Genomic DNA, 263411 nt, shown 5'->3' with positions numbered 1-263411 from the left:
ATTTCTCTTCAGGCTGCAATACATGAAAAACGGAGCTCACTTATTTTCAGACTTGTCCCAAATTGAATGGAAATAACAAAGTGGAATCCACAAGACTAGGTCTGGGATGATAAAAATTGCAGTCACAAAGTTTTACATGATGAATATCTTTCCCAAAATTGTAAAATACTTTACTCTCTTACTCTTCTTCATGTGAATGGCTTGGCCAACCAGTGCATGAGAAGAAAAACAAAAGTAACAAAGCAAGCATGTCTGCTTTCAGTGGCGCTATTTTGTTTACGTCAGTTTCTCTAACTTTCGGATAAAGCAGAAACTTGCAGACAAAAACTTTAAAGGTCTTTTTTTATGCTAAGGTTGAAACTAAGAAAGTTTGTTCTCATGTTTTAAAGCTACAGTATATACTATACAACTCAAATGATTATACAGATTTTACTCTCTTTAAATTATTCATAAAATTGGTTTTATCTTAAAGGGATACTCCAGCCAAATATCAAAATTACTCCATGATTTACTCATCCTCAAGCAATTTGATATATTTCAACCATAGATATGTATAATAAAGGCTAGATGGCCAATTGAGTGGAACCTCCCCATTTGGCGGCCATCTTACCACAGTCAGCTCGCTCGCTCGTAGCATTGAGTTTTAATGGTGCCTGTACTTTTAAATGATCATAATTTGCTTAATTTTCTACCGATTTTCAAACGGTTTGGTTTGTTATAAACGTCAAAGATGTACATTCATGAAACATGTTAAGAATTATAGCCACGTTAATAGCGTTTGTAAGGAACCAAACCATTTGAAAATTGGTAGAAAATCGAGCAAGTTATGGTCATTTAAATGTACCTGCACCATTAAACTCAATGCTACGAGTGAGCGAGCTGCCTGTGGTAAGATGGCCGCCAGGTGATGACGTTAGAGACTCCGCCGTAACACATCTAGCCGTTATTATACATATCTATGGTATCAACGCCATCTTGGCATGAGTTCAAGATGACGTCATTACTGGAGGATAGTTATTATAGTTTATAAAGTTTTAAATATGGATGTTTTTCTTACAATATCGCATCGATTATCCGCAAAATACTTTTTTAACCCATTGGAGCCATGTGGATTACTTCTGTGAGGGATGGATGCACTTTCTTGGGGTTTGAAGTCAGAAGTTGTTCCCTGATCCCTGCAAGGACATTTACTAAAATAACTCCAGATGTGTTGGTCTGAAAGATGATTGATGTGTTTCCCGGATTGCTTGAGGGTGAGTTAATCATGGGATAATTTTTATATTTTGCTGCAGTATTGCTTTAATGTTTGTTTAAATGTATTGCTAGTATAAATCAAAGACTGTAAAAAAAGATGGACAACGCCTGTTCGCTCTCTTCCATTGGTGAAAAGTGAAGCCGCCAGTGTCCTGATACGGTGCTGACATCTTGGGTCTTGAGTCTGCAGCGATTTCGGGACCAGTCCTGCGCAGTAGAGAGCAGGAAGTAAAGCCGTAAAATCAAGGCCCCGCCCTCGCATGCGCATATCACAGCTGTCAATCATGACGTCACACCAGCGTTTTTATAGCATTAAATAACTAATTAAAATCAAACTTATTTTAAAAACAAACACTTGAATTTACATTAGCGTGATAAAAACTACAGTAAATGACAGAAACCAGCTTCAGAAAAACGATAATTGAAGTGTAATTAATTTGTTTAGTATGGGGGAGGCGTGGTTTAAAATTTCTGTAGAAATTACAGTATTACTGGGTATTACTGGCAACTAGCTGCTAGTAACTTACTGTAGATTTTACATTTATGTCATTTACTGGCAGTTTGTTCAAAGTTAAATGAACATGAAACATTTTCAGTATTTATCTTCTACAGTAAGTTACTGGCAACCAGCTGCATAATTACAGCAAATTTGTGTATTTGTGTTGTCAAGTGTATAGTAGGATCATCACTGGGGGGCGATCGAGACTTTTTTGCTTTACTATTTAGGGCTTGTGCGACACGCTTGGTATAAATACTAATAATTTGCTCCTTAATAAACAGCCATTTTTGTTCCCAGTGTGAATAGCTCCATGCATTTTATTTCATTTAGTTTAAATTTTAGTCACTCATCTTTCTGCTTGTACACTCAAAAGTTGTCCCTTTAAAAATATGTACCACCTTTGAGGTAATGTGTACCTTTGAGGCACCAATATGCACCTTTTTAGTTACAATAGTGTACTTTTTGACAAGGTACCACCCCAGTTACAACTTTTGTACCTTCTTATACCTTTAGATCTTTCTCTGTAATGATTTACAAGAGTGTGATCTGCACTCTGTCTGTCTAGTGTTGGTGTTTTTATGGGGTGGTCTGAAATGGCTTTTTGATGGACGGCATCACTTTGCCTCCAGGTTTGCTGAATTGAATATATGTCTCTGTACTGAACGCTCCCGTGTCTCCATATCGCCATGACGACGACAGCTATTGTCTGCCGTCACTCCTGGGGACTTCAACATCTCATAGTTGGTATTCAATATTTTATCGCCTGTGACCTATTTTAATATTCGCTCGTGTGTGTTTTCGTAATGAAATTTCGCTGTACGCCGGAGTCAGAGGCACTGCGGTCTAAACCAGACGAAGCCTCTTGTTAAAGTGTTGAAGGGCCCAACCCATCTGGGCCGGTGGCCACTGAGTGATCAATAAACGATCCATGTCTGACTGACTCCAGATTGCTTTGCCTGTGCAAAGTGGCCCTGCAGTCTCACTGCTTTAATTGAACGTCTAACTTTCTTCAGTCTCTTCTGGAGGATCTGCCAGATGGTTTTTTAAAAGTAAACTGGGGAACCTGCAGAATGTGAATGTTGATTGTTTGATATACACTTTTATATATGAAGATGCCTAAAAGGTTTTTTAACAGCGATGCCGTAGAAGAACCATTTTGGGTCCTCAAAGAACCATTCAGTCAATGGTTCCTAAAAAAAAATTTCAAAGGTTTTGTATGATGTTAAAGGATCTCTATGGAACCATTTAGAAGCAAAAGGTTTCTTCTATGGCATCACGAAGCACCTTTACTTTAAAGAGTGTAGTGTGTCTGCGATTCGAGAAAGTATACGGAAAAGTCTAATTTCGAATCGCTCTCGTGGTACTTTGATGTCATCCGCATGTCAGTTCTTGCAGGGCCGCATGAAGTCTAACAAGCCTACTGATACAGATCAATTACACAGCTACACACTTAAAAATTAAGAGTGTGGTTCAAGGAGGAATTGCAGGGAAATTGATGAAGTTGATGAAAATTTAATTATAAAATTTAAATATTTTAAAATAGCCAAAATTCTACATAAAACACTTACTAACAAATTACATTTTTTATTTATTTTTTTAAATTTAATTTAATTTAATAATACTAATATAATACTACTGAAACAACAAAAAAATGCAAATGTGCTATTAAATTATTGAAATATTATAAATTATTATAAAATCTCAGAGGGTACTTAAAAAATCACAATAAAATTTGGATTGTTTCACACTTTAAGTGGTTTTACCAACAACGGCCACTAGGTGTCAACGGTTTGCTACATATTCTTGTCACATATTAATAAATTACTGTCATTGCATTATTATTATTAATGCAAAAAGGGTTTGAAATATGAAAACTACATTCTTAGAGCTTTCCAATGAAATATCAATTGCCAACATTTATAATAGGATATAGCATTATGAATATATAATAATTTACATGCATTCCGATAGGTGTAAGGCCATGTAACAAAAAACTCTATCATCAGATGACCTTAACATATGAAACTATATTCTGAGAGATTTTTTTAGGTTTAGAGTATAGGTTTAAGTGTTATAAATATGTAATAAAACAAATTTGGCCTACCTGTGGGCCCGTGACCTTTTAGAAACTGACTCTCACTACATCATAATTTTCCTCAAATGTTGATGAAATATAAAAACGACTCTCTTAGAGCTTTCAAACAATATATAGTGTGTCATGATTGGATAAGAATTCATGTGCGAAACACTGAAGTAAACGTTGGGGTCCCGCTGGCGGGACAGTGACATTATGAATCAATTACTCTCCCAACATCCCATACATCATCATTTTATAAAACACTGTTGAAATATGTATTCTAGAGGCTTAGACCTTTCCAATGATACATAGGTTGTCGTGATAGATAAAAATTGAAATGCAAAATATTAAAGTAGGTGTCCCGCTTACAGGACAGCGCCAGTTAAGGGGTTTAAGTAAATAATTTAGGTCAGGAAGGGGGTTCAGTTAACAAAAAGTTTGGAAACCCCTGCCATAGAGGGACCTTTTTTTTCGAAAGTACATTTTAGTCTCTGTTGATGTTAAAGAAACCATACAGCATGGCAAAGAAACTTTCAGGAAATTGTATGTGTAATATGCTTTTTTTTTCTCATTTTATTAGACTAGTACCATGATAAAGAATCATACTTAAAGGTGCAGTGTGTAATTTTTAGAAGGATCTCTGGACATAAATGCAAAATAATATACAAAACTATATTAGCAGGGGTGTATAAAGACCTTTCATAATGAACCGTTATGTTTTTATTACCACAGAATGAGACGTTTTTATTTACATACTGAGGGTCCCCTTACATGGAAGTCGCCATTTTGTGCCACCATGTTTCTACAGAAGCCCTTAATGGACAAACGTTTTTTACTAAGTTGTCTCTGAAGATGACATGTTTGTCCAGTGGTGGCTACTATAGCTTCTTTATGCATTTGAAAAGCGAGGGGTGAGCAGTGAACAGAGCCATTGGTTGCAATTCGCAACCTCACCACTAGATACCGCTAAAATTTACACACTGCACCTTTAAGTTCTTCCAAGAAATATAAAGACAAAAAGATATGTGTAATTACCTAATATGCATATTTGATTTCCACCAAAGTCATTTTATAATTCAGAATTCCTAAATAGCAAATTTTGGAAATAAATAGGAAATATTCCTAAATAGCAAATTTTGGAAATAAATAGGAAATATTGTCTCTGCCCCTTCATTCTTACGCTGTGTTTATGTAGCACTGCCTTAAACCCGCAGCGTGTGTGTGTGTGTGTCTGTGTCACTGTATTTTTGCTGACCATCTCCTTTAGTGTGTGCCCATGAGGGATACCTCTTGTAAACCCGAGTCAATTCTGCACACTACACAAGCCAATACCTCAATTTGTCTCTTAACACAGCTTCAACACTGTTTAAAAATGCAGGGCTCCCTGTGATACCCAAACAAGCAGAGATCAAACCATATAATTGCATCTATCAGTGAGGATTCTTATTGAAGGATAAAGCCCCTGTAAAACACATCAGCAAATGTTGTGTTGTAATGGTGTGCTGATGCTCTCACGAGGCTTAAACAGCAACTTGGTCAAACAGCTTTATTAGCAATTAATTTTGTTCTGGTGAAAAGCATGATAATTTAGACAAAATTTTTGCTTTGCAAAATACACATGGTGTCATGCATTATTCAAGTGTGTTGTTTATTATTTCTAATCAATGTCTCATAATCAGAGGCGTCATGCCCATTCAAACTGAGGGGGCACGTGCCCCCTTGGTTTTTTGAGCCAAATGGATTTTGCATGCAACCTGAAAATCAAACAAGCGTCCATCAATCGGTAACTTGTCCTTTAATCTGTTTAATATGCACAATATTATTAATTCTGTGCTGCATCCATGTCACTTTTCAGAGATTTTTGCCGTTATGATAGTGTTTTGAACATGTTACATTACTTTGGCGGCAGGCGCTGCAGTCAGAGCAGCCGCAGACGTCATCAGCGTGTTGCTGCTGCATTTGGCTATCTAAAACGTGCAAGAAACGCTCACAACATTTTCAAACCCCAGTACGGTAATGTGCAGTTAAACTCCTCTGTGTAGAAAATGTATGGTTTAAAATCTGACCGTCTCGACGTTATATTAGTAGAAATTTCTAGATTCATCTTCTTGGCACAACGCCAAAGTTCGCCAGAGTACACGTGGGCGCAGGATCACACATGCTCACATATGAAGTAAAATTTTATGCAAAAATTTGTTCCTCCAATCATTTTACCTAAACATATTTTTTAAAATCATTATTGAACATTGAAATCAATCACTTGGCTATAGCGTCTGTAATTTTCGTTGTTTATATACTTTATGGATTTAAAATTACATTAATTTCATAATGCAGTTGTTGTGCAAAATGCATTAATAACACAATTAAACAAGTCATTAAACAAAACTTAAATAAATAAAACATGTCGTTTCTGTTTTAAATATGATACCAATATCATGTCATTATTCCGATTGAATAGTATTTGATATGAAAGTGAGTCGTGTCAACACTTTTATTTTGGAGTTTTTTGCATGAAGGCAGGGGCGCTCATATTGTTGGAAATGTAAGTGCCATGGAAAAGATTGAAAGCTCTATAATATAATTCGTTTGATGTATGTGAATGCACAAATTTCTGTGAACTGCGCACACTCTGCCCCCTTAAAAAAAATTGGTGCATGACGCCCCTGCTCATAATGCAGCCAGATCATGCATCAGTCTTGCATTCACGGCGAGTTTCTCACAGTGTGGCTCTATAGGAAACTGAGCTTCAAGGTGACTTCTGGTTGTTGTGCTGGAGCCAAAGCTTTTGAATGTGTGACTGATCAGTTACACCATACAGCCGATCACAACAGCTCTTCTCAATGTTTCTGCCTGGCTTTCGTATCACTTCAATGTCATGATGCTGTACCTTTAAAGGAGTCTTATTATGAGTTTTTTAAAAAGATGTAAAATAAGTCTTTGGTGTCCCCAGAGTGTGTATGTGAAGTTTTAGCTCAAAATCCCATGTAGATAATTTATTATAGCATGTTAAAATTGCCACTTTGTAGGTACGAGCAAAAATGTGCCGTTTTTGGGTGTGTCTTTTAAAATGCAAATGAGCTGCTGCTATGCAAACACTGATCGCCATAATGGCGCCATAATTGTACTCTCAATTATTTCTCTCTCTCTCTCTCTCTCTCTCTCTCTCTCTCTCTCCACTAAATGGCAGTGCAGTGGTTTGATAGTGCAGATTAAGTAGGATGATCTAATTTTTCACATGCTTGCAGAGAATGGTTTACCAAAACTAAGTTCCTCGGTTATTCTTTTTCACATTTTCTAGGTTGATAGAAGCACTGGGCTTTTTTTCAGGAATAGTTTTTTTGTGTCTGTTGCACAAATTTCTTTTTCATGTCTTTTTATGTATTGTTTTCTCGTTCCCCCCATTTTTAAAATCATTGTTGATTTGGGTTTGGATTAGATTTGGGGTTTGGGTTAGGATGTACTTTTATGTATTGGTTTCTACGTGTTTTTCTTCCGCTTTTAAAACTATTCTTGCCTGGAGTTGGGGTTTGGGTTAGGATGTCTAAAAATGTAACAGAAAGTGATTCTAACCTCAAGCGACAATGGTAAGAAAATAGGAAAAAGCAATGAAAAAAACAATACATAAAATGCAGCCCAGTCTCATGAAATTTTGTTAAATAGTCAAGTAATTTTTTGCTTTTTTTGTGATATTATCACGAATTTCGTTTCACGAATTCCTGTTTTCGTGTGATTATCACGTATTATCACAACTGTTTTGACCTATTTCCTTACCATTTTTGCTTCGTTCAAGGGTTAGATTTACATAAAATGACATCCCTACCGAGACCCAATTCTAGCCCTAACGCCAGGCGACATATAAAAAATAAAACAGAAAAAATAGTATAAACCAATGTATAAAGTGACATTCTAATGCAAGCACCAAATCTAAACCTAAACCGAAGCAACAATGGTTTAAAAATAGGAAAAGCATTTGAGTAACCAATACGTGATGGTGATAGTGCAGTGGATAAGACACTCGCCTTAGGTGTGAGAGACCCGGGTTCGAATCCACTGTGACACACCAGTGTGTCCCTGAGCAAGACACTTAACCCCTAGTTGCTCCAGAGGTGTGTGACCTCTGACATATATAGCAATTGTAAAAGCGTCAGCTAAATGAGTAAGTAAGTAAGTAAGTGATAATCACACGAAAACAGGAAATCATTATACGATCATGAAAAAACGCGGAAATTCGTGATAATATCACAGAAAAAAAATCAAAAAATTACGTGACTATATCACGAAACCTCGTGAGACTGGGTAGCAAAATTAAACGAAAAAGAAAGTCGTGCCACGGACACAAAAAACTTTCTATAAAAAAGCGTGCTGGGTGACACGGAAAAACATTTATGCTCAAGGCACGAAAAAAGCTGAATTTTGTGCCATGAACATGAATAAATTAATCAAATTTTCCGATTACAACACGACTTTCCGTAAGATCAGTCCGCAATTATAGCACATGGAAAGTACATATTTAAAACCTTTAAAATCTACATTTTCATTGGGATATATTGACAAGCTCAATGGTTTGAAATCTCATTGGTCTAAAGAAATAATTGAATATTAAACCAAAAATGTTCCTGTATAGCTCGATTGGTACAGCACTGCGTTAGTAGTCCAAAAAATAATGGGTTTGAATTCCAGGTACATGCACTGATAAAATGTCTAAATTGAATGCACGGATAAAAGATCTGTCATTAGCATGAATGTAATTTTAAATAACTGGCTGGTTGTGAATTTCTTGACAAACAACATCAGAGTCGAAACTAGATACAATGTTCACATTCGCAATGTAGACTGTTCTGTAACAGGAGCATTCCTGCTTTACTTTGACGTATGCTGTTCGATAAGTCACAGACATTTCTCAACATCACATCTGCAGGTGAGACATGCAGTGAATTCAGTTCTTCTTAGAAAAATCAATTGGAGCCAAGTCAGATTCATGGTTGATCTTCCTGTCCAACACAATCTCGCTGCAATTTGTTGCTGTTTTACAAGTTGGCTAATCCGTAAAATTTTATGTAACCTCTTTTAGTACGATTTGCTTAGTGATGTTGCCAGGAGTTGCTTTTGCTGTTGAGTTTGCTTTTGTACATAAACAGTTGTTTTGCTGTGAGGTTTGTGTTTACAGTGTTGTCTGTAAGTGTTGTTCTGTCTCCTGGCTGGAGAAAAGTAATAATGTGGGATCTCATCTGTGAGAAAGGAGCACTGCAGCAATTTGGGACTTCATTTGAAGTAAACTGTTGTGGGCAGCGTTAGCAGAATGATGTGAAAATTGTATTGCTCAGATGTTGTGGGTCACGAAACTTCTTGAGTTCGCAGTTGTATTTATATTTCATTTCATTTTAAAACCAGCTAGTATGAACCAGAAACAATGTAGTGTTGTCAGTTCTAGACGCAATTTAGTAGTTTTTAATATAAAGAATTAGTTTAAAAATCCAATATCATATGTATTATTACCGGCTGATTCTTTCAGTCTCATAACACACTTTCAGTGTTATAGTCACGTACAGTACACATCTTTTTATAAAGTAGTCCATAGTATACAGTAAGTGTGCACAGTATGCAGTAAACAACTTAATTTTAATCGCATGAATTGCACTTTACCCCCCAATCTGTTTTAGTTCAACTGTTACTTTCGAATCATTAAATGGAGAAGGGTGAAAATGATTTTCTTCTGTTAAAATGTTTTCTTTTTCACTCAAACAGCAGGGGTGTTGGAAATGAGTGGCACATTTAATTGCAATGCCTGGCAGCATTAGTCTCTGTTGTATTGAGTCATTTGAGAAGTGTAACATCCCTCGAACTCTAAAGCAATCCAGGGGTCCCATGCGGAGCTACGCGGGAGTTTCTGAGTTATTTTCACGAAAAAATTGGGTCAGCGGTTCACTGTCCTCTTTCACCAGCATCTTACAGCCACTAAAACCTGCGGCAGACGTTTCTTCAAACAATAAGAGAGAGGTCAGAAAATAAAAGCAATTCTCTGAACAGAGCCCCAGCTGATGTTTCTCTGAGATATGCAAAGGATATATGTGACCTTGCCTGTATTAAGTCTTTTTTTGTGATTTACTGTTTTCATAAAATCATACTAGATAGGGTAAAGAACATTGTGTGAAATTATAACCTTGATATCTTTAATATTGACTGACTTAGATCATGTCAAAGATTGAAATCAAACTTTGATTCTTCTCATCTCATCATTAGATTATAAAATGTTATTAGATTATGGATTTTGCAGGCAGGGTCATAAGATTCAATTATTATAATTTCTTAATACCTTATTATACATTATAGTTGAATGTTTTTAATGTTTTTATTTATATAAATACATTTCCATAGTTATATGTATATAGGTATTTTGCATGTTATAGCAGTTTTGTTACATTATTTACTCACCTGTAATATTTGCCCAACATCAATAAAGTCCTTAATGTTCGAGTTTGGTGTTCAATAAACAAAATCAATGTATGTCCTGTACAACAGTATAAAACATTTCCCGAGATGTTTATTTACAAGAATTAGCTCTGGCCGATATTAAAGAAAAATGCAATATGCAATAACTTGCAACATTTTGCAACATACTGTATGCAATAGTCTGTAAATCTGTTTTTAGTCTATAAAACCATTTTGAAGTATACTGTATTTCAAAACCAGTCCAAAAATGGTCCCTAGCTGCTTTTAAAAAGTAAACCTTTGCACCTAAAGAAGTACATATTGGTACCGAATGTATACATACGTATCTGTACCTGAATGGTACATATTAGGACATTTTTAAAGTGTTTTACTGCGCCAGTGACAGCTTGGTACCATTTTTGGACCAGTGTAACCAAAATACATGTTTCACACATACTTTCTGATAACTAAGTCTCTTTTTAAAGGTGCAGTGTGTAATTTTTAGAAGGATCTTTTGACAGAAATGCTAAATAATATACAAAACTATATTATCAGGGGTGTATAAAGACCTTTCATAATAACACGTTATGAGTTTATTACCTTAGAACGAGACCTTTCTATCTACATACACCGAGGGTCCCCTCACATGGAAGTCGCCATTTTGTGCTGCCATTTTTCTACACAAGCCCTTAAAGGACATTTTTTTTAATAAGTTGTCTCCGACAATGACATGTTTGTCTGGTGGTGGCTACCATAGCTTCTCTATGTGTATCAAAAGCGAAGGGTAAGCTGTGGACTAAGCCGTTGGTTGCAATTCGCAACCTCACCACTAGATGCCGCTAATATTTACACAATGCACTTTTAAAAAAGTATTAATATTATTTATTGGAATATGCACATGTCAATAATTTCCATATATAATATTCTCTAACAAGAATATATTTAAAAATAAATCACATGCTATTTTTCCCAGGAAAGTGATGATAATTTGACCAATTGGTTTATGCAAAATCTCAACTTCTTTAAATCAAGGGTGCCATGTCCTGCTGTCCAAGTTTTGCTCCAACACACCAGTTCTTACACAATCTTGAACATCTTTATTAGTCTGTTGAGGTGTGTTTGATTAGTTTTTCAGCTAAGCTCCACATGACGGCAGCCCTTCAGCGGTCAGGATTGGACACCCCTGATATGACTCCGTCTTATCCCTTTTAACTAACTCATCAGCCGGTGAGTATAAGTGTGTGAGGGGAATAATCTTATGCAACTTTAAGAGATGTGAAATCAGTGGTCATTAAAAAAACGACCGCTGCGGTAACTTCATTTGCAAGGCTAATGATGTTGGCACTTCATGTCTTTACTGTATTTAAAAAACCTAATTTAAAAAAAGACGTGTGTGCGGTGGGAGATTGATGTGCCTGTCTGTAAAGGTAGAGGTTTGTTTGATGATGCGGGATCTCTCTCTCTCTTCTCTCTCTAACTAATCGGTCAATTTATTTATTATAAAGCCAAGTGTGCCATCTGGAAAATATTTTGTTATACCTCTTTTAAAGCATATGATTGTTTATTTTTTTAGGCTTAAATGATTTGGACAAGGCCTTGACTGGTTTTGTCATTTTACAATGTAAAAGATTTAGCCAGATTTACCAAACTTGGCAAATTAGTGCGAGAGCGCAATTCCAAAAAAGGCTGAAGAGACTGGTAATATCTCTGGGTTTTTACTATAAAGGCGCAAATTTAATAACAATATTATTATTTAATATTATTTAATATACTTTTAACACTATACCTACCAAGAGCAGCGTAAATTAGTTCAGGGTCACAAATAAGCAGAGCTGATGCTCCTGCAGGTGCGAGTGATCTACTATCACCTGATGAGCTTGAGTTCAGCACCACGGATATCACAGTTGAAAATTTTGGGTGTGAAATCCCAGCTCACAAAGCCATAAAAACAAAAGAAGTTTTAAAGGAGTTTCCAAGAAGTGTTGAAACCCTTGTACCATGTATTATCTGATTTTTCTGATGCCTCCTCCTATCAGCAACAAAAATCATTTAATCTCGCAGGTACATTTGGTGTCCAAAGTCCCCACTCTCCCTTCATCTTTAAATGGTTGTATTTAAAAAAAAAAAAAATAATTTGGTAGGCCCTACTCATTCTACTGGATCAAGATGTTACAGGCCATAAAAATATTATTATTTCTGTAAAAATGTGTTATATAGGTGAAAATTCTGATTTTCTGTTGATTTTAAATGAATCAATGTCAACTCTGTTACCACTCTCAACACCAAATGTACCTGCGATTATATAATTACCCATATGTTGTTTATATCTCGTGTTTTGTCTCTTGTGTAATGTACTTGTGTGTGGGCTCACTTTTTTTTAAATGAAATGATCGCATCTGTTTCCAGTCGATTTGATGAGCTCAGGTTTGGCACTAACAGTACATTTTTCTTATTTAATGCATGTCAATTGCAGAAAATACTCTTCCCTGAAAGCAATCACTTTAATTACAGCACTCACAACAACAGTGTACTCTGTATGTGTGCTGAACGTATACATAGACAGCACAGTAATCCTCTGATATGTTTGAAATGGCTTCTGTTAACTGTTTTGTTTCCTATAGGTTGCCATTTATGCACCAAAATCTAGTGAGTTGCCTTTTCAACGCTGTTTTAACACGTATAGGTCCATTTTCAAATCTACAGTATGTTTTCTTACAATTGCTGGGCTAAAATGCAAGGTGGGTTATAGCGAAGGAAATCTCATGATGCACTGCAATGAGCAAAACATTATGGGAAAAGAAATGTATTTTATTTGCTTTGCATTTTATGTTGTTTAAAGTATCATGGAGTCAGTTGTTGTATCTATTGTATCTAAACTATTTGTATCACATTTTGTAAAGCATTGCAGTTCAGTCACTTAAGAGGTTTCAATTGAGCTTGAATGCTGCCTACGTTTGCAATAGACAACAAGGCAACCCCCTAGGTCATACATGGGCAATATACGGCCCGGGGGCCGGATGCGGCCCGCATAGTCCTTCAATCCGGCCCTCGCGATGCACTCGCAATTTCGATGAAACTGTCATGATTGCAGTGTTTCCAGTGTTTCCATACATTGATTTATCAGTGACAGAATCAACACTGGCTGCCACATAGATTTTTCTTGATTCCCATTTACACTTTTTTTACCATTTAAAACGTCTTAATTCATTGCAGCCAGCGCTCAGCGTGCCTCCTCCTCTCTCTTTCTCTCTTTCTCTCTCTCTCTCTCTCTCTCTTTACGTGCAGCGCCTCAAAAGCGCGCGCCCCTCCCCTCTCTCATGTTGCATGCAGTGCGCAGCTCTCTCACATAACAGTGAAAAGTATTTTAACTCCACGTTCCTGCGTGTACTTTCTTTTTCGCGTTAACGTCAACAGTCACGGATGTTATAACAGAGAAGACGGCTGATCATATTCATCATGACTTAAAGAAAGGTTAGCATTAGTGTTTCCCACAAATACCCGTTCTGGTGTGAGTCTGTGTCCGAGCTCTCTCCCTACCTATGATGCGGTATGCCCGTGCACATGTTCTGTAGTAACAGCAACCGTGTATTCTCTCATATTTTTGATTTTGCAACAAATTGTCTGCGATATACAATAAAACTACCACTCGTATTTAAAATAAAAAAGCCCTCATAACACAACAACACTGATGAGAAGAGCAACATTAGTACAGCCTCAATGTAAATGTATGATGATTTTTTTCAGACGATGTCGCGTTTTTAGCAGCAGTTAAAGAAAGTGCTGGTTTGATTAAACAAAAAGAGTTACTGTGTCCTGTTTAGTCACTATTTTATAGACAACAGAACAGATAATATGTCAAAAAAATAGCATTCAGTTGTGTTAAAATGCAGTATAATTTGACAAATCAAAGAGACTGTGGCGGTGATGACGTCACACACCGATTAGCATATATGTGACATCATTGCGTCGTGTTTTACTCTTTGAAAGAGTAAAACACGACGCAATGATGTCACATATATGCTAATCAGTGTGTGACGTCATCACCGCCACAGTCTCTTAAAATCCTGTGGGAAACACTGTGGTTGTCAATATAAAATAAAATATAAAAGAAATAATAATAATAATAAATCGTGAGTGTGTGTGTGTGTGTGTGTGTGTGTGTGTGTGTGTGTGTGTGTGTGTGTGTGTGTGTGTTGCTGTAGTATGAATGACAGTCCCTTACGAAAATTAACCATGGTTTTATTGTGGTAAAAGTGTAGTAACCATGGTTTTTTGGTCAATTGATTACTATGAGCAAAACCATGGTTTTACTACACTATCCATGGTTTAACTATGGTATTTGAAAACCATGGTTGTCAAAACCATGGTTATTTTGTGGTAACCATGGTTTTACTACAGTAACCATGGTTTTTTGGTCTTAACTGTAGTAAAACCATGGTTAATTTTCGTAAGGACAATATGCAGGGTAGGAAATGAATCCTTGAAATGTAATCCAGTTATTGTAATGTTAGAGTAGCCTAGGTCAGACAGGCCTAGCAAAAATAAATATCAGGCCTTGAAATAGGCTGTCAAAGTAACTGTAGAGTAGCCTTAATTAATAAATTTTTCCCATTTAGTCATGTAACTATGTCTAATTGCAGTTTTCCCAAGTGTGGCCCTCCGCTAACTTTGCCAAAGTAAATGTGGCCCTCAGGCTAAAACTGTTGCCCACCCCTGCCCTAGGTTTTACAATAGCAATCATCTCCCTCGCTTTTCTCTCTCTCAGCGACCTTGAGGATGGCCTTTGAGGAAATAGACCTCATCTTTGAAAGCAATTGAATCTCTGTGCTTCAGATTTTTCCAGCTTTCTTTTCATTCGCCTTGTGTTCCAGGGGATATTGAGGCTGCATTGTCCTCAAGTAGTCTTTTAGGAATCCATAAAAGCTTGTGATACACCATGATTGTCCAGGCAGCCTCTTCATGGCTGTGTTCTCATTGTGCTTTGATTGAATCAAGAGACAATATTAAGATGACCCAGTACCATCCAAGCCTCTGAGCTCCACCGTGGTGTAGACTTCTAATGGGTCATCACCATGGTTTCTAGCAAAAAGACTACATGCCGGGAAGATTGAGAGCACTGGAATATCCATAGAAAAGAATGATATTCCTAACTCCGCATTTGGTTTAAATTCCACCGATGTCGTCCAGGAGAGAGGTGAGATCATTTAGCGATGAAGGATCTTGATTAATCCTTGCTATGCTCTCGAGAAGGTTATTAATCGAATGCTTTGATGAATGAACACTTGCTGCTGAATTATGGGTATTCTGCAGTGGCAGAGGGCTTGCAGATTTACTGCGTTCTCGCTGATCTACTGGGGTTTTAACTTCTTGGTCTACAAGGGTAAAATCACAGGAGGTTTGGGTTTATCCTCCTTTAATATTCATAGAACATTTACAGCCTAATCTCACAGGAATTTGTATGTTTTTATGAGTTTTCAGGAATTTGTACAATTATAAGAAAAAACAATAATGATATCCCACTCCTAACCCTCCCCCTTAACCAACGTCACAGGGGCAAAAGCAAGTTGGTGGTACAAATTCATACAGATTTGCCACCTTGTACGTACAAATTGCCATGGGTTTGTGTTGATGTATCCTTGGATCAAACCTATGAATTTTGTAGCTGCTAATGCAATGCTCTACCAGTAGAGCTACAGGAATTAGTACTGCAAACGTGTACGCAATGTGTGAAACTGGCGAATGTTTGTCTGTGGTGTTGCAATTGAGTAGAGGCGGGGACTAATTCGCATATTTATATCTGTGGTCTGAGCTGTGCGATTGAGTAGACGTGGAAACTAATTCGCATATTTATATCTATGGTCCGAGATGTGCCATTGAGTAGAGGCGGGGACTAATTCGTATAGTTATATCTATGGTCCGAGCTGTGCGATTGTGTAGAGGTGGGAATAATTCGCATATTTATATCTATGGTCCGAGCTGTGCGATTGTGTAGAGGTGGGAATAATTCGCATATTTATATCTATGGTCTGAGCTTTGCAATTGTGTAGAGGTGGGAATAATTTGCATATTTATATCTATGGTCTGAGCTGTGCGATTGAGTAGTGGCGGTAACTAATTTGTATATTTATATCTATGGTCTGAGTTGTGCCATTGAGAAGAGGCGGGGACTAATTCACATATTTATATCTATGGTCTGAGCTGTGCGATTGAGTAGATGCGGAGACTAATTTGTATATTTATATCTATGGTCTGAGGTGTGCCATTGAGAAGAGGCGGGGACTAATTCGCATATTTGTATCTATGGTCCAAGCTGTGCGATTCAGTAGATGCAGGGACAAATTCGTATACGTATATCTATGCTCCGAGGTGTGCCATTGAGTAGAGGCGGGGACTAATTTACATATTTATATCTATGGTCTGAGCTGTGTTATTGAGTAGATGCGGGGACTAATTCAAATATTTATATCTATGGTCTGAGCTGTGCGATTCAGTAGAGGCAGGGACTGATTTGCATATTAATAGATCACATGTACGAAATGAGGAAAGAGTGTAGAGTTACATTCAAGCTGTTTTAATAGCATGAAGAATTGATTGTCACAGGAAAAACTTTTACATATGTTATTATGATGCTCAAAGATGAGTTTTATGTGATAAAATTATCGAGGCAGGGACTAATTTGCATATTTATATCTATGGTCCGAGCTGTGTGATTGAGTAGAGGTGGGGACTAATTTGCATATTTATATATATGGTCCAAGCTGTTCGTTTAAGTAGAGGCGGGGACTTATTCACATATTTATATCTATGGTCTGAGCTGCATGATTGAGTAGAGGCGGGGGCTAATTTGCATATTTATATCTATGGTCCGAGCTGCGCGATTGAGTAGAGGCGGGGACTAATTCGCATATTTATATCTATGGTCCGAGCTGTGCGATTGAATAGAGGCGAGGACTTATCTGCATATTTATATCTATGGTCTGAGCTGTGCGATTGAGTAGTGGCAAGAACTAATTTACATATTTATATCTATGGTCCGAGCTGCGCGATTGAGTAGAGGTGGGGACTAATTTGCATATTTATATCTATGGTCCGAGCTGTGCGATTGAGTAGATGCGGGGACTAATTTGTATATTTATATCTATGGTCTGAGTTGTGCCATTGAGAAGAGGCGGGGACTAATTCACATATTTATATCTATGGTCCGAGCTGTGCGCTTGAGTAGATGCGGGGACTAATTTGTATATTTATATCTATGGTCTGAGGTGTGCCATTGAGAAGAGGCGGGGATTAATTTGCATATTTGTATCTATGGTCCAAGCTGTGCGATTATGCAGGGACAAATTCGTATACGTATATCTATGCTCCGAGGTGTGCCATTGAGTAGAGGCGGGGACTAATTTACATATTTATATCTATGGTCTGAGCTGTGTTATTGAGTAGATGCGGGGACTAATTCAAATATTTATATCTATGGTCTGAGCTGTGCGATTCAGTAGAGGCAGGGACTGATTTGCATATTAATAGATCACATGTACGAAATGAGGAAAGAGTGTAGAGTTACATTCAAGCTGTTTTAATAGCATGAAGAATTGATTGTCACAGGAAAAACTTTTACATATGCTATTATGATGCTCAAAGATGAGTTTTATGTGATAAAATTATCGAGGCAGGGACTAATTTGCATATTTATATCTATGGTCCGAGCTGTGTGATTGAGTAGAGGTGGGGACTAATTTGCATATTTATATCTATGGTCTGAGCTGCATGATTGAGTAGAGGCGGGGGCTAATTTGCATATTTATATCTATGGTCCGAGCTGCGCGATTGAGTAGAGGCGGGGACTAATTCACATATTTATATCTATGGTCCGAGCTGTGCGATTGAATAGAGGCGAGGACTTATCTGCATATTTATATCTATTGTCTGAGCCGTGTCATTGAGTAGATGTGGGGACTAATTCAAATATTTATATCTGTGGTCTGAGCTGTGCGATGAGTAGAGGTAGGGAACAATTTACATATTTATGGTCCAAGCTGTGCGATTGAGTAGAGGTGGGGACCAATTTGCATATTTATATCTATGGTCCAAGCTGTGCGATTGAGTAGAGGTGGGGACCAATTTGCATATTTATATCTATGGTCCGAGTTGTGCGATTCAGTAGAGGCGGGGACTAATTTGCATATTTATATCTATGGTCCAAGCTGTGTGATTGAGTAGAGGTGGGGACTAATTCACATATTTATATCTATGGTCCAAGCTGTGCGATTGAGTAGAGGCGGGGCTAATTTACATATTATATCTATGGTTCGAGTTGTGCAATTCAGAAGAGACGGGGACTAATTTGCATATTCATTCATCACGTATACTAAATGAGGAAAGGGTGTAGAGTTACATTCAATCTGTACTGATAGCATGAAGAAATTATTGTCACAGGAAAAACTTTAACATACGCTATTATGATGCTCAAGTATGAGTTTTAAATGATAAAATTATTGACTGTAGGGGGAGTTTAAAAATGTCACAAAATAAGCTTATTTGCATATAAGCCTGCATATGAACTCGCCCCAGTAGCAACAATTTCATTCCCGAGATTTTCCGGCTTGAAAATGAATGAAAGTTTTAAAGTTTCAAGGCCTTTATGAATAATGAAATGACCCTGGCACGTTCTGAAAAACCTTCGAATTCCTTGTGTTTTAAACACGTGGGCATTTTGTTTTTAGACATTTTCTTTCTGTCTGACCTAAATTTAGTTGCTAAACTTGAGTGCCTTGTAACTGAGGCCATGATGAATTAATGATGGCTAAGAGAACTTTGTCCTCAATCTTGAACTCAAAATAGTCGATCGATTGCAGCAGGAAATATATGGTGCTTTTTGGGGCCGGCTAAATGAACATTGCTCGAAATTCCCGCCCCTCTTTTTGAAAGCCACAAGTGTCCACAACACCTGTGTATGCGCCAAAATATGTAACTTTTAAAACTGGTGTATACGGCAATCTGTAATCAGGTCATGGCGATAAGTCCTGTCCTCCTGCAGTCTTCTTTTTCATGAATAATCAGACGATAAACAGGCCACGGTTAGTCTTTGATGTTTTCATGCAACTAAAAATAATTCCATAATGCATTACAATTCAAAACCATTTGTTGCTTGTATGCAGATGAATTCAGAATGCTTCGGTTGTACACACACACAAACTTAAATCCTGTTTCAGAGAGAAACCGAGGACGTGTGTTGGAAATTGGAAAAGATCTTTGCATTATGACGTTTAGGGTCAGCCATCCACAAAAGATGATGAACTTGAATATCATATGATGGATGTGGAGTTACTGCAGTTATTAAAGGCAGATGTCTCAATGACTTTAGCGCAGCTTGATGTCCACATGTTAGTTTTCAATAACATTGGGTCAGAGCTAAAATAATTATCAGTTGTAACCTCCAACACAATTTCTGGCTTTTATTTAGCATAGTAATACTTTTATTACAGCTGTTAAAAAAACACACTGGAGTGCAGCAAGGAAATCTGAAGAGACAGGAATATAATGATGAGTATTGTCTTTAGTTTTGTTCTGTGGTTTATTTCCGTTACTTTCACACTATGCTGGTGGATAAAATCTTTTTAAGCTTAAGGTTCAGTGTGCAAACATTGCCCGATTAGGGTTTTGTAATTTTTTTGTATTCTTCTTGCATATGACCTTGGAATGATTTTATGCTGAGAATACCAAATTTTCTTTTTTGGGGTTTACAATTTTGGTAACACTAAAATAAGGTTGTATTTATTAACATTAGTAATTGCATTTCTGTAGCTAACATGAACTAACAATGAGCAATATCGTTTTCCAGCATTTATTAATCTTTGTTAATGTTGATGCCAATACAGTTGTTCATGTTAGTTCATTGTGCATTAACTAATGTTAACAACTGTTGATATCAGATATGTATTAATAAATTCTGAAATTAACATAAACCGATAAAAAAAATGCTGTAGACATGTTTTATTGTGATCCTGTATTGCATTAGCAGTGCAAAGGTCATGGGTTTTAAATCAGGGAACATGCATAAAAAATAAACTGATAAAAAATTTATAAAAGCATCTGCCAAATACATAAATGTAAATGTATTCACGCAAATACAGTTAAGTAATGTTAACAAATACAACATGTAAAGTGTTACCACAATTGTTTAACCTATTTTAAACTTGCATATTTCTCTTAAAATCTTTCCCTATGTTTGATTTAAAGGTAAATATGAATAAAAACACACTTTTATGCTGTTCATCCTATATTCCGTACTATTCTTGTACACTCGTTACACTTAAGTGGGACAAAATGTTAAAGTCTCTCTCATTTGTAAGTCGCTTTGTGTAAAAGCATCTGATAAATAAATACTACATGAAAATGCCAACACTACATGTCAAAACACCAATAATAATTAACACAACATACAAATTAGCATTAAATTACAGTGCGTGCTTCATGTAATTCATTCATTTCATTCAAAATGTCATTTTGGTTCACTTTTTCATAAATATTCAGTATTTTCATGTGATCGAACTACTGACCTTCTAAGCTTTATGTTTGTTGATGTAAATTGGAAAATGGTGTTAATTAAACTAACATTATAGATTACTCTATTATAATGACATTCATTATAAACACAATATGCAAAATGGCATTTAATTACAGTAATGCTTGATATCATCTGTTCATTCAAAATGTTATTAAGTGTTGATTTGTGTTTTCATTATTTTAATATGAACACAAGCTACTGTAAGCATCACTTTTAAAAATGCTGAGTTATTTTCAACCGGGTCATAAAGGGACAAACCCAGCCAGCTGAATTAAATTAAGCCTCAAAATGTTCACATTTGACCCAACAATAACAGCAACTGTACACTCTTTAAAATAAAGATGTAATATTTGTTAATGTGCAAGTTATTTTCAATAATATTACAGATCATCTATTATCACCCTGAAGAGCATCTCACTGTACCAGCATCCTGCAGAGAAGTAATGTGCATGTGTCCCATAAGAAGAAAGTGTTCTCCTTTAACTGCAGAGGTCTCCACATCCCCCAACACACCTTTACCAGCCTGTGGTTCCTCCACACAAACCGAGAGAGGGAGAAGGAGGAGAGGAGGAGGCAGATACGCATCTTTCTTCAAGTCCGTGAGAACTTCAGGCGTTTTTGGAGATCTCAGAGATGCTCTTCATGCTCTTCGGTGCTGATGTCGCCCTCTTTGCCGCCTTAACAAAACTGAGAGATCATTTCAATGACTCAGTGTGTTTATTCTGAGGAGCAGAGGACTCGTTTCTGCAGGATTATCAGTGCAGTCCGGAGACGTGATGTCACGCGCCTGTTCTCTGATCTTGGGTAAGTTATGATTTTATTCTTATCGCGTGTAGTGGTTACGCGGTTAGTTATAGAGATGTAAACGAGTGGTCAGAAGACTTTGTTGTAGTTGATTTGGTTAACGATGCACTTTTTAAGATGCCGACATGCATACTGTAGGCTATGCTTGACCGCAGTCTCTCTGCGCTGTTTTATTGATAGATTGTGCGTAATGCATGCATTCATGAACGTGAATTTAGTGAGGATTGTAAACGCTTTTTTCACAAGTGCTATTATAGAAGCTAGCGCGTTGAAATACTTTTCGCAAACTCGCTTTTACAATGTGAAGAGTAAAGCCTACTGACAAATAAATGCTGCGCTTTCATTTTAAATTGTAAAGGTTTAAATATAGTTTTTTCTCTCAGATAAATAGATATATGATGGATGGATATTTGGATGGATAGATAGAGTTTAATGTAGTTTTAAGGGTTTTGCTCAATATTAAATTAGTAAATTATATCTTTCTGCCAACTCCGTAAATTCTGCATCACCTACTGTACACAGTGTAAACGCAACTGTATGTCGTATACGAAATGAAAGGTGATTTACGAAAGAAAAGATCATTTACATCTATCTATATATCTATCTATCCTGTTGTTTTTCTCTCTCTTGTTCTCTCTGTCTGTCTAACAATAGCATTGATTGTAATTTGACTTATGGTAAAGGACATTTTATTTCCCTTGGCAACAATTGTTGCTCTTGAGTCCTGCAGTTTCAGAGGAGTTTTAATCTTAACACACGCGCGCGCTCACGCACGCACGCGCACACACACATTGGTTTATTAGTTAAATTGTTCTCTCTCCTCATTTTACTCCAAAAGTTCACCCACGATGAAACTACAATGGTAATGTGCCAAACCAAACTGTGTTATTATTCAGCAATGTACACTGTCATGTATTGAAGGCTTTATTCTGGAAAGCCGGAGGGATTTGTGACTTCTCTAGGAAGGCTAATTCAATTTTTAAGGGTCTCTGCATGATGAAATATTTTTTTTTTTTTTTGCAAGCAAACTATACAATTTCTTGATTATTTTTCAGTGCATTTACATTCATCCATTTGCCAGATGCTTTTCTCCATAGTGCGTCTCATTTCTTTCTGTATTGTATACACAGCCTTTGTGTTGTTAATGCAATGCTTTGCTGATTAGGCTACATGGACACAGTACAGTAAATATTCTACTTTAGTGTCTATTACAGATGTATATTATAGGTCTTTAATGGATGCTTTGGGACTGTGTGCTTGTGGTGACATCGGCCCATGAGAGTTGTCATGAGGTACAGTGTAATTGACTAAACCTGTGTAGTTTAAGATGGATGTCACGTGACATTTACACCTCAGGTGATTGACAATAAATTCTGTCAGGTCATGTCAGCTAAACTGGTGTGGACTTGAGGAGGGTCATGTGCCAGCTGACAAATTGCCATTGAATGGAAATAGACAGACTTGTTTTTTTCACATTCTGATGACTGCAATAATTATGATTTCGATATCAAAGTACATGATTTCCTAAAATCACATGTGTTGCAACACTCGCCTAAAGAGAGGAAGATTAGTCTATTTTTAGACAGGATCTCCAGGGGCAGCAATGTATCTGTCAAAAGATGATCTGGGCATTCGAAACCAGAGGTCAGGACACAACATCTTGCTTTGTGCTCTCTCTCTCTCTCTCTCTCTCTCTCTCTCTCCATCTTTCTCTCCATCTCTCGGTGAATGTCGCTGTCAAATAGACTTTGGTTGAGTTTTGAAATATCTCCTTACATGACCTTAGTGTCTCTTATCTTAACCATGATGAGGTCACAACCTTTCCAATCCAGGGATTTTCTGTGATCTGCCTTTAAATGTCACAAATATACACACACAGTGCCAGTAGTGTTGAATATTCTTCTGGAATTGAGCAACAGTGTGATATTTAGATTGTCAAATGGTGATTATGTTTGTTATTTACTGTATGTGTTCTCTTGATAAAACGCATTCAGATGTAATAATTTATTCATTATTTGTCAATTGTTTGCTGATTCAGTGTTTCTGCTTACGTTGTTGTTTTTGTTTACATTTATGCATCTGGCAGATACTTTTATCCAAAGTAATTTATGGGGCATTATCTATATATTATATCAGTATGGGATGTGTGTTCCCTTGGGATCAAACCCACAACTTTTGCATAGCTAATGCAATACAATGCCAACTGAGATACAGGGAAAGCTTTAGTCACCAATTATGTGTTTCTTGTATTATCATTAATGCAACACAACACTGATATAAACTAGACTAACCAGTGTGTGTGTGTGTGTGTGTGTGTGTGTGTGTGTGTGTGTGTGTGTGCCCAGTGCCCACAGGGACCCAGTACTGTCTTTCTTTAATTAGTAGAGCACATAACAGCACGCTCGACCCGTACTGAGAGCTGTGTCATACTGTTCAGAAAAATCACAGTGACATCTATTCTAACACTAGTAGATACACAGCTTCTGCAACATATATCTTTTGGACACACACACACAAACATACAAAACAGTATATCATCTTCACACATATTTAAACACAGTATATCATACACATATTGTACATAAAAGTAGGGGAGAGCAGGGGCGAAAGTACCGTTTTTCAGATAAACGTAATTTTTAAAAGTTAATGTTTTAGACAGAGATATATTTTTGCTGTGGTCATTAACTCAAAATTGTGGTCAGTTAATACCAGTTGAAATTTTGTACAAATGTAAAACTGCTTCGGTATAATTTCACTTTGAACATAGGGAGCACATTGTTACTTTTGATCCAGTCAGCCTGGACAAAAGTAACACACAGGTGTGCCAAAAGTACACTGTAAGCAATTGCCGTAAATTTACAGCCAATTTTCAACACTAAAATACTGTTTTCATGTTAAACAGTTTAGTACTGTAATTAGCAATGCATTGTGGGCTGCTTAAATTGGAGCAACAAGACAGAGGCCCTCAACAGTAAGTTGATGTTTTAAATTACAGGACAATACAGTATTTTCTCGAAAATGCATGTTGACTGGGGAATTTGGAGCACGGTCAGAAGCAATATTAGTTTTATAAATTGAGGCTAGCCTTTTGCTTTTGGTCAATTTTCTTTAAAAAAATACAGAAGTAATTTGTCATTAACCCCTGGATGGAATTTCGGGAACCATTATTTGGATTGGAGATTTTCCAGAAGAGGACGTACAATTGAGATGACGTGCTGCACATTCTCAAGTGTTCTTCATCAAATTCATCGGGTCTTGCATCTACAAATGAAAAGGTAATTCAAATCTTATTCATATTGCCAAAAATGCTTGATATCAACTGATAGAAGCTTCTCTTGCTAGGGATTTAAACATGTCATTGAACAGTGAGGCTTAGATTTGAATAGCCAAAACAATATTACTTTTGAGTGGTATTTTGTTTAATTTTGGTATAAAGTTAGCCGTAGGCTACTTCTGAATTTGAGAAACAACACTTATTAAAAAATTTACTTTAACCAAACCATAGGATTATTTGAACATCGACTATCCAAGATGGTTTTGGTGAGTTTTATTTTGTTTGTGTCGACTTTTAATGAAAAGTGTTTTACAAACAGTTAACAAGAAAATAAAGCTAATTGTAGTTTGGTTAAAGTTGAATAGTCAAGGCTGTGCATTTTTCTTTTTAAATGCCAAATTGGTGTGAAAATATTGTCTTTCTGGACTCTTTGTGAATGCAATGTGTGTACTAGTTTGTGGGAGTACTACTACATATGTAAAAAGAGAGGTGTAAATATTTTTTTGGCTCAAAGGAAGCTGCATGTAAGCTACGTGTGACAACATGGAGTTAAAAAAATAAATTGTTACCCTTTAAATTTTGAATGTCAAATCTATTTAGAAGTTTGATTGTAGGTACCTCGTTCACGTCTTGGTTACATTCCACCTAGTGTTTACTAATTATTGTCCTTTTTATAAATTTTCTTCTTAAAAATCTTATTATGGTAAGGATAATGTATTTGTTCCCTTCAGGTGTCTGCCACTGCAGCTGACGTTGAGACAACTCTCAGTCTTCCTGCAAGTCCTCGCCTGATACCTGGTAATATACATTTAATTTAGAATCATTGATAGACACATTGTATATTTTATCCATTCATCTTGAGTTTACAAATGTTTACACAAGGTAACAAGTATTTCCATGTTGTTAAGTTTCAAGTGCAACAAGGCAAGTCACAATTAAGGGTTGGATGATCACCTTTAAGGGCTCTGAGGGCATCACACCAACATTTGCAATTGGACTTGCTGCTATGTTTGCAACCTACTACATTTTCAGCCTTCAGTATCAAGATGAGACAGCCTGCCCTCTGGAATTCATTCAGAGGTAAACCCCTTCAATCCCTGCCATCATTATATAGATATATACAATTAAATTAATGTGTTTGTATTTTATGCATAAAATGGAATTAGTACTGTACATTTCAAGCCTCAACACCTACAGACACACACACACACACACACACACACACACACACACACACACACACACACACACACACACACACACACACACAGGGTATAGATGGTTTCATCGGACGCACGTGATACACGTCTGGATCCGAACCTTACTTCCGGTTTTGTTTTTTTAATGGTCTGACTGGTTGCTAAACTGATCTCTTGAACAAATGCCTCGTCGAAAATAACAAATGTTTTGGTTTCCTAGGTAATCTATGTGTTGTTTTGTTTGCTTGTTATATAAATAAACTATGTTTAAAGAATTTGTTGTTATTTATTATTAGCGGAGTTTACCGGAAGTTACGTGCGGACCGCGACAGCGGCTTGTTTATGTTGTTACCGCTGAAACGGTCTATAGACTTTATTATAATTCCATTTTATGTCATTAAAGGAATAGTCTACCCTTTTGCCATATTAAACTATGTTATTACCTCAACCTAGACGAATTAATACATACCTATCTTTTTTCAATGCGTGCACTGTACAGCGTGTTGTGAATGTGTTAGCATTTAGCCTAGCCCCATTCATTCCTATGGTACCAAAAAAAAGTTTTATTTTGTAGCACCATACTTACTGGTATAACTCCTCATGTAACAGTCTTTAAATAAGGAAAACACGGAAGTGTTTGGTGGCTTCCCTGTTTGGTACCATAGGAATGAATGGGGCTAGGCTAAATGCTAACACATTCACAACATGTTGTACAGTGCACGCATTGAAAAAAGATAGGTATGTATTAATTTGTCTAGGTTGAGGTAATAACATAGTTTAATATGGCAAAAGGGTAAACTATTCCTTTAAATCCACTCAATTTGTGCAATGACGAAAGACAAAAAAACAATTAATTGCTTTTGATTTAGGCACTTCATCGATATAAATCAAGAGAGAGGAACAAATGCCAAAATCATCAGACAAGATTGTCTCTAAGAAGAAAGGTGTGATCGTCCAGAAGTCATCTTCTGCAGTTAAATACACACGTGGCCATGCTACTGAAGAATCTCCTTGACTTTTTAATGGAACTTCATATAGATCGGTGAGTATATAATCTTTCTCTAATTTTTTTGACAGTCTGGCATTGCCACAATTATACTGGTATTTTTAACTTTATAAGCATTTGCTTGGAGTTTATACTTTACATTCGTGATTGTTTAGTTTATTTATGAGTATGATTGTTTTTTGTTCTTTGACAGTGGCAGCACTGGAATAATGCTGCAGAGAGGAACAGCGGCTACTAAAGTGATGATCGTCTCTTCTGGATCCACAAGAACTAAGATGTAAAAACACAAACCTACCTCACAGGACAATTTTAAGAGGTAACCTGCAAGTCTAGCTTGCAGTGGCACATGTGCCTATACGGTTTCATCCTAAATGTTTTTTATGCTTATTATTGATACATCCTGACAAAATGTTCTACTGTACTATAATAGTTTCAAAATGGCCTTAGGTATGTTTTCAAAAAGTAAACTATAGGTTATGCCCTTCACATTTGGTTAGGATTAGGGGCAGTCTCTGACGAGCAATTTAAGAACGTACGTTTATTGCCATAGTCTAAAGCAAGAAACTACTGTTTCTGTTTACTACTAGAAAGCTTTTTCAACATTGTCCAACAGGATTTATTTTCTTTCCTTTTTTGTATTCATGTTGACATTGACATTGCTCTTTGAAATAAAGGTGTTTGATTTGAAAGTTTTTGTTGCTTATTTTGCATAATATTCACAATAATGCATATCTTAAGCAGTTGTCTTTAGCCCTGGGAATTCATTGGGCAAGTTCATGGGAGAATGATATTTTAAATATCAATGAAGAATTTTTAGAGACTAAATTTATGTTATTTCAAAAATGCTGCATATTTCTGTGATTATTTGGAAATTACAATAATATTGTTTAGGTTGTTACTTTAAACCTAAACAATATTATTTTAGTTTCTAAATAAATCACAGAAAAATGCATTTATTTTTTACTTTATTAGACTGTGAAATTATTTAACAGTGTGACTACAGAAGTATTCTGTATTTCTGGTTTACAGACTACTACCGTAAATTAATTTTACATATGAATACTGTAAAAATAACGGTATACTGCTGGCGTCTCTGCTGCCAGCTCTTTACTGTAAATTATATAAATACAGAACAATACAGTTTTTCTGGTTTACAGACTACTACCGTAAAGTCATTTTACGTATAAATACCGTAAAAATAACAGTATACTGCTGGCGTCTCTGCTGCCAGCTCTTTACTGTTATTTTACAGGGAAATTTTTTACAGTGTAACAGAACAAAACAAGATAGATTTTTGTGTTACACTTGTTTTTAGTAAATATACATGACTATGACCTTGTTAATATGTAACTGCAAACATATTTTGTCGTTTATCTGTGCAAAAATATTAAATCACATATTAATTTTAAATTTCAGTTTCGTCAAATGTTTCATAAGCAACCTGACAATACAACTTGAATTGTTGAGAATAAAACACTATGAAAATTAAATGATTAAATTAGAATAATATAAATGTTTAACATAATGCGACAGTATTAGCAGCAGGACAAAAGTAACAAGTGTTGCAAGTGCCCACATTTGAAATAACGAACTTGAGCGAGCAAAAGACGCAATATGTAAATCAACCCTAATGGGGCATACACACCAAACACGAGTTAGCATGACATGAAGTTAAATCCCACAAGTAATCTAGAGCAAGTAACGCGATGCCCTGCGTTTGGTATGTACGTAGCATAATGCTGCCTTCACACCAGCCTCAGTAGAGGCGTCAAGCGCAAGTGATTTCAATGTTAAGTCAATGTGAAGATGCGTTCACGCGTGTCTGGAGGTCTCGCGGCGTGAATGAGGCGGTAGGCGTGATTTTGCCTCATTCGCGCGTTTAGTTCGCGCAAATTAAGCCACTTTTACAATGAGTAAATTGCTTTGATGACGAGAATTTCACGCACAGCTTTCACGCGCGAATGAAGCAAGTAAACTCAGGGCGCACTCACATTATCCCAACCAAACCAAACCATGCCTGGGCGCGATTGCCACCCCTCCCTACTCCCCCAGGTGCACGCACTCACACTGTACTTCTTATCGATCCGAGTCCGGGCGCGCTTTCGTCATTAAGATGCGATTGTTTTGAAAAAGCAGGAAGTAAAGCGCTCTCTTAACACTGGAACCCACCGTAATGATAAGTCTGTGTTTTTTTATTCGGAGTCGTTTGGTACGCGATTACAGACAGCCCTCTCACATGTCATCATATTGCTTAGTTGATCTGTCACGTGCGCAGCTCGGACATTCACGTAACCCCGCTGCGCGCATCAAAAGGTTTTTACGGAGGCAGATGAAGGTGAGTGGTCGCGCAACTGACGTCTTCACCTTTTGAATCGCGCTCAGGCGCGATTGCGCTCACACCGCAGCCTTCCGCGCCTGAGCCCAAGTGAACTGCGCTCCGGCCCACCTCTGCAACCCGGCCGCGGCGCGATTAAACAATCCGCGCCCGGGCGCGGAACGAATCGATCACACTAGTCAAACAAACCAGGCTTTGGGGGTCAAACGCGCCCGAGCGTGGTTTGGTTTGGATAATGTGAGTGCGCCCTCAAAATGTTCACGTGGCAAACTAGACACGGTAGACACGAATTTGAAGCCTCAAACCCGGCTGGTGTGAACCCACAGTAAGAAGGAAAACTTCAGGATGTGTTACAGCACTACATTACCTGTAGATTGATTAGTTCTCATGTTATAATAAAAATGACAGATTTAGGAATTTACTTATCATGGTCAAAGACAACTTTCTGGACGTAGACGTGCGAAACGATGACGAAATAACGCGATATTTGTCAGCGCATTACTTTCCTCCCTGATTCTCCCCTATATCATACATGTACACACGCGTGCATGTGTGTGATGGTCTGTTAACCTTTGATGGGTGTCATTACACTCTTAAAAATAAAGGTGCTACACAATGCCATAGCAGAACCATTTAACAAGAAGTATTTAGACCTTGAACACCTGAAGGACCTTTCTGTTTCACAAAGGGTTTTTGTTGTAGAAAAGGGTTTTTTTCTAGCACCTTTTTATTATTATTTTATTCAAAGCGAACAAAAAAAAAAACTTCTGTAAGATACCAACAATAATTCTTAATTGTATTACACTTTTTCACTTTCAAAGGTGCAATGTGTAATTTTTAGAAGGGTCTTTTGACAGAAATGCAAAATAATATACAAAACTATATTATCAGGGGTGTATAAAGGCCTTTTTATAATGGACCGTTATGTTTTTATTATCTTAGAATGAGACGTTTTTATCCACATACACAGAGGGTCCCCTTACATGGAAGTCGCCATTTTGTGCCGCCATGTTTTTACAGAAGCCCTTAACGGACAAACTTTTTTTACTAAGTTGTCTCCGTCAATTACATGTTTTTCAGGTGCCGACTACCATAGCTTCTCAATGCTTTTCAAAAGCGAGGGGTGAGCAGTGGACTAAGCCGTTGGTTGTTATTCACCACCTCACCACTGGATGCCGCTAAAATTTACACACTGCACCTTTAAAGTCCATTTTGTGACTAATGAAGCAGAAATTAAAAGAAAGAATAAAAAAAGGGATCTTTTTATCTTGATTAATGTTGTTAACGATGTTTTAACCACCCTGCTTGGTGTCCCAGTGCTCTTATAAGAAGTTGGTCACCATTGCTTTGAAGTGTCTCATGACCACAATCCGACCTACAAATCTCAGACATCAGTGAAGCAGATTGTGAAGGAGCGTTAGAGACCCAGAGCTGAAATGATCTGCTGCACTCCTGGTTTCCCGAGACACCGTGAAATGGTTTAGATTTATAGTAATCCAAACCACATGCTCTCACCTCATGCTTTCTTTGTGGAAAAACCAAATATTTCTTTCAGGAATATTTAAGTGGGGGTTTGTTTAAGGGTCACGTCTGGATTTATAGGCAGCGGGCGGGATGATGAGATGTTACCTGAGATGCTGGCAAAGATTTGCAGGGTGTTTTTTAAGAAAACACTCCTGGGGTTTTTTAAATGGTATCTCAAACATTTATATTTTCTTTTGCTCTTGACCACACAGAAGATGTTTCTGTAAGAGTCATGTTTCTTGAAAAATATAGGTGGGAAACAAAGACTAAGACTATAATATTACTTTTAGTGGAAAGATTGAAGGTCTGAAATCACGTCAAAGGATTGCAAATGATAGTCTCAGTGCTCTAAACATTTATTAACTCAGCTGTCCACTGCGATGTGGCGTCCGTCTGTTAAATGAGCACAAAACCTTTTAAATGGACAGCGAGACAAACAAAGAGTGATTGATATGTACTTTTTTTCTAAGCAATTTTCTGCATTATTTGCCTAACTTAGTGTCTATAAGACACCATCTGTATCCTACTGTTGACTGACACAAAAATCATTTTGATTCCTCCCTCAGTTTTTATGGGATTATTTAAAAGTTTACCTAAAAATAAAAATGCTGTTACAGTATTACATCCATGACTGACTATTGAATTTGTACTTTTTGCACCAAAAAAACTAGTCACACAATGTTGTATGTTGGCGCACATGCTGCAAAAGCTAATGAGTATCTCTCTCTCTATCTTTCTCTCCTACGTTTTTAATGAACAGATGGCACCACAGTTTTTTCCAGTTTTTTTTTTACGAATCATTAGACGAAACTTCTTATTGAAATTGAGCCGTACCGCTTCACTGCACACGTGTATATTTTTGCTCACACATGTGTTGCATCGGTGCGTTCTGTTCACCTACAGAAACAAAAACAACAGCAGTGTGCTGCCACCTCAGATCCATTATTCATTTACCCCTAATACACCCAGAAGAACTGCACACGCTGGATTTGGGAATTTTCTGGTTATGGTTTAGGATTTCATTTGTATTTAAAATGAACTCTTCCTTTGTACAACAAAGAAAATGCTGTAGCCTTTAAATAAATAAGCATAAATTTGAGAGGATAAAGCCTTGAGTATAGTCTGTTTTTATGTGTATGCGAACGTATACGCACACAGTTGAACACACAGCCTTGCAAAGTATGGTTTATTTAAAGAGTTTGGTTCCAAAACGCAATAATTTGGGTATAAACGTGTTTTCTATACCAAAGAAAGTGACAAGATGAAAATCACTATTTTCTATTACAAACTTTCACATAGCATCTTTAGGTTATAATAACGTTAAAAATTCGAATCCATAATATGATTTTCAAAGATTTATTTTAAATGCAAAAAAAGCAATTTTTTTCAAAATGCTATAAATCTATTGAATCAATATATAAATGTGCATTCATCTTTGCCATGTTATATTCATTAAGTTGACTAGTGGTATACACTGATTAAAAAAATAAACATTAATGGCATTAATCAAAACACTTACTTTGTCATATTAAGAACACTGTCATTGCTGCTGTCATTCTTGGGAAGTCGTCGCTAAACTTTTTCGACAGCGCTCAGCTTATTTTCGTTGACTTTGAGTAAAATAATGGAAAGTTTCTCATAAAATCCCCTGGGGTCAATGTGTTATCATGACAGAAGATTGATGCTGTCTGGAGAACAAGCAACAGCCGGCATTTTTCCTTCGCCCGAGTGCCTCTCACGTTAATTATTCGATTTGGATGGCTTACGTTTCTTCCCCGCAACAGAAAACCACCACAGTTTTAATAATAATTATTATTTTGTTTTTGTTTGTTTGTTGATCACAAAGTACAAAGTAGATGAGGAAAACTAGGATACTTTGTGTATTCGAAGCGCCATTATTGTTTACAATGTGTGGAATGGTGCGCTGTGATTGGTTGCGTGGATTTTTTGCTTTCTGCAAAGAAGGAGGACTGGCGTTTATCGCATTTTGGAAAAAAGGGAGAAAAGATGACAGAATAACACAGCGGATATTGGATTTTGTGAAAATTATGAATTTACTTTTTAATACTGACCTGATAAAATACTGATTTTGGTGGTAACACATAAAAAAAGGCGTTTATCGCGCTTTGGAATCAAACTCTTGATTTGCTACAAAATGCAATGCACCTGGGTTACATACTACATTTGCCTGTAGGCACATGTGTGACGTACAGGTACGTGAGCTTTTAAAAATTGACGAAAATTGCTTCACGAGCACTGTACACGGACTCCCGTGTACAAGAAAAAATGGACTATGCTTCAGCCTTAAAGAGGATAAAGACAGATTCAACCTGATCTCGCAGAAATGTATACATATTTTATAAGTTGGCTAATTCCTATGAATTTGTGGAAAAGGAATAGTACAAAAATGTATGATAATAAGAAAAAAAAGCAAAAATACGCTATCCCTAACCCCACCCCTAAACCCAGCGCCACGGGGTGAACGCAAATCATAAAAAAACAACAAATTTGGTGGTACAAATTTATGCAAACTAGTCTCCCCATAATATAAAAATTTCCATGAGATTGTGTTGTTCGAAATTATATCTCCGTCTTATCTGCCCTAAATAGTATGCATAGAATTTGGATGGTTTAACTATTTATTGTAGCTTTTTCTTTAAATTTTGCAGAAAATGTTTTTTGTTAGTTTGTCTTTGCAACAGCTGTTTTAAAATATATAAACTTAAAAATAGGGATGAACCAATACAAAATTTGTGTGCTGATACCGATATTCGGTTACTTTTCGATTCCTTAGTACGATTCCTAACTTATAATCTGAGGATTGCCAGGATATAACTGATCATCATCTGTATTTTAACAATCGGCCGTTGTCCTATGTTGTAAACAATTGCTTTTATCTGCCGATACCGATTATAGGCCAATACATCGGTGCATCTCTACTTAAAACTAAAGTATTTTCTATCAACTCAATAAACAGAAGTGTCCAATAAATGCAAATAATTTCAATGCATCTGAAGCACAGCCAACAAAAAACTCCCCTAATTTCTCCTGCTTTAGAGTCAGAAACTGTAAATGGCCTAATCTGAAGTTGCTCGGTTAAATATAACAAGTGAAATCTTCACTGTTTCCACTTTTAAACCGCTGCATTATGGTGTAAGTGGACCAGTGAAAGGTCTGCCTGAAATAACCTTAATCTCTTGTCAGTAAAAATGAGTTCACCCGCCCCAGCCTTCACGAGCTGACACCTTCCTCCTATTGTTAGTTAAATACCGAGGGCTCGTGTGTGAGTGTGTGCTTTGAAAAGCTGTATTTTAACAGGACTGTCTGGTGTTATTTGCCTCACGGAGGTGGACGAGTCTATACAGGTGCTGCCGCTGTCTCAGCGGCCACGTGTCGGGCTGCCGTTTCCTGCTGTGTCTATTCTCAGCGGCTTTACCTTACCGTTCATGCGGTGTGACAGCTTAACTGCAGCGCTGAAACAGACGAAAGGCGAAGGTCTCCATCAGATGCCCGGCCTGCCTCAGCGTGTGCTGGGATCTGGCATTTAAAGAAAGGCATGCCATTTACAGCAGAGGAAAACAACATCCACATTGAAATTTGGTGTGGGATAAAGGTTATGTTGGTAATATTATTCTTTTTGTTTGATTTTATAGAACGAAGAGTTGGCCGGTTGAACTTTTACATGACTGCGTTCGGCAGATGGTTTTATCCAAAGCAACTAACAGTGCATTCGATCTTTACATTTTATCTGTATGTGTGTGAATCCAAGACTTTTGCGTTGGTAAGGCAATGCTTTACCAAATGAGCGTCAGGAATTTAAAAATGAAAAGTATGGAAAAATACAAATGAGATCTCTTTAGTGCAAGGCCATACACCTTATTCAGTCCGCTGCCACTGCTTCTTCTTAATGAGCTTATTAAGTCTGTATTGTAGTGAACGTTGTCTCATTTTGTCTGACATCATTTTAATCTAACCTTGTTATATTCTGAAGACTGAAATACAGCTTCAGGGTTCCTGTTCTCCCCTTTTTGTAATGCAGGAATTAACATGACGCAGAAGATTCGAACGAACGTTGACGGAGTCATCTGATCTCGCTGCTCTCATGTGAGATGTCGTACTGGGCCGGGGGGACATAAGGTGGTTGATACAGAGAGTCTGCATGCTTTGATGATGACACATCACGGAGAACATCAGCGTTAGATGCAAGACGACCTTGCATTACGCAAACTCCTCTATACGTAACAGAATGACTGTATGGATTCAAGGCACATCTTAGTGCTCGAGCAGAAAGCTCGCTGAGGGGTAATGGCTCTGTGTAGATTGCTCATCTCATGCTGTGAATGTATGAGAGACAGATGTCAAGGTTGGCTGACGTGCAGTCGCATTGCATTTTGAAGTCAGCGTGTGATCTTAAGTAGAAGGACTGTGTTTAAATGCATACTGTGCATTATAGCGTACGCTGTGTGCTGCTTTTCAAAGTTTGCAGGATGCAACAGTCTCATAAAATGTGCATACTATGCATTCTGTACAGTAAGTAGTATGCTACTGTAGTATGTTGTTTTTTCTTCACTTGAAAGCACAGGCAGGTGTTTGGCAGATCCGTCTCTTTCTCTCCTCCTGTCTCGCTCATTCGTCCTTCCTGTCTGTGTATCTGTTCTTCTCTGCGGTGCTGCCTCAGCTGGATAGGTACTTCTGAAAGGACATCATCAACCCCCCCTGATGTGTTATATTATAGCATGTCTTGTTCCCCATTTAAATGTCAATTGGACTAAAGATGCCTTCACTGCACCATGATGCCGTCCTCCATCCGTGACACTTTTATGTGAAGCGGATAGAGGCTGTAATCACAGACATACGCCCTCCCTTATTGTCTTTTGAATGTATGTGTGTGCGTGTGTGCATTACCCCATACAGCAAAAAAATATTTTAAATTATATTTATTTTTGTAATATATATTTCAAAATATATAAAAATCGCAAAAAAGATATGTACTGAAATATTTTTTAAATAAATTATTTTTTACCAATATATTTTTGCCGATTTTTTTTTTTACAATACATTTTGCAATATATTTTAAAAATAAATATTTTTAAAGACTTTATTTTCACATGCATTGGAAGAAAACCTTTGGATGTTATAAACCTGTAAACATTTAAAAGAAAAATATTTTCAAATGCAAAAAATATTCTTATAATTTTATATTTTATACATACTTTATACATTTTATACAAACTTTTATATTTTGTCCAGGAAACATATATTTTTTTGCCGTATGATTGTAAAATTAGAATTGTATTTGTTGCCCCTGTGTGCATTACCCCATACGGCAAAAAAAATTATAGTTTTAAATTATATTTATTTTTAAAATATATTTCAAAATCTACAAAAATCGCAAAAAATATATATACTGAAATATTTTTTAAATATGTTAACAAAAATTATTTTTACCAATATATTTTTGGCCGATTTTTTTTTTGGTAAATTTTCAAATATATTTTAAAAATAAACATATTTTAGAGCATTTATTTTCACGTGCATTGGAAGAAAACCTTTGGATGTTATAAACCTGTAAACATTTAAAAGAAAAATATTTTCAAATGCAAAAAATATTCTTATAATTTTATATTTTATACATACTTTATACATTTTATACAAATTTTTATATTTTGTCCAGGAAACATATATTTTTTTGCCGTATGATTGTAAAATTAGAATTGTATTTGTTGCCCCTGTGTGCATTACCCCATACGGCAAAAAAAATATATAATTTTAAATTATATTTATTTTTAAAATATATTTCAAAAAAATACAAAAATCGCAAAAAATATATGTACTGAAATATTTTTTAAATATGTTTACAAAAATTATTTTTACCAATATATTTTTGGCCGATTTTTTTTTTTGTAAATTTTCAAATATATTTTAAAAATAAACATATTTTAGAGCATTTATTTTCACATGCATTGGAAGAAAAACTTTGGATGTTATAAACCTGTAAACATTTTAAAGAGATATATTTTTAAATGCAAAAATATTCTTATAATTTTATATTTTATACATACTTCATACATTTTATACAAACTTTTATATTTTGGCCAGGAAATATATATTTTTTGCAGTATGATTGTAAAATTAGTAATGTATTTGTTGCCTTTGAAATACATTTTAAAATATATGTTAATATGAAGGTTAAAACAAAAAATATTTCAAAATTCAAAAATAAGATTTACTCTCTACAACATGTATTTGGCATATATTTAAAACACATTTTTGGCCAAATAAATTTTTTTCCAGTATGGGGCTTCTTGTTAACATGGCTTTGAAGACAGTAGCTACGTTTCCACTACCCTTGCGCAAATTGAAATTGCGAATTGAAAATGCGGCCAATGAAAACACGGCAATTTCACATAAACTCCCATTTATAGCAAAAAAATTTTACACTCGTGTGAGGTTGTTTTCTGGGCAATTCAAACAGCAAATATATCGCAAAATTGCAATGAAAGCTAAAACGTTTTTTTTTTGCGCATTTACAGATCACGTAAAAGGTCACATGATCATTCTTTAAATATGGCGGGATATGTTTGATTCGAGGCCAAAACAGAAAGAGGTGTGGCCGACTTCATGTGGCGTCACAAGAACCGACAAGTGCATAACATGCAAACTACCGCAAGAGCGATTTGGGAGTCGACTGCTCTGTATGCTTTCGAGTCACTCTTGTGATATTTTGATATCGTCGCCATAGTTTTTGGAACAACTTATCGCAAGATAACAAAACTATATGTTTAAGTCGCATAACATCATTTAATGGACATGCGTCATTTTGCAAAAGTTTTTTTTATGTCAGCATTTTGAAAATAACGCTAAGGTTTTGCGCAAACCGACACACAACTTAAGCTTATGTTGGCTCCTTGGACAAAATGCTCTCTCCTTTGCTGTCGCAATGAATAAAAGCATCTGCTAAATGTATAATGGTGCTGTAAAGGGGGGAGAATCACAAAAAAACATGTTGCAGTTGCATTTCACCACATTATCAAGTAAATAAATTATATGTTGGCTGAAGAAAATTAAATCTATTTTTATGATTATTCAGCTTACAACAATGTAATGCAATGATTAATTTTGTTCAACTCAGCATAAATTGACAGTGAGATGCTGTACTCATAATCACACACTGCGTACGTCCCTATTTTTAGCAGCACCTTTTTTATAATGTTACACGTGCAGCTTTTCTGACCTCATATTTGAAAGGCAACATGAAATATTTGTACATGTACGTGTATGCATTTGGCAGACGTATTCATCCAATGTTACATTGCAATCAAGCTATGCATTTATTGGTGTGTTAGTGATCTCTGGGATCGAACCCATGACATTCACGTTGCTATCGCAATACTAAGCCACAGGAACATTAAGTGTAAGGTATTGAAAAATTCACACAGCATGGCCATTTTTAAACATAGTAGGAACTTAATTTAGTGTGATCAAAATATATTTCTCTCTTTTTTGTCTGCAATATGACAGATTCAAGATTCAGTGTAATGTAAAGGTGCTATTGTAAAATCCTAATGATTTTTATTGCAGACTTGAATCCTTTTGTTAATGCACCTGAAGTCAGCAGCTTTTGTAATTGATGTCTTTTTTAATGTTTGTTTGTTTTCCTTCTCCTGCTTCAGTAGAGATGTGCTTACTCAAGTCAATTAATGCTGGAAGAGTCCTCAGAAAATCAATGTAAAACTGCAGCGCTCATTGCATTGTTTCCTGTCGCTCAGTCACGCTCACTCTCTCTCTCTCTCTCTCTCTCTCTCTTTGGTAGTGAACCGTAAAAATGAAACACTCAGCCTGACCCTGAATTTTGTCCATTTTAGCAATAACGCCGTCATTGTTTCATGGGATTTCTGCTGAGCCATCGTTAAGTGCTTCATTTCTGTGTTTGCAGAGCGCATGTGTTTGGACTTTACAGTCATATACTCTTGTATAAAATGGGCTGTAAGACGCATAATCAATAATACATAAATTCTAATTGCTAAAGGTCTTTTATTGAGCCCATTTCCATAGCAACACAATATCAGGACATCCCTAAAGCATCCGACTCATTTTATTATGAGGATTGTTTAGAATTGAGTCAATTCCCAACATAATGCAATCCATTCTAACTGCACAAGGGAAATTAATGAATAATAGGGATTAAATACTGTGATTAATGAAACTTTTGGAGTCATCACTTTAAAAAAATGCTACATTGGTTCTACTCATGGTTGGGTAAAGTATGGAAAAACACAACCATTGGTTTCAATAAACCTCTAAAGTGTCCATATCCACGGAGCCCCTAAGGGGACATGGAGAAAAAATTAAATAAAGTTTAGTTTCACGCGTGAAACTATCGCGTTTAGTTTCGCGTGTGCACGTGAAACTATCTTGTGTGCACGGGAAACTATTGCGTGCGCACGTGAAAGCGAAAGTTTCACATGCACACCCGAAAGTTTCACATGCGCACATGAAAGTAAACTTTAGATTTTTTTACTCCAATGTCACCTTGGTGGCTCGATATCTGACCCAACCATGGCTTAAAATAATGCAGAATTTTGGCTTAAAGGTGCAGTGTGTAAATTTTAGCGGCATCTAATGGTGAGGTTGTGAATTGCAACTAACGGCTCAGTCCACTGCTCACCCCTCGCTTTTGAAACACAGAGAAGCAACAGTAGCCGCCACCGGACAAACATGACATCGTCGGAGACAACTTAGTAAAAAAATTTGTAGAAACATGGCGGCACAAAATGGCAACTTCCATGTAAGGGGACCCTCGATGTAGATAAAAACGTCTCATTCTTAGGTAATAAACACATAACGGTTCATTATATAAGGTCTTTATACACTCCTGATAATATAGTTGTGTATATTATTTTGCATTTCTGTCAAGAGATCCTTCAAAAAATTACACACTGCACCTTTAAAACAACCAAACATTGGTTAATGTAAATTCCGTTTTCCTAGTTTATTAAGTTTTAAATATGGGATTTTTTTATTACAAAATCGCATCGATTACCCTCAAAAGCAATTTATTAACCCACTGGAGCCGTGTGGATTACTTCTGTAAGGATGGATGCTCTTTTTGGGGCTATACTGTAAATCCGTTGCATCATTTAAAGGGAACATATCATGAAAATCTGACTTCTTTTATGTTTAAGTGCTATAATTGGTTCCCTGGTGCTTTTGGCCCCCCATTGTGATGTCAGAAGGGGATAATATTGCCCCTTAATCTGCACTATCCAACCACAGCACTGCCATTTAGTGCAAAGATCAGCTCATTTGCATTTAAAAGGACACACCCAAAATACATCTTGGTTTATGGTATTAGGAGTAAATCATGGGTTAATTTTCATTTTTGCTGAACTATTTCTTTAAATTACCCATCAGTACTTTAGTGTTTAAAACTACACACAGTCCACACGCTGACCAGATGCCGCAGGTGAGATGATGTCACTGCGCAGGTGTTTGCATGCAAAGACTAAGCTGTTGTGGTAAGCAATCCACGTTTTATCTGCGTTTGGTGTGAACAACATCTTCCCTGATCTGCAGTTGGCGTTCTGGTGGTTTTGGGATTATTTTGATGGCATTGTAATGAGCCACGCTATTGTGTCTGCTCATAATAACTCCCTGAGTGTTTCTATCTCTCTTCTGTCTCTGGTGGATATCAACACAGGCCTTTGAAGTTCTTCCACAGTGTTCTCAGTTCAGTTATTTAGTTTCGCTTTTAGACGCTTCTGTTTTTGTCTCACTCTTAAAAAAAAGAACAGAAGAGAAGCGGCTGAGCTCCAATTAAGGCAGAAACTCATTAGGAAAAGCGACAGATTTCGTGGCACCTACGCTAAAGGTGTACGGCGAGCAGATTTGTTTGTGTTTTTAAACTTTTTGTTTCTCTACTGCGTTTATATAACGGTGGCTGAAAAAGTATTGCATATTGTTTCACCATGAAGCATTGCGTTATCCTCAGATTAATCAAATGAAATGATTTATGTTGAAGCTGCTCTTGTTGCTTTAATACAAACATTCTTCACCCTGAAAAATGTAGATAGTTGCCACTGAATATTTTACTACAGAGAGGTAAATCCATTGAAAACTTACATCATAGGCCTTGTACGTTACAGTTGCAGTCCTGTAGCTTACTTATGGCACTTTTCCATTGCATACTATCCAACGGGTTGGTTTGGGTCAGCTCACCTCACTTTGGCTTGGTTAGCTTTTCCATCGAGTTTAGTATCACTTCGCAGTTGGAGGGATTATAGGCGTGTCGTTATATTTGCGCTGCCTACTGCTGTGACATCATACAAGTGAGAGCGTCATTGTACATTCCCATACATTTATTTATTTCTCAGTCCACCACAAAATTAAAATTGACCACCACAAATAAATGTTTGCAAATCGACAGTTTTTGAGCCTTTTGCTGAGCCTTGTTGCATTTAAGCATATATGCGAATGTGCATCACAAACTGCAAGTCTGGAAAAAACTGTTATGCTGTTCCTGATTCTCAACCTGTGGATGTTTTTCATTGCCAAAAAGGAGTTTGGGAATTTATAGCTGAGCACAGATGACAACATGTTTGCTCGAGACAGCGCAAGCTAGCATGAAGGTAAAGCTAATCATTTACATTATAGTGATGACGCTGGTAGTGATGATTCTCTAAAACCAATCAGTGATCTACAGTGTTTTCGAATCACGTTTTGGTATCAGCTCGGATCGCTTGCAACCCTTACCAAGGTGGTACTAAAAAAGTATGGGGTACTACGTACTGCACCCAGTGGAAAAGCCCCCAAAAGTAAGCTGACCCGAACCAAAACCGTGGGGTGCTACTGTATGCAATGGAAAAGCGCCATTTGGTACAGATATGTATACATTTGGTACCAATATACTTCTAAGGTACTAATATGGACTCTTTAGGTTCAAAACTGTACTTTTTGAAATGGTACAGCCCTGGTGACAGCTGGGGTACATATTTAAAAAAAAAAATTCGGACAGTGTTCTGTAGAATAACCATTTTTGGCTGACCCTTTGACATCCACAGAACATTTCTGTTTCACAAAAGGTTTATTGTTCTTGACAAGGGTTCTTTAGATTATATAAAAAAGAAATGGTTCCTTGACTGAATGGTTCCTGTATTGCATCGCTCTGAAGAACCATTTGTAGCAGCTTTATTTTTAAGAATATATGTAAAATATGGTCCCCTACTTTGGTCACGTAAGGTTTAGTTTGATTATAATAAGCATTGAAAGCAAGATTAAGATATCTTGTTCTCGATTCTTGTGCATTGTTCTGGTTGAAAGCTCATGGCCGTCTATGTAAAGCTTTGAGTCTTTGGATGTCCCCCACACATTCATTAAGTGTCTGATATTAATGAGATGCTACAGCAGAATTAATCACATCTTTGTGATTCTTCATTAAAACGCAGACTCTTTGTAATTCTGCGCCTTTCTTTAATAATTCTGCTTAATGGTATAATTCAAGCGTTTATCGCTCAAGCACGGTGAGCAATGTTGGTTATATTCTTTTGTGTTGAGATTCGCTGTGCACTGTGAAGCTTTTACTCACTTCAATAAATTCTGCTAATATCAGGACGATGAGGTGTTGAACTGGAAAGTTCAAAGTACAAAATCATTTGTGGCGATATATTAGCACAGATAATCATTTTGCCTCTTCTCTCAGTTTTATAGCACAGGTACAATAAAGCATTTACTATAGAATGGGATTTGTTTAAGCACTTCATGTGTTAATGTTTTATTAATATATGCATATTTGAGCTGTAACGTTTGACCCAGTAGGTTAAAACCCAGCTAAAGTCATTTTTTGTGTTCTACATAAAATCATCCTACATTATGTAAAAGAAGATTATGTGAAAGTATAGAGGGTTTTCACCGACGTCACGTTCTGGGCGGTAACCCCGATGCGCGGCCATGGTGGAGGCACTCGGTGTAAAGAACTGAACGGAGTACAATGGAATATTATGCGCTTTGGATACTTTAAGTGAATGTAGACATGTCTAAACAACAGAAAACGCATCCAAGATGCAAAGGCATATAGGGAAGGACTTGGACCACAAGAAAAGGCACGATATTTCGAGAAATTAAAATTTATAGGCGGTGCAGATCCCTACGAGCTCCCTCTTCTAGGATCCGTGACGACCCGGCGATTCTTCCTTCAGTTGCATATCCCGATATAAGTTAGTGAACTACCTAGTTTTCATGCAGAGCCCATATGTCAATGTAAGCTTTATTTATATAGCAAATTTAAAATAGCCAGTGTCCTACCAAAGTGCTTTACTGTAAAATAAGCACAGTAAAAAATAAAAGCAATAATTGTTTTTACCATTTACTATTAAAAATATAATTATCATTACAATAGAAAATTTGCTATGAGCAATTAAGCACACTGGCATTAGCATTGCAGCGCAAATTTTATTTGTGTTTAAGTATTTTGTGCATACACTAAAGTACATATTAAATACTCTTTAAATAAAGCACAACAAGTAGAAGCATAATTGTTTTATACTTTATGTACTTCAATCATATTTCTAATACAATACTACTCTTTTTCCTGAGCTTTACCAACCACAAGCGTCGCTCCTCTGATAATTTCTTGCATTCCTTTCCCTGGTTTTTAATAACTTTTGGAAGTCGATAATAATCCAAATGTTTTTCTCAATATGTACTGTTGGTACCATCTCAAACACGGCAATAATTAACTATTTTCCTTGACGACGTTCGGCATATACATAAGTGTCTGCTCTGTTGTAATGCGGAGTGCCTCCAATATGGCGTCTTCCGCTCTGATGACGCGCCGTGAAAACCCTCTATAACCTTGATATCTTTAAAGGGCACGTATTATGCAAAATCCACTTTTACAAGGTGTTTGGACATAAATGTGTGTTGGCAGTTTGTGAACACAACAACCCCACACTGTAAAAAATTGCTGTAGTTATGCAACTGGTTGCCAGTAACTTACTGTAAAAGATAAAGACTGAAAATGTTTCATGTTCATTTAACTTTGAACAAACTGTTGCCACTAAATAACATAAATGTAAAATCTACAGTAAGTTACGGGCAGCTACTTGCCAGTAATACCCAGTAATTTTTTGCAGTGTACAATTAAATAAATCCACCCTCTCTTCCTTTTAAATCCCTATTAAACCAAAGCAGTCTCATTTGACATGATGCATTGATTCTCTTGTTAATGTGACATCACAAAAAACAAAGCTCCGCCCACAGCCACTGACTGACTAGGGGCCCTGTTTTAACGATCTTAGCACATTGTCTAAAGCGCAACGTCTAAATGGGCGTGTCCGAATCCACTTTTGCTAATTTAATGACATGAAAAATGGTTTGTGCGCCGAGCGCATGGTCGAAAAGGGTTGGTCCTATTGTAATGGGAGTATTTTGGGCGTAACGTGCAGTAAACCAATGAGAGTCACAGCTCTCATCCCCTTTAAAAGCCAGTTGCGCTGGCGCTATGTCTAATCCCTATTTAGATGACGGACTTTGTAAACTGAAAAACTAAGCGCAGGAAGAAGATCCCCAGTTTAAGATTAATGTTAAATAATTGTGTTGTTTTTCACTTGTATTGAAATTGTTATTTTTTATTAAAACCTTTAAAACCCGTTTTCTTTTAGTCATGGAAGTAAAAAAGCAAGCTTGTAATTGCTTTAAATGTATGGCTATCCAATATCATCAAAAAATAATTTACAAGTATGTAAGATAAGGTTTGTACTCTAAAAATACTTTATTTGTAACAAACAGGAGATTAAGAATTTACAAACGGCTCTCTTCACGTTTCAGCACTTTGGACAGCGTTTTTTTTAGCAAAGAGTTTTTTTAAGCATTACTTAAAAATGTTTCTCATCTCATCATATCCGCAGGTACAGAGTCATCATATACAATAAATCCGTGAGGTAGCATTAAAAAAACATTTAAAAACAGATGCATTTGTTTAAAGCAAAGCATTTATTACCAGGATGCAGGTGAAGCAGCTCTTTGCGCCTTCTAACGTCTCATAATTAGTCCTCATTTATGTCCAAGAGACTCAATAATAATCTTTTACATTCAATCCTTTAATCTTTCATATTTAAAAGCGTTTTTGTGCTGCTGCGCATTCATGTGTGTGATAAGCAAACCCGTGTTGTCCTCTCGTTTATAGGCGCATATTACTAATGCACTCTTTAAATAACATAAAACATATTGTTTTTGTTGGTCAATGGCGTAGTCTATTTTAGTTGCCTCAAAATAGCAACGCGCCAACAATGCGCCTGAACACACCTCGTTTTCAGACCAAGCGAAAGACACTTGCGTCGCGCTGCATTGCGCCGGGTGTAAGATAGAGCCCTTCGACTGTGTTTGTTAGCACATTGTAGCACTAAACAGTCCTTCCAGAAGTTTTTTTGTGATTGTTGCAGGCAAAAGTCCTTGATCTTGCAGCACGTTTTCTTAAAAATGCGATGGAATATCCGGGATATTTATGCAATTTTATGCAATGAAATGGCGGGAACTTTCCAAAATTACGGGAACTTGCAAAAACTTCGTGAACTTGCAAAAACTGTTTGCAGCTTTTCATTTATGCTCACGTCCCATAATTACATTACTTCCTAACATTCCCATGACAACAGGGACAACTGCTAAGATATATATGACTTTTTGCTACGAAAATGCAGATATTATAAAATCATGCAAGCCCCGCATATTTTGCGTGCAGAAATCTGCAATTTATGTGGTGAAAGTGCGCTGTATTTTGGCTGATTATGCATTTAATCATGCGATCGCATAATCACGTTTTTATGGAGGGACTGACTAAAGCATCTAAAGATATTATGGTCTCACTGTTTTCACAGGAATCAGATAAGTTTTTAACCAAAAAATACAATGCTTACTGTCTGTTGGTAAGGGAGGGAGGAGCAGTAGCTCATTTGCATTTAAAGCTACACACATGAAACAGCGTTTTTTTGTTCCCACCCAAATAGGGGCATTATGGACATGCTAACAAATAATATGTGGGGTATTTTGATCTGAAACTACACATACACATTCTAGACACACCTGAGACTTATATAACATCTTGTAAAAATTGGCATAATAGGTGCCCTTTAATATTTACTCAAAGATTGAAATCAATGATTAAAATCAAACTTTGATGATCTTAACCTTATCATTAGATTATGAGACATTAATCTGGATTTCAAAAAAATTATATTTTACGCAGTTGGATTTTTATTCTAGGCAGAAAGGCATTGAGTTGTTCATCACTGATGTAATTCCTGTGTTTGCATTTTTAAATGCAAAAGGCCTTAGTTATTTCCTTACTTATCCTTGCTTGTACGAATGACTGAAATGGAGATGTTAGCCATAATTTTCTGACAGCCTCAGTCACCATTTTCTTTCATTGTATAAGAAAAAGATGCAATTAAAGTGAATGTTGAATTAATTCTTTTGTCTTTCTGTAGTAAAGCATTACAGTAATACAAACCTCACCCGAGCTGAGAGAGCAAGCTAGAGAGAGCCTGGTCACAGCGGGCTCCAGGATGAATTTACAAGCTGCTGATCTGAGGCCAGTGCCGTTGGCAGTAGAGATGTTCAGCACTGGTCCCGTGTCACCTCTGTGAGCCCAGACGTGGCACATTGACTCACAGGGGGCTGGAGGGTCTTCAAAACCTGTTTCTGCCATTTGTGAAAATGTGCTCCACAGCCCGAGTCTCGAACCGGTCACATATGTTCGCAAACGTACCGGCCAGCATCCCTCATTGGCTGGCACATGAATGTGTGCTGTGAAACTGGGCATCAAATGTTGCAAAACCACAACAGATGAGAACAGATAAGCCAGCATCGCACGCACCTCGTGGGCACTGGCTGGAAACGCAGATGTCCTGCGAAAAATAATCATTGGATTGTAAACAGGCTTCTCATTAGCGACACACTGATTTGATTAAGCTTGATGGCTGGAACGGAAAATGATGCGGATGTTGCTTGAAAATTTTAATTTTCATAAACCGTAACGTGAGGCTCATTAAAGAAATGTTTTGGAACGCGAACAAGTGTATCCATTAGACTTCAGAAAGGGTTGAGAGAGACGTCAGAAATAGGGTTGTAGTTTTAACCAACGAAATTTTAGTATTGTGACACTGAACATGGACTAAAAGCTCTGAGGTGTTTCCTATCTGCCTCATGAGATTTCTGACAGCTTTCAGACTAACAGAGACGGATGCATTGATTACATTTGCAGTTTTCCATCTCTTCCCTCCCCTTACGTCCGGCTGGATATCTCACTCTCTTCTTCTTCATCTAATGCTTTCTCTGACCTCGTCTTCTGTTCCTTTTGTTTTTTGATCTCTCACTCCATCGCACAGAGATGATTCAATTTAAGAGTGGACATATACTTGTGTCTCACTTCCCATCTCTCTTTTACAGGGCTAAACAATAAGGGATAAAAGAAAACAGTGAGGGAACATTTTCGTATGCCCTGAGACAAAAATAAAAACTTGCTATTTCGAACAGCGTATTTAATTAGATATTATAGCAAGCAACTACATCAAATTTTTTTTTTAATTGGATACTATTATAGTATAAAAATTTTAGTATAAAAATTCTGTAATTTACTCACCCTCATATTGTTCTAAACCTGTATGAGTTTTTATTTTATTTTGATGAACACAAAAGAAGATATGAAGAGTTTGATTCCAAAACACATTAAACGCCATTTAAAAAAAATAGTTACCATCAAAATCATTCTTAAGTTTACGCAAAATCCAACATCCGTCGTGTTATTCTGTCATCTTTTCTCCCTTTTTTCCCAAAACGCGATAAACACCATTCCTCCTTCTCTGCAGAATGCAATAAATCCGCTTATTACACGGCTCTCTGGAATGCTTGATTCTGATTGGTCAGTTGAGACATTTGCAGGTTCGTTCTTTTCAAATAATAACCGCTCCAAAGTAATAACGCATAGCCGGTACTACTTGTACGATTAAAATCGCTCCGCGCCAATAAAGATTACTGTTTGGCGCCATCTGGTGACAAACACTGGACAACCACAACTACGAATGGAACATTTTGACATTAATTTTAACATGTACGGAAAAAACAAAACATTTAAACAGTGGATAGAAGAACGAACAACGACAAGACACAGAGAGCTTACTGAGACTGAACTTGACAAAATAGAGCATGACAGCTACGAAGCCAACACACAAAAAATACAGAATGGGCATTAAAACTTCTCAAAGACTGGCTAAAAGAGAAAAAAATGGAGACAGACAAGTATGAAGCAGAGGATCTTAATAAGGTATTACGATCATTTTATGCATCTGTGCAAAGTTTCGCGGAAGGATAAAAATTTTAATTTAAAACAAATATGCCAATAAAATGTTTCAAATTCATATTCATGTCCAGTTTTTTTCTTATGTGGCAAGTAGCCGTGTAATAAGCGGGATAATGTAGAGGCATCCGGTAGTTATCGGGAAATAAGCCCCTTCAGTGTGATACAAGTGATCACACTGTCGGGGCTTATTTCCCGATAACTACCGGCTGCCTCTACATTATCCCTTACTTAACCAATTAGAGCGCAATAATATATGTAATATATAAATGATTAATTTTTTGATGTACAATGTATGCATATGTAACGTGGAATGAGCATTAGGATGATTAGACAGTTCTGTCGACTGACCCAAACCTCTTTAATACTGATCCCGGGCTAGTCAGAAACTTCCCATCCATTTCTCCAAACAGTTTTCTTGACTTTTCAGCATTGCTTTAATTCAAAACAACCTACAGTGTAATTAATAGTGAATATATTTTTAATCCAAACATGAATCGAACCCCTGGCCCTTGCAATGCTCTACCAATTGAGCTACACTCCATACGCTAGCTTGGCCATCCTACTCATTCATTGATTCATTTATACGTTCATTTGTGCTCACGAATCGAATCCGTCACACGCCGCTAAACACAGTTTATGTGTAGTTCAGGATGAAGAGATTAAACCAGCGTTTGTCCACATTGAGTTTCACATTTGTCCAAACTCAATATCCCATTACCGTCGTAGCTCATAACATTCAGCTTTGATTAGTTTTAACTGTCTTGTTGTGAGGGTGGGAAGTAATTGCAGTTTACCGCAGTTAAGTCCGTAGACCCCTCCGATCGGCACAAAGGCCCGATCAATTTCCATATCCATCAAAACCGGTTCCTTCTTGGATTAGCTGACATCCCGGCTGATCTATGTGAGCTGCTGTGGTGGCGGAGGCGGATTTACTTCAGGTTTGGGTCTCCTAACTCACACGAGCGTTGGAGACTTTCCACCCACCTGACAAATTTGTAACGCTCAACGCTTTGAATGATGATCACGACGAGGTGTGGCTATCCATCTCCTGCCTAAACAAATACTATGTGACGTATCGTATTCATGTCAGATGTGCCAGAGATGTTGTTTTGTTTTTGTGGGGAGCGATGCCTTGGTCTGCATTTGGGTGTGAAGCTGAGGTCAGTCGATGAGGTCTGTCGCATTCCTCACAGATCTGCCAGGAGCGAGCTGTCATTCTGCTGACTGCACATGGGGTTGTGTTATGAAAGTATATTTGTGTATCTTCGGTGACTTGATGGTGATGTGTCCTCGGTTAAAAAAAGGAATGGAGAGGGAATTAAGAGTGGAATTGTCCACTAGTGCTTTGCGCATGAGTTACGATGCATTAGAGAGACACAACAGCTCGGTGGTAGAACATAAATCCGACTGCACTCGGTATCGTAAAGCTGGCAGGATATCAAACGGCACCATAGTGCATGATGGGAGATGTTATTGGGTGCTGTAAAAATTCATGTGTGTTTCACTATAGTGTTTTTTCCCCTTCCATTCCTTAGAAATCGAATGTAATCCCTGCTGAATAGACCGGCATGCTGTGCATTGGATGCTGGTACCCAGCATGGGTTGCTGTTGTATGCTGGTGGCACTCAGAGCAAAGAGTTAATGTTGGGAGGTTGCTCTTCCATAGCTTCATGAGCTCTCGGTTATGTTTAATGTAAGCAGTAACTTTTTGTAGATGTTTTTTGTTCCCTAAAGGTCCTTAGGAGGAATAAAAGTAACACTGTAATGGTACACGGTAAATGTTGACATAGAGTAAAACTATTGCGCTATAAAAATTAATGTGGAGAGCTTAGCACAGCAAATTTGGTCTTGGTATTTAATAAAAAATGGATTTGAATTTCTGATTTTTGGTTGTGCAGGTGCCTAGGCACTAAAGTACAGTTTGAGACATTTTAATATCTCTATGAGAAACCACTGAGACATTAAAGGGATCAAAATTGGCCAATAGACCAAGCATGTTATCACCCTTACCAGTTTAGCTGTTTAAAGGCACACTGCAGAACTTTTTGGCCACTAGGGGCACTAGTAGTGTTGTAGTACTCAAGATTGGTCACTTTTTAAAGGTCTCGTCTCGGAATCGACCGCATTTTTACTCGGCCTCGCCTCTGTCTCACGAAGAGGACTCGGAATTTAATTTGAAGACCGGTCAAGACCACAACTGATGGCATATCACGAAATTATATATTTTTTCATTAATTATTCAATTATTATTATTATTTACAGATTTTTACGGTGCCAATTTATTATTATTTTTTATTTTATCAACTTCTCTCATGGCATACACACATACACGAGAAGTGCCTAATCATATGCATATTCCACATTTTATCATAAGTGTTTTAATGCAGTGACTTGTACTGGTCTTGTCTCGGTCTCGGCCTGTCTTGGTCTTGACTTGGTCTCGGCTTGTCTTGGTGTTGGTCATGACTTGGTCTTGGCCCGTCTTGGTCTTGGTCATGACTTGGTCTCGGTTTAGATCATGACTTGGTCTCGGCTTGTCTTGGTTTTGGTCATGACTTGGTTCTGGTTTAGGTGGTCTTGACTACAACACTAGGCACTAGACATGTATTTTTTTCACGTCTAGCGCCCCTAGAGGCCACAAGCGCCGCAGCACTGTCGCAAAGGAAAAGAAGACATCCACTGAATAAATAAACTACACAAAGTGAACCGAAAACTATGTCTGATCAGGTAAGTCGCATAGACCAAGCGATGCTGAAGACGTTAATTGGTTACTTCAGGTGTGTTTGATTAGTGTTGGAGATAAACTGTGAATGAAAGTCGATTGGCAGTAGCAAGATATAGACGTTTTGTACCTAAAACTAAGTTGTTTTTATGTTTTTTTGGATTCATTTTATCTTTAGATCGGACTTACGTAGCCTTATTTATGATAGGCTAGTACTCATATGCTTCAACTCTTTAGGTCACAAAGTCCGCGGTGTGCTTTCCAGCATATGAATATAATTTCATGGGTTTTATTTTTTTCAAATGCCAAAAGATCGCATAGCTCACGTTTACAAGCCAGTGTCATTATAATAGCCTATTGGTTATTGTTTTACAGATTGGATTTAGCAAATTTTTGCTCAAACATTTGTGATTTGCATGTCAGCAATTGCAAAGCTCAAATTAGAACGAGAATGCTACCGATAACTATAGCTAACCATCAATAAGTATAATGTTAGCGTTTACTAGCTAAATATCAGATAGCCAGGCAGGCAACAAATTAGAAAAACTAGAGATAGTATGCAAGCAATATAACATTACTTACTACCCTGCAGAAAGACACAGTGTCAAACCAGCATGGGAATTATGCTGGTCTATGCTGGTTTAGCTGGTGGTCACCAGCCTACCAGCACCAAAACACAACATATGCTGGTCTTGCTGGTATGACCAGCATGGGAAGCTGGTGCTAGTGCTGGTTTGGTGCTGGTTTAGCTGGTGCTTATGCTGGTTTGGTGCTGGTTTAGTTTGTGCTGATGCTGGCTTTGGTGCTGGTTTAGCTGATGTTCACTAGCAAACCAGCACCAAAACACAACATATGCTGGTCTTGCTGGTATGCTGATTTTCCGCCAGGGTAGTCCAAAAGCATGACGGCCAAGTCAGCATCGGTCAGGAACCCTTCCTCCTCCTTTAGTTCATGCTAGCGAGCGAACGCTTGCCCAATATTGATCCTCGTCTTTCCTTTTATTCTCCCGTTTTCTCTTTCTGGTCTCTTCCGACAAAACCTTGGGTTTCTTTTTCTTAGTTGCTGCTTCGGCCATTACAAAAACATGCGGAAAATAAATAGTTGGGCTCTCACGTCCGAATTTGAGGAAGTGGAGGAAATGACATATGACGTAAAGCAGTCGAATTTTGTAGTTATTTTTGTGCTTGGGTTACTACCCGAAACCCCGAAGTTTAAAAGTACGAGAAAAAGCGATACAGACCCCGTCAGGCTATGGCAGACATGTAATTCAACCTATTTTAAGTCGATGTACCATCACAAGGCTCTTGGAAATATATTACGAAGTTTGAAAAACTACAAACAGCATGGTTACGGCAGTAATTGCATTATCCAGCCTGAAATTGTATTGTCCCCAAACTGTCACTGTACTGGACCAGCAAAACGATTCTGATATGTACCATTTTGTTTTGGTGTACCTTTAAGCTACTAATATGCACACTTTGGGGCCAACATGTACTGCTAATGTGACCTCTTTAGATACAAAAGTGTACTTTTTGAAAGGATACCGCCCTAGTGACAGCAAGGGACAGCGTGCATTAGAGTTTCAACAGGGACTTCTTAAGGGGGTTGTTCAGAATGTCGCCTTTCTGTGAAAGATTTCATTTCATCTCATCTTTAAGGTGGAAACCGCATTTGCTTTGACAGCCCACGCCTTGCCAAACAACTTCTCTGCGTTTAATATGATCCAGACTTGAGAGTGTGTGGATATTGAATTATTGAGAGTGGATAGCTTGACCTTTGCTAGTGATATGAATCAAACATTAGCAGGAAATCTAGCAGAAGAAATTTACAGGGGCCACATCTAATAAACGCCGGCCAGCGGGGTGGGCAGAAGTGCTGAGGCGGGAAAACTGGAGATCCATTACCCAATAATTCATCTGGAGGAAAGGCGACCGCAGACGCAGTCGATCCCAGGGTGGAGAGCGGCAGCAGGGCTGGGAGGGAATTCTGCAGCTTGCTGCAATATGCATGCTTCGGTGGGGCGTCGTCGTGATCGGCTGCGTTAAAACGATTAATGGTGCATTGAGTACAATAATGCCTTATGTTGTGATTTAGCATAGCGCCCAAGGGAAAATCTTATTACATGGGGGTTGTTTTTCGTAGTTTAGTGGAGTTGTGTTTCATTTGTCTCAGAGGAAACAAATGAGACTATTATTGACATACAGTAAAACTATAGAGCTATAAAATGAATGCGAATAGCTCAGTTAATTTGACATTTTTTATGAGACAAAGTCAGCGAAAAAATTTTACTTGCATACTTTGCACATTTTAAGATATTGTTAAGATCTCTTTTGGAGACATACGAAATGCAGGCGTTCTCAAGATTCAGTTTTATCTCATTGCTTGCAAAGATATACAAACTAAATAGATGTGTTTACAGAATCAGTTTGGTGTAATGAAAAAATAATTAAAATTGCTCAAATAAAATGATAAAATCAAGCCCATCAGGCAAGGCTATCACACTATCTTATTGTTTCTTCTTAGCCTGCCTTGGAAAAATATTTTTTCCCATTCATGGAAATTTTTTGAAGATGCCTCTATAAGGACAGAGCCCTGAATCCGTGCGGGAGTTGTGAAGGTTCGTACCATTTGCCGATATCTCCTGAGGTCAAGCAATCCAAACACAGCTGGAATGTGTGCTGTCCTCTCGGGCGACGGCGGCCGTGAGCTTCAGTTGTTTGAGTTTGAACCGACTTACATAAACAGACACACACACAGAAAACTTTGTGCTCTTGTTATTTTTGGCTCTTTGGAATCGTGAAGTGTGACATTGTATCCTTCTGTAAACTTTAATTTGGTTTCTTCAGCTACATTATATGTCAGTGATGGCAGCCCAGTTTGTATCCTGTCTACAGTATATCAAGTGCACTATTGCCCAGTTATACTCTGCTGGCTCCAAATTTAATTCTTCCTCCAGAGACACCCAAAGCGAAACCCTGTTATACTGTTACAGTCTCCTTTAACCATCGAACACAACTAGATTAAGACGGAGTCAGTTCTCCTTTATAGACGGCTGCTTTTGTCCTTCATTAATGATGATGTTATTTATATCTCATTAAAATCACAGACATTCATATTTTATTTTTATTCAATCAAACAGATCTTGTTAAATTGGGTGATGCAGTTTTTGTATACAAATGAAAGAAACATCACATATCAGATCTCTTTAATATCTCAGTTATTTCTCCAAGACATCATCAATGGAGAGCAAATGGAAACTTTTACGCCGCCTGCATCTTAGATATTTCTCCTGAAACAAAGACCCAGATGAACTTAAACATTCTTATCAAATTCACACAAATATAGATTATTTTAGCTGTACAACTGGTGTACACACCAAAAGTGAAGCGAATTTGCACATTGCGTTAACCGCTCTAGGTTGCTTGTGGGATTACTTGTTTTTCGTGTCACTTGCTCAAATGAAAACAATGCTCTCCTCCATTTTCCAATACAACCGGACATGTAAAATCGAAAGCTTGATAGCGCATCATGCTAATTTCACCCTTAGGAATGGAGAGGTTATTTTGTAAGTATAGGTGGCTATAAATCTGAGTGGACACCTATGACATGCGGAGTCCCGCAAGGCTCACTTCTTGCACCACTCCTGTTCAACCTGTATATGCTCCTACTAAGCCAAATAATGAGAGAAAACCAAATTGCCTATCACAGCTATGCAGACGACACTCGGATCTACTTAGCTCTATCGCCTAATGACTACAGCCCCATTGACTCCCTGTGCAAATACATTGATGAAGTTAACAGTTGGATGTGCCAAAACTTTCTTCAGTTAAACAAAGAGAAAACTGAAGTCATTGTGTTTGGAAACAAAGATGCATACCATGATGCTTGAGGTCCAGTGCATTTTGACTGTTGAACAATGTAGTTTTAGTATCTACCGTACTACCTACCTAACTGGCCCTTTATAAACTTTCAATCCCTTATACCTTGGTCAACCACTGTATTATCTTAAAACCTCACATGCAGCTCTGAGGATTAAGCACACAGCCTCCTGTCAAACATTTGGGGGAGATCTTGGCAGAAATGCAGGAATATGTTATAAATTATCTTTAATGGTCTTCTCGTCAGAGTAGTCCTCCGTTCGGCCTGACAGCTGACAGACTCCAGGGAGGAGACAGAAGTCAGGACGGATTAGAAAACTCTGGATGATAAACGGCCTGGAGTGGATTGGGAGACCGGGTCACGCTTGCAATATTGCATGGCTGAGTTTGGTTAAGTCCCGGGTCTTAAGGGAGACTTCACAACACAAACTGTGTGTGCGAGTGTGTTTGAGGAGGACGGTGTGAACAAGGTACATTTGAGTCTGTCCTAAGAGACCCTTATCTTTATGGGCCTCGTAAAACAAACCTGCAGGAATTGCACTTAGGTTGTAAGGTCAAATACAATGCTGTGCAGAAATGTTGCGTGTCGTGGCTGTGTGTTTAAAAGCTTGCAGTGCGTATTTCTGACCTGATGTATAATGGTGATAAACAACTGACCCCTAACTTGACCCGTGAAATTCGAGTTTTAGGCTGGAAACCACACCATGTAGATATGCAAAAAGGTAAAAGCATTAAGAAGTTTAATTCACATTAGATGCTTTACAAAAAAAATATTTTTAAGATTTTTTTTTATTCTTTGACAAACATTTTTTGTTTAAAATATATATATGTTTTTCATTTGAAGTTCATGTCTTAGTTGATGTGTACATGGTCATAGACATCACCTCTTTCCTCCACTCTTGACAAATAAAACTCTTTTACTGCCTTTATTGCTTAATATTTATATTTTCCAGCTCCCCTAAACATTAGATTTTTACAGTTTTGGAATCCATTCAGTCGATCTCCGGGTCTGGTGCTAGTACTTTTAGCATAGCTTAGCATAATCCATTAAATGTGATTAGACCATTAGCATCGCGCAAAAAAATAACCAAATAGTTTCCGTTGGAAAATTTAAAGTTGTGATTTTCTAGGCCGATATGTCTAGGAACTATACTCTCATTCCGGCGTAATAATCAAGGACTTCATGGCTGCAGCAGGCGCAATGATATTACGCAGTGGTACGGCAGCAAAGTCCTTGATTTTTACGTCGGAATGAGAGTATAGTTCCTAGACATATCGGCCTAGAAAATCACAACTTTTAATTTTCCGTCTGTCTTAGTACACGATGTGCGTGTACTCTCGTAGTGCCAGACCCCGAGATCGGCTGAATAGATTCTAAAACGGTAAAAATCAAATGTTTATCTCTAGGGGAGCCTGAAAATGAGCCTATTTTTTTAAAAAAGTGAAGTGTCCCTTTAAGAACCTAATGCTTTGCTTGATGTAATAATAATTGTGTAATTAATAAATTAAATTTAATAACTATATAAATCCCTTTTTGTAGTCTACTATAGCTAAAGTGAGTTAAACTAGCAGCTCTGACTTTTATTATTGCTTTTACATGAATGCATCACCTATGTCAGTCAAAACAACTGATTTTGTAGATAATGAACTAACCATAAACTTGTAACTTGTTAACAATGCGTAAATAATTAGCATTATTTGCGCTAAGTTTTATTAAATGCGGAGAAACTCTTTCATGTCCTCCGTTATGCGGTTCACTGATTGATTTGCTAAATCCTTCGTAGTTAGCATTCCAAGGCAGGAAGGCATCAAGGCATGTCCGAATCCAATGTTTGGCTTACTTCCTGACTCCTGAGATACATTCATCATCTTGTCCCACAATTCTATGCGTGTGTGTGAGCGTGTAATGTGATTGGTCGAGCCTGGTCGAGTTCGAAAAAATAAAATGGCGGCCAAGAAAGTGTCTGGATCCCAAATTTAGTGTAAATAGAGTTATATTTTCACAGTGTACACATTTTGATTGCTTTCTAGGGAGAAATTAGTATTGCTCATGTTGCTGCTCAAGTCATTGCCTCATGAGGCAGCAATGTAACAAGTCAGCTGTCTTCGGTTTTAGACGCAGACTTAGGCCCTGTCCCAAAAATGGCGCACTTTATGTGGACTTTCAGTCTCGTGGCCTTAAATTGCCACAGAGCCGGCTTTGCTTCGCGCACTTTACCAACACAGAAGTCCTTGCAAAAGAGCAATCAGACCAATCAGACGACTGACGCTCGAGTCTGTGCCAAAATACGACACTTAAGACATTGCAGCTGCACTTTCAATTGACAATTGAGTGCAGTGATTGTTCGTGTTTTTTATGAAGAGACATGAAAAACACCTGTCAAGAGCAAAATTTGAAATTTATTTTGGTTCCCATTTGGTTTCCTGAGAAAAATCTCTATGCAGGAAAACCCCTGCTAAACTTACCCTAAAAATACATAAATACCATAATTGCAATTGTATATTTCATATTTAAAAAACTATAGTAATGTGCTGACAGGAAAGAATTCTCGTTTGACTTTCAGCTCCGAGTGCAGTGTAAATATTGAGATTGGAGTTTTTGGCCTGTACTTTAGTTTATAAAGTCACTTTTCAGCCGACTGCAGTTCATTTCCATTCGGCAGAGCCACGCTAAAAATGTTTTAATCATTCGATGTTGTCCATTTGGGGGAAAATGTCGGCATTGTCCTGGCATTACGCCCTTACGACTGCGTCTTAACCTGAGATTCTTGATTGAGAAAGACAGGGATAGACATATTTGTGTCGCACCGGTCGTTACTTAAGTAGAGTAATTCTGGCATTTATTCCCTAATGAAGAAATCCAACATTTATGTTCTTCCAAACTGTCTTCCGTGAGTCTCCACAGGGATTTCAAATGTGGTCAGTGATGTAGAAACTGTCAGATCAAAACAAACGCGTCTGCTCTTGCGTTGGGCAGCCAGGTGGACAGACGGCACTTGTGGTTGTCACGTCTTTAACGGTTACTCATCTATCCACGAGGGAACACAGTCTTACTGTATCTTCTTACACTTCAGTGATTATAAATGAGAGGAGGATGATTTAGTGCTAATGACTTGAATGATGACAACAGAATTAATGCTGCTTACTTATAATGAAGTCTGACAGATATCCATCTACTCCTGGACTTAAGTTTAGTTTTATAAGGTTATATATGGACCAGTCGCGCATCGGCTCTCCTGATTTTGCCAAGTGGTTGATGTCCTCAGGGCAACATTTTTGTTGAACCTGGGACAACATTTCAATCAACCAATCAGATTTCAGAAATAATTTTACATTTTGTTTTAAGTTTAAGCTTACAACCAGTATTAGCCGTTTCTAGACCATTGTTTTTCACTTATCATGTCCCTCTGATTTTAGGGTTTGGTTTGGTTATGGTTAGGGTTGGGGTTTGGGGTGGGTTTAGGTTTAATTTAGAAAAATGTTGTCCTTGGGTCAACACAATATGTTGCCCTGAGGACATCAACCACTTGGAAAAATCAGTTTGAGCTTGCACCCTGCACACTGCCAAAAAGTGTCCTTGCAACCTCCTTTGGCGTGGATCTGGCCCTGACTCATCTGCTTTTACTGGGGCACTTAATGATACAAGATACTGAGAGAAAATATACATATGTGACCCTGTCTGTTCAAACCCAGCTAAAGTAATTGTTTGTGATTATCTGTTTTTTACATAAAATCTTCTTATATGTAAAGAACATTCATTGACAATTTAACCTATGTATGAAGAGTTTGGTTCTACAATGCGATAAACGCATTTAAAAAAAAAATGTACCACCAAAATCAGTATTGTATCAGGTCAGTGTCATAAATCAATTCTTCATTTTACGCAAAATCCAATACCCGCCATGTTATTCTGTCATATTTTCTCACTTTTTTTCCAAAACGCGATAAACACCAGTACTCCTTCTCTGCAGAATGCAATAAATCCGCTTAACCAATCACAGCGCACCATTCCAACACATTGTAAACAATAATTGCGGCGCGTTGAATACACACAGAATCCTAGTTTTCCTCATCTACTTTATACTTCGTGATCAACAAACAAACAAAATCAAAATACTACTTTTGATAGCATTGATAAACCTGTGGTGGGTTTTCTGTGGCGGGGAAAAAAGTAAGCCATCAAAATCTTATAATTTACGTGAGAGGCACTCGGGAGATGAAAAAATGCCAGCTGTTGTTTGTTCTCCTGACAGCATCAAGCTTCTGTCATGCTAACACATTGACCCCAGGGGATCTTATGAAAAACTTTCCATTATTTTACTCGAAGCCAACGAAAATCGAGCAGGACCAAAACATTTTACAACTGATCGCTGTCAAAAAAGTTCAGCAAAGATGTCCCAAGGATGACAGCAGCAATGACAGTGTTCTTAATATGACAAAGTAAGTGTTTTGATTAATGCCATTAATGTTTAATGTCTACTAAATGAATATAACATGGCAAAGATGAATGCACATTTACATATTGATTCAAAAGATTTATAGCATTTTGAAAAAAAACCTGTCATGGATTTATTGCATTTTGCGGAAAAAAATCATCCGTTTCTATAATAAATCTTTGAAAATCAAGTTATGGATTTGAATTTTTTATGTTATTATAACCTAAAGATGCTATGTGAAAGTTTGTAACAGAAAATAGTGGATTTCATCTTGTCACTTTCTTGGTATAGAAAACACATTTTTACCCAGATTAGTCAAAATGGATTTATTGCTTTTTGGAACCAAACTCTTCATATCTTTAATATTGAGTAAGGTCATGTCAAAGATTAAAATGACACAGTAACATCATTTAAACATTTTCCATATCTTAAGTGTTTGTTATGGATTTAATGAAAATGAAAATTTTATTTATGTATTTTTATTTTTAGGTGTGAGTAGTTCTGTGCATATTATCTGGAAATTGTACTGATTCCACTAGAAAATTTGTTGTATTTATTTGTAGGCTGTTTTCAGCCTCTTATTCATTTTACAACCGGTGACCTTGTTTCTGTTCTTAGAACTGAATCTGTACCAGAAACATGTGGATCAAATCTGGATAATTTTTTCCTGTATTGTTTTGTTAACCGTTTACAATTCTTCCTATTATGAGCAACAAAAGCATATAAAAAAGTGACATTACTGTGTGTAAGAACTCAGTCTGAGATCTGAAAGGTTTTCTAGACTGATTTCATCTTCATTCGGAGCGCTCTGCTATTGAATTTGATGATGAATCGAGATGGAGTTATTTGTTTTCTTTCGCTTAAGGATGAAGATCGATGGATAACAATCACACCTTTGATGGCGTGACTTCGTTCTTTGCACACGCTGATATTTCATCACTTAAACGTCTCGTATTACTCACCCCTTTTACGGTAACATTCTTGCGTGCCTTTTTTACTGGAACCCTCGTTTACAGCAAGAGTGATTGAACAAATTGGAAAAGCATTTCACAAGTCAATTCAGACTGCTCTGAGAAGGTAAATGTTGTTTTCTCAGAGCTTTTTTTCAGCGAGTGCCCTGCAGGAAAGAGCAGGTCTGGCCCATTTTTTCCTCCACACGTTGTTTTAATCTAGCAGAAGTTGAAACACAAGCCCAGCGAGGGCTTAACATGAAAGCTTTATTTATCTGCTTCCAAACACTGAGCACCTTTTGAACCTCTCACATATGGAGCCGATCGGGTCGTGAGTTGCTTACCTGGGGGACAAATGAGGTCACGATTCTGTGAGGTGAGAGTGACTTTAGAAATGAGATGGTTTGGGGATAAATCTGAATCTAATGCTGTTTTAATGTTCTGTAATGGAGACATACTATATTATTAAAAAAACAGGATTTTTGTAAGCACTCAGCGCTTGCTTACAAAATCACTGCAAAGAAATATACATCAAGACAGCTAAAAACACACATGAAATTCAGACTAAAGTCTCATAATCTACTGTAAAAATAAGATTTGGAGCATCAAAGATTGATTTCACTCATTGATTTTCAATCTTGAATCATGATCTTACTAAGGTTATATTTTTACTGAATGTTCTTTTCATTATTTAAGATGATTTTATGTATAAAACAATACATAAATGAAACAAAAAAGATTTGTTTTTTACAGGACGGGTTGCATATTTTTGTAAAACTCTTCCAAGAGGTACACTGAAAAAATAATTTTTGAAACTTTTTAACTTTGTGTAGCACTTTTTATAAGTTGCTTTGGATAAAAATGTCTGCTTAATTTCTGCAAAAGCAGCTTGTTTACAGGAACACTGTATATTTTTGCTGTAGTTATGCAGCTGTTTGCCAGTAACTTATTGTAAAGTAAAATATATGTTATTTACTGGCAACAGTTTGTTCAAAGTTAAATGAACATTAAACATTACCAGTCTTTACCAGGGATGCTCCGATCAATCAGACGCAGATTAGTATCAGCCGATAACGGCATTAAGTGACTCGATTGGTACTGGCTAAATTTGCCGATCTCATGAACAAATCTAACTTTTTACTTTTGTCATCATAGGGATCCTGAATGCAGCTGCAATTAGAGACCATTTTCGCGCAGTGCAAGCTTTTTTATAACCTCATATGCTCATGTGCGACCTGCAAATTTGAATTTTCTTCACAGGTGCTCTTGTCCGCGTACACCCGACGCGCCCACACATAGTAGCCTGTCATCATCAGTGCACATGTACAAAGTGATCTCTCTCACGTCTTAAAGCAACAGTAACCTAATTCATCTCTCAATATAATAACTCTCTGCTTTTGACTGAAGAACGGTTGTACTTCATATGAATGCATGTATATTTAATTCATACATACATATTTTCATTACGTTTAACAGACATAAGCCTTTTTAAAGGCATATTAAATTTCTCTTTGCACAATAAATTTGTGGTGCTTATTTATTTGATTATCTTAAACAACAACATCATTACGGCAAGTATAACAAAGGCAACGTCTGTGGTATTACTTTATCTAGAATTTTTTTTAACAGTTATAGTCATCAAAAGTCATTACAGTAGATTGAAGAATCTGTATTGGGCATTGGAATCAGACGATCACAAAGACAACAAATCGGTACTCGATATCGGCTGGGAAAATCCTGATCGGAGCATCCCTTTACAGAATGAAACTATAAAAACAGCCTCATAAAAATCATTCGGGGAACCAAAAATCCTCATGAACCTTTCTCAGTTTTTTTCCTTCAGATTTTGTTTCCCAGAATGCTTTGCATTAGGCCGTTATTTTAGTTTTATTTGTAAATAAAATTTAACTTTAAACCAACTGTTGCCAGTAAATAACATAAATTTAAATCTACAGTAAGTTAGTGGCAAACAGCTGCCAGTAATACTGTCATTTCTTTAGACATGTACAAATAAAAAGTTAGATTTTTTACAATGCAAAGTTTTGTTTAAAATCAAAATGCTGTCATTTATTAATTGCCATTACATCACCTCATTCGGTATAATCCCAGCAAGCAATTTTGCACTTAAAAGACGTCTAATATTTGTCTAAACACAGCCCAGACGTCTAAAACAAGGCAAAATTTGGACTGTCAGTGAAAATGTAATTAAGTCAAACCATAGCCCAAAAATAAATAAATGAAACCAAACACCTTATAGACACTGCAGACTTTGCTTATATGATGGAATATCAATATCAAATTCATTTTGGCTATAAGTGGGTTACCATATAAGGTCTATAGACGGTAAAATGATGGTTATTGTTTGCTGGGATGTTTTCTTGAGCTTAAAATACCTTGTCACCTTATGCTTTCATTATAAAAATCCAAATTCATTCTTCCGATTTCTCAGAAATTTTACAGCACCAAAGACAGTCATAAAGGTTTAAATCAACATAAGAGTAAGAGAATAATGACAGAAATGTCATTTTTGGGTGAATTTAGCTGTAAAGGTCGGAGAAAAAGTGAATAATGGTCTTTGGAGCTGTAAAACCTCCTCAACATAAACACTACAAATGTGTGCAGTGTGTCTCCTGTGAACAGTAATTTTTATACAAACACAAACAGAAAGTTACGGTCACCGGGCATTTACAAGCCCAGCTGAGCAGTCTTCACATCTCATTACTGTAACAGTTAGCCCTTACGTCGCATTTATTTTAAAAATGCTATCCATGATTAAACATTTTTTATTATAGCAGTAAGCACATTTTTGCCGTAATTGAAAGCTGTGGCTGGGACGCCATAAAAAATGGAGAAGAGAAGCATTTTATACTGCACAGAGAGACACAGTATATTTACAGACTAACACTGACATACAAATTTCTTGAAGCTCCACAAAACTTTATTACCCTGACATGACCAAGGCTCTGATGAATGACGATCAGATATATAATAAGCTCTTAATGCGCTCCTAAAGCTCCTCTTAATGGAAGTTTTGTTTTTGGCTTCTCCAGAAATAAGAGCAAAGAAAGTCTGGTATTAATTAATGTGGAATGTTGAACATTCAGCAGTAGGCTTGTTTTCACATCACTCTTTCTGAGTGCACCCAAAATGCTGGCCTTGCTTTCACACTAGTGAAAAGCACATGACAAATTGGTTTTGTCACTGAAGTGGTTCACCCCATGCCACACGCTTTGAAGAGCATCTGTCATTTCTCGCATTGCAAAACTTGCGTTGAAGCTCGGTCCAACCAGATGATCCAAACCACAGTTGTTTTTTGTGTGTGTATCAGCAAGTTTATAGCGAAACGGTTTTGACTTCAGGGTTTCCATTCCAATTAGTCGAGTTTTACACAGCGTTGTCTGTGGCAGTTTTTAACTGGGGTCTGTGCAGAAGCATTTTAATAAAAGAAATCTGCAATAGTTTTCCCTTTCTCTTGTTATTTTTTTCTTGTTTATATAGTTTTTATAGCTGAAGAGGTCAGACCCAAAACCCTCTAAGTGCGTCTGACAAAAAATTTATGAAGTAGGGCAATTAATCGCAACTAATCGTTTGCAAAAAAGTTTCTGTTTACATCATATATGTGTGTGTACTGTGTATAATAATTATGTATATATAAATAAAGACAGATGCGAGTATATGTTTAAGAAATATTTACATGTTTATAAACATTTTAATATTTATAAATTATTTAAATTACATATAATTATAAATACTTGATATATAAATATATATTTTTTCATTCTTAATCTTGTATTTGTATATACATAATTATTATACACAGTATAAACACACATATATGATGTAAACTTTTGAAAAACTTTTATTCTGCAAGTGATGATTCGCGATTAGTCGCAATTAATAATTCTGTATCCCTAATATGAAGTTAAAACAACTTGGTTTTGCAAGTCAATTCAACATTAAGTTTTGACCCGTGAATGGTTGACATAACTTAGAAAAAGTTGATTAACTTAATTTTTTAAGTTAAAGTATTATAAAATATATGTTGAACATGAAGATTGTTTTACAGTTTGTTTTCTTGTAAATTAGCATTTTCTTATCAGGCTTTTAAGTTTAGGTTCAGTAATTTTTATTTAATGCACTTTAAAAAAGTTGGTTCAACTTAAAAAAGTAAGTTGGTTGCCTTTAAATTTAAGTAACTTAATTTAATTAAAGGCTTTAAAGGCAATGAAAAGGTTATTATTCAGTAATAGAAATGCCTTTCACAAATGTCACTTTAGTCATTTCATTGATATTTAAGAAATTTGACTCATTTTAAACATTTTCACAGCAAAACCCTCTAAGTACATTTAGTCAATACCCTTTTCTGCAAACCTTCATAGCCGGGTAAAAAACATACATGGTGTTTAATGAATTCTGCCAACAAACCAGTATTCCTGAGGCCAATATATATATATATATATATATATATATATATATATATATATATATATATATATATATATATATATATATATATATATATATATATATATATATATATATATATATATATATATATATATATATATGGCTCATTTGATTTATATGATGTCACATTTTCAGTTTTGTACATACTGTATAGAAATGGTTCATGTATGTGAAAAATATATACAGTATCTTATATTTTTCTAAATTTACTTTTGAAAATGTTAATAATTATGTCACGGGGTTTAAGGCAAGGGAATCTTTAAAGTCCCAGACTAGCATTTATAATTTTTATACCCGTGGTAAAACAACCCCATTCACACAGCCTAACCTCCAGCATATAAAATTACATTAGATGAAAGGAAACCCAACAAGACCGTGAGGAATACGGTAATTTAGCTGTGGCACGAGCCAAGCCGTTTATGTCGAGCAGTCAGAAATGGATTCGGGAAGACAAAGATGCATTTTGCCTCTTCCTCTCTCGCCCACAGTCAGCTAGATTTTCTACCTAATGGGCATGAAAGTTGCAAATTGCAGCAAAATGAAGGCGGTAGGGAAAAAAAGTGTATTAAAGTATCGATCTGGGCCGGTCAATGGTGTACTGTAGCCATGCATTAAGAGCAGAGAGTCTCATCTGCTCTTTTGTTTGCTTTTTGAGTCCGGTTGAATGTTTGTGCCCCACATTGATAGATATGTTTAGCTATTGATTTGGGGATTTCTGTAGGAAAAGGGCTACAGTTATTGATCAAGGCGTAATTGTGTATAGGAAAACAACCCAAAAGAGAGAAGACTGGATCCATGATTACGGCTAATGGATGTTTATGGAAGTAGGAACAGCATTAAAAGCATGTGTGTGCAAGATTTACAAAGACATACACTCGTAAAAATAAAGGCGCTTCTTTACAGTGATGTCATAGATGAACCATTTTTGGTTCCCCAAAGTGGTTAAGCTTCAGTCAAAGGGTCTTAAATGAATTATCTTGTGATCAATTTTTCTATTTCATTTATGCTTTCTTTTTCATCTCACATTTACAGGACGGTATCGGTCTGTAAGTTCTGAAGGGTTTGTATGATCTGCTAAGGGAGCAAGGTGGTACCTTATGCCTAAATTCCACTTAATGATCCAGTTGTGTGAAATATTGCATGTTTGAGTCAATGTTGGAGTGTCTCGTGCTGGTTTTGAGAGAGATGGATGATCCATCGGGAGGGCGCTCTGCACCCGTCTGAGAGATCTCCTCGTTAAAGACGAGCAAGACAGCACATACAGATGTGTGTGTGTGGCTGTGTGTTTATAGAAGTGTGTGCATTTGTCTTCATCTGCTGTGTGCTGTGTGTGGAAACAGCTTCCTTGTGGAGCTCAGATGAATACTCAATCATTAAAGGGGCCATGGCATGAAAATCTGACTTTCCATGTTTAAGTGCTATAATTTGGTTCCCAGTGCTTCTATCAACCTAGAAAATGTTAAAAAGATCAACCCAGTAACTTAGTTTTGGTAAACCATTCTCTACAAGGACGTGAAAAAATAGGTCATTAAAATATGTCTCTCCTTATGATGTCATAAGGAGCTCTTATTATAATAATACCGCCCCTTAATCTGCACAATCCAACCACAGCACTGCCATTTAGTGCAGAGAGAAAGAGAGAGAGAGAAAAAATAATTAAGTTGAATTGCATCAAACCACCATCATTGTGATCAGTGTTTGCACTTCATCCACTCATTTGCATTTTAAAGGACACACCCACAGACACCTACAAAGTGGCAATTTTAACATGCTATAATAAACGATCTATATGGTATTTTGAGCTAAAACTTCACATTTTTATTTGACATCTTAAAAAATTATTGTGACATGTCCCCTTTAAAGTCTCGCTTCTGCCCATAAACTGGCTGTGGGCCCTTCCTGGACCTTCTCAGATGCTTTTAGAGTCCAAAAAATAGCAATAACTGACTGTAATTCTTTACACGTTTGGTTTACAGCGAGTACTTAATGCTATCCAAGAGAAGTCAAAGAGAGGAATATATTAAAGAGGTGATGGATTTCAGTGGGAACACTATTTACTGTAGCTTGTATAAAATTAGGTTTATTTTAAAATATTACAGTTAAGGACCCTCAGAAGGCTGGCGGAGGGCTTATTTACAAAGTACATTTCTAAATTATACATTTGCGTAGCAGTAATCGTAGCCAGGAATAGATTTTGGGGAATTGTATTTATCAACATTTTATCAAATAGAAAGCAGTAACCTGCCAGTGACTTTGCACAACCCAAATTGTGCTAACAAGTGATTTAAAAAGGATAGTTCACCCAAAAATAAAAATGTTGTTATCATTTGCTTACCCTCATGCAAGTTTCTTTTTTATTTCGATAAATGATGGTAACCTCACAGTTGACGGTACCCACTGACTTCCATAGTAGAAAAAACTAATAGTATGTAAGTCAATGGGTACCATCAACTGTCTGCTTAGCATTATTTATAAAGCTATCTTCTCTTGTGTTCATCAGAGTAAAGTAACTCATACAGGTTTAGAGGGTGATGACAAAATTTTTATGTTTGGCTGAACTATTCCTATGACACTGATACATCAGCTAACCTGCTGAGCTGACATCCACAACACAGGTTTGATTATAAAACGTTCGGTTCCTTGTGTTTCCTGTCACTTTGCATTCTGTGCGTGCAAACGGTGAGATCTTGTTGTTGTCTCCGTGCTTGCCACTCAAAGTGAAAGATGTTTGAGGCGTTCAGCGGGGATAATGAGCTTTTCACATGAATGTCATTGCACGCTGGAGCACCTCCAATTCAGATGTGTACCAGCCTCCTGAAGCGCAGCTTAAAACCAATGAAAAAAAAAAGATCAGGAGAATCCTTCGCTGCGTTCGAAATCGCCTACTTCCATACTACGTACAAAGTAGGCGAATATAAGTAGGTAGTGCGAGCTGAAGAGGTGGTAAATTACAAAAGTGAAAATAATAAAAATATTGGAATTCATATAAAACAGTTACTAACAAAAAATATATTTTATTTGTTTAAACCTCAATGTTATATGATGTGACCATTACGCAACACTATGGGCTCTATCTTACACCTGGCGCAATGCAGCCCAATGTGCGACGCAAGTTTCTTTTGCTAGTTTCCACCAATGATCATTTTCACGTTTAGCGCCACGTTGTTTAAATAGCAAATGCATTTGCACCCCCTTTTGCGCCCATGGGCGTTCTGGTCTGAAAACGAGGTGTGTTCAGGCGCATTGTTGGCGCGTTGCTATTCTGAGGCAACTAAAATAGACTACGCAATTGACCAACAAATACCTGGTCTAAAGTCAATGGCGCGATATGTTTTTTGTTATTTAAAGAGCGCACTAGTAATATACGCCGATAAACGGGACGACAAAGCCGTAATCTTAATAGGGATTACGCACAGCGCCAGCACAACTTTTAAAGGGGATGAGAGCTGAGACTCTCATTGGTTTATTGCACGTTACGCCCAAAAAACTCCCATTACTCATTAAAAAAAAGGACCAAACATTTTCGACCATGTGCTCGGCACACACACAATTTTTCCCGTTGTTAAATTAGCAAAAAAGGATTCGGACACGCCCATTTAGACGTTGCGCTGTGCTCTTTAGACAATGTGCTTAGATTGTTAAAATAGGGCCCTATGTATCAGAAAACTGCGAACTCATGCAAAATGGACAGATACGTTCAGACTGATCTCACGGAAAGATGTGTTATAGTCACACAAAAAAGATTAATTTATTTGTAAGCAAAAGCACGCACATCAATCTAAATTGGGTGCTCGACAAAAAAAACCTAATAGTCCGTGTGTCTCAATTCGTTCCCTAGCTCCCGAGGTCGTGAATCAGTATATCGTGTACACAGGTTCGGGCACTGGTAAGGACCCTAGCTCACTTCACATTGGGACAATGTTCACTTATTTTTCTGTCACGTGGCTGCTTAAGCGCGTTGTGATTATTCACAGCTGTTACTCATCAACAACCGGCAAAACCAACATCTCTCTGACTTAACTTTAAAAAACAGTACATTGTGGAAAATGCTGTCATTATTCTCTTACATATCTGTGCATAAAATTGGAGGCATATAATTACATTTTAAATGTAATAAATATATTTACAATTTTAAATAAATATTATTATTTTAAATATTGAGTAGATTGTGGTCCCTTACTGTGTAGCAATGTGTGTTTATATTTACAACTAAAACAAACGTTTGTCTTTATAAAAGTTCTGTTACATTTCATAAAGTTTATTGAGTTGGATCACGTGATGTTCGGGTGGCGAGCGTCAGAAAAGGTCACGTGATTTCCGGTTAGGGAACATAGGGAACATCGATGCTCACTGGTTTTTGCGTTGCATTGTGGGAATTTTTAGGGAACGAGCGTTCCAGTGCACTGAACGGATTTTGCGATTGAGACAGCCCTTAAAATGGCCGACTCCCTGATCAGTGCCCTGACTACTGAACAAGGGAGCTGATTGAGACACACGGAGTGTAAAAATGCAAAGTTGGCAACACCAAAGTTCCAAAAAGAAATAGTGGTATATCAATGGTGTTCATTTGTCTGATAAAGAGCCTGCGTGCTCAAAACATTACCTTGATGCCATGCACTAGCTTTTAAAAATATTTTTTTTTATATATTTTTGGTGCTTTGGTGTTGCCGACTTTGCATTTTTACACTATTAATTTATCCGTGTCCATAACTCAAAATTCAGTTTTTTCATGCCTTGAGCACGAATGTCTTTTTCATGTCACTTGCACAAATTTCTATAAATAGATTTTCATGTCCGTGACACAACTTTCTTTTTCTTGTCATTTTATGTATTGTTTTCTCATTGTTTTTTCCTTTTTTTTTTACCATTGTTGCTTGGGGATGGGGTTAGAATCACGTTCTGTTACATTTTTAGACACCCTAACCCCAACTCCAGGCAAGAATAGTTTTAAAAGCGGAAGAAAAACAAGTAAAAACCAATACATAAAAGTACATCTTAACCCAAACCCCAAATCTAACCCCAAGCGACAATAATTAAAAAATAGGAAAAAAGAGAAAACAATATATAAAATGACACGAAAAAGAAAGTCGTGCCACGGACACGAAAAACTATTTATAGAAATTTGTGCTGAGTGACACAAAAAAAACATTTGTTACATTAATCGTTTTATTTTCGTGACTATAAAACGACTTTCCGTGAAATCATGTTGGATAAGTTAGTGGATAAGTAGAAAATTATCAGATAAAGTTCCAATAAAAGGTACAGTACGTGATTTTAGACACTTGCCTCAAGATTTTATTTAATTTTATTTATTTGTGTGCTAAGATGTTTAAAGTTGTTATCACAATCCTGTGTGGTTAGAGTGTTCAGAGGTGTGGCTAGGTGGTTCTGGATGTAAAAATATGAGCTAAAGTAACATTGATGCTTACTTGCTAATCAGGCATCTTTTCAATGCTAATCCATTTTCAGTTCACATTTAGCATCTAAGCCAGCAGCACTTTGATCCAGATGAGATCGTGAAACGCGAGCCTGCACTTGACCCGTCCGCGTGACAGCCAAAGTGCATTTGTATTTATTTACTTGTGCATCTCTGGACACTCGGTGTAATGCAATGGCCGTCTGTTGTGTTTTTTATAGCTCAATGGACCCGTCGGATAAAATACAGCTTTAGTGTGAAGCTTCTCGTAATACAGGAAGATGTTCAGCAGAGCTTCATGTGTGATATTAAAGTTTGAAACTGTACCGGGTGTAATCTTTCAAGAGGAGCCCAAACCATGACAGATAAATGCAGTTTAAATCGGCTTAAGATGAAGCATACGCTACGCTGTGCTGAAAAGCGCATTTATCTGTATGTTCTTCTTGCCATCTTTTGTTTCTGTGCCCTCAAACACACACTTGTGTATATATTGTACAGTATATAAGTACACACTCCTCCAGTGTGTGCATTTAGTTTCCAGGAAACTGAGTGGGCACAACAGCCGAATGAAAAACTGAATGTTGTTTGTCTTCTTTGATTTTTTTTCCAATCCTTACCCTACTTCAAAAAGAAATCAGACTCCCCTTAATGCTCCAGATGTCTTTAAAACTAGAAAATACCACAGCAACTTGATTTTTGTTGTTTGAAGAAATGTGAGTGATGCTTGTTGGTGTAAAACTTTGCACTGTGATGCTGGAGTGCTGAGGGTGGATTGATTGCAGTCATTTTCCTTAATCTGAATTTCAGTCTTGTTTACGACACAAAATATAAGAACATCCCTGAAATAAGATACAATTACATGAGAAAGTCTCAGCCTAACAGAATTTTTTTTTATTCAAGTAAAAACAACACTATTTGCTAATGGGGTAAACAAAAAAAACAACTTGAAGCTAATTTTAATGTCTCATGTGATTTTCCTTTAATTGAATTTATCTTGTTTGTAAAATACTAAGATATTTTATTGGAAAACCAAACATTTTTATTGAGTTTATTGATGTGTTGGGGTTTCAGGTGTTTTGTTGCGTGTTGCACTATGGTTCTAAGCTAAGGTGACCAGCGTTTTTCGTTTTTTGGTGTTTTGTCCCCGGAAATGTCCCTGTTTTATAGCAAGTCACAAACAAATACAAATGGGTGATTCTCACCAAAAAGCCATTTTTTTGCACATATAAGATTAAGGTCTGAACTTACTATAACCATTATTTTTAGAGTATTTTAAACATATTTCATATATAATTATTTACATTTTTTAGATTATCATTATTAAAAATTATCATTACCGCAACATGATATTACATTAAATATATGCATTTACAAACTCATGTTTCGGAAATGAGAACTAAAAAGTTGTCTAGGTACTATGACAAACAAAATTTCGACTTTTATCTGGAGAGAAAAAATAAGAACTGCTTACCTGGTAGCCATCTTGAGTGTCACAGTCAATTATGTCCCTTCCAACAATTAAAAAAAAAGTTAGTTCCTTGAGGGCTTAAACAATGATTGAAAATTGTTGCGGAGGATGAGAAAATTGGTCTAGGACATATTTATATTCCTTATTATTGTCTCTACATTTACCAATGATCACCACATACCACATGTTTTTATTACTGTAAATGTTTATAGTATAACATGCACTAAAGCGTTATATTTTTTATATTTTTTAAATTATAAATATTTCTGTCAAAGAACCCAAATCCAGTCATGGACACGTTGCGGTAATGAAAATGTTCCCCTTAAATGTAGAAAAAACAACACAATTGGTTTGTATGATGTCATATGAAATCATGTGCAAAATAGTACACGAAGAGATGTTTGTAACTCTATGCTTCTTATTTTGATACTCTTACTTTACATTGACTTTTTTATTAAAATGTTTCATGACACCTCATAAGTCTAATTTCGCGAGAATCACCCAAATACACTGTAAAAACCTGATTAACAATTAGTGTGCGGAGTACCAGACTGGAGCAATCATGTAATGATTATTTGTACCAGCAGAGGGGGCTGCAAGCTACACTGATTACTTAGTCGGCAGTCGCGCACCACTGCTTTAGCGATGAAGAATTTACTAAGAGACTCAGGAGAAAGTGTCATCAACTTATCATCAATCAAGTTATCATACAGTAAGATATGAAAAAGTTATCGGGTTCAAGGTACTAACTACTCATGTTAAAGGGCCCCTAACCTTGGTGTCTTCAGCAATTTAAAATAAAGTGTCTGTAAAGTTTTAGCTCAAAACACACCACAGATCTTTCATTATACGATGTTGAACATGTCCATTTGTGGCTGCAATGAAAAATTTGCTATTTTTGTGTGTGTTTCTTTAAATGCAAAGAAAGCTTCTGTTCCCCTCCCCGTATGCAAAGTAGGGGGTGAAGCGCCTACACATGTGCTTGGACTACATTAAAACATGTGTTTCTGGCACGAAGTTGAACTTTGCGCTCATAAGGCAGAGTCTGTGAGCGGTCTTGGGTGGGATGTAATCAATGTGACATCACATTGATAGGGGATCCCCAACAGCCTGTTTTGTGTGACTGTTGTGGATTAAATCAGATTACACAAAGAATAAAAGATGGATTTGTATAATAACAGGATGTTTCTGCACACACACCATCGACTCATTTTCTGCTAGAAACACATTTATAAGTGCATTTTTTAGGTTAGGGGGATTTAAATTAAAGTAATAAACCAATGAAGTGAACTGATCACAGCATGGTACAGAGCATTCAGTTTTGTGTAAATGTTTTTATATTTTTGCATTATTCCTTCTGTTCTACGTTTATAATGTTATGAAATCAGCTGAAGCAGTAACTTAATGACTTTTAATGTCATATCTGTGCATTGTATAAAGTAAAACAAAAAATTAGATTTATAGAAATTAATTGAATTAGAAACGCAACAACAATAAAAAGACGAAAACACTCAAAAAAGGTTTTATCCCCCATGTTTAATTTGACAATTCTAAACTGGTATAAATAATAATATCAGATGCAAAATTGCGTCTGACATGTTTCAGAAATAAGCCTTTTTATCAGGCTCGTGTTTAGGTTCAGGAATTTCACTTTAATGGCAATGAAAAGGTTATTAGTCAGTAATAGAAATGCTTTTTTACAAATGTCACTTATTGGTAACAAATTTTACTCTTTCACTGCAAAACCCTCTAAGTGCAAAAATCACATCTAAAATCTCTTCACTGTCCTTTCTGAATAAAGGTCAAAATAATTCTGTCAATATCATAATTTATTCAGTAAAAAGTTGCTGTAGGCCAGGGGTCTCCAACCTTTTGTGAGCAAGGGCTACCAAACTGGATATATAACAATCTGGAGGGCTACTTTTTTATATAGTTACATAAAACCTTTTTGTTTTACTTGTTGATTTTATTTCGTTTTACTCGTTGATATGTTTTATCATTGTTTAAAATGTAAGAAGCCAAGCCAATATAAAAGATATGCAATAAATAAATATTACAATTGGCCCCATGTTAGAGACCACCGCTATAGGCAGTTTCATCTGATGCATGCGCATTGTCACGGTTAAGCGCTAATAAATATGATCGGTTTCCTAAAGACTAGGGAAGATGGCAAGCACACTGTAAAAAGTAAAACTTGGATCAACTTAATAAAATACTTCAATTGGTAACGCCTAAAAATTTGAAGTGTTTTCCAACTTAAATTTTCTCACTTTAAAAGAAAAATGTAAGATGACAATGTTTAAATATTTTAGGTGTTACTACACTAGTCAACATTTGAAGTGGATCAAAACCTTTCATAAAAGTTTTCTTTGTGTTTTGAACAATACCCTTTCTTGGACAGCTTTAATAAACTTTTTCGATCCACTTTGAATGTTGACTAGTGTATTTAAAGTACTATTTAACTTAAAGTGAGAACTTTTGAGTTTATAAAACTTACAAAGCAGTGGCGTGCGGTGATGAGGGCTTGTCAAAAAATGTATTTCGCTCATCGTGTGTGTGGCTCCTCATGTCAAAATATGTGTTTGGCGCGTCATGTTAATCTATGTGCTTGAAGTACGTTTTTTTAAGTAGAGCAGCTTTCACTTTTTACAGTGCTTGGATTTGTATACATTAATGTTACAATCCTTTATACTGCGTATGTGTTGAAAGTAGCCATTTACGCGTATCCGTGGTCGAGTATGCTTTAAAAGCTGTGCGTGGAATAAAGTATACCAGGGCCTTACCCGTTAGTATGGGCACCAGCGGCACTAATTGGGCCATGGCAGAACCGAACATCAGATTTTTCCTTCAGTTTTCCTCCTCCTGCTGAAAGTGTCTGTCGAATGGGAGATCACAGCTATCTCATGTCGTGAAGCCAGTGTTAAGACATGGAAGGATATGCACCATGACTTTGGACAGTTTGAAGGGTACGAATGTGATTTGTGCTTATTGGCTGCTCTATAATAAGATTGCTGTGATCTGCAGGGAGGAGAATTTACTGGAGCACAACTCCCTCTAGGGCATCTTCATAGAAATCTGCTTTTCCACCAGCTTTGGTGCATACTATCCAAGCTGCTTGGTTCCGATTGTTAATGAGCCTCTATTCTTCTCTCCCCCCCGGCCCGAGCCTCGGTGTGCCAGAAGAGGCCAGAAAATCACATGTGCAACTGATGGTAGTCCAGGAGATGCACGGTAAACCCTTCCTGTTCTGCAGGCATTACCGTAGCCATTTTATCCCGAGCCAAGTAGGAACTTAGCATGATCCAGTCCGCAAGTCCCTTTCCTTTGGTTTAAAAATAACTGCGCAGCCGGTGATCCTATTGTGTGCTACAATGCTATCAGGCTGGTTTAGGAGGTATAGAGAGATGTTTATGCCTAAGATGTATATTCTGTTAGAGAACTCCATGTGGCTCCACTTAGTAGAAAACACTTTTTATTAAAACATTTATAATGGATTTTTTAATGTTGTTTGCAAAGTTATGTTTGGTTGTAGTACACTACTCTTGAATGACTATCAGTGGTAATGCTTACGGTCTGCATAAGTAATGTAGTCGGGCATTCACTTTTATTATTGCTGTAACACAGCAGGCCTATGTATACTGTGCACTTATTATATGCATCAAGATGTATTGCTACAAAACCCACAATTCAATGTGCTCAACTTGACCTTCTGTTTTTAGATTAATATTTACTAATTTAACACATTCCCCGCCAGACATTTTCACAAAATGCCTTCCAGGAAAATTTTCTTTTAAAAATAAATAAACATAAAAAATATATCTAATGAAAGAACAGACCCTCTGCTTTTAAATAAAAAAAAAACGGGAAAAAATCATCCTATTTATATCTTTTCTCTGCTTTTTAACTTTTTTATATGTTTTTTTTCCTTCAAAAATATTTTTTTAGCCAAAAGCTGAAATAAGTGCATTTTTGTCAAGGACATTTTTTTGAGATCAGATTCAGAACGATTAGCAAAACTTTAGTTAAAATTTTGAAAAAAAATTGGCTTCAGTTTATGGGTAAGCCATCTAGTGGATAACCGTGATATTACAGATTAACATTAAACCTCATCAGGAACACGTTTTTTTTTTTTTGCAAAGGTTTTTCTTAATTGATGAGATAACTCGTGGATGGTGGGGAAAGAGTTTAAACAAACAAACAAAACGGGATTTTTTTAATCCTATTTATATATATTTTCTCTGCATTTCAACTTTTATATGTTTTTTTTCTTCAAAAATTTTTTTAACCAAAAGCTGAAATAATTGCATTTTTGTCAAGGATTTTTTTTCAGATCAGATTCAGAACAATTATCAAAACTTACACAAGTTAAAATTGGTAAAAAAATAGCTTCAGTTTTTGGGTACGTCAGCCCAAAATATTAGGTAAAATATAATTTTCTTAGCCCATAGCTCACATAATTGCATTTTTGTCAATGAATTATTTTTTTTTAGATCAGATTCAGAACAATTATTATCAAAACTTACACAAGTTTGCTTCAGTTTTTGGGTACGTCCGCCATCTAGTGGATAATCGCGGTATTACAGATTAACATTAAACCTCATCAGGAACACGTTTTTTTTTTTGGCAAATGTTTTCTCTTAATTGACGAGATAACTCATTGATGGCGGGGAAAGAGTTGAAACAAACAAACAAAACAGGAAAAAATGTCATCCTATTTATATATCTTTTCTCTGGTTTTTAACTTTTATATATGTTTTTTTTTTTCTTAAAAAAGAAAAAAAAATTGCCAAAAGCTTGCGTTTTTGTCAAGGTTTTTTTTTTTTTTTGATCAGATTCAGAACGATTATCAAAACTTACACATGTTAAAATTGGTAAAAAAAAGGCTTTGTTTTTTGGGTACGTCCGCTATCTAGTGGATAACAGATTAACGGTATTACAGATTAACATTAAACCTCATTAGGAACATGTTTTTTTTTTTTTTTTGGAAATGTTTTCTCTTAATTGACAAGATAACTTACAGTGGCTCTGAACCGCAAGTAATGAAAACTCGTTGATGGTGGGCAAAGAGTTGAAACAAACAAACAAAACAGGAAAAAATCATCCTATTTATATATCTTTTCTCTGCATTAAAACTTTTATGTCTTTTTTTCTTCAAAAAAAAAAAAAATTTTTTTAGCCAAAAGCTGAAATAATTGTGTTTTTGTCAAGGATTTTTTTTTTTTAGATCAGATTCAGAATTATTAGTATCAAAACTTACACAAGTTAAAATTGGTAAAAAAATTGCTTCAGATTTTGGGTACGTCCGCCATCTAGTGGATAATTGCGGTATTACAGATTAACATTAAACCTCATTATGAACACAGTTTTTTTTGCAAATGTTTTTTTTTTTAACTGACGAGATAACTCGCCGATGGCAGGAAAAGAGTTAGGATTAATTTATTTACTATCTCTTAACACCATTCCAGCACCTTTGGCTATATTCACGATGAGAGCCGGTTAAACTATACACACTTGGGGAAAGACAATTTAGCATCTCAAATTCACCCAACTTGCGTGTTTTTGGACTAGGGAAGGTAACCGAAGTACCCCGAGTAAACCCACGCCAACACAGGGCCAACATGCAAACTCCACACAAAAAAAACTGCTATGGACCTTCTTGCTTTTATTATAAAAATAAATAAATACTTTCAAAATAATAACTGGACACCACTCACATGTAACCCGAACTCAACATATACTTGTCACATGATAACTTCCTACTGTTTAACATAATTTCAAGTGTTTGAGTACTGTGAATAATCTACAAAACATTTTAGATGTAGCAAGTCTCTGTTCTGGCTTTTATCATCTCATCTGCAGATATATGTGCCACGTTAAGACACTTTTTATTTTAAAACTTCTAGGACTTTCCTCGATCAAGCATTATTTTGTAATCTTAACTTCAAGGCAGTGGATGCCAGATTTCTCTGGTTTTACTGTGTACAAAAGAAATATTTTAAAGACATAGTAAGGCAATGCAAATGAGGATTTACTTGATCTTATCGTATCCTTTGAAGAACAACCTCTCATCCTGCATCATCTCTAACGTGTCCCATATTAAATCTGGCCTGCAGAATTCACCTGCTTCCATCATATCCAGTTTTAGCTAGCCTGCATTTTAACCCATTTAGTACCAAGATAGATGCTTTTGCAGAATGAATTAAGGACCAGATATATTAAGTGTCTTTGATTATATTATACAGTATGTTATCTTGCATTGACAAAAGAAAAAATGAAATCTTGCATCTATTGTTCAGGTAATTAACAGTATTGTGATTTTAATAGGTGATGAGTGTGTGTTCTAATGACTACAATGTAGATAAATGTCATTCAAGTATTCTTAGACATTAAACCGTAATCAGCATGATAAGATAGAAAAGAGACTTTAAGAAAGTATACATTCAAGCCTACTACTGAAAATAGTATGCAGTATGTATTCTATGCACCACATGCATATATTATGTATGCATGGAATATCCAGTTGACTTAGAGTACATAATTTTAATTTGCAGTATTTAACGGGCACAGTCTGTAGGGAACACTGTATCTCGCATGCAATTCACTTGACCTTCTATTACAGCGTGATGAATGAACCAGAAGCAATATTAATCATGATTTTTAACATTTATGTCCTTTATGACTCAGTTTCTTTTTAACAGAGTGCCAGAGGCTTTATACTTTACATGAAATAAAATTAAAATAGCAACTGTATTTATATTCTCTGTATAACTGGAATCTATTCACTGAAGTGTTTGCTGTTATATTTTACTGTTTCACATAAATAAACAATACATGATACAATATTCTGTGCAGTCAGCAGTATGTAGCATACTGTGGTATGTAGGGAAGTTGGACACACGGTCAGAATAAAATTACCAAAACTGGAAATTTTCTGTCACTGGGTGGTACCCTAAGGTTTGTTTTGTACCTTTACAGTTATACAAAACATAAAACAATGTTGTACCTTTTGGTAAAATTCACCCAAAAATGAAAATGCTGTCATCATTTTCTCACCCTCATGTTGTTACAAACCTGTATAAATTTCTTTGTTTTGATGAACACGAATAGATATTTTGAGGAATGTTTGTAACAAAACCGATCATGAGCCCCATTTACATCCATAGTAGGAAAAAAATACAAAAAATATCAAAATATCTTCCTTTGTGTTCATCAGAACAAAGACATTTATATAGGCTTGTAACAACATGAGGGTGAGAAACTTATGACAGAATTTTCATTTTTGAGTGAACTATACCTTTAAGGACCTATTGTGTACCTTTAAAGGTACAGTTAAATGATTTGTTCTGCCAACACTTAACTGGTACAAAATGTGTCCTTCAAGGTACACAATAGGTCCTTAAGGTATAATATTGTAAAAAAAAAAAAAAAAAGGGACCTTTCAGGGTACAAGAAATTGCAATACTGTGGAAAAGTCTCAGGGCACCATCAGCTTTGTTGTTTTATTAAAGTTTTAAAGGGGTAGTTCACCCAAAAATGATAATTTTATCATAAATTTATCATCCTCATGTTGTTACAAACCTGTATACATTTCTTTATTCTGATGAACACAAAATAATAAATTTTGATAAGTGATGATAAGCACACAGCTGGTTAAAAGCATTGGCTTCCATAGTAGGAAAAACAAATATGATGGAAGTATTGTGATAAATGATGATGAAGATATGGTAAGCACATAGTTTATGGTACCCTTTGGATAGGGTTTATTTTTCCTTCTATGGAAGTTAATGGTTACAATCAACTGTGTGCTTACCATCATTTATCAAAATATCTTCTTTGTGTTTTTTTAAGAAAAATAAATTAATCCAGGTCTAAAACAATATGAGGGAGAGTAAATCAAGACAGAATTTTCCCTTTTTGGCAAACTACCCATTTAACAACATCCATTTATTTTTTACTTTCTTTATTAAAGGATTAGTCCATTTTCTAAAAAAAATAAATCCAGATAATTTACTCACCACCCTGTCATCCAAAATGTTGATTTCTTTCTTTGTTCAGTCGAGAAGAAATTATGTTTTTTGAGGAAAACATTCCAGGATTTTTCTCATTTTAATGGACTTTAATGGAACCCAACACTTAACACTTAACTCAACACTTAACATTTTTTTTCAACAGAGTTTCAAAGGACTCTAAATGATCCCAAACGAGGCATAAGGGGCTTATCTAGCGAAACGATTGTAATTTTTAACGAGAAAAATAAAAAATATGCACTTTTAAACCACAACTTCTCGTCAATCTCCGGTCCTGTGATGCGCCAGCGCGACCTCACGCAATTGCGTGACGTAGAAAGGTCATGTGTTACATATATGAAACGCACATTTGTTGACTATTTTAAACAATAAACTGACACAAAGACATTAATTATTATCATGATTAGACATACAACAATGTCGGATTGGTCCTCTTTCTCCACACTTGTAAACACTGGGGCGTAGTTTTGCATACGTCGTCCGTGACCTCTTGACGTGATGACGTTTTGCGTGAAGTCACGCTGGCACATCAGAGAACCGGAGATAAACGAGAAGTTGTGGTTTAAAAGTGCATATTTTTTATTTTTCTTGTAAAAAATTACAATCGTTTCGCTAGATCAGACCCTTATGCCTCGTTTGGAATCGTTTAGAGTCCTTTCAAACTCTGTTGAAAAAAACTGTTAATTGTTGAGTTAAGTGTTAAGTGTTGGGTTCCATTAAAATCCATTAAAATGAGAAAAATCCTGGAATGTTTTCCTCAAAAAACATAATTTCTTCTCGACTGAACAAAGAAAGACATCAACATTTTGGAAGACATGGTGGTGAGTAAATTATCTTTTTTTTTTTAAGAAATTTGACTAATCCTTTTATTAAGAAACAAACTGAACTCTGAAGTCATGAGATTAGAATAAAAAATTAGGATTTCATCTTATTTAGGCTCCTGCTTTTTTCAAGTGTAAGGAGAGGTCACACTAATCACTTGCTAATAATTGTATAGTTTTTTAATGCTTCATACAAATTTCCTGATTGTATTCAACTAAACAAACTGAGAAATAATATATATGACTATAATGCCATTGCAAAAACAACAAATCTAATGCTGGCTTGGTGGCCTAAGATGTTTGCACAGGACTGTAGGTGTAGAGTTGTGTGTTTGTCATAACTGCACACAGTCTCGGCGGCCATTATTTCTGTAATCACAATGCATGCTGGGAATTAATTAGCTTGGCCTTCATTTAGCTGCCTCCCTGTGTTAATGCAGAGAAGTTCAAAAGCAAATGGTGTCTAATTCTGTTCAAACACCGCAGGAGTTTTACTCTCTCCATGGCCCAAACTTTTCATTGCTTGAGGAGTGGAAAATGTATCACGATGGGAAAGTTTAGAGATTCGACTGTATGCTCTTATCATTCTGCATTTTATCTATAATCAGTATGTGAACTGCAACATTTCAACAGCCTTTTTATTTCCAGAATTGTTCATTCCATCCTTACATTTTAGAGCTGATATGCTGTTGAGAAAATGAGAAAAGTGGCTGCTTGGCTGTTAAACCAAACTTCAATTCCAGGAATTTATCCGCGGATAAAACAGCGATTGTCTTCGCTGAGCCTTTGCGTTTAGTCTTTGGCCTTGCGCCTCTCAGTTCTGGAGAAGATTCGTGCCGCTGTGCCGTTGCGTGTGAGGCTGAACCGAACATGTGGATCAGTCGAATGATATTTCGCCCCACTGCAAACACCCCAATCTACCTCCGCATCCTGCAGTAAAGCCAACGAAAGCTCATCCTAACAACTCTCTGGCATCAGGCCTTAACCACTTGCTCTCTCTCTCCCTTTCTCTCTACAGTATTGCTGAGTGTGCTTCAGGCAAACAGCCAGACGGAAATGAAAAGGGTTGTCGGTGACAATGCCACGCTGCCGTGCCACCATCAGCTGTGGCAAGCCGACATCTCTCTGCTGGACATCGAATGGATGCTGCATAAATCCAGCTCACGGCAGAAAGTGGTAAGAGCCCTCATGATCTCCCGCCGCTGCGACAGCGCGATGCCGTGGCAGAGTCCCTGATCTGCACTGCAGTGCTGTTTTCAACCCTACCCAGTAGTTTTTTTAATGATGGGAAGGGTTATCTGTAGACTGCAGTGTTAAAACTGCTTCAACTGCTCACTTTTAATACTGTATGTCCCTGGTTTGCCTAGTAGCACACCCAACAATTACTTTTATGACCTCATGATGGAATTGGCCGCGGGACAAGTTTTACATTTTAATCTGGCCACGGCTCAAGCCAGTCCCTGAGGGCTTTTCTGACACAATGTAACAGACAAGAGGGGTCAAAACTACACCTTTAGCCAAATGAACTTCCTGCCAGTAATGATGAATAATTTTAACGCTATTTTTCTATGTGACAAAACACTTGATACAACAGGGAGCGCTGGTGCACTTTATGGCAGTCGCAGGATCTGTATGTAAAAGTTTAGCACACTTGTTAGGGCCACTCTCACAAACCCCTTTTGTATCACTAACAATTTAAACTTTCAGCTATGTTTAGGTTTTCAACCAAAAATAAAGCTTTTTTTCGATCATCAACAAATTTTGTCAAATGATTTTAAGACTATGCCGGTTACTAAAAACAGAAAAGCACTGACATATTAGCATAAAACTTGGTTTGTGTATAAAGTGTACAGTAAGTGTATAAAACATATTCAAACTTTTTGGGTATGCTTCATTGGCTAATTCTTATTCCTCCTACAACATTTGTTTGATCACCAAATTGTAACACCTGTGTGACTAATCCTTACAATGTGCCATTAGCTGCGTTTTCATTACAGATTTGCAGAAAACATATGCAATATTTTCTAAATGTCGATAAAAGCTTTTCTGAAATGATGGCGTTTCACCTAACCAATGATATGCGAGTTTTTCCTCTCGTGATAAGTCATTCCAAACATCATGTTAACTGATTTTGGTAGGTTTACCAATATCACATCCACCACAATAGCCATTCTTTTTAACCAAAGGAGACATAGGGGTATTATCCCAACATTAATGCCAAGGAAAGCCTCTAACACTTAGGAGCTGCAATGTATGAGGTGTTTCTCCAAAGTATAAGTACATTATTTTAAATAAAAAGGGTAGGAGCAGTGCCGGCCCGAGCCTCTTAGGAGCCCTAAGCAGAATTTGTTTGGGGCCCTCTTTTCACCAATTTTTTTTGCAAAAAAATAAAAAAATTACAAACATTTCTAAAAAGAACAAAGTTGCACATTAAGTAAGGGCTAAAATTAGCATTAGGTACAGAAATCAAATCAAATGAATCATAACGGCGCATTCACACGGGGCGTAAGCGTTAACGCTTCCCATTAACTTTTAATGGGTGACATCATGAGTTGCCGAACTGAATTGTGGATCCGTCGGCGCCGAGTCAGTGCCGTTGCATGCGGCAGAAGTTGAACATATCTCAACTTTTCAAGCGGCAACGCGTGGGTCAGCCAATCAGATCGGCTTATGCAAATTACCTAGACAGAGCCAGCCAATTACGTTTATTGAAGAATGGAGCATGTGTAGCGGCCACTGTGATTGGCTGTTGGCCACGCTTCAGACAAGCCTTCCGTTAAGCGTTAACGCTTACGCCCCGTGTGAATGCGCCGTAACACTTGTATGTGCCCTGTCAGAACAGAAAGATTTTATGTTCGCTTGCTTTCTGAAACGCGTCTTTCTATGTGTGCACTACTGAGTGCACTTAAACACGTGCGCACACACAGACGGAGGACGAATTACAAATGGCGCAGCATAAAAATTTTACGTTGTTTTTCAGTTGTCTATTCCTCAAATGTATGTTAAGGGACTACAGTATGACACACAGTAGCATTACTCTCTCTAAAGTTTAAATATCAAGAGTTCTGATCTCTGAAGGGCATAGTGAGGATCACGTCTGACTCTGGTGGTGGACCGGACACCTTCAACCGCATGTGCATCCAGAAAGCTGCTCACTTTAGTGCCTTTTTGCGGGTTAAATGGTTTAATGGCGAATTTTCAATGCATGCCAGGTGTTTATATTGCGCATGACTCAAACGTTAGCACTGCAGACACACAGCAGTTGTCTGCAAATCAGATTTTTGTGTCTTGAATTATTCATTTATATTTATTGTTTAAGTTATTTAATTGTTAAAAAAAATGATTGGGGGGCCCCCTGGTGGCCACGGGGCCCCAAGCAGCCGCTTAGTTCACTTATGCCTCGGGTCGGACCTGGGTAGGAGTGTAATCCAAACATTATTAGCAAGAAAAGCCTCTTATAGTTAAGTCAAGTCAAGTCAATTTTATATATATAGGGCTTTTTACAAATGTTTTATTGTTTCAAATCAACTTTACATTATCAAAAGCAGGAGAAAACACAGAAAAATCGGTGGACAACAAAAGTTGCAAAGTACAGTGGCTAAGATTAAACCATACTAGCGAGCATAGTAATAATGTAATGTATAAAAGATAGTTCTAAGTTAAGCCAATGTCAGTTGACTCCGTTGGGCAGTGTTTCCCAATCCTGGTCCTCGAGTACCCCCTTCCAGAAAGTTTTAGATGTCTCCTCATTTAAAGGTGCAGTGTGTAAATTTTAGTGGCATCTAGAGGTTGCGAATTGCAACCAATGGCTCAATTAACTGCTCACCCATCGCATTTAACACGCATAGAGAAGCTACAGTAGCCACCACCAGACAAACTTGTCATCTTCGGAGACAGCTTCATAAAAGTAGTTTGTCCATTAAGGGTTTCTGTGGAAACATGGCCGCACAAAATGGCGACTTCCATGTTAGGGGACCCTCGGTATGTAGATAAAAATGTCTCATTCTAAGGTAATAAAAACATAAGGATTCATTACAAAAGGTCTTTATACACTCCTGATAATATAGTTTTTGTATATTATTTTGCATTTCTGTCAAGAGGTCCTTCTAAACATTACACACTGCACCTTTAAAACACCTGATTTAACTAATCATTCTCCTTCCAGAATGGATAACATGTCTCCCTAACAAGCTGTTGAGTACAATCAGGTGTGTTAGATAAGGAGACATCTATAACTTTCTGGAAGGGGGTACTCAAGAACCAGGATTGGGAAACACTGCCCTAAGGGTTGAAAAAACTCCTAGGAGTTTTTTTAGAACATACCGCGTCATCTTCAAATAATGATTATGTGACTTACGTACATCAGGTGATCTGAAAATGCGAATAAACTTTTTCCATTGCAGTTTTGCGAAATACAGCTTTTCCGAATTGCCTGAAAAACCAACTCATGTGAGCGTAAAAACTATATATGTGAGTTTTTATGAAATTGATGTGTTTGCCCAATTTGAAGGGTAACGGAAACGCAGCTATTGGTGCCATTTTGGCCCCATGGTTGCTATATATTTGCTTTAAACTTGACTGCTTATGAAAATTGGGGAAAAGTCAAGAAACATTAATCAGAGAATAGTCAGTTTCTGGCAAGCAGACTGCATTGCTTTTGTTTGGTTGATTAAAATGAGTATCAGAAAAACCAAAAGACAAATATAAAGAAGCGAAAAAAAAGCCTGATGCAAAATGACATCGAAATTTTGCTCCTGCTGCAGGCACAGATCATGACTCAACCCTAACCTCAGAGTCGCCGAGTGCCCTCGGCTCAACAATTTCACAAGATTAATCTCTCTTTCTCTCCTTCCAGTTGATCACATACTTTGCGGGTCGAATCTACGACCCAAACGAGAGCGAGGCGGGACGGCTGTCCCTGACGGGCGACTACCTGAAGGGCGATGCTTCACTTATGATCAGCGACCTCCTGCTGACCGACTCTGGAGAATACATCTGCAAGGTCAAGAACGGAGGAAAGTACTTCTGGAACACGGTCAAGCTCATCGTTCTCCGTGAGTTTTGGCCCTGCGGCTGGGCTTTAATTAAATCCGCTCGTAGGCCCTAGGAACGATAAAGACATGACAGATTCTGTCACAGAGTAAGGGTCCAAAAATAGCACTAGGATATCGTCTCATAGCGAAGTGCGAAAGTGGCACTACGTTTAACAATAGATTTTGCTGCGTTTTGTTGTGTTTGTTCACTCTCAACAAAGTTTATAGTCTTAGCTACTCATTCAACATGGAAGAATCCACTGCATGACGTGTTAAATAAACCATGCTTGCTGCGTAGAAACATTATCCATCTGCTTTTCTCCGTCGTTTCTTTATTCGCTTGCTATACATAGACACTTAAGTGCACGGCAAATTTACGCAAACATTTGTACAAATGGCTCGCGGCTCTCAAACGACACGTTCGACTCCGAGGGACAAACATTAGCATTCGTCTTGTTCAACACAAAGATAATGGCTTGGCAGCGGAGACAACTGCAGCTTTCTCTGCGCGCTGTAAGTGATCCTGACAGCGTCGGGAGATGGAGGGGACCTGCATCCCACTCGGCGACTGTAATTGCATCCCCCCTTGTGAGTGCCAGTGCAGAATTGTCCTGGCTCAGCAGATAGGGGCGGCAGGAGCAGATGCTGACGGCCGGGGTGGGAAGGAGCGGGGGGTCGAGGACCGAGCGGTGAACGGGTTGTTTTACAGATTCATGATATGGAACTCGGTGGCATCACACTGGGTTCTCAATATGGGGAAAAACTGATTTGCATTGGGAACAATGAAAAGAGGGCAAAAGTGCATTTGTGTGTAATGTTTAAGCGTACTGATCTATCTTTGGCGTATATATGCTGTAGACTACGTACGACACAATAAATTATCATGGCCATTGTTTCCCAGCTGGGCCATGGTCTGTATTGTGCAAGGTCGTTTTTTTCGAGCAATATCAGCTTTAAATAAGTATACAAATAGGAAACATTATGCAAAAATACTGAGTGGGATCAAATTTGTAAATGCAAAGTAAAATAACTGCATGCCATCTTTTATTTCAGTCAGTCATCATATTTCACATCCATTATACTCTTAACCCATACGTATTGTTTGTTCTCCAGTGAAACCGTCCAAACCACGCTGCTGGATGGAGGGTCGTCTGCTGGAAGGAAGTGATGTCAGAATGAGCTGCAAGTCTGAAGATGGATCTGACCCGATAAGCTACAAATGGGAGAGAGTTTTGGACAAGGGAAAATATGCTGGCAAGCTCCCACCCTTGGCTCTCATAGGTGGGCTCATGTCAGACACCTGTTAACATGAATGCCTTGCAATAAATCAGTTGCGATCCTTTGCAAATGAAACCAGGTTGTTCTTGGTGGTTGCTAGGGCATTTTAAGGTAGTTGCTAAGTAATTTTGCACTGTTAAACTCCCTAGCATATTTGCTTACGTTTTATCAATCAGGCATAGAAATGTTGTACTTGTACAGTAATGATACACCGTACCTCAATAAGCCAAATGATATATATGCTATAGTTAAAGGGGCCATGGCATGAAAATCTGACTTTTTCCATTTTTAAGTGCTATGATTGGGTCCCCAGTGCTTCTATCAACCTAGAAAATGTGAAAAAGATCAACCCAGTAACTTAGTTTTGGTAAACCATTCTCTGCAAGCACATGAAAAAATAGGTCGTTTAAATTCGGCTCTCCTTATGATGTCATAAGGAGCTCTTATTATAATAATACCACCCCTTAATCTGCACTATCCAATCACAGCACTGCCATTTAGTGCAGAGAGAAAGAGAGAGAGAGAGAAACTGAGTTTCAATTTCAACAAACCAATATCATTGTGATCAGTGTTTGCACTTCATCCGCTCATTTGCATTTTAAAGGACACACCCAAAACGCCACATTTTTTACACACACCTACAAGATGGCAATGTTAACATGCTATAATAAATTATAACTTCACATATGTGCTCTTGGGACATCAAAGTTAACATCTTAAAAAAGTCTTGTGACATGGCCCCTTTAAATAAAGTGCAATGGTATTACCGGTGTCGACCTTAGTAAGTTAGCATTTACACAAAGATGCTCTGTTGATTGTGACCTGTTGCTTTGGTTTTTAAATGCTAAAGTAATTCGCTTTGCTTTGATCCCTTTATACCGCTGCTCTACTGCAGGAAAAAAGCGCAGCGTTAAGTTGATCTCGCAAGCATGGGGAGTAAATCATGTGGACGTCTCCTCTCTGGAGGAGGAGAAAATAGATGAAGACACTAGAGGGCCAATTTAACACTGCAAGCATTCTCAAATTAAATTTACACCAATCCCATCAGCAGTTTTCACCCCGCATGCTTCACTACCTCCTCAATTAGCCCCTCTTATGAGATCGAATAGGAGATATGAGTTATGTGAAAGTAATGTACGCTGTACTCTTCGGCTGGCAAAAGTATTCAACACTTATTATTGTCATTTCATATATGAGGTTTGAACAGTGGCGGCCAGTGACTTCTTTTTTCGAGGGAAGTTCATCACAACTTGTATGTAGCCCGTTATGTGTGTGGTTTGTAATTTCAAAATATGTGTTTGGCGCGTCGAGTGGACCTACGTGCATCACTTGTCTTATCAAAATAAGTGCTTGCTGAAGATGCGTCTAAAGGGTTTATGATAAATGAGACGCTCGCGTTTGCCAGATACTCAAATAATCTCATGCGTAATCAGAGTTTACTGTTAAGGGAGTGTCTTGCGTATATTTTGTGAACGTGAGCGTCTCTTTTATCATAAATGGTTTGATGCGTGTGCAGCAGGCACTTATTTTGACAAAACACGTGATGCACATGGTTCACAAGATGCAACAAACACATTTTAAAAAAAAAACACAAGCAACACTCATGACACTTCGAACACTTATTTTGAATTTGCGCCGCCGCCGTGTTTGAATAAGTACTTACTTATAAACGTATATCCGTGTAAAATATTGACACATCAAATAATGTGTAACTTTGTGATTTTCAGATCTCAAAAACCCTGAGATTGTGACCCTGAGAAATCTGTCCAGGGAAAGTGCAGGTGTCTATAAATGCACCGCCAGCAATGATGTCGGGGAGGAGAGCTGTACTCTAGAGGTCAAAGTTCACTGTAAGTGTCTATGGCTGTTTTATTAATATTGATACAACACATACAACACTCTAAACAATGCAGCAATAGTACACAGCTGGCAACAATAAATGTTTCAAAAAGTGGTATGCAACATTATTGCCAGTTTACGTTATTACATTGTAATGATATCTAGTTGTTGAGCCATAACTGTTTATTTTGTCCAATTTTCTAAAAGTACAAACAAGCCAATATGTGTCAGTTGTAAGTCACAAACAAGCTTGCATTTAAAATTGCTTCTCATAAATACAGCACACTGGAAATGAAGTGGAGTGCAATGCATTTTGGGATACAGTATACTGCAGATATATTATGAAGTGTACAGTAGTGGGTCATTGCATAAATACATAAAAAGCATGCATACCTGCAAAAATAGTACTGTATGAGTGATATGATGGCACTGTCTGGATTATACCCACTGTGTGTGTGTGTGTGTGTGTGTGTGTGTGTGTGTGTGTGTGTGTGTGTGTGTGTGTGTGTGTGTGTGTGTGTGTGTGTGTGTGTGTGTGTGTGTGTGTGTGTGTGTGTGTGTGTGTGTTATAGGGCTAAGGCATTCTGATACAAACATGATGATGAAAATGTTCATGCTAATTATATTTCTTATGCATGTATTGTTTGTTTTGCTTCGTCGTCTTTCTTCAGTTCACCATTACTGTCAACATAATTCATTGCTTTATCACTAACCAGCAACCTGTTGTGCTGAGCATTGCAATCCTTCAGCATCTTCAGCATAGTGTGCACTGATTTTATTCCTTTCTCCAAACCCTTCTCAAGCAAGACTGCTGCATAATTAAATATCAGACGATGGAATTAGAAGAAATAATTAATAATGTGACTGTAACTCGAAATTTACTCAGGCAAAAAATGGCATATTATTAAAAGACGAGAGTGGGTGCGGTAGTTTGATTAATGTTTGTCTGTTTGCTGGAGTATTCTTATGGTGAAATACAGTACACTCCTTCAGGTATCTGCAATGCAGAGGGAGTTGCTTCTTAGTGGTTGTTTGTTGGGCTGTTTTGAGCATGACATCTTTATTTTGCGTTTCTCTGTGTTTAAAATATAGCGTGCATATCTGAATTGTATGTGTCTTGCTTGTTTATAGAATAAAATAAAATATGCCTTATTCATTCCAAAACAAGGCTGTGATCTATGGGCGTCCAGAGCGTGCGCTTTAAACCTATTGTTTTGTACCGGGATGCTGGTCATTCAGCCATCGAAACACAGAAAATACATCATTTTACAAATTTCCACAGGACAAAGAACCTCGGAAATCATGGATTGTTAAAATGAGAAGGGACATATGGCCTAATTTTAAGATAAGAGGAGCGCAATCTGTAAATAAAATCTGTTTTGTTATTAGCCTGTTGTAAGCATGCTTATCTTTCTTATACGTTCGCTGTGCCTAAATGGTGCAATAGGTATACATTTTATGTAGGATGTAAAGTGCACTTTACATCCAGACTAGGTGTACACCCAGCTGGGCATTTGTCAGTGCTATTGTATCTGGTTACCAAATATATAAGGTGTCTTATTCTGTTATGTAGATTTGTCTTAGATGCCTCTTTTGCTTAGAAATGTATTTGCATACCTAAACATGCTGGACAGTTACAGTCAAACAAAGCCATCTTTATCTAATACTTGCATTAAGTACCACTAACTAGAATACTTAGTTATGAAATAGAAACAGTTGTGATGTTGCCGCTGTTTTACAGACATCCGGGGAATGGGCGTAGTGGCTGGCGCCGTGGTGGGCGTGTCCTTTGGTGTGCTCCTTATCATCCTCATCATCTGGCTTGTTTTCCGCAAAAAGGAGAAAAAGAAATATGAAGAGGAGGAGGCGCCCAATGAAATAAGGTAAACAAACAGAAAATAGTCTACAGGCCAACAACAGAACGATACCGAAGTCCTTTTATCTCTTTTCCCGCTAGCGTTTTTCAAAACAGTTGCCACCCAGCACCAGTATTTCTTTTTTATGATTTTCACAAAAGTTTAATGCCTTCCAGAAAATTTTCTTCTTTAAATATTAAATGAAAGAACAGACCATCTACTTAAAAAAAACAGTTTCATCCAATCTTCATTTGTTCTCATTTTATCACCTGTCAAATATGGATAGGTTTCTTCAAAAATACAAAATTACAATAAAAGCTGAGATAGCATTTTTGTCAATTTTTCAATTAATTGGACTTTTGTTAGAGATCAAATTTAGAACGATAATCAAAACATACATAACGTTTTTATTGTTTTTGGACCAGTGGATGCTTTAGTGTTTTATAAGTTGTGTTAGAGCACCACCTGGTGGATAATAGCGGAAATATGGATTGCCGTAAAAACTTGTTTTCTCTTAAATGTTTTCTCTTAATTGACAAGATAACTCGTCAATGGCGGGGAAAGAGTTAAGGAAGTCATGCCATTAGGCAGCGATGTTTGCAATGCCTTCAGGCAGTTATTTTAGTCCTATCTACTTAAATGGGAAAGGACGAATATCTAAATAATTGATTAAACCTGATCAACTGTACCATAACTTTGGTTTTTTAAGCTCAAATTGCTCAACTGCCTTTCAGGCATCAAAATCGCGTCTACCGCGCCTAGTTTGCCGCTTGAACAGTTGCAAATACATTTGCACGTCTAGAGCAAAGTATAAGTTCAAACTTTTTAACTCGGGCGTCAGCAAAATGCACAAAAAGAACCATTCGCGCGTACCGTGCACAACGCTCAATTCGCGTCAACTAGACGCGCGAATGAGGCGGAAATGCGTCTCTTCCGCACCCCGCCAAATGCCTCATCCGCGCCGCGGGACCTCCAGACGTGCGTCAACGTGTCTTCACATTGACTTAACATTGAAATCTCGCGCTTCACGCCTTTACCGCGGTTGGTGTAAACGCAGCATTAACCGATTAATGATTGGTTCTTTTAACTAAAATGCGGGAGTTTAGTCACCAGAGTGGCCATATTGAGCATTGCTTTGTCCCTTGTTCATAATAATAGCAATGGTTAATCGTTTTATATCCAATACCTTAACAAAACACGCACACCCTGGCCACCATCAGTATGTTTATGTGTACTTCTTGAGAGTTAATCCCATGCTCTGCCTTTTAAAATAAAGGAAAACATTTGTTGATTAAGTGATTTTGTGTAATCTCACAATTTTTTTCTCTCTCTGTATTCCAGGGAGGATGCTGAGGCTCCCAAGGCCAAACTGGTGAAGCCCAATTCGCTGTCGTCTTCCCGGTCCGGTAGTTCTCGCTCTGGGGCGTCTTCCACTCAGTCTATGGTGCACAACAGCGTCCCCCGTGCCCCAAGGCCTCGACCGCCTGCGGTAACTGCTGTTAAGGAGGGTGAACAGCTTGAAAATTTTCCTCAGGTACCACCGGCATATAACCACGTGGTCCCGAAACTCGCAGAGCCTGGCAACAGCCCCAAACCCAGCCCGGCAAAGCTCAACCCGGGGAACCTGGCAAGGATGGGCGCCACACCTGTGATGATTCCTGCCCAAACCAAGGCATTCCAGACTGTTTAGGAATACCTGCAGAAACACACACACAAATAAATACACACAACTGCGGTAAAAAGAGACATCACCTCTCTGATCTGATTGTTCTGAAGTTCTCATTTAAAAGTCTCGCAGAGAGGATCAGACCATCTGAGGAAATAGCAAAACCTTTATTTTGGAAAGCAGTTTTTTGCACCTTATTTTTTGTGCAGTGGACCTGAAGTGGGAGTTAGGGTGAGCGGTGTCTTGTTATGTTAGATTTGAACGAAAGAGACAGAAACACAGCACTGCCTTTACAAAGACAGACAACCCATCTTCCTGACTACAGACTTACTGTCCGCTCCGACAGCTTCAGAACTGAAGGAAAATCGTGCACTAGACGACTCTTTCCAGAACCCGCTCATGTGTGCCCACAAGGATTCACACATGTCACTCATTTCCTCAGCCAATCAGCTTTTGCCAGGCAACCCTGTGGGCATCACACCTTAACAGCCAATGGCAGGTGACCTGCTGGGCACAGACGCTACAATTGGCTTAAAGGGATAGTTTACCCCAAAATGAAAATTTTGTCATCATTTACTCACCCTCATGTTGTTCTAAACCTGTATGATTTTTTTATTTTAATAAACATAAAAGATGATAAATGTGATAACCACACCATTGACTTCCATAGTATTTGTTGGAATACAATGGGTACCATCCACTGTGTGCTAACCATCATTTATAAAAAAAAAATAATTTGTGTTATGTAGAACAAAAGAAACTCACACAGGTTTAGAACAACATGAGGGTGAGTAAATGATGACAGAATTTTTAATTTTTGGGTGAACTATCCCTTAATAAATCCTTAATAAACCAAAGCAGTGGCATGCTTGTGAGGTCACACTGATAAAGCTCCGCCCACTTAAAGTCCTGCATTAATATAGTTTCTGCAATCAGCAAGTTGTACGCTGTCCACAGTATCTCAATAGTGAGATAATATTGTCTCAGACTGTATTTATCAGATCTGTTTTAACTAAAAGCGCACACTGTCTGTTCATTTGCATTTAAAGGTACAGACTTTAAAACCCACCCAAATAGGGGCATTTGGACATGCTATAATAAATGATCTGTGGGGTATTTTGAGCTGAAACTTCACAGACACATTCTGGGCACACCTGAGACGTATATTACATTTTGTAAAAAAAACATAATAGGGGCCCTTTAATAGACATTAATAAGAATTCAATATAAATATTTAGTTAAAGTATCAAGCTGTATCGAAATGCGTGTCATTTCCTTTAAAACATTTATTAGCAGATGTTTATTTATGATAATATAAACATTAGCGTCAGAAATGGGGTCGATACTGTCAACTGGGAAATGGTTTGGATGGGTTTGGTTTTTGGTATTTGCAATTGAAATCATATCTCTGGATGGTGTTTCCCATTGGAGGCAAGTTAGATGAGCCAAGCTTTTCAGCTCTGGTATGAATCGCCTCATTTTCAACATGTCTGAATGATTGAAACGAAACCGAACGATCAGGCCCAGGTGAAATCTCTGCACGCAGAACTTCACAAAAAAGCTTCACAAAAAATGGACTGCCTGTAATTAAAAAAGTTAGGCACATCCACACTGTAAAAAAATACTTTGCTACCTTAAAAGTTTTTGTTAAATCAACTCAGATTAAAGTTATGTCAACAGAGATGAGTTGTCAAAACGTATAAAATATAGTTAAGAGTTGGATCCGATGATGTAGTGGACAGTGTTCCGATGGTGCAGATGCACTTCCGCCAATCCGAGTTCGAATCCCGGCTCGACCTCCTTTGCCGATCCCATACCACTCTCTCCACCCTGTACTTTCCTGTCACCTCGTAGTTACTTTCTATCAAATAAAGGAAAAATTGGCCAGAAAAAAAAAATATATATATAGTTAAGAGAAAAGTCAACTTAATTTTATAAGTTATAACAACTCGCCTGCAGTTATAACAACTCATCTCTAGTCAAGATAAATAATAGTAAGTTGAAATGACTTGTAAATCCGAGTTGATTCAACAAAAAATTTTAAAGCAGCAAAGTATTTTTTTCAGTGCAGTGCACCGTCTGTTTGTTTATTGAGAAATTTGTCTTGCTACAAATAAGAATGTAGTACTTTCAGCTAACACATTCAAATTAAAACAATAAAAATGTAAGCCTGTCTGTGAAATCCGAGGATAGGTTGCATAATCTAGTTCTGAGATTTGGAGCATCAAAGTTTGATATCAATCATTGATTTCACGTGAATTTCAACTTTATTCAGTCAATATTAAAGATGTCAAGGTTATATTTTCACAGAAAGCTCTTTACATTTTATGTAGAAAACCATAAATCACAAAAAATGTTTTTGCCTGGGTCTGCAAATGACTTGAATGTGTTCAATATTATATATATGTGTTTTTTTTTTTTGCCTTTTTCTTAAATATTACATTATTGTACCTGCAGTAGATTAGAAGTTACTCCAAGACTGATTTATTTTAAACCCAGCGATCTTTTATCAGGTCACTTATATGCCACTTCTAATACATTTTCTCTATTTTTTACTCTCTCATATTTTAATACAGTTGAATGACTACAGTTGTGCACACGAACAGCTGTGTTTTCTGACTACATTTATAAACAGCAGGGACGTGACATTGGTTCCTTCCTCAAAGAGACAGTCATGTTTTTATTTCTTCAGAACGAATTAGATGGCTGAACAAGATGCCAGAACATATTCAAAGTGACAGGTCATGTTGGCAATGCCTTTAAGGACAGAACAGTGTTGTTTTCTTAGATAAACTGGAAATATCCATACTGCATGCATGGAAAAGACTCCATTGCCTTTTTATGCCCGGAAAGGCAGAGGAACCAAAGCCTGGCCTTATTTATCGAAATCCTTCAAGAAGATCAATAACTCTTAGGACCGGTAAACGAAGAATGCACACTCACAAAAGCTGTCACTGGGGTGGTACTTTTTCAAAGAGTACACATAATGAGTGCATATTGGTACCTCAAAGGTATGTACTTAAATGGTACCTTTTTAAAAGGTATCTCCAAGTGACAGCTTTTGTCCCTTTTTCTTAACAGTGCAGGTTTCATTGATTTAGCTTCAACTCACCGCCTAGTCGATTCTTCGGCTATACAGTCTCTTTCACGGAGGGTACAGTACAATAATATTAGTCCTTCCTCGCTACCCGCTGTTCTTGTACGGCTGAGTCTGCTGTTAATATGTGCTGAGACGCATGGTTTAGCCGAGTTTGTGTTTGGTCAGTTACAGCTGAACAGTTTAAATGCTGAGCTCTAATGTTAAACCCCCTGCATACAGTTGCTTGAGAGAATGTGCATCTAAACACTATTGGCAATGGACCTGCATGACACCGATAGCTAGAGAAAGACGAGTATTTTGGCTAAATGCTTATATCAGTACGTTATATTCTAAAAGTTATGTAATAAAAAGGGTTTTGGTTGTGTAAATAAGGGAGTTTTTTATCCAATAAATAACATTGAATGAAGTTACTGTCAAGGCTGTCCAGAGCTGTGCTCTTTGTAGTTGAGTCTGGTCAGTCTGATGTACTGAGACCGCATGATGAGTAAGGAAACCACCTGTATTTTTGTAAATGTTACTGGCTTTCTTTGATTTGTCAAAATACAAGGCCTTGTACATATTTCCCTCCTTCATTTCAAATGTATATTTGTACAGTGTCTTAATGAATTTCCTTTGCTTTGTAATAAAGCATATAATGGCAAGCCAATGAAGACATTGCTCTTTTGTTTCTATAGCTCAACTTGCGCACTAAGTTACACAAATGCGGATTTAAAATATTTAAGCAAGTTGTCTTTTAGTTCCCACAACATGGATCTAACTTTTGATGACATCATTCTGCACTTCACTATCTCATCAGATACCAGGTAAACTGAACATCACTGGCTATTTCAAAAGAAGAGGGGCCGCTTAATATGTCCTCTAGAACAAAGCTACACATTTCATGGCACAACACAGGGTTTTTAAATATATGTAATTTGCTTAATTTGTAGCATTTTTGTACAAGTGGGGCCCTTTTAAAAAAATGTACAGCAAGATATTTTTGGAAAAAATCAATTTCTTGTATAATGGCATTCATCTATTTAAGACGCATGTTCTCCAAAATGTAAAAGAGTCAAGTCAATTAAGCATCTGGACTTCTCCGGCATGTAGTGAGCTAAGAATAATAAAAAGAGTTAATTATTCATTTCTTAATCCTTCCATTGTAGTGTAATTGTTCTTTCACTCTCATTGTGATTCAGTTCAGCATCCACCCAGACAAATGATTAACACAGACTGTGGGTACCTTACTGTGTTGTACAAGCTGCTTAGCACAGAAGATTGACCCAAATATAGCATACAAAAGAAATATGATCCATTTTCTCAGACATTTGCCTACCTACTCTGTCTGAGATATTTTGCCGAAATGTTGAATCCCTTTGCGCCCCTTTTGATCATCTCTTGGCAGAGGTTTGGGATGCTGAATAAAAGTCACAGTGCAATCGTGGCCTCTAGTGGACGATGTCTGCACTTACAGGAGACTGCTTCTCAATAAACCATGTGCTGTGAAAATCAACACTCTTTTATTCAAAGCCATTCACAGAAGTGAGGAAAACAACTAAGATATTTATCAATGTTTCAGTAATGGCTATTCTCTGTAAGAAGAGAAAGATGTAGTTGTTTTATTTTTTATTAAAATATTCTGGCCTAATCACTAAAGGGATCCACTCAGTAAATAATGTATTAAAAATGCTTAATAAATTTAAAGAAAAAAAATCAGAGCGTTATAGAAAAGCCCATTTAAATTAAATATAGTTAAAGGTTAATAAATTAAAGTCCAACAGAGATAACAGTAAATTAAATGTTGTTTTATAACTAGACACAGCACCTGTGTAAAGACACATGTCTGATTTTAGGAAAACATCCGAAATTTTAACTGAATTTAAACAAGACAAATTTGCGTTTACATGGCAAGTAATTAGGCGTGTTTCATCAAAATACCGCGAGAGTGATTAAAAGCATTCTGCTCCATATGGTTTCTCGAATCGCTCTCGCGGTACTTTGATGTCATTCGTCTGTCATTCAGCGCGGTGCCGCATCAAGTCAAACGCAGCGAGACTCAAAGCTTGTTCGACTTCTTCATGCGGCGCTGCAAGAACCGACAGCCAGATGACGTCAAAGTACCGCGAGAATGATCCGAGAAATCATACGAAGTGTAATTTCGTCTCGCTCTCGCGGCACTTTAGGCTTGTTTGAGATGAGCAAATTCTGCGCAGAATCGATCACCGGTGATCAGCGCAAGATGCATTCCGGTTAGAAAAGTGTCCGACTTACGTCCGACTTGCTCTGATGTCACGCTGACGTGTACAAAATAACTCTCGCGATGGAGAGGCGGGCTCGTCGGATTCTACAGCCGAGCGCAGTTGCTCTCCACCGACTGCGTTGACGAAAAGCACGATGGGAAAAGACTTGCTGACGACATAGCTTAATGCTGATTTGCCCGGGAATGTCAGCTGATGACTTTTTAATTCTAAAAACTCCACTTCCTGCAGTAGTTTTTATATTTATTCAACTTGTTCTTGACTTATGACATTTATATTATTAATAAATTCCTTTAAACTTTTATATTGGTGTTGTATTATTTGTACAGTGTGCTGTTTATATTTCACACAGAAACGAATTTGTATTACGTCTAGACTTAGATTACATCCTAACATTTACTAAGAAGCCTTTTCCAATAATGAACAGTTCAGCTTTGTTGATTCTCCTTATAAACATCTTAATGTAAATGCATTTGTTGGTTTTTCAGTTGCATCTATTTAATCCGCGATAAAATACGCGAACGCGATCTCTTCCATTGCTGACGTTTGCAGTCAACAACACTGCGAGATTCATGAAGCGTCCGGCTTGCCTCCACTTTTTTTACTCCTCCCCTCACTGCAGCCGGCTACTCTCGCCTATATTTCAGGCGAGGCAAGCTGCATCTCAAACAAGCCTTTTGTCATATCTGTTCGAGCGGCGCCGCACGAAGTCGAACAAGCCAAGTCTCGCGCCTTCAGTCACCTGAAAAACGTTACGAACTGCTTTTTGTATCTATTAAACAGGCGATAAATCTTAACTGGTCCAATAGTCTACACTTTGGGTTCTACTCAAACAAACCTTTCAAAAACGACAATGGTAACCATTTATGCTAATCTACTACTGAAATAACCATACAATAACCATTAGAGAACGTTCTGTACAAATTATTCATGGGTTATTTAAAAAATAACCACCATGCAACGTTATGGGAATGTTAATTTATGGTTAATAAAAATAGCCATTAGAGAACGTTCTGTATAAGTTATTTTTAGGTTATTTAAAAATAACCACCCTGCAACGTTATGGGAACGTTATTGTATGGTTCCAAAAAAAAAAAAAAAACATTAGAAAACGTTTTGTATAAGTTATGTTCAAAATAACCACCATTTATGGTTGCAAAAATAAAACATAAAAAGAACGTTCCCAGAACGTTATTTGCCCCCCCAAAAAACTAAAAACTAACGTGAGGGGAACGTTCTGTGTAGCTGGGATTACGGAAAGTGTGAAACTGATTAGCTACATCCAAAATGACGAAGAACAGCATATATTGTATCACTAATCGGACAAAGATGTTAGTATGCGGTAAGTAAAACAAATAAAATATTATTTTGTTTGGTTTACTCATTCACACGCTGCCGTTCAATTATAATCGATCATAATTTCTCACGAGGTAACTTGAGGAGTCACGTTTAGATATCAGATATATCCACTGTCACTTCTCGTTTCTCAACCCCTGCAGTCCAGCCCATGTCCACATCCACAGACGGCACATCCTGTCCTGAGTCCTGAGCAGAACTTCTCACGGGACATCAGTAACCTTTTTACTATCACAGCAGAGGAAAATGGCTTGTACCACAGGCGGACAGATCATACCGCAGTTAAACGTGGAGGAGGCGGAGGACAGCAGTCCGTCCAGGAGCATCTCCTCGCGGCGGACTAAATGCTCCTTCTCCCCCTTCAGTGCTCGGAAACATCAGAGGTAAGGGATCGGATCCAGTGCGATGCTCCAGATTATGAATATGCGGTGAAATCAGGTAAATTCATTAATATGGGTGACATACAGCATTTTGTTAGCTGTGATTACGTTTAGTGAAACATCTCATATTTAACGTTTTGACGTCAGCTTGTTCATCACCTGAAAACTTCATCCACAAATGTACAGAGACTTTTTTCGTCACATGACATGAAATCCATCACATACATACATTTAATTTCTTCCCTTTCTTAAGGGAAAAATAAAAAAGAATAAAGCTTGTAAATAGATATTGTATGTCATCTAGTCATTTTCAATCTGCTTTATTAAATCGGCGGGGCGTCCAAACATTGTGTGCCAATAGAGGAGCAAGCAATCTGCTGAAATTAGATTGCGAGCAATTACAGCAAATGCACCAGAGGACTTCCAAAACCTCATTAGCTGGCTATTTAATGAAATGCTTTTACTAGATCTGTAAATAAACATGTGCTAAGCGCATATTTTTCAGTCTAGTTTGGCTTTACGATGACCTCTCAGTAGGATAACCAGCAGTGGGACATACTAAGGCATAGTCTCCATATCAAATGCTAGAGATGGGTGAAGCAATTGATTAACTATTGAGCTGGTAGATTTAGAAAGAAGCTGCTGCTTCAGATTGAGATGTAAATATCAGATCTGTCTGAAGTAAACCTGAGTTGACCTTCCTATTTCAATGACTTTGTGGACACGTATGGATTCTGAGATGATTCAGAGAGATTAAAATATAATTAAAAGTGAGTTTGTATTAAGTGTACTGTATGCTAGATTTAAGATGCTTCTAACTTTATACGTGCAGCCATGTGCTTTTAATAATCGAATACATTTTTTAACATAGAAAAAACATCATATTGCAGAAGTTAAATTGCATTTCATGCTGACTTTACAATGCACTTAGACAAATTTAGTCAGATGCCTTAGAGACACATTTTGTCCTTGTTCTCCCTGGCCTATAAATCATGCACATGCTGCCGGCTATGTAGTCTACTAGTGTACTGTAGTAAAGACAGATGTAGGTTTTGCTAAAAAGGTGTCTGGAACCTCATGAACCATTGTAGCAGATATCAAATTCTGTATTAGCTTAATTACAAACATTATATATTTGTAAACCACATAATTAAAGTCAGTCAGGTCAGAGACACCGCTACATCAAAAGATTGATTAACTCAGAAAAAATGTACCCAGCTCATTTAGTTCCTGTAACCTTGCCTTTACATTGCCAGAAACTCAAGGACGACAGTGTTCGGCCAAAGCTTGATGGTCTGTCTGAGCCTCTAAATGACATTTCCTTGGTATTTTTTCCAAAGGAAAAATCCATTTTATTCATGGATTGACCTTCATCCATCTGTGTTGATAGCTGGTGGTCCTTACTGTTGCTATTGTGCATGCATTTCAATGCACACCACTCTGTGTATGCTACTGTACATACATGAATGATAACTCAATTTGTGTTGTTGTGAAAAGTGTGCTATAGTATTGATGACATGATTTATGCTTGGTGATTGATACGGTTAACAAACACTATGTATAGACTTGCATTGAAGGAGGGTGTCATGTCTTGGGGTAGGGTAAGGGTCCTTTAACAACCATCTAGCAATGCCTTACCCTTTTGTACAGAAAATCTTGTTGTGTTGAAAAATGCATACTACCTGTATGATGTGTCATGTTGAGTCCGGATGACATTGGCTTCATACCCTTACATTTTTTGGAATTACATTTATGCAATGGGCAGATGCTTTTATCTAATTTGACATTCAGTGCATTCAATCTATACATTTTATCAATATGTTTTTTTTCTTCTGGAATGGAACCCATGTCCTTTGCGTTGCTAGCACAATGATCTACCAACTAAGCTACATTGTATAACACTTAATGACTGAACTGTGAAAACATACACAATGCAGTAAAATCAAATTAGGAACATTATGTTCCCAAGCTCATTCCGGATCACATTGCACAGTGCAGACCATTACAGTCTTATGCACATTATTGATTGTTTGTCCATTACCTGTGACCTCTATGAGACACCCAACACGTCCTGGCAAAATTAGATATGTGATCTTGGACTACAGATCAATATCGTAGCAATATCATATTTTGCAACTTGTGCATTAAATCTTAAATAAAGCAGTAAAGTGATGTTAGCCTTGGAATATAATAAATGTGCCATGGAACCAGACCTGACTGCAGTGAGGAATTTATACACTCTAGAAAGGTTAGTTGTAAATGCGTCTTCATGCATACACTACAAAAATTGATTTTGGTGAAAAAGTTTAAAAGCCGTTTTAGTAGTCAAAAAAGTCATCTTCATGCATGTTGAATTCTTTCATTGGAATTCAACAGGAACAAAAGGCTTCGTTGCTTTTCTTAGATCCTGATGTTAAAGGTCTTTGTCATAATGTAGCTACTTCTTTTTTTTTGATAGCTGACTGATCTCTTTCAAGGCCATAAAGAGATGGAAAATCTAAGATCAAGTCAATGCGTCATGTTGCTTGTCCTTATCACAGACTTACAGAAATGTGGCCTTGATGAGCCTTTGTGAGTTAGATTCAGCAGAGAGCCTTGAGAAACTGAGCCCCACCAGGCCTTCAGTGTTACTGTCACACAGATAACACACAGATAAGAGAGATATCAGCACCTTGGACAGCAACCTCTCATGGGCCATAAATGCTTTACAGTGTTTGGTTGTGCTCTCATAGAAAGTTTTATTCTTTCTAAATAATACATACATAGATAGACAGACAGACAGAAAGACAGACAGATTAGGGTTAGGTTTCATTAAAAGGCATGGACCAGTTACAATCACCAGAGGGCAGCACTGATACATATGCTGCATATGCACAAAGTTCAAACCTGTCACATTAAAATTTGTGGCGATGCTTTTATCCAAAACAGCTTATAGTGCATTCAAGTAAATTTTATCAGTACATGTGTTCCCCGGCAATCAAACACATGACCTTTTTTTGGCAACGCTCTACCAAAAGCACTACAAGAACACTGATGGGGCAGTCATTAGAGAGTCAGTCGACTCTCATGGCCGGCAGGAAGGGACTGAGGTGCCCTTAAGCAAGAGACCTTTCCCCAGTTGCTCTGTGGGCCCTGCAGTGATAGCTTCCCACTGCTCCAGGTGTGTGTGTGATGGGTTAAATGCAGAGGTCACTATCCTATATGGCCTATATGGCCATTGTTTTCGGTTTTTTTGGAATGAACATCTATTATTTTTATGATGGTGCTTATGGGGGGCAGATTTCGAGACAGGGTTTAGATAAATCCAGGACTAGGCCTATATTAGGACATTTAAGTAGGTGGTTCTCAAACTTTTTCAGCATGCGGCCCCCCTTGTGTACGGTGCATTCCTTCGCGCCCCCCCAAAGAAAATTTATGACAAATTTGTTTTAAAACATAACATTTTAATTAGAGAAAACATATTAAAGTATACAAAGTAGTACTGTTGGTTAGTAGCCTTATTTTTTTTCCACAGAATTCATAATAAATGAGTGTATTTTATAAACTGTCATAAAACTGGCACCATCTCGCGGCCCCCCTGGCAGCTCAAACATGCATTTTAGTCTGGGACTAGGATAAGCCCTGATAGATCTGCTGTGCATCTTAATTATTTTGTGCTTTTTGCCTTGTGGTGGTATCTGTGTAAGGTTTCCAAACAGGGCGACGGACAGCACTGGATTCTTTCGATGTACCCCTTGTTTAAAACACTTACATTTACGCATTTGGTCAAACCCATGACCTTATCAATGTATTAAACAATTGGTAACACTTTACTTGAAGGGGTGTTCATAAGACTGACATGACACTTTCATACTCATCGCATAACACGTGTTATGAACATGAAGGAGATTTTTTGCACGTTTATACGTTAATTCAGTGTCATTCTTTCAATTATGTCAATTTTTAATGCAAAGATGACATTGTTTGAGATGTCTTTGTTATGACAACTTGACATTACCAAGACAACATAACTGACCACTTTTTACCCATATAAATTGAATTTGTAATTAAAATGTCATTATACTCTGTCATATAGTTTTATAACAGTGTTATGAATATTTTTCTTGACCTCAAATACGGTACAAATATAATTTGTCATTAAAATGCTATTAAGTGTTAATATTTTTTAACAACATCATTAATATTCTTCAGTTCATAATGTTTTTTAAGTTTCCTCCATGTGTTTAAAATATTATTATTCAATTAATTATAATTATATTTTATTGCATTTGTAGACCGATTCACCTAAAATTGAATGAAAATAATAATGAAAATACAATAATGTGTTACAGTAAGTGAACCTTAAAGTGAATTACATTAAATTGAATTGATTAAACATTTTGTTAGTTTTTTCTTCTATGTCAGAAACCTCTGTGTGAGGAAGAACAGGTTTTGTTAGTTGTCAGTTTTCTTTTGTATTGTGCACATACATAAAGTTTAGTATAATCTTTTGATGTGTCTATTGCATTTTGTTAAGGTATTTAAAATTATTTGACACAGTATTAACACTTAATGACGTTTAAATAACAGTTTAGTGTAATGTTAACTTATAAAGCAATAGTTTCTTAAGTTTGATAATTATTTTGCTACATCATGTTTATGACAGATTTATGACAAGTTATGATGTATTGGTTTATGTCAAGTTGTCATAACAAAGACAATTCAAACAATGTCATCTTTGCATTAAAAATTACATAATTGAACAAATGACACTTATGATTATGTGCCATGTCATGATAATGAATGACTCATGTCAGTTACATGAACACCCCTTCAAGTTAAGTGTTACCAAACTATTTTAAAGCTGGAGAACCCAAGAACCCTTCTCTTAGCAGCAAATAAGATTTGCCAAATTTGACCCGTGGGTTCTCCAGGGTTAATTATGTCTTTAATCAATCAAATATTTTACTACTCTCTCTCTGAGTCACCACCGCAAGTCACTCATCATTTTCTGCCGTGTTAATAGTGTCATGTCTGAGCAGGGCAGAAAATCGTCCAAATGTGATGTGTCATTTTCCCATTTTCATTTTATAAATATGCCACAGCCCTTAATGCAGAGCACCATCATGCACATTAAGGTTTAAGCTGGCGGGGACTGACTTTGAATTTCACATTTCAATTTCACAGCATTTTAAGGTGGTAAAAGCTCAAGACACATTACCCCTTGAGTGTTACTGTATGTGACTATACCGTCTTAACCAATATAGTTTAAGACCTCGGCTGAGTCAGCATGGCTTTAAGAGCCTTGGATACAGTATGTTTAACTTTCCACGGGCTGTAAAACTGCTGGACACAACCACAACATTTATTTATTTCCCATTTTCAAACGTACCATTTATTATTGGGTATTTCACACTACACTTAACCCCAGTTAAATATGGGTTAATAAGGATATGCAACCATGGAGTAAGCAATGTTTCACACTTCTGTTTTTATAAGGGTCAGTCCGGTTATGAAGCCCTCCCTCCAAGCAGTGCAAATGAATACCGAATGTGTGCTATGAATACTAAATTACCACAGTGAGTTGATTTTGTGCAGTTTCTTAAAACACGCATGAGTCATATAGAGGTTGCATGTGATCATTAACTGCAGTTTCCTGTTTATATCTTGGGCTGATCTGATCTATTTTTGTTGGTGTTGGTAAAAAAGTTCCCAGAAGAATATGTGTGTATGACAAACCTATTATTTTCCCCATAAGTAGGAAAAACTGAAAGAGAGATTAAAACCCATAGTGAAGTTCCTAAACTCGATGATGATTTAATGAGATGCCTTTCTTTTTGTGTTATAAATATTTGGTTAATTACCAAAGTATAATTCACCTCTTTCAGGAGAGAAGTGGAGGTGGGGTGTAGGTCCTTGCGCTGCATAAAAACATGGCCTTCTGTTTTTAAAACTATGCTAATGCTGGCAATAAGCAAACCTAATAAGAGATACTTATCTGTGGAGAAACATGTGTTTATTTTTGCTCTGAAATGTTGCCTTTAACTATAATGCTTCATTAAACTAAGTTCCAGTTCACTGGGGTGCTCAAGGCTTTCATAGTCGCCCCGTGAACAGAATATGTCCTATATATCAGGTCATATTTTCCTTTGATGAAAGTATTTGGATGTCCCTTCAAGCAATAGAAGTTTGCAGTAGAAAAATCCATTAACTCTCTGTAGTTTCAGCTTTACACAAAATCAATAACCACCACAAACTTCTGTTTTACCAACAACTGACAATCCTATCTTGGTAACTTTGGCATTTCTTACTACATTTATAAAAATCAAGCTTGTTACTGGTAACATTAAAGGATTAGTCCATTTTCTTAAAAAAAATCCAGATAATTTACTCACCACCATGTCATCCAAAATGTTGATGTCTTTCTTTGTTCAGTCGAGAAGAAATTATGTTTTTTGAGAAAAAAATTCCTGGATTTTTCTAATTTTGTGGACTTTAATGGACCCCAACACTTAACAGTTTTAATGCAGTTTAAAATTGTAGTTTCAAAGGACTATAAATGATCCCAAAGAGGCATAAGGGTCTTATCTAGCTAAACAATTGTCATTTTTGGCAAAAAAAAAAAAAAATGCACTTTTAAACCACAACTTCTCGTCTTCCTCTAGTCCTGTGACACGCCAGCGCGACCTCACGTAATAGTGTAATGACGTAGAAAGGTCACGTGTTACATATATGAAACACACATTTGCGGACCATTTTAAACAATAAACTGACACTAAGACATTAACACTTTCGCCTCCATTGACGAGATAACTCGTCAATTAAGAAAAAAACGCTTCCCTGCCAATGACGAGGATTTCCTGCTTTCCGCAATACCGCTATTATCCACCACTTCTGCAACTTATACAACCCGGAAGTAGCACCTCATGTGAAAGAGAAAGAGCTCTGTGAATATTTTAAGCATCGCTCTGAATCTGATCTCAATCGAAAAGTCTTTCACAAAAAATAGATTATCTCAGCTTCTTGCTCAAAATTGAGTGTTTTTGAAGTAACCTACCCATATTTGAGAGGTGATAAAAAGGTAGGATTAAACGGGTTTTTTTGTTTGAAAGAAGAGGGTCTGTTCTTTCATTTGATATATTGTTTGTTTATATATTTAAAGAAGAACATTTTCTGGAAGGCATTAAACTTTTGTGAAAATCATGAAAAATGCTGGGGCTGGCTGGCAACTTTTTTTATAAACGCTGGCGGGGAAAGAGTTAATTAGTATCATTTGACATACAACAACGTCGGAACGGTCCTCTTTCTCCACACTTGTAAACACTGAGGCGTAGTTTTGCATACGTCATCCGTGACCTCTTGACGTATTACGTGAGGTCGCGCTGGCGCGTCACAGAACTGGGGGAAGACAAGAAGTTGTGGTTTAAAAGTGCATATTTTAGATTTTTCTTGCCAAAAATGACAATGGTTTCGCTAGATAAGACCATTATGCATCATTTGGGATCGTTTAGAGTCCTTTGAAACTGCAATTTGAAACTGCATTAAAACTGTTAAGTGTTGGGGTCCATTAAAGTCCATTAAAAAGAGAAAAATCCTGGAAAGTTTTTCTCAAAAAACATAATTTCTTCTTGACTGAACAAAGAAAGACATTAACATTTTGGATGACATGGTGGTGAGTAAATTATCTGGATTTTTTTTAAGAAAATGGACTAATACTTTAATTATTGCACCATGAATTAACATGCATAACTCTATTGAATGTAATGTTATTTATTGACACGGAATAGCATTAACAAGAATGAATACATGCTAAACCTATATTTTTCATTCTTAGTTCATGTTAGTTAATGCATTTACCAATGTTTACTAATACAACCTTATTGTAAAGTGTTACCAACAAAGTCATTCAGGTTTGGAAGAAAATAAGTGATTTTTGACACACAATAATATAATTTTTTGGGTAGTTCTCTTGCTGGCAATTTTTAGATGATCAAGGAATTATCAGAAATCCACATATCTTTATTTTCAACAATAATTGTATTTGGGCTGAATGCTAATGATACGTCAAATACTACAGACTTTGTATGTTTCTACAGTAGGCTGGCGGAAAATGTCAATGGAATCCCCATTTACTTTAAACTCTTTCAAATGGTGCCAATTTATTTCCGTCTCGCCCTGAATACTCCATTCACCCATATCACAAAAATGAACCAGTTCCTTCCCAAACTATAAAGGCGATTTAAAGATGCGTGAAGTTTTTTTTTTTTTGAGCGTCTGAGTCAGCTGTTATACATAATGCTTTTGTAGGGTAAATTCATCTCCACAATTCCCGAGCACTCATGGTGTCTAGGCATTTTAGGAGAGCATCATTGGAGATTTGTCTACCTTTGATAGCGTTCTTGCAAAACTGCAGAATGCTGAGCTCCAGATGTCTGTCAACTTCTAGCAAGGCTGCTGTGCGTCAGCATTAGGATATGTCTTTGGAGAGAGAGAAGTTGGAGGAGGGAGGAATAGGACACCTGGAGATGGAGAGAGAGAGAGAGAGCACAGCAGACCGGGCACCATGTGACGTGTGCTTGACGTCTTGTGAATAAGTGCTGCAATGTTTCTTTTCTCTGCGTGCCAGCATGTGTGGGCTTATTGCAGTTGGACTGAGACTTCTTAGAGCTTTGTTTCATTCATTGTGTGGGGAGAAAAGCAATACTGCGTTCACCGGCGTGTTTTTTGACATTGTTTGGGGTCAGGTAACCGCCTCTGTTTATCCAAAATGTTGTGCATGCGCTATTGTAATGTGCATGACTTTTGTGTGGTTATGATGTGTGATGTAATAGGTCCACTATGCTTTGAAGTGCAGTCAATCTATAACCAAATCTGTAACCAGCTTGTGTGTCAAATCCTAACAGGAATTGAGCATGTTTAGCAGTCAGTTTTTCTTAAGATTGTTTTTTAAGATAGCCAGAGGTCTCTCCAATGCCTTGCAGTGTCTTATACCCATTAGAGCATCATGTTTCTGATGGGATTTAACGTTTTGCATGTTGCCGCCTTCTGTGACTTTCTTTAGCTGTTGAAGCGCCATTCAACAACATGCTGGGCAAATGCATTTAAAACCCTCTGGAAGCTTTTTCTTCCATATTCATGAGGTCATGTTTATATCCCTGAACAGAGGGCTAATGACTTGCCTCCCGCTAAGGTCATTGTGTCCATGTCTCAACAGTCTGGGACAGTCCAGATGCTGAGGACAGGGATGCACCTCCTGTTCATCCATACTGATTAGTTTACCTAGCAGATATTAAACTTTTCTTTGCCATCAAACTTCGGATGATATCAGAATGCTTTTGAAACGCCTTAGCAACACCCCTGTGAGTCATGTTAAAGGGCACCCGATTCGCGATTTTACATTTCCTTTGGTGTGTAGGTGTGTATTAGTATGTTAACGATATGCAAAAGGTACAAACCCCAAAGTAGGGATGCACCGATAGGATTTTTTGGGCCGGTACCGATATCGATTTAAACAGACAACTTCTGGCCGATACCGATATTAAACACTTGTAAACAATACTATACAGTTGGTCTATTAGCTAGTTTATTTATGCTTCAAAAAATTTTTTACTGAACATGGATTGGATCTAATTAACATTCAACTGACCAACATAATAAGAGAGACACAAATTAAGCTAAAACAAATATAATAAGACAGCATGACAACCTTCAAAGGTGGTTTTTGCTATTCAGCATTTATTTTATTTACAACATTAACTCATTTTTTTTTACATAAAATGGATTTCTTCATGCAGTTAATTAATAAACAATCGGTATCGGCCTTTCTCGTGCTATTGCTGATATGCCGATGGTTTCAAATTCATCAAAAATCGGCCGATAAATATCGGCGGCCGATACATCGGTGCATCACTACCCCAAAGGAAACGATGACGCGAGTTATCGTCTCCAACGTAAATCTCTTTTCTTGGACTACGACAAACACACGGATTGTACCAACAGTTTACTTCCTGGGATTGGTGATGTAGACAAGACCGACATTTTCATAAATCCTCCCGCTTCGGACTCACAATCTGTAAGTTAACTCCTGTTAGCATTGCATTGTGAGCGAATCTTTCAAACATGGTAAGGAGCGTCACATTTCCGACTGACGTCAAAGGTATTCGGGCAAATCACAACGTACAGATTAGCTGGCCAATCAGGGACACAGCGCTTTTGTAAATCGATGAGTTTTATACAAAATCGTGTTTCAGGAAGACGGTGAAATCTGGAGCTACAAAAATATACGATATGTGGAAAATAATGTGTTTTTTAACCATAAACCACGCAAAAACATTGTATTATACCAAATACAAAAATAACATTGTTTTTAGCAATGAAATAGATACTCTTAAATCTTTGTACCGTACATAATAATAATATTTTTGTGCTTTTTTAAATGTTTATTTATTCAACGAGTCATGTGTGTTTAATCTGAGAGATTAAGGAAAGAGAGAGATGTTATTAATATGATATTTATTCTATACAAAAAACTGTATCTAAACAAACATAAGATACACTTTAACTTTAGCTAAAGTTGAATACTGTAGGTTCATAGTGTTAGCCGCATTATTTGACCATACTATTTATATTTTGTTTCTACAATCGTGTTACACAAAAGCATTTTCACATAAGTGATTCCATTAGGAGTTCCTTATAATAATTTTTTTCTTCAAACAAATGACATTTTCGAAGATTGCAAACACACGGTCTAATACCGTAGGTGTATATTCTCATTATAAAGTTGACGAAATATCAGAGCATTTACGCAGTTAAGTGAGGCTGGTCTTTTTACATATGACTCAAAATAAACAAGCGCAACCAACATTGCATGTTATGTTAATCGAATTTACATTAACTCTATCCAGTTTTCCTTTTTTGGGGGGGTTCTACGTACCACACTGTGTCGCTAAAGACTAGATAAACCATTACATGTGGCTATTTTTAGGTCTTCGGAATAAAGTTTTAAGGTTATATTCATACATGCATATCTCTTATTTCATTCATACAGCTGGAGACTCCCAGTGCTGGAACTATTTTCCTAAAAGATATCCCAACATACTTTTAGAATTGTTGTCATGGTTACATTGAGCCGAGGAATATATATATATATATATATATATATATATATATTTACATGATATGACAGGGCTTGGTTACGAACAGGCAAAAGTCAGTCCATCTTCACCATCAAGTTGACATATAGAGTTAGATAAATTGGTGAACCTGTCGTTACGGATCAGGATATGCAGGAAGGCAGGGCGTGTATATTTCTTAAAAATCAAATTGAACAGAGATTGGCTTTGTTTTGAGCATTTTCAGTGGAACCGGTGTCTAGGTAAGAAATCATTTGATGACCTTAGACATAAATGTGTCTAACTAAAAATGTTCAGCATCTGGCACATTCATGGCATAATGACATTGTGACTGGCATGTCCATGACAAGAATTGACATGTGAACTGGCAGTGACTTCCCACCCGATGCACATGCCGTCAGAAACATTTACCATATGTGACCCTGGACTACAAAACCACTTTAAATTGCACAAGTATTTTTGTAGCAATAGCCAACAATACATTGGATGGGTAATTGATTCGACATTAAACATTTTATTTAATGCCAGAAATCATTAGGGTATCAAGTATGTTCCATGAAGATAATTTGTACATTTCTTACCATAAATATATCAAAACTTTATTTTTGTGAGTGGATGCAGTTGCTAAGGACTTCATTTGGACAACTTAAATTTTTTTTTATATTTTTTAATTTTTTTTGCACCCTAAGATTTCCGATTTTTAAATAGTTGTATCTCGGCCAAATATCCTTTTCATATCCTAACAAACCATACATTAATGGACAGCTTATTATTAATTCAACCTTCAGATGATGTATAAATCTCAATTTTAAAAAATGGGCCCTTATGACTGGTTTTGTGGTCCATGGTGACCATTTTCTTTGTATTATGTATTGAAATTCCTCTTACACTGTTAATGTCACTAAACATACAAGTTTATTTTTATCTTGAATGTTGTGAGCTCAGTTATACATGTATTTACATTTTTAACATCTTTTAAGACACTGTTGCATTCCTCTGGGGCTCTTTTAGTGGCTGTAACTGCTAAATTATTCACATCAGTCTCTTTTGGTTTACTCAGGAGGGCACTCTGGCGTACATCCAGGCATCGTTTCTCTTTTTTAAAGTCTCAAGTTTAATTTTCTGGAGGCCACATGATGTTTTGTCTTGAATAAAAAATGTCAAAAATTGTTAAAAACCATTTAACTGTTTAGTTTAAAGATTGTTTGCAAAACTGTTTCTTTGGTTTGATCTGCGTGAAAGTGGCTTTTAAAAATTTTTCTCTATTTCATAATCCGAGCCCAGAGAAATGAAAGTGTTATAAAGAAGCTTTAGTTTCTTTTTTATTTTAAATAATATTCTTCGTATTTATTCCAATTCCTGATCCTCAAAAACTGGAAATGCTGTTTTTATGCTGGTTTATTATATTAAATAAACGTTTTCCAGGTTATGTACAGTAGATGATTGGAATGATGGAACTGACATAGGTTACCTTACAGATATTTAATGTTGTTTGTTGATTCATTGCCACCTGACAATATGTAGTAAACACATATTTTTTAATATTTAAAAAAAACTAAAATCTATTACCTTCAGTGTATACAACACAACCTTCAAGAACAGATTGTAGCCACTTTTTTAAACAGACATACGGCATTTTGTCCGCTTCATTACTCTGAGCATATTGCAGTTAATTGGGATTTTATCACTTGCAGTGGTTATGAAAGACTCTGTAAGCTAGCCTTCTTTGCAAGTTGCTGTGTTAAATGAATGAATCTTTATTCACTTCCTTGTCACTTGGACGGTCTTTTATGTAAGACCTTATATAACCTTAAAACCCAGAGTAAGTGCATGAGGGTAAAAGAGCAACTTATGTCCTTCGTGTCTGAACACGCACACGAACAAACCAGCGTCACTTATAAGGAATGCACAATATAGGGTCAAAGAAGTTGATTTGGATAAAGGTGTCTGAAAAATACATAAATTAAAAAAAAAAATCTAGTTTGGTGTATCATTTATACTCTAGAAAAGAGAAGTGTTTATTTTGGTTCCCAGAAGAGGCAGGGTGTGAGCGCAGATGGCCAAAGGTGTTAATTACAGACCCCGCTGATTTCACATGATTCATGATCAGGTGTCCTTAGCCTGCTATATATCTTCTTTAGTGATGCTGAATGGAGCAGAAGTCTTAGTCAGAATCGGTTTGGCACATACATTCAGTTGTGTATTTAATGAAGACATAAGTTGTCTGCAATGTTGCAGTGTAGGGAATCTCTGTCTGTTATAATGAACAGCCTTCTGCCAGATAAATCTATCCCTGCATTGATATTTTTTAGCTTGTTAAAACTTTCCAAAGTTAAAGCTTTGAAGCTAATTATTAACTCATTCCCCGCCAGCCTTTTTTTGAAAAGTTGCCCGCCAGCATTTTTTTGTGATTTTCACAAAAATTTCACAAAATGCGTTCCAGGAAATTTTTCTTCTAAAAAATTATAAACATACAAAATATCAAATGAAAGAACACAGACCCTCTGCTTTCAAACAAATGATAAACAAACAAATACAACGCGGAAAAACATTTTATCCTATCTTAATTTTTTCTTTGCTCATAAACTCTTAAATATGGGTATTTTTGCGAAGGAATTTTGTTAGAGATCAGATTCAGAACGACTCAAAACATACACAGAGTGCAAAATTAATAAATCATTTTTTGCTTCCGTTTTTTATTTTTTATTTATTGGGTAAGTGTGCAATCTAGTGTATAATCGTGGTATTATAGATAACCATAAAACTTATCAGGAACACGTTTTTCATGGAAAAGTTTTCTCTTAATTGATGAGATAACTCAATGGCGGCGAAAGGGTTAAGAACTTGGGATATAAAATATTGTCATTCTTAAAAGGAGTCATAGAATGAGACCTAGCAGGGTATATATTTTGACTATGCCAATATATAGGCCCAGAAACACAATACTTTCACATGTGTCAAAAACTGTTCAAAATGGCTACCAGAGGCCTTTTATAGAGTTAAGCTCCTCCCACTTCTGGAACATATCATGTGGTAATTTATAAAGCATCATATAACTACACAAATACACAAAATAAACAGTATTAACGTGTAGCTAATGCGCCAGACTATTGATCTAAAAGTAAATTGCAAACATTGCAAACAGAAAACCATGGGAAATTCTAGTTTTCAAAATCCCCCCCTGTGATGTCACTAAACATGGTAGTGCCCTTCCTACTGGGCAAATGTAAAATGGCAGCTTTAGCTGCACATGGGTTTGGCCATTGAGAAGTCACACACAATGTAAGTACAACAGCGTTCTAAATGTATATGTGCAGTTAGTGATGGGAGAAACGAAGCTTTTCGAAGCTTCGAATCAATTGAACCAATTGCTTCGAAAATTGATTCAGTTTTTCGAAGCAGTTCGAAACCCACACACGCTGGCGACCCCTGCTGGTCAAAATAGTGTATAAGCAGATGTGTCCAAACATTTTACACTTTTCTTTACAAAATAATAGCAAGATTTTTATTAAAATATGTTTAAAAAAATTATTTAACTTAATTAAGACATAGTTAAAAGTGTATTATGTGTTTTTTGTTTTATTTATGGAAAACAAATGAATAAAACTAACTACCCTTTTAATTATGCACATTTTTGTCATTAAATCTGTCTATAAACAAAAAGTAGACAACATGGCAGTGTTATTAGTCAGAAGGATGAATGTTTTATGAACTTTCATAATAAAACTGACCCCAGTTCACCTAAACTTATTAGACACTGGTCATGTGATCAACTCCCCCTAGTGGTGAACCATCGGATTTTCGAAACGTTTCGAAACAGTTATGACGTAATGAAGCCTCGTTTGCTAAAATCACGTGACTTGGGCCAGTTTGAAACAAGCTCCGAACCACTGATTCGAAACAAAAGATTCGTAAATGTTTCGAAGCCTCATGAAGCAGTGCTTCGAAAACGACCATCACTATGTGCAGTTGTTACATGGGGAATAAACTGTTGTTTGTAAAAGAGTTTGGTGAGTTTTCTTTGTGTTTTGCATCCTATAACAAATCATCAAAACAAAGCAAAGAGCTAGTGATGGGAGAAACGAAGCTTTTCGAAGCTTCGAATCAATTGAACCATTTGCTTTGAAAATTGATTCAGTTTCTCGAAGCAGTTCGAAACACCACACACGCTGGCGACCTCTGCTGGTCAAAATAGTGTAAAAGCAGATATGTCCAAACATTTTACGCTTTTTTTACAAATAAATAGCAAGATTTTTATTAAAATGTTAAAAAGTTATTTAACTTAATTAAGACATAGTTAAAAGTGTATTATGTGCGTTACGCGTCGTGTCAAAATACGTGCCTGTTGCAGACGCTTGCCACACTCGCTTAATCTCATGTTTAATCAGAGTTTAGTGTGAAGTTAGTCTCTTGCAAGTATTTGGTTTTGAGCCCATTCACAGTCAGCAAAACTGTTTTTTGCTTCCCTTTAAATCTGAATGATAAGATTGGATTTTGGGGAAGAGGAAAAAATAACCATGGTGTGATTATAGTAAAAGGGGAAAATCATGTTTTTTTGGCAGATTGATTACCATTGTGTTTGTTTTACCATAATTTGTATTACACAGTACACCCAATTTAACCTGCTATAGCTAATGGGACCCTATTATTGTATGTGGTGATGTTTCACTACTAATACAACCAACAAACAAAAACTATGTTTAAGTTCAACCATAGTACATTTTTGTAACTGTAATCGTGTAATGTTGTGGTTGTTTATATCCTTAATGCCATTCCTACACGGCACAGTAGCCTATGTGTTTACCTCAGGTATAAATGGTTGCACGTTATTGTAAGTTTTCCTGCTGAAAACGTTTCGTGGTCGGTACTTGAAGTTGACAAGTTGTCCCTGTTGAAACGTTAAAGATCAATCATTGTGTCTGTGCCAATTTGTATCGCATTCGGGACGCTCATTCTGTGGCTTTATAATGAGGCGCGTGGCGCGTCTCAAACGCAGAAATAGGGGTTGATGCACTCCCATCCACCTGCGTGGACTAAACACGCGCTCGTGTTACGCACACAGCTATATTTAAAGAACTTAATTTTTTTTACTTATCTTTTATCTTCTATCATACATGGGTTTTGTTCTGTCTAAAATGGGCTATTTGGTTTTCCCCTCAATTTTCACAATTTCTCACCCCCTTCAGTTGTAGTATCGTCCATAGAAAGGGAACTGAGTGTGTGTGAGGGAATGAACGGCGAGACACACCACACACGTTATAAATCCAGAGACGACAGTCTATTAAACCGCATTAATTTTTATTTTTTGGATCGCATGAATGTAGAAAAGGTAGGATTTTGTTTTATACCCTTTTCTGTTTCTGTTTTGTGCACTGTCGCAACTTTTAAACGGCTACCATCGCGTATGGATGTCATTCAATATAACGTTACTTTTAACAGTATTTAAAATGAGCACTTTCTCTTTTTTTAACGTGTTGTGTATATACAAAATAAATAAAGATGTTGTTATGTATTTAGATATGTTGCAGATTGTACAATTCGTACTGTTTTGACATTGACTTTCAATGAAGCATCAAATGCGACGCAAGAACCCTCACAATTCAGCATGCTTTTATTATATTATTTAAAGTGTAGTAAAAGTTGCTGGACTGAAACTGCGGTTATTTCTCTTAGGAGCTGACATATAGGCTAAACATACGTTAAATATCTGCAAATGTAAACTATGCATTTTCAATGTACTGTACTGTATATAGTTCTTGGAAAAAATAACTCTGGTTTAGAATCACTTTCTTACAGGAAGTTACAGTTCAGAGTACAGTGTAGGCACTGTGCTACTGTGATGCATGTTTGTGTGAGCTGCTGCATGTGGAGAAGCCTGATGGTTTGTTTTGCAAATAATACAGATTTCATTTAAAGCGTGCATAATTTGTGCATTCAGTTTTTATTGCAAAAGACAAGTCTGCCATAAAAACAACAGCAGTATAATCTTCAGTGTTTGGCAGGATTGATGTGCCGTGCAGGCAGATGGCCAATCTTGTGAGCGTGTGTCTGCTCTCAGTGGGCTGCGGCTTCCTCCTGTAAAATGTTTGCATGTTTATGCCTGACTTTTCACAAGTGCACCACTACATAAAGGCCGTGCTAACATTGGCATGCATGTCTGGCTCTAAAGTATTTTAAGGAGTTTGCCTGATTCATGTTCACAGCACTGTGACCCTAATGAAATGTGTAATGGTGCCTGATGGTGTAATTAAAAGATGTGTAGCAGTCGTAACCCAAGGTCAGATTACAGTCTGTGAAATCCAGGCTCAAGGCTCATAATCTAATGATGGGATTAGGAGATCAGCATTGAATTTCAGCCATTGATTTAAATAATCAATAATATCTAAAGCAAGTAGTACAGTACAATTTTACAGTAAAACTTCGGAGCAGAGCAGGAAAAATATATGCAAGTTTTCTTTAAAATCCTTTTGTGCACGTACTGTAGGATTTGTTCCCTTGGCACACCCGTTGACCTTCCTTTGACCTCTAGGGTTTTGTTCTGGAATGACCTATTAGATCAAACATGGCCGCGCAGACCCATCTCACAGGAAGGGCTGAACTTGGCTCAACCCAGCTGTGGACTCGCTAAACCTTCTGCTATATCTGATCAATACCTATAAGCGCTTCTGGACTCATGTGAGACTGAGCAAAAGCAAAACCATGGCGGAGACCCTGCAGCTGCCCGCGCTACAGATCCAGGGGCCGGAGGATGGGGAATGTGAGCGGAATCCGGCACTGTCGAGCTCTTGCAGTCCTTCTCTACGCCGCAAGCGCTTTAAAATGCGACGGATGAAAAATGTCATGAGTGAGAAGGAACAGCTGGAGAAGGATCAGCTTCAGCGGACTGGCTCCAAGGAGTACCTCCAGCTTCCGTCCATCGAGATCACACCATCCGGTGAGGAGGATGCGCCGTGGTCCAGCTGTTCCACCCCCACCGCCTCACCCCAACGCAGACGCTTCCTTCTGCGCAAGTGGCTGCGCGGAGGTGACAAAAAAGACAATGGCAGTGAAAGCAGGTCTGTATGAGCACGTCTACCTCGGACCCTCACCCATCCTCTTCCAGAATTTACCCTTCATCATTCCATCACTGCCTCATCTCTGCATAACAATCTCATCCATTCTCCATTTTCACTGTCTGTCATGATTCATGCACTTCACTTCATTAAAGTTCGGAGTGTGAGCCTGATGTGGTACATGAGGCGTTGGGGATGCCTTTGTGTGGGTGTTCGGTTTACTCTGGGAGGACTGAAGCTGTGACATTTATTGGTTGGAGGGAAGAACAAGTGGGTACCTACTGCTGCCAGAAATATTGACAGAAGTTCATCTACAGACTTCTTAAATATTCATTACTTTATCTGCCTATTTGATTTTAATAAAAATATAGCTTAGTTGGGGACCTAATCATTTTTGTGCGAGACTTCCGTTTCAATAGCCGGCTGGTAGAAAACAGTGTCATGGGAGCACGCACAAAACATGATTAAAACAGTTACTGTAAATATTTACTACACCTGCCATGTAAAACCCAGTGGGAGGATGAAATTAAGAAGTGTCCTAATATATCATATAAAGATATATTCAATCATTTGGTGTTGTTGCTTGGGGGTTGATCGGTCTTCGATGCACAACTATAAAAGTACATGTACAGTGAGAAATTCAGTCGGGTGTTTGTACATTTTGTTTAAAATGCTACAACTGTCCTCCTAAAGTTTTTTTTAAACCGCAATTTTTAATTGACTTAAGTTTTTATGGCGACACATCAAGTTTATCACGTTAACCTGGCGTTTCCTCCTGCAGTCAGCAGCAGTTTTATTTAACACATTATGAGTTATTTGAACAAACCATAATGAACATTAAACAATTATATTTATTCAGTATTGTTTTTTTCATGAAAAATATTATTACATCGATTCTTATGCACTAGAGGGAGCTTAAGAAATTATTTGCTTTTTCATTAAAACAAAACAAAAGTATATGCAACATCTAGGGTTAGATTCGGGGTTTGCGTTAGGATGTAATTTTATGTATTGGTTTCTACATGTTTTTCGTCCGCTTTTAAAACTATTCTCGGCTGGAGTTGGGGTTAGAGTTGGGGATTGGGTTAGGAAGTCGCAGAAAGTGATTCGAACCCAAACCTCAAGCAACAATGGTCAAAAAATAGAAAACAACGATGAGAAAACAAAAGATAAAATTACACGATAAAGAAAATCGTGCCACAGACACAAACAGCCATTGATAGAAATTCGTGCTGGGAAAAACGAAAAAGACATTCGTCTCCAGAGACACCAAAAACAGCGGAAATTTGTGTCATCAAACACGAATAAATTAATCAAAATTTTCATTTTGATTATTACGTTTTGATTTCGTTTTGACTTGCCGTGAGACTGATTGTGTACTGGGAATTTTTATGAAAGGTTTTACTGGATGGATGTGTGTGAATACAGATCATGTATTCTTGTGTGTGTGTGTTATAGTTAAACACAAATGTTTTGTAGAGATTTATTGTGTTTGTACAGATTTCATGGCAACCCCTAACTGCAAAGATTATGTTGGTCTTCCTGGATTTCATAATAAACATTAACAAGACAGTCGTGTCCATCGCAATACGACTACCATTAGCTTAAGTAGCTTACCCGAAGTCTTACACAAAAGACCTTAAAGATGGCGCCGCCCACATTAACGTCAAAAATAAGGTGAATAACCTTAGTTAGCAATATGTGAAATTAGGCTAGAAATACAGAACCAGTCATTTGAAACCGGTTTCACATGCCCATACAGATTTCAAGTGAGTGATCTTCAGCTTTCAATCGTCTTAAGGTTTATACATATGAAATCTTCCTTCCTACATTACATATTTTCAAAAAAAAAAAAAAAAAAATTGAGTTGGACTACATAGTGAAGGAAATATAGCCCAGAACCCATATCAACACCAACTTATACAGAGAGAAAGTATGGTGAGCTGTTATCCAACGTTCGCTATAATAAATTTAACTATAAGCATTTCTCTTCAGCGAGTTTTCATCTGTGGGTGGTCAAGTGGTAAATCCTCTTCAATACTTCAGTGTTCACTGATTTGGGGCTTTGCTGTTTTGCCGTTTGTCTTTGTTTTATCACCTGCTTCCTTTGTGTGCTGCATTTAAGAAATGAGGTGCCAAGGAAACCAATTTTGTGGTTAAATGTGTGTCATGTATTTTCTCAAGGTTGTGACAATAGCACATTGGGGATTTGTAACCGGGGATGCTGTAAAGCTGGTATCATTAATACTGTATCTTAATGCACAATGTGTTTTTTGTATTTCAAGTTGGTAGAGCATTGCTTAGCAGTGCAAAGGTTGCGGGTTTGAGTCCCAGGCTACACACATTTGTAATAAAATAAATTACCTTTGAATGCACTTTAAGTCACTTTGGATAAAAGTAATGTGATGGCATGCCAAATGGGACAATCAGTCCTGCCCTCTAGTGGAGATTATTTAGTATAAAACCTTAAAAGATTCATTTCAAGGTTTGGTTTCATTTTATGAATCAGTGGAACTTAAACTTTATTTAAACAGGGGGAGGGTTTGAGAAACGGGGAGTGTTTAGTTCTGTTTGGTGCATGCTAATGGTTCACAAAATACACACAGATATATAGCATTTTCTATTACTGTAAATGATCATAATAGTTTTCAAAATGATCAAAAAACAAATCCGATGTATGTATTTATATATATATATATATATATGAAAACATGGAACAGCTTTGAAAGAAAAATTCGGTATTCCAGAATTGTTATCATCCCACCTCGTGGTGTTTTGAGTCTCTCGGCTCTTCATCAGACCATCAAACGGTTAAACCAGGTGGCTTTAAACATCACCGCCCATTGTATTTTCTGAACTGCATGTGGTCTACCAACTTTTTCATTTAAAGCTGTGTGTCGAATGTGTGTGTACTGTACTATATGTATCTAAATAACTTGTGTGAGAGGAGATCAGATCTGTGTGTGTAAATCTGTCTGTATCTCATTCTTGAATCAGTCCTCTGTGTATTTCTGATCCAGATCTTATGCTTTGTGTTACAGCAGTCAGCAGAGCAGCCTGCAGAGCAGTCATGAAGAGGAGTCCACCACACGTTATTTAAGTCCGAACGCCCGTGAGGACAGGTACACAGCAGTTGCTTTACTCTCTCTGTGTGTGTGTATTGGTTTGTCACTATGGTTTGTATGTTAATAATACATCTGTACATTTTCTCAATGAGTTTGAGTCAAGGTTAATGCTAATGTGTCCATCTTTAGTGGCATCTTCCTGTACATCTGCCTTGTGTCCACTAGGGGGAGGTTGTTGGTCAAAGCACTGAAAGCCCAGTTAATTGGCCAGGCAGTAATATCATGTAGCCATACTTTCGACTTCTGATTCAGAATTAAATCTGGTCCACATATCAGCTTGTAGAAAGTAGGAATCTTATCTTGTAAAGTGAACAACCATATTTTGTAAAACAGTACTTAGATTGGAGGTAAGCATCACCATTTGTTAACGGGCCATGGGTGGCTCATCTGCCAGATGCTCAGTATGTACAGATGGTTACTGTAGCTTGGTAGTGTGGGTTTCTTGTGGGGGCACTGGTTTTGATTCTCAGGCAACACAGATACTAACAGTGGCGGCTGGTGACTGCTCATCCGAGGGGCGCTTATTCAAAATAAGTGTTCGGAGTGTTGTGTGTTGCTTGCGTTTTTAAAATATGTGTTTGTTGCGTCATGTGAACCATGTGCATCACGTGTTTTGTCAAAGTAAGTGCCTGCTGCACACGCGTTTATGATAAAAGAGACGCTCATGTTCACAAAATACATGCAACACACTCCCTTACCAGTAAACTTTTATCATAAAACCTTTAGACACGTCTGCAGCAGACACTTATTTTAACAAGACACACATATTTTGAAAAAAGGAACCACACATATGACGGGCTACATACATGTTGTGACGAACTTCGCATCGAGCGCCTTCGTAAAAAAAAATCACCGGCTGTCACTGGATACTAATAAAATGTGTAGATGCACCATAAGTCACTTTGGATGAAAACGCCTGCCAAATGCGTTATGTTAAAAGATGTCAGCATGATATTAATGTTAAGCATGTCAGGTTCAAGTTGTAGTTCCCACGAGTGGTTGAAGATTTCCTGTTTTTTTGGTGGTTCATGTTTTGCTTTTAAAGTTGTTCTTCTTTTTCTCCACAAGTTCTACATCCGCTTTTTGGTTTAAGAGTCTGACCACAGATCTCACTTTCGTCTTCTGCTTATAAATAAAAACTCAATTTCATGTCATCTACTGTAAACCATTTTAGATTATCAGATCATTATATGTATCTTCCGCTCTATGTGATTCTGTTGCGTAAATAAATGTGCTGCACAGGTTGAAATCAGCTATGGAGGTTTTTCAGTGAAAAATCTGAAAGCTAAGATTTTTAGCTGTCCTCAATGTTCCTGTTGTCCTCAGCCGGTGTAGAGAAACAGCCAATTAGTTTTTTTCCTGCAGGTATTTATTGGTTGTGTTGTATTAGACCTCTCCATTGGGTTTTTATGCTGGACTGTGCAAAAATCTTAGGCCACCACAACCATACTTGCTTTAGAAGTTTTAATGTCCATCCATATTTGTCCATATTTATTTTTCAATCTATTTTATTAAAATACAAACAGAAAATACAGGAAATATGTACAAAAAATACAAAATTAAATTTTCAGGACTAAATGTCTTCTTTAGGCATCATCTGTGTTTAGTGTAACCTCTCTTGGCACCAAACACATCTTAAAGTAAAAAGACTAATTTCTTTAAAATTAGAAATTGGGATTAAATTTAGGTTTAAGAGATCCTGCAGTTGCCTGCTATTGCTCAAGTGGAAGGGGAGTTTACCCTAAAAACTTGACACATCAGTTTACATTTTTATACAGTTTTTAATACTACATACACATTTCCTGTATTTTCTGGATGTACTGTATTCTATTCTAGAGACTGAGAAACAATTATATATGATCACTATAACATTGCAAAATCAACTAATCTAATTCTGGCATTGTGTCCTAAGACTTTGGCACAGCAATGAATGTTTAAATCAACTATTTGTTTTGTTTTTATGCTTATAGTGCATATGCAGCAATATATTGTATTGTTGACCTTATGTGTGCTAGAAAAGAATAGTAACCAAAAATAGTTGGATAAAAGTTCTGTCTTTATTTATTTAGCCATGTGTGCATTTGTACAGTACACCTGCTAAGGTCAGTTTGGTAAAAGTCTGTATGCACACAATAGTTTTTGTATGCTCAGCAGCCTCATTTCAGCTGATTCCTGAGTTTATTTTTAAATCTGTTGTGACGTAAGAGCAGGTATTGCTTGTTAAAAGTGATGAATGTGCGGACTGCTTGGATGAATCATGGTGTAAAAACACGGCTTTCACGTGCAAACACTCACATAAGCTATAGTAGCAATGTTTTACTCGCAGGACAACTCTATCCGATCTCTCCTATATTATGATCACTTGTATTGTATGTATCGCCTTACTTTATGTCTTTGGATTAAAAAAATATAATTTACTGTAGGGATGCACCGAAAGGAAAATTCTTGGACAAAGCCAAATGAAATGAATAACTTGGCCGAATACCGAACAACCAAATATTTTTCATTTTCCTAATTATTTTGGCAATTTTCTCACCGTTGCACAAGTTACATTGAATTTTTTTTTTTTACTATATTTACTACACATTATTTTAAAATGATTTTTTTACATTACAGCAGTCATTATAGGGCTTTTTACACCTGGTCACTTTTCTGTTTAGATAGCCATAGATATAGACTTGCTAACTCTTTCACCGCCAGCGTTTTTTTTAAAAGTTGCCAGCCAGCGCCAGCGTTTTTCATGATTTTCACCAAAGTTTAATGCCTTCCTGTTCTTCTTTAAATATATAAACATACAATATACCAAATGAAAGAACAGACCCTCTGCGTTAAAACAAAAAAACCCTTTTCATCCTACCTTCAGTGGTTCTTTTAAAATCAGCTTTTGAATATGGGTAGGTTTCTGCAAAAACACCACATTTTGAGCAAAAAGCAGAGCTAATTCCATTTTTGTGACGGACTTTTCATAGAGATCCCATTCAGAGCAATCTTTAAAACAGACACGGACAGGCAGCCGCTTGCCATAGGGCAATACTTCCAGGTTTAAAAAGATGCGGAAGGGCGCCACCTGGTGGATAATAGCAGTATTGTGGAAAGACGGAAAATCTCGTCATTGGCGGGGAAGCGTTTTCTCTTAATTGACGAGATATCTCGTCAATGGCGGGGAAAGAGTTAAAACATTTGACCACAAATGAGTCTTGGCTAAACGGATATTAATCCAATCTTCTATTCCGGCACAAAATGCAAATAACCTATTCATTACTCCAACGTCAAACACAGCAATGTAGAACAGGCAAATCTCGTAGTCATAAACAGGCAAAGGGTCAGGGCAGGCAGCAAAAATCTCGTAAACCGGGTAAAACAGCTCTAGATAAATTCACACAGATAAACAGGAAGATAACCGCTTTGAGATGACAGCCAGTACAAATCAAGACTTCGCACTGACTAAAGGTTTCAAGGGAGTTTACATAGGCAGTTCAATGAGTTTCAGGTGGCAGAGTAATCAGTCCAGGTATGCGGGATTATGGGAAATGGAGTCCGAAACTAACTTTAATATTCAGGGGATGTCTCCTTCTGGTGGTGATCAGGAAGTGGAGCAGGAGTCACATTTATGACAATTAGAAATTCATGCAATTTAAAGGACCAATAGATTATTAGTTGAATCTTGTGGTGAGACCAACACCTCAGTCTACACCTCACCCCATCATTTCGAAATGCATAGAGATGCTACCGTAGCCACCACAGGACAAAACAGTAACTTCCATGTAAGGGGACCCGAGATGTATGTATAAAAGCTGCCCATTCTAACGTAATAAAAACAATACAGTTCATTTTGTAAGGTCTTTATACACCACTGAAAATATAGTTATGTATATTATATTGCATTTCTGTCAAAAGATCCTTTACAATGCACCTTTAAAGAAAATTTTTTAAAGAATCATTTTATAGATCATGTTGACTTTAAAAGCAATATATTTCAAATGTCATTCATAATCATAGTGGTCACAGACTAGCGTGAACAATACCAAAAGTCATTTCTTTCCGAGCGTCTTACCGTGACGTCAAACCCATGATGGTCATATTTGAAATAGAATTAGAAACATTATCAGCTGAGCTTCTCCACCATTGGTTATCATAAACTGTTATGTTAAAACAATTATTTTAAAATCTATTTGTCTTACAAGTTTATAGTAAGTAATGACAGAATCTTTTATTTTAGCTTAAACTATTTCTTTAAAGCCCCTTTGGTATTGTTAGCCCATGATAAACGGAGGGTCATATTAGTCTCTTGTGGTCTGTCTGATGGTCTGTATGCTGCCAAACATACAAGGTGTACTGATGTGCAGCACACACAGAGAAGACGTAGGATCTGGGTCACTGCAGGACACAAGCTGTGGAGAGAGAGAGAGAGAGAGAGAGAGAGAGAGAGAGAGAGAGAGAGAGAGACAGAGAGAGAGAGAAAAGAGTAGAGAGGACTTGGTTCAGTAATAAGGAGTCAGTTTGTACCGTGTGTCGGGCCACAGGAGTTTAGAGCATCATGGTTCAGAGCAGGACATTATCATGCATCACACCTGTCAAACTGAGCTGTCACCTGCGAATGTCCATGCTCAGGAAAAGACTTCACTTCCGCCGTGATAAGTAAGTCATGACAAATCTTTTTTTGTCATTTCCTTTGCTCTTTCCTGCTGTTTTCAGATGGATATTTTGAAATTTGTTGGACAGAACTTTTATTGGTCACTTGATTCAGTCTTTTACTGTCACAGATACTGTTACGCGTGATCGATTTAATTAAGCTTCATCTGTTCACATTGAAGGGTCTTGGATTGAGTAAAACTTATTATTCATTATATTGAAACGTACACAACATGTTTATGCTGTAGTAAAAAGCATTATTAGTGTGTTTACTATTATTAATTGAAAGATATAATGCATGACAGCATGTGTCATGTAGTATTTTATTGTGTTGTATTATTTAAATCTATTGTACAGTGCATTAAATTTACACATTATGTATATTTAAACAAAATCTACTTTATCTCTTAAATGTAGGTTTTAATTCTAGGGCTGGGTATCGATTCAGATGTTCCAGATCGATTCGATTTCGATTAATACGCTGTCGGGTCGATTCGATTTTTTGTTCGATTCCAATTATCGGACCAATTTTTGTACTCGATTCTTGATTCAACTCAATAAATATAGATTTAATACAAATACTTTATTTATTAAAAAAAAACAGTGAACATAAGTTTACAAGTGGGTAATTAATAAAAAGAAATTACGAGCCACCAACCTGTATATTACACTTTTTTATTTTATGTACACTTGGGTACATTAAAACAGAACCCATCTCTAATTTACAAATGCATACAATTATGTTAAATACAATAAAATTTTGATGCAAGATGAAAAATGTATGCTGAAAAAAGTCTAAACAGTCGCATTCCTTGATCAAACAGGATCAGGTCATTTCATAAAAAAATCGATAGCCTTTGAGAATCGATTTTTAATCAACCACGAAAAAAAAGATTAATCGAAAAAAATTTGCCCAGCCCTATTTAATTCAGTACTTTAATTTGTAATGGTTGAGTTTTGAGTAACGGGTATCATTTGGATGAGCTAGGGCAGATAAAATTCTGCTTTTAGGAATCTAAGTGTATTTCATACAGTGAGAAAGAGAGTAGCTTGCATCCAGCCAAGCCTCTTTCACACTGTAATTTCGGTAAATGACCATAAATATAAAAACTAACAGGAAATACAAATGTGCTATTCAGCGACGTTCCATCTTTTACCAGTAAGATACTGGTAAACTCTGTCAAAAAACCGATGTATGGCGAGGCCGGTGTTGTTTTTGTAAATAATTGTGGGTTATGGTTTCAAATCTGTGGTTTGTCTTATTTCTGTGGCAAATGCTGACAGTTGTATAGTTGCTCTTGACCAAACAACATTTTTAGTTTCAGAAGACTTCAAACTGAACTGTTCAGTGATGTTACGTTCCTAAACTAATCATTTCTCTCTCTTCTTGAGGAGCATGTACAATGAGGCTTTTTTCTGCCCCCAATGGCGTTCGAGTATGAGCTGTGGACAGAGAATATTATTGGCTCAAAAGGCTAAACTAGTCACTGTTACTACATATATCTTGGCCAATCTGGTTACTGTAGTAAAACACCTTTGTGCTCTATTTGTGGCTACTGTGGTTTTACTACATAAACTGTATCATGACACTTAGACATGTGCTTTAATTGGGTCCCCAGTGCTTCTATCAACCTAGAAAATGTGAAAAAAATCAACCCAGTAACTTAGTTTTGGTAAACCATTCTCTGCAATTATGTGAGAAAATAGTTAATTAAAATTTGGCTCGCCTTGTGATGTCAGAAGGGGATAATACCTCCCCTTAATCTGCAGTGTCCAACCACGGCACTGCTATTTAGTGCAGATATCAGCTCATTTGCATTTTAAAGGACACACCAAAAAGTGTCAATTTTTAACATGCTATAATAAATTGTCTATATGGTGTTTTTAGCTAAAACTTTATCTATTTACTCTGGGGACACCAAATATTTATTTGGCATCTTTAAAGGGACGCTTCACTCATTTGCATTAAGCTTTGTATAGTTAGAACCCCAGTCATGTTTTTGAATGGTCGTGCATCATTTCCTCAGTTGCCCCTGAGACAGGAGAAATACAGATTTCAGTGTTGCCCTTCCTTCTTTCAATGATGTAAAAATCATCATTTTGCACCATTGAAAGCAGGAAGTCCAGTATCTTTGTTGAGAGGGTGAGACTACAAACACCCTTGTTATAGGTTAAATAGGCACCAAATTCGAAATGTATTTTACATTTCGACTACAAATATGATGCAATTTCAATAAAGATTAATCTTTCTACGAGTGAAATGTCCCCTTTAATACATTACAAATACACAAGAACAGTTTTTCTAGCTTGATCAAATCATGCTCAGCATTTTACACTTTGACTTTTATTGAAGCCTAATGAGTTTTTGTAATTGTCTTATAACACATTAGACGCACAACTATGCCACCTACTGGTGTATTTATGGAAGAAATGGTCACCAAATAAATTGATGAACAAACTGAAAATGAACGATTCACTTAGATGAATCAAAATTCCCACCACAAGAACTGTAGCAGTCGCAACCTGCGTCTAAAACAACAGTAAGGTTTACACATTAGGCTTCACAGAGGGTCTGCTAAGGAAGTGGGCAATTTGGCAAATAAATAGTGAGCTGTTTCAAACAACTCTTGTAAAAAGATGATGATGTTAACTTTAAAGGTGCCGTAGAATGTAAAACTGTATTTACCTAGGCAAAAATGAGTAATAAGAGTTCTGTACATGCTGACATATTGTGAAACTCAAACACTATTTGTTTCCTCCTTCTTATGTAAACCTTGTGCATGCAAAAGACTGGAAAACAGGCCAGTCTCAATATAACACCGACTGTGATGTTATAGTGGAGATCAGGAGATGTTGCCCCGACATTAAATTACACATTAAATTAATATCAATGATGTTACAATGCTAAAAACTAGGGATGCACCGAATCCAGATTTTTTAGGTTCGGCCGAATCCCGAATCCACCGTTTAAGATTCGGCCGAATCCGAAACCGAATACCGAATCCTTCTCGCATCCTTATTCCATTAACACAGTAAAACACATTAATGAATTATACAACGTCCACAGCATGTATTTTTCATTTTATTTAATTTTAACTGTACATTATGCCAGGATGACAAGTTGGAAAACTATTTTGACAATTACCATAAGCCTATGCATAATGAAAGCGATGCGTTGCGACACGCTCGTTTTTCCAATAAACAAGCAGCTCCGCGCTGAAAACAATATTTAACTTTGAGTGAGAAGCTCCGCTCGTCAATGTCAGTTTTCACACGGCCGTCCAATTACAATGGAGGAGGGGCGGGACATTACCACAGCAACCAACCGGCTCACAGCTGAAGCATCACAGCTACCAAGCGCTCGGCTGAAAAACAGCTGGCATTTGGTGTCCTCAAGGCGTTTTCAGCCGTGTTTAAAAGTTTTGGTGTGTCCAGCCCCTAAAGCTCACCGAAAGAAAAAGCTCATCTCCACGTCAGCACCCGATGTGTGTAATCAACGGCCGCGTGACGTCGAGCAGCGTAGCGCAAGCCTAGGATTCGGTTCGGTGGAAAAAAATTCTAGGATTCGGCCGAACCCGAATCCCGTCAAAAAGCCCAGTATTCGGCCGAATCCTGGATTCGGTGCATCCCTACTAAAAACAAAGTTGTAAATGCTGAGTTAGTGCTATATACTCGTTAATGCTATATGCTAGCGTTTGGGCTAAAGTCCCACTATTAACGTCCAGTTACGTTTTGTTGGTCCATACTGAAAAAACACAAACTTACCACTTAGAAACGTCCATTAACAATCTCCAAACAATTGATTGTTCCTTAGATTTCGTATCTTTGTCTGATTCAGGCTCAAACATAAGATCTGTTTATTCACACATAGAGCTACTAAACTGCACTGCTCGGAGAAACAGCCAATCAGAGCAGAGCTTAACATTATTATTCATGACCTTTACAAATAATAGACAATGTTATTTTGAGCAGAAATCTTAGGGTTGTAAATGGACATGTAAAACCGTCTTTGGATAATTTTGGACTTAATAAAGTCACATACCTTCTATGTAGATATCAGAAAACAATTATTATAAACATATAAACATATTATTTCAATGCATTCTTTGGCACCTTTAAGGGGCTCGCACACTGGATGTAAAAACAGCCGAATCACGTTTTTTTTTAGGCACATTATTTTGTAAACGCGTCATCTGTGTAAGAACTTTATGATTGGCCTAAAGCTGGTCCCATTCACACATGATCTGTTAACTGCAATTTGCTGCCAATCTACCAGTAAAGACTGTATGTGTGAAAGAAATCGATGTGTGTTTGTGGTTTAGGGTCTTGAAGCCCAGTTAGAAAAGCATGCAAGCAAGACAAAAAAAAATCTATGGTGTGATCAGCTGGAAGACAGATCATCACAGTTGAATGAAATGATGAGAGAGTAAGTTCTCATGCTCTGTGGTTGACATGAGTTCAGGGTCATTGTGTCCCTGTCATAGTAACTACATCTGTTTCATTTTAAGCAGAAAGCTTTGATGAACACAGATGCTGTGCACGTGCATGCATGTGTCTGTACTGGATGTGTGCCTTTTGTCTGATTAGCAGTCATTTATGGAAGCCGGAAGAACCAATAAAGGAGTCTGCCCTCTCTTTATCTTTTTATCTCTTTTCTATGGTTTTGTGTCCATACAATGTAAGTTAAAGTAATAGTTTAAATTTACAGTCAATATTTTACTCGCACTTAAGCCATCAGGTGTATAGGAACATGCAAATGTATAGGATCAGTTATATGAAATAATATCCTGGCTCTTTTCAGCTTTATTATGGCATTGAATAGTGCCCCCTTTTTAAAGCTCCAAAAGGCTTTCCACATCCATCGATCCAGAATTAATCCATTTGGTTATTAGATGTATTTCAAAGCAAAGCTATAGATTTTTGGAAGGAAAAGTTTTATATTTAATTTATATTTCATTACATTTATATTTTTTAATTATGATCACTGGCTTCAGTAACAGCCGCAAGCACGTTCACAAGTAAGACGAGTTGAAATATAAATGTTTTCCCTGAAAAAACTTGTATGCATAATAATTGTATGGATTGTTTTAGTGATGCATAACGATTAATTGTGATTAATCCATAGCAGAATAAAAGTTTTTGTTTACATCGTATTTTTGTGTGAACTGTTTTAAAACTTTGTATAGATAAATGCACACACATGCATTTATATATTTATGAAATGTTTACATGTGTATATACATTTGTATATTTATGTATAATTTGTGTATATATATATATATATATATATATATATATATATATATATATATATATATATATATATATATATATATATATATATATATATATATATATATATATATATATGTATATATATATATATATATATTTTTTTTTTTCTTTTTCTTAAAATTATACATGCACTTGTGCAAATTTATATATAAATAATTATTATATACAGTTCACACACATGTAAACAAAAACTTTTATTCTGCTATAGATTAATTGCGATTAATCATTATGCATCCCTTTAAAAATGGGGCACCATCCAATGTCATTATAAAGCTGGAAAAAAGTAAGAATTATTATAAAGAATTTTTATTTTTGGATGAACTATCCCTTTAAGTTGACCGTGTACATTTGAGAGGGTTCTTGTTTTGACATGCTCAGCAACATTCAGAGATGCCCTTTTGTTATAGCTTGTTAGGAAATGCTTACGCAGCAAAAGAAAAGTGCTGCTGGTTTGCTATAGCATGCGTACATTATTCACACAGTTGTCCATTTTCTCTCCCAGAAGAAGCAAAAAGTTATATTTAACTTGTAACGTTTCCTAAAAGTTTGTCCACAGTATTGGTATGTGTAGTCAATCTAAAGCTTTATTCTGCAGTTGTATTTAATTTCAGCTGGATCTGTCTTTTTCACATTAGGGGAGTGGCTCAGAAATTTTTTAAGCTGACACTGAACAAACTAATCTGTCAGTGCTGTTCACAAAGGAAGTGGCTGTATGATGTACAAGGACTCTTGTTTGATGTTGTTCCTGTAATCATTCTGGGGGTGCTGCAGATCTCTCATCTCTAACCTCATTGCGTTCTGGATGCCTCGTTTGTTCCTGTGTTTTTATTTAATTGGCCAGATGCCTGTAAAGATGTGCAGGCTCCTCCAGCTCAGATGTGAGACTTGCGGCAGTGTGTCCTGTTACCAGAGCTGATGATTCATCAGAGAACTGCAGACAAATGTTATCTAACACCCCAATCAGATACTTTCCTGCACACTTATTCACGCTCTCTCTGGTCTACTCTTGCTCACGCTCTTATTCTTTCACTATATCTCGCTTACTCTTTTATAGTCATTGAAGTCCACTTCAATGGATATCCCGTGGCACTGGATCGGTTTTACTTGCACAAACAACTCCTAGTGTCTTATAGGGTTTCTTAGGAAGAGTCAGCCATAGTGAAAGTAGGTCATGAACAAATTATTGAGTTTTCCGTTATTTGCGGGATTCCCTTTAAATCGGTGCTGCGTCAAAAACCACAGGGAGATTTGAGTGAGCCATGCCTTCAAAAAGATAAAGAAAATCACACACTATACATTTTTTGTATTATAACTGCATTTCGAAAAGGTTTTCAATGCATGTTTTTCAGTTATTAACTCTTTTACCGCCAGCGTTTTTTAAAAAAGTTGCCAGCCAGAAAATGTTCTTCTTCAAATATATAAACATACAATATACCAAATGAAAGAACAGACTTCTGCACCACGCCCGAGAAAGAAGAGGAGGAGAAGGGGGTTGACCTCACAGTCTGCGCAGCCACCGCAGCAGCCCCTGCCGTCTGCGCAGCCACCGCTGCAGCCCCTACCACGCCCTGGAACCCTGCCTTGCCTCCTTTTGTTCCCCTTTCCCAGCCTGCATCCCCAACCAAGCCTGTTGCCTCCAAGCACCCCACTAAGCCTGCCCGGACTCCTCGTCCCAAGCCCTCTGCTACCCCAGAACCTAAGACTCCTTCCCCACCTAGTCCCACCCAGCCTGGACCACCTCCTTTTGTGAACTCTGTTTTGCCTCCGCCCCCCTCCCTTGTTTGTTGTTTTTATTATGTCACCCCAACCCTCTTGTATTGTATTCTTGTCTGCCATTGATGTTATTTGTCATGTTTTCTTGGTGTCTGTCTATCTGTCAGTCTGTCTTGTCCCGTGTCTAGTGTTCCCCTGGGGAGCGTCTGGAAGCCGCTTCTTTAGGGGGGGATTCTGTCATGTTTCTGCCATCTTGTCCTTTGTTTAATCTAGTCTTGTGGCAGAATCATGACAGACCCATGTTTTGTGTGGGTTCACGTGGTCTCAGTATTGGTTTACTTGACCACGTGTTCCCTGTGTCTTGTCTCTTTTACCCCGCTCCCTTGTCATCCTCATTATTGTTTGATTTATATCACCTGCTCCCCTCTTGATTTGCTCCCCTATTTAATCCTCTTGTATTCATTGTCCTGTGCTTGTGCATTGTTTCCTATACATGTGAGTACTCTGTTAAGCTGTCTAGTGTTATATATTAAGTGTTTTGTCTAGTTTATTGTTTAGTGTATCCAGTTTAGTGTCATAGTTTAGTCCTGTGTCCTGTCTAGTTTAGTGTTCACAAAGTATCCAGTTTATGTTGTTTTGCCCCCTCGTGGGTTTTGTTTTCTGTTTTGTATTATAATAAAACATAACACAGACCCTCTGCTTTCAAACAAACAAAAAAAAACGTTTCATCCTACCTTCAGTAGTTCTTTTGTAATCAGCTTTTTAATATGGGTAGGTTTCTGCAAAAACACCACATTTTGAGCAAAAAGCAGAGATAATTCAATTTTTGTGACGGACTTTTCATAGAGATCCCATTCAGAGCGATCTTTAAAGCAGACACGGACATGCAGCAGCTTGCCATAGGGCAATACTTCCGGGTTTAAAAAGTTGCGGAAGGGCGCCACCAAGTGGATGATAGCAGGATTGCGGAAAGACGGAAAAACTCGTCATTGGCGGGGAAGCGTTTTCTCTTGATTGACGAGATATCTCGTCAATGGCGGGGAAAGAGTTAATCAGAGTGTTTCTCTGTTCTGCATGTTTGTGTTTGAGATGAGATTAGCTACCCTTATTTCACTTCTCTAGTGCACTCACTAACCACTAAAATGTGTTTCATTGTTCGAACCGATCAACTTTTTGCATCGCTAACGGGTGTTCTCACGAAATCCAGAATTAGAAGGTGTCCAGCATCAGATTTTTTTAAAAGCCCTAGAAGCCAATTTTTTGTGCACATATAAGATTAAGGTCTGAACTTACTATAACCATTATTTTAGAGGTCTTAAAAATATTTCCTATAGAATTATTTACATTTTCTAGATTATCATTATCAAAAATTATCATTACCGCAACATGATTTTACATTAAATATATGCATTTACAAACTCATGTTTCGGTAATGAGAACTAAGAAGTTGTCTAGGTACTATGACAAACAAAATTTCAACTTTTATCTGGAGAGAAAAAATAAATCCTGCTTACCTGGTAGCCATCTTGAGTGTCACAGTCAATTATGTCCCTTCCAACTAATTTTTTTGTGTGGAAAATGTTAGTTCCTTGAGGGCTTAAACAATGATTGAGAATTGTTGTGGAGGATGAGAAAATTGTTCTTGGACACCTTTATAGTCCTTATTATGGTCTCTACATTTACCAATGATTACCAGATACCACATGTTCTTTACTGTAAATGTTTATAGTATAACATGCATATATTTCCATGTCAAAGAACCTAAATCCAGTCATGGACACGTTGCGGTAATGAAAAATGTCCCCTTAAATGTGGAAAAACAACAAAATTGGTTTCGTATGATGTCATTTGAAATCATGTGCCAAGTAGTAAATAAAAGAGATGTTATGCTTCTTATTTTGATACTCTTACTTTGCGTTTAGTCGATATTGATTTATAAAAGTATTTTTTTTGTGCTGAGCTGTTTTTGGTCATGTTATATATTTTAATCCCCATGTACACATAGAACGTAACAAACATTTTGCCAATTTCAACAGTTTATACCTAAATAAACTGTTATATGTTAGTATAAAGATGTGCACAGTGTTGGATTCAGATGTTATGGTGGGTCTGTGATGGAGCTGTCCATTCAGCACCACTATGCCTGTCGCATGCTCTAATTGGGCAAAACTTTCACAGGAACCCATCCTTATTACAGGACCTCATGCTGTGTTATGTGTGTGGCTTTTATAATAAAAATAATAGGAGTTTTTCTGTGACAATGTTTTTTAATTATCCCAACATAGTCTCTTGGCAATTTGTATGCATTTTACGATTCATATTAATTAGTACAACCACACTCATGTGTTTTTGTATGATTTGCTTTCGCCTCTCTGCACTGGGGTTAGGGGGTCCGTTTTTATTAAAAATGTTTCCAATAATCGTGCATTTTTGTACGATTTACTTCGTATAAATTAGCCAGCTCGTAAAATGTACGAATTCCTGTGAGATCAGGCAGACAATCCCTTTAACATTCTGCCATCAATGTGGTTAGTCACAGCATGCGGATGTTTTCATGACCTGTGTGTCTATGGGATCAGAACGGCGCTGCTAGCCTGTACATGTGACAAGATATAATTCATAGTGATAGAAACGGCTTTCTAGTTGTTGTCGAATCTTAGTTTGTGTGTGTGGCATATATTGTAGCTGCTTAAAATGTAGTGGAACAACACACCGAACAATACATGTGTCTTATCCTTACCACACATGCACACACACACACATTTTTGCAGTGTTCAAGGCTCGTCCTGTATTAATGGATTAAAAGACCAGCTGTCGACTGGCCCATAGTCCCACACACACTCCTCTACGGACTGCAGCAACAGTGACACAGGACAGAAATTTCTTTGAGTCTGTAAGGAAGCAGGCTATAGCAGCCAGGGGGAGGAGCTTAACTGAGCATGCTCAGTAGGCACCGGATTGTGACAAGAGCGGCTCATGCACTCATCTGCAGGAAGAGAGAGGCTGCTGCATTTCAGATTGGTGCGTCTCACACACACACACACACACACATACAGGATGTAAAAGTGTGGCTCACCCGGCACTTTCGAGGACAGATTGAATGAAGCCTTCTGATTCGGGCTGAACGTCAGTGCATGGGATCAACCGAACCGATCCGGATTAAAAGCCGCCCGCTCGGGATGCTTCGGGAAGGGCGGCCAGGGAAATGGGAAGATGACACTATGGAACCAGGACAGCCCGTACTGCACTAATGAAAGGCTTCAGGCTTGCCTGGTAAGATCTGTCTTGCAGATGGAAACACAAACAACATCACCTCTTCCTGTTACCCGCGGGCATTTCTTTTTGCTTGCGCTTCAGTACATATATAGAGCAAAGTTGCACTGTGCTGCAGGAAAATTAGTTTTCTGTTTTCTCTTCAACCTAAATATCTGCATTGTGCTGTACTGCATTATACTATCTTATTAGTGTTTGTTTAAAGTATCCAAGTGCAATGTGGACTTCAAGTTCATTTACATATTAAATGGATCTATATGCATGTAAGAGGTGAGCAATTGGCACACAGGTAAGGCAAAAGCTTTTAAATGCCAGAGGTAAGGCATTTATCTTTTTAATGATTGCAGAATGGGTCCTCCCTGTTGGATAGCAGAAGATTATTTTAGGGATCCCAGAGTTTGAGCCAGGGGATTTATGCAGATTAGTCTTGGAGCGGGAGTGACACTGCAGTTTTAATGTTTTAAAGGGACAGCTCACCCAAAAATGAAGTCTGTCATTACTTACTCACCCTCATTTCATGCGACTGACTGTCAGACACAAAAGGAGATATTAGGCATGATGTCCATTTGCCTCTTGCTAGTGAAAGACTTTTTTTTGAAGTGACCTACTATATATATATCTGCCGATATTTGGCATTTTTCAATTATCAGCTTTAGCCAATCAATATTTACTTTTTCATATGGCATTAGGTTGTGTTACACATAACAACACTTGTGCATTAAAGGGGGCATTTCAAAAGACTTTTGATGTCAAATAAATAAATCTTTGGTGTCCCTAAAGGACATATGTGACGTTCTAGCTCAAAATACCCCGCATATAATTTATTATAACTTGTTAAAATTGACACTTTATAGGTGTGAGCATAAATGTGCCATTTTTGGGTGTGTTCTTCTAAATGCAAAGTTGATCTTTGCACTAGATGGCAGTGCCGTGGTTGGATAGTGCAGATTAAGGGATGATTATTATCCCCTTCTGACATCACAAGGGGAGCCAAATTTCAATTACCATGCTAGCAGAGAATGGTTTACCAAAACTAAGTTACTGGGATGATCTTTTTCACATTTTCTAGGTTGATAGAAGCACTGGGGACCCAATTTTTGCACTTAAACATGGAAAAAGTCAGATTTTCATGTCACCTTTAAAGTCTTTTAATTCAAACAATACCTTGATGTTTCACATCTGCAGTATTTTAAATCTTTGTAAGTACCCAAAAGAGTATTTGCATAGGAATTCTGCACAATAAATGTTTTTTTTTACATTTGTGTTATACCGTCTTCATATCGGCCACATTAGCCGATATCGGACATTAAAAATCCCATATTAGTCGATCACCACTCTTTTCCATGCACGGTAAAATATAGTGGGTAGGAGTTGTTGTTATGTAAAAATATCCTGATTTCTATGTCATACTTGCATTTTAGGATCATTTATGAGACACTATGAAGGGATCATATTTACTCTAGAAATATCTAGATAGTTTTTTTATGGAGGCACAGGGATACCGGTACTGTTCTAGTCCCAGATACACTGTGATGGCGCAAATAATGCTCTGTTACCATACTCGTATGATGTTACAATGGTACTTTATTCTTGGTTTCATTCAGGTAGTTGTTTAGAGATCTGTTGATAACAGTATGGACTATCTAAGCATATGCTGTAGTGCAGAGTGTGTCCTTAGGTCATCGCTGTGTCCATGTTTAGCTTACTGCAGTAAAATAAACAGGGACATTTAAGCAGATGAGACCACCGCTATCTTCAGAATGAGAAATCGGGATGCTAAACACAAGGAATCAGGAATTGTTTACTTTAAAATGCATGATGTATATATCTGTGGCTCTTCTTTTCTCAGCTGTTTCTGCCACTGCAGTGTACTTGACTGATTATAGATACCTGGGGGTGTAACAAGTATGGCGTCTGAGAGGACAGACTTCCCTATGAGGGAAACTGTATACTGTAATTCCCTTTAATGGAATTGCAATGCTTTCTCTCTCTGCTCTTTATCTCTGGTTCAATAATTTAGTTGTGTGATGTCTGTACAGTGGATTGTCTCCTTCCAACAGTATACTGTACTTTAGTGATTAGGTACAGTTTACTGTGTATACTGCATGCTATACTGTACAATATTATTAATGTGCTGTATTGTATTATGGAAAAAGAAAACAATATAGGTTATTTACATTAGTTAATATCAAGATACATCAGTTAAACAATATCAGAAAGGGTGGAATTATGTTTGTTGTGTTTTACTTTTTGTTTTACTTTGTGATTTATTGTATAACAAAAACTCTGTGGTGCAGTTGAGACTCAGTCCCATGTGGGACAAGCAGATTACAGACCTATTTTAAGCACAGGTCTCTCTCTCTCTCTCTCTCTCTCTCTCTCAGTCATAAACTGCTGTGATTTTCATTGTAGATTAGACTCAGGCATTGATTTGGCATAATTATTTCGCTATGTTCTGTCTCTCTTTGGCAGTTAAACATAACTTTCAATCATATTATTATTGTGTAATTATGACTGTGGTCTGATTTAATGATTGCACCCTAATTTAATTCACTGACTGTAATCTGACTTTACTCTGATTTTATAAGACCCTGATGTGAGTCTGATTTAATCTGTCATTTATCAATTCTCATTGATACAACTGGAACTTGATCTAATCTGACACTAATCTGACCTGTCTTTTGATTTTGATCTCTTGATTCAGACTATGATCTAATTGGTCCCTTATCTGATTATTCTGACTCTGGTCTGATCTGACTGATTCAATGGACCCTGCAGGATAAAACTAATACAGGAGCGCCCTTTTTTTTAAAAAGCCAAATACCAAACGATTCAGTCTTTGCTCTATACGCTGTACAATCCGTAGTTTTAAATGAGCTCATGTTTTAATTTAACTAAATATAGCTCTGCAGCAGTGCAGGTACAGGTTGTGCATTACGATTTGTTTTTGGCAAAGCAACTAGGAGTGCAAAAATACTGCATGAATACTAAGGGGCCTTATAGTCCATTTTTTACGTGTACCAGAGGGTCCGCATACAAGCGCGCATGATGCAATTTTTGTCATCAGAAGATTACTAGTTTACTGTACACTTTAAAATATTTGCTATAGTTATGTTTGCCAGTAACTTAAAGTAGATTTAAATTTATGTTATTTACTGGCAACAGTTCATTTAAAGTTATATGAACATTAAACATTAACAAGTCTTTGTCTTTACAAAATGAAACTATAACCTTTTTATTTTGGTTCCCAGAATGCTTTGCATGAGGGTGTTATTTTAGTTTTATTCTGTAAAGATAAAGACTTGGTAATGTTTAATGTTCATTTAACTTTGAACAAACTGTTAACATCTACAGTAAGTTATTGGCAAACAGTTGCCGATACTGTAATTTCTCCAGATTTTTTAACAGCGTACCTGCACCGCCAGATTTTAAAACATGCACCTACAGGCGAATGTATGTAGCCCAGGAGATGTATTGCATTTTGGCACAATTTGCATGCGTTGCATGTCTGGGTACACGTACGAGTCAAATAAACTATACCAGGGGTCTCCAACCTGTTTGGGAACAAGGGCAACCACAATGGATAAAACAATCTGGAGGGCTACTTTTTGATTTTTATCAACTCAAAACGTTTTTGTTTTACTTGTTGATTAAATTTTTTTACTTGTTGATATGTCTTATCATTGTTAAAATGTTAACATACATAAAAGAAGCCAAGCTAATATAAAAAATATGCAATAAATAAATATTAAAATTGATACTATTAATAGAATGTGCTTTGGCGGGCACCTCACACACTCTGTCCGGGCAACCTGGTGCCCGCAGGCATCATGTTGGAGACCACTGAACTATACTTTGCAAGGCTGTGCGTTCGACCATGCGCATACATTCGCATACACATATAAAAGCGAACTGTACTCTAGGACTTCAAAATGCATGTTAACATGATCATAATCTTAATTTTAAAATAAGGGAGTGGTGATAAGTTCTGCTTTCATAGAAGAACCAAGGGTCACTAAAAGTCCCACGGTTTGTTTAAGCTCAGTTACATTGACAGAAAATAACCTTCATGGCTAATGTTAAAATAGACCTTAAAGCGCTAATTCAGCGACAAATTAAATGTACCCCACCCTTAAGCAATCCGAGATATATTATGTACATCATCTTTCAGATGAACACAATTAAGTTTTTTTTTTTTAAAGGGGCCATGTCACAAGACTTTTATAAGTTGTAAAATTAATCTTAAGTGTCCCCAGAGTACACATGTGAAGTTTTAGCTCAAAATACCATATAGATAATTTATTAAAACATGTTAAAATTGACACTTTGTAGATGTGAGCAAAAATGTGCCGTTTTTGGGTGTGTCCTTTAAAATGCAAATGAGATTAATGATTAATGAATCTATAATCTGCGCTATCAAAACTGTACTTTACTCGTCTTTCTATAGTCATTCTCAATGCTCTCAATGCGGCTTTGGTAAATTCTCTCCCCAGCGTGACGTCATACAGTGCGTTGTGGGGGAAAGGAGAATCATTGCAAACCGCTGTACTTTTTCATACTTTTTCGGGTTTTGTGATACCCAACAACATAAATTACAATGGATAACACTTTAAATGGTTATTATACACAAGCAAGTTGCACAAATCCGTAAAAAAAAACCTGCAACACGCACTTTAAAGTTAAATCAACACCATTGGTTGAGGAGGTTCAGTTCCCAGCATGCTTTGCATGAGCCTGCAAAACGAGAGCATTTTTTTAAATTAAGTGATATTTTATGTGGTTTTTAGTAAACAAAAAGACTCAGTAGTGTTAAACATTTATTTATGTTGGAGATTTTGAAAAGTTTGCTTTTTTTAGTTTTGTGCTTACCATCATATGAATAATACCTATGTGAAAGTCAGCACTGAGCTCAGTCTCAAAACACTTTCACTGGTATCAAATTTTCATGAGTCACATGATATGGTTCTGTGATTTGTGAACAAAATTAAATGGTAGTTAGTTTACTTGAATATTTTGAGTACTTTGAACTTGTCGGGTTTTACAGTGTTCTGTTAAGTTGTAAAATGTAGATATTTGAGTACAGGAAACTTAAGAAAAACAAGGCAATCAGTTGCCACAAAATATTTAAGTAAAACAACTACTACAATTTAAGTTACATAAATTATATAATTTCATTTATATAAGACTTTATCTAAGTTTAGATAAATATTTTTTTTATTTGAATGGAAGTTGTCAGTACTTAGAAAAATAGCGGCAATCAGTTGTAGAGTTAGTAGAACTTATCCGGGTTTACAGTGTATTAAAAAAACTTACATTTTGTTTGTCTGAAAGATGATGGATATATATTTATCTCCGATGTTTGGGATTAGGATGCATAAATCATGGAATAATTTTGACCGAAAGGTTCTTATAATGGAACCAAAAATAGTTATTTTTTTGGCAACGTTTAGCACCTTTATGTGCTTACAGTGACCTTCTGACCTCCAATTATTAAAATCAATATGACACTGAATTAGCGAAAACCACCAATCATTTTAGATGATTGACAGCCATATAAACTAAAGACTTATTTAAATTATACAGTCAGTCCATAATATACGTAAAATATGTGAATGGTATGTAATGCTGCATACATGACAGAAGACCTATTTGAGAGAGAGAGAGAGAGAGAGAGAGAGAGAGAGAGAGAGAGAGAGAGAGAGAGAGAGAGAGAGAGAGAGAGAGAGAGAGAGAGAGAGAGAGAGAGAGAGAGAGAGAGAGAGAGAGAGGTGGTGTGGTTGAATGGGGGGAGGGGTAGAGAGGCAGAGACTGGCTTGTTGATGTTTCAGCTGCTGACGTGAGCAGCTTCATTCAAGAAATCCATAAATATTAAATCAGCCGAGCGGCTACACTGCGCTACGCTGCATTCGTTTTTCGCGCTGACAGCCGAACCCCCTGACCCTGACAAAAAGAAGAACAACAAAAATCAAAACTGGGAAATACAGCAGCAAATTTGTGTGAGAGGGCAGGGTATTTGCCGGTCTGTGATGCGGGATGGAGGGATGATAGCTCCACCTTTTCCGATGCTCTCCCCACATCACCCCATCCTCACACTGACGCCGCAGCCGAATGAATGAAGCAGAGACGAACGAACGCTGTTGTGCAGCCCCTCATGGCCTCCAGGTTTGTCACTTTTGCATGAAAATTATGATGAAAAACATTTCTGTTGCATTTGCGTGGTGGACAGCACAGCTGGCAGGTCCTAGCTCTCGTATTTAAGTACCACTGATTTTTTTGGTGATAAAATCACCTTAGTCTTGTTTTCCAGCATGGACATATACATTGTATCTTATTACAATCTGTGTGTTTTAGGTTGGTTTCAAAAACGCACGAAAAAGCATTTGGTGCATCACGTTAGGTTTCACAGCCCCTAGACAACAAGTGTGTGAACAATTGTATGAAAGATGTATATCTCAAATAAGTGTGAAAGGGCATATGTGTTGGTGGTTTTCTCTTAAAATATAGGCAGAGGCGTAAACACACACAGTCATGCTGTCGTCATTACAGCTTTTTTCCTGTTGACTTTGTGGTTGTGCGCTAATGATATTTGATATCTTTTCCCTAATCCATGCCTTTTGGCATTTTAATGTTTAAGTATGTTTATAAAGCTTGAATTGCATGTTCAGCTGTCCTCACACATAAGCCAATGTCAGGTTTACATACATTTGGAGGACAGTTTCTTTCCCATAATGCAGCTGAGGGCGAAACACAAATATGGCTCATTATGTCATTGGTCATCTTGTGGGCAGTTAGCCCTGAGGTGACAGGTACAGAACCACAGCAGTAAACTACACTGAGTGCTTGATAAAGACATTTTATCACTTTATAAGTGTGTGAAGAGTGAAAAACTGACATGTGCTAAAAGCTCATGTGAACTTCAGAAGCTGTCTCACGATGGACAATGCTTTTGTAGATTATGTTGCTCAGAATTAAATATTAGTTTGATGTTTAATTAATAATGTTTATATAAGCTTGTACCAAGGATGCTCAGATCAGGATTTTTGCAGCCGTTACCGATTTATAGCAATAGCCAAAAATACATTGTTTGGGCTAAAATTAATGATTTTTATGCCAAAACATCATTAGGATATTTAAGGGACACTTCACTTTCATTTTCCAGCTCCCCTAGAGTTAAACATTTGATTTTTACAGTTTTAGAATCCAATCTGCTGATCTCTGGGTCATGCGCTACCACTTTTAGCATAGCTTAGCATAATCCATTGAATCTGATTAGACCATTAGCATCGCGCTAATAAATGACCAAAGAGTTTCGATATTCTTCCTATTAAAAACTTGACTCTTCTAAAGTTACATGGTGTACTAAGACCGACTTAAAATTAAAAGTTGTGATTTTCCAGACCGATATGGCTAGGAACTATACTCTTATTCTGGCGTAATAATCAAGGACTTTGCTGCCGTAACATGGCTGCAGGAGGTGCAATGATATTACGCAGTGCTCGAGAATAGTCCCCTGCTATTGAAACCACGGGGACTATTTTCAGGTGCTGCGTAATATCATTGCGCTTGCTGCAGCCATGGTACGGCAGCAAAGTCCTTAATTATTACGCCGAAATGAGAGCGCAATGCTAATGGTCTAATCAGATTTAATAAATTATGCTAAGCTGTAACATGGCTGCAGCAGGCGCAATGATATTACGCAGTGCCCAAAAATAGTCCCCTGCTATTGAAACCACGGGGACTATTTTCAGGTGCTGCGTAATATCACTGCGCTTGCTGCAGCCATGGTACGGCAGCAAAGTCCTTGATTATTACGTCGAAATGAGAGCGCAATGCTAATGGTCTAATCAGATTTAATAAATTATGCTAAGCTGTAACATGGCTGCAGGAGGTGCAATGATATTACGCAGTGCCCAAAAATAGTCCCCTGCTATTGAAACCACGGGGACTATTTTCAGGTGCTGCGTAATATCACTGCGCTTGCTGCAGCCATGGTACGGCAGCAAAGTCCTTGATTATTACGCCGAAATGAGAGCGCAATGCTAATGGTCTAATCAGATTTAATAAATTATGCTAAGCTGTAACATGGCTGCAGGAGGTGCAATGATATTACGCAGTGCCCAAAAATAGTCCCCTGCTATTGAAACCACGGGGACTATTTTCAGGTGCTGCGTAATATCATTGCGCTTGCTGCAGCCATGGTATGGCAGCAAAGTTCTTGATTATTACGCAGAAATGAGAGCGCAATGCTAATGGTCTAATCGGATTCAATATGCTAAGCTATGCTAAAAGTGGTTCCGCCAGACCCGCAGATCAGCTAAATGGATCCCAAAACGGTAAAAGTCAAATGTTTAACTCTAGGGGAGCTCGAAAATGAGCCTATTCTCAAAAAAAGTGGAATGTCCCTTTTGCATAAAAATCGTTAATTTAGCCCATACAATGTATTGTTGGCTATTGCTACAAAAATACCCGTGCGACTTATGACTTATGGTTTTGTGGTCCAGTGTCACATATGTTTCTTTGAGGTACCATTATGCATCCTTTAGGTGGGTACTTTTTGAAAGGTTTTTCTTTTGAGAGTGTAGGTTGGTTTAGGTAAAAGTATCTCCCAAATGCATGTAATGCAATGTAAGTTTTGCGTAAAAATCACATACTGCATCAATAATAAATTTGCAGCTGACATTATTTCAGGTCCGGTTACAATTCGGAAGTTCATGTTGATTGCATTGCATTGTGGGAAATGTCCATGTGGCTCATGCTGATAAAAGAGATGTATCTGTATGGATTGCATTGTAAGTCGCTTTTGGATAAAAGCATCTGCCAAATGCATGAATGCACATGAATGGTATTCCAGACACTTTGTTGCATACTGCACATTATTATTCTGAACAGCTATTAGCTTTTACCCTGGATTTGTTTTCACGTGCCATTATTTGAATTTACCTACAGAAAGCATACGGGCAGCTGACCTAACAGAATGACAGAATGTAGATCTATACATGGGTAATTTGATGCCACTGTTTACATGATGGGTTCATCAGCAGTGATTTATTCACATGCAGAACATACATGGACATGTGTTAAGAAAGAGAGAGACTGGGTGCTGGAGTATGTGAGTCTGTCTGTATGGACAAAATCAAGTGCATTAGACTGATATCATGAAGCGGGAGAGATTGTAAGGTGTTTTATGAGTTGCTGCCTCTGAGCCATATCATCTGGTCTCTCTCTCTCTCTCTCTCTCTCTCTCTCTTTATCACTCTTTTGTCACACAGTGTTTGTTTTTCCAGACAGCAGCTCTTAGCTCAGGTACAGAACATTAATAATTAAGATAGAGTTCAGTGGTCTTTCTAAGGACAGCAGGATGCCTGACAGAGAGATGATGGAGAGAGAGGTGTCCCCCATCTTTTTAAAAGACCTTTAACATCACGACCTCCGTAAGCAAGCGATGCGTGTTAACCCAAAGATTTATGTGTTGAGCGAAGGGCTACTGATGGTTGTTGCTCTGGGCTGGATGGTTTCAGGGCCGGACTCCAGTCATATTTTTTCACATTTTCTTAATTGGTAGAGCATTGCATAAGCAGCATATAAAGGTCATGGGTTTGAGTTACCAGGAAAAACACATGCTGATAAAATCTATAGCTTGAATGCGCTGTAAGTTGCTTTGAAAAAAAGAGTGGGCAAATTGTGTGAATGTAAACGTTTTTTGGGTATTTCCTGTTTTTTGGTTATTTCCTGTTCATCACAATGGTAGATTGGTGTGACACGGTGACAGAAACAAAGAAGAGTTGTGTTATAAACTGATAGAAAACTTAAAGGTTTGGGGGACAAAGGTAATCAAAAGAAAACAAAAGAAATCTCAAGATTTTTGTACCACATCCTGAAATTTGAGAGGTTTCTGTACAGGGCTTTATATATATTTTTTGTTTTAATGAACACAAAGAAAGATATTTTGAGGAATGTTTATATCCAAACCGTTCATAAGCCCCATTCACTTCCATTGTTCTTTTTTCTAATTCTTTTTTCCTATTATGGAAGTGAATGAGCTTATAAACAGTTTGGTTACAAACATTCTTCAAAATATCTTTCATCAGAATAAAAAAAACTTATACAGGTTTGTAAAAACATGAGAGTGAGATAATTTTTCATTTTTGGGTGAACTATCCCTTTAACGTGAAAGTGAAAGTTTTGGATGGGCAAGTCAAAGAGAATTTGTACTCTCCTAACCGGACAAAATAACTTTAAAATGTCAGAAAGCAGCTGGAGCACAGATTTAGTGTAAATAAATAAGGTTATAGTTTTACTTTTTACACCTTTTGATTGATTTTCTAGCAAGGCATCAAGTGACCAGCCAAAATAAATAACATTTAATTCATGAATAATAATAATAAAAAAAATAACTGCCTTTATTTGTGATATAGCCTTTGTTCAATAAAGTATAACAAAATTGACATGGCTGAAATGTCTTTTTTATCTCTGGGCAAGTAACTTTCTTATTTATCAAGTGAATAACAACTTTACTTCTAAGCCAGTTTAAGCATTTTTGACAATGTCATGAAAGTCATGAAAATTATACCTGAATTAACGAGATAACTTGTCAATGGCGGGGAAAGAGTTAATTAACCCAATCCCTGCGTTTGTCTATTTCTGACCCAACACTGGGTTGAAAATTATGGAAGCCTGTATCGGCCACTAATAAAATAGTGACTTTATATCTAAGAATTGTCACTTTGTATCTCAAAATTGTGACTTTGCATCTCAGAATTGTGACTTTGTATCTCAGAATTGTGACTTTGCATCTCAGAATTGTGACTTTGCATCTCAGAATTGTGACTTTGCATCTCAGAATTGTGACTTTGTATCTCAGAATTGTGACTTTGTATCTCAGAATTGTGACTTTGCATCTCAGAATTGTGACTTTGTATCTCAGAATTGTGACTTTGCATCTCAGAAATGTGTCTTTGTATCTCAGAATTGTGACTTTGCATCTCAGATTTGTGACTTTGTATCTCAGAATTGTGACTTTGCATCTCAGAATTGTGACTTTGTATCTCAGAATTGTGACTTTGCATCTCAGAATTGTGACTTTGCATCTCAGAATTGTGACTTTGCATCTCAGAATTGTGACTTTGCATCTCAGAAATGTGACTTTGTATCTCAGAATTGTGACTTTGCATCTCAGAAATGTGTCTTTGTATCTCAGAATTGTGACTTTGCATCTCAGATTTGTGACTTTGTATCTCAGATTTGTGACTTTGTATCTCAGAATTGTGACTTTGCATCTCAGAATTGTGACTTTGTATCTCAGAATTGTGACTTTGTATCTCAGAATTGTGACTTTGCATCTCAGAATTGTGACTTTGCATCTCAGAATTGTGACTTTGCATCTCAGAAATGTGTCTTTGTATCTCAGAATTGTGACTTTGCATCTCAGATTTGTGACTTTGTATCTCAGATTTGTGACTTTGTATCTCAGAATTGTGACTTTGCATCTCAGAATTGTGACTTTGCATCTCAGAATTGTGACTTTGTATCTCAGAATTGTGACTTTGCATCTCAGAATTGTGACTTTGCATCTCAGAATTGTGACTTTGCATCTCAGAATTGTGACTTTGCATCTCAGAAATGTGACTTTGTATCTCAGAATTGTGACTTTGCATCTCAGAAATGTGTCTTTGTATCTCAGAATTGTGACTTTGCATCTCAGATTTGTGACTTTGTATCTCAGATTTGTGACTTTGCATCTCAGAATTGTGACTTTGCATCTCAGAATTGTGACTTTGCATCTCAGAATTGTGACTTTGTATCTCAGAATTGTGACTTTGCATCTCAGAAATGTGTCTTTGTATCTCAGAATTGTGACTTTGCATCTCAGATTTGTGACTTTGTATCTCAGAATTGTGACTTTGCATCTCAGAATTGTGACTTTGTATCTCAGAATTGTGACTTTGCATCTCAGAATTGTGACTTTGTATCTCAGAATTGTGACTTTGCATCTCAGAATTCTGAGTTTATAACTCAGAATTTTGAGATGCAAAGTCTGAATTTATTTTATTATTTTTTACCACATGGCGGAAACAGGCTTCATAGAAAACAACCCAGCATTTTGTGTGTTCTGCTGTGAATACTGACAGTTTGACAGTCATACCTGTTAGTAAAATCACATTGACAGTGTGCACTTGTATGTTTAAGAAAAAAAAAACCTTCTCATGAATTTAATCTTGCCAATAATGCTGACCAGATTTGATCTTTTATGTGGAAATTCCCACCTTAACCCACTGTGATGTGTTTTGATGAAATGTCAGTTTGAATGCATTCCTGGCAGCTGACAGTGCAGTGGTAAAGTCCTGTATGTGTGTCTGTGTGTACTTACCCTTCCCTTCTTTATTCACATACACACAGACACACACACACACACACACACACACACACACACACACACACACACACACACACACACACACACACAAATTATTGAAAATATCTCAGATCTAATGACGCATTAATTCCGAGGAACGTCTACATGTTTGCTGCAACTCCCTGCAGTGCAAATCAATTTCATTGCCTTTGGGTTTGAGTGACTGGTATCTTGGAAGCTTGAATTTCAAACTGGCTTTTAATTATTTTTTTTACTTTGGGGCTTCCCCACTTTTTACTGATTAAAAAACAGTAGAAAGGTAATTCAATTTAAGAATCAGGATACTTTACACACATATTTAGTTTTGTGTCATTTTTATAATATATCCTTATTTTCTTGTGTTTCTCTTCAGCACTGCCAGTAACTCGAACCGCAGCACGCCGGCCTGTTCACCCGTCCTGCGTAAACGCTCGCGTTCCCCAACACCCCAGAGTCCGGAGGGAGAGAACATGGTGGAGAAAAACTCGGATCATTCCTCAGACAAATCCCCCTCCACCCCTGAACAAGCTGTCCAGCGCACCTACAGTCAGTCGATTCACAACACCCGTCCCGCCGGCAAGAACTCCAAGGTAAATGTGAGCGATGCCCTCCACTTTACGTGAAAACTGCACTTCCCATTTCTTCCTTTTTTGTGCTGCATGACTTTCTGCAATTATTGCAACCAGGAGATCAAATTTCTCAGAACTTTTAAGTTTGTTTGCCCTGAGTAAACTCGATTCTGACTCTTATGATGCCATTCGAGTTGAGTTGAACCCACATAGTTGGTAGCTAACACGCTTTAATATGAAAACAATCCTTTGGCTGGAAATTTTGGAGAAATTGATATGGATCTAAAAATAAAACAGCCTCTTTTCATATTGGATCATTTTGTTTTGACTTATATTTTCCCGCATGAGATACAGTTATCATTTTGTAAATGTCTGGATAGAAGTTTTTTTTTTAGTTCATACAGAAAACAAAAAATCAAGCATTTTAATGGTTTGAAAAATACATTGTCACAGCCTTTTTTATTGAAGCTTGTATGTTTAATAAACATTTCCATTTATATATTCACCAGCATCATCTCATAAACAAAAGTGAATCTTTTTGTTGACACAGATCTTATTTTCTGCATCAATCCATGAAACGGCTTTGCACCCATAAGTGTTTTTATCTGTGCATAATTCATAAAAATTGATTTCTGTTTGTTTCTTTCTGATATCTGTCTCATGCATGCTAGTCACTCAAGAGATTGTCTAAAGTAAGCATCACTCTTATCTGCTATGTCTGCATCTCATCTGTACATATCCCATAATGCTCTGCTTTACCTGCATGTGCTAACCTATTCAATCCAAGGCTAAGATTATTTAATAATGCTTTGAAGTATTAAAGTACTGCCCGATTAAATGCTAAATGCTAAGTAAATAAAAATAAATAATGGAAAATGGAAAAATGACTTTCTTACTTAGTATTTTTATCTTGTTTTCAGTAAAATAACTACAAATTATTAACTTAAGATGTATTTTTTTGATAAGCTAAATTACCTAGGAAAATAAGTCTAGCTTTTAGACAAAAAATATATAAAATGTAAATTAGTGCTTAAAACAAGCAAAAAAATCTGCCAATGGAATAAGAAAAAAAATCTTGAATTAAGTGTTTATGAAAAAAGTTAACTTACTTAAAGAAAATGTTTCTTATTCCATTGACAGATTTTTTTTGCTTGTTTTAAGCACTAATTTACTTAAAGTTTATATTTTTGCCTAAAAACTACACTTACTTTACACTGCAAAAAATAATTTTCAAGAAAAAAATTCTTAGTATTTTTGTCTTGTTTTCAGTAAAAATGTCAAACAATTCTTTCATTAAGATAAGTCTACTTTTTAGATTTTGTGCATAAAACAAGCAAAAAAAAATCTGCCAATTGGGTAAGCACATTTTTCTTGAATTTTTCTGGAATTTGGGATTTAAGAAAAATTTTCACGATTTTTTTGCTTACCCCATTGGCAGATTTTTTTGCTTGTTTTATGCACAAAATCACTTTAATTTTATATTTTTGGTCTAAAAACTAGACTTATTTTCTTGGGCCGTTTTGCTCATCAAGAAAAAGTATCTTAATTTACGAATTTTTAGAAACTTTTACTGAAAACAAGAAAAAAATACTGAGAATTTTTTTCTTAAAAATAATTTTTATAGTGTAGATCATTTTGCTAATCAAGAAAATAAATTTTAATTTAAGAATTTTTTTTTACTGAAAACAAGCCAAAAATACTAAGTAAGAAAGTCATTTTTTCATTTACTTTTTTGCTCATTTAATTCACACACACTGCTATTTAAACCTGACCCCATTGGTTGACTAACTCGACCATTAGTTAAGTTATACTTGATTTAGTGATCACCTCAATAATCTATGACCTTTTTAATCTCAATCTGTGCAGTTTGCTGTTGCACAGACAGCAGTCCTCTAGGAATAATGTAGAATTGTGTAACTAACGTTTCTAGCAAATTACACACTATACAAAATACCACAAAACATGCAACTTAAAGAGATAGTTCACCCCCCTAAAAAAATTATGTCATCATATTGTTACAAACCTGTATTAATTTCTTTGTTTTGATGAACACGGATGAAAATAGTAATGTTTGTAACCAAACCGATCATGAGCCACATTCACTTCTATAGTAGGAAAAAAGAATACTATGGAAGTGAACAGGACTCATGATCGGTTTGATCAGCTTGATCTCATGAGAATTTGTACATATTTTACAAGTTGGCTAAGTTAATGGTGCCAAAATGTACGATTCTCATGAAAAACCCAACCCCGCACCTAACTCCAACATTACAGGGGTCAAGGCAAATCGTACAAAAACTTACGAATGTGGTCGTATGAATTAAAACGAATACGCAAACTCAAAAAATATGTACGAATTCTTGTGAGACAGCATTGGTTTGGTTACAAACATTCCTCAAAATATCTTCCCTCATGTTCATCAGAAAAAATTATTTTTACAGGTTTGTAACAATATGAGGGTGAGTAAATGATGACAAAAGTTTCGTTTTTGGGTGAACTATCCCTTTAACTAGATTTTTTTTCTATTTAACCATACTGATTTTAAAGAGATGATGAAGAAGAAGAAATATGTTTATTCGTTTGTCAAGAAAACAAAATATTCTGCTTATTTTGGCATCTCCTAGGGGTCTGACAATCACCTGCGCTCTTGGTGAATTTTCTCTATAGTATAACATACTAAACCTGATTAAAGTACAAAATCAATATCTGTTTGAACTGTCCCTGAACCTCATCCCCCTTCAGTGCCTTCCATCTGCAGTAGATTTATGTCACACTTATGTTTCAATGTGTGTGGTTTAACTGCAGGTCTACTGCATGTTTATCTTAATAAACTGTTTTAACTTTACAGTGCATAATCGTTGATTTATTTTCTTTTTATACAAAGCTGTGTATTTTTGTTATTTTCCATATTTTTGCAACTTCAGAAATAAATAATTGAACAGTTTGGTTTGATTTAAAGCAAAGTGTGCCACCTTGTGGTAGCTTTGTGTATGAGTAATACTAAGCACAGAAGTTAGTCTGGCGTCTGGCATCACGCACTGTACCAAATATTTCATACACAAGCAAAGCATTCCCAACATCCCTTGTTTTATCATTTACCCAAATAAATTGCATACCTGTGCTTGCTAAAAGCCTTATACAGACATTTTGCTTTTAAACACACAGGTATACTTACAGATTTAAAATTACACCCTGTGATATGTGTATTGTGTTTGTGATACAAAGTACATTTAAAATCTCACACTGCTGTATTGTCTTTTTTCTTCTCTGTCCACAATCAAAATGGGATTCTTCAAATGTCCAGAAAAGTCAAAGCTGGTACAACGTAAGTCTGTTTTTAATTCTTAATCTTAACTCTTTTAATAATGTTAAATGTGGAGTCATTGGACTTTGTAGTGAATGCACAGCTGGATTCTGTTTTTCATTTGCACTACTTTATGTTATTATAAACATTGTGCCGTTTTCATGTTTTTTTCTCATGTTTTTGTGAGCTTGAAGCGATAGTTCACCTAAAAATTTAAACTTTTCATTTTTTACTCACCCTCAAGTTTTTAAAAACTTGTATAAATATAACCCCGTTCACACAGACCTTTGGTTGGAATGAACAAAAAATCAAACTATCCTGGAAAAATCCAGGATGCATTTTCCGTGTATTTTCCGGAATGTCTGTGTGGACACAAAGAAAGATATTTGTAATCAAGCCGGAAACAGGGGCACCATTCACTTCTATAGTAGGAAATAAAAATACTATGGAAGTCAATGGTGCTCAAATACAGTTTGGTTACAAACAATGCTTACAATGTCTTCTTTTGTGCTCAGCAAAATAAATACATTTATATAAGTTTGTAACAACTCAAGGGTGAGTTAATAATGAATTTTCATTTTTGGATTATCCACATGCTTTGTATGGTGCTATGTCACAGGAATCTCTCAGGGTGGCACCATTTACACAGAGTCAAACTCTTGGCTTTTGAATGGCCTGACATTTGATCTGACATTACTCAGTATTTTCCCATGGGAAATAATTGATTTTCTTCTGGTGTTCTTAATCACTTTATTTTTTGCTTTTTACAAACGGTCGGTCGTAACCTCTGGGCCCACTGAGAGATACTGTACTGTATGCAATGCAGGATATCACAACAAAGTCTATATTGTTCTTTACCTCAGATAAATCGTTTCTTTCTCAGATCATATCAGCCTAATTTGCAAACACAGAATAAATAAAAAGGCAATTGCTGACATGTAAGCTTCTATTTGAATTACTTTTATGTGGATCACATGTGACCCTGCCTGTGAAAATCAGTCCCATTTCAAAAATCTTATTCTGAGATAACAAGCATTAAAGTTTGATTTCACCTATTATAATTAATTGTTTGATTTCAGTCTTTGACATGATCTTACCCAGTCAATATTAAATATATCAAGGTAATTTTTTCACAAAATGTTGATGTAAAGAATGTAAAAAAGAGTATATCACAAAAAAATGACTTGTTTAAACATTATTCGGACAGGATTAGATTTCCAAACGTTGTTTGAGTTTTACAACATCTGTAATTATATGTATTGATTCGGACGGGACTAAAATTTACAGGCTATTCCAGAGGTGGGAGTGTCTGTGTCATGCGTTTGGCCGTTGCAGAAGATCACATCCTCTGGATCCATGTGTTTGTGATGTTTGAAATTATGCTTTAAATTTAAAATTATTACATAACATTTAATTGATGTATTGAGTTTTAACTAATCATAGAAATGTAATGTTTTTTATCCTGCGGAGTAAAAAACCTCCATGTCTAAATGATTGGGACGCAGTAAGAACAATATATGCATGTTAGTAAGACCATAAGGCAGATCAAGTTGGCCAAAACACAAAAGGACTGCATTTTCGAAAGATATTGGTGGCAAACACAGACATTTCCATTCAGACAATAATACATTTTTCAGAGGACCACTGCGTTTGGTAAATTGCTCTGAAATTTTTATGGAGGTTGTGACAGAAAAACACAATTCGAAAGGGATTAATAACTCAGAGGACCTCTGAAAGGCACAATTTTCCCCCTGTAAAACTAATCCTGTCCGAATAGGGCTTTAAGCTGGGTTTTTACAGTCACACATAAGAAATTATTTGGGCTTTGAAGAATTTGATGAAAAATGTTTAAGATTATGTTAGAAGTTTATAGATGTGATTGCATATTGTCACATTCTTAGGATGAAAGAAGAACCTGGGGAGCATTTGTTCTCCTTTAAATTTCATTGTTGTCGAGGGATATCTCACTGAAAAATAAAAAAATCTGTCATCATTTTCCCTTAAATTTTCCCAGACCTGCATAAATGTCTTTGTTCTGTTGAACACAAGAAGATATTTTGAGTTTTTGTAAATAAAAAGATAGGGCACCATTGACTTCCATAGTAGAAAAAAATAACACAATGGAAGTGAATGGTGCCCCAGAGCAATTTAATTTAAATCTTCATTTGTGTTCAGCAGAACAAAAAAAATGCTGAGTAAATGATGACAGAAGCTTATCTTGTTTTAGGTTTTGTCAAAAGATGTTCAAAGACATGACAAACCCATGAATCCTTGTGCTTAGCGGTAAAACTGGATGTGTGGGATCAGAGTTCCTGTGTGTGTTTATTTAATGACGCTGGAACTCCACGTGTGAGCTTATATGAAAACATTTGTTTTATTTTATTCATTGTTCTTCCTGGGTGGCGAATGACTGCAAAATATCTTACATTAGTAAAGAAGAAACGTTTCCTCCTCGCAGTGTGTGGTTGCAGGGAAACAACAGACATCTCTGTAGTCTTAGTTGTACAGTTTACATTGTGATTGAACAAACTGGGCCACAGTCCAAAAATAGCACCTGCCAAGCAAAAACGCAGTGAAGTTGTCTTGGGCAAGTAAACAAAACAACTACCATATAATGATTACTGTGTGTAGTTTTAATTAAAAAGCACAGTGACAATAATATTCCCCTAAATGTGTGTGTGTGTGCTATGTAGTGGACCATAAACACATACTCTTTAGGTTTAATGAACTATGCTTTCCTCCACACAAATATGCAAGAGAAAAACATCTTAATCATTCGAACAAAGCTGAACTTGTGAAGTGTTAGTTTGCCTTCACAGTGGTCTCAGATGTTTTGGGGAAAGGTTGAATAGAGGGCTATGATTTACTGTTCGCCGTTCCCTCTCCGTCCCCCTCCTCCAGTTCAGGAAGTTTACTGGAGTTCGTTCACCCCGTGAGAGTGCGAGAAAGAGGGAGTGTAGAAAGACCGAGGCGTTGTCCTTGGCCGAGCTTCAACGCCAACATCTTTACACAAATCCAGCGTACAATAGAGGTCTGTGTGATTCTCTCCATGCTTTATTTTTGTGACAATACAATAGCTCAATTGGTTGAGCAGTGCAAAGGTTCTAGGTTCGATTGCCAGAGATAAAAAAGTCACTTTGGATAAAAGTGTACATAAATGTATTTCTTTTTCCACAGTCAACTCTTTGTATCTTTTTCTCATGAAACAAATAAAAAACTGCGTTTGCTATGTTCTTTGAGTTTTGCAATAACATGAAAACATTGTGCAAGTATCTCGTATGCCCCTAAGGGCAACTGCATCTGGTGATTTAAAAATTTTTGTAAAGTGTTCAGATTAGATCGGAGAGAAGCAGGTGATATTCAGAACGACAGAAGGAAGTTTACAGTATCACATTCTTAAGAGATGGAAAGAAATCTTACAGCTCTCTGTCATGTGAGAAAAATGTGCCCGCAGTCAAAAGCCCACTGCCTTTGACTCTACCCCTCCCCTCTATTCTCCTGCGCATCCTATTGGCCCTGGGCTTCCATAGCCCCGCCCCTTTGATCTATTTCACTCACAAACATTCTCTCAAGCTCCTCCCACCCCTTTCTGCAAAAGTGTTTTGTAGAAAGTCTCATCGAGGATTTCTGTAGGATTGCAAGAGCTCTCAGGATGAAACCATTATTTTACATTTTGCATTACTTTTGCATTTTTTATTCGAAGGCGGTTTGCAGTAGATGCATGAATTTTGCTCGATGAGATATTAGTGTGCGTAGTTTAATTTGCTTATCATATTATAAACAAATTTGCATATTTTTATATTTTTCTAACCGTGAGTCACGCTTTTCAGTTTTTGGATGCCTGTCTTTGCCGGAAAGTTTTGTCTACAAGTTTTACAATTGGACTAGACGCTGTTTGTGTTATTAATGTTGGACTCGTTTCCTGAGGAAAATGTTTTAGGATGAAAACGAACATCTGCCTCTTATCGGTGTGACAAGTCCGAGAAAGTTGTTTTTGTGATCTGTGCTTGGTTGTTGTACAGCGATTAAGAGCTCATAGGCTGCGCTTCTTAAGTGACAGAACAGGTAATGCCAAACGCCGCTTCCTCGGGGGATGCTGAGGTTACTCCAGATCATTTTCGAGTTTGGCTTGGTAAGGCTGAACCAAAGCACGATTAGTTGTAGATTGGTATCAGAGGGAACGTCTCTTCAGTAAGATCTCCATAAAGACAGGGACAGATGGAAGTCCTCGGCTTTGAGGTGGAATCTGATTGGCTGTTGGACTGGGAGTCAGTTAAACAGCCCGAAGAGATCCGGTATCATTGGACCGACTGTGACTGGGATTCTGATAAAGTTCCTGCTGTAAGCAAAAGCCACCATTCACATAGCAAAAGAGAAAGGAGGTGTCACGTTCCTATTCAAATAGCTTAGGTTTTATTTGGTTTTGATGAGACCCTCGGGATTGTTCAGTGTCTTTGTTATTCTGGAGGACACCTGGTTTATGCTGGACATTTTAAGAGAGCAGTGTGATTTTATAGACACATCATAAACAGACCATTTCCTCAAGTTCAATATGTTTGTGTTTTGTTTGAGACAGTTCGAAATGTCTAATTCCTCAGATCAGGAAAAAGTCACCTGACAAACCAGTGCAATGGCTTGTTTTGTTTTTCATGCATACTACAAATAGTTTCATACAAACATTGTTTATTTTAAGCAGAAAGGGAGCTTCCAGTGTCATAGTCATGTTATTTCTCTCGACAAAGCTCGATTTCTGAAGCATTGCGTAGACTTCAGTATTGTCTCCTTTTGCCTCTTAGGTTTTGAGTCCCACATATAAGCAGCGAAATGAAGACTTCAGGAAGCTCTTTAAGCAGCTGCCTGACACGGAGCGTCTCATTGTGGGTAAGTACATGAGCGCGAAACCTTATGACAGTCATTTAAAGGGACGGTACACACAAAAATGGAAATTGTGTCATCATCTGTTTGTCACTCAAAACATGTATGATTTTGTCCAGAAACACAAATGACACACAGAAATATGTGACCCTGAACTACAAAAATAGTCATATGGGTAAATGTTTTTGAAATTGAGATTTATGCATCATCTGAAAAATAAAAAATAAAAAGCTTTGCATTGATGTATGGTTTGTTACTGTGGGTTCACACCAGACGCGTGTTCAATATTTATACGAATGACACGATATGGGCATCACGTTTGCCACGAAAACACACGCTATTCGCATCAAACGCGTCTTCGCCAAGTTGAAAATATTCAACTTAAGCGAAAAATTTGCATGACACAAAGTTAAATGAGCATGTAACGTGATGCCCCGCGTTTGATGTGTACATAGCATTAGGATAGGATGCTATGCTATTCCTTTTTGGAATGTGTAGCTATCATGAAATCCAAAATGAGCCAATATTTGGCATGACATTTCAAAATATCTCACTTTCAACATTTGATATGTTATTTATACTCTATTGTAAATAAAATATAAGTTTATGAGATTAGTAAATTATTCCATTCCTTTTTTACTCACAATTTCTACAGTGTCCCAACTTTTTCTGATTTGGGGTTGTATTTGAAATCTGGAATCTGATGGTGCAAAATATTGAGAAAATTGCCTTAAGTTGTCTAAATAAAGGCCTTAGCAACACATTTTACTAATGATAAATAAATGTTTTATATATTTAGGGTAGGAAATTTACAAAATATCTTCATGAAACACACTGTAAAAAAATTCCGTAGAAATTGCAGCTGAGTTGCCGGTAATTTACCGTAGATTTACATTTATGTTTTTTACTGGCAACATTTTGTTCAAAGTTAAATGAAAATTAAACATTTACAAGTCTTTATCTTTACAGAGTAAAACTAAAAAACAGCATCAAGCAAAACATTCTGGGAAACAAAATCTGGACCAAAAAACAGAAAAAGGTTGATGATGATTTTTTGGTTCCCAGAATGCTTTGCATGAGGCTGTTATTGTATGGTTTTATTCTGTAAAGATAAAGACTTGTTAATATTTGAAATTTATTTAACTTTGAACAAACTCTTGCCAGTAAATAACATAAATGTTAATCTACGGTAAATTACCGGCAACCCAGCTGCAATAACATTGAAATTTCTACGGATTTTTTTTACAGTGCATAATCTTTACTGTATGCGTTACAGTACTACGCTTGCTTTTCTATGCTTTTCCTACATTTATTAATGTAAAGCTGCTTTGAAACAATTAACAATTGTGAAAAGCGCTATATAAATAAAATTGAATTGAATTGAATATCCTAATTTTTTTTCCATAAAAAATCGATAATTGACTCAACAATGTATTGTTGGCTATTTCTTTTAATATACCCTTGTGATCTAGGCCCACTTATAGCTTAAATTTTTTATGTATACACTCCCAGAAAAAAAGGTCCTATAATAATATATAATAAAAAACATCCCAGTAACTTAGTTTTGGTAAACCATTCTCAGCAAGCATGTGAAAAACAGGTCATTGAAATTTCGCTCCCCTTGTGATGTCAGAAGGGGATCTTATTATAATAATACCACCCCTTAATATGCACTATCCAATTTGGTAATTATAATCTCAATATATTGTGACTCTGATCTCTTGGCCTATTTTGACAGACTACTCCTGTGCCCTGCAAAGAGATATTCTCCTGCAGGGTCGCCTCTACCTCTCCGAAAACTGGATCTGTTTCTATAGCAACATCTTCCGCTGGGAAACGCTGGTAAGTTAATGCATTACTCTCTCACTTTTCCAGACAGAGAGCGATGGATCTTATAGTAGTGGCCAAAAGGGATGCCCAACTTTAGACAATAGAAATCATTCAAATATTTAATTAAAGATCCCTTAAGAATTTTGTATGCATGTTGCATTGGTGTTCGGAGAATAAACTCAGAGTCGGCTTTGACAGGCTTGGCAAAAAAAAATACATACAACATATGTGGAGTTTACATAAGACTTTGCTTTACCGTGCATTTTTTGCATAGAGTTTGAGTTATCTGTGTTTGTTATTGTGCAGCTGACCGTGAGGTTAAAAGACGTCTGCTCCATGACAAAAGAGAAGACGGCTCGACTCATACCCAATGCAATCCAGCTGTGCACAGACAGTGAAAAGGTAAAATAGACTCGGTAAATTCACCAGTGTGCAAAACTCTACTGCACATGCTTAACAAAACATGTTTCTTTCTTACAGCACTTTTTTACCTCATTCGGAGCGAGAGATCGGACATACATGATGATGTTCAGACTCTGGCAGAATGCCCTCTTGGAGAAGGTTGGACAGCTTCTGTTCCCATGATTTGTCTGACTGAAATTTCGGTCGCCATGTAAACACTGTGTCTCTCCTTGTTATGCAGCCTTTGTGTCCCAAAGAGCTGTGGCACTTTGTCCATCAGTGTTATGGAAATGAACTCGGTCTGACCAGTGATGATGAGGATTATGTACCTCCCGATGACGACTATAACACAATGGGGTGAGTCTTGCGCCATAATATAATAAACATTATTTCATTTAGGTGCATAATTGTGACCCAATCTGTGAAAACCCAGCTAAAGTCATTTCTGTTGTGAATTTTACAACATTATCCTACATAATGTAAAGAATATAGTAAGGTCATGTCAAAGATTGGACCTGGATTTCTCAGACTGGGTCACAACTAACATTTCATCATATCTCTGCCTTCATTCACAGCTTTATTTTCGTTTGTAATTTAGGGGACTGTAATCTGGTATAGCCAGGGTTTGGGGTGATGTTATTTGATTATATTGATGACAGTTTAGATCTCATCTTCAGTCATTACTGTAGACTTCTCATTGTTATGTGTTGGAGAGGGTCTGTCCTACTACCCGAGCTGGTAATCTTGACCTGCAGCTGTTGCCCCCCTCCCTGGTGCAGGTACTGTGAGGAAATCCCCCCCGAATACAACGAGGCCAATGACAACTGCCCCAAAACATCAGAGGCAAAAATGGACATCAGCCCACAGCTCCACAAAAAAGTTTCCCCCAATAACAGCCTGAATTCAACAGACAGCGCAGATGCTCCAGTTAGTGTAAGCAAACCCTTTACAAAACACAGAATATTGGATAAGAAAATAATTTTTTTGACCTTTAAGTCCACCTATTAAGTCTTTAGCAAAAAAAATACTTGTTTTTTGCCATTGCACCTTTAAGAAATTATTTATGTCATAAGTAGCATGGGTATATTTGTTGCAATATAGTTTCTTTTTATGCCAAAAATTATTAGGATATTAAAGCAACACTATGTAGTTTCCATGTAAAAATGACTTACAGCTCCCCCATGTGGTTGAAAAGCGCAACAGTGCCTGGTATCAGACACTCTTCTGCAGGAAGGGGGAGGGGCGGGGCTGTGTTTCCTACCCTCCACCGCCACTTTCAGAGTGTGCTTGTAGCAGCTAGGAGGCTGCTCAGGTTGCAGCAACAGTACAATTTGTCCAGTTAAAAGTTGTTCTATCACTGAAATAATTTTAGAGACATTATTTAAAGGTAAAAAATTACATAGTGTTGCTTTAAATAAAGATCATGTTCCATGAAGATATCCATGACATACTGTAAATCAAAAATGTATTTATCATTAGTAAAATGTGTTGCTAAAAACTTAATTTGTACAACTTTAAAGGCAATTTTCTCAATATATAGATTTTTTTTTAAATAGTTGTATCTCGATCAAACATTGTACTATCCTAACAAATCATACATCAATGGAACACTTATTTATCAGATTAATGTAAATCCCAATTTAAAAAAATGTACCCTTATAACTAGTTTTGTGCTCCAGGGTCACATTTGAGCAGATTGGTCTATTTTGGAGAAAGTAGAAATGTAACAATACTTAATTAATTGTTAAATAGTAAATAGTTAAAATATGTATTTTGTTATTTTTTGGTGTAGTTTGACATTCCCCCGGTGGAGGAGTTTGCTGGCTGTGCCCCAGAAGACCTCCTGTCCCTGCCTTTACCTGACAACAAACCTTCAGAAAGCAATGGCTCCGCCCCCACCCCAGTCCCCGCCCCCTCGCTTGACTTTAACGACAATGAGGACCTGCCCACCGAACTCAGCGACTCCTCGGAAACACATGACGAGGGTGAGTAAAACAGATCCAAAGCACTGAACACTTACCCACTCGTTCAGACAGCCAGCGATGGTATCGCTGTGTGTCGCCCGTCTCTTTCAATGAGGCGTTTCTAAATCTGGTCGTCATAAACAAATGAGCACCATCCACGCCAGTAACTGACGAGAGAAGGATGACGTGAACTCCACTGCTTTGTTCTCATTGGTAGTCGCTCCCGAAATTCGCTCGACATTTGCATAAAGTTAAACTTTTCTTAACTTTCTCATGAAGTTTTAGCTCAAAATATCATAGCATGTATGATTTCAGCATGTTAAAAGTGACACTTTGTAGGTGTGAGCCAAAATTTGCCTTTTTGGGTGTGTCCTTTTATATGCAAATGAGCTGATATCTGCACTAAATGGCTGTGTCGTGGTTGGGCAGTGCAGATTAAGGGGCGGTATTATCCCCTTCTGACATCACAAGGGGTGCCAAATTTCTATTTTAACCTATTTTTTCACATGCTTGCATAGAATGGTTTACTAAAATAAAGTTACTGGGTTGTTATTTTTAGCATTTTCTAGGTTGATAGAAGCACTGGGGACCCAATCATAGCACTTAAACATGGAAAAAGTCTGATTTTCATTATTTGACCCCTTTAAAGTCTGTATATATTCAGATATTAAATGTGTTCTCTGTTTGTCATGCCACAAAAAATATGATATTAAACAACCAGCCAAGTAAATAAAAAAGTTATCAAAATGTGGAAAAACTGTCAGGATTCTCTGCTCTGAAATGCTGGGGGCGTGTCCGTTGTCTGCGCTAAAACCACGCCCACTCGCAGAAAAGCTGCCGTCTCTCTCAACTTACAAAAAAGGCTACAACCTGAATGCATGTTGGTAATTGTGCTAGGGGCGGGGCCATGCTCTGGCTCCAGTGCATCATCGAGTCACCGCTTTAGCCCCGCCCAAATATTCCTAAACACAGAAATGCATTTTTAACATTTATAATGTGTTTAGAAACAATTCTCTGAATTTACTTTACACAGACTTTAATTATAGGATTAAGTATTACAACTATAGCTCGATTGGTTTGCACTAGCAGCGTGAAAGGATGTGTGTTCGATTCCAGAGAACTTAGTCACTTGGATAAAAGCATCTGCGTGTTAAGTGCCAACTATATAAATGTAGATTTCATGTGTTAATATGTGTGTGTCCTCAGCAGGAGAGGTGCAGGCCTTCCAGGAAGATCTGAATGGGAAGCTGTACATTAATGAGGTGTATAAGTTCAGCGTAGACAAGCTCTTTGACATCCTCTTCACAGAATCCCAATTCATGAGGGACTTCCTGGAACAGAGACGCTTCTCAGGTGGGCTGCATGACCAGCAGGGCTTTTCAATAACCTGTGATAATACCTAGACATACAGTAGAGATGGCTGATGGCCTCTTAAAAATGTCTCTACAGATGTGGTCTCTCACCCCTGGAGGAAAGAAGAAGGAGGAACTCAGACCAGAGAGATCATGTACACCATCTCTCTCTCCAACCCGCTAGCCCCCAAAACAGCCACAGTCACAGAGACACAGGTGAGACAGTACTGCATACCTTACTGTACACCAAATGGTCCCAAAGACAGCTAGTCGCAAATACACAGCTGTAGTGAAAGCTATAGTTTGTTTGCGTCTTCCTCCTAGACTCTGCACAAGGCCAGTCAAGTGAGCGAGTGCTACATCATTGACGCTGAGGTGATCGCTCACGACGTCCCATATCACGATTACTTTTACACGCTTAACCGGTACATGCTCACTAGAGTCGCCAAAAACAAGTGCCGTCTGAGGTAATATTTTAACAAAAAATATTTAACACAAAATCTGAGCATTATTTAATAATGCATGTTGTGTGTCAATCAACTTTTCAGGGTGTCGGCTGAATTGCGCTACAGAAAGCAACCGTGGGGATTGGTCAAGGGTTTCATTGAGAGAAACTTCTGGAGCGGCCTGGACGAATACTTCAGGTATTTAGGTGAGTGTGGAATTTTAACTGGAAGAAAAGGAATAAATCAAGGAGGTAACGCAAAAAGTGATGATAATGATAAAGTGTGTGTGTGTGTGTAGAGCTGGAGTTAAATAAGGTACAGATGCTGCTCTCCGAACATCATACACAGTCTCCTAAATCCAAAGCATTACGCACAGCGAGGCGACGGAAGCGACCGCTGACGCACATGAGACAGCAGCACCTCGATGAGGCGCTCAGTCCCGTCACCACACCTGAGGGGGAGAAGAGCGTCATCCATCGCATCAAACACGTGGCAGGTGTGACATCAGCCAGACCTTTCCTTCTTTTCCATCTTAAAGGGATAAAATTCACTTAAAGGGTTACTCCACTTCCATTCAAAAAAATCCAGATAATTTACTCACCCCCGTGTCATCCTAGATGTTTATGTTCAGTCAAGAAGAAATTAAGTTTTTTTTGTTTTTGAGGAAAACATTCCAGGATTTTTTTCCATCTAGTGGACATTAGTAGACCTCAACCGTTTACAGTTTCAGTGCAGCTTCAAAGGCCTCTAAACGATCCCACCCGAGGCATAAGGGACGATCGTCATTTTTGTCAAAAAAGTACTTTTAAACGTTGTTTTTTACCTTTAAAATGTATGTCTTTGTGTCAAAAACCGGTTCCTTTTTCTCCACATTACATATTGCTGTATGTGTGCAAGGCTTGTGCAAGATGGGCCAAAATGGGGGGGGGGCAAAAATGATGATCATTTCGCTAGATAAGACCCTTATGCCTCAATTGGGATCATTTAGAGCCCTTTAAAGCTGCAATTTTAAACTGCATTGAAACTGTAAACTGTTGAGGTCCACTAAAGTCCATTAGATGGAGAAAAATCCGGGAATGTTTTCCTCAAAAAGCTTAATTTCTTCTCGACTGAACAAAGAAAGACATAAACATCTTGTATGACATGAGAGTGAATGCATTTTCCAAATATTTTTTATGAAGGTGGAATAATCCTTTAAAATTCAAATATTCTCAAAATTTTCTTTCTTGTTGCTCTTTGACAATTTTTTTTTAGGATCAATGGCAATATACGATTAAAATCTCAGTATAAGTTCAATTAAATGTTTACACACAAGTAAAAGCCTCGTGAGATGCCGCAGACACTTTTATCAAAGCGCATAATGAAATTCAGGGTTTGCTGAAAAATCGTTTTGACATTTAAATGATTTTGCCAACAAAGCTGTATTTCTGAAAGGCCTAAGGGCGGGATGAAGCGGATTTGAAAGTATTTGATGAACGTATAATATGTGCCGAGATCATTCAGCCAATATCATTATCTCATTTTTGACGGAGGTGGAGTTTAGTGGCTTTGCATCTCTTCAAATGTTTAGTCAAACTTTTATTTTTAGTATTTTTAACATTACTTCCATGATTTTTTATTTGTTGTATGCGTTCACCCATAATTTCATGCACTGATTTTTCCAGGATCCACACAGACCAGACACATGCCGGATCACGGGTCTGAAGGTCTGGCTCTCTACAGCGTCTCTAAACTCTTGCTCATCATCAGCTCTGTGTGAGTATCCAACTCATCACAGTATTAAACTTCATTAACACATGTAGCACATTTAAAGGGCCAGCACTTTTATTTGTATCAGTATATGCATTTTCATTAGGGATCGAAGCATGAAATTAGTGTTTCCATCACCATAATTTTCTGCACATTTTGATGTATCGCAAACGTCAAAACTCTAATAAGAATTCCTTAATTCGCAAAAAAGTTTTCACGCTCGCTTGAGGTGGTTTTTGAATTATGCGAAAAAGAGTAAATGCGAATAATGGAAGATGGAAACACATTTGCCAAATAAATATTGACGTAGCGAACATTAAACTCACGTGACTGACATTCTAGCGCCGCATTCAACACGGTCCGTCAGCGTTAACGCTTAACGGAAGGCTTGTCTGAAGCGTGGCCAACAGCCAATCACTGTGGCCGCAACACAAGCTCCGGTCTTCCATTAACGTAATTGGCTGGCTCTGCCTAGGTTATTTGCATAAGGCGATATGATTGGCTGACGCACGCGTTGCCGCTTGAAAAGTTGAGAAATGTTCAACTTCTGCCGCGAGCAATGGCACTGACGCGCCGCAGACGGATCCACAATTCAGTTCGCCAACGCTTGACGTCACCCATTAAAAGTGAATGGGAAGCGTCAACGCTTACGCCCCGTGTGAATGCGGCGTAGCTGTTGCCGCTGAAGTTGTCTTAATGCCCTTGCTGCTAGTGCCCGCATCATAAATGCTGCATTCCTTCTTCTGTCCACAGCATTTATTTGGCAATTTGGCTAATAGATGAATAACTTGCCCCACCGTGACTACATGCAGTCCTGTCTCTATTTTCCAAGAGTGGCTCCATTTACCAACACCACCAATACGCTTGAAAAAAACTTGATGGAAACGCACCTAATTCGCATTTGTTTGTTTTTCTTTTTTTGCGTATTTTGAAATGATTCGCTTTACATTACATGTACATGTATACATTTGGGAGACACTTCAATCCAGAGCAAGATGGGATCAAACCCATGACCTAGAGGAATTGAGCTATATTAAACACTTTTGTGACACTTTTGTGTCATATGTTTTCAAGAAACGCATACTGTCTTTGTTGTTCACGTCTGTTTTCTCTGTTGTTTTCATTGCATCCTGCAGGATTTGCGTAAGGTATTCAATGTTTTCATCTGTACCCGTGTAGACAGTCAGCACAGATTGAACTTTATTAGATGCAATAAAGCGGCTTATTTGTGTATTTGTGTCCTCTGCTTTGTGTCAGTCTGGTGTTGCTGGTCTTTTTAAACATGATGCTGTTTTATAAACTCTGGATGCTGGAGTACACCGCTCAGACTCTGACCTCTTGGCACAATCTCAGGTCTCAGGAAAGGTAACGGCTCGTATTTGTCATTCTTAAGTGCTTAGATGCGAATCACTGGTTATTTACACTTTTCGCTGTATGTGTGTGTGTGTTACAGTAAACTTCCACAGACACAGACAGAATGGGCACAGCTCTTAGAGTCCCAGCAGCGTTTTCATGAAAGCGAGCTGGAGAAATGGAGGGAGATAATAAAAACCTCTGTGCTGTTGTTAGACGAGGTAAGACTTTTGCAATGAATTTTCGCATTTTTGAGTGCTCTTTTACCCTGGATTTAAAGGTTTAATTTTGCATTTACAGATGAGGGAGTCTCTAGTGAAGCTACACAAGAGCGTTGGATTAAGAGACTACGAATCAGAGACTGAGGAGAGGAGGAATCATTATCACTGACGAACAGAATCCCAGCTCGGCCAACGTGAACATCTCTACACAAGGAGGTTTGATGAGCCGGGCTGGGCGGGGCGAGTGGGCGGGGCATGGTTGAACTAAATAGCTTTCATAGTCCAAATGCATAACCCTACGCTCTCATGCCTCTTCCCTCCTTATCTCCTCACTTTTTGGAACGTTATGCCGAGAGAGCCCAAATAAAGGAAGGCATTCAGGCGGGGCGCCGCGTGAAAACTGATTGTTCTGCACACCCAGGGCTAAAACAAACAAACTTGTTTAACCATCAATGCAAAACGGACACTGGACCCTCGCTGGTTTAAATACTTGAAAGACTGGAGCTGATGTTGAAACGCAACAGCATCCTTTTTTGAAACTTCTCGGAGTCTTGGACCAGATAAAAATATAAAGGACATAAACATTTATTTATAATCTATATATATATATATATAGAGTCGAATGATATATGTGAAAATATACGATTTGTAAATAGAGTTATATTTGTTGCCAGAGTTCATTTGTAACAACTTTCCATGGAGAATCAAGGCTGGTTCCTTGATAGCCTGCGCCATGGTGCATTAAATATATGCAACTGATATTTAATCTCCGGTGGGAAGGAGGGACCTCACCTGATTGGATGATTTGTGGTGAGCCACGGTCACCCAGGTTAAATGGTGAAAACATCTGTTGTGCGTCATTGGCTGCATTACAATTTGCATACTGCTTGAGTATTAGATGAGTATTAGACGCAACGCTAGTATTTGGACAATCCACTATATTATAAATGTGTGTCTTGGTACCTCAGACTCACTGTTGCATGTAAGTGTGAGCATGCATCTAAATTCATTAGTTTACAACTGATGTGTCCACATTTACATACTGTACGTTAGGGCTGCATAATGATAAATTGCGACTAATCGTTTGCAAAATTATAGTTTTTGTTTACATCATACGGTATTTGTATGTACTTTATATGTGTGTATAATAATTATGTATATATAAAATACACACATGCATGTATAATTTTAAGCAAAAAATTATTATTAGATTAAATATTTATATATAAATCATTATGCAGCCCTGTACGTACATTCATGCATTTGTCAGATGCTTTTATCGACAAAAAAGTGACTTACAGTGCATTCAAAGTATTTTTTATCAGCATGTACTGTAAGTAATTTGCCTCTCACTGCAAAAAAATGACTTTTTTTCTTAGTATTTTTGTCTTGTTTTCAGTAAAAATATAAAAATATCTTAAATTAAGATGTATTTTATTGATAAGCTAATTGACCTAGGAAAATAAGTGTAGTTTTTAGACAAAAAAAATATAAAATTTAAGAGAATTTGTGCTTAAAACAAGCAAAAAAAAAAAAACAACTGCCAATGGAACACTGCAAAAAATTATTTTCAAGAAAAAAATTCTTAGTATCTTAGTTTTTAGTAAAATATCTAAAAATTCTTAAATTAAGATGCTTAATATCAAATTTAAGTGATTTTGTGCATAAAACAAGCAAAAAATCTAAAATAGGGTAAGCACATTTTTCTTGAATTTTTCTTGAAATTTTGTGTTTAAGAAAAATTTTCAAGATTTTTTTGCTTACTCCATTGGCAGATTATTTGCTTGTTTTATGCACAAAATCACTTACATTTGATATTTTTGGTCTTATTTTCTTCGGTCGTTTTGCTCAACTTTTCACTAGACTAAACTCGCAGGCGAACTACTGAAATTCGGTTTGGCTGTTTGTTTGCACAACAACTGCCACTTCATTGTCCAGGGTTACTTGTAGTAATAAACGTATCTCATTATGCATCTCAACAAAATTCAATGTTAATGCTTTTGCCATAGAAAGATGTGAATGTGCTAACATCGCCAACTACTGGCCTGGCACACGTAATACAGCGTTTTAGTTGTTATGGCAGATCCATATAAACGTAGATGTTTTTGGCAGTGCTGTCATGTCATTTTTCAAAACTTTCAGTTTTTACTGCATTGTGTAGCTTCGGACATTATAGGTTTATTTAACTTTAAACACTGTGGCATGGCTAAACATTTTTGTTTCAGCATTCAACGATATTTATTTTGGTTTTGTTTGGTGATGCAGAAATTGCACACTTCACTTAAAGGAATAGTCTACTAATTTTCAATATTAAAATATGTTATTACCTTAACTAAGAAGAGTTGATACATCCCTCTATCATCTGTGTGCGTGCACGTAAGCGCTGGAGCGCGCTGCGACACTTCGATAGCATTTAGCTTAGCCCCATTCATTCAATGGTATCAAACAGAGATAAAGTTAGAAGTGACCAAACACATCAACGTTTTTCCTATTTAAGACGAGTAGTTATACGAGCAAGTTTGGTGGTACAAAATAAAACGTAGCGCTTTTCTAAGCGGATTTAAAAGAGGAACTATATTGTATGGCGGAACAGCACTTTTTGGAGTACTTCGACTCGGCGCAGTAACACCCTCCCTCTCCCATTATGAGAGGTAGAAGGGGAGCGGATTTTTCAGGCGGGTTGAAGTACTCCCAAAAGTGCTGTTCCGCCATACAATATCGTTCCTCTATTAAATCCGCTTAGAAAAGCGCTACGTTTTATTTTGTACCACCAAACTTGCTCGTATAACTACTCGTCTTAAATAGGAAAAACGTTGATGTGTTTGGTCACTTCTAACTTTATCTCTGAGTGGTACCATTGAATGAATGGGGCTAAGCTAAATGCTATCGAAGTGTCGCAGCGCGCTCCAGCGCTTACGTGCACACACACAGATGATAGAGGGATGTATCAACTCTTCTTAGTTAAGGTAATAACATATTTTAATATTGAAAATGAGTAGACTATTCCTTTAACTTTTCAAAACTACTGAACTAACTGCAAAACTGCTGGGACAGCTTTGGTATCGCAGTCCTTGCCAAAACCATCACAAACTTGCATGAAGTGTGGGTTTTTTAATAGTTGAAGAAAATGCAAAAAATGCACACTTTAAAATACTGTATTACTGTACACCGTCTGTGCACATTTGGCGAATACGATTTTTTTAAGCACTCTAATTTAGGATGCGTGCCACTGATTCTATTTTTGTTAATCTTGCATACTGTTTAGGGTGAATAGTATGCAAATGTAATGCAGTCATCATGATCACCTGTGGTGAAACTAAGCTCTCGTGTAGTGATGTTTGAGGTGTATCAGTGAATGTTTTTTATTTATTTAAATCCATGACAATTTCGTATTGCCAAGTTTTTTAATGTGTTTTCGTTTTAAAGCCATTCCACGACTTTCCATGTTGTCTGTGTTTTTGATGGCTGAACCCGCTGCTGGACCGGTGAGAAATGCACATTTGTCATAAGAACATATTTGATGTGTGCTTGTTCAGTTGCAGTTGCTGGACAGTACGTTTTGATTGTTTCTTAGAAGACCAGATTTGTTTTATTTTTATTTTTGAACTGTGAATAATATTATGCTTGAATTTACTATATGTTAAACGTATCAGTATTCAGATCTTCTGACAATGTAATGAAAAAGGTTGACTTGATCTTAATGTCTTGAGGTGCCACAAGCAATGTTGTGTCTTCACTTACAAAACCCTCTGAAGGAGTGAAATAATCATTTAAAATGACTATGAGTTGGACCTGTGGCCTCCAACACGTTAAGCTTTGGTGCTCATGTAGACGACAAAGATTGGAGTTTGGTTTCCATCATATCCTCATCCCATTTCCCATTCCTTCTCCTCATTTCTTGTCCGTTCTTTATGGATAAAAGAGGCAAATAAGCCAAAAACTAAATGGGAAAATGTATTTACTGGACTGGTTTAATTAATAAGCAGGAATTTCACAATGTAATAATTCTTAAACTTTTATACAGTAGTATTCCATGTTACAATAATGTATGTGTACTGTATCTCAGTTTGTGATTGATGTTTATCAAGATTCTGAATTGCAGTTTTTTCTCTGCCTTATTATGTTTTTGATAATCCTGTAATTCAGCAAGCCTGTGTGTTATTGTCTGGTCTTATTCAAACCAGTGATGAGGCAGAAAAATAATGCTTTTTTTAATTAATATCTTATGCTGAGTTCAATGCAGTGCTAAGCATGAATGCATCAATCTACATATTGTTTAATAACTAAAGATGTCCTATTGCAAAGTGTTTTCATAATGAATGCATCTGTTTCTTATGTCCATACAGTACATGCCTCATTGTTTATATACGGATACACAGTGCTAAAAGTACAGTGTTTGTTTATCCGAATTGTCTGATGATCATTGTTAACTAATTTTCATTGACATCTTCAATGTCTAATGTTGGAAGGCCACAGCATTATTGCCATATTGTACACAGTCTGCCCCTTAAACAACATTGTTTTTTGGGTTGATGTATGCGGATGCTTTTCTTTGTCCACGACTGTTACGGCCCAGATCATGCAGAGAAATGCATATACAGTGTGATAAAATAGTAAATTAATTCATCTTTTAAATGTTTTTTTCCTTTCTAAAATTGTCTTTCACACTCACTAAGCCAGATCCAGAAATTAAGAAAGAATAATGAATTAAGAACGTATTTTAAATGTATAAACAGGAATATACTACGACGTATGTATATGTTGTATACAGTGCACATCATGCGCTGGACGCACTGACAAACATTCAGAGAAAATATATCTAAACGATTTGTGTTGTCAAGAAATAGGAAGAATGAATAAAATTATTTAAGAGTTTTCTCAAGACATTTGTTGTTACTCTTATTTAAGTTTAAGTGTCAAATTTAATTATTTAATCCATTTATTTGCTGTTGTTCTATGACTTCAGTTCTGTTAGATTTTGTCTCCACCCTTAGGCCGATCAAAGGTACTACATACAGCCGCGGAAAAATAAAGAGACCACTTTAAGATTATTAAAATGACTATTGTATGTATTTAATTAAAATTACAATTTTTGCTTCATTCGACAACATTTCTGTCAAATTCCTAACAACATTTTATTTGCAGAAAACTGATACCGGACAAACTAACAAAAAGATGTTATCAGATCTTGAATGGTTCAAAGAAAACAACTTTGTATTTATTTTTACACAACACAATGCTAATGTTTTTATATGTATTTTAGGAATAGTTAAAAAGTTAATATTTGATGGAATAACGCTGATTTTCAATTACATCTCTCTTTTACGTTGCTGTTGGGTGAACTTACGTCACTGAGGTACTACAACTGTCCGAGACACTTGACTAAAATGATCAATACATGTAAAAACTGTGTTTTTTTTTTCTTTTTTATACATATATATTTATTTAATTTAATTATATATATTTATATATTATTTTGTATATCATATCAAATTAATGACACGGCCTTATTCAGTCAATATTAAATAGTAAAAAAAAATTAAAAAAATTAAAATATAAAAATATTTTAGCTAGGTTGTTGTCACAGAATGAGTCATACTTGTTGACTTAGTTTCTATTACCCTGTATGAATAGGCTATGTGTAACTCGACACCTACATTGAATAATGTCATACCGAGGAGCCTCCGTAATTTCTCCGCCCACCACTCCTGATCTCCTCCTCTTCCAGGAAGTAAAAAAAAGCGTCAAACAAGGAGGAACAAGAGGAAAACGCATCCTCCTCACATCTATTCGTGTCCCGCATTAATGCGTTAATCGTGTTCATAGTTTAGATTATCATTCAGATCTGCTGTGTGATGTCTATAAGAGCGCGTAACAGAGAGATCTGCGCAGACTGCAGCGCGCCCGGTAAGACCGATATAACACAACAAACACATCACATATCGTAACAACGGACACACGACAAATAACAATCTGTTACTTTTATCAAAGGAAACGACTTTGAGCAGTCACTAACATTGCCGATATTTTCATTAGTGATGGTGATTCATATCAATGCATTAGTCGAAGCGCCGATCATTTTTATTTGGCTTGTGGTGAAATGATTGTATTAAACCAGACGTAAATTTATCTAAAATTGTTTTTAAATCAAACACGTTTTAAATAGTTTTAATATTTGTGTCTAATGAAAACGATAGCAGTGACGTTCACGATATTTTCAATGGCAAATACCGTTTATTGATTATATTCAGGCCTAATGAACTGATTCAGATGAATCATTCATTGAACTGTTGTTTAGTAAAGTCTACAGATGGATAAAGCAACATCTTGGTGAAGACCTAACACAAATGTACCTATACTACCATACATACCATAGTTGCAACCGTTGTAAATATTATAAAACTAATCTTGAATAACTTTGGTCACCACTTTTTAAAATAAAAACTCAACAAAAAAGTTGTTAATATAACAAGCTGGTCAAATAATCTGACAGTATTATCAACATTTTGATATCTGCTGATAATGGTACCCGCTCGGCTGATTCACAGATGTGGAAGTTGTGGTTTTAAAGTCTTCTGACAGCATTGTGGATGAATATTGTTTCTGTTTCGCTGTCGTGAATAGTGAAATAAGATGTTCAGATCTCTTTTGCTGACACCATGAGCTACACAAGTCTGTGGAAAACCCGTTGATCCGTGTTAATCCAGCTTGATTTGAAAATGTTTCAAGGATCTTGTAAAATGAATTGTTTGATTAATCACTTAATAATATTAAATAATACTTATTGGGTTTACAAAACAACATTTCTTTCATCCTAAAAGACATGAATAATTTTTTTTTTGCATGTGATTTGAGGGTTTTAGATCTTTATTTTTTGTCATTTCATTTGTGCATTTGGCAGACAAATTTTCTGTTTATACCTATTCCCTGAGAATCAAACTCATGACCTCTGCATTGCAAGCACAATGTAAAGCTTATAGTCCATATCTTCATTATATTAGCCATCTGCTTTTAAGATATTGAAATCAATGTTTTTCACTGAGAGGCCCACTTTGGTTTACCACAAAATTTTTTAAAATGAAAGCTTTTTACACCATTTGAATTGTTTTGCATGCACATGCACATGTTTTGCAAAGCAGCTTGCACAATTCATGGTATGCATTATAGTGATGTGTTTACTGGGAACCAAATATGACCTTTAATGCAATACTAAACTACAAGTGAGTCACAGGAATGTTTAAATGATTAACAGGTATTATTGTTATACAGTAGTAATGATAATCACAATAACTGTGTGGTGTTTCTTTGCAGCTCCATTGGTAGAACATTGTGTCCCAGGGAAACAAACATACTGATAATAATAAAGCTATATAGTTGAAATCCACTTTGGGAAAAAAGCATCTGCCAAATGCATACATTTAAATGTAATGCACATGTATTACTTGTGCCCCGCTGCTAATACTGTTTATTTATTATTAATTTAATTTAATTTTCATAGTGTTCATCCTGTTGAAAAAATATTGTATTCTTAACAATTCAAGTTACTGTACTGTCGGGTTGCTTTTGAAACATTTAATGACAACATATGTTTGCATTCACATATTAAAGAGCACCTATTGTCCGATTCACGTTTTTACATTTCCTTTGATGTGCAAGTGTGTATTAGTACATGTTAACGATATGCAAAAGGTACAAACCCCAAAGTAAACGATGATGCAAGTTATCGTCTCCAACAAAAATCTATTTTATCGGACTATAACAAACACACGGATTTAGGTGATGTAGACAAGACCGACATTATCGTAATTCCTCCCGCTTCGCACTCACAGCCTGTAAGTTTACTCCTGTTAGCATTGCATTGTGAGCGAATCTTTCAAACACGGTAAGGAGCGTCACATTTCAGGCTGACGTCAGCGCTTTTCAGACTAGGGATGTCAATTTATGCAATTTCCCATATTCGATGATCGTTTAAATTAACGATCAATCAGTCGAATAATCGTTAACTGTAATGGTGCAATAAGCCTTTACTGCAGAAGCATATAGCCAATGACATAAAAGTGTGCTTCCTCATGCAAATTAAAAGATTTATTTTGTCCAAATAACATGCTAGTGGGATTGTAAAATGAGTCAATGTAGTTGGTGTTTTGATAAAAATCATCAATTTAACATCGTAATGAAATATAATGACTAATAGTCACAGTGTATAACTCCGCCTCACATGGGCACTCTGCACAGTCGCATTAAAGTCTGTGCGTCCATGACAAAATAAGTTTCATTATCATCAAGTGTTATTTTTCTAGTATTCGCCTTGCTTTCCAAGTCATTGATACACCGTTTGTTCTTCTTATAGGCTATCCAAAAAGCACACGAACTGCACTTGTCCCGTTATCACCTCAGCTTAGATCTGCGGCGTACTTTCAGCAAAGAAGCTTGTATAATGAAGATTTCAATCTTTCATTAGAAAACCCACAACAGTGTTTAGCGTGTAGCGCCTCAGCCAGTCAATAATGATGATCAATGACAAACGTTGCGGGCATTCAGAGTGTAACGACAGTCATTTACAGTTTATTTTAGTGTCTTGCCAAAATTTAAGATAACATTTTAATCCGTTCATTAAAAACGGCTTCTGGTCTCCTTCTCCGTGTATAACAGCGTTACTATGCTAATCTTGTAGGCTTCCCTGAAAAGGGTCTTTGCTTTCAGTATCCTAACCGTATATGCATTTTCTGTATCGGACCATATCAGATCCACTGCGGATGCCATTTCATTGCGTTAGCAGCCAGCCTCGTCTCGCATGATGTTAAAGGGATAGTTCGGCCAAAAACGATATTAAACCCATGATTTACTCACCCCCAAGCTGTCCGAGTTGCATATGTCCATCGGTTTTCAGACAAACACATTTTTGGATATTTTAGATCTTTCAGTTGATTAAATGTAAAGTTACGGGGTCCACCCATAGTCCACGACCTTCAAGTCCAAAAAAGTGCGTCCATCCTTCACAAATTAAATCCAAACGGCTCCAGGACGATAAACAAAGGTCTTCTGATAGTAATCCGCGCGGTGTTGTTGTAGAAATATCCATATTTAAAACTTTATTAACGTAAATAAATACCTTCCGGTAGCGCCGCCATCTTAGACTCCTCTGTATTCAGGAGAGAGTATTAGCGTAGTGTACGCACTTTTCTTAGTGACGTATGACAAATTCGGAGGGCGGGGGTACAGATCAGCCTCCGTAGGCTGCGTAAGCTCTCATCCTTAATGCGGACGCGACTAAGATGGCGGCGCTACCCGAAGGTATTTATTTTTGTTAATAAAGTTTTAAATATCGATATTTCTACAACAACACCGCGCAGATTACCCTCAGAAGACCTTTGTTTATCATCCTGGAGCCGTTTGGATTTAATTTGTGAAGGATGGACGCACTTTTTTTTGGACTTGAAGGTCGTGGACTATGGGTGGACCCCGTAACATTACATTTAATCAACTGAAAGATCTAAAACATTTTCTAAAATATCCGAAAATGTGTTTGTCTGAAAAACGATGGACATATGCAATTCGGACAGCTTGGGGGAGAGTAAATCAAGGGTTTAATATCATTTTTGGCCGAACTATCCCTTTAAAGAGCCCAGGTGTGTGTTTGGCATCGAGCATCATTGTGATCATGGCGCACCCATGCTTGCTTGTTCGACAATTGTTAAGTTTTATCTATTTAATTCTTATCGACAATTAATCGAAGATCGATCCCTAATTCAGACCAATCACAACGTACAGATAAGCTGGTCAATCAGGAACACAGCGCTTTTCAAATCCATGCGTTTCAGGAAGAGAGTAAAATCTGGAGCTACAAAAATGTACGGTATGTGGAAAATAATGTTTTTTTTTTAACAATTAACCACGCGAACACATTGTATTATACCAAATACACAAAATAAATTTTTTTTTAGAAAGGAAATAGGTGCTATTTAACAAGGTCATAGTTAGTGATAGACCGATATATCGGCCATCCGATATATCGGGGCCGGTATTTGCGAGTTTTATGTGTATCGGCATCGGCTGATACGTGGCTGCCGTGTTCGCCGATTTTTTTTTTTTTGGTGCTGGAAGCCGCAAGCGACTGCAGGTCATGTGACTAAAAACAACCAACCTTTCCATGACAACATCGAAAGATGGTTCCATAGCACCCTCACCTGTTTTTACTATTTGTTAAATATATGTCTCTTAAGTTCAATAAATGTTACTTTTTTAAAAATGAGATTGTAACATTTGGCATTATCATTGTGTCATTTTTATGATGTAAATTGAGTGAGCAAAAGCAGTATCGGCTCCAAATATCGGCTCAAGAAAATCCATATCGGTCGACACCTAGTCATAGTCTTATATTTACTAAAAACAAATGTAACACAAAAATCTATCTTGTTCTCTTGTGTTACTTTTAACTCATTTGCGTGTTACTTTCGTCCCAGCTGTCAAGGTTAAAAGTAACAATGTGCTACTTATGTTCAAATTGAAATTATACTGAAGGTGTTTTACATTTCACCTGGTATTGCTAGACCACACTTGTGGTTATTGACCACAGCAAAGAATATCTCCTTCTAAAACATTATCTTTTAAAATTAAGTTTTTCTGCTCTCCCCTACTTGTTTTTTTGGATAAAATGTAACGGATCCTTTAATTTTCTTCTTCAGACCCACGTTGGGCTTCAATCAATCGCGGTGTTTTGATCTGTGATGAGTGCTGTAGCATTCACAGAGGTCTGGGTCGGCACAGCTCTCAAGTTCGACACCTAACCCAGACCACATGGCCTCAGTCCCAGCTGCAGGTAAAGGCCCACACCACACCACACCGCAGACTGCTGAGCTGCATGTTTACTGTGTTGGATTATAAGGAAATGAAGCATTGTGTCTCAGTTCCTCTTACAAAAATAGCTCTCTGTCGTCTTGTGGCTTTCCTCCTCTCCATCCTGTTCTTCTGTTCTAGTTTAGCTTTTAGATCAAGGGTCTCCAACCTTTTTGTAAGCAAGGGCTACCACAATTGATAAAACAATCTGATATATTCAAAACTTTTTATTTTACTTATTGATATGTTTTATTATTGTTTAAAATGTTAACATGCATAAAAGAAGCCAAGCTGATATAAAAAAAATATAATAAATTAATAGCCTTAATTTTAATATTAATGTGCTTTGGCTGGCACCTCACAGACTCTCTGCAGGCATCCTGGTGCCCGTGGGCACCGTGTTGGAGACCACTGCAGATTCCTTATTGCTGTAGAGGCATTTTTAGGCATTATTTGGATGTTTGTGAACTGGATGTATGTAAGGAGAGAGATTCCCTTAAAACACAATGAGCACAATTGGCTGAAAAAATGAAATGCGGACAAAAGTGTGTTATAATTTTGGTGTATTTAAGCATTTGCAAACCAAACAAAAAACCTTTCAAGTATGAGGTTTAATTCAACGTCCGACCAGTTCTGAGGTGAATGACGTGACATCACATGATATGTCTAAATATTTGCTAGGTGTTACTGAAGTAACAGTTAAACCATTTCCTCTCTTGTGGTGAAAGATGATAGACGGTAATAGATGATTAAAATAAAGTTAAAAAAAATTTTCGGTGTTTCTCCACAGATGATAAAGTCCCTGTACAGTAATGGAGCAAATTCAATCTGGGAACACAGTTTATTAGATCCGTCTTCTATCATGAGTGGAAAACGGAAAGCCAACCCTCAAGACCGCGTCCAGTGAGCTACAGAAACCCGTATATCATTGACATTTAAAGCCAAAGTGAATCTCTCAGCTTAAATCTTCTCATTCTTTTGTCTTTATCTTTTCTCTCAGTCCTAATAAAACAGATTTCATTAAGGCTAAATATCAAATGCTGGCTTTTGTTCATCGAATGCCCTGCCGTGAAGATGACAGCATTACAGCTAAAGACCTCAGCAAGGTAAAAAAAAATCTGACCTGAGAAATGGAAGAATTGAGTATTGAGATTCAAATGAGGATTATCTGGGTCTGGACTGTCGAATGATGAACGCTGATGATGACGATCGTTTCATCCTTGATTTCAGCAACTTCACTCAAGCGTTCGAACCGGCAATTTGGAGACGTGTCTGCGGTTGCTGTCGTTGGGAGCACAGGCGAACTTTTTCCATCCAGTAAGTTTTAATGTCATTCAGTTCTTATTCGCAGTTAGATAGATGGATAGATTTAGCAAAAAGACTTTCTGTTTGTTTTCTAAAGGAGAAAGGAAATACTCCGCTACACGTGGCCGCTAAAGCCGGTCAGCTGTTACAGGCCGAGCTTCTCACAGTTTATGGTGCAGATCCTGGAGCTCCAGACAGCTCGGGGAAGTCGCCCATTGACTACGCCAGGTGAGAGAGATGGACCACAGGTTAACCCTGAGGAATCAATACTTAGATTTAACATTGTCGCTTATGTCCCGCTGCAGGCAAGCAGGACACCAGGAGCTCGCAGACAGACTGGTGGAGATACAGTTTGAGCTGACAGATAGGCTCGCTTTTTATCTGTGTGGGAGGAAGCCAGGTCAGTAAATGCACTACAGTTTTACACGTGAAAGTAACGTTTAATATCTACATCAGGGTTTCCCGCAGCACTTTTCAGTTCGGGCGGCCCACCTAAGCTGGGATACCCAACCACCTTAACTAGGTCGTCCAAAAAAAACTAGCCTGTTGATAAAACATTTAATTCATTAATAATCTAGTATGTGTTCATTTTCTGTCATAGTTTCTTCAAAATTGAGTTTTATTTGAGTGTTTTAAATAAAAATATTGTATTATGACGCATACGCCCCTTTGATTGCCACGCCCCTGGCCCGCCCATCTGAACAACCCTACCACCTTAACTAACAAATTTCCTGCGGGAAACCCTGTACATGATGAATCTGGAAAGAAATCATTTATTTTTCTTTCTCAGATCATAAAAACGGTCAACATTTTATCGTTCCACAAATTGCAGACAGGTAGGCGAAACTTTTTTTACTCTTTAAAATCAAGAATTAAGATGTTACTGATTTAATTCTCAATCACATCATTTGTTGTACTTGCTTCACATGGATAAAGAAATGTGTAAGTATAGAAATTGCATGGGAATGATCACATCTCTTAGAACAGGGGTTTTAATCAACCGAACCCCCTTGACCTACATTGTTTACCCCCTGAGATTTTAAGTTTATATTTAACTCTTTCTCCGCCATTGACGTGTTATCTCGTCGATTAAGAGAGAAAATTGGCATAAAACGTGTTCCTAATAAATGTTTGTGTTAATCTGCAATATTGTGATTTTTATTTATGCGATTTAATTATCACTTACCCAATGTATGAATTTTAGCTGTTTGCAAAAAAAATATTTTTAAAGAAAAATACCCATAATTAAGAGTTTATAAGCAGAGAAAAAATATTGTTTTTTCCCATTTTGTTTGTTTGTTTATTGTTTGTTTGAAAGCAGAGGGTCTGTTCTTTTATTTTATATATTTGTATGTTTATATATTTTTAGAAGAAAATTTTCCTGGAAAATATTTTGTGAAACTTTTGTGAAAATCACAAAAAATGCTGGCGGGGAATGAGTTAATAGCATATTTGCATGTTTGCAGGTTTTTATCAGTAGTATTTTAAATTAGTTATTGTCATTATTACTCGTTATTGGACCTTTATCTGATAATTTTCTTTTATTGGTACATTACACATATCTGCATTTTGCATGAGTTCTCAGTTTTCTGAAATATAACAAAATATATATTTTAATGAAAAAGAATGAATAATAATCAAATCATAAAATGTAAATAAATAATTTAAAACATAAATAACTAATTATTTTTAAATGATTTATTTACATTGTATGATTTGATTTTCATTCTTTTTATTAAAATATATATTTTTTAAATTTTCTTTTTGCATCTTATGGTTTAATTGTAATTCATTATTTTTCATTAATATTTTTCATTAAAAGATACATTTTGTTAATTTTATTTTATTTCTAAATGTATTTACATTTTATGATTTAATTGTAATTAATTCTTTATCATTACCTCACAAACCCCCTGCAATTCCCCCTTGAACCACCAGGGGTTTGTGAAACCCAGTTTGGGAAACCATTTCTTAGAACAATAGCTTACAAAATTATAATAAATAATCATAGCTTTTTACATATTTTTTTTTATATACAGCAGTCTTGATTTGTCCGAACTTGCCAAAGCAGCAAAGAAGAAGCTTCAATCTGTAAGTTGTAGTTTTATCATTAACATGTATTTTATCCGTATGTGTTCCCTGAGATCGAACTCGCAACCTTTTGCACCGCTAATGCAATGATCTACCAATGAGCCACTTAATCGTGGGTTCACACCAGCCACGTTTGAGGCGTCAAAGACAGTTTATTAGATCCGTCTTCTATCATGAGTGGAAAACGGAAAGCCAACCCTCAAGACCGCGTCCAGTGAGCTACAGAAACCTGTATATCATTGACATTTAAAGCCAAAGTGAATCTCTCAGCTTAAATCTTCTGATTCTTTTATCTTTATCTTTTAAAATATATATTGTTTAAATTTTCTTTTTGAATTTTATGATTTAATTGTAATTCATTATTTTTCATTAATATTTTTCATTAAAAGATTAATTTCTAGTTTGCCGCCTGAACATTTTTGAGTTTACTCGCTTCATTCACACATGAAAGCCATCTATTCATCGAGGCATTCACGCAGAAAATCGCGTCATGGTAGGGGCTAAGCTCCTGATTGGTTAACGCGGCAAGTTTTTCCGCCAAAGTTCAACATTTTCAAGTCACGTGTTTGCCACGGCAATGCTCAATTCGCGGCCTAAGGGGGATTCGCGTCTACCGTGCCATGCTAAATGCTGCGAGACCTTCAGATCTGCGTCAATGCGTCTTTACATTGACTTAACATTGAAATCACTCGCGCTTGACGCCTCTACCGCGGCTGGTCTGAACGCAGCATAAGAATCCTATTTTACCCATCTCATGGACACCTGAGGTCAGTTTGATTTATACCAACTTTGTTTTCCCACTTTCAGCTCAGTAATCATCAGTTTGAAGAACTAGCCATGGACGTTTATGATGAAGTTGACAGAAGAGAAACGGATGCAGGTTTGAAAAAATAAAACATTTCTAATCTCACCCTGACTTTAAGTGTAGCTTACACTGTTTTTAACACTGTCTGTCTTGTTGTAGTGTGGCTTGCGACTCAGAACCACAGCACCTTCGTAACGGACACTACCATTGTACCCTTCCTCCCTGTCAATCCTGAATATTCTTCTACTAGGAATCAGGTAAGTCGACAGATTCACACACCTGTTCCTGGATGGGTCGGGTTTAGTTTCAGTATTTATTTATAGCAGGAATATGTCAAATCTTGCAGGGTCGACAGAAGCTGGCGAGATTCAATGCACACGAGTTTGCAACGCTGGTTATTGACATTTTGACCGATGCCAAACGCCGTCAGCAAGGGAATTCACCTGATAATGTCAAAGGTGATTATGAAGAATAAATGAATCTTTTGGTTGAATTGATGAAGTCAAAACGACTACCTCATTTATTTTGTACACCCAGAAAATGTGGAGTTAATTCTGAAGGACATCGGTAACCGCCAAGACACCGAAAGTTCAGAGATCGATCAACCTGATTATGACAGCGTCGCATCCGACGAGGAAAACGAACAGGAACCTACATCTGGAAAAGATGAGAGGACCAAGGTACGTTGTTGAGATGTCGAGTTTAGGTTTGGATGCTTTCTGGGTTTGTGGTTGACTTTAGATCTCGTCTCTCAGAGCTCAGAGTCTTCAGACCTGTCTGACAGTCCCATTACTGTACAGGAGTTCATGGAGGTGAAAACTGCCCTCAATGCCTCGGAGGCAAAGATTCAGCAGCTCCTTAAAGTCAACTGTCATCTAAGTGAGGAGCTAAGAAACATGCAGAGCAAGGTAAGATCACATGTTTTGCTTATTTTATTATTTTGTACTGTTCACTGTGGTCCACTAAAAAGGTTTTTACTTAAAGTAACAATTAGTAAGTAATGGGCTTTTTTAACCATTTTTGAGCCCCTGTTTTTTAACTTCCCCCTTGGAAGTAACGGCCCACTGCTTTTATTGGGTAACATTGTTGTCTATGTAAAAAGTTTCAATGTCCCTGACGGTTCATGTGTGGAATTACACGTTGTAATGATTTATTTTAGTCATTTAGCAGACACTTTTGACTAAAGCCTTAAGCCGAAAGTATACTAGGGACGTCCGCGTATGCCCGCCGTCCGCATGGCGTCATTTTCGTCATCAGGAGGGTCCGCGGCCGGTGGCGCGGACCGTCCGCGTGCCGCTCAAAATTTGAGACCGCGACAGCGCATGCGAATGAAAATATTTAGACAGGACAATCCACTATAAACAATTATACAAAGGGAAATAGACAGCATTTGCACACACACTATCGTTTTTTTTCTTTAACTTTTACTTCTTCCAAAAACAGAAAGCTGTGGAGCATGTTTGTTCGATTCCTGTTCTTTGTTGTCTTGTTGTTTGTTCTGAACTTGTCTTTGTACTTTTCTTCACCTATCCTAATGTTTTAATGTACTGTAAATGTTGCCAAATCAGTGCTGCCCTGACAGCCTGTTAGACTAATAATTTGAATAAGAAATCATTTGTATTGCGTATAGTGTCGAACACGGCCATCTGCGTGTGGCCGCGGGGACTATACTCAGAAAGCTGTGCGGACGTGTGCGCGCGCGAGCAGGACGCGGAAAAAAGTATACCCCGGCCTTTATGCTGTGTTCACACCAGCCGTGGTAGAGGTGTCAAGCGCGAGTGATTTCAATATTAAGTCAATGTAAAGATGAGTTGCCACGCGTCCGGAGGTCTCGTGGCGCGAATAAGGCGTTTAGCACGGCGCGTTAGACGTGATTCCGCCTCATTCGCGCGCCTAGTTAGCGTGAATTGAACGTTGCCGCGGGAAAGCGCGAGTTCAAAAATCTGAACTTTGGCGGAAAAACGCTACGCATTAACCAATCAGGAGCTTGCTCTATTAGTGACGTGATTGACGCGAAGTTCCATGTTAATGTCTCGAATGACTAGAATTTCACCCGCGAATGAAGGAAATTAACCCAAAATGTTCAAGCGTCCAACTACGTGCGAATAGCATCTACCGCCCCTGGTGTGAACCCACAGTTATAAAGGTGTGTCTATTCTCCTGCAGGGGCGGTCTTTCACATTACTATGATGTCATAGTCAGGCACTTTTCAATATTGAGTCGTATTCTGACCTTGGTTTTCAATAAAATCAGTTTTAAAATGACAAGGAAGTGTTGAGTTTTGAAACTTACAAGATTTTTATATTATACAAAGTTTTATACTATTACGACCTCTCAAAAGATCAATGATAATCTAAATTCTCAGTTCCCAACCCATTTAAATATGTCTGGAGAGCTGTAGGCAAGAATGAAATTTGGTAACGCTTTATTTTACAGTGCCTTTGTTACACATCTTTCATTTACTGTTGTTGTTATTATTATAGTAGTAGCAGTAAATGTTGCATGACTATATGCAACTAACCCTAAACCAAAACCTAACACTATATTAAGTACATGTTGTTAATTAAAATATTCCCTACTTAAAGGGATAGTTTACAGAAAAAATAAAATTCTGTCCTTATTTACTCATCCCCAAGTTGTTACACACAAATGAAGATATTTTTTTAAATGTTAACAACCAAACAGATCTGGGGCACCATTCACTTCCATAATGTTATTTATTTTTAGGATGGAAGTCAGTGGTGCCACAGATCTGTTTAGTTATTAACTTTTTTCAAAATATCTTTGTGTTCGACAAAACAAAGAAGTTTATATTGGTTTTTCAGTGAACTATCCCTATAAATGTAGTATTACACCGTTACAGTGACACCTTTACTCTTTCCCCGCGAGCGTTTTTAAATAGAGTTGCCAGCGCCAGCATTTTTTGATTTTCACAAAAGTTTAATACCTTCCAGAAAATGTTCTTTTTTAAATCTGTAAACATACAATATATCAAATGAATGAACAGATCCTCTGCTTTCAAACAAAATAAGCCGTTTCATCCTACCTTAATATTTTCTCTTGTATTACGTCTGAAATATGGGTAGGTTTCTTAAAAAATACCAAATATTGAACAAAAAGCTGAGAGAATTGTGTTTTAATGAAAGACTATTAATAGAAATCCGTTTTAAAACACTGAATTTGATCTGTTTGACGTCAAGGATTGCTTCTGGGTTGTGTAAGTGTGCCATCTGGTGGATAATAGCAGAAATACGGATTGCCAGAAAAACTCGTCATTGGCAGGGAAGCGTGTTCTCTTAACTCGTCAATTGCGGGGAAAGAGTTCAAATAAAATCGAACCTAACTTTATTGCAGCAAATCAAGCAAACACTTATGTTGGATAAAGTTTTGTTGAATAAACAGTGTATCCAAATATAAAAATTCTCTCATAATTAATCCTCATGTCATCCCAAATGTATGTGACTTGTGACCACAAACAAATAATTTTACATTACAATTTAAGAATAATTTTATATTAAAATCCCATCATGTTACATTTATATTAAAATGCCATCATGCTAGATGCCCACTCTCAACGATTATTTGGATGTAGCTCCAGTAGCATCTATCTGATTAGTGTCTATATTCAGCTGAACTCTCTCCAGAACGAGAACAGCACTCTACGATGGCAAACTCCGGATAGTTTGTCAAGGCCACAGGATCTCCCTCACAGGACGGCTCCTCGTGGCTGCAGGGCCATGTCAATGTATGAGACCGGCTCGGGTCTGAGGCAGTACCACCCTAGAACGGAAACGACCCGCCGAGACACAACCCTGAATCTTCAACCGCTGCCTTCGAACGTAAGTTTGTTTGTGGAGCTCCCGTGCCATTTATATTCTTGGTTTGTAATCCATTAACATGCAGGAGTTGCACCAACTAGCTGACCATTTGATTAATTAAACTAGTTAAAATGAATAGTTGTGCATGCTCTGGTGAATCATCTCCTCTGGTATGGTTCGATGGTCCCGTCCTTTTTTGTTCATTTATATTAAAAACAAACCTTTAAACATAATCTGAACCCTTTTTAGATTGGGAAGGGTCCCTCGGTGACCACCTTCTCCTCTCTCCCCTCGTTCCCCTCACCTCTGTCCTGGTCCTCGGATGAGCGAACCCAAAGGGTGAAGTACCTGCTCAGTGATCAGGCTACTTGAAGAGCTTTTCTTCTTATCTCTTCCACATTTACTCAATGCATGAATTTCAGATCTGCGCAACAACAGTCCAATGGACAAAATGTTCCTCGTTGTTTCTTTGCTGGATTACTAACTTTAATCCTGGTTTAAGGCTTTGGTCACATTCACATGGAGTCATCTTAGTGCATGGGAAACATGACAATTGGGAATTTATCCTTCCCATGGCACAGAAATGACTAACTTTGACGACACACAAGTTTTCTTAGTTTGTCAATGCTCTCTAAAATCGAATCGTCAAAATGGATGAGGCTGTAGTTTTTGTAGTATTAGCAAGTCCAATTTTTTTATAACAGCTTGGTAGTTTTCCCAATAATTTAAATTCGGCAAGAATTTACTCGCTCTCATGTTGTTACGAACCTGTATATATTTCTTTGTTCCAATGAACATGAGGGAAGATATTTTGAGGAATATTTGTAACCAAACGGATCATAAGCCCCATTGACATCCACAATAGGAAAAAATAATACTATGGCAGTCAATGGGGCTTCTGATCAGTTTGGTTACAAACATTTCTCAAAATATCTTCCTGTGTGTTCATCAGCACACATTAAATTTTGGGGTGAACCAAGATGGGCGGCTTGGCAAGTAGGTAGGTATGGTTACCCTAGTTAGCGTAAAGTAGAACAATAACCACAGCAAACCAAAAACAGGTGTGGTTTAACACTTGCATCACATCTGACTTGCTTGCAAAAAAGTGTTTGTGACCTAGCCTTTCAATGCACAGTGAAGGAAATTAACATTACTCACCGCTGCTCGATGTGCAGAGCAGTCACTGAACCTCTGATAACAAACTCAAAGTTTATTATTAACATAAATCTGTCCTATGCAAATGCGTGAACGCAAACACTTCTAGCCGTGCAAGCTCAGTTTCACAAATGATTGCATTCACAACTGCCTTTAATTGATTGCTCTGTTATGCTGATGTTCTGTTTCTACACCAATAGCATGAAGGTTTGCTTTGTCTTCAAGCTTTCAGTGAGCACCTGACTGCAGTTTTTACTTCAGAAATTCAATGTTTCTTCGGTTTTAGGGCTCGAGTCTGGACGGACACAGCAGCTTGCCGGAACGAGATTGTGATAACACGCTGAACCATGTCACAGAGTTCACAGAAGAGTCTGGGTTCGTATTTTTCCATTTGATGTCTTATTTCTTTTTGGTAAAAGCAAAGCCTCTAAACGGCACATATACGTTCAATCACTTTAAATCGGCTTAATCCGGTCATCGGGCCATTTAGAAATACTGGTTTACATTTAGTCATTTAGCAGACGCTTTTGTCCAAAGCGTTTGTTGGCAGAATCCATTAAAGTAAAAAAAAATGCTTATTTACAAGAAAACATGTTGAACACACTTGAAGGGTTTCTTCATATATTAGACAAGCTGTTCTTTAACGTAACCAGTTAGTAGTAAATGCATCAAATGTCATTTTAATGGACTTTAATAGACACCAACAATTAACACTTAACTCAACACGTAACAGTTTTTTTCAATGGAGTTTCAAAAGACTATAAACGATCCCAAACGAGGCATAAGGGTCTTATCTAGCGAAACGATTGTCATTTTTGACAATAAAAATAACAAATATACACTTTTAAAGCACAACTTCTCGTCCAGATCCGGTCGTGATGCGTGATGTGACCCCACGCAATACGTCATGACGTCAAGAGGTCACAGAGGACGAATGCAAAACTACGCCCCAGTGTTTACAAGTGTTGAGAAAGAGGACCGTTTCTACGTGTTGTATGTCGAATGATAGTAATTAATGTCTTTGTGTCAGTTTATTGTTTACAATGGTCCGCAAATGTGCGTTTTATATATGTTACACGTGACCTCCCTACGTCACTACGCATTTACGTTAGGTCGCGCTGGACCGGATCTAGACGAGAAGTTGTGCTTTAAAAGTGTATATTTGTTCTTTTTCTTGTCAAAAATGACAATCATTTTGCTAGATAAGACCCTTATGCCTCGTTTGGGATCGTTTATAGTCCTTTGAAACTCCGTTGAAAAAAACTGTTACGTGTTGATTTAAATGTTAATTGTTGGGCTCTATTAAAGTCCATTAAAATGAGAAAATCCTGCAATGTTTTCCTCAAAAAACATAATTTCTTCTCGACTGAACAAAGAAAGACATCAACATTTTGGATGACATGGTGGTGAGTAAATTATCTGAATTTTTCTTTTAAGAAAATTGAATATTCCTTTAAGGATCCGGTGGACGTTTAGTTACAGGCTCTTCTTAACTTTTCACTGCCAGCATTTTATAATTTTCACAAAGTTTAATGCCTTCCAGAAAATGTTCTTCTTTAAATATATAAACATACAAAATATCACATAAAGGAACAGACCCTCTGCTTTCAAACGAAGAAGTTTCATCCTATCTTCATTTTGTTTTCTTTTATCACCTTTCAATTATGAAGGTTAGGTAGAGGATGTTTTTTCAAAATACCACATTTTAAACAAAAAGCTGAGATACATTTTTTTAGTAAAGGACTTTTATTAGAGCTCAGATTCAGACCCATCATCCAAACATACATGTAGGCTGCGTCCAAATAACCACACTTGCGGTCTTTGCACTTGACCACTTGAATACTTGAATGGCGTATTTCCTGTATTTTGCCCAAGTGTTCCAGTGGGCGTGAAGATCCCAAGCGTGCGTGTAAAAATTATTCTTCTGATGGGACACATTTAGCAAGTGTTAAAATGTCAATCCAGGTAATGGTAGCAATTTGCACCAAAACGTATTCATTTTTTATTTTGGCTACTAAAAATATATATTTTTAAGGTTTTCTTTAAATAAAATGACCATTTTAATAAATAAATGAACATTTAAAGAATATTATCTATACTTATCTGAAACTTTCAGACACATAATTCTTTGCACCTGTAAAAAAAACTCTTTAATTTTGTGCATGTAGCTTGTTTAAAGTGTATTGTTTATATAGTAGTCCCTGAATAAACAACACCATTGATGTTGTTTTAATGTTATAATAGTAGTTACAGATGTTTTACAAAATACATAACAATGTTTGCACCAATGAAATAGTAAAACGGAAAGTGTTTAACATCAAAATATGTAAAATCCATTTATTAACTTACAATTAAAAGTTTCCACAACATCTTGCGAGATTTGGGCAAAATTCTCATGATTTACATCCTGAATGTAATGCATGACGGGATACGCTTAACCTTGAATACCGCTTCGAAGGACACCACCTAGTGGATAATAGCAGAAATATGGATTGCCGTAAAAACTTGTCATTGGCAGGGAAGTGTTTTCTCCTAATAGACAAGATAACTCGTCAATGGTGGGGAAAGAGTTTATACTTTTCATGACTTTTTCCATGTTTAAGTGCTATAATTGGGTCCCCAGTGCTTGTATCAACCTAGAAATTGTGAAAAAGATCAACCCAGTAACTTAGTTTTGGTAAACCATTCTCTACAAGCATGTGAAAAAAACAGGTCATTGAAATTTGGCTCCCCTTGTGATGTCAGAAGGGGATAATATCGCCCCTTAATCTGCACTCAATCCAACCACTGCACTGCCATTTACTACATAGATCATCTCATTTGTTTTTAAAAGGACACAAAACAGCACATTTTGCTCACACCTACAAAGTGACAATTTTAATATGTTATAATAAATTATCTATATGATATTTTGAGCTAAAATTTCACATATGTTCTCTAGAAAAACCAAAGATTTATTTGACATCTTAAAAAAGTGAAATGTCTCCTTTAAAGTATTTGGACAACCCAGAAACAGAGTGCCAAACATAATATTTAAGGAAATATGCAGATGAGGTTTCTGACAGCGATGATTTTTCACAGGATTCTGAACCGTAACGTCTCCAGGAGCAGCGGGTGGCTGGGTGACGCTGGAGTTCTGCCGTCGGAAAGCGGGTCTGAGGGCGAGTGTGACCCTACGTTACCCTGCACGGAGGACGTCATCAGCAAGACGGAGCTGATCACCAAAAACATCCAGGAGTTGCTGAGAGCCGCACAGGAGAATAAACACGAGAGGTGGGAATCATGAGTCAGTGTTTATACAGAGGCAGTCTGGGTAATTTTATTTGCTTTGAGAGAGACCTAGTGTTCTGGTGGCACTCGGTCCTTGTGACACAGTGTCTCTTTCATTGAGATTGCCAAGTGAAAGCATTGTGAACCCAGCTGGCATTTAAAGCTACACATCTGATAATAGACAAAATATATATTTGAATAAGGGCTTAGGCATTGGCTAATATAGGTCACCAGATTGTGTTCATTATTCACCTATGCACCAAATGGATTAGCAGTATAAACATTTGTTGCTTAACTTGTGCTGTTATTTCATGTGAGATCAGTGACCATCATTATGCATTCATGAGAGAATGAAACCGCAAGTTAGTGTTTCAGCTTAGCCACGTCTATGCTGTTTCTAAGAGCCAGCTGGACATCCCAGATCATTTTCTGAAGCAAACCTTTCTAAAAGAGCACCAGTGTATTTCTGTTCACTTACTGTCGTTGTTTGAGACCGTGACCACCATTAAGAAAGATACATTCAATATTCTGATATTTTAGTATCTCATATTTTGGTCTTCTATACAATAGTTAGTTAATTAGAATGCATTTTACCATCCCATTTACAACCACAGCAGTAAATGCAAACCAAATTCAACGCAACAGCACCGCCAGGTGGCATAAAAGCAGTTTGCACCTTTAATGCATTTAAATTTTTCACATGCAAAGTTTGTAAGCAGATCCCTGCATGTAAGGTCAGCAACTGGATATATCATTGTGATCTAAAGTGTTGTTGTTTTATTCACATTTTGGATTACAACATTGCACCATTATTGTTGCTTTTGTTATTATTTAACTAAATGGTATTGTGTGAGATGGTTATTTTCCGTTTTTCTCCGCCTGAAAAGATCACGCTGTGCTGTATCAATCATTTATTGGTCACACGTCTTCATATCATATGAATTTGCATGTCAAAGCTCACCAAATTTCAATTTTGGAATGCACCGAAATGCACATTTTTGTATTAGCTTGGCTGCGTCCGAAACCGCATACTGTATAGTAGGTACTGAAAAAGATGAAGTACCTACTTACTTGGCGTTAAAACAGTAGGTACTGGATAGTATGAATCCGGGTAGTATGAATGAGATTCGGACGTACTACATTCGCCATGTTGCTACATCACGTGACATACGTCGTCATCACGTCATGTCATTTCAGCGCGAAAACAGCCGCGTGCCTCTTCTTCTTCGTTGGATAACTCCTCGTCCGGGGCATCATGGGATAGTGAAGCGTCCATCGTATGCACACTGCAAAATCTAACCGGAAGTAGTAGGTCATCCGGATACTTTTCGCATACTGTTTTTCGAATACTATGTATTCGGACATACTACTCGCCTCGCCTACTGCTTTTCGCGTACTATATAGTATGTAGTAGGCGGTTTCGGACGCAGCACTTGTGTTTCCGGTCTGCCTCATTTACAAAGTGCAAGCAGAATTTAAACACAAAAATTACTAAGTGCACTTTTTTATATTCTGCACTTTATTAAAAAAAACTGATCGATTTGCATTTTGTAATCTGTCTGGCAGATGTTGAATGAATTTCTTATGTTGTGCCTTTTTTAAGCTTTGTCCCGTGTTCGGAGAGAATTCTTGTTGCGGTGACGGAAATGGCAACGTTATTTCCTAAGGTAAGACTTGAGAACATAATGGAGAATAAATGTGAAGCCCAACTAAAAAGTCATTTTTGTTATTTACAGTTTTTTTTATTTTATGTAAAATGTTCTTTACATTACAAAGGATTATTTTGTAAAAATATAACCTTGATATCTTTAATATAGACTGAGTAAGATCATGTCAAAGATTCAAATCAAATGTCCTAATCTCAAAATTAGATAAAGAGATCTCAATTTCTCAGATCGTGCATGTACATTGAGCTCTTGGCAATAAACGTTTAATGTTTCTGAAATGCATTGGCCCATCTCTCTGGTACAGAGACCATCCTCTGAGACCATCCGTGGGTCCTTGCGTCTTCTGACCTCCAGTGCCGGTCGTCTGCAGTGCGAGTGTCAAAAGGCAATGGCGCACGACTCGCAGCATGTCATTCAGTGTGCCTATGACATCGCCAAAGCGGCTAAACAGCTAGTTACTGTAACAACCAAAGACAGTAACTGACCAAAGTCTTGGTGAACCTGTTTTTTTTTGCTATGTTTTTGGTTTTATGTCAGTATTATTGGTGATGTGTTCATTCAAGCAACACGATTTGGGTGGGCTATTGCAGTTATTAGTTTTTCGACATTTCAACATTAGTTAACTTAACTTTCAGGCCACAAAGCCTTGACTATTTTTTTGTGTTTCTTTATCATGCATTATTATGAAAAGTTTAATGAACTAATATTTTTGCTTAACATGGTGCTAATAACTAAACCGTATGTCTGTGTTGCTTGTATGTGGGAATAAACAGAACAAGTCCTTTAGATGTTCAGAAACACCAGATAAAGTTTCAGTGAGACAAAAAACGAAACTGAATCTGGCTGCTGCTGAAATTCAAGTAGTGTATACTGATTATTACTCGCAGTGTGACAGCCAACATGAAAAATACTATATTATACTTTAGCTTTTACTATACTTTACTATAGTACATTTCCTAGATACTGTAGTGTTTTTGAACATTACTATAGTAAATAAATATTAGATTATACTACAGATTTACTACAGTTTATAATTCACTGTAGTAAATACTACAAAATATTACAGTAGAAATGACCAAAGTGTGGTAATTACTACAGTATACTACAGTAAATTCCTATAGTGAGTACTAAAGTATACTACAGTGTTTGCATGTAACAAGGATGTAAACATGACAATGCCTCATTTCCTGTGCAATAAATCTTTCCTCTAGCTGCAAAATGCTACATTGAACCACATTGTGTTAAAAGTGTGTAGTGCTTTAGTATGAAAGTTGTTATGCATTACACATCTGTACACGCTTGGGTGTCTATCATACACTTAAAGGTGTCATTTCTACACCACAAGTGAACCGTTTAGTGAAAGTTTGAGAGGACTAACTAGTCCTAATAAAACAACATTTGATCAAAATCAGGCATTGGTTTTGGGCAGGTTTACTTTTTTAAGCAATGCACAAACAACACAGTGCAGCACTGAAAAAAAATCTTGTTGCACTTACATTTTTAAGTTGAATCAACTTGATTTACAATTTTTAATAAGTACACTGCAAAAAATAATTTTCAAGAAAAAAATCTTTGTATTTTTGTTTTGTTTTCACTAAAAATTCTTAAATTAAGATGCTTTTTCTTGATGAGCAAAACGACCCAAGAAAATAAGTCTAGTTTTTAGACCAAAAATATAAAATGTAAGTGATTTTGTGCATGAAACAAGCAAAATATCGGCCAATGGGTTAAGCAATTTTTTCTTGAATTTAGTGTTTAAAACATTAGGGTTAAAAATTTTTTTTTTGCAAAAGCATCTTAATTTAAGATTTTGTAGATATTTTTTACTATGAATTTTTTTTCTTAAATAATTTTTTGCAGTGTACTTGACATTTTTACTTTCTTGACTAGTGAGGATTTGATATAAATCATAAAAAATAAAGTCAAGCTAATTCAACTTTTTTATATATATAATTTATAGCAACTCCTCACTTGTCAAGAGAGTTGAAATTAATTGTAAATTCAACTTAAAAATGTAAGTGCCACAACAAAGTTTTTACAGTCCAAAGTTTTTTCTTAATAATAACATACAAACCTTTTAAAACAGACCTGACATGAGCTCCTACATTAAACTGTGATACTATATAAGCTATGGTGCAATTTTTACAGGAATCACTTGGGAAAAGTATGAAAATACAGAATAACTATTGAAAGGCTTTTAAATAATGGGCCATTATTACTGTGTTCTGATGCAGGTGGTCTTTTTGCGATAATAGTGACACAGAAATGACATTTAAAGATACGCTTGGGATAACTGCTCACATTGCGAAGGTCTTGAAATAATTTGGAGTAATACTGATTGAAAAGTGAGTTTTGCTGGAAACATTTAATGTCAATATATATATAAATATCAATCATATGTTTATTATTATTTTAAATATAAATAATGCAATGCTTTTTACTCAATCATTTCATTTTTTTATCTTTTATCCAGTGCAGATTGGTGTCTATGTGCAATCTGTTGTTTTTATTCTGTGCAGTTTTTATTGCGGTAATCCGTGTCGGCTTTCATTTGTTAAAGGCGGAGTCCACGATGTTTGAAAAACGGTTTGGAAAAGGAGACGGGCCGACTACCAAAACACACTTATAGCCAATCAAATCAAATCAAATGCCGGGTTGCGTATGTGTGGGGCGGGTCTATCAACGGAATGTCCAGATTCTATTGGGGTAGGGGCGTGTTTGTTTAGGCGATTTCAAATATCAACAGTGGCTTTCAAACATCATGGACTCCGCCTTTAAGATCATCAAAGAATGTCAAGAGTTTATTCAGACAATCCTGTTGCCCTGAATAAACTCTACCTAATGTTCAAAGAATGTTCATTGTACAGTATTTTGTATGTCTGAAAAAAATTATGTTCATGTGCTGCCTTGATAATACCAATACCACAAATGGTCATTGTGATGTTGCAAAGTAATACATGTTCCTAGGCCAGCATTTTTGTCTGATCTGTTTAACCATTCCTATCAAAAAGCCACTTTCTCTAACCATGACCTACTCTCAGAAATAATAGGAAACTGATGCGTTAACCATAACATAGGATTTATTGATAGAAATGCTTTACTAGACCCAACAAGAATGATGATCTGCGATGTGTCCTACCTGGCAAAATCAGGGTCACCTAACACAAACAACTGCCTAACAGCTGCTGTGCTAATAATTGTGTATTTTTTGTGGTATCTCTGTATTATTTACTACATTGTATTATATACAAGTTATATATGTAAGCTGCTGGTTGTTAACTGTATGCAACTAATCTGATGGAGTTTAATCTCGTCTTTTCATTTCTTGCTGCAGTAGCCGGTGGATGTGTACACATGCATCCACCTGCTCAATGCTTAAAGTCACATCTGCCTTCTTTTTGATCTCCTCCTATTTAGCAGCTGATGCTGATTCCACAAAAGTCTTGTTACTAAATATAATAAAACCGCATTTACCTGTAATCAAACTACAACCTGTTTCTTTTTAATGTCTCCTTTAATACAGTAGATTTAATACACTTTTCTGTAAGTTAAGTTATCTTTACAGAAAAGCCACATGAATTTCATGTGTGCAAAACACATGTAAAACCCTTGAAATCACATGTGAAGCATAGTGATGTCATATTTGATTACATGTGAAAAATTTTACATTCATGTTTTACTGTAACCACATGAACAATATGTATACCTAATGTATATTATTATATGCTAAACTAATGTATATAGTATTAACTATTGTGAATTGATGAACTGTAGTAAATACTGTAGTAAACTTTAATATTTAGTACAGTTAAAAACACTAGTATCTATGTAACTACTGTATGCTATAGCCTAGTTTTGTTCATGTAAGAGTGTCTTTTTTGTGTGTATTTTTATCAGTTTTGAGATAATGTGTTTCTATATTAAACGGTTCTCTACTGAATATTCTGCTTTGGATAAAAGCTTCTGCCTAATCTATAAATGTAGATAAATGAAGTGTGGAATTTTACATCATTGAAATATTCTGCATAGATCCAAGTATCATTTGGTTTTAATTTCACGTCTTTTAAATGTTGACATGATTTATTTATGTTGGAGACTGTAGATAAAGCCGCATCAGTGTCGCATTGTTCTACTCGCTGTTGAATGCGCTTTATGTTCTCACCGCACCGGACGCTGTAACGTACCGGACCGTGTAAAAAAATATTACCAGGCCTTTAATGCGCCGTTTTCACTTTTTGAGCAATGACGCTTTTACTGGATTACCAATTTGCACCGCTCTCAGACAATAAGGAGATCGGCACAAAGGCGTTTTTGGAGTCTGTATCTCATCTGCCGTCTTTCTTTGGTGAGTCAAGAGCTTCATCGGAAGTTGAAGCTGTGGTTTTTATAATAAGCATTAAAAAGCACAGCCCACAGATTAAATATCTTCGTTGGTTTAAATGACACCATAAGCACATTATAAACACCAACGAAAGCGATGGCATATTAAATATTAAGAGGATAGAAGATATTTTGTATGTTTGACCTCACGTGCCACTGCGCAGACAAGATCAGCGCATGACATTCACGCACCGCGAGGGCGACTCGAGAGCTGTGTTCTCGTGGTGCTATGATGTCATAAGCGGCACTGTCTGCGCATAAAATCAAAGGCCGTTTCTTATTCTGAAGGCTGCAGCCTCCGGAGGTCGCATATGTAGGCTGCATACATCATCAAGACTTTTTTATTTGTATTTAAAGTTGACAATTTTTTGTCAATTATACATTTTTGTAATAGGCTTACGACTAGCGATTGTAATGCTCAGTTAACTTAAATAAACCAGGCTTGATGACGTATGCAGCTTGCATATGCGACCTCCGCAGGCTGCATCCTTCGGATTGAGAAACGGCAAAAGACAGTCCAACACCTATTTTCTTTCGGCCAAATTATTAAAGGCATACATAAAAATACTGAAGTTAACTGGATACGTGGATAACCTTTTTTTTTGCACCATAATACTTAATTCTGTGTAATTGGGACCTGTTGTACACACAACAACTACACTGCTTAATGTTCAAAGAAAAATATTTGGTTATTATATTTATCGGTTCTTCCTAACCCCAAAATAGCTGCAAGAAATCTGAAAAAAGACAAACCAAGATCGGGTCTTAGGAGGTTAAAGTAAACTACAGTATTTACTACATTTTAGGAATTCACTATAGTTAATAGTATATAATAATATAGTATATATTTGCACAGTGTAGTAATTACTACAATATATGACAGTAAACTACAAATTACTACAGTTTCCTATAGTAAATAAATAGCCCTTTCAAAATACATTGTACCTCAGTTTTTTTCAAGTGTGCAATACAAACATTTCCCTCGAGATGGCGCCAAATGATTCTTTAACGGTTAAAGGTGAAAGGCCTACTATGCTTTGTTTTTCAAAAATGCTAAAATAGTATATGCTTGACTAAACTGTTATATAAATAAAAGTTACTGATTATTTCTCAGATTGCCTTGGTTCCAAAGTCTTTGCACCAATTAGGGATGACATAAACAGAAACATCACAGTAAGTCAAAACATTATTTTAAAGTAAAATGCCTTTTATATTGTATCATCGTATCTCTTCAAATTTACTTTCATACTCATTTTTATTTTCACCGAAAAATATACTGACATGTTTTTTTTGACTTCTTCCCAATTTTCAAAAGAAAATTAAAGCTGTCTATGACTCAGATCCAGTGAAGTATGAAACACTTCAGCAGATCCTGATAGCTGAGAAAAGCATCTATGGTTCAGAATGGCCTAAAGCTGGAGCTACACTGGCACTTATGTGGTTAAAAAGGTAAGAAAGGGCTTAATTCTATTATATTTTGTATTTTTTTACTAGATAACATTTTCATAGTGAACATTTTATTTAAGAAATTATCTTAAAAAAAATTTAGAGGAAAAAAGTTTACTGCTCTCGTCCTCAGAGGTTTGCGGTTCATCCAGATTTTATTGCAAAGTCTAGCTGATGGTGAAAAAGATGAAGAAAATCCCAATCTTATCCGCATCAATATTTCTAAAGCATATGATGAAGCCCTCAAAAGGTACCATGGCTGGATAGTCCAGAAGGTTTTCAAGGTTGGTCTGACATATTCTTTTATTATTTTAAATTAACCCAGAAAATGCTTACATTTAATCCAACAATAGGTTAAAACAATTAAATTACAACACATGGGGCTGGGCTTGTCCTTTTTTGACCAGTGCATGTGGGAATCTTATGCATGGATCAGTATACATTATCATTACTAATTAGGGCCTAGTTATATTAAATGTGGGTATGCTGAACAAGACATATTTTTGCTTCTGCTGCAGGCTGCATTATTTGCTGCACCCTACCGGTCGGATTTTCTTAAAGCTTTATCCAAGAATCAAGAAGTTGCTGAGGAGGATTGCTTATCTAAAGTTCGTCAGTTTTTAATAAACTTCACGGCGACTGTGGATGGCATTTATGAAATGTATTCAATAATGAATGCTGAATTAGATTACCAGGTTTAAAATGTTGCTTTTTGTGGATTTACATGTTTCTGACAGGGCCTTTCTCCTTACAAAATAGATACACAGATCAATTGTCATAATGATCATTGTTGTGATTTTAGATTAGATCATTCTATATTGTACTGTATTAAAGGGAATTTTCCTGTATTTACTTATTATATTCTGGTTAAATAAAGTTAAATAAACTTTCAATAATGTTTTTGTTTACAAATACAATTGCACTGATATATTGCAAATATTATATATTGATGTAGATAAGATACTGAGAGACAGAAAAAACAAAAGAGAGGGGATATTTCATATTTTCAAAGTGCATTAATAGTTAGTCAGTATTTTATTTTTAATGCAGAGAGATGCAGCCGATAGAAGGTAGGTCAGTTGGTCAGTATGACCTGGTTTTTAGGTTCCTTTCAGGGGCAATGAGAATTAATCCATCTAGTCCACCCTATATACCCGCATGGGACCTGTCCATGGTGCTGAAATGTCTTCAGGGAGCTCCCTTCAAGCCTTTACAGTCATTGCGTATTAAGTTTCTTTCAATGAAAACTTTTATGCTGATTGTAAAGACGGAAAGGGGACCTACACAATTCATGCCTACTGTTTGGGCCTGTTGACTCCATTGTAACACTGAGACCCTGGCCCAGCTACATGCCCAAGGTTCCCACCACTCCTTTTTGAGATCAGGAGCAGACCCAGCCTTAGCTTTGCTGTGTCCCGTACATGCACTGTGACTGTACGTGGACCGAATCCACTCATCTCCACTACAAAAAAGAGGCTACAATTTGCACGAGCTCACCAAATTGGACAGATGAAGACTGGAAAAATGTGGCCTGGTCTGATGAGTCTCGATTTCTGTTGATACATTCAGATGGTAGTCAGAATTTGGGGTAAACAGAATGAGAACATGGATCCATCATGCCTTGTTACCACTGTGAAAGCTGGTGGTGGTGGTGTAATGGTGTGGGGGATGTTTTCTTGGCACACTTTAGGCCCCTTAGTGCCAATTGGGCATCGTTTAAATGCCACGGCCTACCTGAGCATTGTTTCTGATCATGTCCATCCCTTTATGACCACCATGTACCCATCCTCTGATGGCTACTTCCAGCAGGATAATGCACCATGTCACAAAGCTCGAATCATTTCAAATCGGTTTCTTGAAAATGACAACGAGTTCACTGTACTAAAATGGCCCCCACAGTCACGAGATCTCAACCCAATAGAGCATCTTTGGGATGTGGTGGAACGGGAGCTTCATGCCCTGGAGGTGCATACCACAAATCTTCATCAACTGCAAGATGCTATCCTATCAATATGGGCCAACATTTCTAAAGAATGCTTTCAGCACCTTGTTGAATCAATGCCACGTAGAATTAATGCAGTTCTGAAGGCGAAAGGGGGTCAAACACAGTATTATGGCGCTTTTCCATTGCATAGTACCCCACAGTTTAGTTTAGTTTGGGTCGGGTCAGCTCACCTCACTTTGGCTTGGTTAGCTTTTCCATCGAGTTTAGTATCACTTCGGAGTGGGAGGGATTATAGGCGTGTCGTTATATTTACGCTGCCGTCTGCTGTGACATCATACACGTGAGAGCGTTGTTGTACATTCCCATACATTCATTTATTTCTCAGTCTGCCACAAAATTAAAATTGGCCACAACAAATAGATGTTTGCACATTGCGTTTATAACTACCTCTGTCTCACATGACAGTTTCTGTTCAAACACCCGACCCGTGGCGTCAGTCGACGGCGCTCCGCTGAGCCTCATTCAAGTTGCATTTAAGCATATATAATGCAGACGTGCACGTCACGAATGTGCCTCCACAAACTGCAAGTCTGGAAAAAACTGTTATGGTGTCCCGGATTCTCAACCTGCGGATGTTTTTCATCGCTAAAAGGGTGTTTGGAAACTTATAGCAGAACACAGATAACAACATGTTTGCTTGAGACAGCGCAAGCTAGCAGTAAGCTAAAGCTAATATTTACATTATAGCGATGATGTGCCGATTCTCTCAGACCAATCAGTGATCTACAGTGTTTTCGCGTCACGTTTGGTATCAGCTCGGGTCGCTTGGAACCCCAACCGAGGTGGTACAAAAAAAGTATCGGGTACTACGAACTGCACCCAATGGAAAAGCTCCCAAAAGTAAGCTGACCCGACCCAAACTAAACTAAACCGTGGGGTACTATGCAATGGAAAAGCGCCATTAGTATGGTGTTCCTAATAATCCTTTAGGTGAGTGTATATATTGGACACGTTATGCACCCAGTGGTCACAGCTTTTCTTTTGTAGCAGAAGTGGGTAATGTGTTAAAGATATAGGAATAATAAATGTACTTGAAATGTCATTAATCTCACCAGGAAAAACCTAAAACCTTGGGACTATATTCCCCAAATCAAATAACATTAATGTATGTTTAAAATGGTTCAGTCAGATTCAAGACTCAAATGATGCAGCTTTTGGGTCAAAAAGGAGAACCCACATGTTGGGTCAAATAAAAAATTTTTTTATATTTGACCCAACAATGGCCCTTTCTGATGCAAAGATCATAATCATGAATTTATAAATGTTGAATGCACTAGTTTTAGTTTAAGTTAATTCATAGATCACCGTTTTTTATTAATGTTAATTTTAAGTCGGATATGATACAGGTATATGATATATTATATGTACATGTATACTGTACTTATGTCTCATATTCATCTTACAAATTTCTTTTCTTCACAGCAAGCCATTACTTATGGAGGGCTCATACATAAACATGATTCACAATCTGACCTTTAATGTCTTATAACTTTTAATATAAAGCATATTGTCTTGATTTATTGAACAAAATCCTTAAATTACCCTTCTTTTGTTTGAACACAAAACCACAAATAAGATGATGGCTGATCAATAATATACACAGCAGGGAAGTAAACAGGCATTTTAATGTATTTATACTGTATTTAGTGTACTACTGTATATTACTGTATATTTCACAAGTCTCTATTGACCATCACCATGGTGTGAATGTGCTGTTCTGTGCTTGTGCATCTCTGTACAGGGTTCCTTAGATAAATGCAATGTGGGCAACATAATCCTAACAACCAGAAAATTGCGTGAGCACAATTAGATTTATACTAATGACAAAAAGCACAGTAAATATACACAGAATTGTTTAACTACACAGATGCAGGCACTATGGTGAAAATGTCCACCAGATTGGATGCAGGGCGAAATATTTTAAGAGTGATGATGTGTTTAAGTGCCTTTCTGAACCAGGGGTAAAAGAAAGCATAGACGAGGGGATTTACACTTGAGTTCATATACATAGTCCATACTATTAAATTGCCAGTGGTTTCAGGAATTATATAAACGGGTATATAGCAAAGCAGATGTATTGCCACAATGATCCCTAATGTGAGAGCGGCTTTGTGCTCAGTTTTCCTTTTCATTGAACCTTCTGTTAGATTGTTTCCTCTTTTCACTAGAGAGTTTATAATTTTTACTTGCTGATGTACAACATAAAATATTTTCATATATAAAGTTATGATTGTGATACAAGGAAACAAGAAAGTAACAAAAAGATCAGTCACTCTCCAGCCAAAACTAATGATAAAGGTACACTCTCCATGACACACACCTAAGCTTTTTAAAGTGCCAGGGTCAAAATATCCATTACTGACTACAATGGCGATCAGATAAGCAGATGAGCAAAACCAGCTGAGACAAATTCCCACAACACTTTTAGTCATAGTTATTTTCTGTGTGTACAGTAAAGGGTAAATCACAGCAATGAAACGATCGAGAGCAATTAAAACTAAATTACCAAGAGATACAGAGAGAAACAGTCCAAGGAAAATTATGAACAGTCCACAGAAAATTTCTCCAAAGTACCAGCACATCTCGATCAGTTTGATGGCCTCTATAGGTATCACAATAAGTCCTACGAACAGGTCAGACACAGCCAGAGAGAGAATGAGCATGTTGGTTGGAGTGTGAAGCTTCTTGAAGTGAGAGATGGAGATGATCACCAGCAGATTCAGAAACACAGTCCATACTGACACCAATGAAAAAAACACATACATGATATTGTATTCATATGTGGGGCGTTTTGTCTTGGTGCATGAAGAGTTAACGGCAGGAAAGCAGTATTGAGTCTCATGATCTTCTGTCTGATAGGCCATGAGTTAAGTCGTCTCCTGTTAAGAGTTTGATCTGATCTTCTTACTGTTCTTTCATTTATATTATGTTTAAATTAGACTGTCCAACCCATTCACCACCCACTCTGATGCTGCATAATGACTTATCTTCTTTTAATTGTTCCAACTAGAGGTCTTCTCAGGTCCAAAAAATATACTTTACCCAAAATGACCCGAATTACTGTTTACCCGAACCCGACTTGCATAAATACTTTTTTCAAAGAAAGACCCGAGTAAATAGACCCGAGTCTGACCCGAACCAGTGCCAATTTTTTTTAACCTGACTGGAACCGAATGGCACCAACGTGTGTGCAGTCTACAGCCCTGCACGCACCAGTAAGACAGAAACAAACCTGGTTGGCCTCGCATCCAATTGGGCCCATTGCTACATTTATTTTCATTTGTTATGTCACAACGACACCAAGGTGTAGTAAACAAAATACAACAAAGCATTCCAGATCCCTCCCCAATTGCTACATTTGGAGTGAATTTTGGTGGGTTAACATAAGCAAGTGTCCAGTCAATCAGATAAGGCTGCTCGGACAACTCTTTTATGGCTGATCAACGTGCCAAAGCGGAAAAGAAGAGGACGTTTTGATTTCCTCACACTATTTCTGCTTCTCATCCTTTCAAACCCCCCTTCGCCATCTCATGAAGGCAGGATGATCGTAAACATTCCTTAAGGAAAAGCATTTTTCAAATTATTGGCTAAACCAAAGGACAAACCTCTACAAACACAGAATAGACAAGCATTTCTATGAAATTAACTCGTGTCTTAAGGTTGATGTATACAGCTTATAGCTGAAATATCAGACAAGTAAACCGACACAGTTTTGCATCCAGTTATGCATATTAAAGTTAACTCAGAGAATCTCCTAAAATGGTCATCGACAGTTTACACTTACATGAAATACAAACTGATTTTAGACAAAACTCATGTTTTCTTTATGTTGTGAATCTCATGTCACGCGTGTGTGTTGTGAGAAGCACTTACATCATACAGTACAGTATACAGCGAATCAGACGTCAATCATAGATGGACTTTCTTCATTCAGTCACGTGTTCACAGTGCTTCTGGAGGTTGCGCACGTTTCTTACGACGAACAGGTCGCACGTATGGTGGGTACACGACGTGTGAAGCTTTGCTTTTAATTAAAAGATTAGGAAATTCATATTCACGTAATCCAACACTCTTTATGTTGTACGTGTTTCTAGACACGAGCAATCCGCATCAGAAAATTCAGTTTTTGCAGCGATCTAAACAATTCATTTAAACTGATTCGCGAAACAATTCAAACAGTTTGACCCGTTTGCGTTGTAAAGATTTGATTCAAAAGACTCATTTACTTGCAACACCCTGTAAGGAATCAACTTAAACGAGTCATTAATTTGCGAATGTGTGTGTGTGACGCGTGAGTGAGAGACGCATGGAAAGGAATTTGAAGCTTAACGTACTTTGCTCTATGAAAGACATTGACAAAGACGAAAACTAAGGACATTTATTATATAATTTTATTTTATTTTAGTTAGTTTTGCCAGTCACACATTACAGTTTTAGTAAGTTACTATTTTTTGTAATGCCTCGTTTTTATTTTATTTCAGTTAACGACAATGTTTTTTCCCACGTAGTTTTAGTTTTTTCGTTCGTTTTCGTTAACAATTATAACCTTGTGTACAGTTTGATGTGGTCAGTCCATTAGTATTAAATACCATCAAATCTGTTCCTTTTCAGCCATTCTGTTGTAGATTTTTTGGTGTGTTTTGGTGTATAAGCTTTGTGTCAGACAGATGACCTCACATCTGACACATTTTAACATTTGAGGATCTATGGATGCAGAGGAGTTTACTGTCGACTCAATGACTGTAAGATGTTTAGGTCCCGTTGCTGCAAACAAGTCCAAATGATCACATCCATCACTGTTACTGACAGTTTGTATGAGGTGTGTTTGGTTTCACCATAGCGATTTGCATTACGGCCAAACATCTCCACCTTTATGTAATAGTCCTATGGTTTGTTCATTTAAATTTGCAAATTTTAGTTGTGCTGCCATGTTCATGTTTAGTTTGGTTTGGCAATCCACATAAAACACTACAAAAACCTAAAAATGAAACCGAATAAATTAAAGGGATCAAACAGGCAGCAGTCATTTGATATCAAGATGTCAATACTGGCTTTGTCATTGTTTACTATTACTAATGTTAGAAAACTTGAATGGTGTTAAAACTCCAAGGACCAATTACAATTGTTATGTTTGCCATGTTGCATGCAGCAGAGCTATTCGTATCATTCATTATAGGTGTGAAATAAACACACAAAACACACTGATGCAACATCTTCACTTCACTGCTGTCAATGGTATTTTACTTTGTTTTGATGATGTAATCTACCAAGTTATTTCTTCACTAAACTTATGGTTTCTTATGGTGAACTTTGCTGCAATGTTACAGCATATTTTAGCTTACGGTCAGATAGAAATGATCAACAGAAATGAAAAGTGATGCCAAGCCATGTGCATTAAAAAGTTGGCAGTGATAAGGTGTTAAATGTTTCAATACATCAATTAAAAAATTCTCTCTGTGGCAGTTTTCAGATATTAACAAATTTCAGAAAGAAAGGTACAGAATGGTACCTTTTCTGTCGCTGGGGTGGTAACCTTAAATGTTCATTATTTAACCTTTGTAGTATACAACACATTGAAATGTTGTATGGTTTGGGGTATAATATAAAAACCCTAGGTACAAAACAGTTAACTGTACCTTTAAAGGTACCAATAGATCCTTAAAGTAGTAATGTACCCCAAAAGGTACACTGTAAAAAAAATCCGTAGAAATTTCAATGTTATTGCAGCTGGGTTGCCGGTAATTTACCGTAGATTTACATTTATGTTATTTACTGGCAAGAGTTTGTTGAAAGTTAAATAAATTTCAAATATTAACAAGTCTTTATCTTTACAGAATAATACTATACAATAACAGCCTCATGCAAAGCATTCTGGGAACCGGAAATCATCATCAACCTTTTTCTGTTTTTTGGTCCAGATTTTGTTTCCCAGAAAGTTTTGCTTGATGCTGTTTTTTAGTTTTACTCTGTAAAGATAAAGACTTGTAAATGTTAAATGTTCATTCAACTTTGAACAAAATGTTGCCAGTAAATAACATAAATGTAAATCTACGGTTAATTACCGGCAACTCAGCTGCAATTTCTACGGAATTTTTTTACAGTGTACAACATTGTATTATATTTAGCGCACCTAAATAAAGGTAACACCCCAGCCAAAAAAGGTACATTTTTGTACATATTCTTGTCAATGCAGATTTTATTGCAAAGTCTAGTTTATGGTGAAAGAGATGAAGACAATCCCAATCTCATCCACATCATGATAAAGCCCTTAAAAGGTACCATGGTTGGATAGTCCTAAAGGTTTTCAAGGTTGGTCTGAAACGTTTTTATATCGGCTAGAAACTGTCTATATAAAATAAGTCTATAACTAGCCTGTTTTAAACAATCATTTCTAGTAATTGCTTGCAACTTCAAAAGAGAAGCAATAGTCCATGATCAATGCATGTGGGATTCTTTAGTTAGGGCCTAGTCATATTAAATGTGGGTATAATGAAAAAGACAAAAAAAATTGTTTACACCACACTTTTGCTTCTGCCTTATGCTGCATTATTTGCTGCACCCTGCCAGTCAAATTTTCTTAAAGATGTATCAAAGAATCAAGAAGTTGCTGAGGAGGATTGCTTATTCAGTTCATCATTATTCAGTTTATGAAATGCATTCAATAATCAACACAAATAACTACAAATAAAATGATGGCTGATCAATACTATACACAGCAGAAAGTAAACAAGTATATTTGTGTATTTATAATGTATTTGGAATGGAAATTATTTAATTGAAACAGGGACAATGCACAATTAAACTTGTTAAAAACAAGGGAAACATGTCTTGAGCCATGTTGTAGCAATAGTTGCTAATTTTCACCTGTGGTCACCTTTAATGTATTGACCATCACCATGGTGTGAATGTGCTGTTCTGTTCAGAAAATTGCATGAGCACAATCACCTATGAAGATTTATTCGAATGACAAAAAGCACAGTAAATCAAACTCAGTGATACACATAATTGTTTAACTACACAGATGCAGGCACTATGGTGAAAATGTCCACAAGATTGGATGCAGGGCGAAATATTTTAAGAGTGATGATGTGTTTAAGTGCCTTTCTGAACCAGGGGTAAAAGAAAGCATAGACGAGGGGATTTACACTTGAGTTCATATACATAGTCCATGATAGGAAACTGGCAGTGGTTTCAGGAATTACTGTACTTCCTGTAAGAAAAAAAATATAAAAGGGTATATAGCAAAGCAGGTGAATTGCCACAATGATGCTTAATGTTAAAGCAGCTTTGTGCTCAGTTTTCCTCTTCACTGAACCTTCTGTTAGATTGTTTCCTCTCTTCACCAGAGAGTTTATAATTTTTACTTGCTGATGTACAACATAAAATATTTTCATATATAAAGTTATGATTGTGATACAAGGAAACAAGAAATTAACAAAGAGATCAGTCAATCTCCAGCCAAAGCTAATATAAAAACTACACTCTCCATAACACACACCTAATCTTTTTAAAGTGTCAGGGTCAAAATATCCATTACTGACTACGATGGTAGTCAGATAAGCAGATGAGCAAAACCAGCTGAGAAAAATTCCCACAAAACTTTTAGTCATAGTTATTTTCTGTGTGTACAGTAAAGGGTAAATCACAGCAATGAAACGATCGAGAGCAATTAAAACTAAATTACTAAGAGATACAGAGAGAAAAAATCCAAGGAAAATTATGAACAGCCCACAGAAAATTTCTCCAAAGTACCAGCAGGTCTCAATCAGTTTGATGGCCTCTATAGGTATCGCAATAAGTCCTATGAACAGGTCGGCCACAGCCAGAGAGAGAATGAGCATGTTGGTTGGAGTGTGAAGCTTCTTGAAGTGAGAGATGGAGATGATCACCAGCAGATTCAGAAACACAGTCCATACTGACAGCAATGAAAAAAACACATACATGATATTGTATTCATGTGTGGAGCGTTTTGTCTTGATGCATGATGAGTTAATGGCAGGAAAGCAGTATTGAGTCTCATGATCTTCTTTCTCATAGCCCATGAGTGAAGTCTCCTCCTGATAGGAGTTTGATCTGATCTCCTTACTGTTCTGTCATTTATATTATGTGTAGATCAGACTGACTCAACCCATTCACCACCCACTCTGATGCTGCATAATGACTTATTTTCTTTTAATAGCACCAACCTCAATCTAATAGTTAAAATATAAATATGTCTGATAATAACAATGCTTTAGGCCTGGATCAGTTTCTGTTATTTACTTTATTTACTTATTTGTTGTTTTACACTAAACTAATTCAAAGGTAATATGAAGTGACATTAATATCTTAAGGTGAACTTTGTATGCTATAAGCCTATTTCACCTCACAGTAACATATAAACGATCAACAGAAAAGAAAAAAAAGGGGTGCCAAAGGGGTGTCCTGTGCATTAAAAAGTTGGGAGTGAGAACGTGTTATCTGTTTCAATACATCAGTTAAAAAACTCTCTCTGTGGCATTTTTCCAATCTTACAATAAGTGCAACATACATAGATACAGTAGATACTGTAATATCACTATTTAATTATTGTTTTTTTTGTTTACACAGGGAAATTGAAGTATCTATAAATTTTTTAAATGATTTTATATAGTTATCCAAAATATTTACTCTTAAATTTCAAATATTGGCATCATACACAGTGCCGCTAAATTTGGTTGTCACTTCAACCTTTAAATGCTTAATCTTATTCGGTACACACACACACTTGAGTAATTTATGAGAGTAAAAACCGCTTTTTCCGACCAAATTAACTTCTGCACGATGCAGGTTGTGACAAATGCATTTACAGAAACTCTGTGTTGTGTTTAATGAACTAAACAACAACTTGTTGTTGATGAAGTACTTGCATCATGGACATGACTGGTAAGTGGAATGGACTGCATTTATATAGCGCTTTTAACAGACCTATGGCCATCCAAAGCGCTTTACAATTAGCCTCACATTCACCCATTCATGCGCACATTCATACACCGATGGCGGTGTCAGCCATGCAAGGCGCCAGCCAGCTCGTCGGGAGCAGCTGGGGTTAGGTGTCTTGCTCAAGGACACTTCGACACTTGGTCCGGTGGAGCCGGGGATTGAACCACCAACCTTCCGGTTTGTAGACAACCTACATGAACCACTGAGCCACTGCCGCCACCTTGCATCATGGACATGACTGGTCTCTCTTCTGATAAAATAAATGTCTAGAAATGTCTTCAGTATAACCAGTGCAGAAAATCACAGAGAAACCACTGTTTGCTAGCATGTGTTGTCCCAAGACACGCATTCCTGCGCATGGCCCGACCCCCTCTTCACGCGTGAGCAGTTTGAGGTAAATCCGGGAATGTTTAAAATTTTGCTCCGAAAAATAAGGTAAGGTGTACCCTTACGTATTTTTTTTCCACATTTTCAACCTCGCCCGATCTTCACCAAATTCAAACCGCGCGTAGAGCGTGCCAGGATTAAGATGGGTGCGCAGGTCCCGAACGCCTAGCTCATTCCTGTGCCGAGATAGAGGCCTGACACGTGCATGTAAAAAGTTTGCCATTGTACGAACAATGGGTCCGTGTAATTTTTTTCCTCTAGAGCCTCAGCAATTTTGACCGCATTACTGCGACCCGGTCGATGCCCGGATCAAGCAAAGGTCACTTTCGCTCATGTACGACATGTACACAAACTCACTGGGGTTTTTTTTAATGGAAAAAGTTGCACATGTCAGGGCCGTAGCTCCACCACGTAACAAGTCACCGCCCGAGACATGCATTCCTACGCATAGCAGTTTGCTGATGCAGAGCAGTTTTGAGGTAAATCCGGGAACGTTTCAAATTTTTCCCCGAAAAAGTAAGGTGTACCCCTTACGTATTTTTTGACCAAATTTTCGACCTTGCCAGATCTTCACCAAATTTGAACTGAGTGTCGAGCGTGCCAAGAGTAACATGGGTGTGCGGGTCCCGACCGCCTAGCTCGTTCTCTGTTGAGAAAAAGAGCCCTGAATATAAGACGTAGCTCCGCTCCCAAGAGAGCCACACCCTTGGACTTCTTGGAAAGTACTATTCCAGGGCTTTCCAACGAACCCACATACTAGTCTCTCCGACCTTATGCAGCCGAGAAAATTAGCTATGAATACAAGCCACCCCCATGTCCCTTGGACCTCCCCTTCCGGAGAAATGCATGTAGCTCCGCCCCCAAGAGGGCCTTGACTTTCTTGTTGGAAAGTTCTAGTCCGGGGCTTTCCAACAAACCCACAGACAAGTCTCTCCGATTTTCCTCGGCCGAGAAAAAGAGCCCTGAATATAAGCCTTTTTTACCCATTTTCACACAAAACAAATGAGACCAAACTCTAAAAGAGCAAAAATCTTGACAAAAAAAATGTCGTAGAGATTTGGGGGTGTGTCATTTGAAAGCTCTCGCCACCCCCTTCAAAATGCCCCCACCCCCAAGTCTCTATGACTCCTCCCCTTCCGGAGATAATCTTTTTTAAAATTCATATTTAAATTACAGTAGCTCTGCCCCTAGGGCCATTGTTGTAAAGGTCTAGTCTGGGGCTTTCCAACGAACCCAGATGCAAGTCTCTCCGACTTCATTTTTCTGGGCCAAGAAATGTCGTAGAGACTTTGAGGTGGTGTCAAAATGTGGTTGCGAGACTTTCACGGCTTTCGAAGCGGCCTTTCTAGGGGCCCCCCGACCGACATATACGAACCGTGAGAATGTGGCTCCAAAAAAAAAATAGTTGTTGAAAAGCTCTGAAAATCACTCAACACGATCCTGTTGATGCCCAAGACCCCTAGACCATGTTGATTGCTATTCAAGCTTCATAACGCCAACTTTTTTCTGAATGTTGCAGGGGTCTGTACTTGGGAGGTCCGTCTGGTGGGACCCCCAAGTGCGCGTGTTCCGAATTTTGACGCAATCCGGACCCGTCACGGAACCTGTTGGTTTAGCGGGAAACTGTCGAGACCCCATGATGCCGGGAAAAGGCCTAAACATGCAAAAATTGGTGTGCGGTCTGGCGGAGGGTCCCAGCACGACATCTCTGAAATCGTGTGCCATCGACGTACGGCGAGGGAGTAGGCTCACGAAAGGTTCTCGGCGGGCAAACTGACGGATTCCTTAGCGGGGCTGTTGGCACTGTGATACCATGTGCATGTCGGGGCTGTGCGCCTTTCGGAGGCCGAGTGACATCATTGACACTTCTCCATTAAACCAATGGGATTTTTCATATTACGTTCGTGTATGTTCATCCCTGCGAACCCGAGACGTGCCGATCTCGAAACAAATGACTGGCAAACGTACAGCCGGTGGGCGTGGAGGGGGTAGGGGGGCTTTGTTAAAGACAGGGTCCCAAATAGGCAAAAACAGACAGGAATGGTGTTTTGGAGGGGTGATCTGCACAAATAATGATCAAATGTACAAATAATGAGTCCGTGCCTGGGGGATTGGGTGCTGGGCGTGGGGGCTCCCCCAGAGGCGTACGTATGGCCGCTATGAGTTTAGGAAGGGAGGGGGGCGTGTTAATGGTGAAGTGACGTTCAGTCATTACACTAATGGTGCATTCACGGGCGGCAAAACGGGCGGCAAAAACTCGTTTTTCCCGCGTAGTTGGACGCTTTAACATTTTGAGTTTACGCGCTTCATTCGCGTGTGAAAGCTGAGACTCTGCTCGCTTTCTGTAATCACGTCACTACTACAGCATGGTTGGTTATTTATTTATTTATTATTTATTTATTTATTGTTTGTTTCGAGCAATATCTATGATACATCACAAAACCAAAACAGCAAAATCAAATGCATACATTGACAATACAGCACGTATTAATCATCATACAGCATCAAACCCTCTATTGCTCGAAAAGGAGTGGGTAGAAGTAGAACTTAAAGTATTGATTATTGATGATTGCGGCAGGGAAATCCGCCAAAGTTCAGATTTTTCAAGCGTTTCACATCGAGAAAAAATGGTACAAGTGGTTGGGACCGCGCTGTTCTGGCAGTCTCGAAGTACCAATCATCTAGTAGTGATGGTTAGGGTGGTGGAGGTTGTGTCCATTCCAAGCCGACAAGCCGAAGTTCAAACTCATGCTGCTCTTTTAGTAAATCACTTTTTACATGTTGCGCTGAGCTGCTGAAGCACGCAGGGGAGAGGCAACACACACTCAACTCAAAAGGAGTAAAATATAGAGGTGGAATTTAAGTCCAACCAACCTCAGACAAACAAAGGTTCTAGAGCAGTTAGATAGCTTCTCAGTTGCAGATTATTGCCAGCTTTCAAACCGAAAAAAGTTTTTTGGTACTGCACCTACCACTCGTTAAATACTTGCAAGGTGGGGCGGCGCCTGCAGATGCAAATACCTGCATGCCAAGTTCATTGGCACTTTAGTAGCTTCTCGAAGTAGATTGGTCTCACGAAGCTGTTCACGATGTGACGTTGTAGTGACCGAATGAAAGGGAACAATAGTTTACACCACACTTTTGCTTCTGCGTTATGTTGCATTATTGCTGCACCCTGCAAGTCTAATTTTCTTAAAGCTTTATCCAAGAATCAAGAAGTTGCTAAAGAGGATTGCTTATCTAAAGTTTGTCAGTGTTTAATAAACTTCATGACAATTGTGGATGGCATTTATGAAATGTAATCAATAATGAATGATGAATTACATTACCCCTGTTTAAAATGTTGCTGTTTGTGGACTTGGAAGCACCCGTACTTCTGACAGGGCCTCAAAAACCACAAATAAGATGATGGCTGATCAATAATATACACAGCAGAAAAGTAAACAGGTGTTTTTGTGTGTTTATAGTGTATTGTAAATGGACCATCACCATGGTGTAAATGTACCAGTGGCGGCTTGTGACTGCTCATCCGAGGAGGCGCTTATTCAAAATATGTGTTCGGAGTGTCATGTGTGTTGCTTGTGTTTTCAAAAAATGTGTTTGTTGCTTCATGTGAAGCATGTGCATAATGTGTTTTGTTAAAGTAAGTGCCTGCTGCACACGCGTCAAAACCGTTTATGATAAAAGAGCTCACAAAATACACGCAAGACACGCAGTCACTCTCCAGCCAAAATTTATGATAAAGGTACACTCTCCATAACACACACCTAATCTTTTTAAAGTGTCAGGATCAAAATATCCATTACTGACTACAATGGCAACCAGATAAGCAGATGAGCAAAACCAGCTGAGAAAAATTCCCACAAAACTTTTAGTCATAGTTATTTTCTGTGTGTACAGTAAAGGGTAAATCACAGCAATGAAACGATCGACAGCAATTAAAACTAAATTACCAAGAGATACAGAGAGAAACAGTCCACAGAAAATTTCTCCAAAGTACCAGCACATCTCGATCAGTTTGATGGCCTCTACAGGTATCACAATAAGTCCCACAAGCAGGTTGGCCACAGCCAGAGAGAGAATGAGCATGTTGGTTGGAGTGTGAAGCTTCTTAAAGTGAGAGATGGAGATGATCACCATCAGATTTAGAAACACAGTCCATACTGACAGCAATGAAAAAAACACATACATGATATTGTATTCATGTCTGGAGCGTTTTGTCTTGATGCATGATGAGTTAATGTCAGGAAAGCAGTATTGAGTCTCATGATCTTCTGTCTCATAGTCCATGAGTAAAGTCTCTTCCTGATAGGAGTTTGATCTGATCTCCTTACTGTTCTCTCATTTATATTATGTCTAGATCAGACTGACCAACCCATTTACCACCCACTCTGATGCTTATTTTTAGCTTATTATTTCTTTTAATAGCTCCAACCTCAATCTAATACTTATAAAAATATGTGTGATAATAACAATGCTTTAGGCATGAACCAGTTTATGTTATTTACTCTATCTACTTATTTTTTGTTGTTTTCATCTCCGAGGGACACATCATCAGTAGTACACCTCAGGCTTCATTGGATGTTTCAGCCATTATAACCACCATTCAGCCATTCAGCCACATCATCTCCTCTACAACTAATGATGTCAGAGATTTACGCAATCTGAATTGTGGTGTACAGTATGATGTGGTCAGCCATTAGTATTCAATAGCATCAAATATTGCTATTCTTTTCCTTTTCAGCCATTCTGTTGTTGATTTTTTGGTGTGTTTAGGTTCCTGTTGCTTGAACCTATTTTCATAAGCTTTGTTTCAGACAGATGACCTCACATTTTAACATTTGGGTATCTAGACTACTTCGGTATGTAGAGAAGTTCACGATGGACTCAATGACTGTAAGATGTACAGGTTTTGTAGCTGCAAAACAAGTCCAAATCATCACACCTCCATTACTGTGCTTGACTGTTGATATGAGGTGTGTTTGGTTTCATAGGTATCAAACAGGCAGCTGTCATTTGATACCAAGATGTCAATACAGGCTTTGTCATTGACAAGTTTGAGTCTTTAGCATCAATCCACTGCAGATCAACTTGCAGGTCCATATGGGGGCAAAGGTAGACAAGTGGAGGTCCACTTCTCTGGAGCATGGTCAGCTTCGAGGGGCCTTTGACTGGAAGATGCTAGTGGTTGTTGGTTGGCGGCTTATTTTTCCTACAGAGATTACCATCGCCAAACTTAGGCCTGACATAGTTCTCTGGTCCCCCTCTCTGAAGAAGGTCTTCATTATCAAACTCACTGTACCCTGGGAGGACTCAGTAGACAAGGCATACAAGGGTAAAACAACTACGCTATATTGAGCTAGCTGATGAAGCACAAGATTGCGGATGGAAAACTGAAGTCCATCCAGTACAGGTGGAGTGCAGGGGGTTTGTGGCAGTGTCTACCACCAGACTGCTTGGAGACCTGGGAATCAGAGGCCAGAGCCTGCGCCAGGCCTTTAAAGCACTGTCAGAGACAACTGAAAGAAGCAGCCAGTGGCTGTGGATAAAGAGACAAGACTCTTGCTGGGCTCTGAATTGATTGGGTAATTGCGGGGATACACTGCAGGGATTTGAACACCCTCGTAGGCCTTTCTCAACCGAGGATGTCTAGTTATAATGGCTGAAACATCCAATGAAGCCTGAGGTGTACTACTGACAATGTGTCCCTCGGACCACCCATCAAGGGAGGATGTCCATCCCAAAACTCCACAGTGATAACCACACTGCAAAGGTCAAGTACATTCTCCTGGTACATGTGTACAATTAAAGGATATATTACATCTCATCCTGTCTTTTTGAAAAATAGGTGTGGTGTGTAGATTTGACAATCTAGTGACAGTGAACAACTTGTTGGTAATGAAGTACTTACACATGCATCATGGACATGACAGGTCTCTCTTCTAATAAAATAAATGTTTAGAAAAGTCTTCTGTATGCCCATTGCAAAAAAATTACAGAGGAACCATTGTTTGCTTGCATGTGTTGTCCGATCATGCACATAAAAAACAGCAAATATGAAAAATCCCATGATAAACCAAAATAAATCCAAAAGCCTCAAAGACAAAAAGATTGGGACTGGCACCTTCACACTTAACCTAATAACATCAAAAAGTTGATCATTTCATAAGCCAAGGCCAAAAACGGTTAAGCGCCAAAACGGTATGTAAGCCCAAAGAAGATGTGGACATGGCAACACTGAGAGACAGTGCTGAGAGAAGCAGCCTCACAAATGTGAACAACACACAATGCCAAGACGAAGGTTTATTAAAATTGCAAAACATAATGTTGTAATATTATTCTGGTCAAAGCTGTGAATGGTAACCGCAGAGAGCGTTGCTATGGTTACCTCTGTGTCAATCATCACATTTTTGGGAGTTCACATTTCAATTTGGTTGTCAGTCTCGAAACTTTGAAACGTGTACGGGGCCATACATTATAAGATTTCATTAAGCTAAAGAGTCTATGGGCTCTATTTTAACGATCTGAAACGCAAGTGCGAAGCGCAAAGCGCAAGTGACTTTGTGGGCGGATCTTGGGCGCTGTTGCTATTTTCCCGACGGGAGAAATAACTCTTGCGCCAGGCGCAAATCAATAAGGGGTTGGTCTGAAGTAGGTTCATTATTCATAGGTGTGGTTTGGGTGTAACGTCAAATAAACCAATCAGAACGTCATCCAACATTCCCTTTAAACGCAAAGGCGCAAGTTCCATGGCGGGTTTCTATTATTATGACAGATTTACCAGGCGCACGCCAGGAGCCGTTCACAGCCGAGGAGACCGACGTTCTTGTAAGAGCAGTCAAAGACAGAGAAGTTGTTTTGTATGGGGATAGGAGAAATCCGCCCAAATCAGCGTCGGTTAAACAGGCGTGAGAGGAAATAGCCACAATTGTCTCATCAGCTGGCATCCCCATCGTTGCGCCAAGCGCTACAATGATGTCAGGAGACGGGGGAATCCCAAGCTTGCCAGCATAAATCGGGCACGCCGTGTAACGGGAGGTGAATCTGCCTCTACACATGACCTGACGCCAGCAGAGGACATCGCTGCGTCCACCCTCACTGCTGAAAGGGTTTGGGGGCTTTGAAATAGCACCAAAGAAACGCAAGCAAGGTCCAACCCCAAAGTACTCTTACAAATCAAGTTCATATACACATTAAGGTTTCTTATGAAAACATTTTAATTATAATTTACATAAAATAAACATAATACAGCCACACAACAAACTTATGAAAATATTTTAATCATTATTTGCATGATAATTTTTTAACGCAGCCTCACAATAAATAAAAACTATCACCACAATGCTCACCACTATGATTCCCCTTATCTCATGTGTTAATATTTTTTATTGTAACAATTTATGATTTGCAAATATAACTGTTGCATCTGTGTAGATTAGATAAGCAAAGTGTGTGCGCATTTTGCACGCTATACATTATGGTCAAGCATGCGCCCTTAAAATAGCATAATGAACCACGCGCAACGCACCACTGACTTTAGACTAGTTTTTTTGGTCAGTGGCGCAATTGTTTTTTGAAACTGCAAAATAGTATCATGCATGGTTTGCGCCGGAACACGCCTCCTTTTTTGCGCTGAACCGCCCAGGGAGCCAAGTTCATTCCCTAGTTTGCCGACGTGCGTCTGTGGAGGGAAAAACCCGCTGTGCGCCGGTGCAAAATAAGAAAGATACATGCGTCACTGACAAAGTCAATTGCGCTGGGTGCAAGATAGGGCCCTATGTCTCATTTGCCATCTTTCTTTGGTAAATCGAGAGCTTCATCTAAAGTTGAAAATGTGTATTTTGTGATTGAGCATTAAAAGGACAGCACACAGATTAAAAGTCTTTGTTGGTTTAAATGACACCATAAGTATCTTATGAACACCAACGAAAGCAATGGCATTTTAAATATTAAGAGGATAGAAGATATCGGGCTAATGCTTAAGCCTTCTTGGCCTAAATATAAATTGATTAAAAACATCTCAATGCATTTTATAATTCATCACACATTTCTTTTAAAGCACAGGTGTTTTGTAAAAGGGAATACTCTTCTTGTCCTAGGTACAAACGAGTTAACAGTACCTTTACACAAAAGATCCTTAAGGTAGTAATGTACCCAAAAAGGTACAACATTGTATTATATTTAGTATACCTGGTTAGGGTACAACCTCAGCGACAGAAAAGGTACATTTTTGTACCTATATTCCTGACAATGCAGATATTGTTGCAAAGTCTAGTTCATGGTGAAAGAGATAAAGACAATCCCAATCTCATCCGCATCAATATCTCTAAAGAAGAGGTCTTCAACATTTTTAGGCCAAGGACCCCTTAATGGATAGAGAGGAGGAGCAGGGACCTCCAGTACATGTATCACATCAAATTATGGATTTACATACTTTCTTAGGTTACAAAGATATTAAAATTAAGATTTTTTGTATACACAAATTAACATACTACATAACATTTTAAATTTACTGACTATATTAAAACGAAGGTTCCCAAATTTTAATCAAGTTTTATATCATTTTATATGTGAATCATCATTTCAATCAAGTTTTTATCATTTCTATTATTAGACGTTTAATGCATTTTTGTTGCAGAAATGTAAACAGGTGTTTTGTGTATTTATATTGTATTTAGTGTATTGACCATCACCGTGGTGTGATTGTGCTGTTCTGTGCTTATGCATCTCTGTAGGGTACTTTAGATAAATGTAATGTGGGCAACATAATCTTAACAACTAGAAAATTGCATGAGCACAATCACTTATGAAGATGAATAACAAAAAGCACATTAAATTAAACTTAGTGATACACAGAATTGTTTAACTACACAGATGCAGGCACTGTGGTAAAAATGTCCACCAGACTGGATGCAGGGCGAAATATTTTAAGAGTGATGATGTGTTTAAGTGCCTTTCTGAACCAGGGGTAAAAGAAAGCATAGACGAGGGGATTTACACTTGAGTTCATATACATAGTCCATGTTAGAAAATTGGCAGTGGTTTCAGGAATAACTGTATTTCCTGTGAGAGAAAAAATATAAACGGGTATATAGCAAAGCAGGTGAATTGCCACAATGATGCCTAATGTTAAAGCAGCTTTGTGCTCAGTTTTCCTTTTTACTGAACCTTCTGTTAGATGTTTTCCTCTTTTTACCAGAGAGTTTATAATTTTTACTTGCTGATGTACAACATAAAATATTTTCATATATAAAATTATGATTGTGATACAAGGAAACAAGAAAGTAACAAAAAGATCTATCAATCTCCAACCAAAACTAATAATAAAGGTACACTCTCCATAACACACACCTAAGCTTTTTAAGGTGTTAGGGTCAAAATATCCATTACCGACCACAAAGGAAGTGTTGTAAGCTGATGAGTAAAACCAGCTGAGAAAAACAGCCACTAAACTTTTAGTCATGGTTATTTTCTGTGTGTACAGTAAAGGGTAATTCACAGCAATTAATCGATCGAGAGCAATTAAAACTGAAGTACTAAGAGATAAAGAAAGAAACAGTCCAAGGAAAATTACAAACAGTCCACAGAAAATGTCTCCAAAGTACCAGCACATCTCGATCAGTTTGATGGCCTCTATAGGTATCGCAATAAGTCCTATGAACAGGTCAGACACAGCCAGAGAGAGAATGAGCATGTTGGTTGGAGTGTGAAGCTTCTTAAAGTGTGAGATGGAGATGATCACCAGCAGATTCATAAACACAGTCCATACTGACAGCAATGAAAAAAACACATACATGATATTGTATTCATATGTGGAGCGTTTTGTCTTGATGCATGATGAGTTAATGGCAGGAAAGCAGTATTGAGTCTCATGATCTTCTGTCTTATAGGCCATGAGTAAAGTCTCATCCTGGTAAGAGTTTGATCTTCTTACTGTTCTGTCATTTATATAATGTCTAGATCAGACTGACTCAACCCATTCACCACCCACTCTGATGCTGCATAATAACTTTTTTTAAAATAATTAAAAGCTCAATTGAATACGTTCAAAGTTTTTGTTGTTGTTTTATTAAGTAGCTTAAAGTTATGCAAGTGTAAAAATATGACCTAATCAATACCTCTATATTTATTTTTGATCATTTCATTTACAATGGAATGAGAGATTAAAGCAATCTAAATCGTGGTGTGCAGTATGATGTGGCCAGTCCATTAATATTAAATAGCATCAAATCTTGATTCTTTTCCTTTTCAGCCATTCTGTTGTTGATTTTTTGGTGTGTTTGGGGTCCTGTTGCATGAGCCTATTTTGTATAAGCTTTGTGTCAAACAGATGACCTCACATTTGACACATTGAGGATCTAGACTACTTCGGTATGCAGAGGAGTTTACAGTTAACTCAATGACTGTAAGCTGTCCAGGTTCTGTAGCTGCAAAACAAGTCCAAATCATTATGCATCCATCAATGGGCTTGACCATTGGAATGAGCAGTGATTGGTTTCACCATAGCGCTGTGCATTACGGTCAAACATCTCGACCTTTGTATAATAGTCCTGTGGTTTGTTCATGCAACTTTGCAAATCTTAGTTGTGCTGCAATGTTCATGTTTAGAGAGAAGTGGTTTGGCAACCCTACCAAACAACCCATTCTTTCAGTCTTTTCTAAGTGTACTGTCATGAACTTTAATATGCTAACTGAGGCCTGAGTTGTACCTCTTGGAAATGAATTTGGGGTGAATTTGCTAGGTCATCCACTCCTGGAAGAATGACAACTGCCTTGAATGATTTTTACTTGAGAATAATGGACTGACGGACTTCAGACTGTTTGGAAATGTTTGGCCTTTGATGTGCAGCAACAATTGCTTCTCAAAAGATCATTGCATTGTTTTACACAATGATACACATTGGAAAAAAAACTCTTCAATAACCTAAAAATGAAAACGAATAAAATTAAAGGGATCAAACAGGCAGCTGTCATTTGATATCAAGATGTCAATACAGGCTTTGTCATTGTTTGTTTACTATTACTAATGTTAGAAAACTTAAATGGTGTTAAAACTCCAAGGACCAATTACCATTGTTATGTTTGCCATGTTGGGTGCATGTTTGGAGCAGAGGTCTAAACTATTTGTGTCATTCATTATATGTGTGAAATAAACACACACACAAAACAAACTGATGCAACAGCTTCACCTCACTGGTGTCAATTGTACTTTGTACACAGTAACGTCTCGGTTCTGTATGTAACCCTCTTTCCCTGATGGAAGAGAACGGAAACGTCACGTCGTGACCGACAAATTGGGAATCCCAACTAAAGCACCACTGAACATGACCCTTCCTCCTGTGCCTGTGTAAATCTTCTGTCTAGATCTGCAGAGGCGGAACTTGGGCTTACTGCACAAGGGCAGTCACTACTTGTTTCATTACAGGTTACAGTGAATACATCCGATAAAAGACTGACAACCTATGCTCCGCAACATTGGCCGCCAAACGGTGGGAGAGTCTCAACTTTTTGTAAAGTGTCAATAAGACTAAATGCACTCCATAATGGCACTATTGTGTATCACCAAAACGGTGCTGCAAGCCGACACAAGGTTTAACCAGTTTGAGGAGAGAACACGAGAAGTAACCGGCTCAACACGTACACTATAGAATCTACTAAATGTGTCAGCCAGCAGCTATGCAGGTGTCTGTCTGCGAGGAACCACAAGCTAATGCCCAAGATGATGCAACACTTCTCGTAGAGTGAGCTTTTAAATTAAATGGGCATGGGGTGCCCTGCAGTTGCTAAGCAAGGCGATGGCGTCCACAATCCAGTGGGACATCCTCTGCTTGGTGACAGCTTTTCCTTTCTGCTGGCAACTGTAACAGACAAAGAGCTGATCTGAGGTCCTAAAGCTTTGTTTTTTGATTTGTTTTTTCCTAACCCCAAAATGGCTGGTAGAAATCTGAAAAAAAGATAAACCAAAGCTTGGGTCTTAGGAGGTTAATGTTATACTAGAGACAGCAGGTCCAAACTGAAGGCACGAATCGCCAACCAAAAATGCATGGAGGTCAATCCAACCAGAATCAGTGTCTTTATTGTGAGAAACTTGATTCTCACGGACGGCAGAGGCTCAAAGGGAGCGTCCTGTAAGGCTTTCAGCACCATGGACAGCTCCTATGGAGGAACAGAGTGGGGTCGCGAGGGATTGAACTGTCAAGCACCCCTTAAAAATCGAATAACCAGGTCGTGCAGACCCACTGACCTACTGTTTATCTGGGTATGGTATGAGGATAATCCAGCAATGTCTACTTTAATGGTGGAGGGTGACAGGCTACCATCCAAGCAATGCTGGAGATAAGAAAGCACAACACATCTGGCATTCTCTGGGTTTTTACGTTAAGAAGAACACATTTGATGAACAGGTTCCATTTCAGCGTATAAGTGTGTCTTATGGACGGCGCTCGTGGTGCAGAAATAGTGTTAGATACCGTATGCGGTAAGTCATTTAGAAGGTCCTTCCTCAAGGGAATATGCCAGGGGGGACTGTCATGAGAAACATGAGTTCTGGGAACCAGTTTCTGGTGGTCCAGTAAGGAGCAACAAGTAAAATGCGCTCCTCATCCTCCTTGACTTTGCACAGTGTCTGTACAAGAAGGCTCACTGGGGGAAACGCATACTTGCGCAAACCCTGTGGCCAGAACAGATGTGTACCAGTGCATCCACGGCGAGTGTTCCCTCGATCTGTTCCTGGCCAAAACATCTCCAAATCAGCTGAACCAACTGGGGGTGGAGTGCCATCCGCCGGGGCGCGCTGCTCGTGAAAGCCCATCTGCTTCTTCATTGAGCGATCCTGGAATGTGAATAGCACAAAGAGACCTCAGATTCTTCTTACTCCATAGGAGGAGGTGACAGGCGAGATCTGAGAGGTGACGAGAGTGTCACCTCTTGACTGTTGATATGCACAACAGTCGCAGTATTGTCGGTGCAAACTAATACATCCTTTTCTCTAAGCTCTTGAACGAGACGAACGAGTGCAAGATATACAGCCCACAACTTGAGCCAGTTGATTCCATCCACACCCCGGAGACTGTAAGCCATTGTACGGGGCACCCCACCCCATGGCGAAGGCATTTGTCCACACTATGGCATGCCTGGAGACCTGTTTTGGGGATACACCAGCATGGAGAAACAATGGGTCTGAGCACGGAGTGAAAGTGAGACGGCACGCAGGTGTAATGGTTACACTGTACAGACCACTGTGCCACACCCTCCTCGGGACTCAACTGTGAAACCAACGCTCATATGGAGCAGCCTGAGCGGTGTCATGGCAGTTGCTGCCACCGTATTTTCCAGGAGCCTCTTAAAATTAAAGTGGGACCGCTGTTTTGCCTTTGAACGTATTCAAACAAGTCAGTATCGACGGTATCCTCGCTTCTGTATCATAACAGCACAGGCTCGTTGCTACGATACACAAAGGCCGTTTCTCAATCCAAACCTTGCAGCCTGCGGAGGTCGCATATGCAGGCTGCATACGTCATCAAGCCTGGCTTATTTAAGTTAACTGAGCATTTAATTCGCAAGCCATACGCATATTACAAAAATTTACGATTAACTAAGAATAAGAATAAACTTTATAATTGTTAATATTTTGAAATAAAACAGTCTTGATGACGTATGCAGTGTAAAAATGCGACCTCCAGAGGCTGCAGTCTTCGGATTGGGAAACGGCCAGAGACTCACAGTGAATTGAAGACCAATTGAAATTGCTCGTTTTCCGTACAAAAGAAACAATGCATTTTTTTTTCTCGCACTGAGGTGAAATGGCGGAAAGAAGCAAGCAAAGTAATTTTGATCTCACTTCTCACATACTCTCCTAATTCCTACTTACTTTATTTTTAACTTAGACCTACCCAGACTTTTGTTAAATCTCCAGGGCACGGTTGCACAAACACCTGAATTGATGTTATGAACCAAATATTACTGCAGTAACAAACCACTGTTTCCACATTGCTAATTCACAACGCATGCTTCAGTGTACAATGAAGTGAAATGTGCAAAACTTTGTCCAAAATAATACTGATAAAAGTGTGTGTTTATATTACAGTTTTTCTCAGTCTCATTTTCTCATTGCTTGGAAAGATTGAGATCTAGTTAATCAGTATAACATAGACACCTGTAGACATGAAGTGGCAGCTTCAGCCATTTGCAGCTATGAAAAGTTTGGCATTTAGGTTTTGGCTGAGCCTGCTAGCCAGCCAATAACTTCATCAACCAGCCATTATTATCAAAACAAATGGCTTCAGGCTCTATGTATAACAGATGCAAAGAACAGAAAAACAGCAGTTATGTCCCTACTGTGGCTACATCAGCTTAGTTGAGTCTTACTAACAAATAATGTGACATTCTGTACTTTTGTCTCATATTCACCTTTCAATGACTTTCTCGACTTCACAGCAAACAGAGCAATTTTGCCTTTTTTGTCCCAATACTTATAATACTTATGGAGGGCACTGTATATACAGTGTATACATACATACACACATACATACATACATACATACAGTATGTATATATGTTTGTGTGTGTGTCTTATGGCTTTTATTAACTGTTACATTCTATCTTTACAAAATATTAAGGCATATTTTCTTATGTAAAAAAAAAAATAATTGAAGTACCCTTCTTTTGTTTGAACACAAACTACAAATAAGATGATGGCTGATCAATAATATACATAGCAGAAAAGTAAACATGTGTTTTTGTGTATTTATAGTGTATTTGATGTATTGTGTATTGACCATTACCATGGTGTGAATGTGCTGTTCTTTGCTTATGCATCTCTGTAGGGTACTTTAGATAAATGTAATGTGGGCAACATAATCTTAACAACTAGAAAATTGCATGAGCACAATCACTTATGAAGATGAATAACAAAAAGCACAGTAAATTAAACTTAGTGATACACAGAATTGTTTAACTACACAGATGCAGGCACTGTGGTAAAAATGTCCACCAGACTGGATGCAGGGCGAAATATTTTAAGAGTGATGATGTGTTTTAGGGCCTTTCTGAACCAGGGGTAAAAGAAAGCATAGACGAGGGGATTTACACTTGAGTTCATATACATAGTCCATGATAGGAAATTTGCAGTGGTTTCAGGAAGTACTGTACTTCCTGTGAGAGAAAAAATATAAATGGGTATATAGCAAAGCAGGTGAATTGCCACAATGATGCCTAATGTTAAAGCGGCTTTGTGCTCAGTTTTCCTTTTCGCTGAACCTTCTGTTAGATCGTTTCCTCTCTTCACCAGAGAGTTTATAATTTTAACTTGCTGATGTACGACATAAAATATTTTCATATATAACGTTATGATTGTGATACAAGGAAACAAGAAATTAACCAAGAGATCAGTTACTCTCCAGCCAAAACTAATTTAAAAACTACACTCTCCATAACACACACCTAAGCTTTTTAAAGTTTCAGGGTCAAAATATCCATTACTGACCACCATGGCAGTCAAATAAGCTGATACGCAAAACCAGCTGAGAAAAATTCCCACTAAACTTTTAGTCATGGTTATTTTCTGTGTGTACAGTAAAGGCTGAATCACAGCAATGAAACGATCGAGAGCAATTAAAACTAAATTACTAAGAGATACAGAAACAAACAGTCCAAGGAAAATTATAGAGAGTCCACAAAATATTTCTCCAAAGTACCAGCACATCTCGATCAGTTTGATGGCCTCTACAGGTATCACAATAAGTCCTACGAGCAGGTCGGCCACAGCCAGAGAGAGAATGAGCATGTTGGTTGGAGTGTGAAGCTTCTTAAAGTGAGAGATGGAGATGATCACCAACAGATTCAGAAACACAGTCCATACTGACAGCAATGAAAAAAACACATACATGATATTGTATTCATGTGTGGAGCGTTTTGTCTTGATGCATGATGAGTTAATGGCAGGAAAGCAGTATTGAGTCTCATGATCTTCTGTCTGATAGGCCATGAGTGAAGTCTCCTCCTGATAGGAGTTTGATCTGATCTCCGTTCTGTTCTGTCATTTATATTATGTCTAGATCAGCCTGACTCAACCCATTCACCACAAACTCTGATGCTGCATAATGACTTATTTTCTTTTAATAGCTCCAACCTCAATCTAATACTTATAAAAATATGTGTGATAAAAAATGCTTTAGGCCTGGATCGGTTTCTGTTATTTACTGTATCTACTTATTTGTTGTTGTTTTATCAAGTAGCTTAAATATATGTACGTTTGAAACTAAGGTCTAATTAATATTTTTTTGTTTATTTTAAGAACATCGCATCTACACCGTATGAAGTCAGATTTACGCAATCGGAATTTTGGTGTAAAGTATGATGTGGTCAGTCCATTAGTATTAAATAGCATCAAATCTTGATTCTTTTCCTTTTCAGCCATTCTGTTGTAGATTTTCTGGTGTGTTTGGGGTCCTGTTACATGAACCTATTTTGTATCAATCAATCAATCAATCAATCAATCAACTTTATTTCTATAGCACATTTTGCCAACAAGAACAGTCTCCAAAGTGCTGTACAAAATACAATAAAAAAGCACACAAGTACAAAACCACAATCATTTAAAATAAATAAAAAACAAAACAAAATAATAAAAGACACAGGACCACATAACTCACGCAGTGTTAAAAGCCAAGGAATAAAAGTGGGTCTTAAAACGAGACTTAAAACATTCAACTGTGGGGGCCGCATGGACCAGAGGAGGCAGAGTGTCCACAATCTTGAGCCAACTACAGAAAAGGCCCGGTCCCCCCTGGATTTGAGTCTGGATTTAGGAACCACGAGCTGGAACTGGCCGTTTGACCTCAGTGAACGTGCTGGTGTATAAATTTGGATGAGGTGATGTACTGAGGGGCCAGTCCACTCAGTGCTTTAAAACGAACAATAAAATCTTAAAATCGATTGGAAATCGAACAGGAAGCCAGTGCAATGAGACGAGGATGGGGGTGATGTGTTCACGCTTTTTGGTTCCTGTTAAAAGTCTAGCCGCAGAGTTCTGGACTAACTGTAAGCGCAAAAGTGCATTTTGGGATATTCCAGTATAAAGTGAATTGCAGTAGTCCAGACTGTATAAGCTTTGTATCACACTGAGGATCTAGACTACTTCGGTATGCAGAGGAGTTTACAGTTGACTCAATGACTGTAAGCTGTCCAGGTTCTGTAGCTTCAAAACAAGTCCAAATTGTTACGCCTCCACCACTGTGCTTGACAGTTGGTATGAGCCTTTGATGTGCAGCAACAATTGCTTTTCAAAAGATCCTTGCATTGTGTTAAATACACACTGAAAAAACTATACAAAAACCGAAAAATGAAACCGAAAAAAAAGGGATCTAACAGGCAGCTGTCATTTGATACCAAGATGTCAATACAGGCTTTGTGATTCACAAGTTTGAGCCTCTCTTTAGGAAGTCGTGTGTGGTGTGTAGATTTGACAAACACAGTGACTTCATTATCTTTATCATAAGTTTGTTTACTATTACTAATGTTAGAAAAGTTAAATGGTGTTAAAACTCCAAGGATCAATTACTATTGTTATGTTTGCCATGTTTGCAGCAGAGGTCTGAACTATTTGTATCATTCATTACAAGTGTAAAATAAACACACAAAACACACTGATGCAACAGCTTCACCTCACTGGCGTCAATTGTATTTTACTTTGTTTTGATGATGTAATCTACCAAGTTATTTCTTCACTAAACTAATCCAAAAGCCATATGAAATGCCATTGATGTCTTAAAAGCTAAACTTTTCGGCAATGTTGTATGCTGTATGCATATTTCACCACACAGTTACATCTCGGTTACTTATGTAACCCTCGTTCCCTGAAGGAAGGGAATGGAGACGTCACGTCGTGACCGACAAATTGGGAGCGCGCATCGCCACACCAGTCTACTTCGAGAAGCTTACTGGGCTTACTGCAGAAGGCCGGTCACTACTTGTTTCTTCACCCTTGATAGTGAACTAGGCAAACTGGAAAGAGAACCCATCTAGGCGGAACTAGGAACCTGCTGAAACCACCCCTTAAGAAAGTTTCATTGGGTCCCATAATTTATATGGAACAACCGACGTTCCCATATATATAATTCTCTGAGTGATAACATATACCTGACAGAGACGAAGAGCAGGCTCTGCTATTGGAAAACGTAGGCTGGTAGTATTAACCCCCACGGAAAAAACACAAATAGGAACCCCGCATTGGGGACGCTATATGGACACCAGGCTTTAACACAGGTTAATGAATACAGCTGATGAAAGGCTCCCAGCCGATGCTCCACAACATTGACTGTCAAGGGCGGTGGAGGAGTACCAAACTTTTTGTAAAGCATTTATGGCACTAATTTAGCTTTATAATGGCACTTCGAGTGTAGCGCCATGCAGATGTCTGTCAGCAAGAAACCAGGAGTTAATGCCCAAGATGATGCAACACTTCTCGTGGAGTAAGCTCTCAACTTAAATGGGCATGAGATGGTGTCTACTATCCAGTGAGACATCCTCTGCTTGGTGACAGCTTTCCCTTTCTGCAACGTACAACCGCAGTGCACATACAGGACATAACAAAGCTAAGGCTGGGTCTGCCTCCCCCGGTGGGAACCTTGGGCACGTCGCCGGGCCTTTGTCTTAGTGTAACGCTAGAGACAGCAGGCCCAAACTGAAGGCACAAATAGTCAACCGAAAATGTGTGGAGGTCCCCTACCCTCTTTACAGAAGCCAATGCAACCAGAATCAGAGTTTCATAGAGAAAAACTTGATACTTACTAATTCCAAAGGCTTAAAGGGAGCGTCCTGAAGGGCTTTCAGCACCATGGACAGGTCTCAAGGAAGGAATAGAGGGAGGGCACAGGGAATTTTGTCTCTGTGCTCCTCTCAGAAACTTAAAGGTGCTCTAAGCGAATTGAAGCGTTTTAGACCATAAAACATTTTTTGTTACATACCGGAAACATCTCCTCACTATCTGCTTGCTGCCTGTCCGCTGATCAAACTGTAAAAAAACGCGATCTCTGTAGACAGCCCAGACTTCACAAACGGCAATATCAACAAATGGCCAAACCTAGCAGCACAAAACCAAACAAAGTATTCCAGCCAATAAACGACAAGAAGGATTTGGGGGTGGGGGTTGGGCGCGTTCATGAAAGCACGGAAGGGAGGGGGAGGGGGAGTAGTTAGCTACGCTCTGTCTGTTTGAAAACAGTTCAAACATCAACAGGAAGTGACGTCGCACATTATTCGCTTAGAGCGCCTTTAATGACCATGTTGTGTTGTCCTACTGACATGCCGTTTATCTGGGCATTGTGAGTGGATATAGCAGCAATGTCTACTTTAATAGTGGAGGGGGACAGCCTCCTCTCCAATCGATGTTGAAGGAAAGAAAGCACGTCGTTGATCAGGCATTCTCGGGGGTTCTCTCGTTAAAAGAGGAACACTAGTAGATAAACAGGTTTTATTTCAGCGTATAAGCATGCTTTGTAGACTAAGCTTGGGCTGAAGCGATAGTGTTAGATACCCCTTAGATACCCTGTGCACATTATGGCATACCTAGAGACCTGTTTCAGGGGTACACCAGCCCGAAGAAATTATGGGTCTGACCATTGAGTGAAAGACAGCACTGAAGCGGTTTAAAATGAAGCAGCCCGATCGTTGTCACCGCTGCTGTTGCTGCCATATGCCCCAGGAGCATCAGAAAGGTGACTGCCTTAAACGTATTCAAGCATGTCAGTGCTGACTGCCTTAAACGTATTCAAGTAAGTCAGTGCTGACTGGCTCCTGTCAGACGTGCCGTTAGTTCAACCGAATCCAGTCCATACTGAGAAAAGAGACCTTCTAGATGGGGCAAAGCTTGCTCTACTCCCAGTTGACCCAAAGACCCAAATGAGCGAGGTACCGGAGCACAAAGTCTCTTTGTTTGCAAAACGTCTTCTGAGATTGAGGTATTTTAAGCCAGTCGTCGAGCTAGGCTAGAATGCGATTATGCTCTCTCTCAGGGGAGAGAGAGCCCCCACCGCAACTTTCGTGAAGACACGGGGAGAGAAAGACAGCCCGAATCCACTGTATCGACTGTATACACGCTTCTGTTAGATGTGCCGTTAGATTGACCGAGTCCAGTTCCATACTGAGAAAAGCGATCCTCTGCACGGAACAGAGTTTCTTCTATTCTCAGACCCGAAGATCAAAACGAGCGAGATGCCTGGGCACCAAATCTCTGTGTTCACAAAGTGTTTGTCGAGAGTGAGCTATTATAAGACAATCCTTATTATAAGACATTATAAGACACCGCTCTCTCTCAGGGATAGACACGTGGAAAGAGAGACAACCCTATTGGTTAGACTTTGTACTGATATGCTCGCCCCTCGAACGCAAAGTGGAAAACCGCATGTGTCAAAGAAGAAGGGACCAGCTCTATTGTGTCATTCTCCAGTAGGATGTAATCTCTGCATGCAGTACTGTATGTGCGCATCGGCATCTTTCACCATAGTGAAGCAGATGGTCAAAAATTTGAATCTCATAGCAGAGGCGGATCGTGCAGAAAAGCCAGGCTGGGAAGAAGTTGCCAGGCTCCCAGGGACCAAGCGAAGGGAATTAACAGCAATACGTAACCACGGAGGGGCAGTCGAGCGGAGCAGAGGGGATCGCCAGTGTGTGCACTGTGACTACACAAATAGAGACATTGTGTGATGTAACACTCACTTGGCTCTGCTGATGTGTGGCAGGGCTGTTAGGATGCAGGGTACCCAAACTCCCTGCGGCACCCGCTGGCAAAAGAGGAGGAGGGGTGGGTTTGTGGGAAGGGTTGGGTTTGTGTGTGCCGACTGAAAAGCCGGTGAAACAAAAACAAACAGAAACAAAAGATTCTCCACCCAGCCCTCCAGCAGGGGAGGGAGTGGTGCATTCACCATTTCCAGAGGAGCGATTCCCTCTATCTCCAGATTTCCCATCTCAGGGGTGAGCGGGTTTGGCGGGTTGCTGACGACCAGTTCCTTTGCGCTGCCAAGATGTCGTCTGAGGTAGGGGAAAGGGGGCGGCCACAGCAGGATGCCCCCATCAAGGAGCAGACTGAGGTGCCGACGTAGATGGACCCGGGGCAGCTTCTTCTGTCGCACCATGATCTGAGTGATAGCCTCAGTATGCTTTTAGGTGGCCGAGAACTGTTGGGCAAAGTTCTCTACTAACTTGCCTAAGAGGCCGGCCTGGGAAACCGTAACATTCAGAAGCCTGTTCTTATCGACGTTCTTCCTTTTTTGCCATGCATGGATATCGCATGAGTGATGGCCTGTGCAGTGACCTTGGTCACAAGGTCAGAAGCTACATGGTCAGAAGCTACATGGAGGTCTGAAAAGACAGTGTCATGTCCTCCCTCGTGCAGCTCCCTCAGAGCCTTGGCCTGATGGACCTGCAACAACGCTATAGTGTGAAGGGCGGAATCCACCTCCCCGCAAGCCCGATATGCAAATGAGTCCTTACAGGCCAGTGAGAGAATGGTTGGGCTGTCCTTCCAGGAGGCAGTGTTGGCTGGACACAATTACACTGCAACCGCCCGCCCCACTGTTGGGATATCGATGTAACCCAGCAAGAGAGGTGAGGGGTGAGGGCTGAAACGGACGATTGCGGGAGGATTTCCAGGATTGAGTCAGCTCATCATGCACCTTGGGGAAGAAAGGTACCCGATGTGTGGGTTGAGATGCCCGAACCACACCAATCGTTGAGGTGGGACGGTTCAGTTGTGGGAGGATGAGTCCACTCCAGTCCAACCACCGCCAGAGAGAGGATGGCCGCCATCTCCAGCCCGAAGGTGAGAGCGGATCTGAATCGGCCTCAGAAACAGACGCCCCCCTCCAATGCAGTAGAACACAAGCCCACCGTCTCCATCAGAACCTCTGCTGTGGCTGTGGATTGGGGTGCTGAGAGTCGGAGGATGACCTGCCAACCTGGTGACCTGGTTCAGCACTGTGATGCGGAGATCATCCTTGCAGAGCTTTGCAGATGCAGCCTTGGCGGAGCGCTGCAATGGACAGGGGGTGACCTTCCTGAAAGTACGACCCCTGTCTCTGTAGATCCACAAGGTCCATATTATCACAGTGAGAACATGAGCCCTCCATGAACATTCCCTCTGCATGCTGAATGCCCAAGCACAAGAGAATTAGGACCCATATTTTTGCCGCATCCAGAACGGCATCTTTAAGAATACACCGTAGAGGAAATCACAGAGGAACCATCGTTTGCTGGCATGTGTTGTCAGATCATGCACATAAAAAACAACAAACGTGTAAAATGATAAAACAAAATAAGTCTAAATGCTTTACCTCAAAGACCAAAAAATTAAGACTGACACCTTTTCACTTAAATTAATAACATCAAAAAGTTGATCACTTCATGAGCCAAGGTCAAAAATAGTTAAGTACAAAAAAAAGTATGTAAGCCCAAAAAAGACGTGGATATGGCAACATGGCAACACTGCAAGACAGTGCTGAGAGAAGGAGCCTCACAAATGTGTACAACACACAACGCCAAGACGGAGGTTTATTAAAATTGCAAAACATAATTTTATAATATTATTTTGTTAAAAGCTGTGAATGGTAGCCATGTAAGACTGCAGAGCGTTGCTATGGTTACCTCTGTGTCAATCATCACATTTTAGGGATTCACTCCAGTATTTAAATTTGGTTGTCAGTCTCGAAACTTTGAAAGTTTATGGGTCCATATACATTATAAGATTTGGTTAAGCTAAAAAGTCTGTCTCATCTGCTGTCTTTCTTTGGTGAGTTGGGAGCTTCATCTAAAGTTGAAGCTGTGTTTTTTTTCTGATTGCGCATTAAAAGGACAGCACAGAGAAACTATTTGTTCGTTTAAATGACACCGTAAGCATCTTATGAACACCAATGAAAGCGATAACATATTAAATATTAAGAGGATAGAGGATTTTTTTCTTATTAAAAGAAGTAGTTAATAAAACAGGACAAATTCATGAACCATGAGTCATGGTTTGCTACTCAAGATTACTAAATGGGTTTCAGGTAGTTTTTGAAGTATGATCAATAATATACACAGCAGAAGAGTAAACAAGTGTATTTGTGTATTTACAGTGTATTTTGTATTGACCATCACCATGGTGTGAATGTGCTGTTCTGTGCTTGTGCATCTCTGTAGGGTACAGAGATACATTTAGATAAATGTAATGTGGGAAACATCATCTTAACAACCAGAAAATTGCATGAGCACAATCACTTATGAAGATTTAAAGGAATGACAAAAAGCACAGTAAATCAGTGATACACAGAACAGTTTAACTACACAGTTGCAGGCACTATGGTGAAAATGTCCACCAGACTGGATGCAGGGCGAAATATTTTAAGAGTGATGATGTGTTTAAGTGCCTTTCTGAACCAGGGGTAAAAGAAAGCATAGACGAGGGGATTTACACTTGAGTTCATATACATAGTCCATATTATAAAACTGGCAGCCTTTTCAGGAATTACTGTATTTCCTGTGGAAAAAAATATATAAAAGGGTATATAGCAAAGCAGATGAATTGCCACAATGATACCTAATGTTAAAGCGGCTTTGTGCTCAGTTTTCCTTTTCACTGAACCTTCTGTTAGATTGTTTCCTCTCTTCACCAGAGAGTTTATAATTTTTACTTGCTGATGTACAACATAAAATATTTTCATATATAAAGTTATGATTGTGATACAAGGAAACAAGAAATTAGCAAAGAGATCTATCAATCTCCAACCAAAACTAATAATAAAGGTACACTCTCCATGACACACACCTAATCTTTTAAAACTGTCAGGGTCAAAACATCCATTGCTGACTACAATGGCAGACATATAAGCAGATGAGCAAAACCAGCTGAGGAAAATTCCCACTAAACTTTTAGTCATGGTTATTTTCTGTGTGTACAATAAAGGGTAAATCACAGCAATAAAACGATCAAGAGCAATTAAAACTAAATTACACAGAGATGTATTGAGGACCAATATCATGATTAATATAAACAGTCTACAGATAGTGTTTCCAAAGTACCAACATGTTTCAGTAAACCTAATCGCCTCCAAGGGCATGACAAAAAGTCCTATGAGCAGGTCGGCCACAGCCAGAGAGAGAATGAGCATGTTGGTTGAAGTGTGAAGCTTCTTGAAGTGACAGATGGAGATGATCACCAGCAGATTCATAAACACAGTCCATACGGACAGCACCGAAAAAAACACATACATGAAATTGTATTCATGTGTGGAGCGTTTTGTCTTAATGCATGATGAGTTAATGTCAGGAAAGCAGTATTGAGTCTCATGATCTTCTGTCTCATAGGCCATGAGTGAAGTCTCCTCCTGATAGGAGTTTGATCTGATCTCCTTACTGTTCTGTGATTTATATTATGTCTAGATCAGTAAAGTCCAACCCATTTACCACCCACTCTGAGGCTGCATAATGACTTATTTTTTTAAGCACCAGTTATCGGGCTAATGCTTAAATGAGACATTCCACAAGACTTTTTTTAAGATGTAAAATAAATATTTGGTGACCCCAGAGTATGTATGTGAAGTTTTAGCTCAAAATACCATATAGATCATTTATTGTAGCATGTCAAAGAGGCACTTTATGGGTGTGAGCAAAAATACACAGTTTTTGTGTGTATCCCTTTAAATCCAAATGAGCTGGTGCCCGCAGCTCAGGTTGGCGGAGTCTCACGCCGTCAGTCGTGCGATGTACACTTTGGTAGTCCAGGAGCGGCATCTGGCTGTAACTGGACATGCGGGATGCTGACAAAATCCAGCTCCTGAATGCTCCGGTCTCCCAGGCCGGCCTGTTCGGCAAGGCCGTTGAGAACATTGCACAGCAGTTCTCAGCCACCCAGAAGTGGACTAAGGTTATCGCTCAGATCATGCCACGTCAGAAGAGACCAGCTCCTCGCCCGCCAATGTCGACCCCTCAAGTCTGCCCCTCGCGGAAGGTGTCCTGCTGCAGCCGCCTCCATTCCTCCAAGCGGCCCTGAGACGGGTGACCTAGAAATGGAGAGCATTGCTCTTCAGGAGATGGTGAAGGCACTATTCCCACCACCGAAGGAGGGCCAGATGGGGAATCCTTGGTTTTCTTTAATTTCTGTTCCACGGCTTTTCAGCCGGCACCCACAAAACCACAAAAAGAACAAATTCCTCTTCCTTCTCTAGGTCTACAAAGGTGTTCGAGAACGACAGATAGGCTCATAACACTCAGTGTGGATGCCCTGGCACACAGCTGGCTGCGGGGTCCATGCAAATATGCCTTTCCCCCAGTGAGCCTTCTCGCACAGACACTGTGCAAAGTCAGGGAGGACGAGGAGAGCATTCTATTAGTTGCACCGTATTGGGAAACCAGGAGTTGGTTTCCAGAACTTACGCTTCTCGCAACAGCCCCTCCATGGCGGATTCCCCTGAAGAAGGACCTTCTTTCTCAAGGAGGGGGCACATTATGGCCCCAACCTGTGGAACCTCCATGTGTGGTCTCTGAGTAGGGCGCGTAGGTAAGTGATTTACCGCAAGTGGTATCTATCACTCTTACACGCTGAAATGGAACCTGTTCATTGACAGGTCTACTTCTCAACGAGAAGACCCCAGAGAATGCCCGATCAAGTTCGTGCTTTTATATCTCCAGCACCGCTTGGAGAAGAGGCTGTAACCATCTACTATTACAGAAGATATTGCGGCGATATCTGCACACCATACGCTGATAAATGGTAGATCAGTGGGCCAGCACGACCTTGTCATTACGTTTTTAAGGCTGAATCCTTTGTGCCTTTCCTTTATTCATCCTTGGGACCTGTCCATGGTGCTGAAAGCCTTACAAGACAGTTCCTTTACGCCTACTGCATACTGTAAGTATTAAGTTTCTTATGATGAAAACTTTAACGCTCCTTGAATAGGCCTCTGTTAAGAGGATAGGGGACCTCCATGCTTTTTTGATCAACGAATCGTGCCTTCAGTTTGGGCCTGCTGAATCCAGTGTTACACTGAGAACCTGACCCGGCTATGTGCCCAAAGTTCCCACCACTCTATTCAGAGAACAGGTGGGGGTCTTGCAAGAGCTGCCTTTGGAAGAGGCAGACCCAGCCATGGCTTTATTATGTCCTGTACATGCACTACGTGTGTATGGTGATCGAACTCAAAGCTTTAGAAACTCAGACCAGGTTTTTGTCTGTTACAGTGGTCAGCAGAATGGAAAAGCTGTCACCAAGCAGAGGATGTCTCATTGGATTGTAGACACAATCGCCCTTGCTTATGAAAAGCAGGGCATTCCATTCCCTTTTGGTTTGAAAGCTCACTCTACAAGAAGTGTGGCATCATCTTGGGCATTCGCTCGTGGTTTCTCGCTAACAGACATTTGTAAAGCTGCCGGCTGGGCGACACTTAACACATTCACTAGATTCTACAATGTCCGTATCGAGCCGGTATCCTCTCGGGTTCTCTTCTCAAACCGGTGAGAACACCCAGAGGAGCGAGAGCCCCCACCGCAACTTTCGTGAAGACACAGGGAGAGAGAGACAGCCCGAATGGTAAGACTTTGTACTTGATATGCCCACCCCTCGAACGCAAAGTGGAGAAACGGCCTGTGTCAGGGGAGTACAGAGACATGAAAGTACGCCTCCTTCAGGTCTATGGCTGCAAACAAATCTTGTGGATGAATGCGTTGATGCTTTTCTGCATCAGCATCTTGAACGACATTTTTTGAAGTGCACAATTAAGCGAGCACAAATCCAAGACTGGTCGTAACCCACCACATTTCTTGGGTACTACGAAGTAAGGGCTGTAAAACCCAGACCTAATCTCGGACGGAGGGACCGGCTATATTGCATCCTTCGCCAGAAGGGCCGCGATCTCCGCATGCAGTATGTGTGCATTGGCACCTTTCACTGTGTTGAAATGGATACCCGAAAATGTTGGGGGACGTCGGAAGAATTAAATCGTGTAGCAGAGGCGGATCATGCCTAAAAGCTAACGTGATGGCTGGAAAGCTGTTGCCTGATGCACAGGTACCAAGTGAGGGAAATTTACAGCACAACCGGTATACCTGTGGGGGGCAGCCAAGCAGAGCGTGATTGCCAGAGAGGTGATTGCCTGTGTGTGTGTGCGCTGTGGCTACATGAACAGAGGCGTTGTGCGATGCAGGGCAGGTGGGACTGCGATGCGGGGTACACAAAATGCTCAACACACTCACTGGAGACCAGTCGTAGAAATCGTAGTTCTATTTTCCACCTCGGGTAGTGGGTTGAGCAGGCAGGGCGGATTGCTGACAGCTGGTTTCTCTCTTCTTCTGAGAAGTGGTCCATGGGGGAGGCAGACTGAGGAGCCGGCGTCAACGGACAAGGTGAGGATCCTTAGGGCATGTACTTGCCACATCCTGAAAACGAAATGACATTTTTAAAAAGACACACTCCGCTGGGACATGAGAGAATGGCTGTCTTTAAAAAGACACAAATTTCAACTCGTGCTGCTTTTTAAAAAAAATTCAAGTTCAAATCAAGTTCAAAAATAAACTGAGAGAAATCAAATAGGTTGAAATCTGCGAGCCTCACTCTGTTGCTGTTTGACCAACCAACTTCAGACACGCCGCGTACTTACGAGCAGGATAAGAGAGCTTCTCAAAAAGCCAGGCGGCCAGCGAATAAAGCTGATATGGTATTGCACCTGCTGCTATTTTATATTCGAGCAACGAGGCAGTTCCAGCAGATGCAAATCCTGCATGCCTAGTTCTTTGGTGCTTTAGTAGCTTCTCGAAGTAGATACCAGTTCATTCCTAGGATTTCACATATTTTTTCTTGCCACTGTATATATATATATATATATATATATATATGGTTTCCATGTTTTGTGGGGACATTCCATAGACGTAATGCATTTTATACCATACAAACTGTATATTCTATTCCCCTTACCTGCCCCATTCCCTAACCCCAACCATCACAAAAACCTTTCTTGTACCTTAGATTTTCAATAAACATCATCTTGTTAGATTTATAAGCTTGTTTCCTCATGGGGACATCAAAATGTCCCCACAAGGTCACAAAAACACTGGTATTCCTATCTTTGTGGGGACGGTCCCCACAACGTGATATTTACCAGGTACACACACACACACACACACACACACACACACACACACACACACTTATATATGTCTTATACCATTTTTTTAACTGTAGGCCATGAGTAAAGTCTCATCCTGTTAAGAGTTTGAGCTGATCTCCTTACTGTTCTGTCATTTATAAAGTATCTGAATCAAACTGACCAACCCATTTACCACCCACTCTAATGCTGCATAATGACTTATTTTCTTTTAATACTTATAAAAATATGTGTGATAATAACAAAGCTTAAGGCCGATCCAGATTTTCTATTATTTACTGTATATAATTTTCTGTTGTTTTATCAGGTAGTTTAATATGCTGCATGTAGAGTAAGTGCAAAAATAGGGTCTAAAACATACCTCTATATACTTTTTAAGATCATCCTATTTACACAGCATGAAGTCAGATATTATGATGTGGTCAGTCCGTTAGTACCAGATTTTCTACTATTTGTACTACTGTAGGTTTTCTTGGGATCATCGTCCTGGTGCATGACAATATTATAAGTTTTGGGTCAGACAGATGACCTCACATTTAAGGATAATGGCCTCATGGACTCAGGCCATTTAGAAACAGTGCTTTGTTGTTTGTTGTTTCAGTTCTCTATTTGCAGTCACAGTTATTTATTACATGAACCCCCCCCCCAAAAAAAAACAGCGCTATAAACATATACTGTAACTGTACTGTAGCAATTGGCGTTGCAAACCTTGCGAACTGAACCCATTCAATCACTTTATTGTATTTATTGCACTACATTCTATTTATATAAATTACAATAAACACTCTTGACGTAAATGAGTTAAACACAGTGATACAATGCACTACTCATAACACAGGCATTATGAATGATGATCTGCAACCATGTCTACAAGAGTAGATGCCTGATGAAATATTTTAAGAGTGATGATGTGTTTAAGTGCCTTTCTGAACCAGGGGTAAAAGAAAGCATATATGAGGGGATTTACTCCTGAGTTCACATACATTGTCCATGATAGGAAATTGGCTGTGGCAACAGGAATTATTGTATTACCTGTGAAAGAAAAAATATAAAAGGGTATATAACAAAGCAGATGAATTGCCACAATGATTCCTAATATGAGAGCGGCTTTGTGCTCAGATTTCCTCCTCCCTGAACCTTCTGTAAGACGTTTTTCTCTTTTCACCAGAGAGTTTATAATTTTCACTTGTCGTTGTGCAACAAAGAAGATCCTTAAATATAAAGTTATGATTGTGATACAAGGAATCAATAACGTAACAAAGAGATCAATCACTCTCCATCCAAAACTACTAACAAAGGTACACTCTCCATAACACACACCGAATCTGTATGAAACGTTAGTTTCAAAAAATACATTACCGACCATAAGGGAAGTGTTGTAAGCTGATGAGAAAAACCAGCTGAGAAAAATAGCCACTAAACTTTTAGTCATGGTTATTTTCTGTGTGTACAGTAAAGGGTAAATCACAGCAATAAAACGATCAAGAGCAATTAAAATTAAATTACTAAGAGATACAGAGAGAAACAATCCAAGGAAAACCATAAACAGTCCACAGAAAATTTCTCCAAAGTACCAGCAAGTCTCGGTCAGTTTGATGGCCTCTACAGGTATCGCAATAAGTCCTACGAGCAGGTCAGACACAGCCAAAGAGAGAATGAGCATGTTGGTTGGAGTGTGAAGCTTCTTGAAGTGAGAGATGGAGATGATCACCAGCAGATTCAAAAACACAGTCCATACTGACAGCAATGAAAAAAACACATACATGATATTGTATTCATGTGTGGAGCGTTTTGTCTTGATGCATGATGAGTTAATGGCAGGAAAGCAGTATTGAGTCTCATGATCTTCTGTCTCATAGGCCATGAGTAAAGTCTCCTCCTGATAGGAGTGTGATCTGATCTCTTTACTGAAGTTAATTTATACAGTATCTGAATCACCAACCCATTCTCCACCCACTCTGATGCTGCATAATGACTATTTTTTATAATTAAAATGAAAATGAATACGTACAAAGCTTTTGTTTTTGTTTTATCAAGTAGCTTAAAGTTACGTAAGTGTAAAAAATCAGGCCTAATGAATACCACTATACTGTTTTAGATAATCTCATCTAATAAAGTCAGAGATTGAGCAGTCGGAATTGTGGCTTCCCGCTCCACCCTGGCTTGCTGCTCCACCAGCTACGCCCTGGCTTACTGTTCCGCACTGGCCCCAGCCTCCGCCCACTCTGCCTTGGCCCATGTCCCTCCCCCTGTTCCGCCTCCACTCCACCACCCACCTGGACATTGTTCTCAAGAGAAGTGTTCACAAGACGGCCCCTGCACCCGAGCCAGTTTCCAAAACAGCAGCCGCACCCGAGCCAGTTAGCAAGACGGCTGCCGCACCCAAGCCAGTTTCCAAGACAGCCGACGCACCTGAGCCAGTTCATATGACGGCCATCACACCCGAGCCAGTTCACAAGGCCGCCGTCGCACCCGAGCCAGTTTACAAGGCAGCTGCCGCACCCGAGCCAGTTCACAAGACGGCTGCCGCACTGGAGCCAGTTTCCAAGACGGCCACCACACCCACACCAGTTCACAAGACGGCCGCCACACCCGAGCCCGTTAACAACATGGCCGCAGCACACGAGCCATTTCACAAGACGGCCATTGCACCCAAGCCAGTTCACAAGTCATCTGAGTCACTTGAGTCGGCCGCCACCAGGCCAGAGTCCACAGCTAAGGTGGCTAAAAAGTCTGAACCAGAGTCCCTTGAGCTTTCTGTCCTGAAGCTTCCTTCCTGCGGCTCTGCGCTGGGTTCCTGTTATGCCTGTGGCTCCACCCTGGCTTGCAACTTCGCCCTGGATTCCTGCTCCACCCTGGCTTCCTGCTCTGCCGGCTGCGCCCTGGTTTCCTGCTGCCCCCTGGCCCACCATCCCTCCCCCTGTTCCGCCTCCACTCCACCACCCACCTGGACATTGTTCTCAAGAGGAGTGTTCACAAGACGGCCGCTGCACCCGAGCTAGTTTCCAAAACAGCAGCCGCACCCAAGCCAGTTAGCAAGACGGCTGCCGCACCCAAGCCAGTTTCCAAGACAGCCGACACACCTGAGCCAGTTCATATGACGGCCATCACACCCGAGCCAGTTCACAAGGCGGCCGCGCACCCGAGCCAGTTTACAAGGCAGCTGCCGCACCCGAGCCAGTTCACAAGACGGCTTCCGCACCGGAGCCAGTTTTAAAGACGGCCACCACACCCACACCAGTTCACAAGACGGCCTCCACACCCGTGCCCGTTAACAACATGGCCGCAGCACACGAGCCATTTCACAAGACGGCCATTGCACCCAAGCCAGTTAACAAGTCATCTGAGTCACTTGAGTGGGCCGCCACCAGGCCAGAGTCCACAGCTAAGGTGGCTAAAAAGTCTGAACCAGAGTCTCCTGAGCTTTCTGTCCTGAAGCTTCTTTCCTGCGGCTCTGGGCTGGCTTCCTGTTATGTCTGTGGCTCCACCCTGGCTTGCAACTTCGCCCTGGATTCCTGCTCCACCCTGGCCCACCATCCCTCCCCCTGTTCCGCCTCCACTCCACCACCCACCTGGACATTCTTCTCAGGGTGTGTGTTAACAAGATGGCCACTGCACACAAGCCAGTTGACAAGACGGCCACTGCAACCCCAGCCTGTTCACAAGACGGCCCCCGCACATAAGCCAGTTCACAAGATGGCTACGGCACACAAGCCAGTTGACAAGATGTCCGCCGCACAAGAGCCAGTTCATAAGAAGGCCACCAAACTCGAGCCAGTCACAAGATGGCTGCCGCACCCGAACCAGTTCACAAGTCACTTATATCGGCCACCACCATGCCAGAGTCCACAGCTGAGACAGCTAAAAAGTCTGAACCTCAGTCCCCTGAGCTTCCTGTCCGGAAGCTTTCTTCCCGCGGCTCCGCCCTGGCTACCTGTTCCGCCTGTGGCTCCGCCCCGGCTTGCGACATTGTTCATTGCCTGTTTTTCGGTCGTTGCCTTTGTTCCTGCCATGGTCTTGCCCCCTTTTTGTGCCTTTTGGATTTATAATAAACTCTAAAACTGCAGTTGGAACTGCTTTCCATTTTCTTGCCCTGCCTCACTGTGACAGAAGACCTATATAAAACAATTATCACTTAGTACAAGCACAAATAACACTGCTGGATTTAATCTTTATGATAACGTGGATCTAACATATGACATAGAGCTAAATTAAACGTAGGTGTGACATCTATACTTATAATCCTCTTACATTTGATCTTACAATCTTTTATCAAAAATGTGTATGTGTGATTCATAAACCAAACATGTGCGCAGAAAACGCGTGTACCCCTTCTTTCAGATGTGAAATCTATAAATTATCTTGAACTTGTGTGCAGCTGAGCAGATTGAGATCTCTGCCTTTAAACAATGCCTAATAATGTCATAGATATATAAAAGAGCACTTATCAATGTTTGAACCCTTTTTGACCAGTAAGAATAGCTTATATTTCAAAAACCTGGAGGAATCATACAAGCAAAAGTGTGCACGTATGCTCAGACCCTGATGTGGCGCTAAGCACTTTTCCACTTCAAAGACAGTTTTTATAAATATGGACTTTGCTGTGGTTTTTTGGGCAACAACTCAGCACTTTTTAGAGTGTATTGCGATTTACTTTAATGTATTGTTATCAAGTAAATGTTTAAATATCTATATAAAATTTTTTACGATTTTATATAGTTTTCCAAAATATTTACTATTATTGCAAAAATATCAATTGTGGGATATTAAAAATCTTAATTAACCTAAAGATATGTACCCATATTGCCCAATCCTACTCTGCATTCACTCATTAAGGTAATGGCTGGATTTTTATTGCTTTTGCAGATGAAAGATCATCTGACCTCAAGATTTCTAACCAGAAAATCTTGTTATCATTAATATCAGCTATATGTAAGTGGTTATATTTTGAATATTCACAATATAGTATGACCTCTAATGTCATAATGTTACTATATTTACTTCAGAATATATTAAAGACACATTCACTTATTTCATTAATTTATGAAAATATAAATTGTGATGAAGAACAGGGACAATGTAAATAGATGGTTTGTTTTATAGCTTCTTTAGAGTACTTACAGTATTGTATATTTTGCTATGCTCTTTTGTCTTATTAGCAACATGTTTTTGTTGTAAATTGTTGTGTAAATTCTGCTGTATGGGTAATGCATTTACTGTAGATACATGTCTCAGTATTTACAGTAGATATATGTACTGTACTGTGGCCAGCATGTCAACAATCACCTAGATTTACAATCATTATAACAAACACAGCAAATGAATTTAACACAGTGATACAATGCACTACTCATACACAGACATTATGAATGATGATCTGTAACAATGTCTACAAGAGTGGATGCCTGATGAAATATTTTAAGAGTGATGATGTGTTTAAGTGCCTTTCTGAACCAGGGGTAAAAGAAAGCATAGACAAGAGGATTTACTCCTGAGTTCACATACATAGTCCATGTTAGAAAATTGGCTGTGGCAACAGGAATTACGGTATTACCTGTGAAAAGAAATATATAAAAGGGTAAATAACAAAGCAGATGAAATGCCACAATGATTCCTAATGTGAGAGCGGCTTTGTGCTCAGATTTCCTTCTCCCTGAACCTTCTGTTAGATGTTTTCCTCTCTTCACCAGAGAGTTTATAATTTTCACTTGTCGTTGTGCAACAAAGAAGATCTTTAAATACAAAGTTATGATTGTGAAACAAGGAATCAATAACGTAACAAAGAGATCAAGCACTCTCCAACCAAAACTACCAACAAAGGTACACTCTCCATAACACATACCGAATCTGTGTGAAACGTCAGTGGAAAAAAATACATTACCGACCATAAGGGAAGTGTTGTAAGCTGATGCGAAAAACCAGCTGAGAAAAATAGCCACCAAACTTTTAGTCATGGTTATTTTCTGTGTGTACAGTAAAGGGTAAATTACAGCAGTGAAACGATCGAGAGCAATTAAAACTAAATTACTAAGAGATACAGAGAGAAACAATCCAAGGAAAATTATGAACAGTCCACAGAATATTTCTCCAAAGTACCAGCACGTCTCGATCAGTTTGATGGCCTCCACAGGTATCGCAATAAGTCCTACGAACAGGTCAGACACAGCCAGAGAGAGAATGAGCATGTTGGTTGGAGTGTGAAGCTTCTTGAAGTGAGAGATGGAGATGATCACCAGCAGATTCAGAAACACAGTCCATACTGACAGCAATGAAAAAAACACATACATGATATTGTATTCATGTCTGGAGCGTTTTGTTTTGATGCATGATGAGTTAATGGCAGGAAAACAGTATTGAGTCTCATGATCTTCTGTCTCATATGCCATGAGTAAAGTATCTTCCTGATAGGAGTTTGATCTGATCTCTTTACTGAAGTTCCATTTAAACAGTATCCAAATCAGACTGACCAACCCATTCACCACCCACTTTGATGCTGCATAATGACTTTTTTATAATTAAAACCTCAAAGGAACATGTACAAAGCTTTTGTTGTTGTTTTATCAAGTTGCTTAAAGTTATGTTAGTCTGAAAATAGGGCCTAATGAATACCTCTATATTGTTTTAGATCATCTCGTCTAATAAATTCAGAGATTGAGCAATCAGAATCGTAGTGTACAGTATGATCAGTCCAGTACCAGATGGCATCAAATCTTGATTTTTTTTAGCCATTCTGTTGCAGATTTGCTGGTATGCTTGGGATCATTGTCCTGGTGCTTGACCCTTTTTTAATCAGCTTTGTGTCAGACAGATAATTTTACATTTGAGTTTTGAGGATCTACAGTATACTTTGGTATGCAGAGGAGTTCAAGGTTGACTCAGTGACTGTAAGATGTCCAGGTCCTGTGGCTGCAAAACAACTTCAAATGTGCTACCATATTCACGTTTAGAGAGAAGTGTTTGGCAACAATTTCAAACAAGACCTATTTGTCCAGTCTTTTTCCTCCAATTATATTTGTCACGATGTATGAGTGTTGTTCCCTGGGTGGCAACCAGATGTCTGGATCTTACCTTTTTGTGTGTGCGCGTGTCGTGTCAGAAGGACTCCATCATGCATAGATCCAGCGGATTGGGTATTCGTATCAGTTCCCCCTCCACTGAGAAGGAGAGGAGGGGAAGGGTCAGTAATTTAAGGGCCCCTTTTCAGCATAGCCAGATGGTGGGTTGTCTGGCTCAGTCATTTTGGACTTTGTATCAGTACCTGGATTATAATGGTGCAGCATTGAAGGATCTTTTTAACAACTGCCTGGATGACCCTTTGCATTGGTGGGAGTTGAAGGGGCTGGAAATCCTGGATTTTTGGGGGTTCACCAGATATTTTGAGCATCATAGCCAGTGACATACAACGACCACACCTGTGTCTCCAGACAAGATGGCTGCTGTCACAACCGAGCCACTTCACAAGATGGCTGCCACACCGAGCCTGTTCACAAGATGGCTGCCATTCCTGCACCTGTCCCTAAGATGGCGGCCAGGTTTACTTCTGCTCCTAAAATGGCCATTCCAGAACCCATCACATTAGCTAGTCCAGGACGAGGTTCTAGGCTGGGAATCAGAAGAACACCTTTCTCCACAAAGCCTAGTCATACCTGCTGGTCTTCAAGATGGCCGCTATACCCTTGCAAGAGATTGTAGTGCCCCTAAAGATGGGAAGTGTAATACCACCGCTTCGCCCTCATAAACGGAGGAGGAGGAAGCAGGCATCCACCATTTCTCAAGGCCCGGAGGGTGCCCCCGAACAGCCCGCTGTTGTCCCGGACACACGTTCCTGAGCCATTTCACAAGATGGCTGCCACACCCCAGTCTGTTCTCAAAATGGCTGCCGCCATGCCTGCACATGTTTTCTAGACAGCCACTGTCATAACTGCACCTGCTTTTAAAAATGGCCACTGCCATACAGGAACCTGTTCTCAAGAGGGCCGTTGTCATGCCTGCACCTGTTCTCATATGGCTGCCGTCACACCCAAGCCACTTCACAAGATGGCTGCCTCACCTACCTCACCAGTTCATGTTAGGACTCAGTGGTTGATGTCTAGTCTGACAGATACTCCATTAGTGTCAGTATGGACGGCGGCTGTTCAGATCACACTTCAGATCATCTAACCTCAAGATCTCTGACCAGCATTTAAAATATTAGACAGTACTCATAAGACAGTTGCAATCATTAATATCAGCTATATGTATGTGGTTATATTGTGAATGCCATGCAAGTTGTTAAGCAGTATATTCACAATATAGTATGACCCTTAAAATGTCATAATGTTACTTTATTTACTTCAGAAAATATTAAAGACACATTTATTTAATTCTTTATTTTACTAAACAAAATCATCCTGCCAAGTCCAATCCTGTTAGAACATAATAAACTAAGAAAATATGGCCTTTATGAACACATTCATTGTGTTAAAGACATAGACATGTAAATAGGTGTTTTGTTTTCTTTAGAGTACTTAAAATTTTGCATATTTTGCTAGACTCTTTTTTCTTATTAGCAACATGTTTTTGTTGTAAATTGTGTTATAAATCGTGTTGTATGGGTAATGCATTTACTGTAGATACATGTCTCAGTATTTACAGTAGATATATGTACTGTAGTGTGGCCAGCATGTCAACAATCACCTAGATTTACAAACATTAAAACAAACACAACAAATTAATTAAACACAGTGATACAATGCACTACTCATACACAGACATTATGAATGATGATCTGTAGCAATGTGTACAAGAGCGGACGCCTTGTGAAATATTTTAAGAGTGATGATGTGTTTAAGTGCCTTTCTGAACCAGGGGTAAAAGAAAGCATATATGAGGGGATTAACACTTGAGTTCACATACATAGTCCATGTTAGGAAATTGGCAGTGGCAACAGGAATTACAGTGTTACCTGTGAAAGAAAAAATATAAAAGGGTATATAACAAAGCAGATGAACTGCCACAATGATTCCTAATGTAAAAGCGGCTTTGTGCTCAGATGTCCTCTTCACTGAACCTTCTGTTAGATGTTTTCCTCTCTTCACCAGAGAGTTTATAATTTTCACTTGTCGTTGTGCAACAAAGAAGATCCTCAAATATAAAGTTATAATTGTGATACCAGGAATCAAGAAAAAAACAAAGAGATCAAGCACTCTCCATCCAAAACTAATATCAAAGCTACACTCTCCATAACACACACCAGATCTGTGTAAGACATCAGTGGCAAAATATCCATGACTAAGCACAAATGAAGTGTTGTAAGCTAATGAGCAAAACCAGCTGAGAAAAATAGCCACTAAACTTTTAGTCATGGTTATTTTCTGTGTGTACAGTAAAGGGTAAATCACAGCAGTAAAACGATCAAGAGCAATTAAAACTAAATTACTAAGAGATACAGTGAGAAACAATCCAAGGGAAATTATGAACAGTCCACAGAAAATTTCTCCAAAGTACCAGCACGTCTCAATCAGTTTGATGGCCTCTACAGGCATGATAATAAGTCCTATGAAGAGGTCGGCCACAGCCAGAGAGAGAATGAGCATGTTGGTTGGAGTGTGAAGCTTCTTGAAGTGAGAGATGGAGATGATCACCAGCAGATTCATAAACACAGTCCATACTGACAGCACTGAAAAAAACACATACATGATATTGTATTCATGTCTGGAGCGTTTTGTCTTGATGCATGATGAGTTAATGGCAGGAAAGCAGTATTGAGTCTCACTATCTTCTGTCTCATAGGCCATGAGTAAAGTCTCCTCCTGATAGGAGTTTGATCTGATCTCTTTACTGAAGTTCATTAATACAGTATCTGAATCAGACCGACCAACCCATTCACCACCCACTCTGATGCTGCATAATGACTTTTTTTTTTTTAAACCTCAAAGGAACACGTACAAAGCTTTTGTTGTTGTTTTATCAAGTATCTTAAAGTTATGCAAGTGTAAAAATAGGGCCTAATGAATACCTCTGTATTGTTTTACAGTAGGGCCTAATGAATACCTCTGTATTGTTTTGCAGTAGATAATCTCACTTCCTCCCGAGATGGCCTTCATCTGTCATCGGAAGGAAGTGCTATACTCACTAGAAATCTGATCAATAGTCTTAATTCTGATATAGTCTGACTATCCAGGGTCCAGGTCAGGAAACAGACGGATCGGCTTAACTGTCCGTCTGTTAGCTGCCGTGATATGTCAAGACGACTTATATCCCAGCATTTTGAGTCAATCTTACCGAAATATCAGCACATTTCAACTGTATCTGTTCCCCGAACAAATAAATACAGAGCACCGCTTGTTACATCTGGTACAAATTTGATTAATATAAAATTAGAAAACAATACATTAACAGGTGAACCTCGAATGTTAAAATTCGGCCTTCTTAACATTAGATCGCTTACCAATAAAGAAGCTATTGTCAATGAAATAATTACAAGACTATTATTATAAACACAAACCTCGATTAAAGGGGAGAGGGGGTGGTGTAGCTACAATATACAACAAAATTTTTAAAGTAAACCAAAAATCTGAGCTAAAATTTAAATCATTTGAACTAATGTTGTTAAATATGGAAATAACTGATCGTAACCACAAACAGCTTTCTTTTGCCTTAGCGACAATCTATAGACCACCGGGCCACCATGCAGATTTCCTTAAAGAAATAGCAGATTTCCTGTCTGAGCTTGTAGTCACTGTAGATAAAGCTCTTATTGTTGGTGATTTTAATATCCATGTGGATAACCCAAAAGATGCATTAGGACGTGCGTTTATGGATGTTCTAAATTCTCTCAATATTAGACAAAACGTGACAGGGCCAACGCATACTCGTAAGCACACATTAGACTTAATTCTGTCACTCGGACTCAATATTAATGACGTCGAAATATCACCTCAGAGTGATGCAGTTTCTGACCATTACCTTGTGTCATACACTGTACTTCTAGATAGGATCACTCAATCCACAACATGCTACCGACTAGCCAGAACAATAATTTCCACCACTAAAGATAGCTTTATTAGCACTCTTCCAGACCTGTCCCAAATGAAACATGTAGCAGATAACTGTGACAATCTAGATATTGTAATAGAAAACCTAAACAATGTCTGTTCTAACACGTTGGATGCCGTTGCTCCCATTCGAAAAAAGAGATTCAAAGAAAAACCGCCAGCACGATGGTATGATCATCACACCTCAGCCCTTAAAAAGGCAGCTAGAGAAAGCACAAAGTTAGAAGTATGGCGTGCAGCATGGAAAGAGAGTGTTAAACACTACAGACAGGCTATTAAAACCGCAAGATCTACATATCTTAGCAAGCTTATAAATGAGAATCATAATAACCCTCGTTTCCTCTTTAGCACAGTTGCGAAACTGACTAGAAACAAAGAACAAACAGAAACCAATAGTAAACTTCAACACAATAGTAACGACTTCATGAACTTCTTTTCTAACAAAATTTCGGCTATTAGGGAAAACATCGTAGCTACCCAGGCAGCCACCACTCTACCCATTAGTTCACTTAACACTAGACTACCATACGAACATCTTGATTCATTTAAACCTACTACAATAGATGAGCTCTCTAAACTAGTCACATCATCCAAATCATCTTCCTGTATTTTAGACCCCGTTCCCACAAAACTACTTAAAGAGGTATTCCCTGTAGTGTCAACCCCGGTTCTAAATATCTTTAACTCATCGCTAGAAATAGGATACGTTCCAACAGCTTTCAAACTAGCAGTTATTAAACCTCTGATTAAAAAAACACAGCTTGATCAAGGAGAGCTTAATAACTTTAGACCAATCTCAAATCTCCCTTTTCTTTCGAAAATATTAGAAAAGGTAGTGGCAAGCCAGTTACGCACATTCTTGACAAATAATAGTACATATGAAAAGTTCCAATCAGGATTCAGGCCCCACCATAGCACAGAGACAGCGTTGCTTAGAGTTACAAATGACCTCCTATTAACATCCGATCGTGGTGAAATCTCAATTCTTATATTACTAGACCTTAGTGCAGCCTTTGACACAATAGATCACACAATCTTACTCAATAGACTAGAAAACTATGTTGGTATCAGTGGTCAGGCGCTAGCCTGGTTTAGGTCATATCAAACCAATCGCTATCACTTTGTTTATGTAAATGAGGAAGAGTCATATCACTCCCTGGTTAAATACGGTGTACCGCAGGGATCAGTTTTAGGTCCTATCCTGTTCTCGTTATACATGTTACCCCTAGGAGACATTATCAGGAAACATAACATAAGTTTTCACTGCTATGCGGATGATACCCAGCTTTACATCTCCTCGCATCCCAGCGAAACACACACGTTTTCTAAGTTAAAAGACTGCATTAGCGATGTTAGTGACTGGATGGCACATAACTTTCTTAAGCTCAACTCCAATAAGACAGAGATACTTATTATTGAAACAAATCGCTACAAACATAATATGTCAGATTACAAATTGCACATATAGGGCTGTACTGTGGTGCCATCTTCCACGGTTAGGAACTTAGGTGTGATGTTCGACAGCAACTTATCCTTTGATAGTCATATCGCCAACGTCTGCCGCACAGCATTCTTCCATCCTAGAAATATCTAAAAAATACGCCATATGCTGTCTACATCTGACGCAGAGAAGCTTATTCATGCTTTTATGACCTCTAGAATAGACTATTGTAACTCGCTACTCGGGGGATGCCATTCAAATCAGGTCAACAAGCTTCAGCTAGTTCAAAACGCTTCTGCAAGGTTACTTACTCGATCTAAGAAGTATGACCACATAAGCCCAATTTTGACATCTTTACACTGGCTACCAGTTAAATATCGCATACAATTTAAAATATCACTAATCACCTACAAAGCTTTAAATGGCTTAGCACCCTCATATCTTAGAGAATTACTATCAGAATACAATCCATCACGCACACTACGGTCGCAAAATTCTGGCCTATTGATTATCCCTAGACTATCAAAAGTGTCTAAAAGTGGAAGATCCTTTTCCTACTTAGCCCCTAAGCTCTGGAATGATTTATCAACCGATGTCCGAGAATCAGACACAGTCGATCATTTCAAATCTAGACTTAAAACTTTTCTCTTCAACAAAGCATTCACATAATTTGTCTAGTAAAGGTACTTAACTCGCAATAGTTATTTTTACGGAACAAAGCACTCCGGTCATAACACAGACCAACCAAATAAATAAATAAAAACCTTTTCTGCATGAACACTTAAAATGAATTGCATTAAATAGTTTGCCACCGTTTGCCACTGAACCTGCATTAACGACGACAGTGGGGCTTCCGGCCTTAGTCAAACGGTTTGGCATGTATGGTTGGGTTGCGATTTTGGTGCTTTCGTGTGTCTTGTGAATAGTATGCCATACCAACCCGTTTGCCACTGAACCTGCATTAACGACGACAGTGGGGCCTTCAGCCTTAGTCAAACGGGTTGGTATGTATGGTCGGGTTGCGTTTTTCGCGCTTTCGTGTGTCTTGTGAATAGTATGCCATACATACCCGTTTGCCACTGAACCTGCATTAACGATGACAGTGGGGCTTCCGGCCTTAGTCAAACGGGTTAGCACGTATGGTCGGGTTGCGATGTTTGGCGTTTTCTCGTGGTCCTGTAAATGGTATACAATATAGACCCGTTTGCCACTGAACCTGCATTAACGACGACAGTGGGGCTTTAGGCCTTAGTCAAACGGGTCGTCAGGTTTCATTTTCTCTTAAAGATCGGAAGGTGACCCTTATTTACCATATATACCTTCGCATTGGGCCCCCAATTTGCTAAATCCTCAACTGTGGATAATATAATTATGCCGCAATAGTTAGTCTGTCTGGAACTAAGCTGAGTTAAACCACATCACTGTGTGACACTTCAATACATATGAACGGCCGCTACGCTAATACGATTTTGTTTTTCTCTCCCTGTCTCGTCCTCGACCCCGAGGACAATGAGACAAACAGACCCAGTCCCGGTAGAAGTGAAAGTCGGCACACCTCTGATCTACTGGCCGTCCTTCAACGTGATGCCCAGCTGATGCCTGACCAACGATCACCGGCAGAACCCGCTTAATCTCCGCTAAATCTCCTTATCCGTTCTCCCAAGGGTTTTTCCCTCCTAGGACTTATTTTTCCTCGGATAAAAGCCCGGGTTTTTTTTCACCCTGGGGAGGCAGCCTTTTTGGGCTTTACTTAGCTTCCTCTTCTAGACGTTACTTTAGTAATACGTTCACTTATAATATTGAGTCATAGCCGCAGCAAATTTAACTGCTTATGCTATCATGTATTTTGTTGTGCTATATGTCGTTTTTCTGTGCTTTTCACTGCTTCTATTTATGTAAAGCTGCTTTGAAACAATTGACTCTTGTGAAAAGCGCTATATAAAAGCAACCAGCCACCTCGGCTTCACCCATGTCCTGCCTCTTTACCCATTTTTGGTTCTCAACAAGTGATGCGTGGCCAAGATGGCGACGGCAGGCAACACCTACTTTAAGCTTAAAAAATGCTCTTCACAAACCAATGGGTGACATCACGGACACTACATCTATATTGTTTAACAGTCTATGGTAATACCATGCAATACCATTTTCTTGCACAAGAGAGGTTGTTAGGCATGCAGGGGTTTAAAGCCAGCAAGTGTGTTGTTTCTGCTCCCTGGCACGCAGGAACTTTTAGAGCGTCTGGGGTTTAATAACGTGCTCGGATTAGTTTTAAGAGGGTTACGGTCATGACAGTGTTGCCTTTAGAGTAAATCAGCATTTTGGTCCACCAATTAAGTGCCTTGTCATAAATTAATTAAAAATTAAAACAAATAAATAAATAAATAAATTAGTAAACTATTTCCCCGCCCTTGTTATTATTATGCATCTGCAATCTCACAGACTGACAATAGGACGATCTCACAATTGGGCTTATCGCCCAATTATTTTTATCATCAAGGCATTTCACAAGACTGCTGCTGCACCCAAGCCATTTTACAAGACGGCCACTGCACCAGAGCCATTTCACAAGACGGCCGGCACACCCGAGCCAGTTCACAAGACTGCTGGCGCACACAAGCAATTTCACAAGACGACCACCGCACCCAAGCCAGTTCACAAGACGGCTCCCGCACCTCAGCCAGTTCACAAGATGGGCGCTGCACCCGAGCCAGTTCACAAGAGTCTGCTCACAACCATGCCAGAGTCCACAGCTGAGACAGCTGAAGAGTCTAAACCAGAGTCCCCTGAGCTTCCTGTCCCGAAGCTTCCTTCCTGCTGCTCCGCCCTGGCTTCCTATTCCACCTGCGGCTTCACCCTGGCCTGCGGCACTGCCCTGGCTTCCTAGTGTGGCGGCTCCTCTTTGGCTTCCTGCTTCACCCTGCCCCCAGCCTCCACTGGCTCTGCCATGGCCCACCGTCCCTACCCCATTCCACCACCACCCACCTAGACATTGTTATCATGAGAACTGTTTATAAGATGGCTGCCACAACTGAGCCAGTTTCCAAGATGATGCCTTACCCAAGCCAATTCACAAGATGGCCACCGCACTCGAGCCAGTTCACAAGACGGCCGCCGCACACGAGCCAGTTCACAAGACGGCCACCGCACCTGAGCTTGTTCACAAGACGGCCGCCGCACCTGTGCCAGTTCACAAGACTGCTGGCGCACACAAACAATTTCACAAGACGACCGCCGCATTCAAGCAAGTTCAGAAGACGGCTGCCGCACCTCAGCCAGTTCACAAGATGGGCGCTGCACCCAAGCCACTTCACAAGAGTCTACCCACAACCATGCCAAAGTCTACAGCTGAGACAGCTGAAGAGTCTAAACCAGAGTCCCCTAAGCTTCCTGTCCCAAAGCTTCCTTCCTGCTGCTCCGCCCTGGCTTCCTATTCCTCCTGCGGCTTCACCCTGGCCTGCGGCTCTGCCTTGCCTTCCTAGTATGGCGGCTCCTCTTTGGCTTCCCAGCCTCCACTGGATCTGCCATGGACCACCATCCCTCCCCGTTTCAGCTCCACTCCACCACACACCTGGACATTGTTATCATGAGGACTGTTTACAAGACGGCCGCCACACCCAAGCCAGTTTTACAAGATGGCCACCGCACCTGAGCCAGTTCACAAGACGGCCGCCGCACCCAAGCACAAGAGTCTGCCCACAACAATGCCAGAGTCCACAGCTGAGACGGCTGAAAAATCTGAAGCAGAGTCCCCTGGTATCTTTATGACAACGTGGATCTAACGTATGACATGGAGTAAAATTAAGTGTGGGTTTGACATCTATACTTATAATCATTCGCCTGACATTTACTTTATTCAAGCTCACATCAATTAACGACTCCACCATCTGTGTCGCCAATACCCCTTGTTTCCAGAATAAGCATATGCATGGCTCAGAGTTTAATTACAGGTGTAGATCACAACCTTTGCATGGGAACTGATGTAGGCACGTTTTGTGCATACAGATATTTTATAAATGATCATATATCAATAATGTGTATGTGTCATTCATAAACTGAACGTATGTGCAGAAAACGCGCGTACCCGTTTCTTTCAGATGTGAAATCTATAACTGATCTTGAACTTGTGAGCAACTGAGCATTTTCAGATCAAAATTCAGATCGATCTAACCTCAAGGTCTCTGACCAGCATTTAAAATATTAGACAGTACTCATAAGACAGTTGTGATCATTAATTTCAGCTATATCAGTGATTCCCATAGATCTGAAATGTACTTGTGGTGGTAGCTGGTGAAAAGGGCAATCATTATCCACCGACAAAAAATGGTCTACTATACATGTGACACAGAACTAATAATGTGTGACACAACACAATACTTTGATTTATTAAACATTAATATTAATTTCACATTATAGTTCATTAATCTAACCACCCCAAACTTTCTTTGCCATAAACAAAGCTGACACTAAAAACCACGAAAACACTTGATGTTTTTGCACTGATATATGAAGTAATTTGATGACCCCTTTTATCAAACTCAATATACAATACTATGTATAGCCTATTAATAGACAGTGCAGGTCTATAGATTATAAATGTGACTGATGTTATAATGGTAATAATTTCTATTAGATAGGCACTTTTACTGCTTCTGCTTTCTATTTCTCTTTTGCGGATTAAAAAAAGCTTAATCCACTAATTATTTCAGATTTAAAAGTCTACTTGCTGTCCCGATGACAGACTTTACATTACAGCTTTGCGTTTTTTATATCCTGACTCAGCTAGAGCTTTGCTCGTTCAGTATAAGCACTGCTTTTTGCTACAATCTCTGTGCAAACTGTTTAGACTTTAGTAAAGATATGGTCTATTAATAATAAGATTATAAAAAAATGGGATAAAGAAAATGATGCAGCACGTGGTCTGAAACAGCACTCAAGCTTTAGCCCGGTAGCGCTCGCGGCCGTTCTCCGATGGACTCGGGTTTTACACACAATATTAATCAGACTTGGGACCCGAAGTAATGAACTAGGACCGACCCGGACCCAAATGGTCCTTTTCAAAGGGTACCGTCCAAATGACAGCGTTTGTACCTTTATTTCGTGTATTGTGTACCTTTAAAGGTACAGTTAACTGTTTTGTACCCCTAAACTTAAACTGTACAAGGTTTTTCCTTAAGGTAAACGATAGGTCCTTGAGGTATAATATTTTTCCTTTAATATTTTTAAGGTATATATTTAAATTAACCTATGATGGTACAGCCCCATTGACAGAAAAGGTATCGTTTTGTACCTTTTTTTCTAACAGTGTAATAAACTAGGAATATATGGTCTTTATGAATATATTCATTGTGATAAAGACAGGAACATGTACATAGGTGTTTTGTTTTATAGCTTCTTTAGAGTACTTACAGTATTGTATATTTTGCTAGGCTCTTTTGTCTTATTAGCAACATGTTTTTGTTGTAAATTGTTGTTTAAATTCTGCTGTATGGGTAATGCATTTACAGTAGATACATGTCTCAGTATTTACAGTAGATATATGTACTGTACTGTGGCCAGCATGTCAACAATCACCTAGATTTACAATTATTACAACAAACACAGCAAATGAGTTAAACACAGTGATACAATGCACTACTCATACACAGACATTATGAATGATGATCTGCAGCAATGTGTACAAGAGCGGATGCCTGGTGAAATATTTTAAGAGTGATGATGTGTTTAAGTGCCTTTCTGAACCAGGGGTAAAAGAAAGCATATATAAGGGGATTAACTCCTGAGTTCACATACATAGTCCATGATAGGAAATTGGCTGTGGCAAGAGGAATTACGGTATTACCTGTGAAAGAAAAAATATAAAAGGGTATATAACAAAGCAGATGAATTGCCACAATGATTCCTAATGTGAGAGCGGCTTTGTGGTCAGATGTCCTCTTCACTGAACCCTCTGTTAGATGTTTTCCTCTCTTCAACAAAGAGTTTATAATTTTCACTTGTCATTGTGCAACAAAGAAGATCCTCAAATATAAAGTTATGATTGTGAAACCAGGAATCAATAACATAACAAAGAGATCAAGCACTCTCCATCCAAAACTAATAACAAAGCTACACTCTCCAGTACACACACCAGATCTGTGTAAGACATCAGTGGCAAAATATCCATGACTGAGCACAAAGGAAGTATTGTAAGCTGATGCACAAAACCAGCTGAGAAAAATAGCCACTAAACTTTTAGTCATGGTTATTTTCTGTGTGTACAGTAAAGGGTAAATCACAGCAGTGAAACGATCAAGAGCAATTAAAACTAAATTACTAAGAGATACAGTGAGAAACAATCCAAGGAAAATTATGAACAGTCCACAGAAAATTTCTCCAAAGTACCAGCACGTCTCGATCAGTTTGATGGCCTCCACAGGTATCGCAATAAGTCCTACGAACAGGTCGGCCACAGCCAGAGAGAGAATGAGCATGTTGGTTGGAGTGTGAAGCTTCTTGAAGTGAGAGATGGAGATGATCACCAGCAGATTCATAAACACAGTCCATACTGACAGCAATGAAAAAAACACATACATGATATTGTATTGACCTGTGGAGCGTTTTATCTTGATGCATGATGAGTTAATGGCAGGAAAGCAGTATTGAGTCTCATGATCTTCTGTCTCATAGGCCATGAGTAAAGCGTTTGATCTCCTTACTGTTCTTTCATTTATAAAGTATCTGAATTATACTGACCAACCCATTTACCACACTCTTAAAATGAATGTGTTAAATTAACACATCTTGTGTCTAGTTAAGGACAACACATCTAGTGTGTTGTCCTTAATTTAACACATCTCTGTGTTATTTTTGGAACAACACACGTTGTGTTGTTTTAACACATCTTGTGTTGTCCCTTTTATTTTTTATGAACTTAAATGACACATAATGTGTTAAAAACAACACATAATGTGTTAAATATTTTAACACAAAATAATGTGTTAAAATCAACACATCCTGGATGTGTTAATTTTAACACACTGTTTTGTGTTAAACTATTTAACACATTATGTGTTATTTCGTGTTGATTTTGAGTTCATATAAATAAAAGGGACAACACAAGATGTGTTAAAACAACACAAAGTGTGTTGTTCCGAAAATAACACAGATATGTGTTAAATTAAGGACAACACACTAGATGTGTTGTCCTTAACTAGACACAAGATGTGTTAATTTAACACATTTATTTTAAGAGTGCACCCACTCTGATGCTGCATAATGACTTTTTTTATAGCTTCAACGTCAATCAAATACGTACAAAGCTTTTGTTGTTGTTTTATCAAGTATCTTAAAGTTATGTAAGTGTGAAAATAGGGTCTAATGAATACCTTTATATTTATTTAAGATCATCTACACAGAATGGAGTCAGAGATTCAGAATTGTTGTGTATGATGTGGTCACTCCATTTTTAGGTATCAGATCTCTGACAGATTGTGGGAGGACATTATTCTTTTGTGATCTGGCTACATCAGTCATATGAAAAAGAAAGTATATTTCTTTTCCTTTGAGTTAGATGGCTTTATGTATCAGGCCATAAGAAAATCATATGGATTTTTAAATAAGATACAGTAACAAAACATCTGAACAATGGCATCACACAACAACACAACATATTACACGGTCATGTTTGTTTACAAAAACAAAACAAAATCCTAGGCCAGAATGGAGAAGCCATGCATGCTTATTCAGTAAATCTTAAAGTACATTAATCTCTTCTTTACAACATTCCATTAGTTTATTGAGGTTTAAATTGTAGGCATTTGATCATGCGCAGCTTTCTCAACTTTCCAGCACACCATTTCAATAAGGTCGAGGTCTGGACTTTGACCAGGCCATTGCAACATTTTGATTCTTTTCTTTTTCAGCCATTCTGTTGTACAGCTGGTGTGCTTGTGATTATTGTCCTGTCACATGAGCCTACTTTGTCTAAGCTTTATGTGTCAGACAGATGGACACATTTAAGGATAGACTAGTGCTTCCATGTTAAGTTTCATGAGTCTGAGATGTGCCTCAATACAGTTATATAAATTCAAATGAACAGCCAAAATAAAACAATAATGTAATAAGTAAGGGATAATGTAGAGGCAGCCGGTAGAGATACGGGTCCTGATCACACTGTCGGGGCTTATTTCCCAATAACTACCGGCTGCCTCTACATTATCCCACTTATTACACGGCTACTTGCCACATAAGAAAAAAAACTGGACATGAATATGAATTTGAAACAGTTAATTGTTATATTTGTTTAAAATTAACATTTTTATCCTTCCGCGAAACTTTGCACAGATGCATAAAATGATCGTAATACCTTATTAAGATCCTCTGCTTCATACTTGTCTGTCTCCATTTTTTTCTTTTTTAGCCAGTCTTTGAGAAGTTTTAATGCCCATTCTGTATTTTTTTGTGTGTTGGCTTCGTAGCTGTCATGCTCTATTTTGTCAAGTTCAGTCTCAGTAAGCTGTCTGTGTCTTTTCGTGGTTGTCCAGTGTTTGTCACAAGATGGCGCCAAACAGTAATCTTTATTGATCTTTATTGGGGCGGAGCGATTTTACTCGTACAAGTAGTACCGGCTATGCGTTACTACTTTGGAGCGGTTATTATTTGAAAAGAACGAACCTGCAAATGTCTCAACTGACCAATCAGAATCAAGCATTCCAGAGAGCCGTGTAATAAAATGAAAGAATGTTTTAAGAAAGATTTGGAATTTAAAACATGATGTCAGTACAGGCTTTGTCGCTGGCCAACAGGGCCGTTTTAGGCATAGGCGAACTAGGCGGTCACCTAGGGCACCACTAGGTGCAGGTGGGCGCAAAAAAGTTTATATACGTTTGGACTGGTGCTTCACTGAATTGAATGGGGGGAAAATGAGCACTGCAAGAAAATAAAAGATAAACTCTGAATGTTGCTTTTTTAACACAAAAATGGACAGCAAAATATTTCACCAGCATCAGACAGAAGGTGGTATGTTTGATTTGCCCAAAAGTATTGCAGTTTTTAAAGATCACAACCTGCTTTCCTCTGCTTTTAACAGAGATTTTTTCATGATATGAAACATTTTGATGCTCTTGTGATCATTTGCCCTTAAGATAATTCATCATGATTAAACAATAATAAAAATATAGTAAATGTACTTTCATTTATAGTAAGAAACCACAAATATACCATGTTTTCACTATAACAACGATTATATTTTTTGTAAAAAAAAAACTATTGCATTGTAATCAATCTGCTAAAATTATGGTTGGCTGGAATACTGTCAGTCTGATGCCTATATGCCATTGGTTCAGAGTTGTGTATGGAATCAGTTACTGCCTGATCATTAATAACATGCAAAGTTAGCATTTTCTGTGCTCAACAACACCATTAGACCACTCAAAGGTCAAATAAAAAATTGTTTCAGTTTAAAGCACGCAAAATAATTTTTCCCTTATACAACTTTAATAGACAATGAAAGAAATTGTCTTTTTTCGTTTTATTTAACTGCTTTGCTGAATTTAATGGATTTAAGATTTGAGTGTTACGTGATTACGTGATTTTTACTTGATTTGTGTTTTTTGTATGTAACATTGCATGTAAAATTGTATGATCTTGTTTGGGTTTTACGTCAAAATGGCCCTGTTGACCTGTTTAGCCTTTCCTATGGAAGTCACCAGTGACTTAATTATCTTCATCATCATATTTTTTTACTAATGCTTGTGTAAGAAAACCTGAATGCTGTTAAAACTCAGAGGACCAATTATTATTGTTATGTTTGCTATGTTTTGTGCAGTTTTGCTGCAGAGGTGTTTGCCCACTGAACTATATTTATATAATTCATTAGAAGTGTGAAATAAACACATGCTGATGCAACAGCTTCTCTTCTCTTGTGTCAATGATATTTCATGTTGTTTTAATGATGTAACCCAATAAGTTATCCCTCCACTAAACTAATCCAAAGGTCAAATTAAGTGCCTTTGCTGTATTAAAGGTCAACTTTGATGCTAACATTGGCTATGTTGTGTGATGTACGTATATTTCACTTCTGTGGGCATTGCATGGTAACATACAGACACTATTGAAAGCCATTTTCAGGTCACTACTACAGCAAGGTCCTGATTGGTTAACGCGGCACGGAAATCCTCCCAAGTTCAAATTTTTCAACTCGCGCGTTTCCCACAGCAACTCTCCATTCGCCCCGCGCCTACCGCGTGTACCATGCCGCAGGATGCCTAATCGCATCTTTGCATTGACTTAACATGTAAATCACCCGCGCTTGTCGCCTCTACCGCGGCTGGTGTAAACGCAGCATTAGAGCGTCCGACTCTCATGCCACTCCAGAGCGATTTGAATCTCACTCAGGGTGGGTGCGAGTAGAACTGTTTATAATTCTAAACACATTTTATTTCAATAGTTACAAGAAATAGCTTAATACCCCGAATAATCAATATAAATTTATTTTAGAGTGTACCATTGTACAAAACTGACCAATCTAAGCAGAGGTCAATAACTCATAGCACATACTGATAAAACATTAAATGTAGCCAGTCTTATATTGAATGCAATGCAAATCCAAAAACATAGGTAGCATCAATAATGTCTAAAAATCATTCTTTATAGTGATCAGTTTTATTTTTAATCAAATACATATACAGTGTCCTCCAAGTGCTGGGACAATAAAGGCAAAATTGCTCTGTTTAATGTAGAGTCAACAGCTTACCAATTTACCAACTTAACAGAGCACATTTGGATCTTAATACTTCTATCTGTGATCATATTGAGACAATACTGCCCTCCAAAGCCTAAGTGCAGTATCTACGCAAACACTGAAACTGAGAAAAATGGCTTTAAAGTTTTTACACTAGCCAGCCAAACATGTTGTAGGTAGATTAGTGGTAATGCATTCATGTAATGCCTTGTTAGGAAGAAATTTTTTATAGATAAAAACCATGACCACCGATGTGACCTTTGACTCCCAAAATGCAGATACTGCACTCTGCCTTTGAAAGACCTTACACAACTAAAACACTATTGCAAAAGCAAAGTGCAGTATCTACGAACTAAATGTGTTCATTCAACTTTTTCTCATGCTTCTTAATACATTTTGATTGTTTTTAATAACTGTAATAGTTTTATTTATGTTTGTGAATGCTAAAAATGCTCCTTTTTACCAAAAAGAGAGTATTTAACTCACTTTATTAATTTTTATTTATTAAAAAAAATACATTAGACGAGGTTTGCTTTAAAACAGTAGTTAAAAATTAACATAATTTAAAAATAGAAGAACATGTTTGTCCCAAAGACATTATTGTTTCAAATGTACTATAAGTGGTAACTAACAGTATGTACATTTTAGTTAATTTTCATCTCAAAGTAGCACAGTTATGTAAACTTAGATATTTTTAAGATTAGCTTAAGAAGTACTAAACTAAATGTTTTAATAGTAAGTAGCCTACAAAATTAGTTCGTGGAGAAAGAGCACTTATTATGGAAGTGTACTTTTTCACATAGTGTGCTTTCTGCTGGCCTGGCTGCGCTCGTCAGGTTGACTGCATGGGCTCCGCTATCTTTGCCTAACAATAAAACTTTACCAGACTCTTATCAACTTTTGAAGGAGTAACCCCTGCCAATACAATTTGATTAGCTGCCTAAAAAGTGGAGAGATGTTCGAATCAACAAACACCAATGCGCTTGAATCGGATTATATCATTATTGTCAGAGGATATTGCCTTCAATGGACGAGCACAGGTAGGTCAAAACTTGCTAGCAGCTGGCTAGTCAATGTTAACTACTTATAAAGCTGTAATTTGCCTTAGCATGAGTTATTATTTAGCTATCTTCCTTACCAGTATTTGTTTATTTGCGTTTTAACGCGAGTTCAACCATCATTTGGCCGCGGGATTGTGCCATGGTTTGTTGTTTCTGTGTGTTACGATCGGGGGAAACCGCAGTATCTGCGGTATCAAAGCCGGGGAAACAAAGCCAAAACGCAGTAACATCACTTACTGCGGTTTGCCTTGGTATTAGCATGGATTTTGTAGTTACTGCAATTTTGACACCCTCATTTCTCTGAAACGGGACAAAATTGAACCAGGAGACTTTGTCACAAGACAGAACAGATGTCATAAAGCTCATTTCAAGCCTTAACTCAATTTCGACCAAGTGTGTAGTTACTGCGCTTTGGCTTTGGACGGCAGAATAGTCTGACGTGTGTTATGTACTGTAATAAACAGATGCATTCATTGTTCACACATGAAAAGCAGAAAATGTGCTGTTGTTTTTGCACTGTAAAAAATACTTTGCTGCCTTAAATTTTTTTTGTTAAATCAACTCCAATTTTCAAGCCATGTCAACAAAGATGAGTTGTCACAACTTATAAAATATAGTTGAGAAAAGTCAACTTAATTTTATAAGTTATAACAACTCACCTGTAGTTATAACAACTCATCTCTAGTCAAGATAAATAACAGTAAGTTGAAATGACTTGTAAATCCGAGTTGATTCAACAAAAAATTTTAAGGCAGCAAAGTATTTTTTACAGTGTGGGATAACACACAGGATGAAATGTTGTTGTTCTTTGTTGGTAAAGCATTTGTGTGATGAAACATATTCAAATGTTAATAAGATGTGACATTCTGTACAAATTTGTCTCCACAGCAAACAGCAATTTTGCCGTTACTGCCCCAATACTTCTGGAGGGCACTGTACATTCACAGTATGGGGTTAGCATTTTGGGGACAAATCCAACCATTTCAGGAAGATAAATCATTATCTGTTTATCTCAGCTAAACCATAATGAAGTCTTATAAGAGTTATTATATTCACTTACAGTATGAGTGTTTTTATTTAATCAAAACCACAACAGGTATAGCTTTTCATCATTGAATTAACATAAGTGCAATGAACAGAAAAAATGTAGATTGAACACTATGAGACAAAAAGGCACAAAGAAACATTTAGATATTTTGTAAAGATAGAGAGATTGAGCTGTTCTGCTGAGGTCATTAACCAATAAAATATTACACAAGCACTTTATCAAACAATTAAATATTAAACAACCATCTACTAAAGCATTCACATAAAAAGCTTAAATCTGCTCTGTTTCTGCTTAAATTGTTAAAAAAGCCATGAAAAGATGAATCATGAATGATGATCCATAACAGTATTAACAAGGGAGGATGCTGGGATAAATATTCTAAGAGTTATAATGTGTTTAATTGCCTTTCGAAACCAAGGGTAAAATAAAGCATAGACGAGAGGATTTATACCTGAGTTACTATACATGCTCCACACAATGGAGTTTAAGACAGCAACGGGAATTACTGTAGTACACAGAGAAAAAAAATAGATTGGCAACCAGCAAAGCAGATGAATGACCACAATGAGTCCTAATGTCAGAGCGGCTTTGCTCTCAGATATTCTCCTCATTGAACGTTCTGTTACATGTTTACCTCTCTTCACCAGAGAGTTTATAACTCTCACCTGCTGTTTTGCAACATAAAATATCCTCAAATACAAAGTGATTAGGAGAATACAAGGCAAAAAGAAGGACACAATCTGGTCAGCAACTCTCCATGCCAGACCAGTTGCAAAGGTACAGTCTCCATAACAGCCATCTGTTCTGTGTGAGCTATTAAAGAAATTGTTGCTAGTTACAATAGTAGTATTATATGCTGTGGAGTAAAACCAGCAGAGACAGATGACTATTACAGTTTTAGTCGTTGTTACTGTGCGTTCATACTGTAAAGGGTAACACACTGCAACAAAACGGTCAACAGCAATGACTACAAGACTATTAAATGATGCTGAGAATAGCATCCCCATGGTTATTAAAAACAGTCCACAGAAAATGTCTCCAAAGTACCAGCACGTTTCAATCAGTTTGATGGCATCCAGCGGCATAATAATAAGTCCTACGAGCAGGTCGGCCACAGCCAGAGAGAGAATGAGCATGTTGGTTGGAGTGTGAAGCTTCTTGAAGTGAGAGATGGAGATGATCACCAGCAGATTCAGAAACACAGTCCATACTGACAGCAATGAAAGAAACACATACATGATATTGTATTCATGTGTGGAGCGTTTTGTCTTGACGCACGATGAGTTGATGGCAGGAAAGCAGTATTGAGTCTCATGATCTTCTGTCTCATAGGCCATGTGTAAAGTCATGTGTAAAGATTTTGATCTGATCTCCTTACTGTTCTGTCATTTATATTATGTCTAGATCAGACTGACCAACCCATTCACCACCCACTCTGATGCTGCATAATGAGAAAAAATATTTTTTCTTTTAATAGCTCTTTACATGTATGTTCATAACAAAGCCCTAGGCCTTGATCAATTTCTGTTATTACAGTATTTACCTGTACAGTATTTATCTACTAGAAACTCTCCCATCTCTAACACTGCTGGTCTTCTCAAATCATACACAACAAGCGACTGATTTTTCTTCGTTTGTGGGTTTACTGGCCAAGCTGCTTCTTATTTGGCTGTTGCACTGCTACTAAGCGTGGACACTGCCTACTAGTGGCCTGCATGTGTAATTGTATATTGACGCGGATGACGATGCAGAAGTATATATGAGGCTATGTCGTATGACCTACACACAACTATAATGAGCCCTTTACGTTAGTGAATTTGGAGTGTTCTAAATAAGCGGTCACATGCACAAGGTTGGTAATTTGCATAATTGCTCCATATATCTGCAATGCAGCGCTTGTCAACATAACATTTTAAAGCTGTTTGTCACCAAAGCAAAAGAGCTTGAAAA

The 263411-nt window shown here is 37.9% G+C and overlaps 9 protein-coding genes, 1 long non-coding RNA gene and 4 pseudogenes across 23 annotated transcripts; 5 read left to right on the top strand and 9 right to left on the bottom strand.

Moving 5' to 3' along the window:
* Window positions 1–21316: 21316 nt before the first annotated feature.
* Window positions 21317–95913, top strand: clmpa (CXADR like membrane protein a). Its single transcript, XM_065261264.2, has 7 exons — window positions 21317–21627; window positions 81519–81676; window positions 85356–85554; window positions 86647–86814; window positions 88539–88661; window positions 90392–90533; window positions 91848–95913. The coding sequence occupies exons 1-7, from the start codon at window positions 21600–21602 to the stop codon at window positions 92194–92196; spliced, it is 1167 nt and encodes a 388-aa protein (XP_065117336.1). The 5' UTR covers window positions 21317–21599; the 3' UTR covers window positions 92197–95913.
* Window positions 24936–28057, top strand: LOC135743502 (uncharacterized). Its single transcript, XR_010530526.2, has 3 exons — window positions 24936–25981; window positions 26970–27142; window positions 27300–28057. It is a non-coding gene; the product is annotated as an uncharacterized lncRNA (long non-coding RNA).
* A 3090-nt stretch (window positions 95914–99003) lies between the features above and the next one.
* On the top strand, window positions 99004–168231 carry gramd1ba (GRAM domain containing 1Ba). Of its 10 annotated transcripts, none has more exons than XM_065261322.2 (21): window positions 99004–99248; window positions 120450–120530; window positions 148211–148427; window positions 149078–149098; window positions 151711–151731; window positions 156507–156591; window positions 158324–158427; window positions 158722–158817; window positions 158896–158976; window positions 159059–159174; window positions 159573–159750; window positions 160610–160802; window positions 161988–162134; window positions 162231–162349; window positions 162458–162600; window positions 162682–162785; window positions 162878–163075; window positions 164244–164334; window positions 165586–165693; window positions 165782–165902; window positions 165982–168230. In XM_065261322.2, exons 1-21 carry the CDS (start codon window positions 99112–99114, stop codon window positions 166069–166071), a joined length of 2451 nt encoding a protein of 816 aa, XP_065117394.1. In that variant the 5' UTR covers window positions 99004–99111; the 3' UTR covers window positions 166072–168230. The 10 variants fall into 10 exon arrangements, with proteins under 10 accessions (XP_065117394.1, XP_065117419.1, XP_065117364.2 ...); XM_065261347.2 differs by lacking the exon at window positions 99004–99248 and adding an exon at window positions 115590–115685; XM_065261297.2 differs by lacking the exon at window positions 99004–99248 and adding an exon at window positions 117000–117411 and having other exon boundaries at window positions 159597–159750; window positions 165982–168231.
* Window positions 168232–171616: 3385 nt separating this feature from the next.
* Window positions 171617–194340, top strand: git2b (G protein-coupled receptor kinase interacting ArfGAP 2b). Of its 5 annotated transcripts, none has more exons than XM_065261380.2 (20): window positions 171617–171809; window positions 176588–176721; window positions 177529–177641; window positions 177739–177844; window positions 177969–178055; window positions 178141–178271; window positions 178349–178443; window positions 178834–178879; window positions 180083–180134; window positions 180942–181014; window positions 181099–181196; window positions 181286–181397; window positions 181477–181619; window positions 181740–181847; window positions 184569–184778; window positions 185007–185096; window positions 186199–186287; window positions 188994–189185; window positions 190786–190849; window positions 191154–194340. In XM_065261380.2, the coding sequence occupies exons 1-20, from the start codon at window positions 171758–171760 to the stop codon at window positions 191331–191333; spliced, it is 2175 nt and encodes a 724-aa protein (XP_065117452.1). In that variant the 5' UTR covers window positions 171617–171757; the 3' UTR covers window positions 191334–194340. The 5 variants fall into 5 exon arrangements, with proteins under 5 accessions (XP_065117452.1, XP_065117442.1, XP_065117434.1 ...); XM_065261370.2 differs by having other exon boundaries at window positions 181695–181847; window positions 184584–184778; XM_065261362.2 differs by having other exon boundaries at window positions 181695–181847.
* A 667-nt stretch (window positions 194341–195007) lies between these two features.
* Window positions 195008–197536, top strand: gltpb (glycolipid transfer protein b). Its single transcript, XM_065257079.2, has 5 exons — window positions 195008–195194; window positions 196344–196402; window positions 196545–196678; window positions 196809–196959; window positions 197194–197536. Exons 1-5 carry the CDS (start codon window positions 195092–195094, stop codon window positions 197374–197376), a joined length of 630 nt encoding a protein of 209 aa, XP_065113151.1. The 5' UTR covers window positions 195008–195091; the 3' UTR covers window positions 197377–197536.
* A 3003-nt stretch (window positions 197537–200539) lies between these two features.
* On the bottom strand, window positions 200540–203543 carry LOC135739723 (trace amine-associated receptor 13c-like; annotated as a pseudogene).
* A 2150-nt stretch (window positions 203544–205693) lies between these two features.
* Window positions 205694–213825, bottom strand: LOC135746367 (trace amine-associated receptor 13c-like; annotated as a pseudogene).
* Window positions 213826–216894: 3069 nt separating this feature from the next.
* On the bottom strand, window positions 216895–217923 carry LOC135746371 (trace amine-associated receptor 13c-like). The gene has a single exon (XM_065265037.1). The coding sequence runs from the start codon at window positions 217921–217923 to the stop codon at window positions 216895–216897; it is 1029 nt and encodes a 342-aa protein (XP_065121109.1).
* A 5061-nt stretch (window positions 217924–222984) lies between these two features.
* On the bottom strand, window positions 222985–224068 carry LOC135746381 (trace amine-associated receptor 13c-like; annotated as a pseudogene).
* Window positions 224069–236996: 12928 nt separating this feature from the next.
* On the bottom strand, window positions 236997–238019 carry LOC135746399 (trace amine-associated receptor 13c-like). The gene has a single exon (XM_065265070.2). It carries the CDS (start codon window positions 238017–238019, stop codon window positions 236997–236999), a length of 1023 nt encoding a protein of 340 aa, XP_065121142.1.
* A 3499-nt stretch (window positions 238020–241518) lies between these two features.
* Window positions 241519–242541, bottom strand: LOC135746409 (trace amine-associated receptor 13c-like). The gene has a single exon (XM_065265078.1). It carries the CDS (start codon window positions 242539–242541, stop codon window positions 241519–241521), a length of 1023 nt encoding a protein of 340 aa, XP_065121150.1.
* A 2367-nt stretch (window positions 242542–244908) lies between these two features.
* Window positions 244909–245931, bottom strand: LOC135746422 (trace amine-associated receptor 13c-like). The gene has a single exon (XM_065265086.1). It carries the CDS (start codon window positions 245929–245931, stop codon window positions 244909–244911), a length of 1023 nt encoding a protein of 340 aa, XP_065121158.1.
* Window positions 245932–254280: 8349 nt separating this feature from the next.
* Window positions 254281–255303, bottom strand: LOC135746432 (trace amine-associated receptor 13c-like; annotated as a pseudogene).
* Window positions 255304–261784: 6481 nt separating this feature from the next.
* On the bottom strand, window positions 261785–262798 carry LOC135746442 (trace amine-associated receptor 13c-like). Its single transcript, XM_065265097.1, has one exon. The coding sequence runs from the start codon at window positions 262796–262798 to the stop codon at window positions 261785–261787; it is 1014 nt and encodes a 337-aa protein (XP_065121169.1).
* Between the last annotated feature and the right edge of the window lie 613 nt (window positions 262799–263411).

Source organism: Paramisgurnus dabryanus, chromosome 10 (assembly GCF_030506205.2).
Source record: "Paramisgurnus dabryanus chromosome 10, PD_genome_1.1, whole genome shotgun sequence".
Lineage (NCBI taxonomy): Eukaryota > Metazoa > Chordata > Actinopteri > Cypriniformes > Cobitidae > Paramisgurnus > Paramisgurnus dabryanus.
Note: the sequence above shows the minus strand (reverse complement) of the source record. Positions and strands in the feature narration are given on the sequence as shown.

Coding starts and splice junctions, on each gene's coding strand:
- clmpa (XM_065261264.2), top strand. CDS start 21,600: ATGTCACGCGCCTGTTCTCTGATCTTGG. Junction 86,815..88,538: donor CCCACCCTTGGCTCTCATAG/GTGGGCTCATGT, acceptor TGTGATTTTCAG/ATCTCAAAAACCCTGAGATT. Junction 88,662..90,391: donor TCTAGAGGTCAAAGTTCACT/GTAAGTGTCTAT, acceptor GCTGTTTTACAG/ACATCCGGGGAATGGGCGTA.
- gramd1ba (XM_065261275.2), top strand. CDS start 117,056: ATGGCGGAGACCCTGCAGCTGCCCGCGCTACAGATCCAGGGGCCGGAG. Junction 158,818..158,895: donor TGTGCACAGACAGTGAAAAG/GTAAAATAGACT, acceptor TCTTTCTTACAG/CACTTTTTTACCTCATTCGG. Junction 162,350..162,457: donor CCACAGTCACAGAGACACAG/GTGAGACAGTAC, acceptor TCTTCCTCCTAG/ACTCTGCACAAGGCCAGTCA.
- git2b (XM_065261362.2), top strand. CDS start 171,758: ATGTCTATAAGAGCGCGTAACAGAGAGATCTGCGCAGACTGCAGCGCG. Junction 177,642..177,738: donor AACCCTCAAGACCGCGTCCA/GTGAGCTACAGA, acceptor CTTTTCTCTCAG/TCCTAATAAAACAGATTTCA. Junction 190,850..191,153: donor TGGCAACGTTATTTCCTAAG/GTAAGACTTGAG, acceptor TCTCTGGTACAG/AGACCATCCTCTGAGACCAT.
- gltpb (XM_065257079.2), top strand. CDS start 195,092: ATGACGCTTTTACTGGATTACCAATTTGCACCGCTCTCAGACAATAAG. Junction 196,679..196,808: donor GCACTTATGTGGTTAAAAAG/GTAAGAAAGGGC, acceptor TCTCGTCCTCAG/AGGTTTGCGGTTCATCCAGA. Junction 196,960..197,193: donor TAGTCCAGAAGGTTTTCAAG/GTTGGTCTGACA, acceptor CTTCTGCTGCAG/GCTGCATTATTTGCTGCACC.
- LOC135746371 (XM_065265037.1), bottom strand. CDS start 217,923: ATGGCCTATAAGACAGAAGATCATGAGACTCAATACTGCTTTCCTGCC.
- LOC135746399 (XM_065265070.2), bottom strand. CDS start 238,019: ATGGCCTATGAGACAGAAGATCATGAGACTCAATACTGCTTTCCTGCC.
- LOC135746409 (XM_065265078.1), bottom strand. CDS start 242,541: ATGGCATATGAGACAGAAGATCATGAGACTCAATACTGTTTTCCTGCC.
- LOC135746422 (XM_065265086.1), bottom strand. CDS start 245,931: ATGGCCTATGAGACAGAAGATAGTGAGACTCAATACTGCTTTCCTGCC.
- LOC135746442 (XM_065265097.1), bottom strand. CDS start 262,798: ATGGCCTATGAGACAGAAGATCATGAGACTCAATACTGCTTTCCTGCC.